Source organism: Musca autumnalis, unplaced genomic scaffold (assembly GCF_047663935.1).
Source record: "Musca autumnalis isolate F117 unplaced genomic scaffold, ASM4766393v1 scaffold_5, whole genome shotgun sequence".
NCBI lineage: Eukaryota > Metazoa > Arthropoda > Insecta > Diptera > Muscidae > Musca > Musca autumnalis.
Genome location: NW_027412088.1, coordinates 52,022,332 through 52,292,694, shown reverse-complemented (window position 1 = coordinate 52,292,694; position 270,363 = coordinate 52,022,332). Strand labels below are relative to the sequence as shown.

The window sequence follows — 270,363 nt, the reverse complement described above, 5'->3', positions numbered from 1 at the left end:
GTCCAACTTTCGTGTTGTGTCTGTCCGTGCTTTATTTGCAACGTTTAGGCGGGTACGTACCTTTGCTACAACGCGGTAATGGTCCGAATCTATGTTTGCTCCTTGGAACGATCGTACATCCAACACGCTCGATGAATGTCTTCCATCTATCACAACGTGATCAATTTGATTTATTGTTCTTTGGTCTGGAGACAGCCAAGTGCCCTTATGAATATCGGGATGCTTAAATCTGGTACTGCAAACTACCATGTTTTTGCCGCTGCGAAGTCTATCAGCCTCATTCCATTGTCTGATGTTTCACTATGTAGACTGAATTTCCCGACTGTTGGGCCAAAGATATTCTCCTTTCCAATTTTGGCATTAAAATCGCCTAGAACAATTTTAATGTCATGGGCAGGACAACGGTCATATGTTTCTTCTAAGCTCTCGTAGAATATATCTTTGGTCTGTTCGTCCTTGTCTTCGGTTGGGGCATGAGCGCAGATAAAGCTGATGTTGAAGAATTTTGCTTTAAATCGAATTGTAGCAAGTCTTTTATTCACTGGGGTGAAGCTGGAGACCAGATGTTTTAACCTCCGACCAACTACAAAACCGCAACCAAACTCATGCTTTGTGTCATGGCAGCTATAATACAGTGCGTCACCTTTAGGTGTTGTTGTGACATCTTTCCCAGTCCATGGTATTTCCTGTATGGCAGTAATATCGGCTTTGTACTTTCCAAGTACGTCTGCCAATGCGAAGACTGCACCTTCTCTATAAAGAGTGCGAACATTCCAGGTGCAGATTCGCAGATCACGGTCCTTAACACGTTTGCGGGGTTCGTCAAGTTTAGAGGTGTTTGTTTTTCTTTTTGTGGTGTATTTCAATAGTTGTTTCAAACACATGGCAACACTGATTCTATGTTATGCTTTTTCTATTCTATCAATGTATCTTTTGTACTAATTAACTATTCGCTACATTTTTAGTAACAGCCATTTTACTTACTAGTTATCATTAACATGTGCACTTCAATTTCAACTATCAACCAGATCAAACCGTTCGACTCCATTTCTTATTCGATTTTATATTCATCTTTGTTGTTATACATATATTTAATTAAATAAAGCATTATTATTTAAACATTATTCAACGCGTGCTCATTTTCAATCTAAATACACAACACTTTTCTTTCGTTTTTTCATAGTAGGCTGTTTTTTTCTAGGGGAGGGTTACTAACCCGACGCCCAAACCCAAGTTTTTAACGTTCTTAAGGGTGAACGCGCGGCACATGTTAGCTCACTACCTTTAACGGGTGTTAAAGGCAGTTCCCCAGGTGACACCACGGGGAGGTCAGTGTCCACTTGAGATGAAAGAGGGACCAAGATAGATCCTGGGCTTTGCCATGTTAAAACCGGTCAGGACCGTTCCTTGGTATCTTCCATCCCCTACGTTTAAAAGAATTTTGGGAGGACTAAAAGACGGCTATAAACGTGCATTAAAAAAAATTGGAGCACCAATAGTGGACTATATATTTTAAAAGAATTTTTGGATGACCAAAAGAGGACAATAAACGTGGGGTTTTAAAAGAATTTTTGGATGACCAAAAGAGGACAATAAACGTGGGGTTTTAAAATTTTTGGAGAACAAATAGAGGACTATAGACGTGGATTTCTAAAAGAATTTTTGTAGGACCAAGAGAGGACTATAAACGTGGATTTTTAAAAGAATTTTTGTAGGACCAAAAGAGGACTATAAACGTGGATTTTTAAAAGAATTTTTGTAGGACCAAAAGAGGACTATAAACGTGGATTTTTAAAAGAATTTTTGTAGGACCAAAAGAGGACTATAAACGTGGATTTTTAAAAGAATTTTTGTAGGACCAAAAGAGGACTATAAACGTGAATTTTTAAAAGAATTTTTGGAAGACCAAGAGTGGACCATAAACGTGGATTTTTAAAAGAATTTTTGGAGGACCAAAAGAGAACTACAAACGTGGATTTTTAAAGGAATTTTTTGGAGGACCAAAAGAGGACTATAAACTTCGATTTTTAAAAGAATTTTTGGAGAGCAAAAGAGGACTATAAACGTGGATTTTTAAAAGAATTTTTGGAGGACCAAAAGAGAACTACAAACTTGGATTTTTAAAGGAATTTTTTGGAGGACCAAAAGAGGGCTATAAACTTCGATTTTTAAGAGAATTTTTGGAGGACCAAAAGAGGACTTTAAACTTGGTTTTTTAAGAGAATTTTTGGGTGACCATAGTCCTCTATAAATGTGGATTTTTAAAAGCATTTTTGCAGGACCAAAAGAGGACTATAAACTTGGTTTTTTAAGAGAATTTTAGGAGAACGAAAGGAGGACTATAAACGTGAATTTTAAAAGAAGTGTTGGAGGACTATAGACGTGGTGTTTTTAAAGAATTTTTGGATGACCAAAAGAGGACAATTTTTAAAAGAAATTTCCAAGGACCAAAAGAGGACTATAAACGTGGATTTTTAAAAGAATTTTTGGAGGATCAAAATAGGACAATAAACGTGGATTTTTAAAAGAATTTTTCAAGGACCAAAAGAGGACTATAAACGTGGATTTTTAAAAGAATTTTTGGAGGACCAAAAAGGGCTATAAACGTGGATTTTTAAAAGAATTTTTGTAGGACCAAAGTGGACTATAAACGTGGATTTTTAAAAGAATTTTTGTAGGACCAAAGAGGACTATAAACGTGGATTTTTAAAAGAATTTTTGGTGGACTATAAAATAATTTTTGGAGGACTATAAACGTGGATTTTTAAAAGAATTTTTGGAGGACTATAAACGTGGATTTTTAAAAGAAGTTTTGGAGGACCATAAAAGAATTTTTGGAGGACTATAAACGTGGATTTTTAAAAGAAGTTTTGGAGGACCATAAAAGAATTTTTGGAGGACTATAAACGTGGATTTTTAAAAGAAGTTTTGGAGGACCATAAAAGAATTTTTGGAGGACTATAAACGTGGATTTTTAAAAGAATTTTTGGTGGACCATAAAAGAACTATAAACGTTGGGTTTTAAAAGAATGTTTGGAGGGCCAGAAGAGGACTATAAACGTGGATTTTTAAAAGAATTTTTGTAGGACCAAAAAGGACTATAAACGTGGATTTTTAAAAGAATTTTTGTAGGACCAAAAGAGGACTGTAAACGTGGATTTTTAAAAGAATTTTTGTAGGACCAAAAGAGGACTATAAACGTGGATTTTTAAAAGAATTTTTGTAGGACCAAAAGAGGACTATAAACGTGGATTTTTAAAAGAATTTTTGGGCGACCAAAAGAGGACTATAAACGCGGATTTTTAAAAGAATTTTTGGAGGACCAAAAGAGGGCTATAAACGTGGATTTTTGGAGGTCCAAAAAAGGTCTATAAACGTGGATATTTAAAAGAATTTTTGTAGGACTAAAAGAGGACTATAAACGTGGATTTTTAAAAGAATTTTTGTAGGACCAAAAGAGGACTATAAACGTGGATTTTTGAAAGAATTTTTGGGCGACCAAAAGAGGACTATAAACGTGGATTTTTAAAAGAATTTTTCGAGGACCAAAAGAGGGCTATAAACGTGGATTTTTGGAGGTCCAAAAAAGGTCTATAAACGTGGATATTTAAAAGAATTTTTGTAGGACCAAAAGAGGACTATAAACGTGGATTTTTAAAAGAATTTTTGTAGGACCAAAAGAGGACTATAAACGTGGATTTTTAAAAGAATTTTTGTAGGACCAAAAGAGGACTATAAACGTGGATTTTTAAAAGAATTTTTGTAGGACCAAAAGAGGACTATAAACGTGGATTTTTAAAAGAATTTTTGTAGGACCAAAAGAGGACTATAAACGTGGATTTTTAAAAGAATTTTTGTAGGACCCAAGGAGGACTATAAACGTGGATTTTTAAAAGAATTTTTGTAGGACCAAAAGAGGACTATAAACGTGGATTTTTAAAAGAATTTTTGTAGGACCAAAAGAGGACTATAAACGTGGATTTTTAAAAGAATTTTTGTAGGACCAAAAGAGGACTATAAACGTGGATTTTTAAAAGAATTTTTGTAGGACCAAAAGAGGACTATAAACGAAGATTTTTGGAGGTCCAAAAGAGGTCTATAAACGTGGATTTTTAAAAGAATTTTTGTAGGACCAAAATAGGACTATAAACGTGGATTTTTGGAGGTCCAAAAGAGGTCTATAAACGTGGATTTTTAAAAGAACCCAGCAAAATGTTCGATGCCAAAGATGACATTCAATCATGGGTGCAAGTGATCTAGCATGTCATCTTTTTAGCATCTTCATCGATGAATTTTATATGAGCGTGGACCCCAAAAGATGACGTTCTTTTCTGGATCCTAAGCATGTCATTTTAACCAATGCGTTGACATGTCATTTCCACCAATGCTTTGGCATGTCATTTCCACTAATGATTTGACATGTCATTTTCACCAATGCTTTGACACGTCATTTTCACCCATGCTTTGACATGTCATTTTAACCAATGCTTTGGCATGTCATTTTCACCAACCCCTTGGCATGAAATTTTCATGTCTTGTTTGGAAAATGGAAATGCTGTATTGAAATATGGTTTTCATGAAAAAACAAAACTCTTTATTAATTCAAACGAATTCATGAAATAGCTACAATTAATTTATCAGTTTAGTTTTTCGAAAGTTTACATCCAAAATTGCAATGTAATCACCACCGCTGCAACGCAAAAGATTACTTCCTCCGTTCTCCGCAACTGATATTCTTTCATCTTACAAAAGGTTTTTTCAATTATCTTCCCATCACCAGTTCAGATTTCGACATGGACTCCAAATGCACTCCTTTAAGTATTTTTTTTTTAGTAAATTACTTTTATTTTATAATTTTGTTATTTTATAACAACATTTTGGTAATTTATACTCTTTTGTTTAGTGACGGAAATATGTAGGGATCTACAACCCGGCTTGCTTTAGGGATCTCTAAGAACAAAATGTAACGAACGGGGTGGAGAGACTTTTTATGGAAAATACCATTTATGCCTTATTATTTTATTTTTAATTGTTTCTTTCCAAAAGTAGTTTCTTCTTTATTTTCAGATTCTTGTTCCTTTTCGTTTCGGACTTTTTTTCAAATTCCAAGAAGCGAGATTTGATTGATTTCATTCTATGTCAGATTTAGAACAGACAAGGGAACTTTTAAAATAGCAATGTGTGCAGTCCGATTCTATTTTTAGCTCGATGGTTGGGACTTCATATAATACCAATTGTTTAGAAGTTTTAGTTGTTTGATATGCAGGAAATGTAAGACAACATCACGACGACAGTTCTAACAACTTTGGTCTGTTCCAGAAACTGCAAGAATCTACTTATTTTTACTACGATAACAATTTTCCTTTATATTATCGGAAAAAATAGTAAAAATTAGTAGATTTTTGCAGTACTGGAACATACCAATATGAAAATAAACAGGTGTGTAAATAAAAACACAAACATCATCTCTATTGGATCGATGGAATGGGTACAAATGCTGATGAAAAGATCGGATCTTTCACGACTTCCTTTGCATTGGTTCAAATCCTAATGAAAAGATCGGATCTTTCACGACTTCCTTTGAACCAATGCAAAAGATGACATGAAATCACGTCATCGAAAAGAACCCCTTCCGTCAAATTTTGCTGGGAATTATTGTAGGACCAAAAGAGGACTATAAACGTGGATTTTTAAAAGAATTATTGTAGGACCAAAATAGGACTATAAACGTGGATTTTTAAAAGAATTATTGTAGGACCAAAATAGGACTATAAACGTGGATTTTTAAAAGAATTTTTGGTGGAACAAAAGAGTTTTTGGAAGACTAAAAGAGGACTATAAAAGTGGATGTTTAAAAGAATTTTGTTAGAACTCAAAGAAGGCCATAAGTGTGGATTTTTAAAAGAATTTTGATAGAACCCAAAGAAGACCATAAATGTTGATTTTTAAAAGACTCTTGCTAGGACCAAAAGAAGACCATAATATATTTTGGGACTAAAAATATTGCTTTGTAGATGGGTTTTAGAATGATTTTTAAAACGATTTTAGTAGAACCCAAAGAATTTTAATAAATAACTTCTTATTTACATATGTTTGGTTTATTATTTTTATTATTTAACTTAAATCGTCTTAAATTATTTAACAATTTGAACTACTTATAGTTGTTTTTATTTGCTTCGTTTGATAGAAAGGCCAACTTTTTGTTTTTGTGTTTTACGAAAAGATATTGTTTTTTTCTCTAAATGAACATTAATAACAAACCACGTGTGGATACGTTTATAAATCGTATAATATTTCGTAATGTGAAAAAAGTTGTACTTAGAATTTCGATCATAAAGGATTTGAGTTGAGTGTGCATGACAACAGCTTATACGAGGTATTCTAGGTTATGATATTTTTTAGAAACATTACAAAAAATATATAAATCCCATGCGTGTGGCAGTAGATTCACAAATAAAGCAATTTTAAACATCGCCGCCTAAACTGTGAAGATCATGAAGGACCTGAAAAGAAAGAAAAAATAAAGATATTAAAAATTAGGAAATCTGTAACTTAAGTATACGAATTGTTAAAAAAAAGTATAAGATCTTTGGAAACAGTTTCTTTAGCTATTCTGATTTTGTTTACCTCCATTATAGCAGCAATACTCCAGGCTTGTGTACGACATGAATCACGACAATAGGCGCCATTTTCATTTGTTAATTCTGGCAAACCACGCCAATGGGAAGTTTGTATTTCTTTCAAGTGAGCTTTCAAAATGTTCCTATGGAGTGAAAAGTAAAGGGATTATCTCTGATATGTGATAACTGTATGAATATTTACTCTTACCAAGTTTCAGCAATAGTTTCATTTAGGTGACCACATTTTTTACCAAAGATTAAACGTGCCCTTAGATAATAACCAATTGGCCACACCCATTCAGGTCCTTGATGATAGTTGGCTCCGTGGGCTACAGTGCAGTCAGTGGAATCATTGGAATTGTCGTAGTTGCCGCGATAGTTCCAATCACTGGAATCCAAAGTCTTCATGCCCAATGGTCCCAATAAATGTTCTCTGGCGATATAGGAAGAAAATACTTCATTAGATATTGGCGGATTATAAACGCGGATTTTCAAAGAAAACCTATAGTCATCTTTAGGATTGGATTAACTTGGATTTTTAAAAGAGAACTATAAACGTGGATTTGTAAAATAATTTCAGCTGGACCCCACGAGAACTATAAACGTAGATTTTTGAAAGAATTTTAGCTAGGCCCTACGAGAACCATAAACCTAGATTTTTAAAAGAGGACCAAAAGAGGACTTTTAGCGTAGATTTTTAAAAGAATTTTTGGAGAAAACAAAGGGGAAAATAAACGTGGATTTTAAAAGAATTTTAGGAGAAACAAAAGGGGACAATAAAAATGGATTTTTAAAAGAATTTTTGTAGGACCCATAAAGGACAATAAACGTGGATTTTTAAAAGAACTTTAGGAGTAAACAAAAAGGACAATAAGCGTGGATTTTTAAAAGAATTTTAGGAGGAACCAAAAGAGATAATAAGCGAAGATTTTTAAAATAATTTTTGGAGGACGAAAAGAGGACTGTAAATGTGGATTTTTAAAAGCATTTTTGGAGGACCAAAAGAGGACTATAAACGTGGATTTTTAAAAGAATTTTTGAAGGACCAAAAAAGGACTATAAACTTGGATTTTTAAAAGAATTTTTGGAGGACTATAAACTTGGATTTTTAAAAGAATTTTTGGAGGACTATTAACGTGGATTTTTAAAAGAATTTTTGGAGGACTATAACCGTGGATTTTTAAAAGAATTTTTGGAGGACTATAAACGTGGATTTTTAAAAGAATTTTTGGAGGACTATAAACGTGGATTTTTAAAAGAATTTTTGGAGGACTATAAACGTGGATTTTTAAAAGAATTTTTGGAGGAACCAAAAGAGATAATAAGCGAAGATTTTTAAAATAATTTTTGGAGGACGAAAAGAGGACTGTAAATGTGGATTTTTAAAAGCATTTTTGGAGGACCAAAAGAGGACTATAAACGTGGATTTTTAAAAGAATTTTTGAAGGACCAAAAAAGGACTATAAACTTGGATTTTTAAAAGAATTTTTGGAGGACTATAAACGTGGATTTTTAAAAGAATTTTTGGAGGACTATAAACGTGGATTTTTAAAAGAATTTTTGGAGGACTATAAACGTGGATTTTTAAAAGAATTTTTGGAGGACTATAAACGTTGATTTTTAAAAGAATTTTTGGAGGACTATAAACGTGGATTTTTAAAAGAATTTTTGGAGGAACCAAAAGAGATAATAAGCGAAGATTTTTAAAATAATTTTTGGAGGACGAAAAGAGGACTGTAAATGTGGATTTTTAAAAGCATTTTTGGAGGACCAAAAGAGGACTATAAACGTGGATTTTTAAAAGAATTTTTGAAGGACCAAAAAAGGACTATAAACTTGGATTTTTAAAAGAATTTTTGGAGGACTATAAACGTGGATTTTTAAAAGAATTTTTGGAGGACTATAAACGTGGATTTTTAAAAGAATTTTTGGAGGACTATAAACGTGGATTTTTAAAAGAATTTTTGGAGGACTATAAACGTGGATTTTTAAAAGAATTTTTGGAGGACTATAAACGTGGATTTTTAAAAGAATTTTTGGAGGACTATAAACGTGGATTTTTAAAAGAATTTTTGGAGGACTATAAACGTGGATTTTTAAAAGAATTTTTGGAGGACTATAAACGTGGATTTTTAAAAGAATTTTTGGAGGACTATAAACGTGGATTTTTAAAAGAATTTTTGGAGGACTATAAACGTGGATTTTTAAAAGAATTTTTGGAGGACTATAAACGTGGATTTTTAAAAGAATTTTTGGAGGAACCAAAAGAGATAATAAGCGAAGATTTTTAAAATAATTTTTGGAGGACGAAAAGAGGACTGTAAATGTGGATTTTTAAAAGCATTTTTGGAGGACCAAAAGAGGACTATAAACGTGGATTTTTAAAAGAATTTTTGAAGGACCAAAAAAGGACTATAAACTTGGATTTTTAAAAGAATTTTTGGAGGACTATAAACGTGGATTTTTAAAAGAATTTTTGGAGGACTATTAACGTGGATTTTTAAAAGAATTTTTGGAGGACTATAACCGTGGATTTTTAAAAGAATTTTTGGAGGACTATAAACGTGGATTTTTAAAAGAATTTTTGGAGGACTATAAACGTGGATTTTTAAAAGAATTTTTGGAGGACTATAAACGTGGATTTTTAAAAGAATTTTTGGAGGACTATAAACGTGGATTTTTAAAAGAATTTTTGGAGGACTATAAACGTGGATTTTTAAAAGAATTTTTGGAGGACTATAAACGTGGATTTTTAAAAGAATTTTTGGAGGACTATAAACGTGGATTTTTAAAAGAATTTTTGGAGGACTATAAACGTGGATTTTTAAAAGAATTTTTGGAGGAACCAAAAGAGATAATAAGCGAAGATTTTTAAAAGAATTTTTGGAGGAACCAAAAGAGATAATAAGCGAAGATTTTTAAAATAATTTTTGGAGGACGAAAAGAGGACTGTAAATGTGGATTTTTAAAAGCATTTTTGGAGGACCAAAAGAGGACTATAAACGTGGATTTTTAAAAGAATTTTTGAAGGACCAAAAAAGGACTATAAACTTGGATTTTTAAAAGAATTTTTGGAGGACTATAAACGTGGATTTTTAAAAGAATTTTTGGAGGACTATTAACGTGGATTTTTAAAAGAATTTTTGGAGGACTATAACCGTGGATTTTTAAAAGAATTTTTGGAGGACTATAAACGTGGATTTTTAAAAGAATTTTTGGAGGACTATAAACGTGGATTTTTAAAAGAATTTTTGGAGGACTATAAACGTGGATTTTTAAAAGAATTTTTGGAGGACTATAAACGTGGATTTTTAAAAGAATTTTTGGAGGACTATTAACGTGGATTTTTAAAAGAATTTTTGGAGGACTATAACCGTGGATTTTTAAAAGAATTTTTGGAGGACTATAAACGTGGATTTTTAAAAGAATTTTTGGAGGACTATAAACGTGGATTTTTAAAAGAATTTTTGGAGGACTATAAACGTGGATTTTTAAAAGAATTTTTGGAGGACTATAAACGTGGATTTTTAAAAGAATTTTTGGAGGACTATAAACGTGGATTTTTAAAAGAATTTTTGGAGGACTATAAACGTGGATTTTTAAAAGAATTTTTGGAGAACTATAAACGTGGATTTGTAAAAGAACTTTTGGAGGACTATAAACGTGGATTTTTAAAAGAATTTTTGGAGGACTATAAACGTGGATTTTTAAAAGAATTTTTGGAGGACTATAAACGTGGATTTTTAAAAGAATTTTTGGAGGACTATAAACGTAGATTTTTAAAAGAATTTTTGGAGGACTATAAACGTGGATTTTTAAAAGAATTTTTGGAGGACTATAAACGTAGATTTTTAAAAGAATTTTTGGAGGACTATAAACGTGGATTTTTAAAAGAATTTTTGGAGGACTATAAACGTGGATTTTTAAAAGAATTTTTGGAGGACTATAAACGTAGATTTTTAAAAGAATTTTTGAGGACCAAAAGACGAAATTAACGTGGATTTTTAAAAGAATTTTTGGTGGAACAATAGAGGACTATAAACGTGGATTTTTAAAAGAATTTTTGGAGGACTATAAACGTGGATTTTTAAAAGAATTTTTGGAGGACTATAAACGTGGATTTTTAAAAGAATTTTTGGAGGACTATAAACGTGGATTTTTAAAAGAATTTTTGGAGGACTATAAACGTGGATTTTTAAAAGAATTTTTGGAGGACTATAAACGTGGATTTTTAAAAGAATTTTTGGAGGACTATAAACGTGGATTTTTAAAAGAATTTTTGGAGGACTATAAACGTGGATTTTTAAAAGAATTTTTGGAGAACTATAAACGTGGATTTGTAAAAGAATTTTTGGAGGACTATAAACGTGGATTTTTAAAAGAATTTTTGGAGGACTATAAACGTAGATTTTTAAAAGAATTTTTGGAGGACTATAAACGTGGATTTTTAAAAGAATTTTTGGAGGACTATAAACGTGGATTTTTAAAAGAATTTTTGGAGGACTATAAACGTGGATTTTTAAAAGAATTTTTGGAGGACTATAAACGTGGATTTTTAAAAGAATTTTTGGAGGACTATAAACGTGGATTTTTAAAAGAATTTTTGGAGGACTATAAACGTGGATTTTTAAAAGAATTTTTGGAGGACTATAAACGTGGATTTTTAAAAGAATTTTTGGAGGACTATAAACGTGGATTTTTAAAAGAATTTTTGGAGAACTATAAACGTGGATTTGTAAAAGAATTTTTGGAGGACTATAAACGTGGATTTTTAAAAGAATTTTTGGAGGACTATAAACGTAGATTTTTAAAAGAATTTTTGGAGGACTATAAACGTGGATTTTTAAAAGAATTTTTGGAGGACTATAAACGTAGATTTTTAAAAGAATTTTTGGAGGACTATAAACGTGGATTTTTAAAAGAATTTTTGGAGGACTATAAACGTGGATTTTTAAAAGAATTTTTGGAGGACTATAAACGTAGATTTTTAAAAGAATTTTTGAGGACCAAAAGACGAAATTAACGTGGATTTTTAAAAGAATTTTTGGTGGAACAATAGAGGACTATAAACGTGGATTTTTAAAAGAATTTTTGGAGGACTATAAACGTGGATTTTTAAAAGAATTTTTGGAGGACTATAAACGTGGATTTTTAAAAGAATTTTTGGAGGACTATAAACGTGGATTTTTAAAAGAATTTTTGGAGGACTATAAACGTGGATTTTTAAAAGAATTTTTGGAGGACTATAAACGTGGATTTTTAAAAGAATTTTTGGAGAACTATAAACGTGGATTTGTAAAAGAATTTTTGGAGGACTATAAACGTGGATTTTTAAAAGAATTTTTGGAGGACTATAAACGTGGATTTTTAAAAGAATTTTTGGAGGACTATAAACGTGGATTTTTAAAAGAATTTTTGGAGGACTATAAACGTGGATTTTTAAAAGAATTTTTGGAGGACTATAAACGTGGATTTTTAAAAGAATTTTTGGAGAACTATAAACGTGGATTTGTAAAAGAATTTTTGGAGGACTATAAACGTGGATTTTTAAAAGAATTTTTGGAGGACTATAAACGTGGATTTTTAAAAGAATTTTTGGAGGACTATAAACGTGGATTTTTAAAAGAATTTTTGGAGGACTATAAACGTAGATTTTTAAAAGAATTTTTGGAGGACTATAAACGTGGATTTTTAAAAGAATTTTTGGAGGACTATAAACGTAGATTTTTAAAAGAATTTTTGGAGGACTATAAACGTGGATTTTTAAAAGAATTTTTGGAGGACTATAAACGTGGATTTTTAAAAGAATTTTTGGAGGACTATAAACGTGGATTTTTAAAAGAATTTTTGGAGGACTATAAACGTGGATTTTTAAAAGAATTTTTGGAGGACTATAAACGTGGATTTTTAAAAGAATTTTTGGAGGACTATAAACGTGGATTTTTAAAAGAATTTTTGGAGAACTATAAACGTGGATTTGTAAAAGAATTTTTGGAGGACTATAAACGTGGATTTTTAAAAGAATTTTTGGAGGACTATAAACGTGGATTTTTAAAAGAATTTTTGGAGGACTATAAACGTGGATTTTTAAAAGAATTTTTGGAGGACTATAAACGTGGATTTTTAAAAGAATTTTTGGAGGACTATAAACGTGGATTTTTAAAAGAATTTTTGGAGAACTATAAACGTGGATTTGTAAAAGAATTTTTGGAGGACTATAAACGTGGATTTTTAAAAGAATTTTTGGAGGACTATAAACGTGGATTTTTAAAAGAATTTTTGGAGGACTATAAACGTGGATTTTTAAAAGAATTTTTGGAGGACTATAAACGTAGATTTTTAAAAGAATTTTTGGAGGACTATAAACGTGGATTTTTAAAAGAATTTTTGGAGGACTATAAACGTAGATTTTTAAAAGAATTTTTGGAGGACTATAAACGTGGATTTTTAAAAGAATTTTTGGAGGACTATAAACGTGGATTTTTAAAAGAATTTTTGGAGGACTATAAACGTAGATTTTTAAAAGAATTTTTGAGGACCAAAAGACGAAATTAACGTGGATTTTTAAAAGAATTTTTGGTGGATCAATAGAGGACTATAAACGTGGATTTTTAAAAGAATTTTTGGTGGAACAATAGAGGACTATAAACGTGGATTTTTAAAAGAATTTTTGGTGGAACAATAGAGGACTATAAACGTGGATTTTTAAAAGAATTTTTAGAGGACCAAAAGAGGACTATAAACGTAGATTTTTAAAAGAATTTTTGGAGGACCAAAGTAGTACTATAAACGTGTATTTTTTAAACGAATTTTTGGTGGACCATAAGAGGACTATAAACGTGGATTTTTTAAACGAATTTTTGGTGGATCATAAGAGGACTATAAACGTTGGGTTTTAAAAGAATTTTTGGAGGACCAAAAGAGGACTATAAACGTGGATTTTTAAAAGAGTGTTTGGATGACCAAATCAGTACTAAAAACGTAGATTTTTAAAAGAATTTTTTGTGGAAAAGAGATGACTATAAACGTGGATTTTTTAAAAGAATTTTTGGAGGACCAAAGGAGGACTATGAACGTGGATTTTTAAAAGAATTTTTGGAGGACCAAAAGAGAAAATAAACGTGGTTTTTTTAAAGAATTTTGCTAGGACCCAACGAGAACTATAAGAGTGGATTTTTAAAAGATTTTTGCTAGGGCCCAAAGAAGACCATAAATATGGGTTTTTATACCCTCAGCCTTTAGGCTAAGGAGGGTATATACACTTTGATACGATGAAAATGTGCCTCATCGAAATAATGGTTTTAGACCCCAAGTATGTTTGGACGAAATGTGTTTCAGACAATTTGGAGTCGATCTAGCCATGTCCGTCCGTCTGTCTGTCCTGCTGGCTGGAGCGCACGATAACTCTCGAACGGATGAACCGATTCGGTTCAAATTCTGGCTTTCATAATATTCTGCCCAAACTTAGTTTAAGTTCGAATATGAGCTATATCGGTCCACTCCTTCCGGTACCTCCCCCACAAAAGTTCGAAAATGTTCGGAAAGTTTGTGCGCACGATAACTCTTGAAGGGAGTGACCGATTCGGTCCATACTTTGTATAGTGTAAACTCTCTACCAGAGTAATATGAGGTTCCAATATGGTCTCAATAGGTCCACTCCTTCGGGTACCTCCCACACAAAATTTCGGAAAAATTCAGTTTAGAGCCATCTCTCGAATCGCTTTGATTTTTGTTTTAGCAACTTGTATTCACTGCCCTCCATACGACGGTACAAGTTTCATCAGGGGCAAGTCCATACTTCCTGAGAAAATAGCATGAAAGTTGCAAAAAACCCCTATGACACCGTGTAATGTGGTTGGAGCGCACGATAACTATCGAACGGATCTGCCGATTCCGTCCAAAATATGGTCTTAGCAATATTTTGTCCAAACATAGTTTAAGATTGAAGATAAGCCATATCGGTTCACACCTTCAGGTACCTCCCCCACAAAAGTTCAAAAATGTTCGGAAAAATTGTTCGTACGGTAACTCTTGAAGGGAGTGGCCGAATTGGTCTATACTTGACACATCCTAATACATCTACCAGATATAGATCAGGTTCAAATATGGACTATATTTGTCCACTCTATCCGGTACCTCCCACACAAAATTTCGGATAAGTTCACTTTAAGACCTAATATCGAATCACTTTGATTTTTGCTGAAGCAACTTGCATTCGCTGCCTCAATTACGATGGTAAAAGTTTTTTTAGGGACAAGTCCATACTTCTTGAGCAAACAGCCCGAAGAGTGTAAAAACCCCCTGTGGCACCATATGTTGCGGCTGGAGATCCACTTCCATAACGGTCAATGTCGATCCATTCCTTTTAGTATCTCCTCTAATCCTAATCAAAATTGTTGTCGGTTCAAACGCCCAAAATTTTTAAAACCCCCTAAATACATACGTTTCTTGGGAAAAAATTGTTTCAATATACTCGTACACAGGCTGAGGGTATATCTCTGTCGGCAAGGCCGACTGATACTTTTTTACTTGTTAAAAGAATTTTAGAGAAGGGACAATAAACGTGAATTTTAAAAGAAATTTAGGAGGAAACACATGGGAACAATAAACTTGGATTTTAAAAAGAATTTTAGGGGGAAACTAGAGGGACAATAAACGTGAATTCTTAAAAGAATTTTAGGAGGAAACGAAAGGCTTAATAAACGTGGATTTTTAAAATAAATGTAGGAGGAACTAAAATGGACAATAAACGGGGTCTTTTAAAAGAATTTTTGGGTGGACCCAAAAGTGGCAATAAATGTGGATTTTTAAAAGAATTTTTGGAAGACCCAAAAAGGAAAATAGACGTGAATTTTTTTTAAGCATTTTACTAGGAAAGAAAATAAGGACAATAATCGCGGATTTTAAAAGAATTTTAGTAGCAACCAAAAGGGACAATACGTGGATTTTTAAAAGAATTTTAGGAGCATTCAAAAGGTATAATAATCGTGTAGTTTTTAAAATAGTTTAGGAGGAAGCGAAATGGACAATATATCCAAGTCCATTTCTGCAATACTTTAAATCCGTTTATCACAACTTTGAAAATATCGCAACTTACCTGGCCTTTTCTAAAGCAACCCAAGCATGCTGTGGATTAAATATTTCCGGTGCCACAACCATTGATATGGGGAAATTGCATCTCAGTTGATAGTCGGTCCAGCGTTGTGAGGCACCATAACAATCCTTATAGATATTTTTCTTGTTGGCCAATGGCGCCTTTTCGGTTTCGGTGACAAAGAAGAATTTCTCAAAGTTCTCAGCAATGCGATTGGCCCACTCCTTCCAGGTCCATTTCGTGGTTTGTCCTAGACACATTAAGAAATAATTAAGCTAGTTTTCCCATTCTCCAACTTAAAAACACTTCCTCTTACCATTAGGACCTTTACGGGTTACCGAATCATATTCGATAATGCCCTTCTCTGACAAAGATTGCATAAATCTCAACACGGCGTATTGTAGGCCAACCAATTCAACAGCTGAACCATCTCTGGGGGTGTTTGGACGTCCACGATTGCCTGCCTTTTCGGAAGAACCCATTTTATCCATCCATGTACCACAATTCCATTGATTGCCACCGAAAACAAAGCCAGTCTCAGGATTGATACCAATTTGATTGTTGAAACCATTATCGGTCATGTGGGCATCAATTTCATAGCCGGCGTTTCTTTCGCGATATTGCAAACCCTGGAAGTGTACCTTCAAGGCTTCTAGCATAACATCGATCAATACCTGATCGAATTTTCCTGGGGGATGGGGTTCAGAATCGTCGTAGGGGAATATGCGTGACACTTTATCCTGTAGAATATTCTTGCCCTGGGGTACATGGTCAACGTATTGTTTAATGCTATGCAACCACCACCAAACAGCATCACGACAGTTATATCTAGGTTTCGTGCCATTGTCCAAGAGATTTGGAATCAAGCCATGACGTAAACATTGGGCAAATCCAAGAATTATGAAACGGGCTTCGGTGTAGCGACCTGTCAGCAAAAGGAGACCACGTAGCGAAATGAATGTATCACGGCCCCAGCAACGCATATAACCGGTGGAGAAGTGTGGCAAACCAGCCGACAGCGTTACACACTGTTGTGGCGGTTTCGGTGAGGCCAATGCCGGACTTAGTGGTGGTAAATTGGCAGATTTGCATACCGTCAAGAATTGTAATGTTGCCAAGGCCAAAGCTTGTGGGAAGTCGTGACCATCGCTTATTGAGGGGGGCATTAATTGGTAGACCCGTTTTACCAAAACATCGTACACACCACTGACAATGGCATCAAAGTAGCAAGGAATCAAATAACGTGGTATCTTCTTGAGAGGTTCAAAGGCTGATTTCAACCATTTCGACAAAGCCTTTGTGCCATCATGATGTGCCAAACGATCGGCAATATAATCCATCATCCAATCACCATCACGTAAATTGTTACACAATGGATGGCCCAAATCGTTTTTGGGTGAAATTTCAGTTAGCAAAGATACAAAACCCTGTAAACCACAATAGACAACATTTCCATAATCGGGTATATTATAAGCGGCTCCGCCAAAGCCCAAATCACGTTCTTCTTGGTCACACGAAAACAGGGCCCGATTAAGATCGGTGAAATCCAATTTTTCCACTATCCTGACAAGTTCCTGATAATGTTGACCCTCCTTGTGATGCAGTGACTCGGTAATTTCTTGCAAGTTAACAAAGTTTTTACCAATTTCCGGTTTCAATGAAGCTCGAATGGCAACTACCGAACCTGGTCTCAAATTGATCAGTTCCAGTTGTGTTACATTGCCATCGTATGCCGGATGTGGTCGGAATATTTGGGACTTTTCTAATGGAATATGTTCACGCAATTTAAGCTGGAATTGTTGATAGCCATTCAAAACCTTGGGATCCTTCTTAAAGGGTACTGGACGATCGAATGGCTTGTCACCTTTCATGTGTAATTCGGCCTCTAAAATAATCTCTTCCAAATGACCTTCGAAACGTAGTGGACGCACAAATGTTGGTCCAGCATTTGGATGGGGATAACCAAATGATGTGTGAGCTACAAGAATGACACTCTGATGGGTTTTTGGAGAGTGACGTGTAACGGCCACAATATTGGGATCCATTTGATCGACAAATACTTGATTGAAGCCCTCTTCGGCCAGCTGACCGTGGAGAATGTTCAAAGCCCGTTTGGCGGCCACAATGCCACTGGTGAAGCTGACACCCTTTTCCCATTCCTGGTAGGTGCGTTCTTCGTCGACAACATGGATCTGTGGAAGAAGACGTATATGTTAAAAAATATTTTCTCAGTGTTCTTTTAAAGAAATATCAATTTCTAGTTTTCAGGTGTCCTGCCACCCGAAGAATGAATAACGTTTACGAAAAATACTTACATGGTGAGGCACCAATTCATCATAGCCACGATTACTGCCTGTAGCACAACATGCCATTGATACCAAAGCCGCCGAAGGCAGTAAATCATAAACAGAACGCTTCTCAACTGGTGAGGGATTGTCGTGAGTCTGATCCATAAACAAGGCATGAGCTATGCTGGGTGCCAAATCACGCTTTGGATTTTCAAAGAATGCTCCCACAGGCTCGCCGCCATAACGATACACCAGTCGACCCTCTTCATGAGAATCCCATGCGGATAAGGCCTCGCGAATTAGCGATGTAATACCCAAACGATTTACAAACACATTGTCCGTTCCATCGGAGTTGGTGAAAAGTTCCGCAACAACATAGAGATCAGGGTTAACTTCACGTGCAGCATCCAACAAATATTCAGCCACATGCAATGGCGTTGAATGGCAATTATCCAAACGTACACCATCGAAGATACGGGCAGTTGTCTGGACATATTCCGTCATGTGACTCCAGAGGTGAGGACTATCTTGGGGCCGGCGACCATAACGCAATTTAACACTATCACCCCAGGCAATGAGTTCACGTTTCAAATAGACATTGGCATGGCCGGGTTGTTTTTCGGCAAAATCTTTTAGGGGATCACTGGCGCCCATGACCCAGCCATTATGGGCCATAAAGAATTCACCCATTTTTCCATACATTCCCTCCTCAATTTCTTTCAGCGACTTTCCCAAAGCCTTGGTTTTGGTGAAATATTCCATGAATATCTTATGCTTTTCCGAGATCTCACGTATCCTGGGACCATCTTCCTGGACACGTTCATAGCGTATGCCAGCCAAACAATTGCCTACAGCATAATTCAAATAATCTTGGATCTCGGAACGCACGCCTTCATTTAACCATTCCAAATGGCGTCGGAAGGTATCGGCACATTTACGCAAACGTGCCTCTTCATCAAAACAATCCGGATGGAAGGCATTAAATATGTCTATGGCCAATTCCAAATCAATGGTGGCTCCAAAACGACGATATTCAGGATCAGTTATTAATTTCACTTCAGCAAAACGTTCGGGTTTGGCCACATTGGTGGGTGGTTCACGTTGACGGCATTGTGATATGAATTCGTTGGTATATTTCATGACATTGCATTGATACAGTTCGTGGATGTTAACCTTGGGAAGATAGACCGTGTGAAGTTGGAAACTCAAGGATTCCAAATGACCTTCCCATTCGATTATTTTTGGTACACCAACACTGTCCAGCAAGCCATTGGCAATGTCTTCACCACATTTGGCCAAAACAGCATCGAGTAAAAAGGCTGGCCTCAGATAGGGACAGGTGGCACAGGAATAAGTGGCATCGGGATATTCCAACAGCCATTCGGATTCATTGGCGGTGTGGTTTAGAACGATGTCGCAAATGGAGGCAACCTTTAAATGGATTTTTCTTTAATTTTTAAGAGGCTCAATGGATCTGTTTACTTACCCCCCATTCTTGGCGACATTTCTTGACAATTTTCTCCACATCATCAAAGGTAACCTTGACACCCTTTGTCGGTGAAAAGTGAGGATTTACACGATTTTGATTACGCAATGAATAAGCCGACTTGGAGGCACCCAATTCTTGGATGGGCGTAAAGTGTATCATATTATAACCAGATTCTTTGGTTACTCGTAACTTTTGTTCCCAGGTGTTAATGGGACCCAATAGTTTGGACAAAACCGTTTGACAACGTACAGAATCTAAGGGTATAACCTTTTGGGCACCAACTGGGCCAACATGTAATATCGGTTCCACTTGGATGTAAAGCGAACCGGCAGCTACCTGCTTGGGACTGAAATAAGAAAAGAAAAACAATAATTTTATATTGTTATTTAAATAATGGTAAATATTTGTGTATATTAACAACCTACCAATCTTTGTAGTGGAACCAAAATCGAAATGTTCCCGACATTGTCATTTTAACTTCCGTATAGATATCCGTATCTACCACATGGGCTGAATTGTATTTATTGGTAGTGATTTTGGTACCATTTTTCAAATACCAATATAAAACTCGATATTCGGTACGTTTGAATTTTTGTCCTATAAATGTTTTGGGGGAAAAGAAGAAGAATATTAAATTTGATATATGTATCACGAAGTAAAAATCTAAAACTTACCCTCCATGGGATAATTGGTATAGAGAACAATTTCACGTCCCAATAGACCAGCATCGGGATGAACATGCACTGTGGAGCCACGTTTAACGCGATACAGCACATGTTCGGCTTCTTTGCCCTCTGTTATGGGTACACTTAGACATTCTGCATTGGTACCCATTTTTATAGTCTAGAAGTAGAGCGAAAAAATATTTGTAATAAATTTGATAATCAACATTGATATTGGACATTGGTTTCACATTCAATGGAGCGTATGATTTATAACATTTATAAATACACTGCCGCTCATTTGAATAGCGCGCAAGACAACATATCCAAAATCCATAGAAGAACTGCCGGAAAGAAGGAAGATAACATAACGCAAACTTATGATGAAATGGACGCCAAGATGGCATAGGGACCGACGGTCTCCAAGAACGCGGAACTGCTTTGTTGCACTCGGTAAAGGCCCGTCCTAGATGACAAAGAAGGAAGTTGGGCTGAAGCTGAACCATGTGGGAAAATTAAGGAAATGTCTCGGATCGGACGATCCTTCCTTCGAATCCGTGGAATATTCAATCACGAAGATTTCGTTCGTTTGTTTACCTAATAAGACGATGATTTCGAAGATATCATCAGCAAGGCAATCGACAATGTCTATGTTTTGAGTCCGAGGCAAAAGGGGGAAAGGAACAAGTAACAAGTAAAAAAGTATCAGTCGGCTTTGCCGACAGAGATATACCCTCAGTGTATATGGAACTTTCATCTACGGACAGATCGAATATATTTAGGGTCTTTTCAGAATTTTGTGGCACTTTTTGGACATTTGAACTTGCCGACAAAAATGTGGATTAGGATTAAAGTTCAAAAGTTTTGCGGAGGAGGGAATGGACCGACGGACGTGGATGTTATTTTGAGAGTCATATCTTTTTGATAGATATTGCGCCCAGTGGGTTATCGTACACCTGTTGGACCAGTATGCCAGGAAGCAGGGACTTGTCCACGCAAAACATAATATGGCTGTACATCATCGGTATAAATTTCCTAAGGATCTCCGAACAGACTTTAAACTGCACTTGGACACAAATGTTGAACTTTTGTGGCGGATGTATCATAAGGGGAGGACCGATATGGACAATTTTAGAAGTTAAACAAAGTTTGGACAAAATATGACGAAGGCCAAATTTTGGACCAAATCGGTCTATCAGTTCGAGAGGTCTTGTGCTCTCCAACTACTACATATGGTGCCTTAATGGGTTTTTACAATTTTCGGACTGTAAGAAGTATGGACTTGCCACTGAAAAAAACTTTTACCGTTGTAATTGAGACAGCGATTGCAAGGTGATTCAACAGAAATCAAAGTTAGTTAAGAGCAGGTCTTAAAGTGAACTTATCCGAAATTTTGTGTGGGAGGCACCCGAAGGAATGGGCAAATATAGTCCATATTCAAACCTGATCTATGTATATCTGGTAGATATATTAGGATGCGTAAACCAAATCAGTCCGTCCCTTCAAGAGTTATCGTGCGCACAATTTTTCCGAACATTTTTGAACTTTCGTGGGGGAGGTACCTGAATAAGTGAACCGATATGGCTTATCTTCGAATTTAAACTAAGCTTGGACAAAATATTATGAAGGCCAAATTTTGGATCGAATCGGCAGATCCGTTCGAGAGTTATCTTGCGCTCCAACCACTACACACGGTGTCATAGGGGGTTTTGAACCTTGGAAGTAGGGCTTTGCCCCTGATGAAACTTGTACCGCCGTATGGGGGGCCGTGAATACAGGATGCTACAACAAAAATCAAAACGATTCGAGAGCAGGTCCTAAACTGAACTTTTCCGAAATTTTGTGTGGGAGGTACCCGAAGGCGTAGACCGATTGAGTCCATATTGGAACCTCATCTAAGTTTGGTAAAAATTTCACGATGTGCAAACTTTGGACCAAATCGGTTACTCCCTTCAAGAGTTATAGTGCGCACAAATTTTCCGAACATTTTCGAACTTTTTGTGGGGGAGGTACAGGAAGGAGTGGACCGATATAATTATCTTCGAACTTAAAGTAAGTTTTGACAAAATATTGCGAAAACCAAATCGGTTCATCGGTTCGAGAGTTATCGTGCGCACCAGCCAGCCAGACAGACAGATGGACGGACATTGCTAAATCGACTTCAAATTGTCTGAAACACATTTCGTCCAAACATACTTGGGGTCTAAAACCATTATTTCGATGAGGCACATTTTGCCCGTATGAAAGTGTATATACCCTCGTTAGCATAAATGCAGAGGGTATAAAAAGTATAAGTCGGCTTTACCGGCTTTAAAATTGCATACTATTGGAATCATGGACTTGCCCGCAATGAAAATCGTATCGTTGTAATCAGAATCATAAGGGCAACCTTCGATGAAAATTTTAAAATAATTCTCAAACAGCCCCCTTAAACTGCACTTATGCGACAATGTTAATCATTTGTGAGGGAGATATCGGAAGGGACTGTCTGATATCACGGTGCTCTTCAAGCAACTTTAAATGGAAGGTGCTTACACCTGAGAAGTTTTTGCGGATTCTGAAACTACAATGTTCATAGATGAGAAAAATCAAAAAACAAAACAAAAAAAAAACGCCGGAGCGCTTTTCAAATAAATCGCGATTCAAGTTAGTTGAGTAGGTCAGTTTAAAAGATACTGTGACACATGTTGGGCAGATATTTTGCTGGTCAGAGGCAGGACCGCACCCCACTGCAATATGGTGGCTTCCAAACGTTATAAACCTAGTGAAATAGTTGGGCTTTTAACAATCGAAAAAGGCTCCTGGAGTTAGTTGATTAGGTTGGCAGGTCAGTTGAAACGATACTTTGACACATGTCGGGCAGATATTTTGCTGGTGTCATCAAACCTTGCCCCATTGGAACTTAAACGACTGCACCATCCGGAGCGTAGTTGAGCCAAAATAAACAGCGTGGAGTACTTGAAATTATCAAAGGCTTTTGATAAGTCGAGCGCCACCAAGACTAACCTATCGCACGGCTTGTTCTGGTTGAGTCATCGACTAACTAGTGTTGTGATGGCGTGCAGCTCCGTTGTCGTGCTGTGCTGCTCCCGACCCATGCTAATGATCGGATAGCTATTTCTGACGCTGGGGAGGAGAAAAGCCTCAAGAGTCTTTGCGACTCCCGGTTCATCCAGCTGTTTCAGCAAAACCATGCAGATGCTTACAGGTTACAACGCTTCGAAAGATTTAGGGTTTCTGACGGTATTCGCAACATCATCCATTGTAAATTGTGGTGGTTCCTCTTCGGCAGGAAGATATATAATGCGACGTAGTACTCTTCGCTACGCCCTATCCTTACGGGGTGCTCGACAACTGTCGATTAAAATAAATTGCGCACTTTTTGGATCAGTCAGCATAACGTTTCCAAACGTGACTGAGGTCCTATCATTCTTCTTCACAGGTTTCGAGAGTGACTTAACCGTTGACCACAATTCACTTTTTCTGCCTGCAATGTTACAATTATTCAGATGATTTATCCACTAGGAAATTTGATCTCCCTTCGGGTATGCGACCAGCAGGTATGCAGCGAGCGGCTGTAACAGAAACGAGGTCACTGAATGTCCACTATTCTACATGAACATAAGAAGGGTTGGTCGGATCCCTGAAGCGGTGATTAGTGAACTCTCTGAAACGAGGCAAATTAGCTTTCCCATGATTGATGACGGCGTTCGGAGGCAATGACATTGGCCGGTCTGTTGATGGAAAAAATTATGTGGAGATGGTCTGACCCAAGAGAAACGACGGGTTGGGATTGGATGCGGATGTGACAAACAAATAACACATATGTACATATTGGTTTTTGGGTTTGCCTTCGTCTGGTACTGACCACATGAATCCGGAGCATGTGTGGAGATCTTGAAAGTATTCTTTGAAAATCCACAATTAAAGACTTCATGGAGGCCTTGAAAATGTCCTTTAAAAATAAACACGTGAAGACCATTTTGAAAGCATTATAGCCTTGAAAATATTCTTTACAAAAATCACTTTTATAGATCTTGAAAAATATCCTTTAAAAAAGCCTCCTTCTTAGAGCTTATAAAGGCATTTATGTATGTATTCTTTAAAAATTTCCAAAAAAAAGTTTGTAAAAAATTCGCTCATGAAGATCAAGATAAAATCCACATTTATACAGCTCATTATAATCTTGAAATATTTATTCGGAATCCAAGAGTATAGATTTTATAAAAGCCTTGAAAATATTCCTTAACAAGTAAAAAAGTATCAGTCGACTTTGCCGACAGAGATATACCCTCATACTGTGTGAACATGAAGCGTTCGGCGGTGGAATTTTCTTTATTTTTAGGACCTGTAGATGTCCACAGCCGACGAAACTGGGTGGAACCCATCGATTTGCATTCACTTTCCTGAGATAAAATATCAAAATTCAACACGCAAGTCGTCCAGTAGACTCGGACCAACTGTGGATGTTGATAATTAAAAATTTGAGATAGTAAATTACTTTATCTACCTCGACACCGCCATAAATAAAACCAACAATATAAGCCTTGAAATAAAGAGAAGAATAACATTGGCCAACAGATGCTACTTTGGTCTAAATAAACAGTTTAAAAGCCACCTCTCGTCAAACAAAACTTACACTTTACCGGACACTGATACTACCCGTTCTTATGTATGGATCTGAAGCATGGGTACTTGCGAAAGCAGATGAGGCAGAACTTGGCGTGTTTGAGAGAAAAATTCTTCGAAAGAGTTATGGACCAATATGCGTTGAAGGTGAATACCGACGTCGTATGAACCACGATCTATACCAGCCGACCGACATCGATATAGTAAAACGTATCGAACTACAACGATTGCGTTGGCTTGCCCATGTCAGCAGGATGGATAAAGATGCCCCCGCCAAAAAGGCATTTGAATACGAGCCACTCGACGGTATACGCCCCAAGGGAAGGTCAAAACTCCGATGGAAAGACCAAGTTGAAGAAGATATCACAAAACATGGCGTCCAAAATTGGAAATCTATTCTTAGTTCGTCTTATGGAACAAGACGTTCTGTTTAGTATAAAAGCCATCTAAGTAAGTAAATTTTGGACATAATCGGTCGTGCGCTCCAGCCAGCCAGACAGACAGACGGACGGACATTGCTAAATCGACTCCAAATTGTTTGAAACGGATTTCGTCCAAACATACTTGGGGTCTAAAACCACTATTCCGATGAGGCTCATTTTGCCCGTATGAACGTGTATATACCCTCGTTAGCATAAATGCTGAGGGTATAAATATTCGATTTTTATACTTTTTTCGCCGATTCTGGTCCACAGATACCGAACCGCCCAAAAATTAAGGATACAGTCAACTAAAAAAATGTACCTAAGATTTTAATAAACAACCTTTTGACATTAATGCCTCAGGTCTTTGGGGCCCATAACCGCGAAAGTTGAAGTGATAGGGAAAAACGCCGGTACACGTGTCTTCTTATTTTGGGTCTTCTATAAGGCTGCGGTGTCAGAATATCATTAATAAACCATGACTTAAAAAATTACACACAGTGATATTTACTCGGAATCCAATATTATAAAGGCCAAGAAAATATTCTTAAAAAAATCAATTGAATCTCTTAAACATTTCGAAAATATATTTATAGAGCTCATGAAGATCTTGAAAATATTTGTACAAATCTGAAAATGCCTAAAAATATTCTAAACACAGCCCACATAAAAAATTAATCATGACCCTAAAACACTTCACATTAATAAAGCTTGCAATGACTCTGAACCCTTCTAAAAACACTCCAGGTTTAAAATTCGACGTTTAAAAAGCTCATGATGATCTTAAAAGTCGTTTAAAAATTCCACGTTTATGAAGCCCTTGATGGTTCTGAAAATCTTTTAAAAAACTCCCCGTTTAAAAAGCTTATGATGATCGTAAAAGTCGTTTAAAAACTCCACGTTTACAAAGCCCTTGATGGTCCTAAAAATCTTTTAAAAACTCCCTGAAAGTATTCTAAAATCTCGATATTTACAGACCTCATGGTGGCCTTGAAAATCTTCTAAAATACTCCACGTTTATAGAGCTAATAATGACCTGGAAAGTCTTTTAAAAACTCCACGTTTATAAGGCCCTCGATGTTCCTGAAAATCTTTTAAAAACTCCACGTTTATAAGGCCCTTGATGTTCCTTAAAATCTTTTAAAAAACTCCACGTTTAAGAAGCCCTTGATGGTCCTGAAAATCTTTTAAAAAACTCCACGTTTAAGAAGCCCTTGATGGTCCTGAAAATCTTTTAAAAAATTCCCCGTTTATGAAGCCCTTGATGGTCCTGAAAATCTTTTAAAAAACTCCACGTTTATGAAGCCCTTGATGGTCCTGAAAATCTTTTAAAAAACTCCCCGTTTATGAAGCCCTTGATGGTCCTGAAAATCTTTTAAAAAACTCCCCGTTTATGAAGCCCTTGATGGTCCTGAAAATCTTTTAAAAAACTCCCCGTTTATGAAGCCCTTGATGGTCCTGAAAATCTTTGAAAAAAATTCCCCGTTTATGAAGCCCTTGATGGTCCTGAAAATCTTTTAAAAAACTCCACGTTTATGAAGCCCTTGATGGTCCTGAAAATCTTTTAAAAAACTCCACGTTTAAGAAGCCCTTGATGGTCCTGAAAATCTTTTAAAAAACTCCCCGTTTATGAAGCCCTTGATGGTCCTGAAAATCTTTTAAAAAACTCCCCGTTTATGAAGCCCTTGATGGTCCTGAAAATCTTTTAAAAAACTCCCCGTTTATGAAGCCCTTGATGGTCCTGAAAATCTTTTAAAAAACTCCCCGTTTATGAAGCCCTTGATGGTCCTGAAAATCTTTTAAAAAACTCCCCGTTTATGAAGCCCTTGATGGTCCTGAAAATCTTTTAAAAAACTCCCCGTTTATGAATCCCTTGATGGTCCTGAAAATCTTTTAAAAAACTCCCCGTTTATGAAGCCCTTGATGGTCCTGAAAATCTTTTAAAAAACTCCCCGTTTATGAAGCCCTTGATGGTCCTGAAAATCTTTTAAAAAACTCCCCGTTTATGAAGCCCTTGATGGTCCTGAAAATCTTTTAAAAAACTCCACGTTTATGAAGCCCTTGATGGTCCTGAAAATCTTTTAAAAAACTCCCCGTTTATGAAGCCCTTGATGGTCCTGAAAATCTTTTAAAAAACTCCCCGTTTATGAAGCCCTTGATGGTCCTGAAAATCTTTTAAAAAACTCCACGTTTAAGAAGCCCTTGATGGTCCTGAAAATCTTTTAAAAAACTCCGCGTTTATGAAGCCCTTGATGGTCCTGAAAATCTTTTAAAAAACTCCCCGTTTATGAAGCCCTTGATGGTCCTGAAAATCTTCTAAAAACATTTCACGTTTATGAAGCTCATGATGGCCCTAAATTTTTTTAAAAATTCCACATTCTTAGAGCTTAGAATAGCCCTAAAAATATTCTAAGAACAACACGTTTATAAAGATCTTGAATGTCTTGAAAATATTCTTTAAAAATTCTCGTTTATAGAGCTCACAACAAAGACATAAATACAACAAGATAAGACATTTTGTTTGCTATCATTCTTCAGTGAATGGCTTTTGAATTTAACATAATGTTATATCACGATATGGTGATATAACATTTTTTTCTTTTATACATTTTTACGTATTTAACCGAATTTACCGATCCAATTGACATGGAATTATTCTTGAATAGATCCTTGAATTCATAAATTTCGTTTCTGATACCATTACATGAAATGTTCCTCCTTGGTTGCGATTTTGAATTAACTGCAACCTGTTAAGGGTAATGTTTCTATACAAAGTTTCGTAAACATTTTTTTGTTGCATGCATTTTGTCATGTCTTAGTTGTATTTATGTCTTTGCTCACAAAGACTTTGAAACATATTTAAAAAAAAATTAATTTATAAAAATAATGAAAGACTTAAAAATAGGTGTGTCTTTTTACGTGATAATTAGTAATAATTATTACTAATGTTGCAGATTTTGACAGTTGTATAAAGGAAAAGTTGCTGAAAAAATGTTTCAGCAACATTTAGTAAGTAAAAAGACACCCCTAATAGGGGTGAAACATTTTTTTCAGCAACTTTTCCTTTATACAACTGTCAAAATCTGCAACATTAGTAATAATTATTACTAATTATCACGTAAAAAGACACAGCTAATGTCTTAAAAATCATGTTTGAAGACCTAATGAGAACCTTGAGAACATATTTTTTTTATAAAAATGTATGTTATAAGACTAGTTAAACTGTTTTTAATCAAATTAAAATAAATCAACATTTCTGTTATGTGTGTATGTACATTTTTATCATCCTTGCGAAATGGTTTCAAACGTTTTAAACAAGAAAGTAAACTCAAGCAACCACAGCCCATGTTGTAGTTTTTGTTTGTTATAGTTTTTTTCAATAGTTCTTTCAATGTTTGTCAATTATTTTTATTGATCTTCCAGTAATGATGTCGTCGATATGCATAGATATTTCTTTATCTAATAGAGATGTTTTGCAACACGCGTGTTTAAGGTCATCTTTGGGTATTTGTCATTTTCGTCACTTTCACAATTTCGTCTAAGTGTTTTTTGTTTTTTTTAGTAATTTATCAATAACTTTTAATAAAAAAAGTCTCTTGTCGTTGTTGTTGCTGATTTCGTTATATTATGTCATAATAATTCAATGTCACCCATGCTGGCGCGTAACATAACTTTCAATTGGAACACAATGTCATTCAAGTTGGAGGAGTGTGACAACAACAACAGTAGCAAAATTTCAATACGGCAACCGACCGACCAAAAATTCTCGACGACCTTTCAAATCTTGTTTCGATTAATAACTACCGCAGCGCACTGTTATTTGTGATCAGCAGCAAAACGTTGTCGTCGTTGCTGATGATGATGTTAATAATTCGCCGTAATAATAGGCAATTGATGCTGCTCCAAAGTTGTTGTAATGGCGCCACACATGACATTCGGTATCATCTGTTTTTTTTGTGTTGTTTAAGGCATAACTTAAGGGATTGTTATGACAATTATGTATTTTTTACAAACTAACCACAAATAATGTATTTTATTGCGATTTTTTGTTGTTTAAATAAAATGGCAACTTATAAATGAAAATCTAAACTGCATCTGATCACATTTCGAAGGTATTAATAGCATTTTATACTTGTTGTAATAAATAACGCTTTATGTCTAATTCGAATACCTTATCACAATGTAAGAAAGAAGGAACATTTATTGTTGATGTTATTCACAATTACACTGGACAACAAAGAGATGTAGGGAATATTTGACAACATTACGCCGTACAGGTGTTACGAGTACACATATAGGGGGAATTTATAATGCACCACACGTACAAGCCCTTCTGAAGCTCTATAAATATGGATTTTAAAGAATATGTTCAAGCACTTTAAAACTCTATAAATGCGGATTTTTAAAGAATATTTTCAAGCCCTTCCGAAGCTCTATTAACGTGGATTTTTGAAGAATATTTTCAAGCCCTTCAGAAGCTCTATTAACGTGGATTTTTAAAGAATATTTTCAAGCACTTCTAAAACTCTATAAACGTTGATTTTTAAAGTATATTTTCAAGCCCTTCTGAAGCTTTATAAACGTGGATTTTTTCAAATATTTCAAGACCTTCTGAAGCTTTAAAAATGTTGATTTTTACAAATATTTGTTCAAGCCCCTATGAAGCTTTATGAACGTGGATTCTTAAAGAATATTTTCAAGCCCTTCTTAACGTGGATTTTTAAAAAATATTTTCAAGCTATTCTGGAGCTCTATAAACCTGGATTTTTTTAAATATTTCAAGTCCTTCTTGAGCCCTATACTCGTAAACGTGGAGTATTAGAGAATATTTTCAAGCCCTTCTGAAGCTCTATAAAAGTGGGTTTTAAAAGATTATTTTCAAGCACCTTTTGGAGCTCTATAAACGTGGATTTTTAAAGAATATTTTAAAAGCTCTTCTAGAGCATTTTAAATTTGAATTTTTAAAGAATATTTTCAAGCACTTCTAGAGCTTTATAAACTTTGATTTTTAAGGAATATTTTCAAGCCCTTCTGATGCTTTTTGAACGTGAATTTTTAAGGAATATTTTCGAGCTCTTCTGAAGTTCTATTAACGTGGATTTAAAGAATATTTTCAAGCCCTTCTGAATCTCTGTAAACGTGGATTTTTAAAGAACACTTCAAGCCCTTCTAAAGCTCTATAAACGTGCATTTTTAAAGAACACTTCAAGCCCTTCTAAAGCTCTATAAACGTGCATTTTTAAAGGATATTTTAAGCTCTTTTGAAGCTCTATAAACTTGGATTTTTAAAGAAAAATTTCAAGCTATTCTAGAACTCTATAAACGTGGAGTTTTAAAGAATATTTTCAAGCTCTTCTAGAGCTCTATAAACGTGGATTTTTAAAGAATATTTTCAAGCTCTTCTAGAGCTTTATAAACGTGGATTTTTAAAGAATATTTTCAAGCTCTTCTAGAGCTTTATAAACGTGGATTTTTAAAGAATATTTTCAAGCTCTTCTAGAGTTATAGATTTTTAAAGAATATTTTCAAGCTCTTCTAGAGCTCTATAAACGTGGATTTTTAAAGAATATTTTCAAGCTCTTCTAGAGTTATAGATTTTTAAAGAATATTTTCAAGCTCTTCTAGAGCTCTATAAACGTGGATTTTTAAAGAATATTTTCAAGCTCTTCTAGAGCTTTATAAACGTGGATTTTTAAAGAATATTTTCAAGCTCTTCTAGAGTTATAGATTTTTAAAGAATATTTTCAAGCTCTTCTAGAGCTCTATAAACGTGGATTTTTAAAGAATATTTTTAAGCTCTTCTAGAGCTCTATAAACGTGGATTTTTAAAGAATATTTTCAAGCTCTTCTAGAGCTCTATAAACGTGGATTTTTGAAGAATATTTTCAAGCTCTTCTAGAGCTCTATAAACGTGGATTTTTAAAGAATATTTTCAAGCTCTTCTAGAGCTCTATAAACGTGGATTTTTGAAGAATATTTTCAAGCTCTTCTAGAGCTCTATAAACGTGGATTTTTAAAGAATATTTTTAAGCTCTTCTAGAGCTCTATAAACGTGGATTTTTAAAGAATATTTTCAAGCTCTTCTAGAGCTCTATAAACGTGGATTTTTGAAGAATATTTTCAAGCTCTTCTAGAGCTCTATAAACGTGGATTTTTAAAGAATATTTTCAAGCTCTTCTAGAGCTCTATAAACGTGGATTTTTGAAGAATATTTTCAAGCTCTTCTAGAGCTCTATAAACGTGGATTTTTAAAGAATATTTTCAAGCTCTTCTAGAGCTCTATAAACGTGGATTTTTAAAGAATATTTTCAAGCTCTTCTAGAGCTCTATAAACGTAAATTTTTAAAGAATATTTTCAAGCTCTTCTAGAGCTTTACAAACGTGGATTTTTAAAGAATATTTTCAAGCTCTTCTAGAGCTCTATAAACGTGGATTTTTAAAGAATATTTTCAAGCTCTTCTAGAGCTCTATAAACGTGGATTTTTAAAGAATATTTTCAAGCTCTTCTAGAGCTCTATAAACGTGGATTTTTAAAGAATATTTTCAAGCTCTTCTAGAGCTCTATAAACGTAGATTTATAAAGAATATTTTCAAGCTCTTCTAGAGCTCTATAAACGTGGATTTTTAAAGAATATTTTCAAGCTCTTCTACAGCTCTATAAACGTGGATTTTTAAAGAATATTTTCAAGCTCTTCTACAGCTCTATAAACGTGGATTTTTAAAGAATATTTTCAAGCTCTTCTAGAGCTTTATAAACGTGGATTTTTAAAGAATATTTTCAAGCCCTTCTGAAGCTTTATGAACGTGGATTTTTAAAGAATATTTTCAAGCTCTTCTAGAGCTCTATAAACATGGATCTTAAAGAATTGTTTCAAGCCCTTCTGAAGCTCTACAAACGTGGATTTTAAAGAATTGTTTCAGGCCCTTCTGAAGCTCTATAAACGTAAATTTTTATACCCTCCACCATATGGAGGGTATAGTTAAATTTGTCATTCCGTTTGTAACACATCGAAATATTCGTCGGAGACCCTATAAATAATATATATTATTGACCAGCATAAAATTCTATATCGATTTGACCATGTCCGTCAGTCCGTCCGTCCGTCTGTCTGTTGAAATCAAGATACAGCTCGCAATTTTAAAGATAGAGAGTCAAAATTTGGTACAAAAGTTTTTATTACTTGCAGGATGGTTGGTATTAAAAATGGGAAATATCGGTCCACGTTTTGATATAGCCCCCATAGAACGGTACCTCCCGATTTTCGGTATTTTTAAGGTTTTAGCTTCATTATCCTACCAAAATGCCTGAAATTTGGTACGTGGTCTTCTTTAGGGGTACAAAACTTTCCCCCCAGAATTTTGTCGGTATCGGTCCACACCTTCATATAGCCCCCATACAACGGTACCTCCCGATTTTCGGTATTTTGAAGGTTTTAGCTTCATTATCACACCGAAATGGCTGAAATTTGGTACGTAGTCTTCTTTAAGGGTATAAAACTTTCCCCCAGAATTTTGTCGGTATCGGTCCACACCTTCATATAGCCCCCATAGAACGGTACCTCCCGATTTTCGGTATTTTGAAGGTTTTAGCTTCATTATCACACCGAAATGGCTGAAATTTGGTACTTAGTCTACGTCAGTGGTATAAAACTTTCCCCCGGAACTTTGTCGGTATCGGTCTATGCCTTCATATAGCCCCCATGAGCCGTATTTTGAAGTTTGTGTATTCAATATTCCACCAAAATGGCTGAAATTTGGTATTTAGTCTTCAATGTGATATAAAACTGTTCGCCAGAAATATGTATGTCTGTACAGGTCCACGCTTTCCTATTGCCCCATTTCTGACTATAATTTGTCGGTATAGGTCCACGTTTCGATATAGCCCCCATAGAACGGTACCTCCCGATTTTCGTAATACTGAAGATTGTGACGTCAATATCCAACCGAAATGGCTGAAATTCGTTATTTCGTCTTCCAAGAGTTATAAAATATTCCAGAAGAGTATTATCAGTATAGGTCCACGTCTTCCTATATCCCCATAGAAGCGTACTTCTTGATTTTCGGTATTTTTTAAGTTTTAGCCACATTCTCTTGCCGAAATATAGGAAATTTGGTATTTAGTCTTTTTTGAGCCTAAAAACTTTCCGTCAGAAATTTGTCCGGTATAGATCGACGTTTTGAAATAGCCCCCATAGAATGGTGCCTCACATTGTTTTACCGGTGCCTCACTTTAAATGGAAATGTGGACTCTGAAACTACAATGTTCATAGATGAGAAAAATCAAAAAACAAAAAAAAAATCGCCGGAGCGCTTTTAAAATAAATTGCGATTCAAGATGACATTTTTAGGGGTACCAATTTGAACTTCTGTATCTCAATAACGGCCAATCTTGTAGAGAATTTTCATAGCTACAACATTTTCTTTAGTCCTATTTCAATAGGACTTGCGGTTTCCAAGCAAAATCGTGAAAACCTAAAATACCCCTAAAAATTTCAACATGAATCGCGATTTAGTTAAAATGCCTAGTTTCAGAATCCGCAAAAACTTCCCAGGTGTAAGCACCTTCCATTTAAAGTTGCTTCAAGAGCACCGTGTGTTATTAGCTTTTGTGGTCTTTGGTATGGCGTTGCAACGTTATAATTGTATACTCCAAATTTCTCTCGATAATAACCCGAATATTTAAAATAAACGGCAGAACTTCCGAACAAGCCCAGTTTAAGTCCGGACGCGGGTCATGTTGATATGATTAGCGCAAATACTTCTTTGGATTCTGAGTACAACAATATAGTTTGTTTTTTTTTTTTGCAGAAGTCCATACTTCTTTCTCCATATATGAACCTTAAAAGTTCCGATATAGCCAAGATTGTTTCTCATACGTTTAAAACCTTTTGGTATCATTGTAAAGCCTGCATTAAATCTCCTTTTAAAAAATTAGTTTTGTGCGTAGGAATTTAAGACGTTCACCTATAGACAGGGCCCAACAATGGCTATGCGGCTAAATCTCCCTTTAAAAATTAACTTATTTCTAGGTGGCCGGCCTTCGGGTAAAAATATAAGTAGGCCATTTGGAATCAAGGCCTCCAGGGCTTTACAATGATATCCATATTGCCCGGTCGGCTGTACAAATATGAGAACGGAACTTTAAAGGTCCATATGTAGGGAAGTATGGACTTCTGCAAAAAAAATTATATCGTTGCAAAAACATCTTTTGTCACCTACAAAAATGCTATTGAAACTTGTTGTTGTCTAGTGTTATTGTTAAATCTCTTGGTCACAGATGGCGGCAGGTAGATTTGGTTCGGTTGATAAGACGGACACACCACATCACATTTTAGAGGCGCATGCCATTATTCCACAATCACAAGTTGTTGGGTAAGAAGCGACGTTGTCGAAGCACAACAAACACCAATTATAGAAGAAAATTTTGCATATTTTTTGTAAAAAACAAAACATTTCAGACGTCACTGGCACTCGTTCATTTTAAGACATTACTGGATTTACAATACCGGGACAAACGCATCACTTGAAAACATGATCACTCAATCACAAACATGATGATAATTTCTTTTGTTTTGATTTTCTTTCTTTTGATCTTTAATTTATTTGTTTGTTTTTTCATTTTTTTTTTTTGCACATACCTCCTCATAACTTTTAGCTTTTGCCGGTTTATTACCCATTGCAATGACGGCTTTGGCATAGGATAGCTCTTCTTGTTGTTGTAACGATATTGGATTATTTACTTCGACGGTAGTGTCATCAATCGAAATATCCTCGATAACAGAATAATGTTGTCGATAATCTTCACTTTCCTCTTTCTCATCACTTTCTTTGACATTTTCCTGTTTAATCAATCGCTTCTGCTCTACCACGGGACCGTTACTATTTGGTTTGGCGGCAGGAGTTGTTGGATTTTGATCAACCTGCTGCTGGCTAATCTTTTGGAAAAGTTCGTAACCCCAACGGACGACATAAAAACCTAGGCAGGCGGTTAAAATCGTTGCAAAATTTCGAAATACCCATTGTAGACCGTCCTGTAGCCACATGATGATGGAGGATTGTTCCTGTTGCTGTTATTAATAAAATGTTTGTTGTTGGTAATCAAATTCGGCAGATTTATTTCTATTCGTTTTGCATTTCAAATGATAATGTCCATTAAAAACACATCGCCTTGTTGTGATGAGGAGGAGAATGAACAAACAGAGCCACAATACAATTAGACCGACAAGTTTACGGTTCGACAGTTGCAAGTCAAATGATTCCGCATACAAAATAAAATATTCTAAAGTAATTGTAGCAATCGAATCAAATGGGGAGGCATTTCGAACCAAAGAACAAAAATAACAGCAACAACAACAAAAACAAACACATAATCATCGTAGAAACAAATTAAAAGCTGCCGAAAGTGTATTTGTTTTAATTTTTGTTGGAATGGATGGAGGAGACAATCAACAAATTAGTCAAGAACATTATGAGAACTCAATTAGGTGGCCGTTTTTTCCCAACTTTCTAAAATAATCTGTTTCGTAGCTACATGGTTATATAATTTTTCTATGGATCCAACACTACTTACTAAAAATATTTATTACGAAACCCATTAAAAAAAAAACATTGTTCCACAACATCCCATACGGGACAAGGGAGACTTCTCTCATATCAATGAGTGCACCCCGATTCATATTTAAGCTCAATGATATGGGACCTACTGTTTATCGCCGAGTCCGAACGGCGTGTCTTAAGACACCACTTGTGGAGAAGTTTTTCAAGGCTGAAATACTCAGGAAATGTCGCCAACATTACTGAGGGGTATTTTGCCACCGACCTTCTGCGTGCAAGGCGGGCGTGCATACCATTACACCACGGTGGCACCCATTACTAACCCATTATTTTAACAAGGGCTTGTCCCGACAAATAAATGGTGATTTTTGCTCGGTAAAATAAGTAGTTAAATAAGTAGTCACAAAAAATAGTAAGTGGCCAAAAAATAAACATTTGTTTGGCGCGGCATTCCCTCGTTCAAATAATGTCTTAGTAAGGGGTTTTGTAATGAGTGTTTTTGATGGGCGAGAGTAAACTATAAATTCATTTTTTTTTTTGGTGACAAAAAATTATCTTTATCAACTGATAATAAAATAAAAAATTACAAAAAAATCTAACAATTAGGTCTAAAAAAGGTTTTTCTCATTATTATCAGGACCCCTAGAAGCAATAATCAGAAACTCGGCATATGTTTGTCCCCTACAATGTACATATGTACATATTTTTCCCATAGGAAATCGTCTAATTGCCAAACAAATTTCTTTTATTTATTTACATTTTGTTAAATATTGTTTATTTTTAATTTTATTTGCTGCTGTCTGTGTTTCAGATGTCACAGACCTTTCGATGATGAGTTTGCAAAATAAACAATTCATCGTCGACGACCAAAACCAATTGGTCCAATTGATGGGGTTTACAAATTCTCGTGACATTTGTGTTTGAACTCAAAGACAAATTTCGAAATGTTTGCCATCAAAATAGAAAAAGAAACACTCTTACTTTTTTTTTAAATTACACTGTGCAACATTTTTGAGCTAATCGCGTGCAAACAACTTCTGTCCAGAATTTTATGAAAGTAGAGGACCAATAGGCAAAAACCATATTTGGGTTTTGTTTTCTTAGATCGGGTTCGGTTTTTATGGCCTCATCTAAACATGGTTATAGATCGAATTTTTAAAACAAATCGGGGCTGTATCTCTGAAACCAATACGAATCTTGTTTTGACATTTGCAGCAAACTTGTAGATAAGAGCAAGAAGAAAATATTTGGAGGAATAGTGAACTCGAAAAAATGCATTTATTACCTCAAATTTTATAATATATCTAAAAATTCTATAATTTGTGTATATTTCGCAGCGTATCTCCCAAAATGTTAATTTCTTCTTAATGTTACCTTTTGAGAAAATATTCTCTGGAATGTAATACACAACTCTTCAGAACATTATATTGTTGTAAAATGCCTCTATCGCTTTGTTTATAGCAAATTTTTCAACAACAATTTGGTTAATATTTCAATAATTCATTGAAATCCCCAACATGAGAATAAACAGCCTGTGTGAACATTGTTTGAAATAAGTTTTGTAAAAGGTATGTTATGAAATACCCCTTAAACGACATGAAATAACCATTTTAGAGTTTCAGAATGTTCTGAAGAATTGAAGGTCACATTATTTGGAAAATATTTAGAATGGTTACTTGTTCAACTCCCAACAGTTTAGTTGCTACTGACCAGACTTTCAGAAATTATGTAAACTTTTCTATATTTTAACCAGTTTGATGCGCGAGATGCAACTTTTCCTAGTTTATCTGTTTGACACATAAGTTCTACTACTTTAGGGCTACAATACTGCTGAAGACTGCAAAGCAAAATTCTTATTAGTTTCGGAGATAAAGGTCCGATCACTGGAAAAAGGGCTCATTTGAGGTCGGTTTAGATGAGGCCATAAAATCTAAACCCGATCTAAGAACACAAAACCCAATTAAGGTTTTTGTAGTCTTAATATGGACTTTCAGAAAATGCCCATAAGAAGTTGTTTGCATTTCCAGTGTTGCACAGTGTTATTGCAGTAGAAACAATTCACATGATTTACTTAAAGTATTGTCGGTCTTTCGGCACAAAAATAACCTTTTTCAACTACCGCATAGCAATTCAAGTCAATGTACTTGTGATATTTGTACCTATTTGGGATTGCATAAAGTTGAATATGGTACAGATGTTGATCATAGGAAAAACAATTTAATTTGTTTGCCAGTCCAAGGTGGATAGAGGGAAAGATAAAGAAGATAGCAAGGTATCAATGATTACATATCATATGAATATCATCATGTATATAAATTTACATACTATTACGTTTTTTATCGTAACTAATGGTCTGTTCCACTACTGCAAGAATTTACTAATTTTTACTATTTTTCCCGATAACATAAAGGAAATAATGTTATCGTAGTAAAAAAATAGTAGCTTCTTGCAGGTTCTGGAACAGAGTAGAAATATTTATATAGTTTTTTATTAACATAGTTTGACTTATAGCTTGTTTACATTAGTGCTTTTTGGCGAGTTAATCTCCTGATTCGGCATATAGTACTAAATTTACACTCACGCTCCAAAATCCACTGGATTTCACGAAATCCTGAAATACACCCATATGTTTACACTTATAAGCTTCGTTCCTTTGCGTTAAAGTTTCTTAACTCAGAAAGCGTTCCCTAACCCCAAATATTAGTAAAACTTGAAGAAAAATTTAAGAGAGAACATGCCAAAACGGCTTTCTCTTTTACTACTTTCTGCTCGACGAATTTCGTGGTGTAAAAAGTAGAAAATCTGACAAACTGCTGATTTGACATTTATTTGAATATTAAGGCAGTAGAAAAAATAAAACAACGCGCAAAGTCAAAGCAAAATAAAACAAACAGAACAATTTGTCCGCCAATAAAGGAAGCAAACACGTTGTATTTTATTAAAAATAAAAAAGAAAATGTCCCAAAAAAGGATTTTCCCACTTTGCAACTTTGTTCTCCAAAAAAGCAATACAATTACGCTTGCTATTTCCACAATAAAAATGTTTTTAATTTTCACAAACATAAATCAACGAAAATTTTGAAACAGATGATTGATTGTTTTCAGGAAGAAGAAGAGTGCAAGTGCTTGCTAGAAGAAAGTTGTCCAGCAAGAATTTGCAAGCTCTCAGTGAAAGAACTGTCAAAATGTCTCTCTCGAATCGCTCTCTTTTGCTGCCTTTTTGCGTTAACAGACGACTTCCAGCAACAATTGGTACAAGTTGGTACAAATTTTTGGGTAACCAGACAGACTTATTCACTCGTAATTAAACAATTTAAGTATTTTGGCGCCAAAGCCTGATCTGTTGATACTATATATTTTTTAAAAATGGAAAATACGGATAGATTTCGTAAAACTTAAAAATTTTGATATTTTTAATTTTTGGTTGGAAAATCAGTGAAAACCTAAACACGTTATAGACTGGATTTCTGCGAAATTTAATCGAGGTGTCAAAGACAACTTCGTGACGGGAGTTAAAAAACAAGTTTATAACATTTGTGCACGCCTTAACCAAAAATGGATAAAAAATTGGAGGTCAAAATATCGTGTATTACAATTTGAAAGCTTATGGTTAGCTAGCGACACAGTATTTACGCTAGAACAAGGTAATGATACAAAGAAGAGAGGGTGCCCTAATGTGGATTATAGTGAAGGAAGAAAACTTGCTTCGGAAGTCTCCTATGAACACGGCAACAATACCAAGCTCTTGCTTTATGCCGCCTCTGTTTCGGCCAATTTGTCAAAAGAAAAATATTTAAACTATGTTCTCAAGGAAGTTCGGTATCAACCAACTAAAATGAGAAAACAATTAACTTCGACAAAAAAAATTTATGAACGATATATCCAAATCTGTAGGCCTATTCTGTAACTTTTAACAACTTTTGATATTGTTTAAATTTCTTTTGTTTTTGTAAAAACAATAAAACAAACAAATGAAATTGTTGTAAAATAAATATAGATGGGATTCTACCCGGTATTTACCCAAAACTTGGGTAAATACCTGGTAAATACCTTTTAAATACCTTTTCAGGGTGTTTATTTGGGTATTAAAAAAAAAAAAATTGAAAATTTTTATTTGTCAATCGGCTAAAAAATTATTTCAAATAAAATTTGGAACCGCTAAAAAAGTATTGTACCTGTATAAAATACACTAATCTATCTGATTAATCTGTTGATAAGGTATGCGTTAAAATGTGAAGACTGTTAAAAATGGAAAAATAAAATTTGATCGTTTTTAAGATGGGAAGACCTAAAAATGAACGAATATGGAAGCATTTTGCAACAAATCCAAGCAACTCAAAGGCAGTTCTTTGCAGATACTGCAACACGGTTTACAAATTCCCAAATGTTAATAAAATGGCAAAACATTTGGTCAACTGCGTCAAGTGCCCAATTACGTTAAGAAGTGAAGTAAGTGAAATGATTCCAAGTGAACAGAACACCCAATTGCAAAATTCGAACCACTACAGTGATGTTTCAAGCGCATCAACTTCCCTTCCACCATCAAACTCGAGCCTCAAAATATGCGATGACTACAAAGATAGCCTTGAAGAGAAACTTGCCAGAGCAATTATTGTATCTGGAGCTCCTTTTTCAATGGTTGAGCATCCACTTTGGCAGCAATTTTTCGAAGAATTAAATCCTTCATTTAAATTACCAAATAGAAAGACAATTTCCAGCAAGTACTTGAACAAGATATATGATGAAACTTCGAAAAACATTACTGAGCAAGTGAAGGCAGCAAGTTACATGCATCTACAGTGTGACGGTTGAAGCAATGTGCGAAGTGAAGGTGTAATCAACTTTTTAATCTCAAAGCCCGAGATGGTGTTTGTCCGAAGCTTGGCAACTGAAGACAACAAGCACACCTCAGCATATATCGCCGATGAGATTATTAAAGTAATGAATGTTTGCGGTGAGCACAAGTTTATAGCTCTCACTGGCGATAATGCTGGGAATATGCAGGGTGCATTTAAAGAGGTTCAAAAGGTATATCCCCAAGTAGTACCACTAGGATGTGTAGCCCATTGCCTTAATTTGCTCAGCGAAGACTTTTTAAAATGTCCCACTGTGAAGAACTATTTTTTACTAGTTATTGATATAATCAAAACTATTAAATACAGTAAGGTCCTTTCATGGACATTTGCTAAGATCTGTAAAGAAAAAGGATCTGGAGAACAGCTAAAACTCCCAGTTAAAACGAGATGGGGCAGTTATGCTACTTCATTAAAAAGCTTAGTGAACAGTAAAGTATCCCTTCAAGCCTTGGCTGTTCATGAAAAAATAACCCTGAGTCCAACAACAAAATCATCATTACTCTCGGAAGATTTTTGGAACACGTTAGACATCAATTTACAACTCTTCCAACCTATAGGTGAATGGACAACCTTTTTCGAATCAAATCAACACAATATACATCGTGTGCATTTTGCATTTAAAGACATTCGTAATAAGCTGCAAAATACATTAACAGCAACAAACGAAATTAATGATGACGAAAAAAAAGAATTATTGTCATCCTTTGATAAAAGGATGAAAAAAACGATTAAACCCATACATTTGGCAGCAAGTTTACTTGACCCCAATAGGGTTGGGCATGACTTAAATTCATCTGAATTTTTAATTGCGATGGAATTTATTCATGATATGGGTTTAAAATTTAATGTAAATGTAATGACGGATCTAGCAAACTATAAAGCTAGAGAGGATCTATGGTCAAAAGATTTTGTATGGAGCTGCGTACAAGAAATATCTCCTACTACATGGTGGAACAGTGTTTGCGTCACAAAAGAACTTACAATGATAGCGGTTCGTATTTTGACTGCTCCATGCACATCAGCAGCCACAGAACGCTCATTCAGCACTCACAGTTTTATCCACTCCAAAAAGAGAAACAGATTAAGTGCAGATACTGCTGCAAAAATATGTTTCATATCTCACAATTGGAATCTCTGCAATAGAGTGAAAAATCAAAGGTGTAATTCCCAGAAAAATATATGCCCTGAGGAGGAAATCTTAAATTTATCTCCAATATTGGATGAATCACCATCCACGTCCAGTGGTATTACCCACTCTACGCCTAACTCTTCCATAATTTGTATTGGGAGTGATACTGATAGTGACAGTGATGTTATGATCTAATATTGCAAAAATATTGTGTTTAAATAATATGTTTAATTGTTCATTTTAACTTGTTCTGTATGCCGTTTAAATGTACATTAATAAAATTTACTATTAAATGGACCATGTAATATTTCAGACTGAATTTTGTCCTAAATTACTTATATAATAGTTTTTACCCACAATTTGGGTAAATACCTGGGTATTTACCCATTTTTACCCAATATGCCCAAAATAATGGGTATTTACCATTTGGGTATTTACCTATTTCCCATCTCTAAAAATAAACAATGAGTAAAGTTGTTAAAAAGTTACTGAATAGGCCCCCTGAACCGATTTCAATATGATGTGTCAATAATGTTTTCTAGACCAAATTCCGTCAGACACTTTAAATTTCATCACAATTGGACATATGTATATAGCGTGATTGCTGCACGAAATACCTAAAATCGGGTGAAAATATATATGGGAGCTATATCCAAATTTGAACCGATTTCTATATAATTTGGCATACTTTTTTCTAGACCTAATTCCGTCACATATTTTAAATTTCATCGAAATTGGACAGAATTTGCGTGTTTGTTGCACAAAATACCTTAAATCGGGCGAAAATATATATGGAAGATATATCCAACTCTAAACCGATTTCAATATAATTTGGCAAACATATTTCTAGACCGAATCCTGTCACACGTTTAAAATTTCATCGAAATTGGGCAGAATTTGCGTGTTTGTTGCACCAAATACCTCAAATCGGGCGAAAATATATATGGGAGCTATATCCAAATCTGAACCGATTTCAAAATAACTTGGCAAACTTATTTCCAGTCCGAATTCCGCCACATATTCCAAATATCATAATAATTAGACAGAATTTTCGTGTTTGGTCCATCAATTACTCGAAATCGGGAGAACATATATATGAGAACTATATCTATATATAAACCAATATCAACCAAATTTGGCAGATTAGTTTCTGGGCAGATTAGTTTCTGGGATTATAAATATCTGCACGAAATTTTGAAGGTCTAGCTTGCCCCTGTGATTTTTTGCCTCAAAAACCTGTCAGTGCAGTATGCCAGGAAGCATGGACTTGTCCACGGAAAACATAAAATCGCTGTAAACAGGACCATATCGAACAGTAAACTGCACGTAAACACAAATGTTGAACTTTTGGAGATGGGAGATGTATCCTAAGGAGAGGACCGATATGGGTTATTTTAGAAGTTTAACTAAATTTGGACAAAATGTTAGGAGATCCAAAATTTGGACCAAATTGGTTTAACAAAATTTTTTGTATAATAATATTTTGTCCGAACTTCGTTTAAGTTCGGTCCACTCCATCTGGTACCTCCCCCACAAAAGTTCAACTTTTTTTTGTAAAATGTTCTGAACGATAACTCTCGAAGGGAGCAATCGATTTGGTCAAAACTTTGCACATCGCATTATTCCTTCCAGATATAGATCGGGTTCGAGTATGAACTATATCGGTCTACTCCTTCTGGTACCTCCTACACAAAATTCGGATAAAGTGAAGTTTAAGAGCTCCTCTTGGATGGCTTTGAAATTTTTGCAGTAAGTTGTCCTCGCGGCTCTCTTTACGACGGTCCATACTTCCTGATATATTGGCCTAAAAGTTAAAAGAAACCCTGACAGCACCAACCAAAATGAAAAATCAGCAAGATAATTCTCGCAGGGAGTTTCTGATTGATGCAGGCTTTGCACATCCTATTATTTCATCCAGTCATGTATGGTATTGTAATATAGAATATATCGGTCCACTCCTTCGGGTACCTCCCACATCGTAATGTGGGGCTATACCAAATCATTGACATACGGTACCTGCTGATTTTAAAGCAAACTCGTAATACAAAATCAATATATTTTATATACGGCACAATTATTGTGTTTTGTTCGGTTTTGATTTTTTTCTTGGTCAGTTGCTGAGGGTATTTCTCCGTCAGCACAGCTGACTGATACTTTCTTACTTGTTCGGTACGTTAACAACCAAACCATAGCTGTTGATCAATCCTACCGACAGCAACAGAGTTGTCAACTTTTATTGATACTTTTCATTCATAATTTTGCGTTTCAATGTTACCGATTATTGTCGGTAACTCAAAAAATGAGTTACAGAATTCCACTACTGATACTTCTTTGGGGCATAAAGACCCGACCACGCCTGCTTTTTTTAATATGTTATATCTCCAATACTACTGAACCAATTTCCATGAAATTTGCAGCAAAAGCTCAAGGTTTGCCGTTGTTATGTATATTTTATGAATTTCGGAGGAGGTGGGGTACCTTCCCTACTCCTTTATTTTAAACGTCATACGTATAAGCCAAACCTATCAGTTTCAGCATAAATTTTGGTAGACAATGGGGTTGTGTGTATACTATATATATTTGGAACCAAATTACCAGATCACGCCCACCTTTTTAATATGTTATATATTGAAAACTAATGACCACGCCCACTCCTTTCCAATACATAATTTTTTGAAAACTACTTAACCTAATTTCATGCAATTTTCAGAAAATATCCAGGAATGTACCGTGGTCCAAAATGCCCTTTATTTATTGACGAATTTCCGGGGCTTGCAAATTAATTTTCGAGACAACGGTGGTTGCGCCCCCGATCAAGAGAAACGATATATTAACAATTCTCCTTAAACGGTGAGGATCAACGGTCCATACGCCATGAACATATAATAAGTGTCAAAACATATAATAAATGTCAATAAAGGGTGAATTCGACCTAACCATTTTTTTAACTTTATACTTAGATCGCTTTAGGATAAAGACAGGGGACATGGACGATAATAAAATATTAATTTTTGAATTGTCAAGTCCATTCAAAGTTGTCATTAAAAATCATTACGCTGCTAATTTTTCAAATATACATACATACATATATTCACCACAAATATTTCAAAACCTGTTTAAATGGAGCGCATAACATCTTTTGTATAAATTCATTACGAAAAACCATCAATATCATATTTATAGTGTCCAATCACAACGACAATCTGGATAAAAAAAAATGTAAAATATGGCAGTAAAAAACAAGGGCTGCTAAGAATGTTATATTTTATGGTTACAGATTTCTTTTATTCAGAGACTAATAGTACGTTTAGACTATGGAGGATTTAGCAAATCCAGTCGATTTAAGCTGTAATGTTCATACAATATATGTCAAATAAATCGAGATAATGCTCTTAAAAATGTTATAAGTGTATAGTCTAACAGGCGTTTTTTAGTGAAAGTGAAGGATTTTGCTAGATTTGATCCAGTATGGAATTATAAAAAATGAACAGTCCAAAATTAAAACAAACAATTTCATCCTAATATATATAAATTTTAAATGCAAATTTCTTAAGAAAATGGTATACCTAGACTATGGTTTATTCTAAAACACATAGTGAAATTTTGTGTAGAATTTTTCATCTTTTGACACTTTCCGCCTAGAACCAAATTTCATGTTACTTTCACGTATCAACTCGAAAAAAGAAGGAAAAAATTGCATCAAAAAATTTGGAAATATTTTTCTGTTTATTCAGCAAAATTGATACTGATATTTTCATGATATACAGTATAGTTTCGATAATCCGGACACTCGTTAATCCGGACACTAGTATTTTTTACATTGTAGACTCGGTAATCCGGACATCTCATATTGTTCGTACCTCGATAACCCGGACATCAATATTTTTTCCTATCTTGAGCATTAGATTTTTATTTATTTCACTGACGTTCTTAACAATAGCCATTGGTGTATAACTAAGAAAAATTAAGTTTTTCAAATTTTTTTGTCCACATCTCGTCTTTCTGGCTAGCTACTGATGACTCAGTTATACAGTCAATATGGAATTAACTATTTGAATCTGTCGACTAATTTTCTACCCTTCAACCATCGATGGATGCCGATAAGCAACAGTATTTTAAACATAGTGTTGAGTAGCCTAGTTCCCTTAAAAATCGATGTTGGGTGTTCTTTTCCTCTAAAGGAATTAGTTTATTCGGCATCCGATTAGTGAGAAGGTGCCTTGGAACTGTGTATTGTATTTCAATTCTATTTTACAGTGCTTTAGATTTAGCAGAGTTGATGTGAATAAAGTTGTTTAGGCACCAGTGATTTAATCGACACAGCTCATTATTTACATCATCACGAAATATATTTATATTTTTGGGAGTACAATGTGAAAAGATCTGCAAGTCATCCGCATAAAGGTGGCCCTTCATAAAGGTTAAATTTTGGAAGATATCACTCATATATAGAGAAAATAACAGTGGTCCCAACATAGATCCTTGTGGTACTCCTCTATATATATCCAACAGTTTATTAAGCAAAACTTCGTGGCATATGGCATATGAATTTGCACACTTCACTTTTGGCAATGCGATGACCTTGGCACATTTCCATGCGATAGGAAAGGTTGAGGTCATTAAAATTGTATTAAAAATATGTACTAAATACTGAGACACTTAAGGAAATATTATTTTTATAAACTTTACCGGAATCATCGCTTCCAACAGCATTCGCTTTTATTTTACATAATGAATTCCACATCTCTTCCGCGTGAGTATTTCTTAAAAAAATCCATCCTGCAAATGTACATGCTGCTCTTGATACGCCACGGGAGGTGCATTTGATATTTGAGGTAAAACAAAGAAATCATTACATACATTGACATCTATTTTACACGCCTCTTGTCTATTGTCCGATAGGCCGACATTTTTAAGCTCTGACCATAACAGCTTGGATGAAGAGACAGACAATATTTTATGGAAGTATTTTTTCCTTTCTCTGCGCATTACTCTCTTTAGCCGATTCCTGAATTTGCAAAATATTCTCCAATTATCAGAGGTTCTACTGTTAACATAAGATGCATATGCAAAATCACATATTTCTTTCGCAAACACAACGTGTGAAATGTTAGTCCAGTCAGTATTATTCTTTTGGTGTATTGTCTTTAGAGGAACGTTGTTATTAAATACTTCGAGGACATTCTCATTAAATAACTCAACTTGTATGTTAGGATCATTAGAGTTGTAAATTCCCTGAAAATTGCAATATTCCAAGTCACGGATACAAGCATTGATGTCAAGTTTGGAATAATCACGAATTACAAAGGAGCGTTCAGTTTCGACCTTTTCTAGTTTATAAGAAATGTAAATAGCAGCATGATGGGAATTCAATGCAGGAAAAAGGAATTGGCCTTTCTGAATTACTGAGTTGGAATCAATAAGAGAACACCTTTCTCCTGTAACGCTGAAGTGAGTCGGCAATGAGTTATGAACAATTTCAAGGTTATACTGTGAGCAAAAATTCCTAATCATGTCACTGTGTTCAAAAATGTTTATATTGAAGTCGCCAGTCAGAATAATATTTTTAAACCGCTCAGCAATAACGGATTCACAACCGTTGTGACCGTTTGGAATAAATTCAGATGAAGTCCGACTTTAACCTAAAACGTGTTTTTCATATTTAACGATTCCTGGCGATTGATAAACCGCATGAGGGTTAAAATTTGTAACAAAAATATTTCCCACATCTTCCTCAGTGAAGTTGCCAAAGACACTATATACATTAAAGTGCAAGGATTCCAAGAAATCTTAACTCGAATATTTCGAAAAAAAAAAACTAGAAATTGGCGGAACTTTCCCCGCCTACTTTCCGATTTAAACTTTAAAACGCCGATACACGTGTCTCATACTTTCAGTTCTACTTTCATAATCTACTCGGTTTTTCCATAATTTTGAGAACAATTTAATTTTGTTGCAATGTGGTATTAAATCATTAATAGTACGTTTACATATAACCGGATTTAGTAAACCCACTGGGTTTCAAATGTCAATTCCTTTGCGAATACTTCAAGTAAATCCTCATTAAGAAGGTTAACCCTGCAAAAGGCTATAATATAAACATGGCCTAAGTCACACACGAAACATTAAAAGTTCGCAAAACTTATCAAATGTGGCATTTCCCAAGATTTTTTGGTCATAGTCACTTGCAGATCCTGACTAATTAGAGATGCATGCATCATATATGGTCTGTTCCTTTACTTTTGAAAATGGTAAAACTGCCAAAAGTAGCAAAAGTTGTAATCTACTTCCATATGATTTGTATGGTGTCTGAAGTTAAGGAACGCTTTTCGAGTAAAAAGTTGTAAAACTTGAAGATTCTTGCACGTAAAGGAACAGAGCTATAATTGATTAAAAAATTAACATACAACTATTTCAAGGACCAGCAACGAAGACCGGGTCGGCTAGGCAGGAATAAAAGATTTGAGGCTTGGGGTACGCAGCTCGCGTCTCATTCTCATATTTTCCGATTTAGATAAGTTTTACACAGTTTTGACTGGACTTTCGGCATGATTTTGATTTACAATCTTTACAATGGCCCGCATTTCCGTTACAAATACTCCAATACAGGGATGTCTATTTTGGTGAGATATTCAATTGAGACTAAGCTTGAAATTTGATTTTTATTGCCAGTTTTCTGATGTCATCTGAAGTCTTTTGGGTCATTATACCCTCCGATGTGGGGATGGTATTATAAATTCGTTTTGGCTCAAAAGTGTGTAACACATCGAAAAGTCGATCTGGCTACGTGTGTCCGTACGTCCATCTGAACATTCTAACCACGCTGTGGCGCAATTTTGAGGAAGAAGCCTATTGATTTTAGCGATGTTCTGATAACATTCAGGAATAGTCGGAATAGGGAAAAATATGTTGGGCAATAAATAGCCAACATAATATATCTCCGCTTCTAATAGGGATATTCAAAAATGGAAATGAACGTGGAAAATCTCACCTTTACAATGATGCAAAGTAGGTTATGGTGGGTAGCTAGTCAAACAACAGAGATATCTATTCTGTGGAATTTTGTTTTCATGGCGGATATCTCTACTTCTGTTGGACGTATTCCAAGAGAAAAAACTTAAGCAAAATATTAGACCTTGGTTCAGTCAGCTTTAAGTATCCGGTGTTAAAATCCAGCCTGGGTGAATAACTTTAATAAATCCCTAAAATAATGTTCAATCCTTGAATAGTTTTTGCTCAGGGGCAGAGGTGTATTGTGTCACATAGTAGGCCCGTTCCGGCAATAGCCTTTTCTTATTTGGAGCATATTTTTAATTTATATTAGGAAAAATAGATTTGTATACTTATTTTCATGCTAAAATTTTGATTTGTGGAATCGTATTTGTGGTCCTACGTTTCTTTTTTCGATGTTTGGTTTTATGGTACATTTTGGATTCAACGTGTTTTGGGATAAGAATGCTAAATACCACTTTGCCACTCCTTTTTCTTATAAGAGTTCTTTAAGATATTATGCGAATTTTTTGTCATAGAAAATATACGAGTCATAATTTTTGTTGCACAGTGTTACTAATCATAACAATTGATAAGAATTTATCAATTTTGTTATTGTTATTATTTCAAGTTCAGATCAGTGCATAAAGAACTGCATTCATCTTGACAACAAACAATTCGAGAGAGAAGGAGAGAGCAGATGCACGCATATTACACACACTCTCAGCTTTAAATGCATTTTGAAAATGCAATAGGACGGCGGCATTTGGTACTCTTTTTTGAGTTGATTTGTAACTAATTGCGCTTCGAATCAAAATGTAAGGTTATAAACGTCAACGTATTGCACAAACCCGTTATATTCATGAAGGTGGTGTAACATTTAAAAACAGCTGCACAGGTGGATGCAATGCATTCAAATATTGTAACTTGAAGAAACTTTCACAGTTCACTTTGTTAGTTGACACAAATAAAATTAATCACATTTTAAAAATAAATAAAAAATAAGACATTTGTAGCTAATATTGGTCACATAAGAATTCCATGCGAATGAGATACACATTTTTTCTTTATTTGATTTATTTTTGTTCACTTCAAAATTGTTTATTTTTATTGTTTTATTTTGAATATCTATTTTTAAATTTTAGTTTATTATTATTATTTTTATTCCAAAATATTCTGGAGCAATTTACCTAAACACTTTTTAAACTTTTTTTGTTGGGAAATTTATGCGTTCAAGCAGGAATCGTTTTTAAAATGAACAAAATTCTTGGCTTCGCAACTTTTCAAGGTGACCTTTCGAGCAGAGGAAATAAAATGTATTGCCTCTATTCGGATGAAACACTTTTATGCTTTTGAATGGGGACGCGATGCGGACGACAACCAGAATAATCAAACAACCACTCAACCAACCGACCACTCGCGGTGCCGTGTATAACAAAACTATACTCACAACGAAAGCAGAAACAGCTGTTCTTCTTATGTTGTGGCAGCTTTCCCCAAATTCATATTCTGATTACAGTTCTCTTTTTCTCCCAAGCGGATAGAATATTTATGCGGCCCACTTGGACGCCGCCACTTTGTTTTGAATTGAATTTTGTTTTTATTCGTTCGTTCGTAGTGGCGTATCTTATAGATTGTTTTGATGACGTCACACATTTGTCATATGGAGAGACAGATAAAATCATATGTTTTTCAATAAAGCCGGCAGTGTTTGTAAACAAAAAATGGTTGCTCCCTTGAAAATGAAAGTTCTCGTTCCTCTCTATACTATGATAACCACAACCGGTTTACATTGGTGGAGGATTCTCGTGAGAATTTTTCATTGTGCTTCTTATTCATGTTTATAAATGGAGAGCATAAGAAATATATAGCTTTTTTAAAAAAAGCTCGTCACAGTGTTGTATTTGTCGCGAAAAAATAGTGTTATCAATTCCCCATTTTGAAAAATCTTAAAAAAAATAAACTCGTCGTGGTACAGAAATTCTGTTCGCGTAACTGAGATTTACTCAAACATAGGAAAAAGTTTAAAATTCCAGACCGAAGGTCGTCTGAATTAAATATGCTTTTTTGAGTTTTGCACCAATTTCTATGTAAAGTCAGTTGTTTACTAAACTGGATGGAAATGAAAACAAATTAAAATATGGCGGCAAAAACTACTGTTATTTTGAGGTGTGTGTAGTTTTGCAGAATTAAATTAAGGGGTCGATTATCGATAGCAATTATCGTTGAGTGGAGTTACCAGTTGTCAAAATTACTTTATGTATGGCAACCTTCAACTAAAGTTGCGAATCTCAGATGACGAACCAGCTATTTTTCAGCAACCAGTTATTTTCAGTTGCAGTGAATATTTTCGAAGAAACAAGAAGTAAAATTTAAAGGAAAAAAGCATTTTCTTAACAATTGTTGATTATTTGTATGATTAATTAATTTTGTGTATCGGAAATATGGTGAAAATAACAAGAAAACAACAGTTTGAAATATTAGTTGGTCCCGGTCCACACTAGCGTGAATTTCATTAAAAAATTTCATGAAATTAGGTGTTCTTAAATCGAATTCCTCACTACAGCAATTTTATGATTTTACTCTACCATGGAGGTCGATCTAGAGACGCATAATTTCATGCATTTTTTTCAATGAAATCACTCTAGTGTGGACCGGGACTTGATAAATTGAGTGCAAATCCAATGTGCACATGGGTTCCATTTATACAGCCGACTACACCAGGGAATTTCGTTTTTGAATAAAAATTATTTTTGCTTTGTCTTTTTTCCTCCTCTGTCAACTTCGAAACGATCCAATTTGTCCTCTATCAGGTGGACAACTTTCTTCAAAACGTTTGACAATGTAGATTAAGCCCTGTAATGGGACTTTTGGAAACTTCCCTCCGTAAAAAATCTCAACGCAGCGCACACTTTTAAAAGTGGGGGTAATCATCAAAAATAATTCCACTGGACTTATAATTTTAAAATAGTTTTTTTTTTGGCGTATTGTGCTTTTTGGATTTAATAGAGTACACAAGTTTGAAAAAACACTGATCGATAACACGTTTATCGACAACCCAGCTGGGTTGACACCAATAATACAGCATTTCATCTCAGTTGTGCAACTCAAGTTTAGTGGCAATGCATAATCGACCCCTTAAACTTATATATCTTAAAAATGGTACAACCTAGGAAAAGTTACATAAGCCAGTCTTGTAGAGAATTTTCACAGCTTTAAGATTTTCTCAGGTCCCATATCGATAAGACTTGCCGCACTCAAGCAAAATCGCGAAACTCGAACGAAAAACCTAAAACTGTAACCTGAGCTTCTTTATCTCAAAAATGGTATAACCTGGGAACGAATCATAAAGGTCATTCCTCTATAGAATTTTCACAGCTACAACATTTTCTTTAGCAGCATTACGATAGGACATGCCGTTTCCAAGCAAAATCGTGAAAACCTAACAAACACCTAAAAATGTGAATTTTGACCGCGATTTATTTAAAAATCCCTACAGCGATTTTTTTTTTGGAGTTTTCTCATCTATGAACATTGTAGTTTCAGAATCTGCAAAAACTTCCCAGATGCAAGCACCTTCCATTTAAAGTTGTTTCAAAAGCACCGTGCATTGCTGTTTCAGAATCCGCAAAAACTTCCCAGGTGTAAGCGGTTTTTATTTAAAGTTAGTTAAGGCGCGCACCGTACATGACATTGTTGTATACGGAGGCGATACAATCACTGCATTTGACCCAATTTGAACTTCTATATCTCAAAAATGGTAAAACCTACGAAAATATCATAAAGGACAATCTTGTGGAGAATTTTCACAGCTACACTATTTTCTCTAACCATTCGATATCACTTGCGGTTTCCAAGCATAATCGTAAAAACCTAAAAAATCTCTAAAAATGTGAACTTTGATCGCGATTTGATTTTTATACCCTCAGCATTTATGCTAACGAGGGTATACACACTTTTATACGGGCAAAATGTGCTTCATCGAAATAATGATTTTAGACCCTAAGTATGTTTGGACGAAATGTGTTTCAGACAATTTGGAGTCGATTTAGCCATGTCCGTCCGTCTGTCTGGTTGGTGCGCACGATAACTCTCGAACGCATGAACCGAATGACAAGACCGCCGTTCTTCGGATAGGAGCTGAGAATTCTCCAGTTTTCCATGTGAAGACCGACGTTCTGCCTCTCGACTAGCTTCAGTATTTTGTCCAGCTCCATAGATGGAGGGGGGACCCATACTGAAGTCACCATCCCACACGGAATCTCAGGAACGCTGACAGCAGCCAAATCACTCCCCTCCCAAAGAGGATCAAGGTTGTTAACCGTAGATTTAAGGAAATCTGCAGATTCCTTATTCTCGCAGTTAACAACCATGACCCCCTTATAGGGGGCAGACTGATCGAGTCTTACTTTACTGCGATCCATCTCGTCCACTTTCGATTTGCAACCAATGACTTGTGCTGATCCTTCCATTGGGGTCTGCCTTGTCAATGATGGCCACTCTCAGGTCATCCGGAACTGTCCGTCGCATCGCACTGTCACCCTGCTTGGATGTGCAAGGTTTCTCTTAAGACCCGCAGGCTGGTTCACAAGGTTTTTGTGAAGGGACAACGATTGTGGAAGTATTGCTCTTCCCTGTGTTGTCCTTCACACTCTCCTTGATCACCTTCGGCTCACAAGGTTTTTGCATGGTGGCTGTCGCTGCGGAGTGTGTAGCCCCACAGTTACTGGCGAGATGATCGGCCGTGACAGCGATGACTTCTTCGCAGCCGGTGGTTGCTCCTCAGATGGCCTCATCCTTTTCACCACTACGGGTTCGGTGGAGTTTGTCTTCGAGGTACCACTGGTCCTTGAAGAAGTCTTCGCTGGCGCTGACTTCTCATCCCGTTTTTCGAGCTTCCCCCTGCCCATCAGCCGACCCACCTCCATCACCTTATTTATGGGCTTAGAAGAAGGGGCAGCAGAGGGGTTTGGGGAGGCAGCGGTTTTTTTGGGCCTGGTTTTTGACCTTGTTGGCTTCTTCACAGTCTGTATGGACTGTGATTTTGCCAGGTCACCGGCGGGTATAGTAGTAGGAGGGTGGTCTGTCGTCACATCCGTACGGGTTACGGCAGAATACCCTCCCTCATTCGACGTGGGAATTTTATTGATTTGGAAATCCTTAATCGTTAAGTGAGGATATTTTCTTTCGAATCTCCTCACAAACTTTAGGTTTTTTCTAATCAATTTAAATTCCCTTTCGGTGATGGTCTTGGGGTCCTTATCGACAAATCGCCCACAATACGAGATTGCAAAGCGATAGTCTTTCCTATCCATAGCCTCTTTGCTTGCGCGTTTTGAGGTTGAGGGTTTTTGCGACTCATCCATGACCTCTATGGTTGCGTCGCACTCTCCGACAACTTCATCAACCGCAGTTTGTCTAAGAAGCTGTGAGGGTTTTTCTCCTGAACAAATTGGAGGAACGATTTTGTCGGACAGAGGTGACGACTCAGCTTGACCTGTGAAGGGAATAATGGTGGTTTCCATTATTTCTTCCTCGTTGGTTAAAGTTGAGTCATTTACCTCGTCGACCTGTTCGTCATCCAAAATTTGTTGATGTGAGAAAGTTCTCATCTATCTTGGATAGGAGAACCCTGCTCTGTCTATTTAGACCAGAGTAAGGCAGAGAACATTTTTGGGTCTCTCTTGTGCTCTCAATGAGCGTAAATTTGTTGTTGTTCACAACGTGTTAGCATCTACACAGGCTGTGAGCGATAACAAATTTACGCTCACTTAGAGCACATGGGCTCTCTTGTGAGTCACAATGCCTCCTCCTGATTTAGACTGTCGTTTATAATGTCTAACGTAGGGCTGTCGACCTTACCCCTGGTTGGGGTACCACGCGAAGTGGAGGGGGAGATTAAATGAGAGTTGTCCGTGTCCATGTTCCTAATCGTCAACGAGAGAGAGGTACTTGCGCTTGTGGAAGTGAAGACTGAGGGTGCCAAGGCATCCACACCAACATCAGTCGGGGTTTTGAGTTTTTGAGAGTGAGAGTTTTTGTTTTTTGGGTTTTTTTTTAATTTCTATTATCCATGAGCTATATAGTTTAAGGGAAGGATGGGAGGTCAACCGTGGCATTGCCTCCTTACCACGGTAAGGGCATTGACAGAAGAACAGGTTCGTTACTCGTTGATTCGCCCAGGTGTCAACGAGGCTCCGTTCGAATACTTTTTTAGGTACCCCACTGCAAACCTTAAAACACCGATAGGCACGAGTATTACGCATAACACCCCGGTGTTGGGGGAACTTAGTTTAAGTTCGAAGATAATAAATATCGGTCTACTCCTTCAGGTACCTCCCCCACAAAAGTTCAAAAATATTCGGAAAAATTGTGCGCACGATAACTATTGCAGAGGTGACCGATTTGGTCCATACTTTACACATCCTATTTCTACCAGATCAGGTTCGAATATGGTCTAGATTTGTTCACTCCTTCGGATACCTCCCACACAAAATTTCGGATAAGTTCACTTTAAGACCTGCTCTCGAAACACTTTGATTTCTGTTGAAGCAACTTGCATTCGCTGCCTCAATTATGAAAGTAAAAGTTTTTTTTCAGGGGCAAGTCCATACATCTTGAGAAAACAGCCTGAAAGTTGTAAAAAACCCCTATGGCACCATATGTAGTGCCTGGATTTGGATATTATATTTCTTCGAATATTAGATGAAATTTGAAGGTGATGCTTACTCCTTCCGGTACCTCCCCCACAAAAGTTCGAAAATATTCGCTAAAATGGTACGCGCGATTTCTCATAGACGTAGCAACCGATTTGGCCCAAACTTTGGATCTCTAAATATTTTCGAAACTTAGTTTATGTTCAAATTTGGGCCCTATCTGTCCAATCCTTGTGGTAACACCCACACAAATGTTTAACATTTTTGTGTGGTTAAGGGTCTGTTCGAGGTGCCTTTGGACATTTTTACCGAAGGTTTTCCTAGTGGCCCTGTTTAAAGCGATATTATGTTTTTCAAAGGCTAGTGTGATAAAAAAGCTCTATCTATCGTTATCCGCGCAAATTTTTGGGCTTTAATCCTATCCATACTTTTGTCGGTTCATAAGCCTAAAATGTTGAAACCCCCCAAATACATAAGTTTTTTTTTTGGAAAAAAGTATTTCAATCCACATAGGCTGAAGGTATATCTCTGTCGGCAAAGCCGACTGATACTTTTTTACTTGTTCTTATCTATGAATATTGCTGTTTCAGAATCCGCAAAAACTTCCGAGGTGTAAGCACCTTCCATTTAAAGTTGGTTTAAGAGCACCGTGATATGTAATGATATGATGATAAATTTAGTGAGAAGCAAAAGGTTATGCCGTTTTGGTTATGTCGTGTGACTATAAAGCATATTTTTTAGTTATATATCTGCTCATAGTGACTTTAAAAGTTTGTCAAAAAAGCTCATATACAAAATTTTTCAAGTGACTTTGTGCGTTAGATTTTTTATCGAATCAACTTATAATTAAGATTTTATGTAATCTTAGGTAAAAACTTATCAAAATATGATACAAGGGTAAGAGGTTGTAAAAAAAATCATAACCCTAGTGTATATACCCCCGTTAGAGGATGAAGTGAATAAAATAAGATTTACCAGAAGAATAAAGATCCTTGGCCCATACTCAAAACAAAGATAACCCAACACATTAATTTAAAGTTTGTATATATTTTCTTCAGTTTCCAACTTTATTAGGCAGACAACGTGCGCTTCAATTCCAAAAAATATATAGGTTATGTTTTTCTTTTTTTAGTTTTTTTTTTAGAACAATCTATTAAATTAATAAAATATATTTTGTTTAGAGTATAAATTCTGTGTTCTGTTTTGGGCACCTTTTTAGAAGAATACATTTTTTTGTTTTTGTTGTATATTGTACTATGTTTGTATCTTTTCTATTTGTATTGGCTAATAAATAACCTGTTCTCGTTGCTTCTACAACTATTCGGAATTGTTTTTGTAAAGACGACAACATTAATTTCAATTTCAACAAATCAAAATTATCGACAATGAAAATTATTATAAAATAAATAAATAGCGAAAATAATGTCACTTATGGACTGTAAATACTAGGGGTGCCGATTCATCTTCCTGCAGTTGCTCCAGTAGGGTGCGATTTGTGGTTTGTCTTTGAATATTTGTGGCATGTTGGGATTCGATGTCTTCATAGTCAATGGATGAGGAACGTACCAATTTGAAATGGGAGTTGCCATCATTTTTGGTTATAACCAATGAGGCTGGGCGAGGTCCTGCAGGAAAAAAACAATGGTTTATAAATGTTTGCAATAAATTTAAAAGTGGCTGGGTGCTCTTTACCTGATGGTGGCTTTCCATGTCTTTTCTTTGTTGTACTGCCGCCGCCTAATACATTCGAGTTGTCGCTGGATTTTTCGGAAATATACTCCACATTTGATGAGCTGGGACTGGCCCGTATTGAAACCCTTTTATCAGTTTTAACACTGCCCTGTTGCTTTAGTATAGAATCTCGGCGAGGTTGTACCGGTGATGTGGGCGGTGGTGGCATTAAACTGCCATTAATCAGTGTCGAAGATAACACCGAACTGGAGGTGACGCCTTGAATTTCAGTATCTGTAAAAAATAATTTATATGCGAAGGGATGCGCAGAGAAGTAAGAGTTAAAAGAAAAGAAAAAGTTTTAAAAAAATTAGTTGAGAAAAAATATTGGGAAATAGAGGGAATATTTAAATGGAATTGGAAAATATAATAAAAAATTAGATATAGTAAAAACATTGTGATAATAAGAAGAATAGATACGTATGTGAGAAGAAATAAATTTATTGTAGAATAATGAATACAACATTGAAGAGCAACATTAGGAAAAAAAGAGAGTGAAAAAGTTATATTTTCAGGAGTAGTAGAGCGGATCACGTTATATGTGTGATTTTTACAGATATTTTCTGAGACGACATCATGCAACAGAGTTGATAATAAACATATTTATTCGAATATTTACATACATATATCCCATGAAACATACAATACTTATACACATATAAATACATTAATCACTTTGCAAATTTCCAGCAAAAAGTTTGATTCCCAAGATGCACTTAAATCATGAATGTAAGTGATCTGGAATGACCTCAATTTTTCTTATACATTTTTATAAGAGCCTGAAGCCTAAACTATGCAGTCTATTACAGATTCTATATACATATGTTCCTACAACATCCTCGAAGGGATGTTGATGGTTGAAACATATTGTTTATTCACGCCTATGGGTCAGATGATGACTGAACAAGCCTGAGCCAATGTGAAGTGAAACTTTCATCTACGGACAGATCGAATGTATTTAAGGTCTCTTCAGAATTGTGTGGCCCTTTTTGGACATTTGAACTTGCCAACAAAAATGTGGATTAGGAATTAACAGCACTAAGACACAAATGTTGGACTTTTGTGGGGGAGTTACCCTTAGGGAGGACCGATATGGGCCATTTTAGAAGTTAAACTACATTTTGACAAAATATTAGGAGATCCAAAGTTTGGACCAAATTGGTTGCCCCATTCAAGTGATATCGTCCTAGCAATTTAGTGACATTTTTCAAATATTGGGGAGAAGTACCGGAAGTTGCGGACTGGTATTGCCCCATGAAACTATGTTTGGACATAATATGACGAAGACCAAATGTTGGACGAAATCGGTTGAACAGTTCGAGAGTTATCGTGCTCTCCAACCCCACATATGGTGACATAGGGATTTTTTTACACCTTTCGGGCTTTTCCTAAGAAATATGGACTTGCCCCTGAAAAAACTTTTACCGTCGTAATGGAGGTAGCGACTGCAAATCGCTTCAACAAAAATCAAAGTGATTCGAGAGCAGGTCTTAAAGTGAACTTATCCGAAATTTTGTGTGAGAGTTACCAGAAGGAGTAGACAAATATAGTCCATATTCGAACCTGATCTACATATATCTGGTAGATATATTAGGATGTGGAAAGTATGGATTACATCTTCGAATTTAAACTATGTTTGCACAAAATATTACGAAGCCCAAATTTTGGACCGAATCGGCAAATCCGTTCGAGAGTTGTCGTGTGCTCCATTCACTACATACGGTGTCACAGGGGCTTTTTGCACCTTTCAGGCTATTTTCTCGGGAAGTATGGACTTGCCCCTGATGAAACTTGTGCCGTCGTATGGGGGGCAGTGAATACAAGTTGTTGCAACAAAATTCAAAGCGATTCGAGAGCAGGTCCTAATATGAACATATCCGAAATTTTGTATGGGAAGTGCCCGTATGGAAGTGCCCGAAGTGGACCGATTGAGTCCATATTGGATCCTCATCTAAGTCTAGTAGAAATTTCACGATGTGCAAATATGGATCAAATCGCTTACTTCCTTCAAAAGTTATCATGCGCACAAATTTTCCGAACATTTTCGAACTTTTGTGGGGGAGGTACCGGAAGGAGTGGACCGATATAGTCCATCTTCGAACTTAAACTAAGTTTGGGCAAAATATTACGAAAGCCAAAATTTGGACCGAATCGGTTAATCCATTCGAGAGTTATCGAACGCTCCAGCCAGCCCGACAGACAGACGGGCGGACATGGCTAAATCAACAACAAATTGTCTGAAACGGATTTCGTCCCAAACATGCTTGGGGTCTAAAACCATTATTTCGATGAGGCACATTTTGTCCGTATGAAAGTGTATATACCCTCGTTAGCATAAGTGCTGAAGATATAAAAATATTGTTTAAAAACTTCTCTCCTATCAATGAGTACACTCCGATTGGTTACCTAGGCTCTTACATAGCGGGGAACAATTCAGTTCACATCAACAAAATTGACAAAACAAGGAAATTCCTACTACGTTGGACGGATGCAGATTAGGCATAGATCAACGAAGATCTCTGCTTTTGTTGAAAACGAAGGCTTATGCTAACGACGTGGTCAAATGCTCAGTGAGAAGTTCTCACAAACACGATCGGAACTCATACAAAGAGCTGTAGTCAAACTATCGAGAGTGCACACAGCTGGTTCTGTTTAAGAACAAGAAAAATGTCAAACCATTCAACTTACGCTTGATGGAGTCTCCCTAGAGCTCTCTTTAGAAGTCAAGTAAATATAATATCGAACCACATGTTAAGGTGCAAAAGAAATATCGATGGTTTGTTAAGTAATTTTGTCCATGTCAAAATTCGATTTTTTCAAAAAATGGGCCGTTTTTGACCATTGATCGGTCAAAACCCGTTTTTAAAGGAAAATTCAAAAGATTGACATCTTCAATAAGCCTACAAAAATATGATGAGTGAACACCAAATGTGTGAACGCCGGGTGGCAATTTCGGTGTAATAATGAGGCTAAAAGCTTCAAAATACCGATAATCGGGAGGTACCGTTCTATGCCACCGTGGTGCAATGGTATGCACGCCCGCCTTGCACGCAGAAGGTCGGTGGTTCGATTCCCCGGCCAGGCAACATCAAACATTTTTCAACGGTGGCAAAATACCCCTCAGTAATGTTGGCGACATTTCCTGAGTATTTCAGCCTTGAAAAACTTCTCTATAAGTGGTGTCCTAGGACACGCCGTTCGGACTCGGCGATAAACAGTAGGTCCCATATCATTGAGCTAAATATGAATCGGGGTGCACTCATTGATATGAGAGAAGTCTCCCCTGTCCCGTATGGGATGTTGTGGAACAATGTTTTTTTTTTTTTTTTTTATATCAAAACGTCGACCTACTCTTACAATTCTCTGTTGGAATGTTTCATACCTCTGCCGAAGACTAACCACCAAATTTCAGTAATTTCGGTTGGTCATTGTGACTAAAACTTTCAAAATACTGAAAATTGTGAGGTGCGGTTCTAGGGGGATATGTCAAAACGTGGACCGACCATCCCAGTTTTTTTGTCCTGGAGATTGTAAGTCAATAATAGGTACGTGTACCAAAATTGATGCACCTCCGATAATTCCTTCTATTTTTGGCCACAGTTAATATGGACTCGCGACATAGTGCAACGTGTGCCAATGTTCACAATTTTGATATAGAAGTTTTTACCACTGGGAACCATATATGTCAAAGGACATTCAATCTTGCACGAAAATGCAGATAAAACCTAAACAAGCATGAAATCGGTGTTACTTTTTATAGAGCCATACGCACACAGAGAAGAGATATTGTTGGAACAATCATATTCTAAGAGCAAAATAGTGTATTTTAAACATCTGAAAATATATATTGTTGTTTCAACCATATATTTTTTATTAGGAAACATGATGACACAAAATATATTGTTGCGCCAATAATACATATTTTAAGAATTTTAAAATACACTATTTTGCTCTTAGAATATGATTGTTCCAACAATATTTTTTCTCTGCGTGCGAAAACGTTGCCCTATGATGATTTTTTTGGGAGAAGTTTTGTGACCGCTGAGAAACACAAATGTCAAATTGCAGGTAGTTCGGTCAACAAATGTAGCCAAAAATCCTGAAATTACCTAAAACCGATGTATGGGTGCTATAAAGAAACATGGAGCTAAATCGATTTTTGGTGGAGAAGTTTCGTGACTGCGGGGAATCTCAAATGTCAAACTACCGGTAGTTCTGTCAAAAAATTTAGGCAAAACCCTCAAAATACCGAAAATTCGGCGGTACCGTTTTATGGCGGCTATTCCTAAATATGGACATATATTGAAAGTTTTTGGTGGATAAGTATTGTGACCCCTAAGAACCTCAAATGTCAAATAACAGCTAGTTCGGTTAAAAATTGTAGCTAAAATCCTCAAAATAATAGCTTTGTTCCTTTACTTTTTAATGGTAAAAATGGTAAAGGAGAAAACTGTCAAAGTTGCTCAAAATTGATCTCTCATGAACAGTTTTACCAGAAAAGTAAAGGAACGAAAAAATGGTAGATCTGGTAGCAATGTCAAAAACAAACATAAAAATTCAATTTTCTTCTTTTATTTCACAGTTTTTAATTTTGTTTTGTCAGCGTTCGCCTTTTTCTTCTGTTTTTTCCACCATTTTTTTTTTCTTCATTGTGAAATAATCGTCAAACAAAAGTCGAAAAATCAGTTCTACCATTTTTACCCGAAGAAATTTGTCTGGAAGCCGGTGGTAGAAGAGAAAGGTATTTCTGCTCTCCTCTTTCACTCTCTTAAAAATGACTTCCAGTTTTACCAGTTTTTTGGGTTAAGTAACGCTTTGCAGGTTAAAAATGGTAACAAATGGTAACCTCAGGTAAGTAAAGGAACACAACTAATGTAAATCGGGAGGCACCGTTATGTGGTGGCTATACTTAAACATGAACCTACGTTGAAAATTTTCTGTGGAGTAGATTCTGATTAAAAATTTAGGCAAATACCTCAAAATACCGAAAATCGAGAGGTACCGCTATGTGAAGGCTTTAATATACCTAAACACGGACATATGTTGACGATTTTTATTGAAGAAGTTTCCTGACCATCGATAACATCAAATGACAAATAACAGCTAGTTCGATTAAAAATTGTAGCTAAAATCCTCAAAATACCGAAAATCGGGAGGTACCGTTATATGGGGGCTTGACCAAAAATCGTGAAATTTTAAAATGTTGTGTAGCCTTACTTAAAGCTACTTTAAGGTGTAGTTAGTTGATTTTGTATGAATTATTGATCAAAAGTATATAAATTCAATAGAGAAAGTTCACAATTTTTAAAATTGGAACATAATACCAAATGAAAATGAACCATATCGGACCACGGTAAAGTCCCCATACAAAAAGTTCCGCCCGGTTTTCGGTATATATGTTCTCGGATTGGTATATATATCACAAAAATTTCTAACCACATTCGCATATTATGATATAATTCCCGCAGAGAAAACTCATTGTTTTCTATATGGCAAGATTTTCAGTATTTCGAAGATCTTAGCCTACTATTTAAGAACATCGGCTATAATACTTCTCCCCAATATTTAAAAAATGTCACTAAAATGCTTGAATGGGGCAACAAATTTGGTCCAAACTTTCGATCTCCTAATATTTGGTCAACATTTAGTTTAACTTCTAAAATGGCCCATATCGGTCGGTCCTCCCTAAGGGTACCTTCCCCACAAAGGTTCAACATTTGTGTCTTTGTGCAGTTAATTCCTAATCCACATTTTTGTCGGCAAGTTCAAATGTCCAAAAAGGGCCACAAAATTCCGAAGAGACCTTAAATACATTCCATCTGTCCGTAGGTGAAAGTTTCACTTCACATTGGCTGAGGGTATATGGCGAAAACCAAAAATCCTTTGCAATTCCATTTGAAAAAAATTAAAAAAAAATTTTTGCGAGCACATCTACAATTTTTGGCATAGAGGTTAAGAAAAAAATTCTAGTTCGCGTTCAAAAAATTGGACGATGCGCGCAAAAGTTATAGCGGTTTTTATTCTCATATAAAGAAAAAATATTTAAAAATATCTTATTTGTTGTTATGAGAAAATTTATGCATAAATCGTTAACAGCATTCCACATCTATTCGTAGATGTTTAAATAGTTATTAAATTTATTATTATTTTCGCGGAAAATCAACAAATAATACCAAAAATTTGAAGAAAATCCAAATTGTCCTGTCCCAGAGTCCGTACAAACCCTTAAAAATAAATTAAAAAATATATGCAGAATCTAGACAATGCGTAGAAAAATATGATACCAAATTTATAGAGATTGGGTACATAAGTTGCATATTATAGCAACAACAAAAGAGAAAAACTTATTGTTGGAAAATATTGTTGCAAATATATTTTTTGGTTTTATTTAAAAAATTAGAAAAAAATATTTGGGAGTTCTCCAACTATTTTGCTAAAATCCCATACAATAATTAATGTGTACTGCTAAAACTTCATCAAGAAATATGGTTTACCATCGTGAAAGCTTAACTGCTTACTGTGATAACTTATAAAGATAGGAAATTAAGAGTAATATTGAAATTACAATCATTCAAAAAATGTGGAAATTAAAAAGCCCATTATTCGCGAATTAGTTAAAATCAGTTGATGCGCATCCGTTTTTGGATACAGCGAATCAATCTCTTTCAATATCTATGCATATTTCGATGTTTCACTCAGCGGCCAGTTGCATCACACAATGCAAAAAACCTTAAAGTGGGTAAAAATCGCGCAATTTGCATACGATTTTGATGCGCATCGGGTGTCAGTAGCAACCATCAAAAATACGTCTATATACACATATTTCAAACAGATTCTTCGAGAACCGCGGATGTGCCTCCGCATTCTATTTTTGGTAAAAACCCATATTATTCGCGAATCTTTGTAATTTATGACACGCGTTTTCGCGAATATTGTAATCGCGTATAAAGGATTCCATTTACGTAAAAAATTTTAAAGAAAATGGCGGTTTAGTACGCGGATTTGTCAAAATAAATTTTTGCTGATATTCCTATTTTCAGGGTATCTATATCCGATTCGATGGATGGATTCGATCGCGGATGGGCTCATTAGATCCGTCGCGTAAAAAAAACTAAATTCACGCGGGGTACAAAGGAAATGGAATGACACTTGTAAATTTTAAAAGCAAAAAATAGGGTTTTTTAAAAATATTCACGCATCAAATATTGGCCTTTAGACTCCAATTACTAGGATGCTGTAAGGAGCACACTCATGAGATATACATTAAACGACGTAAAACCACGAGTTTTATAATCCTATTATTAGTTTTGAATATTACCTTGTTGCGCGTCCGAATTATTAAAAAAAAATCAAAAAAACCCGAAATTCCGGGTTGCCCATGAAGTATTCTTTGAGTCTTTCTATGGGCATATGTCTATAAAATGTAAGGTTAAGCCAGAAATCGGAAGGGAGCATAAAAAAACTTGTTGGCTTCAACCCATTTTTACTTATTTTTCTACATAGAATATGTTAACAGTTCGCGAATTCTGAATGGGTGAAACTCGGATTCATCGATTGTAAAACATTTTTGGTTTTCGCCATATATCTATCGGCAAAGCCGACTGGCACAATTTTACTTGTTCTCTCTATAAGCTACTTTTATAATACAGTTGAACCTCGATTATCCGTGAATCGATTATCCGGGAACCTCCATTATCCGGGATAGATAAGAAGTGTTGGTATTTTTCCATTTCCTCTATTTTTCGTTATAAACGTCATTATCCGGGAATAAAAATACAGTTTCTAATTAATTTGATTAACTAAACAAAAGGCAAACAAAATAAAACTGGAAATTATCCCGCAGTACACATAAATTACAAAAACAACGGGACAAAATCAATTAGGATGAATCTGATGATGATGATATTATGTATCCTTCTAAAATTTGGTGGATTACCTTAACAAATATAATAAAAATTGCAGAGTTTATTATTGCACATTATTATGGCATTTTTACTTAAAAATATATTCAAAAACTGCATAAAAAAACATTGCCTCTATTATCCGGGAAAATCGATTATCCGTAATGCCTCCGGTCCCGACCATCACGGATAATCGAGGTCCGACTGTATTTATTGGAATAGACTCTGCATGGTTTTCGTTAATTCTCGAGTGCAACCTAAAAGACTTCTTTGAATTAGATACCTCCAAAAAGATGAATAATTCGAATCCGCGAATGCAGATTGGACTTGTATCGAATATTATCTCGATAACATAAGAAAATAATACTCTTTTATGTCTCTAAAACATCAAAACATAACTATTTTACCCAGGGTTTAAAAGCCAGAATCTAAAAACATTAGCATTAGCTGTACACTTCAACTGCTACACAATATTGACACACACGGCTAAATAAGCAACCGAACGCATATTTATTTTTGTACATTTTTGCTTATTTCGTTTTTTACGCCTAATCTTTTTTTTCGTTAGGCATAATCGACAACCACGCTACATATTTAGCAATCGTCTGACCATTCGTAAGAGCGAATTAGCAACCGAGGGTGGTTTTGTGATTAGAGTTGCCAACGCGGTAATAAAAAAGGTGTCATTTAATGTCAAAATGCCTCCATCATATCATATAAAAATAAAAAATATATATTGAACGGCTTCACCAAAAATTCACATGTCTTTTGAACGAAAAAGTGGAATTAATTATATCGTGATTTTTAATGCATTACACTGGTAACCCTGATCTCAAAAACAATTATTTGCTGAAAACCTGGCTAAGCCTTTGAAACTTTGTTGCTTATTCTCTTTTCTGATATGTGTTGATCATGTGTGCTGCAAAATATGAGTATGCGTGTCCGATGCTATTTTATTATAGCGACATTATCAAATAGCATCAGTATCGCTAGCAATATTTTTGTGAAATTTGTTGCTACATGTTGCCGTTGTTCATTGTTGCTAAACATATTTCGAAGAAATTTTAGCAGGCAAAGCTGCAAATATTCGGTGCTTTTGCTAATATGGCGATAGCATTTTAAACCCTGATTTTACCACAATTGATAGAGTCCATCATGCAAGCCAACTAAAAATTCAGAAATATACATTAAGAAAATAGGAAATCGTTTATGCACGGAGACGAGAGATACAGACTAAGGTTCATAGACTCCGAAGTCTACTCGTAGTACTGTTTGAGACTACGACGTCGTTTTTGCTATTGCCCTCCACCTCCACCATAGAATGGTGAAAAACATACGTTTGTTTTTTAGTTTGTAACGTATTTTTTCTATTTTTCATTAATACGGACGGCCACAGTTTCCGCTCTAATTATTATTTTCAGAAATACGTTCAACAGTTACGGTATAGTCCAATTATTCGCGTGTTTCAACAATCCAAACCTCAGTTTTAACATAAGTTCAATTTCTACAAAAGACAATTTGGAGTCGATTTAGAAATATTTCGTCCGTCATCTCGAACGGTTCAACCGATTCGATCAAAAATTTGCCCTTAGTAATATATTTTGTCCAAACTTAGTTTAAGTTCGAAGATAGGCCATATCGGTCCACTTCTTCCGGTGCCACCCCCATAAAATTTCAACAAATTTAGATAAAATGGTGCGCGTGATAAATCTCGAAAGGTGTAACCGAATTGGTCATAACTTTGCATATGGTAATATTACTTCTAGGCATAGACCATATATAGTTTTGAATATGGACTAAATCTGACCCATTACTTTTCCCGCTTTGCAATTGAAAACAAACAAAACCTAAAAAATGTGAATTTTGAAATGGTTTTACAGAAAAGAGAGGCAAGTAAGAAGCTGGCTTACAAAGACCACATTTTTTGAACTGAATTGGCTGAAAGTTAACATTTAGGGTTCTCAATAGGCAAGAAGCATTCTTACAAAGAACAAGTAAAAAATTATCAGTCGTATTTGCCGAAAGAGTTTTTACTCAACCTGTGTGAATATTGAGACGTTCGTCCATGGGCGTGAACACAACCGAAATCCTTTTCCAAAGGTATTCTGTATTTAGAAGGATTTCAGAATGTTGTGGTTTTCTTTTGGACATATCATCTTGCCGACAAAAATCTAGAAATTGTTGGGGTAGTTTTCTTAACGACTGTGAACGTTCCGAATAAATGTGCAAAAGTGCGGAACTTTTTGATAGTTATCGTGTAAACCAGCCTTTAGTGGACATTTTGTAAAGAAGCATGCACTTGTCCACGAAAAAATATTTATCATTGTAATCAGAGTCACAAGAACTACCTTCGATGCAAATTTCGAAACAATCCTTAAACTTTACATAGACGTACATTTTTTAATTTTTGTTAGGGAGGTACCGGAAGGTGTTGTTGAAAAGTTGGATCAGTATTTGTCAGTCATATGCAATATCGTAAAGCTATGTTGGGTTCCGGGACAAAGTAACATAATGGGAAACGAGGTAGCAGATGAACCAACTCAAGATGGCTCTAAGTCCCTGATGGCTAAGCATTGTAGCGACATTGTTGTTTACGAAGTTTAGCAGCAGAAACAAAAACAGCACCATTGGTTTTGCACACAAATTTTACTCACACAAATAAACTTTTTGCGTACTTGAAGCTGCGTTAGCGCAAGCAGCATAAATTCCTGATTTGTACCGCTGGCCATCACTGTTCTAAGTCTATCGACCTTCCGGTTGATGAAACAATACGGCCACCAATGTGCCATTACATTGGCAAGCTTCGTGAGATCTTCAACGAGAAGGCACATGAAAAATGGAACCTGGTTGCAAGGTATCTAAAGTCCCTCGTCGTTGAACGACCTCCCTCCTCTCACTTGATAAGTTTTTTCCCCAGAATTTTGTCTGTATAGACCCACGCCTTCATATAGCCCCCATAGAACGGTACATCCCGATTTTCGGTATTTTGAAGGTTGTGGCCTCAATATTCCACCGAAATGGCTGAAATTTGGTATTTCGTCTTTGTTAGTGGTGTAAAACTCTCCCCCCGAAGTTTGTCCGTACAGGTCCACGACTTCATATAGCGCCCATAGAACGGTACCTTCCGAATTTCGGAATTTTTAAAGTTAGCCACATTGCTTTACCGAAATTGCTGGAATTTGGTATTTAGTCTTCTTCATAAACTCATGGTGGAGGGTGTAACAAGTTCGACCGGGCCGAACTTAACGCCTTTCTTACTTGTTTTCGGAAAGTTAGCGACGAATATAGTTCTACCGATAGCAAACGCGTTGTTAACTTTTGACATTTTCATTCAAAATTTTGTGTTTAAATTTTACCAATTTTTGTCGGTAACTTAAAAAGTGAGTTGGAGAATCGCACTATTCTGAATCTGATCTAAACCTGGCTAAATTATTTTTTTCCAAACAATTCTGTTTTGTACTTTTGCAGTTGATATTCTAAAATTGGGTTTAAAGAATTTGATTGTGGAGACGAAGCCGGAATTTAGATCTGAGTCTATTCTCCAAGCCAAAGACAACATTTTCCATGGAAAATGAGTATAGTATAAAATACCATTTCCACATGTAAATCTAGATTAAAAATTGACAATTTAAATACTTGATATTTAAATATTTTTTCACTTGAATATCAAAAAGTTTTACTATAATATTATGTTTCAGATTCAGGTTATTTTGGATTTAAAATATTAATTTGGATTTATTAAATATTAATGATTAAAATATTAATCAACTTCTAACAAAATTGTTCAATTGCCCAATCATCAATAAAAATAGTTTTTTTTTTTCATTTTTTGCTAGAACAATTTTTTTTTTTTTTTTAACTAAAAATTATCTTTTTGGGAACTTCATATGGAATCTTTGGATTTCTAAATTAAAACAGTTCAAAAATTACATGGGAAAATGGTTGAACATTGCTATTAGTAAACGAATGTTAGTAAATGTACGATTTGTTGGTAAGGGAACAAACAGCAATAGTTCCTTTCCCCTAATTAAGCACAACAAAGGAAAAAAAACAACAATAACCAAAACCATAACAAAAAAAGGTTATATGCCATGAAATAATGTATGTTTTGACATGTAAAAAGGATTAAAATTATTATAGGCATTTACATTATAACGATTGTACATAAATACATACATAGATTACACAATATTGCACATAGTATTTACAAATAAAACTTAAACAAATGAATGATTAAAAATAGGAACCAGAAAAACTCCAAAATGTTAATTTTTTTCAATTGCTTGCATTAAAAGAATAGCTTTTATTCATTTTCATATTTCTTTGTTTTATACTTAACCTTACATAAATTATGGTAATATACTTAAATATTTTAATGTATATAGGCTTTATGTTTTAATTAAGTATCTATAAATTAGTTTATTATTACAAGTTATTAGTTTGCAAATATGTTGTTGTCTTTCAAATTGTTTTTTTTTCGTTTTTGTTTTTGAGGGGAGATGTTTGGGTTAATAAACTCGCCATACTTGGTTTTACATGCTTTTAATTTTTTTGATTTAGTTTTTTAATTTTTCTCTTTTTTTTGTTTTTTTTTTTCATTTTGCAAAATAACTAAACTAATTTTTTTTTAATTATTATTATAGATGTTTTATGTTATATACCTACAATACAATGTTTTTGTTTTGTTTTTTGGTTAGTAACAAATTACAAATACAGCAAAAAGAAGTAAAAGCTTAAATAAGTTCCAAACATTGATGAAAGGTATTTTGGTGGGGTTGGGGGGAAGAAGTATGGTTAAGTCCCTTAAATCTGTTCCCCATTCCTTTAAAGATTTCAAAGTTGATTTTCTTCATTCATAATTTTTGCTTTGTTTTTTTTTTTTAATTTCAAATGTGGCAATTTGAAATATGGTGGGCTGTTGTTCTATATCATCTGTTTGTGTTGTGGGGAGGGGTTTTTGGGAACAGAACATTAATTTGTGTGTGTTTGTGTAAAATTGGAAAAACAAAATAAATGTGAGTGTATGTGTTTTGGAAAAATATTCAAAGCAACATGAACAAAACATTAAACATTTCTTTAAATAATGTGCAATAAAAAAAGAAGCCTGAAGCCACAAGAATAACAAAATTTTTATGTAATTCAAAGTGTAAAGAAGAAATTCACAACATTGGCACCTAAAACTAAAATAAAATAACAATATTGAATATTTTTTTTTATGTGGTTGTGTAGCAGATATGACTTTATTTGGTTTACAATGTGATCCCAGTGTAATGAATGAATGGCAAAAAAATGGCAAATGACTATTGACTATTCAAATGTGTTGGGGTATGAATTTGAAAATTAAACTATATAATTTTTATAACAATTGCAAACAATTCCCATGTAAGTTGAAGTAAACTCCAAAAACATTCTACATAGTCCTTTCTTCAAGCAGTTAATTTGAATATATTTACTACATAGATTCCATTTGAAATTCCACTAAAAAAATATAATGAGGATACCCGCAAAATTTACCTACGTAATTCATAAATTATCTATGCTACCAAATTACAAACCAGTATCCCCGGCATGCACATATACGGGTATGTCCTGAGACACACTTCACCTCTCACTTCACACCTCAAGCATTTTGTTGACCAAATTTACTCCTATTTTTTGCAAATTGCTTGGGGCTAAGATTCATTAGGGAATTTAAAAAGAAGACTGCACCCTAGTACGTCCATAAAATACACGAAAAATAAGCGTAAATGGGGTGAACAAAATGCTTGAGGCGTGAAGTGAGAGGTGAAATGTGTCTCAGAACATATCCGATAGTTTTGAAAGATGGCATTAGATGCGAATGGGAATATAACAACTATCCTTTGAAAATGTCGGGCGGCACACAAAAGGAAAGTCCGTATCGCCAACTCTTTTTTATACCCTACACTACACTGTGGTAAATACCATATGTATCTAACATACAAAAGGAAACGAAATAGACCCATATGTCCTTTTGGGGATACATATAATCACTTTCTGAGTCGATTTGTGCATGTCCGTCCGTCCGTCTGCCTGTCCATGTATTTTTGTTCGCAACGTACAGGTAGCATTTTTTGTCCGATTCAGCTGAAAATTGGGGCTACAATTTTTTCAGCCATAGGAAGAACGCTATTTCTTTTGGTGAAAATCGGTTTAGATTTGGATATAACTTCCATATATATTTTCGCCCGATATCACGTATTTGCTGCACCAGACACGCTATATAAGTCCATTTTCGATGAAATTTGGAATGTTTGACGGAATTCGGTCTAGAAATAAATGTGCCAAATTATATTGAAATCGGTTCAAATTTGGATATAGCTCCCATATATATTTTCGCCCGATTTCACGTATTTGCAGCACCAAACACGCTATATACGTCCGATTATGATGAAATTTGGAATGTTTGACTGAATTCGGTCTAGAAATAAGTGTACCAAATTATATCGAAATCGGTTCAGATTTGTATATAGCTTCCATATATATTTTCGCCCGATATCACGTATTTGCTGCACCAGACACGCTATATAAGGCCAATTTCGATGAAATTTGGAATGTGTGACTGAATTCGGTCTAGTAATAATTGTGCCAAATTATATCGAAATCGGTTTAGATTTGGATATAGCTCCCATATATATTTTCGCCCGATTTCACGTATTTGCTGCACCAAACACGCTATATACGTCCGATTTCAATGATATTTGGAATGTGTGACTGAATTTGGTCTAGAAATAAGTGTACCAAATTATATCAAAATCGGTTTAGATTTGTATATAGCTCCCATACATATTTTCGGCCGATTTCACGTACTTGCTGCACCAAACACGCTATATAAGTTCGATTTCAATGATATTTGAAATGTGTGACTGAATTAGGTCTGCAAATAAATGTGCGAAATTATACCGAAATCGGTTCAGATTTGGATATAGCTCCCATACATATTTTTGGCCGATTTCGCGTATTTGCTGCACCAAACACGCTATATACGTCCAATTTTGATGAAATTTTGAATGTGTGACTGAATTTTATCTACAAATAAGTGTGCAAAATTATATCGAAATCGGTTCAGATTTGGATATAGCTCCCATATATATGTTCGCCCGATTTCACGTATTTTCTGTACCAAACACGCTATACATGTCCGATTTCATTGAAATTTTGAATGTGTGACTGAATTCGGTCTAGAAATAAATGTGCCAAATTATATCGAAATCGGTTCAGATTTGGATATAGCTCCCATATATATTTTCGGCCGATTTCGCGTATTTGCTGCAACAAACACGCTATATACGTCCGATTTGGATGAAATTTGGAATGTTTGACTGAATTCGGTCTTGAAATAAATGTGCCAAATTATATCGAAATCGGTTCAGATTTGGATATAGCTCCCATATATATTTTCGGCCGATTTCGCGTATTTGCTGCAACAAACACGCTATATACGTCCGATTTGGATGAAATTTGGAATGTTTGACTGAATTCGGTCTTGAAATAAGTGTACCAAATTATATGGAAATCGGTTCAGATTTGTGTATAGCTCCCATATATATTTTCGGCCGATTTAACGTATTTTCTGTACCAAACACGCTATATATGTCCGATTTCAATGAAATTTGGAATGTGTGACTGAATTCGGTCTAGAAATAAATGTGCCAAATTATATCGAAATCGGTTCAGATTTGGATATAGCTCCCATATATATTTTCGGCCGATTTCGCGTATTTGCTGCACCAAACACGCTATATACGTCAGATTTGGATGAAATTTGGAATGTTTGACTGAATTCGGTCTAGAAATAAGTGTACCAAATTATATTGAAATCGGTTCAGATTTGTATATAGCTCCCATACATATTTTCGGCCGACTTCACGTATTTTCTGTACCAAACATGCTATACATGTCCGATTTCATTGAAATTTGGAATGTGTGACTGAATTCGGTCTAGAAATAAATGTGCCAAATTATATCGAAATCGGTTCAGATTTGGATATAGCTCCCATATATATTTTCGGCCGATTTAACGTATTTTCTGTACCAAACACGCTATATATGTCCGATTTCAATGATATTTGAAATGTGTGACTGAATTAGGTCTGCAAATAAATGTGCGAAATTATATCGAAATCGGTTAAGATTTGGATATAGCTCCCTTATATATTTTACATATTCACAGTGGATAAGTTTGATCCTTTTCTTACTGTTTTTTTTTTGTTGTCGACAAAAATCGGTAATATTCAAATGTTTACAATTTCCGTAATTAACGAAATTTTTCAATAACAAAGCGATAAAAATAAATTAGTCGTTAGGTCCTAACGATAGTAACAGTACTGCCAACTTTTATTTCAAATTTTCATTCATACCTTTCCGTGTTAATTTCGTTGTGGGAACCGGAAATGCCAACTTTCATCCAATTCGGTTCGAAAAAATCCTCAAATAACCTTAAACTGAGCGTTACCTATAATGATGACTATTATATCAGAACGTGGACCTATATTGAATTTATTTTTGTAAAGATGCTTCTTACTTGCTGAGAATTCAAAATGTCATCTTTCGACCAATTCGATTCGAAAATGTGGACAAATTCCTTACATAACCTCAAAATGGGCTGTACCGTTAAGTGGTAAGTAACAATACCAAAACATAGACCGATGTTGAAAATTGTTTGTAAGGATACTTTTTGCAGAATTCAAGAATTCAACTTTCAGTCATTTCTGTTCGAAAAATGTGCTCCAAAACCTCAAATAACCTCAAAATGGGCCGTACTGTTATATCGTGACTATATCAAAACATGCACCTATGTATTTACACAATTTTTTGTAAGGGTATTTCCTACTCGCAAAAAACCCAAAATTTAACATTTCAGCCAATTCGTTTCAAAAATGTGGACAAAACAATTACATAACCTCAAAATGAACGGAACCATTAAATGGTGACAATATCAACATGTGAATCTATATTGTCAATTTTTTGTAAGAATGCTTTTTGCTCGCAGATAATCTAAAATGTCAAGTGTCGGCCAATTCGGTTCGAAAATGTGGACGAAACCTCTAAATAACCCAAAAATGAACGGTACCCTTATATGGCGTCTATTTCGAAATATGAAACTATGTTGAAAAATTTTTCTTAAGGACTTATCTTACATGCTGAGTATTCAAAATGTCAACTGTAAGCCAATTTGGTTCAAAATTGTGGCTCAAAACTTTAAATAACCTCAAAATGGTCGGTCTTGTTATATGGTGACTATGTCAAAACGAGGACCTATATTGAAAATTTTTCGTGAGAATGCTTCTTACTCGCTGAGAATGCAGATGTGAACTTTCGGCCAATTTGTTTTTAAAACAAGTAAGAACGGCGTCAAGTTCGGCCGGGCCAAACTTGTTATAGCCTCCACCAGGAGTTGTATTGGGGGCTATATTAAGACATGGACCTGTAACGACAAGTTTCTGAGGGAAAGTTTATACCACTAACGAGGACTAAGTACCAAATTTCAGCATTTCGGTGGATTATTGTGGCCACAATCTTCAAAATACCGAAAATCGGGAGGTACCGTTCTATGGGGGCTATATGAAGGCGTGGACCTATACCGACAAATTTCTGGGGGAAAGTTTTGTACCCCCAGCCATTTCGGTGTATTATTGTGGCCACAACCTTCAAAATACCGAAAATCGGGAGGTACTGTTCTATGGGGGCTATATGAAGGCGTGGACCTATACCGATAAATTTCTGGGGGTAAGTTTTGTACCCCCTACGAAGACTAAGTACCAAATTTTAGCCATTTTGGCGCGATAATGAGGCTAAAACCTTCAAAATACCGAAATTCGGGAGTTACCGTTCTATGGGGGCTATATGAAGGCGTGGACCTATACCGATAAATTTCTGGGGGAAAGTTTTGTACCCCCTACGAAGACTAAGTACCAAATTTTAGCCATTTTGGTGGATTATTGTGGCCACAACCTTCAAAATACCCAAAATCGGGAGGTACCGTTCTATGGGGGCTATATGAAGGCGTGGACCTATACCGATACATTTCTGGGAGAAAGTTTTGTACCCAAAACGAAGACTAAGTATCAAATTTTAGCCATTTTGGTGGATTATTGTGGCCACAACCTTCAAAATACCGAAAATCGGGAGGTACCGTTCTATGGGGGCTATGTGTAGGCGTGGACCTATACCGATAAATTTCTGGGGGAAAGTTTTGTACCCCCAGCGAGGACTAAGTACCAAATTTCAGCCATTTCGGTGGATTATTGTGGCCACAACCTTCAAAATACCGAAAATCGGGAGGTACCGTTCTATAGGGGCTATATGAAGGCTTGGATCTATACCGACAAATTTCTGGGGGAAAGTTTTTTACCTCCAACGAAGACTATGTACCCAATTTCAGCCATTTCCGTGGATTATTGTGGCCACAACCTTCAAAATACCGAAAATCGGGAGGTACCGTTCTATGGGGGCTATATGAAGGCGTGGACCTATACCGATAAATTTGTGGAGGAAAGTTTTGTACCCAAAACGAAGACTAAGTACCAAATTTCAGCCATTTCGGTGGATTATTGTGGCCACAATCTTCAAAATACCGAAAATCGGGAGATACCGTTCTATGGGGGCTATATGAAGGCGTGGACCTATACCGACAAATTTCTGGGGGAAAGTTTTGTACACCCAGCGATGACTATGTACCCAATTTCAGCCATTTCGGTGGATTATTGTGGCCACAACCTTCAAAATACCGAAAATCGGGAGGTACCGTTCTATGGGGGCTATATGAAGGCGTGGACCTATACCGATAAATTTCTGGGTGAAAGTTTTGTACCCAAAACGAAGACTAAGTACCAAATTTCAGCCATTTTGGTGTGATAATGAGGCTAAACCCTTCAAAATACCGAACATTGGGTGGTACCGTTCTATGGGAGCTATATCAAAACGTGGACCGATATAGCCCACTTGCAATACCAAACATCCTAGGAGTAATAGAAACTTCCATACCAATTTACAAAGCTCTATCTTAAAAATTGCGAGCTGTATCTTGATTTCAACAGACGGACGGACGGACATGGTTATATCGACTTAGAATTTTATCCTGATCAAGAATATATATACTTTATAGGGTTTCCGATGAATATTTCGATGTGTTACAAACGGAATAACAAATTTAATTATACCCTCCATATTATGGTGGAGGGTATAATGAAGACAAACCCCTTATATAACCTCAAAATAGGTGGAAACTATCTAAACATGGACCCATGTTGAAAATTGTTTGTAGGGATGCTTCTAACACGTTGAGAATTAAAATTTATATCAAGTTTTAGCAAAATTGGTTCCAAAATGTGGTCAAACCCCCCTTAAATAACCTCAAAATGGTCGTTATCGTTATTTGCTGAAGGATGTCAAAACGAGGACCTTTTTTGAAAACTTTTACTAAGGATGCTTCTTATTCGCTGAGAATAAAAATTTTAACTTTCAGCCAATTTAGTTAAAAAATGTGGCCAAAACCCTTAAATTACCTCAAAATGGTCGGCATCGTTATATGGTGACTATGTCAAAACGAGGACTTATAGTGGACAATTTGTTCTAATGATATTTCTTGTTCGCTGGACATTCAAAATTTTACATTTCAGCCAATTCGGTTCCAAAATGTGGCCAAGACCCTTAAATAACCTCAAAGTGGATGGTAACGTTATATGGTGACTACAAAAAAAAACATGGACCATAAGTTTCAATTTTTTTCTAAGGATGTTCCTTACACTCTAAGAATTCAAAATGTCGACATTCGAGCAATTCGGTTTCAAACATGTGGCCAAATACCTAAACATAACTTCAAAATGGGCAGTACCGTTATATGATGATATTTCAACACGATCCGTGAAGTGGCCTTAAACTGAAATAAAGCGCAAAAGAGGCAACACACAGAAGGAATGGACGTCCATCTTGGAACTGGATCTCATTTTTGGAGACAGGATTTGTAGAACTTATGAGATCTTATGTCGGGAAGCATGGACTTGCACACAAAAAAACGTTGTAATCAGTATAACAAGGACTACCTTTGATGACAATTTCAATGCTCAAACAGCCCTTAAACTGTGCTTAAACGAAAATTTAGAACTTTTGTGAGGGAGGTAGCCGAAGGAGTTGATTTAAATTTGAAAGAAATATTACGATATCCATAGGTTGGACCAATGTTAGTCACTCCTTTCGATAATTATGGTGCCCATCAGCCATTTTAGTTGGTCACAGTAGGGCCACAAGTAGTACCTTTGATAAAAATGTGAAAACTTTCAAAAAACCGCTGCTGTGGTATTGCATCAGAGAGGTGCTTCTAAAATGCACTTTTACGAACAATTTTGAAATTTTGTGTGGAAGGTACCGATATGGTTTATATTCAAATCTAATCTATGTCTCGTGGTGTAAAGTTTGAAGCAAATCGGTTGATCCGTTCGAGAGAGAGAGATATGGCTAAATCAACTTCGAAATGTCTGAAACGGATTTCGCCTAAACATTTCGATGGGGCTAAGTTTTGCTCGTATATACGAGCTTCCAACTTTTCGCGAATGGCAGAACGAACCCGGTTGCAGGTTCTCCAGGTTTATCTGGTCGATTATATTGTGTCGTAGAACTTCTTCCTAATTTATATTCCACAATGCTGGGTTCGGAATTGCTGTCAACACGGGACACTGTTATATATGATCCATAACTTGTTCATGGAATAAAAGCAATTTCGATTACTTCAGGCTCTGTAAGGATGAGGAGGAGACAGAACATCTCTATACCAGTGTCCAATATTAAACTACACTAGACAGAGTCTCTTTGGTGACTATAAGTTCTTTGTTCTTTATTATACTTATAAAACGTGGACCCAGCAGTCGTTGCCCTTTACTCAAGAAGTCTTAGATGGCTATGGTGAAATTACTGTGAGCTTTAAGGCGCTTTAGACTAATTGCAATAAACTGGCGATATCCTCTTTGAAATCCTATTTCCTAACTACTGGCCGTCTAACTTTCCTTTTCAAGCCACTCTTCCATTGCATCTTTTTTTAACAACATTTTTCTTTTCTATCTACTTCCGGCAAAGCAAACGATCAAGGATATTTCTACAATATGGTAATCTACAATCATCTCCAACCCAACCAATAACCACAAACCTCGTCATCATCGCCACTTCATAGCCTTCTTCATCTTCATCTCATTGAGCAATAACTCTTCACCCTCTATCATCATCTACATCTTGGGTCTATTCAGTAACTTTTTAACAACTTTACTCATTGTTTATTTTACAACAACTTCATTTGTAGTTGTTATAAAAAGAACTTTTTAGTCCATAAAAGTGATAGCCATCTTTACCTCACCTTCAACTTTACTTCACCAACTCCATCATCGTCTTACCTAACCATCATCTTCACCACCTTTGACCTACCCAGGATGAACGTAACGGACCAACGGTTTCCAAGTGAAACAGTCACCTATACTATTAGATGGTTGTGCATGTTTAACCTTTGTCTCCGAGAGAAGCGGCTGCATTAATTAGAAGTGGGCGTCCTTAAACCTAAACATATCCTCGTTAGTCTAAAGGCAGAGGGTATAATGACGCCTAACCACATACATATTTTACTTACCTACGCAGATTTATATAATTATACCCTCAGCATTTATGCTAACGAACTGTGGTTTTATACCCCAAGTATGTTTGAACGAAATCCGTTTCAGACAATTTGGAGTCGATTTAGCTACATATGTCCGCGTACGATAATTCTCAAAAAGATCAACCGATTGGGTCCAAAATTTGGCCTTCGTAATATTTTGTCCAAACTTAGTATAAGTTCGAAGATGGGTCATATCGGTCCACTCCCTCGAGTACCTCCCCCACAAAAGTACGAAAATTTTCGGAAAAATTGTGCCTACGATAACTCTTGAAGGGAGTAACCGATTTGGTCCATACTTTGAACATCATGAAAATTATACCAGACATCGATGAGGTTTCAATATGGACTCTATCGGTCCGCTCCTTCGGGTACCTCCCACACGAAATTTCGAATAAGTTCAGTTTAAGACCAACTCTCGAAGCGTTTTGATTTTTGTTGTAACAGCTTGTATTCGCTGCCCCCATTACAATGGTACAAGTATCTTCAGGAGCATGTCCATACTTCCTGAGAAAATAGCCCGAAAGGTGTAAAAATCCCTATAACGTCCTGTGTAGTGGCTGGAGCGTACTATAGCACTCGAACTGATCAAGCGATTTGGTCCTAAATTTGTCGTACTTAATATTTTGTCCAAACTCCTTCGGGTACCTACACCACAAAAGTTAAAAAAATTTCGGAAAATTGTGCGCACGATAACTCTTGAAGGGAGTAACCGATTTGGTCCATACTTTGAACATCGTGAAATTTCTAACAGACATATATGAGGTTTTAATATGGACTCTATCGGTCCACTCCTTCGGGTACCTCCCACACAAAATTTAGGAAAAGTTCAGTTAAAGACCTCATCTCGAATCACTTAACTTGTATTCAATGCTCCCTTACGATGTTACAAGTTTTTTGTCAAGGGCAACTTCATATATCCGGAGAAAATAGCCCGAAAGGTGTAAAAATCCTTATGGCGCCCTGTGTAGTGGCTGGAGCGCACTATAGCACTCGAACTGATCAACCGATGTGGTCAAAAATGTTGCCCAAACTTAGTTTTAGTTGGAAGATGGGCAATATCGGTCCACAACTTCGGGAACCTCCAACATCACCTACACCACCCCCCACCCCCAAAAAATATAAATAGATAAATAAATAAAATGTTCTAAAATGGTTGATCGGAGCAACCGATTTGGATCTCCTAATATTTTACCCAAATGTAGTTTAAGTTCGAAAATGGTTCATATCGGTATTCTCCTTATGGTACCCTCTGCGACTGGTACTTTCTTACTTGTTATTCTATGCATGTCTTGAAAATCAAGAAAACCAAAAGGAAATACTAAAACTTTTCCCATGTGGCTGTGTAAATTATGGAATTTTGGGGGGCAGTTGAGTGTTTGAAAGGTTTACTGATGTTTAATACGGCTGAAATACTAAAAAATTCCGCAATTTTAATAGAGGTGTTCGAACCACCGCTGAAAATGAAATATGTAATGGTTTTTGCCACACATTCAGAACTTCTGAAATGTTTTTGTGCACGTTCTTACTCCAGGTGTATTTATAGGGGATGTATTAAAAATATCTTTGGAAAATTGCCTTCTGGCCACACAAAACCGTAAATTGAAACATAAGCCATTTGTAATTGTTACTTTCGAATAGTGTGTATTTGAGTTTTTCAAAAAACCTGCATAAGTTCCTATTAATATTTGCTATTTATAATTATTTTTTATTTGCTATGTATTAACTATTAATTGATGATTATATATGGCGGCTTTAGCATTTTACATTACTGTGTGTATGTGTGTGTAAATAAAATCGTTACGTATTGAGTTTAGAGTTTCGTTAAATTAGTTCCTTAGACTTTTCTTTAATGTTTTCTACTTTTTTTCTCTTATTTTATTTTGTAGATATATAAATAGTTGTTTGTTTAACTTTACTTTCGAATTGCTATAGTAAAAATAGTTCGGCTTTACCTTCATCTTCATCTCTCTGTATCATCTTAAGATATGTTGTTTGCAGTTTCTTTTTTGAATAGGGGTTAGTTATTTACATTTCAGTGGAAAACGTGGTGTTTTTGATTAAAAAAAAAATCTATTATTTTTTATCATAACTGAAACCAACCCTTGCCCAACCAATTTAAATTCTATAATTTGGTATCATCGACCAAATGATGAGTGACACTATCACCGCCAGTGCCACCATTTTCATTGGGTATAACCACAACAGTCGGTATGCCACTTGTAATTGAGGGTGAACGTAATTGTGGAGTCATGGCACCACCACCCACAAGGACATCATCACTGACCGAAGGATGACGACTGGTCAAATTGTTTGAACTCAATATTAAATTATTACCAACAATACCAACACCACCACTACTACTACCGCTAGAGTTATTTATGATGCCATTACCCAATATTTGCATGCCACCCGATAGGCTATGTAATGAATGTGAACTGGCGCTACGATTGTAATCGCTTGTGGTCAGTTTGTGCTGTTGTTGTTGTTGTTGCTGTTGCATTTGTTGATGTTGATGAAGGTTATGATATTGTTGTGATTGCTGTTGTTGTTGTGTATTGGTGGGTGTAGTATTCGGATTGTAATTGTTATTATTAATATTGTTGTTGTTGTATGGTATTAAATTGTTATTCAATTTTTGCTCATCGGATGGCGAACCGAATTCCGATGATTCTCGTATGGGTGCTAAATGCAGTTGTGCGGCTGCAGCAATCATCTCACCTGTTGGCATGCCGGATGGACTAGGCCTCTCACTGCTGGCAACATCTTCAAAGGCATCTTCGTTCAGTGTCTGTAGTGCACCACAAATCATTTGCTCCTCCAAGGTGACCTGCAAAGGAAATTTATTAACAATTAATATTGTTTTATAATGATAAAATATGTTGTGAATGTTAAAAGGAACTAATCAACATCAAATACAATTAAAAGAAGAGAAAAAATGAATGAAAATAACAACAGTTTAAGTGGGAAGTTGGTTGTTGTCTTTTTTAATATGAAAATTCTACAAAAAAATTAAAAAATATGTTATTTTTTTATTTAAACTTAATTTTTTACTGGGACTGGCGGCATTAATTCCACTGCACTCAATGTATTCTATATAAGGACTCCCTTATAGTCATCTATAATAAATCCAAAACCAATGTGAGCAATGATAGAAAGATACCAAAATTGGTCTAAAAAACACTGACAAACCTCTCTCAAAACAAAAACTATTTCCCACGAACAATCTGAAAGGACAAGGGGAATTTTCTCTCATGTCAAAGAGTGCAGCCCGATTCTAGCTTAATGATATGGAATCTTCTGTTTATCGCTGCATCCAAATGGCAAGTCAAACAACACCACTCTGGTCGGTGTAGCCACCTCAATTCTTACCAGGATTGATGGCACAACGTAGAACATCTGCCCTGCATACGGCACCGGCCCAGCCAACCCAACTTACCTAACTCCACTCTCACTTTCGACTAATCCTATCCTGGTGGCGTCCTCTCTGAACCTGGAGTTGGTGGCAGAGCCAAATCAATAAAATGAAGACATACACATACATGTAGATGCTGCTAGAACCACCACTTGGTATGATTTGTGTCAGGCTAAACGCCAGGAAAATGAAAATATCCACCACCATGTCAACAGCCACACTGTTCAGCACATGGACGGCGGGAATGAAGCTCCCACCGAATGTGCAGATCGATGGGTCAATAATTCCGGCCACAAATTATCTCAAAGTCCTGTTGTATAAGTCGACCGCGCATGACACAGCTATTTGCGTTAAAATGAGCAGCAGGAACAAGGTCCTCAAGTCCCTAGCCGACAGCACTTGGGGAGCAGACGTAGAAACCGTGTTAACCACATACAACGCGATGGGTCTGTCTGAGGCAAGCTATGCGGCGCTAGTGTGTTTGCCAACGTAAGTGGTTCGCAATGGAACAAGTAAAAAAGTATCAGTCGGCTTTGCCGACAGAGATATAACCCCAGCCTGTGTATATCGAAAAAAAAAAATTTCCAAAAAAAATGTATTTACGGGGTTTTAAAAATTTTGGGCGTTTGAACCGACAAAAATGTTGATTAGGATTAAAGATCAAAAGTTTTGCGGAGGAGATACTAAAAGGAATGGATCGACATTGACCATTATGGAAGTGGATCCCCTGCCACTACATATGGTGCCTATGGGGTTTTCACACCCTTCGGGCAGTTTGCTCGAGAAGTATGAACTTGCCCCTGAAAAAACTTTTACCATCGTAATTGAGGCAGCGAATGCTAGTTGCTTCAACAAAAATCAAAGTGATTATATATCAGGTCTTAAAGTGAACTTATCGGAAATTTTGTGTGGAAGGTACCGGATGGAGTGGACAAATATAGTCCATATTTTAACCTGATCTATATCTGGTAGATATATTAGGATTTGTAAAGTATGGAACAATTCGGCCACTACCTTCAAGAGTTACCGTACGAACAATTTTCGGAACATTTTTGAACTTTTGTAGGAGAGGTACCTGAAGGAGTGGACCGATATGGCTTATCTTCGAACTTAAACTATGTTTGGACAAAATATTACTAAGGCCAAATGTTGGACCGAATCGGCTATATTGCGCTCCAACCACCTCACGCGGTGTCATAGGGTTTTTTTTGCAACGTTCATGCTATTTTCTCAGGAAGTATGGACATGCCCCTAATGAAACTTGTACCGTCGTATGGGGGACAGTGAATACAAGTTGCTAAAACAAAAATCAAAGCGATTCGAGAGATGGGCCTAAACTGAACTTTTCCGAAATTTTGTGTGGGAGGTACCCGAAGGAGTGGACCGATTGAGTCCATATTGAAACCTTCTCTAAGTCTGGTACACATTTCAAAGTATGCAAAATACAGTGCAAAGTATGGACCAAATCGGTTACTCCCTTCAAGAGTTATAGTGCCCACAAATTTTCCGAACATTTTCGAACTTTTGTGTGCGAGGTACCGGAAGGAGTGTACCGATATAGCCCATCTTCGAACTTAAACTAAGTTTGGGCAAAATATTACGAAAGCCAAAACTTGAACCGAATCGGTTCATCCGTTCGAAAAGTTATCGTGCGCTCCAACCAGCCAGACAGACAGACGGACGGACATTGCTAAATCGACTCCAAATGGTCTGAAACACATTTCATCCAAACATACTTGGGGTCTAAAACCATTATTTCGATGAGGCACATTTTGCCCGTATGAAAGTGTATATACCCTCGTTAGCATAAATGCTGAGGGTATAAAAAAGAAGATTTTAAAAACCAGGTACACCTCTCTCTCTCAAGACTACTGCAGCCCGATTCTATATTTAGGTCAATGATTAATGATTGATTATATGATGACGTAGAAGATTCTTCTTACGCCTAGTACCACAGACCCACAGCGATATGAAATGTCAACCAGATTTTGTAATCTGGGCGTCGACTCCTCATGTCGATGGGCCACTGGAGGACGCAACCAGTTTCATGTTATGGAGAATGGTACAGAAAGGAACACGAATGCTTTCTCTAGATCATGAATAACGTCGATTATGTCCTCCCGTTGATGTTTAGAATGAATCCTACCCCCACGGTAACTCCCCAAACAAGTACCGCAACAACGTTCGAAGAATCTTCATGTATAAAGGGATCACAACGTATCATCCTCTCGCGTTATAGAAGATAACAAGGTTTATTTATTTGGCCAGGGACGTACGGAGGTGGGTTGACCGGAATGACAATTGTTCATACATGTTTTGAAAATGTTCCTTCCAAATGTTCCTGTAGGCCCCGAAACAAAGGCGGTGTGATTCACTATGCCATCTGGTCAAATATCTTAAACTTAGTTCCCTAGTGCCGGATGGTTACTACCTTTCAAAAGCGAGGTATAACTGGTGTTCTATAATTTATGGGCGGAAAATAAACATTAGACATTTCTGAACATTTTTACACTTGACTTCTATTCTGATACATGAATGGACCACTAAGGGTCTAGCTCAAGTATAATAGGTATATTTTAAACAAAATGCTTCAATAAGATTATCCTCCAGTTCTGATGGTATTATCATAATGCCTCCACTATCAACGAGGCTATGTCCCAGACTCCTTAGAAAACTGTGACGAAGCCAAAAAATTGAAACCTTGCCATAGAATATCAATGCAGTTTTACTGAGCCTACCGTAGCTTTCGCTTCCCAAATATTTCAACAGGGCAAGAGAGGCTAAACAATTGGTGGACAGAGAGAAACCTGAAGATGCAACCACGAAGAGAATAAACTGTGATGCTTATGTTATAGTGACCACTTCTAAGACTGTATGTCCTCTGACGACCAATTCCCATTCACTACTAGAGGTGATGAAGGGAATGAGGTCTTCTGAGGAACTGCAACCCGACAGATATTTGGAGTCGGTTAGCTAGCGACATAACTGATGAAGCATGCCTAAGTAGTCAAAGGAGGAGCTGGGTTTTGGGGATGACATGCTTTCATATTCCTCTAAAAACACTAGGATGTAACCAATAAGAGCTAAGTATTGTGCACATAAATCTGAATTTCTACAGTACTGCCGCTTCCGAACACCATTTATTATCCCACGAACCATTGTTCTTTTTTCCTATTCGAAATTAAGGTATGTATTGGAATAGAAGACAATTAAATAAATTTTTATTAAAAAATGCATTAAAAATATGGAATCTACGTAAGGTTAACTTAAGCATGGAAATTTATGTATGAAAAACTGGGGGAAAGATACGTAGTAAAAACTAAGGAATCAACTACAATAAAATCAGGAAAAATCAACAACATTTATATCAACAAAAATTACAATAAAACTCAACAATAGCAACGTTAAAAAGAGTTGATATTTGTGATTTGGTTTTACCTGTAGATAATCGTATTCATGGACTTTGGACTGAATTTGGTTTGATGCAGAAAAATGTGAATGTTTTTTTGCGTTTGTTTGTTGAATTGGAAAATAAATAAATATAAAATGTTTATTTTATAACAATTGGATTTTCACATTATGAAGAATTGATGGTGATGATGATCATGATGATGTAAAACAAAATACAAAACTTATGGTAACTCATACAACCCCATAAACTAAATGTAAAAGTGCATATGGTGACATGGAGCCCTGGGATATAAAACTATAAATAATTGTTCTTTGAAACTTGTGCCTTTGCTCTTTTTTTTTTGCTAAATTACATGTGCCGCTTCCTGGTGCATTTTTCATTATCTAAGTTTCATACGTTTTTTTCCCTTCTTACCTGTTTCTCCATATGTGATGTGGTTGAATTCTTCCTTGAATGCGGTTGACTTGGTACAACAACCATTGCATGCGAATCTAGGGTATCCTTTGTAAGGGGCACTGTATTGGCGGTAATTTCCGTTAAAGCTGGTGCAGCTTTAAATTTACGCTGCATCTTTTCACAGTCACGCATGGTAGTAATTAATAAACGGAATAATTCCCAGTGACCAAAACTTAGGTTAAGTTCCTGAAGTGAAAATCGAAATGAGAAAATTGAAAACAATATTTTGTTTTGGGTGTGTAATTTGTGTTGTACTTACCTTTTTCAAATCATTAAGTTCACAATATTTCAGTACACGACCACTAATGGCATTGTCTCTTAAAATCGGTGCTAATTTGGGCAAGGCGGGTTTCAAATCTTCAACACGTTCTATTAAGCTGATTACACCCTCAACTGTTAGATCGGAAAGTTTCGTTTGTAAGATATCATCCTGGAAAATAAATAAATAAAAAACAAACAATTGAAGATTATATAAAAATGAATGCGAAGACGGCAAAGTACATTTAACCGATAATACTGAACAAAGCTACAAAGATGGGCGAAGAATGTCCTTTGTCTACATGTTGGAGACCAGAAAATTATATTCTGTGTAGGCTAGAAAATCGTCACCTGTCATAGATGACGGTGGTAGATGGTCTTCGCCCTATAGAAGACCAGAAGAAGATCCTCTATTAAACTTAAGAATGCCTTGAGGCTATTAAAGACTAGAAAATAGTCTTCTGAGTATTGCCTCTACTGTCATTAGAAGACCTGGACATGGTCATCTGTCTGTAGAAGATCTGGACATGGTATTCTGTCCATAGAGGTCCATGAAATGGCTAGAAAATAGACAAGGGGCATCTGCATATTGAAGACCAGATAATTGTCTTCTTTGAAGGTCAGAAAATTGTCTTCTCATAAAAAATACCTGAAGAGTTTTCTATAAAACTAAAAAATGTCTTCAGTGCCTACTGTTTCTGAAAGACCAGGACATTATCTCCTTTCTATAGAAGTACTAGAAAACAACTTTATACTTATAGAAGACCTGGAGAAGGTATTTTGTCACTAAAAAAACTGGAGAAGATCTTTTCTCCATGAAAGACATGGAGAAGATATTCTGTTTATAGAGACCTGTAAAAGATCTTATGCTTCTACTTGTTGTTGTAAGCCCGTTTTCAGCTTAATTCGGCTCTGGGTCTATCTCCAGTTCATTATGGGAATCGAAACAGCAGATGAACTAGCTCGAGGTGGCTCTAAGTCTATCAACATATCAGTTGATGAAACAGTCGGGCCACCGATGTGCTACTACATCGGCAAACTTCGTGAGATCTTCAATGAGAGGGCACATCATAGAAGGCTATTGGAACCTGGTTGTAGGGTATCCAAGACAATCAGATCTGTGGTCTCTCGTCGAAGAACAGCGTCCCTCCTCTCACTTGATAAGTTAGGGATGAAAATCGCGATGGGATTTATAACAGGTCACTGCAGAGTGAGATCTCTAACCTCAAAATGGGATGACAGCAGCAGCATTGCCTACTGCAAACTATGTGAAGATGCGGATGAGATAGAGACTGTCGAACATCTGCCCTTGTTACAAACAAGGAGATACCGAACATTGGGTAGATATGACATAGATACTCTGACCTTCCTGTCTAACATAGATCCCATTTTTCAAGGGCTCATAACTACAAAATACTAACAAATTTCTTCTATTTTTCAGTACAACATCATCTCTACATCAGCATCATAGCTTCTCATCTTTACATCCTTACCTCATATGTACCTCATCATCATCATCTTATCATCTCTACCTTATCATCCTCATCTTATTTCACCATATCAACATTCTTCCATCTTTGTATCACCGTCTGCAACTTTAACCTACACAGGATGAACACAATGGACCAACGTTCTTCGAGTGAAGCAGTCACCTATACTATTAGATGGCTGTGCATCCTTAAACCTAACCTAACCTCCAGTTTAAGAAATGTGGCTATAGCCCCAAAGCTACTATAGTTAGTTGATTAGGTTTGGCAGGGCAGTTGAAAAGGTGCAGTGTATCGTGAGGGCCTGTGCAGCATGCTGGGCAGATGTTTTGATCCTATAGTAATTTAGACGGCTGCGCCATCTCGAACGAAGTTGAGCTAAAAATACTCAGTTTATGTTTACCTGTTAAGGCGATGATGATCATGTGTTTTAATTTTGTTATTTTTCTCTTTCGAGACGAGCTGATTCATCAGAAGGTTTTGTAAATAAATACCCTGGTTTGACGCTCCTCAGCTGCGATATATGGGGAATGTTCTCCGAGAGCCGCACTTACACGATAGTTGTTTATGGTATCTGCGACTACATCTGTGTGAATACTATTTAAACCTCCTTGAAAGCTTTCTTCCTCTATAGAAGACCCTTAGAAGGTCTATTTCCAAAGAGGACATTATACTGAAGACCTTAAAATTTATCCTGCATATAGAAAGAAGGATTTCTGCCTAGGGAATTTCTGGAAAAGTTATACTGACCTGAAGAAGATCTAATCCTCCTCATGGTTTTCTGTCGATAGAAAAACTGAAGAAGGACTTTCTCGCAAGAAGACCTGAAGAACCAGAAAATCTGAATAAATTAGCCTATAGAAAACCTATATACGAATTACTTGTAGAAGGTCTTCTGATTATAGAGGATCGGAAGTAATTCTTCTCCCTTTAGAAGACAGCAAGTAGGTTCATAGAAGACATTTGTAGGTAAGCTGAAGTATTCTGTTTTTAGAAGGTATTCCCTCTATCTGAATACATTAGCCTATAGGAAACCTATATACGGATTACTTGGAGAAGGTCTTCTGATTATAGAGGATCGGAAGTAATTTTTCTCCCTTTAGAAGACAGCAAGCAGTTTTATCGAAGACATTTGTAGGTGACCTGAAGTATTCTGTCTTTAGAAGGTCTTTCCTCTATAGGACACCTGGAAAATGTTCTGTATTAAAAGAAGTGAAGTAGGTTTTTGGGAGCCACCTGGTTTGGATTAATTAAAGACCTGAAGAAAGTCTTCTGTCGATAGACGTACTAAAGAAGAACTTTTTCGCAAGAAGACCTGAAGAACCAGAAGATCTGTATACATTAGCCTATAGAAAACCTATATTCGGATTACTTGAAGAAGGTTTTCTGACTATAGATGACCTGAAGTAACCCTTCTTCGTTTAAAGGACACGAAGTAGGTCCATCGAAGACATGCAGAATAGGTTATATTTGAAGGTGACCTGAAGTATTCTGTTTTTAGGAGACATAAAAAGGTCTTCCCTCTGTAGGAGAACTGGAAAAATCGTCTGTATTAGAAGATGTGAAGTAGGAGTTTTTTGAGAGCCACCGTGGTACAATGGTATACACGTCCTCATCAGAAGGTCTGCGGTTCAATCTCTGACCGGAACATCAAAATGTTTGGCGATGGTAAATCCTCCCAGTGTAATGTTGGCTTACATTTCCTGAGAATTTCAGCTATGAAAAACTTCTCTACAAGTGGTTTCGTAAGAAACACCATTCGGACACTGCGATAAAAAGTAGATCCCAAATAATTGAGCCAATATGAATCAGCGTCCACTAATTGATATGAGAAAAGTATCCCTTCTCACTTTGGGGATGTTGTGGGAACATATGAAGTAGCTGTTTTGTTTGTAGAAGGTCGCAAGGATTTATTTCGTCCATAGAAGACCTAAAGAAGGTCTTTTGTATGTAGCAGTCCTACTCATTGTCTTCTTTTTATTGAAGTTTTCTGTAGAAAGGTATTTTGTCTATGAAAGTCCAAAATAAGGTTTTGTATCTGTCTCTTTCTGTGGAAGGTCATACGAATGTCTGCTGCCCATAGAAAGACTAAATAAGTTTATCTACCCATGAAGTACATGGAGAAGGTCATCTGGCTGCGGAAGTCCTGAAGACCTGCATATGTAGTCTTCAATATTATCCTCTGTCTATAGAAGACCTGACAAAAAAATAGATCTTATGTCTATAGAAGATCTGGAAAAGGCCTAAATACCTAAAAAGGTATTCTGTCTATGAAAGACACCAAAAAGAAGATTTTCCCTATCTCTCTCACTCTTGTGGAAAATCTTATAAAGATGTTGTTTATGTAGAAAACCTAGAGAAGATTTTCCGTCCATAGAAGATTTGAATAATGTATTATATCTAAGGCCTGAAGAAGATTTGCTGTCAATAATCTATAGAACCCTATGTCTGAGTAGACGTGTATTTTTTTATCGCAGCTGATCGATTTGTTTATTTTGCTTTTTTACGTTTGTTTCAACAAATATCTCTGGTGCCTATAAGTTGCTGATAATAAAATTCATTTGGATTGTATGAATTTTATTTTGAATTACTTTTTTTTTGCACTAAATCGAGGCGAAATAAATTACGGAGTGGTACTTGTGTGCTGTTGTTGCTGAATTTGCTGTTGCCTTTCTTCATCTTTATTTGCTGTTGTTGCTGTTTTCTTGACATTTTAATATGCCGGCAGAAAAAAATGTGAAGTGTAAAATCTGCAATGAGGGTTTTACTAAAACCAAAGGCGGTGTTCGATGCAAAGTTTGTTGTCTCTGGTTACATGGTTCCTGTGTTGGTATTGATGACAAACAGCTTAGTGTTTTGAAAACAGTGAAATCTTTTGCATACATCTGTTCCAGTTGTGAGCCAAGAATTAACGAGGGTGGTAGCAAGAATGATGGTGTTTTAGCGAAAATAAACAGCTTGAATGAGAAACTAGATAGTTTCGTTAATAACTACCAGACGCAACAAGATTCCATGAGGAAAGTGTTAGATGAAATTAAAGGTGAATTGAGCTCATGTGTGGCTGAGATGAGATCCGAGATTAAGGAGTGCAACGATAAAGTTCACCGTATTGAAGTATCCAGTGCAGCTAAATTTGCTTCTTTGGAGAGTGAAGATAATATTTTGCATAAAAGACTAAATCGTTCTGATATTCTGGTTGGAGGTTTGCCGGCTGGTTTAAGTGATCTAGAGGCGCCAGTTATTGCATTGGGTTCCTTTTATAATATACCGATTACCAGTCTTGATATTAACCAAGTTTGTTATATCAATCGGAAAAAACAAATTCTAGTTAAATTTAATAAAGTTTCCAAACGTGACAACTTGATGAAGGAATACTTCAAAACCCGAAATCTCAAGGTATCGGATTTGTTGGGTGATCAAGGTGAGGGCTTAAATAACCGTGTCTACCTGAATGACCATTATTCGCCGGCTGCATCCCATCTCAATTTTGTTTGCAAGAAACTCCTTCGCTTAAATGTGGTAAAGAAATTTAAAATATTGAATTTGGATCATCTGAAGGCCTGGTTGCTGTTTCCGGATGGCAGATATGAAACTATTGATGCTGCCCAATGTGAGTCACTTCTTCGTGATGCTGAAGCAGATAATAATAATAATTAGTCTGTCACGTATAGTATGCGTAGTTAGTTTGCTATTTTTTTTTTTCTCTTGTAATTTTCTCAGATTAACCTTGCATATTAATCTTGCCAGAGATTGTTTGATATAGACTGAATTTTTTATTTTTGTAAATTTGATCTCATTCTTTTTTTGATCAGCTGCTTTAAAGTTGGTTATTGATATTGATATAAATTTTAATACATTGTGTTGTAACTATGTTTAATGCTTTTGATGTTTTCTGATGCGAATATGGGGCCAGTTATTAGCAACAATTTGTACATTAAGTCTGTTTTAAGCTCATGTAATAGTAAATTAAATATTGCTCATTTAAATTGCCGTAGCATCAGGCCATCAACACATTCTACAAAGTTTAATGAACTCAAATCTATTCTTTCTGGTTCTTCTATAAATGTACTAGCACTTTCTGAGACGTGGCTTAAAACTGATACATCAAATCGTGCTATTGATATACCTGGGTATAAATTTGTACGAAATGATCGCAGGTACTCTAGGGGTGGTGGCGTAGGCATTTACATTTCGAGTAGCATCAGGTATAAGGTAGTATTTAAAACTTCTGTTTTGGGTAAGTGTGAGTCACTGTTTGTTGAGTTCTTCTCTGGCGATTCTAAGGTTCTTTTTGGAGTGGTATATTTGCCTCCTCCTGGTGATCTTGTTATGTTTGAAGACCTTCATACTGAACTCTTTTTGAGATACAGCAACGTAGTTGTAATGGGAGATTTCAATTGCAATATGTTTGACATACATAAAGCCTTGTCTGTTCGTACTGTATGCTTTCGACTTATACGGCGTTTATATTATAGTTTTTTGCAGGGTTAACCTTCTTTATGAGGATTTATTTGAAGTATACACAATGGAAATGGCATTTGAAACCCAGACCCACTGGGTTAACCCGGTTATATGTAAATGGCCTATTAATCTTTGTATTTCTCATAACTCTAAACCCACACACTTTGATGTACAACATGGCTCTACTTCATTAATTGATTTTATACTACTTAGTAACTTATCTATGGTTTATTTCTCTGATCAGGTGATATGCCCTTCAATTTCTGATCATTCGCTTATCTTTGCGTCACTAAACATCAGTGTTGATACATCAGTTGAGTTTGTCGAATATCGAGACTACAGAAATATTAATTGGCATCGTTTTTATACTTATATATCAGCTTTTGATTTTAGCCTTCTGTATGCTGTTGACGTTGATGCTAAGTGTTCCATTCTCTCCTCTCTTATTATGCGTTTGTTTGAATCTGTTCCTGTAGTGCGTAGAAGAATTTATCCTAATGATAATTGGATTAATGCTAATTCTATTACTTTAGCTTGTTCACTGCGTGACTTAGCTTTTAGATCTTATCTGTTCAATAAGAGTAGTGAGAATTGGAAAACATTTTGTAGATACCGTAATAAGGCGAAATCTGTCATCCGGCGCGAACGTAGGAGATACTATAGTAGGAAATTTAATGTAATGGGTCCAACTGCTTTATGGCGTTTTTTGAGAGGGGCAGGCTTTGTTGGTGGAGATGATGTTGTTGCTAACATTAATGTTGATGTTCTCAATGCATCATTTGTCTATAGTGACTCGCGTGTTAGTACTTTTAATTTCATGGATTTAGCTGAACGTGATGGCGAATTTTCTTTTCGATGTGTGGGTATTGAGGATGTTGCTGTTGCACTAAGTAAAATCAAGTCCAAATCCATTGGTGTCGATGGAATATCTGTGTATTTTTTGAAAATAATTTTTCCTTATATTTCTGATTGTATCTTGGATTTGGTTAATTCTATTCTCACATCTTCGGTGTTTCCGCAACTTTGGAAGAGTGCTCGTGTTGCCCAATACCTAAAGGTAATGTTGTGAATTGTGCTGATGATCTTAGACCAATTTCCATTCTCCCTGTATTATCAAAAGAGTGTGAGCATATTATGAGAGACCAGATGTTATCTTATGTTAGTAGATATATATATGATGGCCAATTTGCCTTCCGTAAGAACCATAGTACGACCGGCTTGTTACTATATATGACTGATCTCGTTGTTGGTGTACAATGTAGATCAAATTATTGTACTGTATATATATCTACCTGTTTTATATAAATGTAGTAGGCATAGATATGTATACCAGTTTTATGTGAAAAATATTTTCAATATTTTTCCATTCCATTCTAAAACTTTAATAAAGAAACTTTATCGATATAGAACCACTGCGTGTTTATAACTTTCCAATAGGTTATTGGCCCAGCGCTTACGTGATATATATCGGGAATTTTAATTCGCTTGGCGACAATTAATTTAAATCAGTAATTTGTGTTTTTACGGGCAAAATGAATGGATCAAATGTGCAATTTCCAAAACTTTCCAATTCCAACTATCATAATTGGAAATTCAATATGGAGCTGCTGTTGCTGGAACGGGAACTATGGGATATCATCGTTGGAGAAGTGCCAAGTACCCCTGATGCGAAATGGTTAATTCGTGACGGAAAAGCTAGAGCAACTATCGGTTTAGCGGTGGAAGAATCTCAAAAAGTTCATATCAAGAAGCTTAAGACGGCTAAGGAATTTTGGAATGTTTTGAAGAAGCACCATGAGAAGTCAAATTTAACAAATAAAGTAAGTCTTTTACGCCAATTATCAACAAAGAGAATGCTAGGAGGTCAATCAATGGAAGAACATATAACAGAATTTATGGATATTGTGGATCGTTTGAATGACCTTGGTGAGGAAATTGGTGAGCACAAAACTGTTGCATTTTTGCTTGGGAGCCTGCCGGAGGAATACAATTCGTTGGTTTCATCATTGGAGATGCGTCCAGAGAACGATTTAACGGTGGATTTGGTAAAGGAAAAACTGCTTCAAGAATTTAAACGGAAATCTGAAGTTGCTCCATTGGCTGATACGGTATTTAAAACTCAAAAGAAATTCAAGCCAAAATGTTTTTCATGTGGTAAGATGGGCCACATAAAGAAAAATTGTCCGAACAGAAGACCAAATGGAAATCGCGCAAATGTTGCGGAGAATAAAGAAAGTAAAAATCATTGCTTCGGAGTTACGTCAAAAAGAAAGGAACATAATTGGTTCATAGATTCGGCTGCAACTTGTCATATGAGCTGCGATGAAGGATCGTTTTACAGGTTGAACAGGAAAGAAAATGATTCAATATATTTGGCTGATGGTACCGAATTAAAGGCAAGTGGCATTGGTGAATGTCGTCTGATTTGTCAAAACAAAGAAATATGTGTACAAGACGTTTTGTACGTTCCACAACTTGATGGAAGTTTATTATCAGTAAGAAAATTGACAAATGAAGGTTACAAGGTGCATTTTGATTCGGATAGCTGTTTAATATTGATGGATGGTCAAGTTTGTGCTACAGGAAGATTGAGGAATAATTTGTATATCCTTAATAGTAGTCAAATGGCGAATAAATTGTGTGGTTACAAAGCGGAATGCATTCATATGTGGCATCGTCGATTGGGTCATAGAAATATTCAAGCAATCAAGACTAGTGCTAGTGAAGGTCTAGCTGCTGGATTGAATATAAAGAAATGCTCATGTTCGTCTGCTTGTGAGGTATGTTTACAATCAAAATTAATAAGAAAACCTTTCCCAAAGGCGTCAGAAACAAAGACCGAAACTATTTTGGATATAATTCACGCGGATGTATGCGGTCCAATGCAAAATACAACTCCGAGTGGTAACCGATATTTTTTAACAATGATAGATGACTACAGCCGATACTGTCATGTTTATTTTTTAAAAACCAAGGATATGGTCTTTGATAAAATAAAAGAATTTGTTGAAATGACGGAAAATCAATTTGGTAAGCGAATGAAAATATTAAGATCTGACCGTGGAGGTGAATTTTGTAGCAAGAAAATGGAAACATATCTCAAGTCAAAAGGGATACTGCATCAATTAACTGCTCCCTACACTCCTGAACAAAATGGAGTAGCAGAAAGAAAGAATAGAAGCTTGATGGAGATGGCTCGCTGCATGTTGAATGACTCTGAAATTCATGTAAAATTTTGGGCGGAAGCTGTGAACACAGCAAATTATGTTCAAAACAGAATTCAAACTTCCGTTACAAATGTTACTCCTTTTTCACTGTGGTTCAAGAAAACTCCAAGCTTAAGTCATATTCGAGTTTTTGGATCGGTTGCATACGCACATATTAACAAACAAAAGAGAAGAAAGTTGGATAATGTTGCGGTCAAATGCAATTTGATTGGCTATTGTGATGAATCGAAGGCATATCGTTTACTCAACACTAAGACGAACGCTATTGTTATTAGTAGAGATGTGGAATTTATTGAACCAGACTGCCGCCATAAGGGTTGTGATCCAATTGAAGTCGAAAGAACGCCGGAGAATATGGTTAGTGTACCCTTAGAATTTTCAAATTATGATATGGAAAATGAAGGCATATCAAGTGGGGAAGATGAAGACGAATTTCATGGTTTTGAGTCTGAAGATGAAATACTTTCAACGTCATCTTCTAATGAGTCACAACGAGAAGATATTCATGAAAATGTTACGTCAACTCATACTGCTGAAAGAAGAGTATCGACAAGAGCAAACAAAAGCGTGCCGCCTAAAAGATATGGGTGTAAAGTTTCTCACGCTGATGATCCTGTTTCTTACAAGGATGCTGTATCCAGGTCCGATAGTAAGGAGTGGATGAAAGCTATGAATGAGGAAATCAAGTCGCTACATGACAATCAAACATGGGATCTTGTGGAAATGCCTAAAGGACACAAACTGATTGACTGTAAGTGGGTTTTCAAAGTGAAGAAAACTACTGATGAAAAGGCCAAATACAAAGCCAGATATGTAGCAAAGGGATATTCCCAAAAGTACGGAGAAGACTATGATCAAGTGTTTGCACCTGTGGTAAAGCAAACAACTCTGAGGACTCTATTGGCAGTGGCAAGCTATAAAAATATGGAAGTGAAACACATTGATGTTAAGACAGCATTCCTGAATGGTGAGATCGATTCCGAAATTTATATACGGCAACCAGAAGGCTTCATTGAAAAGGGCAAGGCAAATTTGGTTTGCAAATTAAAAAGAAGCATCTATGGTCTAAAACAATCAGCACGTTGTTGGAACCTGCGAATAAACACTGTTTTAGTTAATTCTGGATTCAGAAGGGGAAAAGCTGATCCGTGCCTTTACGTAAAAGAACAGAACAATTCAACTGTTTATGTCTTAATTTACGTAGACGATATCATTATAGCTAGTGAAAGTAACGAGGAAATTCAAAATGTTACAAGGACCATAAAGCAGAACTTTGAAATAACTGAACTAGGAGATATCAAATTATATTTGGGAATTGAAGTAACACGTAACGAAGGTGGAGTTTTCTATTTGTGCCAAGAAAACTATATTACAAAGATGTTGAAAGAATTCGGACTATCTGATGCAAAAACTTCTTCGATTCCTATAGATCCGGGCTATTTAAAGGATATTCAAGATAAATTGCTGGAGGACAATAATTTGTATAGAAAGGCAATTGGATCTCTGTTATACCTGGCAAATAATACGCGTCCGGATATTTCAGTTGCTGTGTCTATATTATCGCGAAAAGTTGAAAACCCAAGTCAAAGAGATTGGACGGAAGTCAAGCGAGTTTTTAGATATTTGAAAGGCAGTCAAAATTTAAAATTGTGTGTTGGTTCTAAGTCAAATTTGGATCTGAAAGGATATGCTGATGCTGACTGGGCTGGAGATGTCAACGACCGAAAATCTACAAGCGGTTTTGTATTCAAACTTGGTGACGCCACCATAAGCTATGCAAGTAGAAAACAGTCGAACGTAACTTTGTCATCAACGGAAGCAGAGTTAGTAGCTTTAGCAGAAGCATCGCAGGAAATGTTATGGATTTGTCAATTAATGAAAGAATTTGGAATCAAAATATCCAATCCAGTAATATATGAAGATAACCAAAGTTGCCTCAAAATTCTACAGGAAGATAAAATTAATCCAAGAAGCAAGCATATTGATGTTAAATATTATTTTGTTCGTGATTTGCTAAGGTCTGAAAGAATAAGCTACGAATATTGCTCAACAGATAATATGTTAGCCGATATTTTCACTAAACCGTTACAAAAAATTAAAGTTTGTAAATTTAGGGATTTAATTGGATTATCCGTTTAGCTTTAAATGAACATATGTATTGCCGTTAACAATATCTGATACATTGAGAAGGGGTGTTGGTGTACAATGTAGATCAAATTATTGTACTGTATATATATCTACCTGTTTTATATAAATGTAGTAGGCATAGATATGTATACCAGTTTTATGTGAAAAATATTTTCAATATTTTTCCATTCCATTCTAAAACTTTAATAAAGAAACTTTATCGATATAGAACCACTGCGTGTTTATAACTTTCCAATACTCGTTAGGGGAAATTTGAACGTTAACAGCGATACTGTAGTTGTGTCTTTGGATCTTACTAAGGCATTTGATTCGATTTCACATACTGTATTGGTTGGGAAGCTCAGGAATGAGTTCAATTATTCTATTTCTGCTTGCAATCTTATCGTTTCTTACTTATGTGGCAGAACACAATTTGTCTCTTATAACGGTCAGTCTTCTGGGACACTTTTACTTACGAATGGTGTTCCGCAGGGGTCTGTCTTGGGTCCTCTGCTGTTTATCCTCTATGTTAATAGCCTTGCTGTATGGTGCTCTGATGTAAATTGCAAGCCGCTTTTATTTGCAGACGATGTTTTCTTAGTTTTTGCTAGAAATGGAATGTCTTCAATAGCTTTTGAAACTGCAATAAATCATAGTCTTGATCGTTTTAGACTATGGTCTTTAGAGAACTCGTTAGTGATCAACCCAGTTAAGACGAAAGCAATACGATTTGGTAGTCAGTCGTACGACTTAAACATTGCTCTGGGCGGAAATGTGATCAGCTTTGTATCTTGCCATAAAATATTGGGCATTTTTGTAGACGAAAAGCTTGCATTTGAATATCATGTTGACTATGTGCATAGAAAAGTTGTTGGCATAATTCGGAAATTTTATTCCACTAATATATACCTTCCTTCATGGGTTAAATATAGGTTAGCTTACGTACTATTAATGCCTCATGTTAACTATGGTCTGGAAGTTTTTTCTGGTATGTCAGAACGTAATGCATTGGTATTAGAGCGTGCAGTAAAACGTATTGTACGCTTTGTCTACGGCTTAAGGACTCGTGACAATATCTCTGACTATGTTAAGAGCTTTCTTGGAGTTACTTTAGATCAGTTTGTGTCCACTAAGATGTTGTGCGCCTATTATAGAATAATAAGGAATGGTGTACCTGTTTCACTGAAAAACATGTTTCGTTTTGGTTTATTGTGGAGGAACATACAAATATCTATTCCTTTAATAAATAATTCTACATTTGAGAATTCATTTTTAGTACGTGTGGCCAGATTGTGGAATTATTTACCAATAGAACTTAGAGTATTCTCGCAGTCTAATAATGCGTTCCGCTTGAAACTGTTGACCTATTTTGGATCTCGACCCTAAATATTGGATTTTAAACTGCTATCACTGCATATGATGATTTTAGTTTCATTTTCCTAGTGCACTTGCTACCTTTTTTTATACTTGTGGGCTTGTTTGCTATGCAAATTAAATGTGACTGTTTTTTTTTCCTTTGTTAGTATGTGTTTACATGCCCTATGTACCAGTCAATGCTAATGCGTACTGGGAGTCACTTACTTATATTGCTCTGTATATTTGTCATTCTATACTGCTTGTTGCTTATGGCCATTTATTGCATCGAATATTTTTCTCTTCTTGGTAGTTATGGCTGGGGAGCCAATTATATAAAGTAACATTGTGGATTATTTAGTGATATTGAGTATAAGGATATATTGTTAATACTATTTTTTGGCCTTGGAGGCTTTAGTATTAAAGAATGGAATGAATAAACAAACAAACAAACAAAAGGCCTAAAGACGGATTTCTATGTATATTGGAGAAGGATTTCCTTATAAAAAACGTCCTGCCAAAACACATTACGGAATTATGTCGTTTCCATTTAAAAAAAAAAATACCCTCCCCTTCCCAAATTTATTTATCTTACCCCAAATGATTCGACGGGTGAATTCAACAATGGTGTCATTGGTGGTTCACTGCCGGAACTGAAATTGCGCTGACGCAATTCCTGTACTGCTGCATAATCATTTTGCAATAATTGATATGGCGGATATGGTCCCATTGGTGAAGGCATATATGTGGTTGGTGTAGGTGGCATACGAGGCGGATGTTGGACACTAGGACGATTTTGTAGAACCACTGAACCTTCATCTTCAATGGATTGTTGATCCTCTGAAAAAAAAAACAACAACAAATTAACAACACAAATATCTTGAAAATATTTCTCTACAAACCTTTTAGCACCTTTCTCAAATAAGGATCCAAATTAATGGTGAAGGGCAGAAATATACGTAAATCTGCAACCAATAAATCAGATTTATGTAACTGCAAGAAAGCATCTAATTTACGTTCATCACGATCCAATTCCAAGAGGGGAGCAGCTTCACGCAGACAAGCCAATTTGGGGCGGACCCTAAAAATTGAAAGGCGAAATAAAACCAAAAATATTCGAAAGACAAAAACAATTCTTTGACTAACTTTTCATAGACCGTTTGCAGTGGAACACTGTCATCAAATGATTCCATAAATTGATCATGATGCAGCACAATCATACTGGCTCTTAGGGGCCATTGTTCGGTTAAATTAATCCAAGAACTTAGACGATACCAGCTAAAGTCAATTTGGAATGCCTTTAAGAGACGTACTGCAAAACAAAAGGAAAATCATTATTTCTATATTCGTGGTTTTCATCCTCTACTCCCAAGCTCCTCCTCCACTTACCGGTTATATAGATGACATTCATTAAACGTCTCATACTGCGTGGATTAACATCGCTGAAATAATCATCGGTTAACATGATTCTAGACATATCCAAGACACCTTGAGGATTTTGCCCCAAACGATGTAAATTGGAACCAATTGAACTGGCCACCGATTCCGATAGACGTAGGGACTTTTTACCCGATGCAGCACCACGACCACCACCCAATGGTCCACGCAATTTCTCTTGACTTGACATAATTTCCGAAGCATTCGAAAGACGTCTGGCCGACACGGAATGACCCAGTGTGGGTGCATCATCCGACTGCAATTCTCCATAGTTACGTTTAAAGAGCAATGCTGTCATCTGGGCCCGTTGCACCTTACGCAAACCAGAATTTTGCAAATACACAGGGAGATGAACCAAATTTCTTAGAAAATCATGACCACCAATACCACCCTCTGTGAAGAGACGACGACTATTGGCCTCAGCTGCTTTGGCAATGACATGCGGATCCACAGCAAGTAACACTACAAATGGTCGATTTGGTGAAGAGAGCAATGTTTGGATGGCATTCAACACTGACAGGATTCTTTCGGTATCACAGGAATCTAAGGCATCCACCACACCCACGAGACGACTTTGTTGATTGGTAAAGGCATCGAGGCATTTAATCATATCCGTCATTAATGCCACCTCGGAACCCAGGGCTGTTAATGGGGCTCCCTCGCTGGAGCGTATGGTTCTCTTCAAATGACGTCCCTGTGACGTAAAGAGGGCTCCAAATGCCTTAGCCAATACATGCAGATTTGTACAGATAATGGTGATTAAAATGGCACTGATGACATAAATTGACACTAGGACATTGTCACTGTCTACACTCGAACCATGGGCAAAGTATGCCACAACCAGCGAAATGCCTGCTATTAGGGTTAGCAAGCCTATTTCAAAGATTACCACAATAGGAACACAGCACATGCGACGCCAGCGCCAACCGGCGGTAACTTTCAAAGGTTTGGGACGAAAAGCTCTATACAGGCGGGTCGAAAGCCAGCCATAGTGGACTTCGATGGCCTCAAACAGCGAGGCCAACATATGGGCCACAGCTCCTTCGCCCGTGGGCGAGGCACTGCTTGCCTCGGCGAAATGAAAACGCACCGGTTTCGCCTGGCTATCAGCCTGAGCACCGGGTGGATGGCAAAAGGCCACTTGGAAGATCAGTCTTAGACGTCCAATACGTTTCTGTATGCCATGGTCGATGGAATAGGCCCAGTACATGTCCATTTGGTAGTTGCAGTAGCGTATAATGGCAAGCAGGAGATACGTAAAGGCCAGGAAGCTAACACCGGCCACAGGACCCCAGGTAAATGACCAGGTGCATAAGCCCACAATTGTGCCGAGGATTAGGGCTAAATGGAAACAAACTAGGAATAGCAGACCAGCTGTTCGTATCGGAGGTTCAGCCCATTGACGGGCAAAATTTGTCATTTCTTCTCTTAACTTGGTGAGCAGGAACGATTTGCCACTGCCCCATTTGGCATAGAGACCCACTGTAATGGGTGTTGTTAGCGTTGGCTCACTCAACACATCAGCCAAGGCGGAGGAATACAACTCATAACCCAACATACCTTCGGAATCTTCGTTGGTGTTCAAACGCCTAGAGCCAAACACCTGACCCAATATTGTCTTTTGATGGGCTGTATCAATGGCATAGGGCGTCTCTGCCGACTTATTGGCCCTGTACAGCAGTTGACTGTTTTTGGGATTCCTTAGCAGGGCCTCAACAATGGCCTTGGAACGGGCACGCATTGCTATGTGTAAACAGGTATCACCACGCTTATCGCTAGCACCCACCTTCGCCTTACGATCTAATAACATTTGTACTATTTCCAAGTTGCGATTGCGCACAGCCCTCAGCAGAGCTGTATCACCGTCTTTGGTCGGAGCTTCGAGATCAGGATTTGTATGCAGCAGGATTTTAACAATTTGATTGTGGCCTTTTTCCACAGCCGTATAAATGGCTGTTTTGCGATCTTTGCCCTGGATATCGACATCGGCGTGTTTTTTAAGTAAAGCTTCGACCACACTGCGGTGACCACCCTTAACGGCATGGATAAGCGGCGTGTCGCCAGCACGATCTTGTATATTGATATAAGCACCGGCAGCAATTAAAGCAGCGGCAATATCTTGATAGCCTTCTCTGGCTGCAATGGCCAGGGCGGTCATGCCATCCTTGTCCAAGGCATTGACATTGGGTTTCTTTTCCAAAACGGAGGTTACACAGTCGGTGTGACCACCGGAGGCAGCCACCAACAGTGGTGTCCATGAATACATACCAGCTGTATCAACATTAGCACCGGCCTTCAACAGAGTATCCACAATTTCTACATTGCCTTTACGACAGGCCCAAACCAAGGCAGTTGTGCCATACTTATCACCCACATTCACTTTGGCTCCTCGGGTAACCAACATTTCCACAATTTCCTTGAAACCACGGCCAGCTGCCCACAGCAGGGGACCCAAATGATAATTGCCATGGACATTGACATCGGCTCCTTTCTCCAGGAAAAAGCGTACCAATTCGGTGCGGCCACGATAGGCGGCCCACATCAATGAAGTCCAGCCACCCTAAAAAAGAAAAAGAATTGAAATAATCCCACAACTAAATGTGACAAGAGAGTTTGCTTACCATTTCACGATGTTCCAAATCGGCTCCATGATCTAACAACAATTGAGCAATCTCAAAATGTCCCGCCTTTGAGGCACACAACAGCGCTGTCCAATTGTCATTATCTTCGGCTTGAACATCAGCACCCCGAGCCAAAAGCTCCCTTACAAATACCGTTAGACCGCGAGCCGATACAACCATCAGTAGCGTGGCACCATTTTCATCGCGATCATCTACCGTTAGATGACGGCTATCTAAGATGGAACGCAAACCGGATATATCATTGGCCTCCACATATTGCAGAAGTGCTCTATGTCCCAACGAACCCATAGAATCTCCAAAGCGATTTAGGTTCTATTGGAAGAATCAAATGAGAAAAGAAAGAAACGGATATTAGTAAGGAGTTAAAGAAGAAAAAATAAATATAAATAAAGGACAAACATTAAAGAATTTCGTGCCGCAATCAAAAAAGTAATATAAAAGTAGCAGCAGTTATTTGCAGGAACTAATGCTAATAACAACAACACTTAAAACAACAACAATACATATATTAGTTGTATTTTTGGGAATATCAAAATACATGTCAAGCAGATTAATACTCATAAGTTATACCTAAGGTTATCAAAGATATCAATTTATATCCGAGATTAACATTTTTCGGGAAAAGAAATAATACGTATACATACATATTTATTTTAGCGGGTGGGGATTTTTTGCGAAATATACCTAAATAAGTTCTCATACATGGGGGTCAAGTTCAAAGGAATTTTACCTATATATGCATCCACTTTTCTAGACCCAAGTTTAAGATGCCAAGATTACTTCATAATTTCCTTGAAATCAAACTGTAACCGTTCAGCTTGACTATTAGCCAAATCAAAGGGTGGCAATAAGTCAAAATATATAAAGATTAGTCAGTCTCAGAAGACCATCATGTTTCCACATACAACGACCGATGGAGTGGACTAGTACATGTCCCTTTCGTAGTTGAAGTAATGGATAATGAGGCGTAGGGGATATGTAAAAAGTTTATATGGATACAAGGAAATTCAAAGGTCTTCTATATAAAGAATAACTAGTAATAGTCTTCTATAGAAAGATATCTGCTTATGACCTTCTATGAATCTTCTAGGTCATCTATGGATAAAATATTTTTTAAAGATCAATGCACGTGTCAGGTCTATGGGTAGACACTTAGGTATACTATAAGAAGACACTTGGGTCTTCTGTGTAAAGACATTCTGTTCACCTATGAGAATACCTTCTCGCCTTTTATGAGAAGACTTTTTGATCTTCTATCAGAAGACCTTGCTACATTCTATGAGAACACTTTCGGGTCATCTATCAGAACATTTCTAAAGAGGGCCTTTTGGTATTTTTTGTTAAGACCATTTTGGTCTCTATGAACAGATCGTATCGTTTACTATGAGAAGACCTTCCGGTCAACTATGAGAAGGACTTTTAGTCTTATATGAGAAGATCTTTGAATCTTCTGATATTCTATGTAAAGGCCATCCTGTTTTCTACTTGAGGACCTTGTTGTAATTTATATTAAGGACTTCTGGTATTCTAGGATAAGACCTTCTATTCTTTTGTATTCAGAACTTCTGGTCTTCCAAGCGAAAAATGTCTCGTCTAACATGAGAAGATCTTGTGGACTTATCTAAGAGCATCATGTAGACTTATCTAAGAAGACATTTGATCTCCTATAAGAAGACCTTCTGGTCTCCTACAAAAATACATATTCTAAGAGCAGACCTCCAAAACATCTTTGAGAAGGGCTTAAAGTCTTCTAAGAGAAGACCTCCAAGTCTTCTAGAGAAGACTTTCAATTTTTCTACGAGAAGACCTTAAGTCTTCTATGAGAAGATCTTCAAGTCTTCTATGAGAACTCATTTCAGTCTTCTTTAGAAGATTTTCCGGTCTTCTATGAGAAGACTTTCTGGTCTTTTTAGAGAAGGCCTTCTAGTCTTCTATGGGAAGACCTTCAAGTCTTCTATGAGAAGATCTTCCTTCTATGAGAACACTTTCTGGTCTTCTTAGAGAAGGACTTCTGGTCTTCTTAGAGAAGGTCTTCTGTTCTTCTTTGAGAAGATCTTCTGGTGTTCTATGAGAAGACCTTCAGACTTCTACGAGAAGACCTTCAGTCTTCTACGAGAAGTCCTTCAGTCTACTACGAGAAGACTTTGAAGTTTTCTATGAGAAGACTTTGAAGTCTTCTATGAAAAGACTTTGAAGTTTTCTATGAGAAGACTTTGAAGCCTTCTATGAGAGGACTTTGAAGTCTTCTATGAGAAGACTTGGAAGTCTTCTACGAGAAGACTTGGAAGTCTTCTACGAGAAGACTTTGAAGTCTTCTACGAGAAGACTTTAAAGTCTTTTATAAGAAGACTTTGAAGTCTTCTACGAGAAGACTTTAAAGTCTTTTATAAGAAGACTTTGAAGTCTTCTACGAGAAGACTTTGAAGTCTTTTATAAGAAGACTTTGAAGTCTTCTATGAGAAGACTTTGAAGTCTTCAATAAAAAGACTTTGAAGTTTTCTATGAGAAGACTTTAAAGTCTTCTATGAGAAGACTTTGAAGTTTTCTATGAGAGGACTTTGAAGTCTCCCATGAGAAGCCTTTGAAGTCTTCTATGAGGGGACTTTGAAGTCTCCTATGAGAAGACTTTGAAGTCTTTTATGAGAGGACTTTGAAGTCTTCAATGAGAGGACTTTGAAGTCTTCTATGAGAAGACTTTGAATTTTTTTATGAGAAGACGTTGAAGTCTTCTACGCGAAGCATCTGAAGTCTTCTATGTGAAGACTTTGAAGTCTTCTACGAGAAGACTTCTATGAGAAGACTTTGAAATCTTCTATGAGAAGACTTTGAAGTCTTCTATGAGAAGACTTTGATGTCTTCTATGAAAAGACTCTGATGTTTTCTATGAGAAGACTTTGAAGTCTTCTATGAGAAGACTCTGATCTTTCTATGAGAAGACTTTGAAGTCTTCTATGAGAAGACTTTGAAGTCTTCTATGAGAAGACTTTGAAGTCTTCTATGAGAAGACTTTGATGTTTTCTATGGGTAGACTTTGATGTTTTCTATGAGAAGACTTTGATGTCTTCTATGAGAAGACTCTGATGTTTTCTATGAGAAGACTTTGAAGTCTTCTATGAGAAGACTTTGAAGTCTTCTTTGAGAAGACCTTCAATCTTCTATGAGAAGACTTTGATGTTTTCTATGGGAAGACTTTGATGTTTTCTATGAGAAGACTTTGATGTCTTCTATGAGAAGACTCTGATGTTTTCTATGAGAAGACTTTGTAGTCTTCTATGAGAAGACTTTGTAGTCTTCTATGAGAAGACCTTCAGTCTTCTATGAGAAGACTTTCCAGTCTTCTATAAGAAGAACTTCCAGTCATATATGAAAAGACCTTCCAGTCATATATGAGAAGACCTTCCAGTCATATATGAGAAGACCTGCATGTCTTCTATGATAAGACATTCCAGTCTTCTATGAGAAGACTTTGAAGTCTTCTTTGAGAAGACCTTCAGTCTTCTATGAGAAGACCTTCAATCTTCTATGAGAAGACTTTGTAGTCTTCTATGAGAAGACTTTGTAGTCTTCTATGAGAAGACTTTGTAGTCTTCTATGAGAAGACTTTGTAGTCTTCTATGAGAAGACCTTCAGTCTTCTATGAGAAGACTTTCCAGTCTTCTATAAGAAGAACTTCCAATCTTTTATGAGAAGACCTTCCAGTCATATATGAGAAGACCTGCATGTCTTCTATGATAAGACATTCCAGTCTTCCATGAGAAGACTTTCCAGTCTTCTACGAGAAGACTTTCCAGTCTTCTATGAGAAGACTTTCCAGTCTTCTATGAGAAGACTTTCCCGTCGTCTATGAGAAGACTTTCCAGTCTTCTATAAGAAGACTTTCGAGTCTCCTATGAGAAGACTTTCCAGTCTTATATGAGAAGACCTTCTCGTCTTCTATTAGAAGTCCTTCTCGTCTTCTATTAGAAGTCCTTCTCGTTTTCTATGAGACTACCTTTATCTATGAGAAGATCTTCCAGTCATCTATGAGAAGACCTGCATGTCTTCTATGATAAGACCTTCCAGTCTTCTATGAGAAGATTTTCCAGTCTTCTATAAGAAGACTTTGTAGTCATCTATTTTCACGTCTTCTATGAAACGATTTTCAAGTATTCTATGAGAAGACCTGTTTTTCTATGAGATCTTCTGGTCTTCTATATAAGAATTTCTGGTGTTCCGTGAGTAGACCTTCCAGTTTTCTATGAGAAGACCTTCTCGTCTTCTATGAGACTACCTTCTTCTATGAGAATACCTTGTGGTCTGCTAGGAAAAATCTTCTGGGCTTCTATGAGAAAACCTTCTGATTTCTATGAGAAGACCTTGGAGTCTTTTATGAGAAGAGCTTCTCGTCTTCTATGAGAAGAACTTCGAGTCTTTTATGAGCAGATCTTCAGCTTTTTTATGAGAATTTTTTATGAGAATACCTTCCGGTCTTCTATGAGAAGACCTTCGTCTCTACTGTAAGAAGACATTCTGACCTTCTATGAGAAGACATTCTGGCATTCTATGAGAAGACCTTCGGGTATTTCATGAGAAGTCCCCCTCGTCTCCTATAAGAAACCATTCTGGTCATTAATGAGAAGGTCTTCTGTTCTATTATGATAATACCTTTTGGCCATTTTTTGGAAGGCCCTCTAGTCTCTTATGCTACGTCCTTACGATCTTTTAAGAAAACACCTTCTGGTGTTTTAGGAGAAAACATTCTGTTCTTCTATGGGAAGACCTTCAGGTCTTTTATGGTAAGAACTTCTGGTCTTCTATTTTCTACGGTTCTTCTAGGAAAAGTCCATTAGACCTTTAATGAGAAAATGTACTTTCTTGTATTGTACAATAAGACCATGTAGTCTTCTATAAGAAGAGCTTGTGGTCCTCTAAAAGATGATTGTTCTTCTATAAGAAGACCTTCCCGTCTTTTATGAAAAGTCTTTACGGTCATAGCAGAACTGTTGGTCTTCTATAAGAAAGCCTTATGGTATTCTATAAGACGACCTTTTGGTCTTCTTAAGAAGTCCTTATGATCTTCAATAAGAATATCCTTGTGGTCTTCTAAAGGACGAACTTGTGGTCTGCTATAGAAAGTCCTTGTGGTCTTCTATATGAAGAATTTGAGGTCTTCTATTAGGAAAGTTTGGGCTATTCTATAAGAGACCCGTGTGGTCTTCTATAAGAGGACCTTCTGGTCTTTTATAAGAGGACCTTTTTCTATAAAAAATATCGTGTGGTTTTCTATAAGAAGATCTTGTGGCCTTTTATAAGAAGACATTCTTAAAGAAGTCCTTATGAACTTCGATAAGAGACTTTGTGGTCTTCCTTCGTGTATATAGATTGTGTCCAGTTTTAGGCCTTATCGGATCGGGCCACGCTCACGAATGTTAGTTTGTTTAAACTCTCGATAATTCGTACCTCGATAAATCGAAAATCTAGGCAATTCGTATATGCTGTCGGTCCCTTGAAGCCATTTCCTTCTCATTTTAACCCGCTAAATCGAAAACTTCGATAATTAGTATAAAATGGCCGATCCCTTGGATACGAATTATCGAGATTCTACTGTATTTACATCAAAAATTCTTCGTATTATTGCTAACAAAAAAACTGTTTGCCGACGGTGAGCGTTGAACTCACAACTCTCGGTTTTGTAGTCGGCCAACGTTACTCATTACTTGGTAAAGGGGTTTGCATTGTTAAATTTTAAAGTAATAACCCCCTTATTTGTCGCATTACTTGCTAGCTTGTTTACATTACTTTGTAAAGGGTTATTAGTTTGGCTCAGGTTTCTCCCATTTTTTTTTTGCTTAGTACCACTTATGGTTTTCTTCTGGTTACAAATATTCCGATTATTTTTTCACTTGTTTGAGAATGATATATTATTCAATATGTTTGAAGCAATACCTTCTAAGAGACCCCTAAAAGCCTCATTATAAAAGCCCTTTGGTGGATAAAAGATAGAACCCTAATGTTTGTAGAGTGTTTTCAATTTTGTAATGTAGCTCCATTATTTTCAACGGAAAAAGTTGCACACGGATTAAAAAAGAAAATTAAATAAAAACATATATCACAATAAAAAAACAATGATAATCGTGATTCATATCAACAACATTTTAGATTGTTGCACAAATATGTCTACCCTCATTCTAGGCCAACATATTTCGGCAGTGACTAATTTTATTTAAAAAAAATGTTCTACAAATTTACGGATAACAAATTTAGACATATCTATAACGTGAATATAAGTTTCGGCTAATTTACTGCAGCACTTAGTTTAGTTATTTTTTATTTAAAAAAATATTTAAAAGAGATACCGCAAATATTTTGCGTCTACAGGTCAATTATGTGCGAAATTTTCAGTAAAGCAAATGCTTAGTAATTGGAAGCTTAGTAAAACAAAACTAAGAAGATGGAGTAGCAGCAAAATAATGAAAACATTTCAAAAAGACACGTTCGAAATATGTAAACAAATTAAATGCCATAGATGTACATTTGCCTGACATACATTACTACACGAGAGAGGGAGGGGAGAGGGAACTGTTGCTGCTGCTGCTTTGTTGAAGATGATTGATAATGAAAAATTTAGTCTTATCTAATCTCAAGTGTTGGTGGCAGGCAGGCACTACAACAAAGGCCATGGTCTCGAACTAAGCCAGCCAGTTGCACCGTTTTGGCTACTGTTAATTCTCACACTCTTAGGAAGTAGCGCATTGGAGGGGAAACAAAAACAATAACACATGTAGTTGGTTTCTCTAGAATGGATGCTGTGTGAATCCCTCTGTCTTATCTCCTTCTAATACATCTCCTCTTCTGCTTTTACGATTCTGCATAATGACAGACAAATAGCAGAGGCAAACATCAAATAAAAGAATTAGTCATAAATATCCATTATCTTGTTTTAGTTAAATCTAATTAAATAAAAATTATGTATTTGTTTTTTATTTTTATTTTTGTTGATGTTTAATTTAATTCAACAATTGTTAGGCTATTTCAATTTCGTTGACATATTTTTTTATTTCTTGGGATAAGCATTTTGTGTTGTAAAAAAAGGAATGTTGGATTTTGAGACAATTGCACATTAAATTCCTAGCAATGGAAATTATAAGAATTGTGATTCCTCTGTGTGTCATTAGTACTATTAAGAATAAAAGTTTCCTATTTTATAAACTGTAGTGTTTGGGTTACAATTGAAATCAGAAAAAAACAACTTTTCACAATCAGTTTCTCTTCAAAATTTCCTTCATTTGTCGTTGTTCATCATCATTGTTTGTAGACAACTTAAGGCGGCATGTGATTATTGTTTGTTTACCTTTTTTGACAGTTTGTGATCTTTGGTGTCACCGTAAGTTATCAAAATAATTTACAATCGATGAAGTTTCTTCGATATGTAGACACAAAATTTTGATTGACTTTTACTTGTCAATCATTTTGATGGGCTACTTTGTATAGAAATAATTTGACATGGGAAAATTCTATAACGCAAAAGAATTTAGATAGACACCATAAATTAAATTATAATTAAATTCCTTAATTCAAATGATAAGACATTAGGTGTGTTCACCATAAAATTGAAAACATTTTCCCCGCAAATTGCCTGAAATAAATTATATAAATTAAATTATAATTAAATTCCTTTAGGTGTGAGACATTTGTGTCTTCTTAAAAACAAATTAAAAAAATAATAAAATGATTTCTTCATAAATTGCTTAAAATAGCAATTGTGTTACGACTATTAGAATACACCAAACATTTTTTTTTTTAAAAATTGTTGATTAGCCCAGATAAAGCCACTGGTCGTTTAAACGCCACGAAAAATGGTTGCAAAAATTGACTTAAAACTCTGGTTTTTCGAATATTTTTGTGTGGTTTTTTGCATTTCGTTATAGTATTGGGTGTTATCTGTCATTTCACGCTTATAAAGCTTCATTTGACCTATGCATTTTCATGCAATTGGCCTAAAACCCAAGCCAAAAAAATCGACTTTTGGTAATTTTTGACTTTTGATGAAAAATTTAAATACGCGATAAAAATTTAATCATAAATGTTAGACTCATATAAAGTAAGAGATTTGATAGGGATATAGTAAGAGTATTTTCTCAATAAAAAACCAAGGGATTGGCATATAAGGATACACCTATATTACCCTCCAACGTTTTTGGCAGTTTTAAAAGAAAGTCCGATTACAGGAAAACTATACGTTTTAGAGAAAAAGTTATTTTTTTAAATACTTAAAATGACTAAAAAAATTCTCGGCGCTAAGTGGGTTAACAGGCGTTTCGTAGTAACAAATTTGTATTCTAATCTTTTTGAAGAAACAGGCTGATCGTGTCAATTCTATTTAACTTTACGTGTAAACAAATTTACTTTAATGTTTGTTAATGGAACCACTTTCATTTTTTTCAATTTTCCTCAATTTACTACATGAAGTGTCATTTAATGCCAACGTGTTTATGAAAGCTTCGTATTAATCAAATTATTTCCAGTCATTAACACTAGAATCAGGTATGAAGTAGTTTTAACTTTTTATAGACCCAGCATTATGACAAAAAACAACAATTTATATCCTTCAATTTTTTATTTGTTTTTCAAAAAACCCAAAATAAGAAAATTATTACTGTCATTTAAGGATAACGGGTGGCGTAGGGGATGGAAGATACCAAGCAACGGTCCTGACCGGTTTTAACATGGCAAAGCCCAGGATTTATCTTGGTCCCTCTTTCATCTCAAGTGGACACTGACCTCCCCGTGGTGTCACCTGGGGAACTGCCTTTAACACCTGTTAAAGGTAGTGAGCTAACATGTGCCGCGCGTTCCCCCATAAGAACGTTAAAAACTTGGGTTTGGGCGTCGGGTTAGTAACCCTCCCCTAGAAAAAACAGCCTACTATGAAAAAACGAAAGAAAAGAAAAACAACCCCCTCTAAAGTTGACGAACCCCGCAAACGTTTTAAGGACCATGATCTGCGAATCTGCACCTGGAATGTTCGCACTCTTTATAGAGAAGGTGCAGTCTTCGCATTGGCAGACGTACTTGAAAAGTACAAGGCCGATATTACTGCCATACAGGAAATACGATGGATTGGGAAAGGCGTCACAACAACACCTAAAGGTGACGCACTGTATTATAGCTGCCATGACGTAAAGCATGAGTTTGGTTGCGGATTTGTAGTTAGTCGGAGGCTAAAACGTCTGGTATCCAGCTTCACTCCAGTGAATGAAAGACTTGCTGCAATTCGAATAAAAGCTAAATTCTTCAACATCAGCTTTATTTGCGCTCATGCTCCCACTGAAGAAAAGGACGAACAGACCAAAGATATATTTTACGAGCGCTTAGAAGAAACATATGACAGTTGCCCTGCCCATGACATTAAAATCATTCTAGGCGATTTTAATGCCAAAATTGGAAAGGAGAATATCTTTGGCCCAACAGTGGGGAAATTCAGCCTCCACAGTGAAACATCTGACAATGGTATGAGGCTGGTAGACTTTGCAGCTTCAAAAAACATGGTAGTTAGCAGTACCAGATTTAATCATCTCATAATTCATAAGGGCACCTGGCTGCCTCCAGATCAGAAAACAAGAAATCAAATTGATCATGTTGTGATAGATGGAAGACATTCATCGAGCGTGTTGGATGTACGATCGTTCCGAGGCGCAAACATTGATTCGGACCACTACCTTGTTGCAGCAAAGGTACGCACCCGCTTAAACGTAGCAAACAAAGTACGAACAGACACAACACGAAAGTTAGACATCGGTAAGCTGCAATCACAACAGATAGCCACAGCATATTCCATTCAACTAGCCCAATTGCTTAACGCGAGCACTCCTTGTCCTGATAACATAACAACACAATGGCAACATATTTCCCACTCCATGCAAACAGCCGCAAAATCCATACTTGGATTCCAGAGACCTCCACAAAGGAATTCATGGTATGACCAGGAGTGTCGCGCTGCTACCGAAGAGAAAAATGCGGCATATAGAGCTACTTTGCAATCAGTAGCAACGCGTAGCGCACGAGAGAGATACAGGGAGAAAAGGAGAGAGGAGAAACGTCTTTTCCGCAAGAAAAAGAGAGAGATGGAAAAGCGGGAGTGTGAAAAAATCGAGATGTACAGGAGCCAGAATGAAGTCAGAAAATTCTACCAAAGAGTCAAGCATCAAACTGATGGCTTTGGTACAGGCACATCCTCCTGTAGAGACCAGCAAGGTAATTTGGTAACTGATACAGATAGTGTACTCAGGATATGGAAAGAACATTTTTCAAATCTGTTGGTATCCAATAGCAACGAAGACGACGAAGATACCACAGTCCCAATCCCAGAAGATGGTATTGAATGTATACCGCCCAGCGAAGATGAGGTAAGGACAGCAAAAAATCGGCTGAAGAATAATAAGGCAGCAGGGGCCGATGGCTTACCAGCCGAGCTGTTCAAAACCGGAGGCGACACGCTGATAAGGTGTATTCATCAGCTAGTTAGCACCATCTGGCAGGAAGAACGCGTACCCGACGATTGGAACCTGAGCATCCTATGTCCCGTCCACAAGAAAGGAGATAAGACTGTATGCTCAAACTATAGGGTTATGCCCCTATAAGATAGTGTCAGGGATATTGTGCGAACGACTAAAGCCAATGGTCAACGAAATAATTGGACCATACCAATGTGGCTTTAAACCTGGCAAGTCCACCATTGACCAGATATTTACACCGCGGCAAATCCTAGAGAAGATCCAAGAGATGCAGATCGACATATTTCACCTTTCACATTCGACAGTCCCCTCCGATCAAAGGTATTCCACGCAATGTCTGAATTTGGTATCCCCGCAAAGCTCATCCGGCTTTGTAAGATGACTTTAACTGATACTAGGTCCTCAGTTAAAATTGGAAAGAACCTCTCCGAAGAATTTTGTACCAAAAGAGGTTTCAGACAAGGAGACAGCCTTACAACATTTTGTTGGAAAAGGTAATACGAGATGCAAATGTCAAAAGAAATGGCACAATTTACAATTTGGTGTGTTTGAGAGGAAAAATCTTCGAAAGATCTACAGGCCGATTTGCGTTGACGGTGAATATCGACGTCGTATGACCCACGAGCTATATAAGCTATACAAAGACATGAATATAGTTAAACGTATCGAGATGCAACGATTGCGTTGGCTAGGCCATATCATAAGAATGAGCGATGATGAACCCGCTAAAAAGGCGTATGAATACATGCCACATGGCGGTGCACGCAGAATCGGCAGGCCTAAGCTTCGATGGAGCAAACAAGTGGATGAAGAAATGGAAAGGCGCGGTATTCCAAAAAGTCAAGCGAAAAACAGAGAGGAATGGAGATCTTTTCTTAGTTCGGTCTATGGAACAAATGTTCTGTATTGGGCCAACTAAGTAAGTAAGTAAGTTTTATTCCACCCAAATCGTGGATTTTTTTAAAGAATTTTTATTCCACCCAAATCAGAAATTTTTTAAAGAATTTTCGTTCCACACAAATCGTGGATTTTTTTAAAAAAGTTTTATACACTCACAATAAGAATACAGAAAATTATAATTGTTGCATACATTTTGAACCTATAAATTATAGATACGAATATTACAAATTATATGGAAATTACTGCAAGAAATACTTCCTGAATAAACGTAGTAAAAACCTACATTTACATATAAGGGTGCTAATTTATGCACTATACATATACATTAGAATAATTAAAATAATATAAAATGATATGGTAAAGTCTTTAGATTACGACAATGAATTAAGGTCTGTTGGCGGATATTTTTAAAATTTGTATAACACTGCTAGTGATTTGTGATCATAACGAGATATCTTTGGTTTGTAGACAAAACCATACTCCTTGGGAAACGACGACCACCAACTAAAATGGCTAGTTACCAAGATAACTCTCGAAAGGGGGGATTCATATTTAGTCGAAACGTTACATTGCAGCTCAAAAATGGACAAAATCGGCCCGCACATTCCAGTTCAATTCGATACAAAGATTGTAAAACGTAATATTTATTTTAGCCTTACATTCGAATCGAAACTGATCAGTCCACACTTTCTCATAACAAAACACTAAGCTTTTTCGAATATACAAAATCAATACAAGTGTTTACTGTTAAAAAGAAGAGAATTAAGTAATCTTTCGAAAATGCCGAAAACTATTAAAATCGGTTAAAAATATATGAGTTATGCAATTGTTTGTGTTTTAACTTTTTGGCATTTTTATACCCTCCACCATAGTATGGAGGGTATATTAAGTTTGTTTTTCCGTTTGTAACGCATTGGAATACTCATTTGCGACCCTATAAAGTATATATATTCTTATTGATCAGGGTAAAATTCTGAGTCGATCTGTGCACGTCCGTCCGTCTGTGGTAATCACTCTAGCAGCCACAAAAATGGAGATAGGACGCTGAAATTTTGGGAAAGTGCGTCTTTTGTTTGCAGGCAGGTCAAGTTCGATGATGGGCTATATCGGTCCACGTTTTGGTATGGCCCCCATATAACGGAACCCCCCGATTTACGGTATTTTGACGTTTTTAGCTACATTTTCAGACCGATTTAGCCATAATTTGACATTCAGGGTTCTTAAGTGTCAATAAACTTATATAACAAAAGTTGTGGACATATGTCCACGTTTTGGTATAGCCCCCATGTAACGGTACCCCCGATTTACGGTATTTTGTCGTTTTTAGCTACATTTTCAGACCAATTTATCTATAATTTGACATTTAGGGTTATTAAGTCTCAATAAACTTATATAACAAAAGTTGTGGACATAGGTCCACGTTTTGGTATGGCCCTCATATAACGGTACCCCCCGATTTACGGTATTTTGACGTTTTTAGCTACATTTTCAGACCGATTTAGCTCTAATTTGACATTTAGGGCTCCTAAGCGTCACTAAAGCGACATTGGTCCACGTTTTGGTATAGCCCCCATGTAACGGTACCCCCCGATTTACGGTATTTTGTCGTTTTTAGCTACATTTTCAGACCAATTTATCTATAATTTGACATTTAGGGTTATTAAGTCTCAATAAACTTATATAACAAAAGTTGTGGACATAGGTCCACGTATATGGTATATGGTATAGCCCCCATATAACCCCGATTTACGGTATTTTGACGTTTTTAGCTACATTTTCAGACCGATTTAGCTATAAATTGAAATTTAGGGTTCTTAAGTGTCAATAAACTTATATAACAAAACTAGTGGACATAGATCGATGTTTTGGAATAGCCCACATATAACGGTGCCCCCGATTTATGGCATTTTGACGTTTTTAGTTACATGTACAGACCGATTTAGCTATAAATTAACATTTAGGGTTCTTAAATGTCAATAAACTTATATAACTAGTGGACATAGGTCTATGTTTTGGAATAGCCCCCATATAACGTTACCGCCCGATTTCAGGTATTTTGACGTTTAAATTCACATTTCTAGATCGAATTAGCTATAATTTGATATTTAGGGTTCTTAGTGACCAAAAAACTTATATTCGAAATAATTATGAACGTAGGTCCATGTTTTGGTATAGCCCCATATAACGGTACCTCGGTATAACGGATTTCGGTATCCCCATATAACGGATTTTCGGTATTTTGAGAATTTTACCTACAAGTTTTAACCGAATTATCTGTAATTTGAACATTTGACATTTGAAATTCTTAGTGGTCACCACACCTCTCCACCAAAAATTGTCAAGAAAGGTCGATGTATTGATAAAGCTCCTATATAAAATTACCTCCCGATTTTCAGTAATTTGATGATTTTAACTACAATATTAACCGAACTAGCAGTAATTTGACATTTGAAGTTCTCAGTGGTCACAACACCTCTCCATAAAAAATTAACAACATAGGTCCATGTTCGGATATAGCTCCCATATAACGGTACCTCCCAATTTTCAGTAATTGGCAATTTTACCTAAAATTTTTATCCGAACTAACTGTAATTTGACATTCGAAGGTTGTAGTGGTCACCACACATCTGCATCAACAATTTTCAACATAGCACCAATATAACGATACTTCCCGATTTTCGGTACTTTGAGGATTTTACTTAAAATATTTAACCGAACGTAAGTCCATGGTTTGGTATATCCCCAAAACAAACCACCCGATTTTCCGTACCTTAGCTTTATTTTTTGGACGAACTTTCTGTAATTTGAAATTTAAAAGCCAACAAAAATTGTTCATTTAAGTTCATATTTTCGTATAGCCCACATACCTCCGAACTAGCTGTTAATGACATATGTACCGATTTTCGGTATTTTGAGGATTCTAGCTACAATTTTTAACCGAATTAGGAGTTATTTGACATTAAAGGCTCCCATCAAAAACTGTCAACATAGGTCCATGTTTTATTATAACTTCTATATAACGGTACCTCCCAATTTCTAGCCCACCAAAAATTGTCAACATACATAGTTACATATAGGCACAATAAAAAAAGGCCTACCGAATGTAACATTTTATGTACATTATCTGACATTTTAACGTACCCACTTAAAGTTGGGGACAGGAATGAAAACTAATTATTCCATTTTAGTTCAGAATATATTATGGTGGAGGGTATGAAAAGTTCGGCCCGGCCGAACTTAACGCTTTTTTACTTGTTATTATTCATCTGCATAACTTTTGTTTTAATAAATGGAGACAAAATGGCCTAACCCTCAGTTCCTATCAATATATTTTTTTTAAATGGATGCCAAAACGGCCTAAGCCACTTTAATTATTTTATTAACTGATTAAAACAGTCTTTATCTATGTAAACTAATACCTAATGATTAACCTAAAACCAATATTACAACTAATATGTATTTATGATTAATAAAAAAAAAATTATAAAAATATTTTAAAAACTTGTTTTCTTTCAACAGCCGAAGATGAAGATATCCAGGAAGAAGACCAATAATTTTTATTAATATGTATCAATTAAAACGCTCACAGTTATTTTTATTATTCATCTGATTAAAACAGTCTTTATCTATGTAAACTAATACCTAATGATTAACCTAAAACAAATATTACAACTAATATGTATTTATGCTTAATAAAAAAAATTATAAAAATATTTTAAAAACTTGTTTTCTTTCAACTTCGTTTTTTCTCCGAACCATTTCTATGTGGGTTAGGCCGTTTTGGCGCTGAGCGCCTCATATAAAGATACCAAGAGATTGAAGAAAATTTTAGATACATTTTTTGACCAAATTTAGGCTTTTGAACTAATTATTCCATTATAGTTCAGAACATTTTATGATGGAGATCAGCCAGGCCGAACTTAATGTTTATACCCTACACCACAATGTGGTAAGGGGTATTAAGTCTTTGTGCATTTGTATGTAACATACAAAAGGAAACGAAATAGACCCATAGTTCCCTTTGAGGATATACGTATAATCACTTTCTGAGTCGATTTATGCATGTCCGTCCGTCCGTCCGTCTGTCCATGTATTTATGTTCGCAACATACAGGTCGCATTTTTTGTCCGATTCAGCTGAAAATTGGGGACTACAATTGTTTTAGCCATAGGAAGAACGCTTTTGTTTTTGGTGAAAATCGGTTCAGATTTGGATATAGCTCCCATATATATTTTCGCCCGATTTTACGTATTTGCTGCACCAGACACGCTATATATACGTCCAATTTTGATGAAATTTTGAATGTGTGACTGAATTCGATCTAGAAATAAGTGTGCCAAATTATATCGAAATCGGTCCGGATTTGGATATAGCTCCCATATATATTTTCGGCCGATTTCACGTATTTCCTGTACCACACACGCTATATATGTCCGATTTCGATGAAATTTGGAATGTGTGACTGAATTCAGTCTAGAAATAAATGAGCTAAATTATATCGAAATCGGTTCAGATTTGGATATAGCTCCCATATATATTTTCGGCCGATTTCACGTATTTCCTGTACCACACACGCTATATATGTCCGATTTCGATAAAATTTGGAATGTGTGACTGAATTCGATCTAGAAATAAGTTTGCCAAATTATATCGAAATCGGTTCAGATTTGGACATAGCTCCCATATATATGTTCGCCCGATTTCACGTATTTGCTGCACCAAACACGCTGTATACGTCCGATTTTGATGAAATTTGGAATGTTTGACTGAATTCGGTCTAGAAATAAGTGTGCCAAATTATATCGAAATCGGTCCGGATTTGGATATAGCTCCCATATATATTTTCGCCCGATTTCACGTATTTGCTGCACCAAACACGCTATATACGTCCAATTTTGATGAAATTTTGAATGTTTGACGGAATTTGGTCTAGAAATAAGTGTGCCAAATTTTATCGAAATCGGTTCGGATTTGGATATAGCTCCCATATATATTATCGCCCGATTTAAGGTATTTGATGCACCAAAGACGCTATGTATGTCTAATTTTGATGAAATTTGGAATGTGTGACAGTGTTTGGTCTAGAAATATATGTGCCAAATTATATCGTAATCTGTTCACATTTGGATTTAGCTCCCATATATATTTTACATATTCACAGTGGTGTAGGGTATCAAATAGTCGGCCCCGCCCGACTTTGATCCTTTCCTTACTGATTTTTATTTATTTTTATGATTTTTGTTCATTAAAATAAATGTATCCGTTCAAAAGTTACTGAGTTTGAGCAGGAAAAAACGATTCTGAACCATTGTCCGCCGCACAGTGGTTCAGAATCGATTTTTCCTGGTCAAAATTCTGTAACTTTTGAACGGATAGAGATATTTGCATGAACAAAAATCATAAAAATAAGTAAAAATCAGTAAGGAAAGGATCAAAGTACACCACTGTGAATATGTAAAATATTTTTTGTTAGACAGGTAACACAATCGACTTTCAGACGAATTATAAGCGGTCAAATTCGGTTTGGTATAGTTGCAGAGAAATTTAAGGTCAAAGTTCAACTTTTGAGTTTTTAAACTATTTTTCATCAAAATATGAGTGTTTTTTTGGTTTTTATATCTTCCTATGTATTAAAGATGGTCAAGCACCAACAAATAAACAATAAAATTACCAAAAAAAAAACTAAAAAAAAATTCGAAAAATGTCGATTTTTTTTTAAATTTAAAAAAAAAATTTTCGAACAAATTTAATTTTTTTAAAATAAAAAAAAATACTCCTTGGGTTTTCATAAAACCTATATAACTCGTATAAAAACTCATAGACTCAAAAAAATGTTAATTTGTGTCAAAAAGCTGTAATTCATATGGGAACAGTATAGAAAAAAAACACACATTTTTACCCATGTAATTTCAATAAATTGAAAAAAGTGTTAAACGGACGGAACGGGACGGGTACAAAAGTATATATGGGCTGAAAGAAGAGACTCTCGGGCATCTTTCTGTAAAAACGAAACTTTGTTCCATGTTGTTCCACAAAAGTTCTAGTCCACTAAATTAGGAATCTCATAAAATTTAGTACCTGAGGAAAAATAAAATAGCTCATGTTGTGTAAACGCTACGGTAATTTACTAGAACGATTTTAAAGGCCACACAATTCATCCTACCTTACAAAAAAACAATGAACACAGTATCTGTTATAGTTTCCGAGAAATAGCTACGTCTTTCTCCAGAAATTTGCAAAAATTACGTATATCCCAAAAATGGGGAAAATGTTCGTCTTTAGGGGCACACCACGCCCACACCTTCCAATATTTTTATCTATTTTTGTTTTGTTTTCTTAGTTTCAATATGTTGACTATCGAATCCCATATAGAAATTAAATATCTTTGACAAAACAAAATTTAGATTTTTGGCCAGGAAAATCGATTCCTGAACCATTGTCCGCCATCCGAATGAGGCTATAAAGTGTAGGTCCCATATCAGTGATGATAGAATTATCCCTTTGGGGGATGTTTGTGTATATGTTTGTATCTGTCAGTGGAATAACAAGTAAGGACGTATCAGTCAGCTGTACTGACGGAGAAATACCCTCAGCCACTGACCAAGAAAAAAACAACAAAACCAAAGCAAACTCAATAATTATGCCGTATTTAAAATATATTGATTTTATATCACGAGTTTGCTTTAAAATCTGTAGGTACCGTAACGTGGGGTTATACCAAACATTTTTGCCAACCAAACTTCCTCATAAAGGACTCACAATATTAAATTATGTTAAAATAAGTTTGAAAGAAATTTTTGAAAAAGTTTTAGAGTTATCTTGCACTATATCCGACAGGGTTTTGAAGCTTTTGGGCCATTATCTTAGGAAGTATTGACGTACTCCGGAACAAAATGTACCATTGTAAATGAGGCCGCTCCAACAATCTCCTGAAAAAGAGTCAAAACGATGCGAGAGGAGCTCCTAAACTTCACTTTATCCGAATTTTGTGTGGGAGGTACCCTAAGGAGTGGACCGATATAGTCTATATTTCAATCCCATACTGGACTAGATGAAATAATACGACGTGCAAAGCCTGCTTCAAATAAAAACTCCCTGCAAGGATTATCTTGCAGATTTGCCATTTTGGTTGGTGCCGTCAGGTTTTCTTGGAGCTTTTAGAGCACTATCTCAGGAATTATTGACTTACTCCGGCAAAAAATTGTACCGTCGTAAAGCGAGCCACAAAAAAACTTACTGAAAAAAATTTCAAAACTTACTGAAAAAAATTTCAAAACGATCTTAAACTTCACTTTATCCGAATTTTGTGTGGGAGGTACTCGAAGGAGTGGACCGATACAATCCATATTCCAACCTGATACATGACTGGATGAAATAATACGATGTGCAAAGCCTGTACCAATCAGAAATTTCCTGAGAGGATTATCTTGCGGATTTGCCATTTTGGTTGGTGCCGTCCGGGTTTCTTGGAGCTTTTAGGCCAATATCTCAGGAAGTATGGACTTCCGCAAGAAAAAACCAGTAGGAAAAGACCAAAGTCGGGCGGTGCCGACTATATAATACCCTACACCAGTCGAAATATGTAAAAATGGAATAATTAGTATACATCCCAATACGCAAATTGGAGCCATATTTGGGGAAAATCGTTAAAATACCTAAAATCGGGAGGTACCGTTATATGGGGGCTACAAAAAAACATGGACCTATCTTAACAATTTTAAGTGGCGATATTTCGTGGCCACTGGGAACCTCAAATGTAAAATTTCAGCTAGTTCAAGCAAAAAATGTGGCTAAGATCCCTAAAATACCTTAAATCGGGAGGTATCGTTATATGGGGACTATACCGAACCGTGGACCTATCTTGACAATTTTTAGTGGAGCAATTTGGCGGCCATTGAGAACCTCAAATGTAAAATTTCAGCTAGTTTGGGCAAAAAATGTGGCTAAGATCCATAAAATACCTTAAATCGGGAGGTATCGTTATATGGGGACTATACCGAACCGTGGACCTATCTTGACAATTTTTAGTGGAGCAATTTCGCGGCCATTGGGAACCTCAAATGTAAAATTTCAGCTAGTTTGGGCAAAAAATGTGGCTAAGATCCATAAAATACCTTAAATCGGGAGGTATCGTTATATGGGGACTATACCGAACCGTGGACCTATCTTGACAATGTTTAGTGGAGCAATTTCGCGGCCATTGGGAACCTCAAATGTAAAATTTCAGCTGGTTTGGGTAACAAATGCGGCTAAGATTCTTAAAATTCCCTTAATCAGGAGGTACCGTTATATGGGGGCTATACCAAAACTTGGACCGATATAGCCCATCTTCGAACTTGATCTTCCGACGGCTAAAAAAATGGTATTCCCCAATTTTCTGCGAAATCGGTCAACAAATGCGACCTGTATGTTGCGAACGGACGGACGGACGGACGGACATGCATAAATCGACTCAGAAAGTGATTCTATGTATATCCCTAGAAGGAACTATGGGTCCATCTCGCTTCCTTTTGTATGTTACATACCAATGTACTAACACATAATACCCCTTACCACATAGTGGTGTAGGGTATAAACACACATTTTTAACCATGTAATTTCAATAAACTGAAAAAAGTGTTAAACGGACGGAACGGGACGGGTACAAAAGTATATATGGGCTGAAAGAAGCGACTCTTGGGCATATGTCTGTGAAAACGGAACTTTGTTCCATGTTGTTCCACAAAAGTTCTAGTCCACTAAATTAGGAATTTCATAAAATTTAGTACCTGAGGCAAAATAAATTAGCTCATGTTGTGTAAACGTTACGGTAATTTACTAGAACGATTTTTAAAGGCCACACAATCCATCCTACCTTACAAAAAAACAATGAACACAGTATCTGTTATAGTTTCCGAGAAATAGCTACGTCTTTCTCCAGAAATTTGCAAAAATTACGTATATCCCAAAAATGGGGAAAATGTTCGTCTTTAGGGGCACACCACGCCCACACCTTCCAATATTTATACCCTCAGCATTTATGCTAACGAGGGTATATACACTTTCATACGGGCAAAATGTGCCTCATCGAAATAATGGTTTTAGACCCCAAGTATGTTTGGACGAAATGTTGTTTCAGACAATTTGGAGTCGATATAGCAATGTCCGTCCGTCTGTCTGGCTGGTGCGCACGATAACTCTCGAACGGATCAACCGATTCGGTTCAAAATTTGGCTTTCGTAATATTTTGCTCAAACTTAGTTTAAGTTCGAAGATGGGTTATATCGGTCCACTCCTTCCGGTACCTCCCCCACAAAAGTTCGGAAATGTTCGGAAAATTTGTGCGCCCGATTACTCTTGAAGGGAGAAGCCGATGTGGTCCATACCTTGCACATCGTGAAATTTCTACAAGCTTAGATGAGGTTCCAATAAGGACTCAATCGGTCAACTCCTTCGGGTACCTCTCTCACAAAATTTCAGAAAAGGTTCAGTTTAAGACATTCTCTCGAATCGCTTTGATTTTTGCTTTAGCAACTTGTATTCACTGCCCTCCATACGACGGTATAAGTTTCATCAGGGGCAAGTCCATACTTCCTGAGAAAATAGCCTGAAAGGTGCAAAAAACCCCTATGACACCGTGTGTAGTGGTTGGAGCGCAAGATAAATCTTGCACGGATCTGCCAATTCGGTCCAAAATTTGGCCTTCGTAATATTTTGTCCAAACATAGTTTAACTTGGAAGATAAGCCATATCGGTCCACTCCTTCAGGTACCTCCCCCACAAAAGTTCAAAAATGTTCGGAAAATTTGTGCGCACGATAACTGCTGATGGGAGTGACGGATTTGGTCCATACTTTACACATCCTAATATATCTACCAGATATAGATCAGGTTCCAATATGGAGTATATTTGTCCACTCCTTCGGGTACCTCCCACACAAAATTTTGGATAAGTTCACTTAAGGACCTGCACGGTGCTCTTGAATCAAATTTAAATGGAAGGTGCTTAGACCTGGGAAGTTTTTGCGGATTATTAAACTACAATATTCATAGATGAGAAAAACAAAACAAACAAAAATCGCCGGAGCGCTTTTTAAATAAATCCCGATTCAAGTTGACATTTTTAGGGGTTGTTTAGGGTTTCACGGTTTTGCTTAGAAACCGCAAGCCCTATCAAAATGAGACAGAAGAAAATGTTGTAGCTATGAAAATTTTCTACAATATTGATTTACGATATATTCGTAGGTTTTACCATTTTTGAGATATTGAAGTTCAAATTGCGACAATGCATTGACTATATCGCACCCTTATAAAACAATGTCATGAAGGTTGCGCCTTAACTAACTTGTAATGAAAACCGCTTACACAGGGAAAGTTTTTGTGAATTCTGAAACAGCAATGTTCATAGATGAGAAAAATCCAAAAACAAGAAAAAAATCGCTGTGGGAATTTTTAAATAAATCGCGGTCAAAATCACAATTTTAGGTGTTTTTAAGGTTTTCACGATTTTGCTTGGAAACCGCAAGTCCAATCGAAATGGAGCTAAAGAAAATGTTGTAGCTGTGAAAATTCTTTAAAGGATTGACGTTTATGATTTGTTCTCAGGCTGTACCATTTTTGAGATAAAGAAGTTCAGTTTACATTTTTAGGTTTTTTGTTAGGGTTTCGCGATTTTGCTTTAATACGGCAAGTCTTATCGGCATGGGACCTGACAAAATCGTATAGCTGTGAAAATTATCTACAAGACTGGCTTATGTTATTTTTTCTAGGTTGTAAAATTTTTTTAGATATGTAAGTTTAAGTTGGAAAATTGCAGCATGACATTGTTTTATAAGGAGACGATACAGAATTGAATTGAATTTGAATTGTCCCAATTTCAACTTCTATATGTCAAAAATTGTAAAACCTACGAAAATATCATTAAGGTCAATCTTGTAGAGAATTTTTCCAAGTAAAATCGTGAAAACCTAAAAACCCCTAAAAATGTCAACTTGAATCGCGATTTATTTAAAAAGCGTTCCGACGATTTTTTTTTTTGTTTTTTTAATTTTTCTCATCTATGAACATTGCAGTTTCAGAATTCGCAAAAATTTCGCAGGTGTAAGCACCTTCCATTTAAAGTTACTTCAAGAGCACCGTGTATAGGCTGAGGGTATATCTCTGTCGGCAAAGCTGATTGACACTTTTTTCTTTTTTTCACTTATTTTTATGATTTTTGTTCACGAAAAATAAATCTATCCGTTCAAAAGTTACTGAGTTTGAAGCAGGAAAAAAACGATTCTGAAACATTGTCTGCCATTCGGACGAGGCTATAAAGTGTAGGTCCCATATCAGTGATAGAAGTATCCCTTTGGGGGATGTTTGTGTATATGTTTGTATCTGTCAGTGGAATAATTAGGTCCGATTCTTGTGTGGTATCCGTGTGGTATGGGGTTTTATTCTTTTGCTGGCATAAGTTGAGGTTATATGGCTGACTGACACTATCTTTAGAACAAAGACAAAATATTGGTGTTACACTTTTCACATGGATATTTTTAAGATTCCAGATTCCGATTTTATAATCTGTATTAGCATATTTTTTTACATGCTTCTCTTTGTCAAACATAATCACAATATTCCAAGAATTTGCAGAGGAAAACGTTTTATTAAATACAGTTTATATACTTTATATAGTCAGTCTATGCACACATTCACATCACTTCAAATAAATATTTAACTTTAATGTCCTTTTTATTATGTATGTAATTGTTGTAAATATTTTTAAATAATATTTTTTTATATTTTAATATATTTTAATATTTTTAATTATATATATTTATTATACTAACATTTTTCTTTTTCTTGCAGGGCGTGCGTAAATTATTTAAACTTAACCGCGACGCGCTTAAAATTAATTCATCCCAACTCTTTGATAATTTCATACTAAACGTTTTAGTTGAACGCGTCACAACATTTATACATTAACAATTTTTTGAAATTTGAAAAAAGAGCGTTGTTAAAAAAACTCGGCGGCGGCAGTGGTGATGATGATTATTTGTCTAGCTGTCACGGTAGTTGGTCGAATGGCTGATAGGTGGTAGTCAAGAGGTAGCAATAATAGTAAACAGTTACTGCCAGCTTTGCCGGCATCGATGATATTGATGACAATGATGTTAAATGGTAGTAGTTACAGGTATAAACACTTTACCGTTAAATACGATTATTTTGTTTTAAAAAACTGAAACCGTTTTGTTTATATTATTATGGGGCATTTTTAGATCACTTGCCCGCTCGTTTGCTCGCTGGCTCATTTACTCACACACTTACTACCCTGGGTTGTTTTTTTTTTTTTTTTGTTTCTCCTGTGAGTAGGGTACTCAAGTGGTGCTGCTATGTGCTATCATGAAATGTCACGGACACTCTATATAAAATCTACACTAAGTGACAGTTTAGATTACATACTACTCTCCCTCTACACCCGCAGGAGAAGTTTGAATGAGTGACAGTTATTATTGGTTACTTGTTTGGTTGGTGGCGTCAACACAACGATAACAGGCCGAGTTGGGTGGTTGGTTGGTGGATTGTCAAAAGGCATTCTTTGTTTCACAGACTTTAAGATGGGCCAACTAAGATAGACACTAAATAAATCACTTCACTTCTTGATTCACTTCTTGATTCCATATCACTTTAAATGACAGCTCAAAGTAGCAGCTACAAACTCAAGGTATTTAAATTCACTGGCCGATATTCGTTCATATTAAATGTCATTGATTATCTCAATTAAATTTATAATTAATTTCTTTTTAAATATTTGTTTATGATTGGCTACCGCGTACGAACGATGATGACGTAAAATTAAACAAAAACACAGGTTGACAACATCAATCATGTGGCCAAGCCTGCCACTTGTGGTGTTTGTGATGGAAAACACTTTTGGATGTTTTGTATATTTTGTTAAGGATTTTTCCGTTCAAGAGGCCGACTCCAAACAATTTTTTTCTTGAATGAAATTCTTTATTTTAGTTTTTTTTTTTTTGCTTAAAGATATTCTTTTAATAAAATATCCGTAACGCGTCCCGCTTGTTGTGATCACGTTCAAGGTACAATACGTTATGAATCGTTTATTATTATCATCATCAGCGTCACAGTATCATTATTATTATTATCATCATCTGCTGTTTGCTGTTTGGTGTGGTGGCTTTGGTTTGATTGGTTTGCAAATGGTCTGGTCTGCTCTGGCCGGCAAGCCAACTAAATGTGTGTTTTGTTTTGAATTTTGCGGAAGCCATATACGAGGCCTTTTAAATGAGCGAGGAGGAGGATTGTTGCGTACTGTGTGTAACAACAACAACAACGAAACGTGAGTTAAGAGTAAAAACCCACCTTAGAGTAACGTGTTTTGCTGTAAACAAATTATTAACCCTTTCGGTGCTTCTTTTTTGTTTTTGATCTGAAAAATATATTTTTCCAATTTTATATATACTTAAGCCCACTATATGAATAATCAAAACTAATTTTATAACATTTTGTTTGGAAAAGTGGTTTTTGGACACTATGCCATATGGCATAGAATGTATTTAAAGGAAACAAAAAAAACAAAACTAAAATATTAATTTTTTAATTAAATTTCATCTTATATAAGACCAGGAGGCCTTATGGAAGAGGAAGAGGTCTTCTTATAGAAGAGCAGGACGTCTCTCATAAAAGAGTAGAAGGTCCTCTCATAGAAGGGCAGGATGTCTTCTCCTGGAAGAGGAAAAGGTCGTCTCATAGAAGGACAGGATGTTTTCACATAGAAGAGCAGGACGTTTGCATATAGAAGGGCAGGAGGTCTTCTTATAGAAGAGCAGGAGGTCTTCTTATAGTAGAGCAAGAGGTCTTCTTTTAGAAGAGCAGGAGGTCCTCTCCTTGAAGAGCAGGAGGTCCTCTTCTTGAAGAGCAGGACGTCTTTTCATAGAAGAGCAGGACGTTTGCATATAGAAGGGAAGGACGTCTTCTGATAGAAAAGCAGGATTCTTTTCATATAAGAGCAGGACGTTTGCATATAGAAGGGCAGGAGGTCTTCTTATAGACGAGAAGGAGGACTTCTTATACAAGAGCAGGAGGTCTGCTCATAGAAGAGCAGGGCGTCTTCTCGTAGAAGAGAAGGACGTTTGGATATAGAAGGGCAGGAGGTATTCTTATAGAAGAGAAGGAGGTCTTCTTTTATAAGAGCAGGAGGTCTGCTCATAGAAGAGCAGGACGTCTTTTCATAGAAGAGCAGGACGTCTTTTCATAGAAGAGCAGGACGTTTGCATATAGAAGACGGGAGGTATTCTTATAGAAGAGAAAGGGGTCTTCTTATACAAGACCAGGAGGTCTGCTCATAGAAGAGCAGGACGTCTTCTCGTAGAAGAGAAGGACGTTTACATATAGAAGGGCAGGAGGTATTCTTATAGAAGAGAAGGAGCTCTTCTTATATAAGAGCAGGAGGTCTGCTCATAGAAGAGCAGGACGTCTTCTCACAGAAGGGCAGGAGACCTTCTTATAAAAAACCAGATGGTCTTCTCATAGAAGAGCAGGGGCCCTTCTTATAGAAAAGCATAAGATCTTCCATTGAAGACCAGGAGGTCTACTTATAGAAGACATGAAGGTTTGTCATAGAATATCTGGAGGTCTACTATTAGAAGATTTGGGGGGTCTTCACATAGAAGGTCTTCTTATAGAAAAATAGAAGACCTAGGGTCTTCTTATAGAAAACCTAGGGTCTTCTTATAGAAAAGCTAGGGTCTTCTTATGGAAGATTTGAGGCCTTCTTATAGAAAAACTGGAGGACTTCTTATAGAAGACCTGAATGTCTTAATATAGCAGATCTGAAGGACTTCTTATAGAACACCTGAATGTCATCCTATAGAAGGGCTGGAGGTCAGCTTGTAGAAGACGTGGGGGCCATCTTATATACTATCTGGAGGAGTTATTTTAGAAAATCTGCAAGAGTTGTTATACATCATCTGGAGGTTTTCCTATGGTGGATCTGGAGGTTTTCCTATTGTGGATCTGGAGGTTTCCTTATAGAAGACCTGGAAGTCTTAGTATAGAAGACCTGGAGGTCTACTTATACAAGATCTGGAGTTCTTCTTATAGAAGACCTGGAGGTCTATTTATACAAGATCTGGAGGTCTTCTTGTAGAAGATCTAGGGGTTTCACAATAGAAGATCTGGGAGTCAAACAAGGTGAAACATTTCCGTTGGGAAAAATCTATGCCATATGGCATAGTATGAAATATAAAAAATCTGGCAGCTCCATTGAACTATATTTCGGATCTTTTTTTCGTTTTAATTATTAAGGCAATGATTATCTACTAAATTATATAAAAAAAGGTTACAAAAAAAATATTTTTGTTAATAAAATATATAAAATTATAAGATGGTATTTTCATGCAAATTTTAACTCGAACGAGGGGCGCTTGCTCTTTGAGACATAACAATGTATAGGGTCCACCAATCAAAAATTTTTGTCGAATTATTTTTAGATAACACTTCAGGGAAAAATACAAAATTATTAAAAAAAGAGTGCCCATAAGTATTTTGCCTTAAAACGGCCTTCAAAAACTGGTTATGCCATATGGCATAGAATCCCCGAAAGGGTTAAGCATCTCAATTGTATTCTCAAACATTTCTTTAACTCTTTCTCTCTGAAAATTTCTCTGTCATTAATCATTGTTTAATAAAAGAAACATAATTAAGCATCTCAAATTTATTTTTCTTAAATTTTTCCCTTTTCTCTACTCTCCCTATTTGAAGTTCATCATACTCTTTTATGGGCGAGATTATCTCAGCCAAGAAGCAAATGGGTCTTATCTTAAAACAAGGGAGAACATTGTGCTTTGAGAGCCGTTACTTCCACACAGCGGCAAATATCAACAAACAAAACAAAGTGTCATGAAAACGGATTTGTCTAAGCACATCTGATTTGTTGTTGTTCTTAATTAACATTAAGGTGGTACATTAGAGCGTATGATTTATGTCAATCAACAACAAAGGCTATTTTTATATGAAATATGTCTTCTTTTTTTAATTTAGATAAATATAAATAAACACATGTCCCATATAATTAAGGGGCGATAAAGAACACGTGAGTCGTTCCTTTCCCTCACAACGGCAGGTATAAACAAAGTGAAACAAGAAAGAAAATAAAATGATGCCATCTGATCTTAATGAATATAAAGTGGCGGAACATTAGAGCGTATGATTTATATCAATCAACAATAATGAATACATATTTCGAATTTTGAAATATTTCAAATTTTCCCCAAGAATAATTTAGATAAACACATACATAAGTATGTACATATGCATATGTCATTAATCAAAAATATATTGAGTTTATAAAACGTCTATGGTAAACAATCGATCTTCTGTTTCGTTCCGTTCTGTTAGTTTTTTGCTTTTGCTTCTGAAATTCTTCACAATCATTGACAGTGAGCGGAAGAATATTTAAAAATTTGCCAATTTGTCGATTATTAATTGATTGTACTTTTATTTCGTGAATTTTCTATGTTGAAATATCGATCATTTATCACCGTTTGTTGTTGTTGTGGTATTTACTATATTTTCACACATGGCATATTTAACATAAAAACAAAAACAAAAAAGGAATCTGTCGACAACTAAATACCCTCAGCCTGTGAAATTAAAAAAGAACCCATCCCCCCTTCGGCCACTGACTGTACAAAAACCTTAACAGGAATTGTGGACCTAAATACCCCACGTACAGATCCCCAATTAAAAACAGGTAAATTTCTTTTGTGCCAAAGGAAGTTTTGGAAGGTAAGTTAGTTATAAAAGAAGTATGAACGCCGTTAAGTTCGGCCGGGCCGAACTTGCTATACCCTCCACCACGAGTTGTATTGAAGTAAACTGGAACAATTTCCCTTCGATTACACTGTACAACAAAATTGAACTTTTTTAAAATTACAAGAAACCCCGCACAGATTATGAAAGAGGACCGAAAAAAAGAAGAACGTGTATCGGCGTTTTGAAAGTTTACGTCGAGAAATAACCTAAATAGGCGTGGCAAGTTCCGCCCATTTCTACAGGTTTTGAAATATTCGACATCCGATTCCTTGGAATCCTTGCATTTTAGGTATAAAGTGTCTTTGGCAATATTACGGACAACAATGCGGGGTATCTTTTTATGAAAAAAATTAACCCTCATGCGAGTCACTAAAGGGGTCTTTTTGGTCCATTTTTTCAAAAACGTTTAAAAAGTCCTTTAAAATGAGATGGTATCAGATCAAATATTCTACAAAATTATTTGTCATAAAATTTTACTATATTTCCCCGAATATACCAAAACTCTAAATCGTACCTAAACGCCAGGAATCTGCCAAAAGTAAAATCACGTTTTAGGGTTAATGTTGTACTTTATCTGAGTTTATTAAGTTTTGTCCCACAAAACTTCATTCTAGATAGAAGACGTCAAAGACAAAAATATTCTCCACCAAATATCAATATAAGTCGCCGAATAAATGAAATCTGTATTTACAAATACCCACCCAAATATTTTTTGAATAAATTTGTTTTGTTCTTTTTTCTGGTTGATGCATGAAAGTAACATAAAATTTAATTCAGTCAATTTTATCAGAGCAGGAGTAGCTGTCATCATTATAGTACAACCTTCAAAATACCGAAAATCGGGAGGTACCCTTCTATGGGGGTTATATGAAGGCGTAGTCCTATACACACACATTTCTGAAGGATAGTTTTATACCTCCAACGAAGACTAACTACCAAATTTCAGCCATTTCGGTGGATTACTGTGGCCACAACCTTCAAACTACCGAAAACCGGGAGGTACCGTTCTATGGGGCTATATGAAGGCGTGGACCTATACCCACCAATTTCTGAAGGATAGTTTTACACCCCCAAGGAAGGCTAAGTACAAAAATTCAGCTATTTTGGGGGGATTATTGTGGCCACAACCTTCAAAATACCGAAAATCGGGAGGTACCGTTCTATGGGGGCTATATGAAGGCGTGGACCTATACGGACAAATTTCTGGGGGAAAGTTATATACCCCCAACGAAGACTAAGTACCAAAATTCATCCATTTCAGTGGATTATTGTGGCCACAACCTTCAAAATACCGAAAATCGGGAGGTACCGTTCTATTGGGACTATATGAAGGCATGGACCTATACTGACAAATTTCTGTCTGAAAGTTGTATACCCCCCAACGAAGACTAAGTACCAAATTTCAGCTATGTCGGTGGATTATTGTGGGCACAACCTTCAAAATACCGAAAATCGGGAGGTACCGTTCTACGGGGGCTATATGAAAGCGTGGACCTATACGGACAAATTTCTGGGGGAAAGTTATATACCCCAACGAAGACTAAGTACCAAATTTCAGCCATTTTGGTGTGATAATGAGGCTAAAACCTTCAAAATACCGAAAATCGGGTGGTACCGTTGTAAGGGCGCTATTTTTATTATTATTATTTTTTTTTTTTTGATTCAAAATATGAGTGTTTTTGTGTTTTTATATCTTCCTATTCTTTTAAAAAAGGTCTAAGCGCAATAAATAGTCTGCAAAAAATAAAATTTTTCAAATATGTTTAAAAAAATCAAATTTTTTTACAAAATTGTTTTTTAATTTCTCTTAAATTTTTTAATTAAAAAAATATAAATTTTGAAATTCTATTTTTTTAATATTTTGTAATTAAAAAAATTCTAAAATTAAAAATATATTTTTTTAGTTTTTTTTTTCAAAAAATGTATTTTTTATTTCTTTCCTATTAAAAATGTAAAACCCCAATAAACAAACTACAAGAAAAACTTTTCTCAAATTTTTTTTTAAAAATCGTTTTCTAACTTCTGCTGAATTTTTTATTTGTAAATTTAAAAAAAAAAAACTAAAATTTAAAAAAGAATAAATTTTATAATCTCTTTTTTAGTTTTTTTTCCAAAAAATGTAATTTTTTAGCGTGTAAGAAAGTATAAGCCAGCTGTGCGGACAGAAATGTACCTTCAGCCTCGGAACTAAAGAAAATAGGTAAACACAATACTTCTGACGTTTAACACGTTCGCGGACGCAAGCAAATTGAGAGAGGTGAAAAAAATGACACCCAATTATTTTCGAAATTAGTTTTTTGGTTTTTATTTATCAATTATTGATTATTATTATTATTTTTTATTTATTATAGAATGTATCTTGTTGAAATAAATCGTATTATGTATATTAATCACCAAAACTTAAGATTGTATACAAGTAAATTAACAAAAACTGGCTGACAATGTGAATGCTATGGCATTCACGTCATTTTGCATCGGAATGCTATAGCATTCACGTCCGCGAACGTGTTAATGGGGTTTTTTGAGTTTTTGGGCCTAATTCTGAAGGTAGGATCACACTAGGCAAATATTTGCTCCAGCGACCGGCAGCGTGCGCTTATTGAGAGGAAGTGAGCATAAATTTCAATGCATTATTTACGCTCACTTGCTCTCAGTAAGCCCACATTGCCGGTCGATGGAGCAAATATTTGTCTAATGTGACCTTACCTTTAGTAACTAGGGCTGCACAAAAATTTAAAAACGATACGAGAGTTATCGTTCGCAGCAGTTTATCTAAAATTTATTCAACTTTTGTGGAGGAGGTATGGAAAAAAGTGGACCGATATATGCTATCTTCAAATTTAAACTAAGTTTGAACAAACAAAACGATACCCAAAAGTTGAACCAAATCAGTTGATTCGTTCGAGAGTTATGTTGCGCACCAGCCAGTCAAGACTGATGGAAGGGCATGGTTAAATCAACTCCAAATTGTTTGAAACGGATTTCATCCAAACATTCTTGGGTTCTAAAACCACTATTTAGATGAGGTACAATTTTGATCGTGTCAAAGTGTATATACCCTCTTTAGCCTAAAGGCTGAGGGAATAAAAAGACCAAATCCCAATAATGAGACTACGAACAAAATTCAATATTTTTTTTAATTTAAAAATTAATTTCTAAAATTTAAATTTTTTATTATTAATTGGAGTTGAGCTTGATGATTGAAGATTTTTTGTAAGTGAACATTTTATTTTTTTGTAATTTTTAATTTAATTAAATTTTTATTTTATTATTTTAATTTCATTTAAAAATGATTTTAAAAGAAAACTTTAAATGTGTTTTTCATAAAATTAAGTTTTTTGTAATCAAAATTACATCAACATATGAGTGTTATTATGATTTTTATATCTTCTTTTTAATTTTTATAATTTTTTTAATCTTAATTCTCTTAAAGCTTTTTAAATGTTTTTTTTAAGTAATAATTTTTTTAATTAAAAAAATTTAAAATCTCGAACCCATCAGGCTATTCCGTCCAAAATTTGGTCTGCACATTGTAATATCTCTACGAGACGATTGGTTCAAACCTTCAGGTACCTCCCACACAAAATTTCGAAAAGAGCAATTTAAGACCTCTTCTCGAATAGTTTTGATTATTTTGGCAACACCTTGTTCTCTAGAACTCTTTTACGATGTTACAAGTTTTGTCAGGTGCAAATCCATACCTTCTGAGAAAATGGCCCGGCAGCTTAAAAAGCTCCTACGCGCACCACGTATACGGATACTGAGTTAGTCTAAACTTTGCATATAGTAAAATTTCTGCGAATCTAAAATAAAGTTCGAAGGCGGTACTTATCGGCCCACATATTCCAGTACCACCCCACACATAAATTCAAAAAAAATCGCTAAAATGGTACGCGCAATATCTCTTAAACGGAGCAACCGAACTTTGGATCTCGTAATATTTTGTGCAAACTCAGTTTAAGTTTGAAAATGGGCAATATCGGTCCACATTTTGGGGTGCATCCCACACAAAAGTTCCACATTTTTGTTTAAGTGCAGTTTAAGGTCTGTCAAATAACATATAGTTCCGACTGTCTGGCCGGCTGATGCACGCTATAACTCTCGAACGAACCGATCGGGTCCCAAATTTGGCAGTCGTAATATTTTGCGCAAACTTAAATCAAGTTCTAAGATGGGTCATATCGGTCCACTCCCTTGGGTACTTTCCACACAACACTTCAAAGTTTTCGGTAAAATGGTGCGCACGATAACTCTCGAAGGGAGTAACCGAATTGGTCATAACTTTGCATATGATAATATTACTTATCGGGTTCGAATATAGACTATATCGGTCCACTGCTTCGGGTACCTCACACACAAAATTCGGAAAATGTGAAGTTTAAGAGTACCTCTCAGCAGGTTGTCTTTGCGGCCTCCTTTTCGACGGTAAATTTTTTTCGGGTGCAAGTCCATACTTCCTGAAATAATGCCTTAAAAACTCCAAGAAACCCTGACGGTACCAACTAAAATGACAAATCCGCAAGATAACTTTCGCAGGGAATCTCTGATTGGTCCAAATTTTGCACATCGTATTATTCCATCTAGTCATGTATCAGGTTGGAATATAGACTATATCGGTCACATACGTCGGGTACCTCCAAAACAAAATTTGGGAAAACTGCAGTACAACAGCTCGCCTCGGATAGTTTTGAAATTTTTTTCGTAATGTTCTACTTGCGGACCCTGGCAACTCCATACTTCCTAAGATAATGGGTAGTATGTAAGATAACCCTCTAAAGGAGAAATCGATTTGGTCAAAATGTTTTACATCGTACTACTTCTTACAGCCTCGAATTATGTCCGAATATTAACTACATCGGACCACTCCCACACAAAGTTTGGAAAGAGTGTAGTTTAAGGACTCGTCTGAGATCGTTTTAAACATGTTGGGTATGTGGCCCTAGTTAAGGCGGTTCAATTTTTTCGGTGGCAAATTCATACTTCCTGTGAAATTGGCCAATAGACGTCAGATGTTTATGGTGTGTTTCTCTAAGACGATTCGAAATCAAATTCGTTCGAATTACTACCAAACACCTGTTGTAGTAGAACATTTCCATTTGATTGAAAACATAAATTAATCATATATTTTTTAAAAACAGAAGTTTGGTAGTATTTCGACCTATTTTGTATTCGAATCGTCTTAGTGAAACAGGGCTTTAACGATTTTCTAAGTTTTTGCCAAATTGGGTACTCAATTCGAGATTAATTTGTTGGTTACCACAGCTATTTCTACAAATTTTTGACCAGTACCTCAGCAAGTATGGACTTGCCCACGAAAACAATTATATCATTTTAATCGGGACCAAAACGACTACATGCGGTAAAAATTTCGAAACTACCCTCGAACGGCCCCCAAACTAAATTTATTGCAAAAAGTGTGAATTTTGTGGTGGTGTGAACCGATAGTTTATCCCCGAAATTTATTTAAGTTTAGAGGAAATACTCCGATGTACAAAGATTGAATCAAATCGGTTACTCACTTCTAAAGTGTTAGTGCATAACGCCCAACTAGACTGGCTATTATTGCTGGATCGACCTTAAATCGTCTGAAAGTGATTTGGTCTTTACATAAGTGGGCTTTTTATTATTTTGTGAGGGAAGGTCGTTATAGAGAAGTTCGGCGGTATTTCAATGAGTCACATTTTTAATCGTGTCAAAGCTCATAAACCCGGAAAAAAATATTAGGAACCCGACATGTTATTTATTTATTTGTATTTTCAATAACATTTTCAATTTAACAAAATTATTGAAACCCATCAAAAAATCAAAAGCAATCAATGGTTAATGACAGCAGATTTTCTTTGATGTAAACAAACCAACAAATGGAAAAACAAAACATCAAAAGTTGGTCAAATTTAAGTGGAAATTTATTACCCCCGCATTCTAGCAACAAAAATAACAACAACGACTGTATGTCTTAAGACATAATAAATAAATGTAAACATGTGGCGAGATGGCAAACGGCAACAAAATTTTCAAAACAAAAACACACATTAAAACGCATTTATTTTTATACATTTTTTGCATTCGACAGACACACACATTCCAACCGTACGTAACATACCAAAACCGAATGAAAAAAAAACACGCAAAAACTACATAATCTCACGTTAATTAATATATTTTTTACTTTGCTGTTGTTACAACTCTTTTAATTTTAAGTTAAACTATTTGTTACAATTTTTGGTATGACGAAGAAGAAGAAGCAGAAAAAATTGCAATGTAAACAAAGCTCACAACGCATGAGACGAGTTTGAGAAGGCGCGTTAAATTTGTTTTGTTTTTCTGTTTTAGCTACCCGCCCGCCGTCAAGTCATGTTGGACCCGCTGCTTTTTTGATTTCTCGTTTAACGCACGCACACGCTTTTGTTTGCGTTTAGCAAAACAACCTACAATGCCAAAGTTTGTCTTAAAACTAACTTGGCTAAATTGAGCTGGCCTATGAAAAACCCATAGTCTTGTGCGGAAAACGTTTGCAGTAACTGCACACACCACAGCAGCAACAGCAAGTGTTGCCGTTGCGAAGCAGTAAAAACTGCACAAATCCAGCGCAATAACAACAACATCAATCAGTACAATTTGCAAGGGGTCAATACGAAATTGGTGGGCTCGGCTCTAAATTGTCTGGCATCTCTCTAAAAATAAATATTGCTAGGCTTAAGCAAGATTCTAGAGTTCACCTCTATTCTAGTTTGTGATAAAAGAGAGAGCGAGAGATGGACGATAGTGAGAGTAATAGAAGTGAATAGAGAACAAAGTTAGTCGATTAGAGATGTCGTGCTTAAATCAGTGCCCACCAAGAAACAGATAAAAATGCCAACGAAAAAAACAATACATCGCTGTAAGCAGGACCACAAGGAGTGCTTTAGGTAAAATTTTCAAAACAATCTACGAACAGCCCCTAAAGTGGGCTTAGACGACTTTGAGGTCGTCTATGAAGACGACTTTGAGGTCGTCTATGAAGACAACTTTGAGGTCGTCTATAAAGACGACTTTGAGGTCGTCTATAAAGACGACTTTGAGGTCGTCTATAAAGACGACTTTGAGGTCGTCTATAAAGACGACTTTGAGGTCGTCTATAAAGACGACTTTGAGGTCGTCTATAAAGACGACTTTGAGGTCGTCTATAAAGACGACTTTGAGGTCGTCTATAAAGACGACTTTGAGGTCGTCTATAAAGACGACTTTGAGGTCGTCTATAAAGACGACTTTGAGGTCGTCTATAAAGACGACTTTGAGGTCGTCTATAAAGACGACTTTGAGGTCGTCTATAAAGACGACTTTGAGGTCGTCTATAAAGACGACTTTGAGGTCGTCTATAAAGACGACTTTGAGGTCGTCTATAAAGACGACTTTGAGGTCGTCTATAAAGACGACTTTGAGATCGTCTATAAAGACGACTTTGAGGTCGTCTATAAAGACGACTTTGAGATCGTCTATAAAGACGACTTTGAGGTCGTCTATAAAGACGACTTTGAGGTCGTCTATAAAGACGACTTTGAGGTCGTCTATAAAGACGACTTTGAGGTCGTCTATAAAGACGACTTTGAGATCGTCTATAAAGACGACTTTGAGGTCGTCTATAAAGACGACTTTGAGGTCGTCTATAAAGACGACTTTGAGGTCGTCTATAAAGACGACTTTGAGGTCGTTTATAAAAACGACTTTGAGGTCGTTTATAAAGACGACTTTGAGGTCGTCTATAAAGATGACTTTTAGATCGTTTTTAAAGACTCACTTCTTAGTAGTAAATCCCTATTCTCTCTTTAGATTATTAATCGTTTGATTCACTCTATTTTTTTTCTCACTTAATTCAATGTTACGATTGTGGTTATGGTTCTTTGAGATAATTATGGTCAATAATTTTCTCAAAAATTGTTTGATGTTTTTCAATCTGTTCGAAACACTACGCTACTGTTTGAATATAATTCAGTTATTAAATGTCAACCATAATTGTTGATTTTCACCAACATCAGCATCATGGCGATGATGGCGTTGACGGCATGGTCACTGTAATAATGGTGTTGTGGTGCACCACCATGTAAATATGGTTGCTAGGGGGCAAGTAGTGATTGCGGGTTTTTAATAAAATCTTAAGTGTTATGGTGTTGTCGTTGTTTTTGTAACAAATAGACCACATAGACGGGAAATATATAATTTCTTGGCAATCAATTGAAAACATTTGTCATAATTAGCAACGAGAGAAAAAAACTATTTTTATTGTAGTTATTTTTTGTTGTTCAATTAAAAATTGAAAAGAAAACCAGACAGGCAACAGGTGGTGGTGGGACGAAATAATATTTGTTTATTTAATTAGTTTCTGTAAGGTTAAAAATGTATGCATAAAAATCTAAGAAGTGTTTGAATAACAAATTTTGCAAAGATTTTTTTATTTGTGAAGATACTCATCAATGAACAAAGAAGTCATTTTGGGAAAATTCTTTATTTCCTTAGGGAATCCCCAAATGAGTTTAATCAATATTCCACTGATTTTAAATTTATTCATCAGAATCTGCTTTTATTTGGTACGGTAAACCAGATTTTATTATTCATAATCTCAAAATTGTTTCTTTAAATTGATTTCAATGAATTAACTTAATTAAAAAAATATTTTGACGCATTTTTAATTATATTTTTTTTTTTTTTGCAAAATTTGTGACGCAATCACCTTCTACGAATTAGAATAATTTGTAGGGAACTCCTCTAACTAATCACTTCACATAGAATGTTACGTGTACCTTTCACGTTTTTTTGGTGAATAATCTTTTTTGGGATTTCTTTTTTTGTTGTGATTAAATTTTATAATTAATTATTGCAAAATATTTTTAAACTCTTTTGTTTACGCCTAAAGTCCAATCACATTAAAATCAGGCGGATGATCCAGCGGAAATTAATCAGAAATCATAAATGCCAGTCATTGTGTAATTTGTGCGAAATACCAACAGAGACAGGGAAATAAATAAAAAAAGAGACAACTTTCGAATCTTTAAATCATGTCGATTTAGAGGATGATGTTTATAGGGAGACGACTATATTAAGACATGGATTGTCGGCCATCCATATATATAGGAACGATCTTGATAAGTATTTAAATTTAAAAAAAGAGTTAAACCAACGGAAACTTCCACGATTATGAAAAAAATATTTTTTAAAAAAATCCACGATTTATGAAAAAAAATATTTTTTTAAAAAAATCCACTGTTTCTGAAAAATAGTTTTCAAAAACTCCACAATTTATGAAAATATTTTTTTTATTCGTTTTCCGGTGAATTAAAACCGATCAAATTAGGTCTAGTAGTTGTAAAGAAATTCAAGGTCAAAGTTAAATTTTGAGTTTCTTTTAATAGTTTGCAAAATATTGGCGTTTTTGAAAAAAAGTAAAAATGTGCATTTTCTCTTAAAATTTTTAAAATTTTATTTTTTTGATTTTTTTATTAAAAAAAAATGTTTTTTCTAATACTTAAAAATATTAATAATTTTAATAAAAATTATTAAAAAAATTAATTTTTTTAAATATTAAAAAGATTAACAATTTTTTTTTTAATTAAAAAAAAAATAAATTTTAATATTTTTTAAAATTTTTTATTATAATATTAAAACGATATTTTTTTAATACTTTTTATTAAATAAACATTTTTTAATATAAAAAAATTACTTTTTTTAATTATTAAAATATGTAAAAATTTTTTTCTTTAAATAAAAAATTTAAAATTTGTTAAATTCTTAGAGAAACACACAAAAAATACAAGATTATGAATTTTTTTTTAAATCCACTATTTATGAAAAACTATATTTGAAAAAATCAACGATTTATGAAAAAATACTTTTTAGAAAATCGCTTTCCGGTGAAGTAAAACCGATCAAATTCGGTGTAGTTGCAAAAAAATTCAAGGTCAAAGTTAAATATTGTGTTTTTTTAATATTTTGCAAAATATGGGTGATTTTGTTTTTTTTTTATGTATCTTCGTATCTATAAAAATAAATAACGAAAAAAACTGAAAAAAGTAAAAATGTGTATTTTCACATAACATTTTTTTAAATTGTAAATTTTTGGATTTTTTTTAATTAAAAAAATTGTTATTCTAATATTTAAAAAATATTAATAAAAATTATTAAAAAATTTATTTTTTTTAAATATCAAAAAACCATATTTTTTAAATTAAAAAAATCAAATTTAAATTTTTTTTAATTTTTTATTAAAATATTTAAAAATATTTTTTTAATTTTTTTTTTAAATAAACTTTTTTAAATATTAAAAAAATTAACAATATTTTTTTTTTTAAGTTAAAAAACTCAAATTTAACATTTTTAACCTTTTTTTCATTTTTTTTTATCAAAATATTAAAAAAAATATTTTTTAATATTAAAACTTGTTATTTAAATTAAAGTTTGTTAAATTTTAAGACAAGAGACAAAATTTTACCCGTGTAATTATAATAAATTTAAAAAAAGTGTTAAACTGGGGAAACGGTACGATTACAAAAGTATATATGGGCTGAAAGAGGACACTCTCGAGAATTTTTCTGGCTAATACGAAACTTTACTCTTCATTGTTCCCCAATAGTTATAATCCACTAAAGTTGGAATTTCACTAAAATTTAGTAGCTGCGGAAATATAAAATAGCTAACTACGTGTAAACGCTATGGTAATTTATTCAACGTTTCTTCTATGTACAGACGACCTCTTCTATATGGAGACGACCACGTTTATATAGAGACGACCTCGTTTATATAGAGACGACCTCGTCTATATAGAGACGACCTCGTCTATATAGAGACGACCTCGTTTATACAGACACGACCTCGTCTATATAGAGACGACCTCGTCTATACAGATACGACCTCGTTTATATAGAGACGATCTCGTCTATATAGAGACGACCTCGTCTATATAGAGACGACCTCGTCTATATAGAGACGACCTCGTCTATATAGAGACGACCTCGTCTATATAGAGACGACCTCGTCTATATAGAGACGACCTCGTCTATATAGAGACGACCTCGTCTATATAGAGACGACCTCGTCTATATAGAGACGACCTCGTCTATATAGAGACGACCTCGTCTATATAGAGACGACCTCGTCTATATAGAGACGACCTCGTCTATACAGACACGACCTCGTCTATATAGAGACGATCTCGTCTATATAGAGACGACCTCGTTTATACACAGACGACCTCGTCTATATAGTGACGACCTCGTCTATATAGAGACGACTTCGTCTAAATAGTGATGACCTCGTTTATATAGAGACGACCTCGTTTATATAGAGACGACCTCGTCTATATAGAGACGACCTCATCTATATAGAGACGACCTCGTCTATATAGAGACGACCTCGTCTATATAGAGACGACCTCGTCTATACAGACACGACCTCGTCTATATAGAGACGATCTCATCTATATAGAGACAACCTCGTTTATACACAGACGACCTCATCTATATAGAGACGACCTCGTCTATATAGAGACGACCTCGTCTATATAAAGAGGCGACCTCGTTTATATAGAGACGATCTCGTCTATTTAGAGACGACCTCGTCTATAAAGAGACGACCTCGTTTATATAGAGACGACCTCGTCTATATAGAGACGACCTCATCTATATAGAGACGACCTCGTCTATATAGAGACGACCTCGTTTATACACAGACGACCTCGTCTATATAGAGACGACCTCGTCTATATAGAGACGACCTCGTCTATATAAAGAGGCGACCTCGTTTATATAGAGACGATCTCGTCTATTTAGAGACGACCTCGTCTATAAAGAGACGACCTCGTCTATATAGAGACGACCTCGTCTATATAGAGACGACCTCGTCTATATAGAGACGACCTCGTCTATATAGAGACGACCTCGTCTATATAGAGACGACCTCGTCTATATAGAGACGACCTCGTCTATATAGAGACGACCTCGTCTATATAGAGACGACCTCGTCTATATAGAGACGACCTCGTCTATATAGAGACGACCTCGTCTATATAGAGACGACCTCGTCTATATAGAGACGATCTCGTCTATTTAGAGACGACCTCGTCTATAAAGAGACGACCTCGTTTATATAGAGACGACCTCGTCTATACAGACACGACCTCGTCTATATAGAGACGATCTCATCTATATAGAGACAACCTCGTTTATACACAGACGACCTCGTCTATATAGAGACGACCTCGTCTATATAGAGACGACCTCGTCTATATAGAGACGACCTCGTCTATATAGAGACGACCTCGTCTATATAGAGACGATCTCGTCTATTTAGAGACGACCTCGTCTATAAAGAGACGACCTCGTTTATATAGAGACGACCTCGTCTATACAGACACGACCTCGTCTATATAGAGACGATCTCATCTATATAGAGACAACCTCGTTTATACACAGACGACCTCGTCTATATAGAGACGACCTCGTCTATATAGAGACGACCTCGTCTATATAAAGAGGCGACCTCGTTTATATAGAGACGATCTCGTCTATTTAGAGACGACCTCGTCTATAAAGAGACGACCTCGTCTATATAGAGACGACCTCGTCTATATAGAGACGACCTCGTCTATATAGAGACGACCTCGTCTATATAGAGACGACCTCGTCTATATAGAGACGACCTCGTCTATATAGAGACGACCTCGTCTATATAGAGACGACCTCGTCTATATAGAGACGACCTCGTCTATATAGAGACGACCTCGTCTATATAGAGACGACCTCGTCTATATAGAGACGACCTCGTCTATATAGAGACGACCTCGTCTATACAGACACGACCTCGTCTATATAGAGACGATCTCGTCTATATAGAGACGACCTCGTTTATACACAGACGACCTCGTCTATATAGTGACGACCTCGTCTATATAGAGACGACTTCGTCTAAATAGTGATGACCTCGTTTATATAGAGACGACCTCGTTTATATAGAGACGACCTCGTCTATATAGAGACGACCTCATCTATATAGAGACGACCTCGTCTATATAGAGACGACCTCGTCTATATAGAGACGACCTCGTCTATACAGACACGACCTCGTCTATATAGAGACGATCTCATCTATATAGAGACAACCTCGTTTATACACAGACGACCTCGTCTATATAGAGACGACCTCGTCTATATAGAGACGACCTCGTCTATATAAAGAGGCGACCTCGTTTATATAGAGACGATCTCGTCTATTTAGAGACGACCTCGTCTATAAAGAGACGACCTCGTTTATATAGAGACGTCCTCGTCTATATAAAGAGGCGACCTCGTTTATATAGAGACGATCTCGTCTATTTAGAGACGACCTCGTCTATTTAGAGACGACCTCGTCTATAAAGAGACGACCTCGTCAATATAGAGACGACCTCGTCTATATAGAGACGACCTCGTCTATATAGTGACGACCTCGTCTATATAGAGACGATCTCGTCTATATAGTGACGACCTCGTCTATATAGTGACGACCTCGTCTATATAGAGACGACCTCGTCTATATAGAGACGACCTCGTCTATATAGAGACGACCTCGTCTATATAGAGACGACCTCGTCTATATAGTGACGACCTCGTCTATATAGAGACGATCTCGTCTATATAGTGACGACCTCGTCTATATAGTGACGACATCGTCTATATAGAGACGACCTCGTCTATATAGTGACGACATCGTCTATATAGAGACGATCTCGTCTATATAGTGACGACCTCGTCTATATAGAGACGACCTCGTCTATATAGAGACGACCTCGTCTATATAAAGAGGCGACCTCGTTTATATAGAGACGACCTCGTCTATATAGAGACGACCGCGTCTATATAGAGACGACCTCGTCTATATATTGACGACTTCGTCTATATAGAGACGATCTCGTCTATATAGTGACGACCTCGTCTATATAGAGACGACCTCGTCTATATAGAGACGACCTCGTCTATATAGAGACGACCTCGTCTATATAGAGACGATCTCGTCTATATAAAGAGACGACCTCGTTTATATAGAGACGATCTCGTCTATTTAGAGACGACCTCGTCTATATAGAGACGACCTCGTTTATATAGAGACCACATCGTTTATATAGAGACGACCACGTCTATACAGACGACCTTCTTCAGCTCGTCTATACAGACGACCTTCTTCAGCTCGTGTATAAAGACGACCTTCTTCAGCTCGTCTATAAAGACGACCTTCTTCAGCTCGTCTATAAAGACGACCTTCTTCAGCTCGTCTATAAAGACTACCTTCTTCAGCTCGTCTATAAAGACGACCTTCTTCAGGCTCGTCTATAAAGACGACCTTCTTCAGGCTCGTCTATAAAGACGACCTTCTTCAGGCTCGTCTATAAAGACGACCTTCTTCAGGCTCGTCTATAAAGACGACCTTCTTCAGGCTCGTCTATAAAGACGACCTTCTTCAGGCTCGTCTATAAAGACGACCTTCTTCAGCTCGTCTATAAAGACGACCTTCTTCAGCTCGTCTATAAAGACGACCTTCTTCAGCTCGTCTATAAAGACGACCTTCTTCAGCTCGTCTATAAAGACGACCTTCTTCAGCTCGTCTATAAAGACGACCTTCTTCAGCTCGTCTATAAAGACGACCTTCTTCAGCTCGTCTATAAAGACGACCTTCTTCAGCTCGTCTATAAAGACGACCTTCTTCAGCTCGTCTATAAAGACGACCTTCTTCAACTCGTCTATAAAGACGACCTTCAGCTCGTCTATAAAGACGACCTTCAGCTCGTCTATAAAGACGACCTTCAGCTCGTCTATAAAGACGACCTTCAGCTCGTCTATAAAGACGACCTTCAGCTCGTCTATAAAGACGACCTTCAGCTCGTCTATAAAGACGACCTTCAGCTCGTCTATAAAGACGACCTTCTTCCGCTCGTCTATAAAAAGACGACCTTCTTCAGCTCGTCTATAAAAAGACGACCTTCTTCAGCTCGTCTATAAAAAGACGACCTTCTTCAGCTCGTCTATAAAAAGACGACCTTCTTCAGCTGGTCTATAAAAAGACGACCTTCTTCAGCTCGTCTATAAAAAGACGACCTTCTTCAGCTCGTCTATAAAAAGACGACCTTCTTCAGCTCGTCTATAAAGACGACCTCTAGGCTTGTCTATAAAGACGACCTTTAGCTCGTCTATAAAGACGACCTTTAGCTCGTCTATAAAGACGACCTTTAGCTCGTCTATAAAGACGACCTTTAGCTCGTATATAAAGACGACCTTTAGCTCGTCTATAAAGACGATCTTTAGCTCGTCTATAAAGACGACCTTTAGCTCGTCTATAAAGACGATCTTTAGCTCGTCTATAAAGACGACCTTTAGCTCGTCTATAAAGACGACCTTTAGCTCGTCTATAAAGACGACCTTTAGCTCGTCTATAAAGACGACCTTTAGCTCGTCTATAAAGACGACCTTTAGTTCGTCTATAAAGACGACCTTTAGCTCGTCTATAAAGACGACCTTTAGCTCGTCTATAAAGACGATCTTTAGCTCGTCTATAAAGACGACCTTTAGCTCGTCTATAAAGACGACCTTCAGCTCGTCTATAAAGACGACCTTTAGCTCGTCTATAAAGACGACCTTTAGCTCGTCTATAAAGACGACCTTTAGCTCGTCTATAAAGACGACCTTCTTCCAGCTCGTCTATAAAGACGACCTTTTATGAAAATACCTTGTGGTCACCTATAAGAAGACCTTGTTGTCTTTTATAAAAGGACATTGTGGTCCTCTATAGGAAGACCTTTGGCCTGTTCCCATACTTTATAAAGTGGTAAAAGTCGTAAAAGTTGTAAAAGTCGTAAACGATTTTCATATAAATTTTGTGTACGGGAACGCAAAATGTCTAAGGGCCATTATTACATGTTTTCTTTTACTATCTGATGGATTTGAAAATGCAAAATAAACTAATTTGGAGGCATTAAAAATATAATTTTCACATTGAAAGTGGATGACAAGGAGCTTCTCCTTGAAATTCAATCATCACTTTTAACTTTAAGTTAACTGGAACGCTATAAATCTGTTCGGTAAATCCAAACTATAACAAAAGAAGACTCATAATAATGGGGGTATAAGTGGTAAAAATTGTAAAAACTTTTTAGTTCTGGAACAGAGCTCGTGTGGTCCTCAATAAGAAAAACTAATTGTATTTTATAAGAAGACAGTGGATCGTCTATAAGAAGATTTTGTGGTCTTCTATAAAAACACATTGTGGTATTCTATAAGAAGACCCTGGGGAGTTCTATTAGAAGACCTTGTGGCCTCCTTTAAGAAGGTATTGTGGCATTCTTTTAGATGTCGTTGTGGCCTTCTTTTAGAAGAAGACTTGTTGGTCTTCTATAAGAAGACCTTTTGGTCTTCTATAAGAAGACCTTGTGGTCTTCTATCAGAAGACCTTGTGGTCTTCTATAAGAAGAAGCTTAGTAGTCTTCTGCGGAAACTTGTTGCAGCTCGCTTAAAAAATTGCTATAGTTAGCCCATTATCACCTCTAAAAAATCTCATTTAAGTTGCGTCGTCCATATCGCTCGTCTTCACCACATCAACAAAGACTCTCCCTTTAGTGCGTCAACAAAGAAAGACTCCCTTCAGATTCTTATTTTAAGTGACAAATAAACCTCATTTTTTATGTTAATTTAAATGACGTTATATTTTATTGTGGGACCGTATATTGCTGATGAATTTAAATGGCTTTAAGTGTCGCATTTTTTATTCGTTAATGTCGTTTGATAACTTGGGACATTGGTAAACTATTATAAGATTTAATGAATGTTAATTTAAAGAATTAAAAGGAATTTTTTGTTGAATAAGAAAGAAATCGATTTCTATGGAAAACTGAAGAGGAAAAGATTTCCCAACATCCGAGACTGAGCATTTAATGTGAAGTGAAAGTTTACAACACATTTTAGTGGGTTATTAATGAAAATGTTAAAAATAGTTTTATAGGCCTTTAGCAAAAAAACAGGTCAAAAATAAAAAAGAACATAATTCATTTGAAAATTATTACATTCTAAATGTCTGTTATCTGTCAGTATTGTGATGCTAATTAGTTTAATAAAGGAATAAAAAAACTATTTTGGGAGCAAATATGGCACTTAAGCTTATGGTCCCTTTTGATAGCAAAACTATAATGAACGGTCACAAACCGACCACCTGAGTTTTTTCATTCAAATCTTCTGCAAAATACTGCATCACTTGTTTTCACTTAAAAGTATAACAAAACACCCACCCTCTTAATTTTACTTATTTTAAAAAGAAAAAAAAAAAAAGAGATCAACTTAAATATAACAAACCTGTTTCGCCACTGCGTTCTTTACCTACTAAATAATTAATCATTATAAATAATTAAACAAATTCTTATTGGAATATTGCTTAGAAAATAACGGTTAATATGCAGTTAGTGTAGAGTGGGTTTTCAAACAGACAAGACAAACAGCAAAACAAAGTGTTAATAACCAAAACTAAGGTTAACCGGAACTTTCAATCATTTTTTTCTGTAGGCTTAGCTTGCGACTAATGTTAGTGGCAAATTAAATTGTTTTGACTACTTCGATTGCCTAGTAGCATATGTATGTCCAAGCCGGTTTATTGTTTTTGCATCCGATCATATTAGTTTAGTTTCGGTGAGGCGCATGAGTTTAACGCAACAAAATAACAAAAGTGCAATAATGTAATCTGCAATGTTAACAACGAACAAGAACAATGACAAGAAGAAGAGAAGACAAGAAAAAAGGTTAATGGTCAACGTTGAACATCAGCAGCAGAGTCCATTCAACTTTGAGATTGAACTCAAGAAAAAAGAACAACAACACCAACAATCATGCAATAGGCCATCACAACAAACAAGGATCCAAAGACCATCATCAAGCCACCAGGTTAGCTGGATGGCTAGACCCTTGGGAACTATGGCTGCAAAAACAAGTATTTGTGTAACCAACAACAAAGGCCAAAAAAAGCTCAAGAAGTTTAATAACCACCACAATTGGCTATTTTTATAACAAAACAATAACAACAACAAGAAGAACATGCATGCAACAACCAACAACAACAGCAATCAATGTTTAGATCATAAAAATAGAATAGATGGAAGAGCAAAGAAGAAGAAGAACAAGAGCAATGGTTATGTTTGCTAATGATGATCATCAATTGGTTTTGTGTGCTTTGGTTGTGTGCAGTGTTGTGTTCATCATGAGGCGACACTTTGGCGGAAGGAGATGTGAAAGGAAATAGCGCCACAAAAGGAAAAGACATTCAAGATACAGAATTATTTGGAAAACTTGGAGGTTCCTTATTATTTTTTATATCGAAATTATTTTGATAACATTCTTTAGATGTTTTAATAACGTGGATAAGTTATCTACATTGTTTTAACAATGTGGATAAGTTATCAATATTGTTTTAACAACATGGATTAGTAATCTACATTTTCTAACAACGTGGATATGTTATCTACATTGTTTTAACAACGTGGGTAAATTATCTACATTGTTTAAACAACACGGATAATTTATCTACATTGTTTAAACAACGTGGATAATTTATCTACATTGTTTAAGCAACGTGTATAATTTATCTATATTGTTTAAACAATGTGGATAATTTATCTACATTGTTTAAAAAACGTGGATAATTTATCTACATTGTTTAAACAACGTGGATAATTTATCTACATTATTCAAACAACGTGGATAATTTATCTACATTGTTTAAACATCGTGGATAGTTTATCTACATTGTTTAAACATCGTGGATAATTTATCAACATTGTTTAAACAACGTGGATAATTTACCTACATTGTTTAAACAACGTGGATAACTTATCCACATTGTTTAAACAACGTGGATAATTTATCTACATTGCTTAAAACAACGTGGATATTTTATCTACATTGTTTAGACAACGTGGAAAATTTATCTACACCGTTTAAATAACGTGGATAATTTATCTATATTGTTTAAACATAGATAATTTATTTACTTTGTTTAAACAAAGTGGATAATTTATCCATAACTTGGATAATGCATCTACATTGTTTAAACAACGTGAATAATTTATCTACATTGTTAAAACAACGTGGATAATTTATCTACATTTTTCAAACAACGTGGATAATTTATCTACATTTTTTAAACATAGATAATTTATTTAATTTGTTTAAACAAAGTGGATAATTTATCCATAACTTGGGTAATGCATCTACATTATTTAAACAACGTGGATAATTTACCTAAATTGTTTAAACAACGTGGATAATTTATCTACATTGTTTAAACAACGTGGATAATTTATCTACATTGGTTAAAACAACGTGGATAATTGATATACATTGTTTAAGCAATGTAAATAATTTAACTACATTGTTTAAACAACATAGATAATTTATCTACATTGTTTAAAAAACGTGGATAATTTATCTACATTGTTTAAACAACGTGGATAATTTATCTACATTATTCAAACAACGTGGATAATTTATCTACATTGTTTAAACATCGTGGATAGTTTATCTACATTGTTTAAACATCGTGGATAATCTATCTACATTGTTTAAACAACGTGGATAATTTACCTACATTGTTTAAACAACGTGGATAACTTATCCACATTGTTTAAACAACGTGGATAATTTATATACATTGCTTAAAACAACGTGGATATTTTATCTACATTGTTTAAACAACGTGGATAGTTTATCTACATTGTTTAAACAACGTGGATAATTTATCTACATTGTTTAAACAACGTGGATAATTTATCTACATTATTTAAACATCGTGGATAATTTATCTATATTGTTTAAACAACATAGATAATTTATTTACTTTGTTTAAACAAAGTGGATAATTTATCCATAACGTGGATAATGTATCTACATTGTTTAAACAACGTGGATATTTTATCTACATTGTTTAAATAAAGTGGATAATTTATCTACATTGTTTAAACAACACGGATAATTTATCTACATTGTTTAAACAACGTGGATAATTTATCTACATTGTTTAAACAACGTGGATAATTTATCTACATTGTTTAAACAACGTGGATAATTTATCTACATTGTTTAAACAACGTGGATAATTTATCTACATTGCTTAAAACAACGTGGATAATTTATCTACATTGTTAAAATAACGTGGATAATTTATCTACATTGTTTAAACAACGTGGATAATTTATCTACATTGTTTAAACAACGTGGATAATTTATCTACATTGTTTAAACAACGTGGATAATTTATCTACATTGCTTAAAACAACGTGGATAATTTATCTACATTGTTAAAATAACGTGGATAATTTATCTACATTGTTTAAACAACGTGGATAATTTATCTACATTGGTTTAACAACGTGGATAAGTTATCTACATTGTTTACACAACTTGGATAATTTATCTACTCTGTTTAAACAACGTGGATAATTTATCTACATTGTTTAAACAACGTGGATAATTTATCTACATTGTTTAGACAACGTGGATAATTTATCTACACCGTTTAAATAACGTGGATAATTTATCTACATTGTTTAAACAACGTTGATTTTTTTTTGTCTACATTGTTTTAAAAACTTGGATAACTTATCTAAATTGTTTTAACCCCGTGGATAATTTATCTACGTTGTTTAAAAAACGTGGATATTTTATCTACATTGTAAAAACAACGTGGATAATTTTTCTACATTATTAAAACAGCGTGGATATTTAATCCACATTGTTTCAACGACGTGGATAATTTATCTACACTGTTAAAACAACGTGGATAATTTATCTACATTGTTTAAACAACGTAGATAATTTACGTTCATTGCTTAAACAACGTGGATAATTTATCTGCATTGTTTAAACAACGTGGATAATTTATCTGCATTGTTTAAACTACGTGGATAATTTATCTACACTGTTTAAACAACGTGGATAATTTATCTACATTGCTTAAAACAATGTGGATAATTTATCTATATTGTTAAAACAACGTGGATAATTTATCTACATTGTTTAAATAACGTGGATAATTTATCTACACTGTTTAAATAACGTGGATAATTTATCTACATTGGTTTAACAACGTGGATATGTTATCTACATTGTTTAAACAACGTGGATAATTTATCTACATTGTTTAAATAACGTGGATAATTTATCTACATTGTTTAAACAACGTGGATAATTTATCTTCACTGCTTAAACAACGCGGATGATTTATCTACATTGTTTAAACAACGTGGATAATTTATCAATATTGTTTTAACAACGCGGATAATTTATCTATATTGTTTAAACAACGCGGATAATTTATCTACATTTTTTAAACAACGCTCATAATTTATCTATATTGTTTAAACAACGGGGATAATTTATCTACACTGTTTAAACAACGTGGATAATTTATCTAGATTGTTTAAACAACGCGGATAATTTATTTGCATTGTTTAAACAAAGTGGATAATTGATCTACATTGTTTAAACAACGTGCATAATTATCTATATTATGTAAACAACGTGGATAATTTATCTACATACTTCAAACAACGTGGATACTTTAACTAGCGTTTAAACAACGTCGATAATTTATCTACATTATTTAAATAACATGTATATGTTATTTGAACAACATGGATAATTTATCTACGTTGTTGGACAACGTGGATAATTTATACACATTATTTTAACAACGTTGATAATTTATCCAGAACTTGGATAAGTTATCTACATTGTTTTAACAACGCGATAAGATATTCGGAATTGTTTAAACAACGTGATTAATTTATCTACATTATTTTAAGAACTTGGATAAATTATCTAATTTTTTTGCAACACATGGATAAATTATCTACATTATTTTAACAACGTGGATAAGTTATCTCATCTTTTTTAAGCAACATGGATAGCTTATCTACACTATTGAAAAACGTAAATAAGTTATCTGCATTATTTAAATTATTATTATTAGTATTTGCTTTCAAATACAAAGAAATATTAACCCGATATTCCCTAAAACTCTTCCTTTGTGATTGCATTCTTATCCACAAAAGAGAAAATTGTTCATTCTCTCAGAAAGAATACTATTAGAGTTATAAAGCCAAGCAAAGGAACATTAGTGCATAACAAATCGAACATCAGAGTGGAGTCGAGCGGGGATGGTTGGTTATAGTGAAAGAAGATTAGAGCAACAACAAGAAGAGAGCAAGCAAAGAAATTGGTTTTTAATAGAATTGAAATTATGAGATACCGTGGCATTATGGGCATGTGAAAATCGTCTCAAATGGAAATTAAATTGACTGAAACGACGTCCAGGACTTGTTGTTATATCCGATTCGTGTAGTTTCTGGCCATTATCACAATTGTTATTATCGATGGCAGGATCTATTTGAACAATTAGACGAGGTAAGGACGAATGCGGTGAAACTTCCGATACCGGATGTTGTTTGGAGGAGGAGGAGGTCGGTGAATGATGATGATACAGATGGAAATTTAGCAACGAAGATTTGTGGCTAAGAGTCTTTAGTTCAGATGTCGTTGCTTTTGGAGATTTATTTGTACGTCGCCCCGCTCCCGCTTCCTCTTCATCCTCCTCTTCGTCGTCGGTGTGAAACAAAGGTAAATGCAGGGCATGTATGTCACCGGTGCCCGTATGATGTAGACCTCTGACTAAAGCACTAATCGTTGGTGCATTATAACGGGAATTATCCAGCGGTACATTGGCATAACGTAACTTCTGAACGGGTGGTGACAATGGTTGTCCAGAGTTAGCTTTTGGTGTAGCTAACACATTCGGAGGTGGCTCTTCTTGTTTCTGTTGCTGCTGTTTGGAGTTGGGGTTATTCGCTGCAGCATCATCATCATTCTTCATGACTTGATGTTAATAATAATCGAATTTTATTTATGAAGATGTTGTTGTTTTTGTTTGTGTCTTGATGTTGTTTGTTTTTAGCTGATCTTTGATTGGTATTAATTGGTCAGTATTAAGGTGCTGTCGTCGTTGTCATATATATTTATATATTGAATGTAGAATTTGTGATTGTGGTAACAATGTTGGTTTATAAACTGTCATCTGCATTGGAACGAACAATGAAGAGGACGCATTTTTTATGTCCAATATTATCAAGAAGTGTGTGTAACGTCGAAAGAGAAAGAAAAAGAAAGAAGAATATTTCATGTTTTTAGTGGTTATTTTTAGAATTCAAGAAATTAATTGGAACAAGGGAGGCTCAAAAATGTAGGTCAATTGGAATTTCAGATAAATATAATGCAGCAAGAAAAAAACGAACACACGCAAATCACAAGGCACTGAGAGAAAAATCATCTGTAATTAGTAAGGGACAGGCTGAAATTGTACTGCCAATCCACTGGCATTATATCAGTAAAAACAATGATACAACAATGTAAACAAGATAAGTTGTCCTCTTTGGAAAAACTGGAAAGGTCACTTTGTAATTTGGATAAACTTAAAAAGTTATTTATACTATATGGATAACGTAGATAATCATATGTCAACGGGGATAAATTATCGGTGAACTTTTGATGTAATTTGGATAATCGATGTGTACTTAAAGAAGGTGGAAGTTTTCTATGTTATTTAGCATGGATAAGTCATCTTTGCTATTTGAATGACCGGGATAAGTTATCTATGATATTTAGATAACGTGCATAATCTGTCTATAATATCTGGACAACATTGATAAGTCATCTATGCTATTTGCATGAATAATTTATCTACATTGTTTAAACAACGTGGATAATTTATCTACATTGTTTAAACAACGTGGATAACTTATCTACAATGTTTAAATTAAATGGATAACTTATATATATTGTTATTTAGCATGGATAAGTAATCTTTGCTATTTGAACAACCGGGATAAATTATCTCTGACATTTAGATAACGTGCATAATCTGTCTAAACATCTCGATAACATTGATAAGTCATCTATGCTATTTGGGTGACCCAGATAAGTTGTCTATGTTATTTCGATAACGTGGATAAGTTATCTATACTATGTGAATAACATTGATATATTATCTATGCTATTTGGGTGACCCAGATATGTTATTTCGATAACGTGGATAAATTATCTACAATATTTGGATAGCATTGCTATTTGGATGACCAGGATAAGTTATCGATACTATTTAGATGACCTGGATAAGTTATCAATGCTGTTTGGATGACCTCTGTAAGTTATCTGTGATATTTAGATGACATGGATATGCTATCTACACTTTTGGATAACATTGATATTTTATCTATGCCATTTATAGCACCTATTTATAGGTCCTGGATAAATTATCTATGCTATTTGGATGTCCTATGTAAGTTATCTATGATATTTATATGACGTGGATAACTTATCTATGCTACTTTCATGACCTGGATAAGTTATCTGTGATATTAAGATGACGTGGATATGTTATCTGTCCTTTTGGATAACATTGATATGTTATCTATGCCATTTAGATGACCTGGATAAAATATATATGCTATTTGGATGACCTGGATAATTTATCTATGATATTTACATGACTTGGATAAGTCTATGTCTATGCGATTTGAATGACCTGGATAAATTATCGATGCCATTTAGGATAAGTTGTTTATACAATTTGGATGACCTGGATAAGTTATTTATGCTATTTGGATGACCTGGATAATTTATCTATGATATTTACATGACTTGGATAAGTAATCTATGATATTTAGATAACGTGCATAATATGTCTATAACATCTGGATAACATTGATAAGTCATCTATGCTATTTGGATGGCCCGCATAAGTTGTCTATGTTATTTATATAAAGTGGATAAGTTATCTATACTATTTGGATAGCATTGATATATTATATATGCTATTTGGATGACCAGGATAAGTTATCGATGCTATTTAGATGACGTGGATAAGTTGTCCATGCTATTTGAATGACGTGGATAAGTTGTCCATGCTATTTGAATGACCTGGATAAGTTATCTGTGATATTTGAATAACGAGGATAAGTTGTCTATGCAATTTGGATGACCTTGATAAGTTATCGATGATATTTATATGACCTGGATAAGTTATCTACGTTATTTAATTGACCTGGATAAGTCATCTATGCTATTTGGACGACCTGGATAAGTTATCGATGATATTTAGATAACGTGGATAAGTTGTCTATACAATTTGGATGACCTGGATAAGTCATCTATGCTATTTAGATGTCCTGGATAAGTTATCTATGCTGTTTGGATGACATAGATAAGTTATCTATGATATTTACATGACCTGGATAAGTTATATATGCTATTTGGAGGACCTGGATAAGATATCGATGCTATTTAAATAACGTGGATAAGTTATCTATGATATTAAGATGGCATGGATATGTTATCTACACTTTTGGATAACATTGATAATTTATCTATGCCATTTATAGCACCTATTTATAGGTCTTGGATAAATTATCTATGCTATTTGGATGTCCTATGTAAGTTATCTATGATATTTATATGACCTGGATAACTTATCTATGCTACTTTCATGACCTGGATAAGTTATCTGTCCTTTTGGATAACATTGATATGTTATCTATGCCATTTGGATGACCTGGATAAGATATATATGCTATTTGGATGACCTGGATAATTTATCTATGATATTTACATGACCTGGATAAGTTATATATGGTATTTAGATAACGTAGATAAGTTGTCTATGCAATTTGAATGACCTGGATAAGTTATCGATGATATTTACATGATCCGGATAAGTTATCTATGGTATTTAGATAACGTGGATTAGTTGTCTATGCAAGTTATCGACGATATTTAGATGACCTGGGTAAGTTATCTACGTTGTTTAGATGACCTGGATATGTTATCTATGCTATTTGGATGACCTGGATAAATTATCGATGCCATTTAGATGACCTGGATAAGTTGTTTATACAATTTGGATGACATGGATAAGTTATTTATGCTATTTAGATGACCTGGATAAGTTATCTATGCTATTTGGATGACCTGGATAAGTTATCTATGATATTTAAATAACGTGGATAAGTTGTCCATGCTATTTGAATGACCTGGATAATTTGTCTGTGATATTTAGATGACATGGATATGTTATCTATACTTTTGGATAACACTGATATGTTATCTATGCCATTTATAGAACCTGGATAAATTATCTATGCTATTTGGATGTCCTATAAAAGTTATCTATGCTTTTTATATGACCTGGATAACTTATCTATGCTATTTGGATGAACTGTACAAGTTATCTGTGATAATAATATGACGTGGATATGTTATCTGTCCCTATGGATAACACTGATATGTTATCTCTGCTATTAAGATTACCTGGATAAGTTATATATGCTGTTTGGATGACCTGGATAAATTATCTATGATATTTAGATAACGTGCATAAGTTGTCTATACAATTTGGATGAACTGGATAAGTTATCTATGCTATTTAGATGACCTGGATAAGTTATCTATGATATTTAGATAACGTGGATAAGTTGTCCATGCTATTTGAATGGCCTGGATAAGTTATCTGTGATATTTAGATGACATGGATGTGTTATCTATACTTTTGGATAACATTAATATGTTATCTATGCCATTTATAGAACCTATTTATAGGTCCTGGATAAATTATCTATGCTATTTGGATAACCTGGATAAGTTATCTGTGATATTAAGATGGCGTGGATATGTTATCTGTCCTTTTGGATAGCATTGATATGTTATCAATGTTATTTAGATGACCTGGATAAATTATCTATGCTGTTTGGATGACCTGGATAATTTATCTATGATATTTAGATAACGTGGATAAGTTGTCTATGCAATTTGGATGACCTGGATAAGTTATCGATGATGTTTAGATGACCTGGATAAATCATTTATGATATTTAGATAACGTGGATAAGTTGTCTATGCAATTTGGATGACCTGGATAAGTTATCGATGCTATTTATATGACCTGGATAAGTTATCTATGCTGTTTGGACGACCTGGATAAGTTATCTATGATATTTAGATAACGTGAATAAGGTGTCTATACAATTTGGATGACCTGGATAAGTTATCTATGCTATTTAGATGACCTGTATAAGTTATCTGTGCTATTTGGATTACCTGGATAAGTTCTCTATGCAATTTGGATGACCTGGATAAGTTATCTACGCTACTTGGATGACCTGGATAAGTTATCGATGCTATTTAGTTGACCTGGATAAGTTATCTATGCTGTTTGGATGACCTGGTTATGTTCACTGTGATATTTAGATGACATGGATATGTTAACTATACTTTTGGATAACATTGATATGCTTTCTATGCTATTTGGATGACCTGGATATGTTATCTAGGATATTTGGATGACCTGGATAAGTTATCTGTGATATTTAGATGACGTGGATATGTTTTCCGTCCTTTTGAATAACATCGATATATTACTTATGTTATTTAGATGACCTGGATAAGTCATTATTAAGGTAACGTGGATAAATTATTTAGACGACCTGGATAAGTTATCTATGATATGTAGATAGCATGGAGAAATTATCTATGACATTTATATAACGTGGATAAGTTATCTATAATATTTAGATAACATTGGTTTTTCATCTATGCTATTTAGATTACTTGGATAAATTATTTATAATATTTAGATAACGTGTATAAGTTATTTATATGTTATCTATTGTTCTATGCTGTTTAACTTATCTATGCTAAGTGGATAACATGGATAAGTTATCTATGTTATTTGGATAAACATGGATATATTATCTATGCTTAGATGACTTTCTCATGTTATATATTTTATTCGGATACCTATATTATTTAAAGCTGATTTCATTAATTTCAAGAATAAAACATTTTTCTCTCAGTGTAAAATTGCTTATTGGTGGGGAGTTATTTACATTTCATTCTTAAAACTCAACACCATTTAGACAAAAATATCATTCAAATCTTACTTCAAAAAATATTGCCAACTCTTTGACCATGTTTGGAGTTCAATAACCGTTTATTTGTTTGAAAATATAACTGAAAAGAATTTTGAAATTAAGAGATTACGTTATGTTCCACAAAGAGGTACCTGTGGCAGGCAAAACCTTAACTACCTCAACATGGAATGGAGAAGATATAACCAAAATATGTTCATAAATAAATAATTCATGCTATGACTTTGCTGGCGGCTGGCGCGTACTCTTTTGGGAATGCCATGATTGCGAATTTATGATGATCAAACAATTCAATTCATTTGATTGAAATTTTGATGTTTAGAATTAAAACGACATGCGTATAAATTACTCTCTCTCCTCGATTCTCCTCACAGTTATAATCATAATGCGGACATGTTATACATTTTAAAATGGTTATTACGTAGAAGATTCTACCCAAATAAATATGCAAACGCAAGCTCACGATCACATTACGTTACGTTACACTTGGCTACATATCAGGTTTTTTATTTTTTTCTTTTGAAATGATATTTTGTAGCATATACATACACTTATTTTTTTATTATTATTCATTTATAATCAATTTTGCTACTTGCGAGTTTTTTGGTTGTTGTTGCTGTTTATTATTAATTAATACCAATTGAAATAAAATTTGTTTTTGTTGCTTTTGCTTGCTCAACATTCTATAAACATTAATTCTTTCATTCATCAATCCATCCATACGAACGCAGAACATTTATCATGAGAAGAGACTCGAAGACCTGACTACGACGAACATCATCTACAGAATGCTAAACAAGTCGGCAACAAAATGAAATGCGTTGCCTAGGTCTGGTTGGTTTGATGTTGTTGTAGTGGCGGGGTATGAAACAAATGTCACATGAATCCTACATCTGCATTTTATGTTTGACGTTTGCTTTTATTTTCTATCCATTATTCTCTTTATCATTATTGATTTGTTTTTGTCGTTAAAATAAAATGCATGCTAAACGCAAAATCAGCATGTACTGTATGTAACTGGATGGGCAGAGAGAACATCGAGGATAGTGTAAATAAATCGAAAAGGTATGAAATTAATTTAATTAATTGGAAAACATTAATAGGTTTGTTTTTTATTTAAATTTTATGGTGATAAATCATGTTGCGAATATTTAATGTGGATAAGTTATCTAACATGGAAAATTACATAGAAAACTGTGAATTTCATGTGGAGAACCTGGAACAATTATCGGTGTAATTTAAATAACATTGGGTAAGTTATATATGCTATTTGGATGACCTGGATAATTCATCTACGCTATTTAGATGACCTGGATAAATTATCTATGCTGTTTAGATGACCTGGGTGAGTTACCTGTGATATTTAGGCAACGTGGATAAGTAATCTATACTATATGGATGACATGGATAAGTAATCTATACTATATGGATGACATGGATAAGTTATCTATGGTAATTAGATAACGTGGATATGTTGTCTATGCTATTTTTATATCTGTATAGTTTTTTTTATGACATTTAGGTAAAGGATAAATTATGGATAAATCATCTATGATATTTATAAAGTCTGGCTAAGTTATCTATACTATTTGGATTACATTGATAAGTAATCCATGATATTTAGATAACGTGGATATACTATCTTAGTTAGCTGGACGACCTGGATAAATTATCTATGATATTTTGATAGAGTGGTTAAGTTATCTTAGCTAGTTCAGTGGTCTAGATAAGTTATCTATAACACTTAGATAGCGTGGATAAGTTATCTTAGCTAGTTAAATAATCTGGATAATTTATCCACGACATTTAGGTAGCATGGATAATCTATCTTTGCTATTTAAATGACCCTCATAAGTTATCTTTGATATTTATAGATGATATTTGGATGAACTGAACATATTATCTATTATATTTAGATAACGTGAATAAGTTATCTATTCTCTTTAAGTAACATGGATAAATTATCTATGCTATTGATATGTTATCAGTAGTATTTGAATGATCTGGATAAATTATCTATAATATTTGGATAGCCTGGATAACATAACGTGGATAAGTTATCTATGGTATGTGGATGACCTGGATCAGTTATCTATGATATGTAGATAGCATGGATAAGTTATTTATGATATTTAGATAATGTAGATAAGTTATCTATACTATTTATATAACATAGATATGTTATTTATGTTATGTAGATGACCTCGATAAGTTATCTATCATATTTGGATGACCTGGAGAAGTTATCTATGATATTTAGATATCGTGTGTAAGTTGTCTATGTTATTTGGATGATCTGGATAAGTTATCTATGATATTTAGATAACGTGGATAAGTTGTCTATGCTATTTGGATGATCTGGATAAGTTATCTATGATATTTACATAACGTAGATAAGTTGTCTATGCTATTTGTTTGACCTGGATAAGTTATCTGTGGTATATAGATAACGTGGATATGTTATTTGTTCTTTTGGATAACATTGATATGTTATCTATGTTATGTAGATAACCTGGATAACTTATCTATACAATTTGGATGACCTGGATAAGTTATCTATGATATTAAGATATCGTTGGTAAGTTGTTTATGCTATATCTATGACCTGCAAAGTTATCTGTGATATTTAGATAACGTGGATAAGTTGTCTATGTAATTTGGATGATCTGGATAAGTTATCTATGATATTTAGATAACGTGGATAAGTTGTATATGCTATTTGTTGACCTGTATAAGTTATCTGTGGTATATAGATAACGTGGATATGTTATTTGTTCTTTTGGATAACATTGATATGTTATCTACGTTATATAGATGACCTGGATAAGTTATCTATCATATTTGGATGACCTGCATAAGTTATCTGTGATATTTACATAACGTGGATAAGTTGTCTATGTTATTTGTTCTTTTGGATAACATTGATATGTTATCTACGTTATCCAGATGACCTGGATAAGTTATCTATCTATTTGGATGACCTGCACAAGTTATCTGTGATATTTAGATAACGTGGATAAGTTGTCTATGTTATTTGGATGATCTGGATAAGTTATCTATGATATTTACATAACGTAGATAAGTTGTCTATGCTATTTGTTTGACTTGGAGAAGTTATCTGTGGTATATAGATATCGTGGATATAATATTTGTTCTTTTGGATATGATAACATTGATATGTTATCTATGTTATGTAGATGACCTGGATAAGTTATCTATCATATTTGGATGACCTGGAGAAGTTATCTATGATATTTAGATATCGTTGGTAAGTTGTCTATGCCATATCTATGACCTGCACAAGTTATCTGTGATATTAAGATAACGTGGATAAGTTGTCTATGTTATTTGGATGATCTGGATAAGTTATCTATGATAGTTAGATAACGTAGATAACTTGTCTATTCTATTTGTTTGACCTCGATATGTTAAATTGATATGTTATCTACGTTATGGAGATGACCTGGATAAGTTATCTATCATATTTGGATGACCTGCACAAGTTATCTGTGATATTTAGATAACGTGGATAAGTTGTCTATGTTATTTGGATGATCTGGATAAGTTATCTATGATATTTTGATAAGTGGATAAATTTTCTATGCTATTTGCTTGACCTGGATAAGTTACCTGTGGTATATAGATGACGTGGATATGTTACTTGTTCTCTTCGATAACATTGATATGTTATCTATGTTACTTAGATGACCTATATAAGTTATCTATTTTGGTGACCTGGATAAGTTATCTAGGGTATTAAGATAACGTGGATAAGTTATCTATACTAATTGGATTACATTGATATGTTATATATGCTATTTAGATAACCTTACATGACGTGGATAAATTACCTAACCTCTTTGGATGACGTAGATAAATCACCTTACCATCTTGGATATCGTGGATAAATTTTAGAAATTTTTTGGAAAACATGGACCAGGTATCATCTACCTTCCTTGAATAAATTGGGTAACACGGATCAGTTATCTAACTTTTTTGGGCGACGTGGATAAATTATCTGAATTCTTTATATAACGGAAAAGTTATATAACTTCGTTGGATAACGCGGATAAATTGGGTAAAGCAGAAAAGTTATCTAAGTTCCATGGATAACATGGAAAAATTATATAACTTCTTTGGATAACATGCACAAATTATGTAGCTTTTTTAAATAACATAGATAAGTTATCCAACCTTTGTCGTTAAAGTGGATAAGATTTCTTACTTCCTTGGATAACGTGGATACATTATCTAACGTTCTTAGATGATGTGGATAAATTATCTAACCTCTTTGGATAATGTGGATAGGTTATCTAATTTCTTTGGTAAATGTGAATAAGTTATCTAACTTTCTTAGATGACGTGGATAAATTATCTAACCTCTTGTATAACGTAGATAAGTTTTCGAACTTCTTTGGATAATGTGGATAAATTATCTACCTTCTTTGGATAAATTGGGTAACACGGACCAGTTATCTAAGTTCCGTGGATAACATGGAGAAATTATCTAACTTCTTTCGATAACATGCATAAATTATCTACCTTTTTTAAATAATATAGATAAGTTATCCTACTTCTTTCGTTAACGTGGATAACATTTCTTATTTCCTTGGATAACGTGGATATATTATCTAACGTTCTTAGATGGTGTGGATATAACTTCTTTGGGAAACGTGGATAATTTATCTAACTTCCTTGGACAACGTGGACAAGGTATCTAACTTCTTAGGATACATTGGGTAACACGGAAATAACGGAGATAAGTTATCCATCTTCTTTCGTTAACGAAGATAAGTTATCTAACGTCTTTGGATAACGTGGATATTTTATCTAAAGTCTTTGGATAACGTGAATAAGTTATCTAAGGTCTTTGGATAACGTGGATAAGTTATCTAACGTCTTTGGATAACGTGGATAAGTTATCTAACTTCTTTGGATAACATGGATAAGTTATCTAACTTTATTAAATAACTTAGATATGTTATCTAACTTTATTAAATAACTTAGATAATTTATCCATCTTCTTTCGTTAACGAGGATAAGTTATGTAACGTCTTTGGATAACGTGGATAAGTTATCTAAAGTCTTTGGATAACGTGGATAAGTTATCTAAAGTCTTTGGATAACGTGGATAAGTTATCTAACGTCTTTGGACAATGTGGATAAGTTATCTAACGTCTTCGGATAACATGGATAAGTTATCTAACGTATTTGGATAACGTGGATAAGTTATCTAATGCTTTGGATAACGTGGATAAGTTCATTCGATAGTGTGGATAAGTTATCTAACTTATCTGATAAGCGTGGATAAGTTATCTAACTTCCTCGAATGACGTGTATAAATTGTCGAATTTCTTACATAACGTGGATAAATCATTTAACCTCTTTCGATAACGTGGATAAGTTTTCGAATTTCTTTGGATAACGTGGAAAAGTTATCTAACCTCTTTGGATACATTTTGTAACAAGGAAAAGCTATCTAAAGTTCCTTGGATAGCATGGAAAAATATCTAACTTCATGAATAAGCTATCAGACCATATTAAATAACATGGATAAGTTATCCAACTTCTTTCGTAGATTTGGATAAGGTTTAAGTTTTCGAATTTCTTTGGATAACATGGATAAGTTATCTATCTTTATTAAATAACTTAGATAAGTTATCCATCTTCTTTCGTTAACGAGGATAAGTTATGTAACGTCTTTGGATAACGTGGATAAGTTATCTAAAGTCTTTGGATAACGTGGATAAGTTATCTAACGTCTTTGGATGACGTGGATAAGTTATCTAATGCCTTTGGATAACGTGGATAAATTATCTAACGTCTTTGGATAACGTGGATAAATTATCTAACGTCTTTGGGTAACGTGGATACCTTATCTTACTTCTATTGTTAACGTGGATAAATTATCTTACTTCTTTGGATAACGTGGATAAGTTATCTAAACTCATTGCAAGTTATCTAAAATCTTTTGATAACATGAATAAGTTATTTAACTCCATTGGATAACATGGATTAGTTATCTATGGTATGGTGGATAAATTAGATAACTTATCTATGTTAACTGAATAACACGGATATGTGATCTATGTTATTTCGATAAGTTATCTCGGCTAGTTTTATAATGTGGATATTGTTTGGATAATTCTGAAATTTATCTTTGTTCGAATAATTTGGATAAGTTAGCTGTTATATTTGGATGAGCAAAATAGGCTATAATACATACATATGTCCCCTCAAACATTCCCAGAGGGACAAAGGAGACTGCTCTTATATCAACGAGGGCACCAGGACTCATATTAGTTCGATGATATGGATCCTACCTTTTATAGTCGAGTTCGAACGGCTAGTGTTAAGACACCACTTGTGAAGAAGTATTACATTATGTGTTTGAAATAATATTTTGTTAAAATATTCAAAAAGAAAAATCTTATAAAAAAAACTTACAGTTAAGCAAGAACATACCTCCACCTCCGGTGCCGTAGGCTTTAAACGAGCCTTAAGCATTTTTTTCAGATTTTTTGCGTGGGAATCCGTTTTGAAAGAAAGTTTCACAAAAACAGCCACAACAGCACACAAAAGAAAAATTAACGAAAAGCGATGAAAGTAAACTAATACACGAACAGCAGGAAGCAGAATAGTAATACGTAACACACACAAACACAATTGTAATTGCCTCCTTCTTAAATGTTTTAAAAGTCAGTCCATTGATGCAGGACAACAAAAGGGCAATTAATTTAAATTACACCGTGGCTCAAGGGACACCTGAGGATACTTAAATGGCGATTGTTTGCAACAATGGCACTCAGGATAATTAAGGATTGGAGTTTTTTTTCTTTTTTGTAATTTTTTTGGTAGATATATCCGAACCGTAATGATGCTGGTGGCTGGCTGGCGATGTTATTTCAATTGAAATTCGCAAGATTAACTGAAGTTCAACATAGCCGAGGCAATTAATTTAAACAACAAATTATGCAGTGTTCAGCCAAAAATTAATTAAAAATTATTTAACAATAATTTTTGTTTGTTTGTTTACAAAGATAACAAAGATAAAACAAGCGCCGATAAACACCACAAACATGTAAATAATTATTGAATGCTTTCAATTTATTTCCGCTTCCACAGGAAGTTCTCCGAAAGATTAGGGGGTAGAAGATTAGGTAAATATTTGTTTGCCACTGTTGCACAATTTTTCCCCAAAATAAAAGAAAAACAATCAAAAACAAACGAACGCGAAAATCTAACTTCGAACCTTTGCCAGAATACTTTGAAAGAATACTGAATTTAAAGAAAAAGAAATATTTTTTGTTTGCGGAAAAAAGTGTCCCATCATTCTTTGGTTATGAACAAACATCGTCACGTCATATTAATTGACTGTAAATGAATTTGTATCTACTTCCATAAACCCTGCCACTCTACCTCCAAGCCAGTTCACCCTTTATTACCACCATCACATCACTACGCCATAATTGAATGCAACAACAAACAAGTCAACAACATGGAACTATTTTCACGAAGTATACAATGAAGCAGCGATGATATTTGTGATCGTCGTAAAGATTTATTAGATCTTCAAATGACAGACGTTTCAAATTGTCTGTCCGGCCATCTATTGTTTGGGGCGGTTTATGATGAGACGACAGTCAGACATACCTCCCCCACCACAATAAAACTGTTGATAATTTAATTCACGACTTTTGCTAAAAGCAAAATAAAGATGTCAACAAAGAAAACATTTGTGTCAAATAAATATCAAAGCATACTTTTAGGCATAAAAATAAAGCAAATTGATGTTTTAATTAAACTCTAACCATACCGTTGACATAAATAGCAATTTCAAGACGACTTCTGTTGTCTATAGAATTGGTCTCTTTTGGTGTATCGATCATCTCTATAAGTCTCTTGCGGTCTATAGAATATATCAAGAGGTCTCTTGTGGTCTATAAAAGATCTTAAGAGGGGTCTAGTTGTCAATGGAAGACCTCAAAAGATCTCATAAGGTAACTAGAAGACCAAAAGAGGTCTCACGTGGTCACTAGAAGACCTCAAGGGGTCTCTTTTGGCCACTAGAAGTCTTCAAGAGGTCTCTTGTGGTATGTAGAAGAGCTCAGGAGGGTCTACACCTTTTTCAGGTGTAATTCGAATCATTTTAGTTGTAATTCGAGAATTCCATTTGTAATTCGTAACATTTTATGTGTAATTCGAGAATTCCAATTGTAATTCGAAACATTTCAATTGTAATTCGAATTATTCGATTTGTAATTCGAATTCAATTTGTAATTCGAACTAGTCCATTTGTAATTCGAATAATTCCATTTGAAATTCGAATTATTCTATTTGTAATTTGAATTATTTTAAATTGGAATTATTCCATTTGTAATTCGTATGATTTCCTTTGTAGTTTCAAATAAAATAATTCGAATTACAAATGGAATAATTCTAATTACAAATGGAATAATTCGAATTACAAATGGAATATTTCGAATTACAAATGGAATAATTCTAATTTCAAATTGAATAATTCGAATTGCAAATGGAATAATTCGAATTTCAAATAGAATAATTCGAATTACAATTGGAATTTTCAAATTACAAAGAAAATGTTACGTATTACAAATAGAATAATCGAATTACAAATGAAATGTTAAGAATTACAACTGGAATGTTTCGAATTACATATGAAAATGGTGTAGGTGTCAATAGAAGACCTCAAGAGATCTCATGTGGTAAATAGAAGACCAAAGAGGTCTCTTGTGGTACTAGAATACCTCAAGAGGTCTTAAGTGGTCACTAGAAGACCTAAAGGGGTCTCTTTTGGCCATTCGAAGTTTTTAAGAGGTCTCTTGTGGTATGTAGGTCTCTTATGGTCTATGGAAGACCTCAAGAGGTATCGTGTGGTGTATAAAGTACTTCAAAAAGTCTCTTGTGGTCTATAGAAGACCTCACGAGGTATCGTGTGGTGTATAGAAGAACTCAAGTGGTCTCTTGTGGACTATAGCAGACCTTAAGAGGTTTATTGTGACCTCAACAAGTCTTTTGTGGTCTAGAAGACCACAAGAGGTCCCGCCATCTGGCCGAAAAAATACCTTTTGTGGTCTATAAAAGACCTCAGAAGGTCTCTTGTGGTCTATAGAAGAACTCAAGAGGCGGTTTATAGAAGACCTCAAGTTGTCTATAGAAGACCTCAGAAGGTCTCTTGTGGTCTTGTGGAAGACCTGAAAAGATCTCCTGTGGTCTATAGAAGACCTTATGATAACCTCTGTAGTCTATAAAAGACCTCAAGAGGTCTTCTGTCGTTATTGCCTATACAATACTTCAAGAGCTCCTCTGTTGTCTTTAAAATACCTCAAAAGGCCTCTTGTGGTCAATAGAAAACCTCAAGAAGTATCTTGTGGCCAATAGAAAGCCTTGAGAAGTCTCATGTGATCACTGGAAGACTTAAAGTGGTTTTTGAGGTCATAAGAAGGCCTCAATAAGTCTGTTGTGGTGTATAGAGTACTTAAAAAGGTCTCTTGTGGTCTATAAGGACCTCAAAATGACTTTAGTAGTCAATAGAAGAGGTCTCTTGTGGTCTACAGAAGACCTCAAGAGGGCACTTGTCGTCTATAGAAGAACTCAAGTGGTCAATAGAAGTGGTGGTAAGAAGGCCTCAATAAGTCTGTTGTGGTTTATTCAAGACCTGAAAAGGTCTCTTGTGGTCTATGGCCGACTTCAAAAGGTTTCTTGTGGTCTACTGAAGAGCTTAAGAGGTCTCTTGTTGTCTATAAAAGACCTGAAGAGGGCACTTGTCGTCTATAGAAGAACTCAAGTGGACAATTGTGATCTATGGAAGAACTCAAGAGGTCGCCTGTGGCCTACAGAAGATCGCAAGAGGTCACTTGTGGTCTATAAAAACCTCAAGAGGTCTCTTGTGGTCTATACCAGACCTCTATAGGTCTCTTGTGGTCTATAGAAGATCTCAAGAGATCGCTTGTGGTCTATAGAAGACCTCAAGAGGTCTCTTATGGCCTAAAGAAGACCTAAAGAGGTCTCTTATGGCCTAAAGAAGACCTAAAGAGGTATCTTGTGTATATAAGACCTCAAGAGATCACTTGTGGTCTATGGAATACCTCAAGAGGTCTTCTGCGGTCTATAGAAGATATTAAGAGGTCTCTTGTGGTCTATAGAAGACCACAAGAGGTCTCTTGTGGTACTAGAATACCTCAAAAGGTCTCTTGTGGTATGTAGAAGAGGTCAAGAGGCATCTGGTGGTCTATAGCAGAACTCAGGAGGTCTCATGTTGTCCATAAAATACCTCAAGAGGTCTCTTGTGGTCTATAGAAGACCTCATGAGCACTCTTATGGCCTATAGAAGACCTCAAGAGGTATCGTGTGGTGTATAGAGTACTTCAAAGGGTCTCTTGTGGTCTATAAAGACCTCAAGAGGTGACCTATAGAAGAACTCAAGTGGTCTCTTGTGGATTATAGCAGACCTTAAGAGGTATATTGTGATACAAGATGACCTCCACAAGTCTTTTGTGTTCTAGAAGACCACAAGAGGTCCCGTGTGGCCTAAAAAAGACCTTTCGTGGTCTATAAAAGACATCAGAAGGTCTCTTGTGGTCTAGAAAAGATCTCAAGAGGTCTCTTGTGGTCGATAGAAGAGCTCAAAAGGCCTCTGGTGGTTTGTAGAAGACCTCAAGTTGTCTATAGAAGACCTCAGAAGGTCTCTTGTGGTTTTGTGGAAGACCTGAAAAGATCTCCTGCGCTCTATAGAAGACCTTATGAGGTCTCTTGTGGTTTGCAAAAGACCTCAAGAGGGCACTTGTCGTCTAAAGAAGAACTCAAGTGGTCAATTGTGATCTACGGAAGAACTCAAGAGGTCGCTTGTGGTCTATAGAAAACCTCAAGAGATCTTGTGGTCTGCAGAATTGTGATCTATGGAAGAACTCAATAGATCTCTGGTGGTCTATAAAAGACCTCAAGCGGTCTTCTGTCGTTATTGTCTATACAATACTTCAAGAGATCCTCTGTTGTCTTTAAAATACCTCAAAATGCCTCTTGTGGTCACTAGAAAACCTCAAGAAGTATATTATGGCCAATAGAAAGCCTTGAGAAGTGTCATGTGATCACTAGAAGACTTAAGGTGGTTTTTTTGAGGTCACGAGAAGGCCTCAATAAGTCTATTGTGGTTTATTGAAGACCTGTAAAGGTCTCTTGTGGTCTATAAGGACCTCAAAATGACTTTTGTAGTCAATAGAAGACCTCAAGAGGGCACTTGCCGTCTATAGAAGAACTCAAGTGGTCAATTGTGATCTATGGAAGAACTCAAGAGGTCGCTTGTGGTCTATAAGAGATCTCTTGTGGTCTATTGAAAACCAAAGATCTATTGTGGTCCATAAAATATATCAAGAGGTCTCTTGTGGTTCATAGAAGACCTGAAGACCTCTGTTTTGGTCTATAGAAGACCTCAAGAGGTATCTTGTGGTCTATAGGAGACCTCGAGAAGTCTCTTGCGGTGTATAGGAAACCTCAAGAGGTTTCCTGTGGTCTGTGGAAGTCCTCAAGAGGTCTATTGTGGTCTCTAGAAGGCCTCAAGAGGTCTATTGTGGTAATTAGAAGATCTCAATAGGTTTTCTGTGGTCACTAGAAGACCCCAACAGGCCTCTTGTGGTCTATAGAAGACCTCGAGAAGTATCTGATGGTCGTTAAAAGACCTCAAGAGATCTAAGGTGGTCACTAGGAGACCTCAAGAGGTCCCTTGTGGCCACTAGAAGACCTAAAGAGGTCTCTTGTGGTATATAGAGCACCTGAAGAGGTCTCTTGTTGTCTATAAAAGACCTGAAGAGGTCTCTTGTGGTATATAGAAGACCTCAAGAAGTCCTCTGTTTTCTATAGAAGACACCAAGAAGTCTCTTGTGTATATAAGACCTCAAGAGATTATTTGTGGTCTATAAAATACCTCAAGAGGTCTCCTGCGGTCTATAGAAGATATTAAGAGGTCTCTTGCGGTCTATAGAAGACCTCAAGAGGTCAAGAAGTCCTCTGTTGTCCAAAAAAACCCCCCAAAAGATGTCACCTGTGGTTTAGAAAAGAGCTCAAGAGGTTTCTTGTGGTTTATAGAACACCTCAATAATCCTCTGTTGTTTACAGAAAACTCAAAATGTCTCTTATGGTCTATAGAAGACCTCAAGAGGTATCTTGTGGTGTATAGGAGACCTCAAAAGGTCTTTTGTTGTCTATAGAAGACCTAAGGGGTCCTTTGTTGTCTATGGAAGACTCAATAGGTCTCTTGTGTTCTATACAAGAACTAAAGAGGTCTTTTGTGGTCTATAGAAGACCTCAAGGGGTCTTCCGTTGTCCAAATTTTTTTTCTATATAGAATACCTAAAGAGTTCTTCTATTGTTGTCTATACAATACAACAAGATGCCTTCGATGTTCTATAGAAGACCTCAAGGGGTCCTTTGTGGTCTATAGAAAACGTTCCTGCTTACGTCGGTGCTGCAACACATACTTTTCCGTATAGTTACCATAACTATTATTTTTTCAACATATTATTTCAGAGACCAAATTTGTTTGACTCTTCGTTGATGGTCGGTATAAGTCAAGTGTTAGAAATTTTTGTTTCAAAGAAAAAATGTGTGCAGTACAACAACAAAAATGATTAACAACCACAAACTATTATCAGATCCATGCGATCTTTCTTCACTATATTTCAAGACCATCAGATACTAATTGCGGTCAATAGAATTTTTAAACATCCCATCAGATAGACACAGACACACTCAGTCATACTTAGCTTGGTGGAAAATAATCATTTGAGAGATAAGCCGATTGGCTTTTTGCTCTGTAAGCAAATTCATGGTTCGATGTGTAACTCAGTACACTTGCGGTGTTGGGTTATCTTTCCATTTGGCCAGACATACTTCCGTATGTAAATTCTTTCAAATATTGTATGTTTGTATATAGATTTTATCTGTGTTATATGTATGTCACACATACACATTAAAAGCAGGAGAGAATACCTTTTTTGTTATCTGCTGAATAATGCAATGTAGCTTGATAACGAATCCGATGATATGCGATCTACCACCCACCACACAAAGTTAAAATTGTGGTTTATAAATGAATGAACATCCATTAAGTCTGTGGGGAAACGTTTATTGTTATCGATATCTAAAAAAGGTTCCATGTTATTCAGTGGAAAAAGGGGGTGTTGAGAGGTTTACTTCCCAGCAAAACAAAATTTCTAATTACTGAAGGTCTCCTGTAGGTAGAATACCTTCTAAAGTTATTCCATAGAGGCCTCTTGTGGTCTATAGAATACCTCACGTGGTTTCTTGTGGTCTATAGGGGATTTCAGGGGGTCTCTTGTGGTCTATAGAAGACCTCAAGAGGTCTCTTGTGGTCACTAGAAGAGAGAAGACCTCAAGAGATTCCTTCTGGTTTATAGAATACGTCTCTTGTGGTATATAAAAGACCTAAAGAGCTCCCTTGCGGGATTCAGAATACCTCAAGAGGTTTCTTGTGGCCTATCGAAGACCTCCAGAGGTCTCTTGTGATGTATTAAAGACCTCAAGAGGTCTCTTGTGGTCTATAGAACCCCTCAAGAGATCTTGTGGTCTACCGAAGATCTCAAGTCGTCTCTTGTGGACTATAGAAGACCTCAAGAGGTTTCTTGTGGTCTGTAGAAGACCTTAGGAGGTATCTTGTGGTCTATAGAACCTCTCAAGTGGTCTATATAAGACTTCTAGATGTCTCTTGTGGTCAATAAAAGATCTCCAGAGGTCTCTTGTGGTGTATAGAAGACTTCAAGAGGTCTCTTGTGTGTATAGAAGACCTCAAGAGGTCTCCTGTGGTCTATAAAAGACCTCAAGAGGTCTCTTGCGGTCTATAGAATAATACCTAAAGGGGTCTCTTGTAGTCTATGGAACCTCTCAAGTGGTCTGTAGAAGACTTCTAGAGGTCTCTTGTGGTGTATAGAAGACCTCAAGAGATCTCTTGTGGTCTATAAAAGACCTCAAGATGTCTCTTGTGGTCTATAGAAGACCTAAAGAGGTCTCTTGTGGTCTATAGAAGACCTAAAGAGGTCTCTTGTGGTCCATAAAAGTCCTCATGTGGTCTGTAGAATACCTCAAGAGATCTCTTGTGATCTATAAAAGACTCAAGATGTCTCTTGTGGTCTATAGAAGACCTAAATAGGTCTCTTGTGGTCTATAGAAGACCTCAAGAGGTCTCTTGTGGTCTATAAAAGACCTCATGTGGTCTGTAGAAGACCTCAATAGATCTCTTGTGATCTATAAAAGAACTCAAGATGTCTCTTGTGGTCTATAGAGGACCTAAATAGGTCTCTTGAGGTCTATAAAAGACCTCATGTGGTCTGTAGAAGACCTCAAGAGATCTCTTGTGATCTATAAAAGACTCAAGATGTCTCTTGTGGTCTATAGAAGACGTAAATAGGTCTCTTGTGGTCTATAAAAGACCTCATGTGGTCTGTAGAAGACCTCAAGAGGTCTCTTGTGGTCTATAAAAGACATCAAGAGGTCTCTTGTGGTCTATAAAAGACCTCAAGAGGTCTCTTGTGGTCTATTAAAGACCTCAAGAGGTCTCTTGTGGTCTATTAAATACCTCAAGGGGTCTCTTGTGGTCTATTAAAGACCTCAAGAGTTCTTTTTTAGCATATAGAAGACCTCAAGAGGTCTCTTGGGGTCTATAAAAGACCTCAAGAGGTCTCTTGTTGTCTTTAAAAGACCTCAAGAGGTCTCTTGTGGTCTATAAAAGACCTCAAGAGGTCTCTTGTGGTCTATAAAAGACCTCAAGAGGTCTATTTTGGCCTACAGAAGACCTCTTGTGGTCTATAGAAAATCTCAAAAGATCTCTTGTTGTCTATTTAAGACCTCAAGAGGTCTCTTGTGGTCTATAGAACCCCTCAAGAGCTCTTGTGGTCTATAGAACCCCTCAAGAGCTCTTGTGGTCTATAGAACCCCTCAAGAGCTCTTGTGGTCTATAGAAGACCTCAATAGGTCTCTTGTTGTCTATAAAAGACCTCAAATGGTTTCTTGTTGTTTATAGAAGACCTCAAGAGGTCTCTAGTGGTCTACAGAAAGCCTCAATAGGTTTCTTGTGGCCTATAGACGGTGTTTTCGAGCTTTTTAGGGCGTCTGAGTTATTGTCTGAGGAAGTATTACCTTCTGTAAAAATTACAAAAACAATCCTTGCAGAGGTCTTAAACTGGTTTTGGGAGGTATCCGAAGGATTTGTCCAATATACAAATCTTAATGGAACTTGATGTACGATAAAAAAATTGGTTTTGTCCGAATCAATATTGACATTCGAATCCGTTCGTTAGTTATATTACGAATTCTAAAAGATTGTCTTCACTTTTTACTTTTTTTATTGAAAACAAAACCATGTGAAATTCATACCTGCAATGAACTTCCCGACTTGGAGAAGGAATTGCGAAGAAAGCCAAAAGTAAAGATGCTGCCATAGCCGGTAATGGAATCACGATGACCTTGACCTTGAGAATTACCGGAGCTATTGGCAGCAGCCGTTGCTGCTGCTGTTGCCGCCGCCGCTGCTGACGTAGACGGATTCAGGGGAGAAAGTTCAGAATAGGTCCGGCCTACTTGACTTAACTTGGGAGTACGTTTCATATTTACACAAAATTATTTTTAACACACTTAACAAAAAAACACAATGTTTAACAAGAAAACATTTTTAAAGTCAAAATTCGAGACGTTCCATTTTATTTACACAAATATTTATGGGGTTTTTATTACAATTTTACATTGTACATTTTGTATCATTTTATTTATTATTTATTTTGTTTTTAGAAAAAAATTAATTTGTAATGGCAATAAACGAAACAGAGAAAATCACAGAAATTCACAGCAATTAGCCACCACGTTATTTTAGTTGGATTTGAATATCGTGGTGGCGGCTTTGAGAACTTAGCGGTGACTAGCAACAGTCCATCGTTGTTGGGCTGTAGTTAGAGATAGAGAGAGACTCATGGTAATAACAACAACAGTAACCACAATAAAATAAATTCCTATTTTATTTCACTTCATCGTTGCAGCTCATTTTTTTGTTCAGTTCATTTGAGTAACCGTGGTGATAGACCACCCCTCACCTAACTGCAGCAGGGAGGTGGTACATCGGAACATCACCAAACATCAAAGCACATTGCTAGACATGTTAGCAACATAAAAAACAATTCACATTCATTGTTAATGACGAGGATGATACCGAAAAAGAAGCAGCAACAACAACATCAGCAATAAAACTCGTCCACTTTGACACTGTTTTGTTTTTTGAGATAATTTTGAGTTTATTTGTTATTTTGAGGAAAACCAATTTGTTGTTATTTTTTCGTATGCAATTTGTTGTTGTTCTTAACATTTGCTCCCTTAATCGTTTGTTTTTTGTTTCAGATTCCAAGATAGTAAAGAGGGTGTGAAGCAATCATCATCATCGTGATGTACATTAGAGTGTAACGAACATACGTAAATAGGAAAATATGTGAAAAATTCATTCCTTAACTTCGGGAAAAGTAGTGAAATCCGAAAATAAAATTGTTGGTGTGATATAATTCCCAATCAAATTATGGGACTTATGTGCGACTTCCATTACCAACTTAAATAATTTAGACAATTTCTTCAGGTTTAAGTATTCGATGACCGGTTTGAAATTAAAGAAGATCTCAAGAGGTCTCTTGTATCCTATAGAATTCTTCAAGAGGTCCCTTTTGGTCTATAGAAAACCTAAACAGATCACTGGTAGTCTATAGAAAGCAGCAAAAGGCCTATTGTGGACCATAGAAGACCTCAAGAGGTTTCGTGAGGTCCATAAAAGAGCTCAAGAGGTCAATAAAAAGCTCAAGAAGTCCATAAAAGACCTCATAAACCTAAACAGATCTCTTGTAGTCTATAAGAGACAGCAAGAGGTATCTTGTGCTCCATAGAAGAACTCAAAAGGTCTATTGGGATCCATAGAAGACATCAAGAGGTATCTTGTGGACCACTGAAGAGCTCATGCGGTCTCTTGTGGTCATAGAAGATCCCAAGAGGTCCATAAAACCCCACAAGAAACCTAAGAGGTCTCTTGTGGTCCTTAGAAGGCCTCAAGAGGTCACTTGTTGCTATAGAAGACCACAAAAAGCACCTTGTGGTTTATAGAAAGACTCAAGAGGTTTTCTGTTGTCCATAGAAGTCCTCCAGAGATTTCTTGTGGTCTCTAAAAGATTTCAATAGGTCTCTTGTGGTCTATGGAAGACTTCAAGAGTTCTCTTGTACCCCATAGAAAACCTCAAGAGGTATCTTGAGGTTTATAGGAAACTTCAAAAGGTCTCTTGTGGTCTACAGAAGTCCTCAAAAGGATTTCTATTCCTATTGTAGTCTATAGAAAGCAGCAGGAGGTCTTTTGTCGTCTATAGAAAACGTAAACAGATCTCTTGTAGGCTATAGAAGACAGCAAGAGGTCTATTGTCGTCCATGGAATACCTCAAGATGTCTCTTGTGGACGATAAAAGACCTCATGAGGCCTCTTGTAGTCCTGAGAAGGCCTCAAGAATTCTCTTTTGGTATATAGGAGACCACAAGATGCATTATGTGATTTATAGAAGACCTCAAGAGGCCTCTTGTGGTCTATAGAAGACTCAAGAAGTTTTCTGTTGTCCATAGAAGCCCTCCAGAGATTTTTTGTTGTCTGTAAAAAATCTCAAGAGGTCTCTTGTGGCCTATAGAAGACCTCAAGAGGATTTCTATTGTCATTGAAGATCTCAGAAGGCCTCAAGACGTCTTGTGTTGTCTATTAATGACCTCAAGAGGTCTTTTGTTGTCTAGAGAAGGTCTCTTGTGGTCTATTGAAAACCTCAAGAGGTCCATAAAGGCCCTCAAGAGGTCTATAAAGAACTTCAAGAGTTCCATGAAAGTCCTTAGAAGGCCTCAGGAGGTCTCTTGTGGTCCTTAGAAGTCCTCAAGAGGAATCCTGCGGTACATAGAAGACCTCAAGAGGTCGCTTGTTGACTGTAGAAGACCACAAGAGGCATCTTATAATTTAAAGAAGACCTCAAGAGGTCTCTTGTGGTATATAGAAGGCCTGTTGTCTGTAAAAGACCTCAAGAGGTCTCTTGTAGTCTATGGAAGACCTCAATAGGTTTCTTGTAATCTACAGAAAACCTCAAGAAATCCTCAAAAAGACTTCGAGAGGTCTCGAAAACGTAAACAGATCTCTTGTAGGCTATAGAAGACAGCATGAGGTCTATTGTTGTTCATGTAAGACCTCAAGATGTCTCTTGTGGTCCATAAAGGACCTCATGAGGCCTCTTGTGATCCTTAGATGGCCTCAAGAGGTCTCTTGTGGTCCTTAGAATGCCTCAAGAGGACTGTATAATACCACAAGAGGCATCTTGTGGTTTATAGAAGACCTCAAGAGTCGCTTGTTGTTTATAAAAGGCCTTCGGAGGTTTCTTGTGGTCTATGGAAGACCTCAAGAGGTCACTTGTGGTTTATAGAAGACCTCAAATTATTACCGGAAGTACTAAAAAATACACGATGACCAATCAAATTGTCTGATGGACGTGATAACTATAGAAAAGAGTGATTGATTGATGATTCTTTCACACTTAAACCATGTTCCACTAAGGACTCTACAGGTCCAATTCTTCAGATACCTCCCACACAAAATTTCAAAATTGTTCGCAAATGTGCATTTTCGGGACATGTCTAGGATAGTTTTGACATTTTTACCGCAGGTTGTCCTCGTTGATCTTATTAATGGCTATATTACACCATATTTTTTGCACATGTATGACCATCATCTGGTCTTTTTATTAGTATACCCAAAATGACAACAAATATGTAAAACAAGTAAGAACGTCGTTAAGTTCGGCCGGGCCGAACTTGTTATACCCTCCACCACTAGTTGTATTGAAGTAAAGTGGAACAATTAGTTTCCTTTCGTTTATGAAGAAGACTAAATACCAAATTTCAGCAATTTCCGTAAAACAATGTGTCTAACTTTCAAAATACCGAACCGGAGGAACCGTTCTTTGGGGGCTATCTGAAGGTGTGGACCTATACAGACAAAATTCTGGAGAAATGTTTTATAGCAACAACGAAGACTGAATACCAAATTTTAGCAATTTCGGTGGAATAATGGAGCTAAAACATTTAAGATACTGAAAATCGGGAAGTACCGTTCTATGGAGGTTATATTAAGGCGTGGACCTATTCCAACAAATTTCAGATGGAACGATTTGTTGTATCCTCGACGAAGACGAATTACCAAATTTTAACCACTTTGGTGCGATACTGAAGCTAAAACCTTCAAAATACCGAATATCGGGAGGTACCGTTCTATGGGGTCTATATGAAGGCGTGAATTTATACCAACAAATTTTAGGTGGAAAGTTCTATACATTTAACGATAACCAAATACCAAATTTCAGCCATTTTGGTGGGATAGTGAAGCTAAAACCTGCAAAATACCGAATATCGGGAGGTACCGTTCTATGGAGGCTATATTAAGGCGTGGATCTATACCAACAAATTTTAGGTGGAAACTTTTATGTCCTCAACGAAGACTAATTAACAAATTTCAGCCATTTTGGTAGGATAATGAAGCTAAAATCTTCAAAATACCGAATATCGGGAGGTACCTTTCTATGGGGGCTATATGAAGGCGTGAACCTATACCAACAAATTTCAGGTGGAAAGTTCTATACACCCAACGATAACTAAATACCAAATTTCAGCCATTTTGATGGGATAATGAAGCTAAAACCTTCAAAATACCGAATATCGGGAGGTACCGTTTTATATGAATGCGTGGACTTATACCAACAAATTTTAGGTTGAAAGTTTTATACACCCAACGATAACTAAATACCAATTTTCAGCCATTTTGGTAGGATAATGAAGCTAAAACCTTAAAAATACCGAACTATATCCAGGCTATATCTAAACGTGGACCGATATATCCCATTTTCAATGCCAACCATCCTGCAAGTAATAACAACTTCTGTAGCAAATATTCTTCAATTTTTCCAATCACGTCAAATTCGAATATGGACTATACCAGTTCAATTCTTTATTTCGGATAGTTCTCGCAGTACTCATTACCCAGGCTGATGGTATATATCTCTGTCCGCAAAGCCGACTGATTCTTTTTTACTTATTATTCTCCATACTTCTCTCAGTAATAGCCAAAAGGTCCAGAACACCAGCGTTCATTGGATTTGTCAGTGGAATTATTAGACGTAAGGTTTATGAGGCATACCGCTCAAACTTCTTAAAATATTTGCCGGAACCTTATTTTGTCAAGTACGAAAATGCTATTTTCGTTTTCAAATTGGAGATCAGTGCAGATGACATTTAAGTCCATCACTCTTTTTATTGTTGTCATGAGTTTTACTCCAATATTAACATGCACACCCTAATGTAAAGTAAGCAATACTTCCTCTAAAATAATATACAAATATTATTAACCATATTTTGTTGATAAGGCGGTCTTATACAGCTGTGACAAGATATTATAGCAACAAGCTGTAAGAACAAACAATGGACCTAATTATTCCACGGACAGATCCAAATGAAACCAGTTGAGGAACATCACTTGGGTGGGTTTTTGAATTTTTTCCTATGAAGAAGTAGCCCTAAGGAAGTATTGTCTTTCCCTAGAACAAATGGAATGTTCTATTCAGTATGATAAAGTCAACCGGCTATTGAACGAACAAAATTATATTTATATTGAGCAATTTATATAATTAATATGTATACGAAATGTCTTCGTCGAATACCGTAGTCTGGTAAAACTTCTCCGAACTACTACTGACAAATTCAGACATAATTTCGTTTTTAATAATTTTATGAAATCAGGAGGATTTTGTGGAGACTTCGGTATTGCACTGCCGACCAAGAAGAGGACACACAAAATTGTCAATTGTTGACAGTGTGTTAGTAAGGTTGTATTCACGCAAGTTGCAAAACAAAAACAAATCAAAACATTTGCTCTCTTTTTTGGGCGCTCTTTCTTTGCGTTCGGGCCGTGTATGTGTGAATTGCCGAAAAACTTCGTAACCTCAACAATACCAATGAACGGCATTCGCTTAAATCCTAACTTCTTCCAAAATCGTTTTAGGAGTTAAGTCCGTGAGAGTTATGTATGTTTGTTCGGGCATCTTCGTCCAAACATAGTTGGGGTCTAAAACCATTATTTTAATGAGCCACATTTCTGATCGTGACAGTGTGTACATACCCACTGTAGCCTTAAATCTGAGGGAATAATTATTCAAAGCATACACTTTCAATCAATTCAATTATTTTTCCAAAATAAAAAAAAAATATCTGCAAAGTCCAACAATTCACATTATGCTATAATTTCATACCTCACTGTATATTTATTGTCTGCCACATGTTTAAATAAAATAAATATTGTCACTCATATTACCGTTAGAGCAAAGGTATCCGCAGAAAAAAAGAAAAAAAACACAACTCGTAAGTGTGAGTAATGTCTCTCTCTCACTCTTTCGTCATAATACAGAGTAACTTTATGATACTCGGTTATGACTCCAACGGAAGAGAATGTAATTCACTCACTATTCTAATTATGAATAAGTAGGTAAGTAATTTAACAAAAAAAAAAAATAATAATAACGACACTTCACGAGGAGATTACGTTGGGTAAACAACACACAACAACACACGAATTCTTTACAGGAAAATACAAAATGATAAGCGGCACTAGACACAAAGTTAAAATGTGTAATATAGTTATTAAAAACCTATTGAGGGTCTTGAATTTGTTTATAATGAATAAATGATGATACCCCAAACAATGTTCGTCGTTGACTTCGATATGGCAAATTTCATCTGATCGTCCCTCCTCTGTCATTTCAAGTGGAAACTGACCTCACCGAAGAATGTTAAAAAGTTTAGTTGAGGCGTATATGATCTGGCTATGAGAAACGAGGGTTTCAAATGAACCCATTTAACGTTACCGAGCTCATAACAACCTTTTTAAGGGTCATGAACTGAAATATACAACAATAACACTGTGCAACAAAATGGAGGTGAAAGTCTGGGGCACGGAAAATTCCTCTTGGGGAAGAAAGGCCTTGGTGAGTACATTAAGAACCCCGAAGGACAGATCCGCCGTGAGTCGAACTTCCGCGTTATGGCGTGATGAAGTTTTTGCTAGATACCCTGTAAGCCACCAGGAATTAGGAATTGTTCACTGTTGTTTTAGCTTATTTTTGAGATGACATGTCTTCAGTCAAATTATTTTCGTAGAGCACTTCGACCTTCTAACTCGCTTCCTTCAATGTCCTTTTCGTCCTTTATTTTAAGAGCCCCTATAAAAGTATCACAAGACGACGTTTTTCAGCTTAGAAATGTTCTGCAAAAAGTCGCTCAGAAAATTTTAGGTACGGTTCTCATTGACAACTAATCGATTTTGTCGCTCTACGAAAATAATCCTCATTCGATTTGACTGAAGACATGTCATCTCAAAAATAAGCTAAAACAACAGTGAACACAGATACAACGCAAATTCCTGATGCCTTACAGGGTTTCTAGCAAAAACTTCATCACGCCATAACGCGGATGTTCGACTCACGGTGGATCTGTCCTTTGGGATTCTTAATATACTCACCAAGGGCTTTCATCTCCAAAAGGAATTATCTCTTCCCCAAAATGTGTTCACAGTGTAATTTACAGACAAAATGCACTCAGAAGGCCCCTGAACAAAATATCAAAATTTTCGGCGGTGGCAAATCGCGTCAGTGTAATGTAGGCAATGGATGTACTCACGGCCTCTTTTACGACGGTATAATTTTTTCGCAGGCTTATGCATACTTTCTGAGATAATGTCCCAAAAGCTCTAAAGAAACCTGCCGACACCAATACGTAACCCTCAACGTAACCCTTTGAAGGTTACGTCTTTGGGCATTTCAGGTGACGAAACAAAGTTGCGAACTTTGTGATATGGTCTATCTCCGATTATGCTTGAAGTTTTTAGAAACATTAAGATGTGCATTGGTTGTTGTTGTAACAGTGATTTTATTATATCGCTCATTTACTCAAAGAGTGACATAACTCAGAAAACGCGTTTTCTGAGTTAGCAATTTCTATTTTTTCTACGACTTCTACTTTATCTTGTGTCAAATTTTCATGCTGATATCTCTAAAACTCGACGAGTTAGAGCTGGTTTACTACAAGTTTCGCATAATTCAACACAAAAGTTTTTGGAGTTTATGAAGCAATAAAACACTTCAAATCATGCTTGATCTTGCACAGAAATTTAACACTGATATCTGGCTAGGTGTTTGCAAAATATGGTCCACGTAGTTGTTTTGTTTTTTGTGTAATAATCTTTGGGAAGTCAAATTTCAATAGCCTACTTAAAACGCATTTTTCTCGAAACTCGATTTTTTGAAATGTGTCACTCTTTGAGTAAATGAGCCATTAGTTCATTTTTTGTTTTGCACAGTGTTATCGAACTTACCCTATGGGAATCGACCCATACCCGACCCGAGCATAGTTAAGTCAAAATTACTCTGGTTTGTCGGGCCAACTGACGCTCCTCAGCTGCGACAGATGGGGGATGTTCTCCAAGGACCTAAACTGCGCTTGTGTCAAAAATGTTGAAAAATTATGGGGGAGGTACTCGAAGGCGTTGACCGACATAGTCCATAATCGAAGCTGATCTATGTCTGGAGGAAGGTTTGAACCTAATTGTTATTCTCTTCGAGAGTCATTGTGCGCATCATTTTAGCGAGCATTTTTAAGTTCGAGCGTTATTGTGCGCTCAAGCCAGCCGGACAGACGGACGGACATTATTAAACCGACTCCAAATGATCTAAAATGTTTTTCATCCGAACATACTTGGGCTCTACAATCATTACTTCGATGAGACACATTTTCATCGTATCTTTGGCATACAGACTGAGGGTACAAAGGCCTCACTACATAAGCAGCCGGCTGGCTTTCTTGCTCTGTTTCATTTTTTACATAATAAAAAAAAAAAGTAAAAAAGTATCAGTCATCTTTTCTGACAGAGATATACCCTCAGCCTGTGTATATTGAAACAATTTTTTCCCAAAAAACGTATGTATTTAGGGGGTTTTAAACATTTTGGATGTATGAACCGACAATAATGTTGATTAGGATTAAAGATCAAAAGTTTTGCGGAGGAGATGCTTAAAGGAATGGATCGACATTGACCATAATGGAAGTGGATCTCCAGCCACTACATATGGTGCCATAGGGGGTTTTTACACCCTCCGGGCTGTTTGCTCAAGAAGTATGGACTTGCCCCTGAAAAAATTTTACCATCGTAATTGAGTCGGCGAATGTAAGTTGCTTCAACAAAAATCAACGTGATTCGATTGCAGGTCTAAACAATGAACTTATCCGAAATTTTGTGTGGGAGGTACCGGGTGGAGTGGACAAATATAGTCCATATTTGAACCTGATCTATATCTGGTAGATATGTATATTAGGATGTGTAAAGTATGGACCAATTCGGCCACTCCCTTCAATAGTTATCGTGCGCACAATTTTTCCGAACATTTTTGAACTTTTGTGTTGGAGGTACCTGAAGGAGTGGACCGATATGGCTTATGTTCGAACTTAAACTATGTTTGGACAAAATATTACTAAGGCCAAATTTTGGACCGAATTGGCAGATCCGTTCGAGAATTATCTTGCGCTCCAACCACCTCACACGGTGTCGCAGAGTTTTGGGGCTATTTTCTCAGGAAATGTGGACTTGCCCCTGATGAACCTTGTACCGTCGTATAGGGGGCAGTGAATACAAGTTGCTAAAACAAAAATCAAAGCGATTCGAGAGCATGTCCTAAACTGAACTTATCCCAAATTTTGTGTGGGAAGTACCCGAAGGAATGGACCGATTGAGTCCATATTGGAAACTCATCTAAATCTGGTAGACATTTCACGATTTGCAAAGTATGGACCAAATCGGTTACGCCCCTCAAGAGTTATCGTACGTACACATTTTCCGAACATTTTCGAACTTTTGTGGGGGAGGTACCGGAAGGAGTGGACCGATATAACCCACCTTCGAACTTAAACTAAGTTTGGACAGAATATTACGAAAGCCAAATTTTGGATCGAATCGATTGATCCGTTCGAGAGTTATCGTGCGCTCCAGCCAGACAGACAGACAGACAGACGGACATTGCTCAATCGACTCCAAAATATCTGAAACACATTTTGTCCAAACACACTTGGGGTCTAAAGCCATTATTTCGATGAGGCACATTTTGCCCGTATAAAAGTGTTAGTACCCTCGTTAGCACAAATGCTGAGGGTATAACCAGTAAGGAAAGAATCAAAGTCGGACGGGGCCGACTATATGATACCCTACACCACTGTGAATAGGTAAAATATATATTGGAGCTAAATCCAAATGTGAACAGATTAGTATATAATTTATTCCATTCCATTTCATAAAACTAGCGTCTTTGGTGCATCAAATACCTTAAATCGGGCGAAAATATATATGGGAGCTATATCCAATTCCGAACCGATTTCGATAACATTTGGCACACTTATTTCTAGACCAAATTCCGTCACACATTCCATATTTCATTGAGATTGGACATATATAACGTGTTTCGTGCACCACATACCAAAAATCGGCCAAAAATATATATTGGAGCTATATCCAAATTCGAACCGATTTCGATAAAATTTGGCACACTTATTTCTAGACCAAATTCCATCACGCATTTCATATTTCATTGAGATCGGACATATATAACGTCTTTCGTGCACCAAATACCAAAAATCGGCCGAAAATTTATATGGGAGCTATATCCAAATCTGAACCGATTTAGATATAATTTGGCACACTTATTTCTAGACCAAATTTCGTCACACATTCCAAATTTCATTGAGATCGGGCCTATATAACGTGTTTCGTGCACCAAATACCTTAAATCGGGTGAAAATATATATAAAAAATATATATACAAATCCGAACCGATTTCGATTAAATTTGGCACACTTATTTCTAGACCAAATTCCGTCACGCATTCCATATTTCATTGAGATCGGACATATATAACGTGTTTCATGCACCAAATACCAAAAATCGGCCGAAAATTTATATGGGAGCTATATCCAAATCTGAACCGATTTCGATATAATTTGGCAAATTTATCTATAGACCTAATTCGATCACACTTTGCAAATTTCATTGAGATCGGACATATATAACGTCTTTCGTGCACAAAATACCAAAAATCGGCCGAAAATTTATATGGGAGCTATATCCAAATCTGAACCGATTTTGATATAATTTGGCACACTTATTTCTAGACCAAATTCCGTCACACATTCCATATTTCATTGAGATCGGACGCACCAAATACCAAAAATCGGCCAAAAATATATATGGGAGCTATATCCAAATCTGAACCGATTTTCACCAAAAGCAATAGCGTTCTTCATTAGGCTAAAAAAATGATCTTCCCCAATTTTCTGCCAAATCGAACAATAAATTCGACCTGTACGTTGCGAACGGACGGACGGACGGACATGCATAAATCGATTCAGAAAGTGAGTCCATGCATATCCCTAGAAGGAACTATGGGTCTACAAATGCACTAACACACAATACCCTTACCACAGGGTGGTGTAGGGTATAATAAAAGAATAAAGAAGAAACCTGTTTCGAAATTGACTGGGCCTTCTTTATTATTTTTATTATGTCAGAAATGAAGCGGAGCAAGAAATCCAGCTGGCGAGGCTTCTAATGTACCGATGCCTTAATTATTTATTATTCCCGTTAAAAAAAATGAAAGAAAAGACAAAACTATTGTAATCAAATTGCCATTGCCAGTCATGTTATGTTCAATGGAGGAAAATTATCAAAAATTAAAGCATACTTTTAGGCCGACACATTTTTAACATAAAAGCCTCAACAAGGAAATTGTTAGACGAAAAAATAAACACCAAAATGAAATTAATTACAATTTTTAACGACATTAAGTAGCACATAAACAAACAAAAATGCACATTCTGTTAGATATTGGCATTACAAATTACACAAACAACAATAGACGGCGGCTTTACAACAAGTTTTTGTAAGGAAAGAAATAAAAATCTTTGCAAATAACGTCCAACAACGTCACATCTGAAACGCAAACGGAAAGATTTCAATAGCAATAACAAAAACTACAACAAAACGGCTATAATAAAAATTCTTATTATTGATAACGATGTTTGTAAAAGTAATTAAATGTTGTTTTTTTTTTATTTTTGGGAATTGTATTTTGTGTACGGTACACCTTTCAATTTCAATTAGTAAAAAAAATTAAAAAAAATACCATCTACTCGTACAAATAAACAAGCGCCGTTTTCTAATTTCGTTACACTTTCAACATTCATTCACAATTGAAAAAAAGAGGAATCCTAGAATGAATTCAAATATTTGCCAAAATAACAATGATAAAAACAAGTGAACAGAAAAAAATGACATTGGCCTTTCACAAAACAAGAAGTAGCCAAGAACCACCAGCACTGCGGAGGCGGCCATAGCCGCCAAATTTGACATTTTTCTTTTTTTGTATTTGTAGTGCCAAGAAAACGTAACGAAGATAATGTGTGACGTTATCGTTTGTGTCTGTCTGGTAAAAAAGAAAAATGATTTTTTATTTCATTGAATCAATTTGTTGTAGTAGCGACGATACCCTATAATGCGGCGAATTGTATTCATGTGCTGCGACAAGACAATGTAGGTTTTTTATATGCTTTAAATAGGATTTTAAAAGAGAGTTCATCTTAAATAGATTTAGCAAGAAAAACATTAAACCATAATCGTAATGTGTAATTGAAAAGAAATAATTGTAAAAGGATGGACTCATATTTGATATATTTTTACTAAAGAGGGTTATTCTGAATGAAAACTCATTGTGAGCTTTCTCACTTTCTCATTTTGGTTGAAATGGCAGAGAGACAAAACTCATTCAGAATAACCCTCTATAATTAATATCTCAAGAACCGGTAATTTTATTACGAATTAATCGGAATTTTCTATTTATCGGTGTTGAAATTTGAAGGAAACCGCTTCAAGCCAATATAAATCGGGGTGCGCTCATTCGCATGAGAAATGTGAAGGAAACCGCTTCAAGGGACCCTCAGATTATTACAAATTTAGTTTTTTGATTTATCTGATAAACGAATATTCTCTTTACAATCCGTAGGTAGCATCCACCAAGTTCGATGTTTCCCATTATTTTCGTTTAAATGAGGCATGTCGGCATTTTGCAGCACGTTTTTTTAAAGAGGAAACTTTTATGTTTTTTTCATGCTGTGTGTCAAAAAAGATATTTATTTATAGACTACTGTTCACTTTCAATTTTGGATGACAGACAAAAATTGAAAACATTTTGTGATACCCACTGTGAGAGCGAGAAGAAATTCTAGCATTTAAATATGCGGACAATAAGTTTAAAATCGCCTCATTTGCAAAATAATGGCAGTGAATTCAGTTTTTTTAATGGCTAGCGACAAAGACATAACTTTTTGTTTTGTTCCCATGTCATATTTAAGGTCAAAACGTTACGCATAAGGTCGGGGAAAAATAAAACAAATTTTTAAAGGTTCTCTTTAGGGGGTTTTGCGAAAGGAATTGAGGAAATCTTCTTATGGCCTATATGAGACAAGTGTAAAAAAAAAAACAAGTAAAAAAGAATTTGACGGCTAACAACCTTCAGGCTATGAAAAATCAACAACATTTGATCTGAATATCCTATGAACAGAATCCTAATTTTTTTAGTTCACAAAAAAGTTTAAGGCATTTGTGGGATGCGTATCGTAAACAATGGGCCTAATTTCTGCACAGTGGGCCTAATTTTTCCACAGCCAACATAAAAAAACAACACAATATTCGGTCCATTGTTTCCCCTAAAACATTATAATTTTGTAGCCATGATAACGACTCCCCGTTATTAAAATTTAAACACAATCGGAGAAGGGGACTTAAACTGGATTAAAGAGAAAACTTTAAAAACAAGTAAAGAAGTGTCAGTCGGCTTTGCCGACAGATATATACCCTCAGCCAATGTGAAGCAAAACTTTCACTCCCGGACAGATCGAATGTATTTAAGGTCTCTTCAGCATTTTGTGGCCCTTTTTGGACATTTGAACTTGCCGGCAAAAATTTTGAAATTTTGTGGGGGAGGTCCGATGTGGGCCATTTTAGAAGTTAAACTAAATTTTCATAAAATATTAGGAGATCCAAAGTCTGGAAGAAATTGGTTGCCCCATTCGAGTGATATCGTCCTAGCATTTTAGTGACATTTTTAAAATATTGGGGAGAAGTACCGAAAGTTGTGGACCGGTATTGCCCATGAAACATTGGATATAATATGACGAAGACCAAATGTTGGACCAAATCGGTTGAACAGTTCGAGAGTTATCGTGCTCTCCGACCGCCACATATGGTGGCATAGGGGTTTTTTACACCTTTCGGGCTGTTTTCCCAAGAAATATGGACTTGCCCCTGAAAAAACTTTTACCGTCGAAATGGAGGTAGCGAATGGAAATCGCTTCAACAAAAATCAAAGTGATTCGAGAGCAGGTCTTTAACTGAACTTATCCGAAATTTTGTGTGAGAGTTATCAGAAGGAGTAGACAAATATAGTCCATATTCGAACCTGATATATATCTGGTAGCTATATTAGGATGTGCAAATTATGGATTACATCGGTCACTCCCTTCAAGAGTTATCGTACGAACAATTTTTCCGAACATTTTTGAAGTTTTGTGGGGTAGGTACCTGATGGAGTGGACCAATATAACCCATCTGCGAATTTAAACTATGTTTTGATAAAATATTACGAAGGCCAAATTTTGGACCGAATCGACAGATCCGTTCGAGAGTTATCTTGCGCTCCAACCACCACGCAAGGTGTCATAGGGACTTTTTGCACCTTTCCGGCCATTTTCTCAGGAAGTATGGACTTGTCCCTGATGAAACTTGTACCGTCGTATGGGGGGAAGTGAATACAAGTTGTTGCAAAAAAATCAAAGCGATTCGAGAGCAGGTCCTAAACTGAAGTTATCCGAAATTTTGTGTGGGAGGTACCCGAAGGAGTGGACCGATTGAGTCCATATTGAAAACTCATCTAAGTCTGGTAGACATTTCACGATTTTTAAAGTATGGACCAAATCGGTTACTCCCTTCAAGAGTTATAGTACGTACAAATTTTCCGAACATTTTCGAACTTTTGTGGGGGAGGTACCGGAAGGAGTGGACCGATATAACCCATCTTCGAACTTAAACTAAGTTTGTACAAAATATTACGAAAGCCAAATTTTGGATCGAATCGATTGATCCGTTCAAGAGTCATCGTGCGCTCCAGCCAGCCAGATAGACGGACGGACATTGCTCAATCGACTCCAAATTGTCTAAAACACATTTCGTCCAAACATACTTGGGGTCTAAAACCATTATTTCGATGAGGCACATTTTGCCCGTATGAAAGTGTATATACCCTCGTTAGCATAAATGCTGAGGGTATAATAAAAATATTATTTTTACAGATTTTTATCATTAAATGAGATAATAAAGGCGTTAGAAGAAATATTTGAACAGTTTTTTGCACGATTTTTATGGAATCGCAAATGTACCCGCCGAAAGTGTGAATACGAGGGCTACTAGATAAGTTTCTGGCCTAGGTAATATCGTCCAAAAACGGCCGTTGTGCCAGAAAACATTGATGCCGTGCAAGAACGAATAATGCAAAATCGTCATGTAATATACGGTGAGATAGAGGCAGCTTTAGCCATTTTTTACACCAGCATAATTCGATATTGCATGAACACCTGTACGTAAAAAAGGTTTTTTTTAAGGTTGGAACCTCCACAATTTGACAATCGCTCAAAAAAGACTCGTGTCGATTGGTACAAAGAAATGTTGAAAAAATACGATAGCGGTGCTTCAGAAGACGTTTATACGGTCTTCACAGGCGACGAGTCATTGGTATATGCGTATGAGCCCGAAACAAAACAGCAATCGACCATGGGGTCTTCGAAGACGAGTTGTTCATTAAAGAAGCAGTTCGAAACAAATGGTTGCCTGTTTCTGCGGCTAAACTGGCTTGAAAAACGTATGACGATAAATTCTGTGTGGTACACCACAATGTGTTTAATGTGGGATGTGCATTTTTGACCGGAATTGATGGGCCATCCGCCGTACAGCATTGACTTGGAACCCAGTGTCTTCATTTGATTCCCGCACATCAAGAAAAAACGGTGTGGTCAACGATTTTCGTCGTCAGAAGATGCTGTTGAAGCGCTCAAAAACCATGTTTTGCAAATGTCTCATCCGGAGTGGAAAAAGAGCTTGAACAAATGGTTTGAGTGCAGCCAAAGACTTTAAATCATGATGGAGAATACTTTAGAAAAAAAACAAAACTATTTTTGATGATAAATATTCATTATTAGGCCAGAAACTTTTATAGAAGCCCTCCTAATTACATTATAGATGAAGATCCTGGAGTAGATGAAGCGAATCGTAAGAATTTATCTCCTCCATTATTAAATATTGAAGCTGATTTTTTCGAAATCTTTATTCCACTGTTTCAGATAGCGATGACGATATTGCACTTGCGTTATTGTAACAGATCTTGATTTGCTCTTCCCACTGACGACTTGATACGTCAGTGAAAAGAGCGAAGCAATATCTGTAAGACACCGATGCTATTATTTCAGCATGTGATCAGGAAATTTTACATAAAACACTGAAATTGTGTTAAACAATTTTTGATGGTGATTTGGTGCAAGTTATTACTCAATGACTATGTCCCTAACATAATAAAAATACATTTGTGTTTTGCATACGTATGTATATGCCGAGTGTACTACATGTAGTACGGCCTTAAAATCCAATTTAGAAAATATGTTTCTTTATTTTTTCTTCAGTTTTGTAATATTATCAGTCAGAATAATACTATTTTGGAAAATCACGAAAATTTCTGCATTAGTTTGCCCGTCGGCATATCCGGGTTAAAAATTCCTCCGGCAATTTTTTTATTTTTCTCATCTATGAGCATGGTTGTTTCAGAATTCGCAAAAACTTCCCAGGTGTAAGCACCTTTCATTTAAAGTTAGTTAATTCCCATGACACTTAATTACGACCAAAAATGTGCCTCATCGAAATAATGGTTTTAGTCCCCAAGTATGTTTGGACGAAATCAGTTTCAGACAAATTTCAAATTTTTTCTGTAAAATCGTGGGAATGATATCTCTCGAAGGGAGGAACCGAATTGGTCGTAACTTTGCATATGATAATATTACTTCCAAGCAAATATCGGGTTCGAATATAGACTATATCGGTCCAATGATTCGGGTACCTTCAACACAAATATCTGAAAAAGTTAAGTTTAAGAGCTCCTCTCGGATATTATTGAAGGTTTTCCTTACGGCACGTCCATACTTCCAGAGATAATGGCCCAAAAGCTCCAAAAAAAGCCTCCGCCACAACTAAACTGGGTAATATGTAAAATAACCCTTGAAGGGAGAAGCCGATTTGGTCCAAATGTTGTACAACATATTATTTCGTACAGACTCGGATCAAATTCGTTCCATATGTTGCATCAAAATATGAGTGTTTTTGATTTTTTCATATGCTTAAAAAAGTTCAAACCCCAAATAAGCAATTCATAAAAATACAAAAATTTAAAAAAATATGTTTTTTTACTTTTTTTTTAATTTTTTCAAAAAATTTAAAATTTGTTCAAACATGAAAAAAATACTCCCTGTGTTTTCATTAGTCATATAAAAACTCATATATAAAACAAATGTTAATCTGTGTGAAAAAGCTATAATTAATATGGGAAAAAACACATATTTTTACCCAAGCAATTTGAATAAATTTAACAAGTAAAAAAGAGTCGTCGGCTTAGCCGACAGATATATACCCTCAGCCAATGTGAAGTGAAACATTCACCTACAGACAGATCGAATATATTTAAGGTCTCTTCAGAATTTTTGGGCCCTTTTTGGACATTTGAACTTGTCGACAAAAATGTGGATTATGAATTAACTGCACTAAGACACAAATATTGAACCTTTTTGGGGGAGGACCGATATGGGCCATTTTAGAAGTTAAACTAAATTTTGACAATATGTTAGGAGATCCAAAGTTTGGACCAAATTGGTTGCCCCATTCATGTTTTATCGTTCAAGTATTTTAGTGAATTTTTTATAAATATTGGGGAGAAGTACCGGAAGTTGTGGACCGGTATTGCCCATGAAACTATGTTTGGATATAATATGACGAAGACCAAATGCTGGACCGAATCGGTTGAACAGTTGGAGAGTTATCGTGCTCTCAGTCACATATTGTGACATAGGGATTTTTTACACCTTTCGGGCTGCTTTCCTAAGAAATATGGACTTGCTCCTGAAAAAACGTTTATCGTCGTAATGCAGGTAGCGAATGCAAATAGCTTCAACAAAAATTTAAAGTGATTCGAGAGCAGGTCTTAAAGTGAACTTATCCGAAATTGTGTGTGAGAGGTACCAGAAGGAATAGACAAATATAGTCCATATTCGAACCTGATCTATATCTGGTAGATGTATTAGCATGTGCAAAGTATGGATTACATCGGTCACTCCCTTCAAGAGTTATCGCGCGCAAAATTTTTCCGAACATTTTTGAAGTTTTGTGGGGGGGTACCTGAAGAATTTAAACAATGTTTTGATAAAATATTACGAAGGCCAAATTTTGGATCGAATCGACAGATCCGTTCGAGAGTTATCTTGCGCTCCAACCACAACACAAGGTGTCATAGGGGCTTTTTGCAACTTTCCGGCCATTTTCTCAGGTATGGACTTGCCCCTGATGAAACTTGTACCGTCGTGTGGGGGGCAGTGAATACAAGTTGTTGCAACAAAAATCAAAGCGATTCGAGAGGAGGTCCTAAAATGAACTTTTCCGAAATTTTGTGTGGGAGGTACCCAAAGGCGTGGACCGATTGAGTCCATATGGGAACCTCATCTAAGTTTGGTAGAAATTTCACGATGTGCAAACTATGGACCCAATCGGTTACTTCCTTCAAGAGTTATCGTGCGCACAAATTTTCGGAACATTTTCGAATTTTTGTGGGGGAGGCACGGGAAGGAGTTGACCCATATAGCCCATCTTCGAACTTAAACTAAGTTTGGACAAAATATTACGAAAGCCAAATTTTGGATCGAACCGGTTGATCCGTTCGAGAGTTATCGTGCGCTCCAGACAGCCAGACGGACGGACATTGCTCAATCGACTCCAAATTGTCTGAAACACATTTGGTCCAAACATACTTGGGGTCTAAAACCATTATTTCGATGAGGCATAAATGCTGAGGGTATAAAAATATTCATATGGGGGTTTCTGAGTGAAATCGGACACTTTTTCAATATGAGGTTTTTGATTTACTTTATTTTTTGCTGTGGTGATGCTGCTTATCAACAAAACATTTCAGTATATTTTCTTATTTTTTCGACCAACGGCTCCAGAGATATCGCGCCTAAAAAAAGTTTAATTCTGTAAAAACTATATGCAAAGAAATACTCATAACTTCTTTAATATTGGTCCAATTTGAAAAAATCTTTTTTTTTTTTGTATTCCATAAAAAATAGAAACAATTTGGCACAGTGGACTTATACTCAATTTTCGCGATTTAATATTTAAAATCAATTTTTAACAATGAACCCTTCGATTTTCTTCAAATTTTTTTGTATAAAATTACGATCAATTACAAAAATTTTAAGTTCTATTTGGTAGTGGGATTCGAATGAATACTATTTTTCTTAATTGTTTAAAATTTGGCAATATAATTTTTGCTTTATACCAGTGTGACACATTTGCTATTTTACCAAAAAAATTTAAAAAATATCTTTTTTTAACATTTGTTTTGTTGCTTTATTTATGAAACAGAGTTATTTGTAGATTTTGAAAATGGATTAGCAATTATTGTACCAGCCGGACAATAAACTAACTAAGCTGATGATCAAGCAACTATGACTGAGCATCCGAGCCAGATTATTATTTAGATATCGCGGGCAAAAAAAAACTTCATTCAGTAATACCCACTAATGTTGGTACACCAACTTCTAAACCATTCTTAAAATCGCAAAATAAAGATGTTTTTAAGATGATTACGATAAATTCCTAAATAAAACAACAACACAAATGTAAATAAATGCAACGTATTATTATTTTTTTCGTTGTTCGTCTTTTTGCCATGTTGATCCAAAAACTCTGAAAATTCGTGTAAATAGAAAACTCTATGTTCTCATTTTATATATCCAGTAACATTGCTTTTACATTAGCTAATAAAAAATTCATATTCTTAAACGGCGGAAATAAAAATGTCCCTATAATATGTGGCATTCATTGTTGGTACAAATCGTTTAAGAAATGATTGCTTAGTTTTAGCTTTAAAATTTTTCATGAATTGCGTCAATGGTATCAATTGAGCAGACTTTTAAAAGTTTTTTAGACCAAAGGGCAAAAATGTGCATAATAAGGTACTTTTCCGAGCTTAATTTTTCGGAACACTCTTTGAATATTCTATGAAAACCCAATGGAGGTTCTAGCAAACTTTAAGTCAGATATACGATCGAACTCATTCTTTTGTAGCAAAATACTCTTAATCTCTTTCTGGACTTGGTATATTCTCTCAAGCAAGGTGTTCTTATATCTTGTTTAAACATTTTCGACAATTTGTTGTTTAGCCATAGACTAATAAATGTTTAGACAAAGAAATCCTCTCAGTGAGTATGTTCGAATTGAGTCTGCTTAATATGCACTCAATTTTTAAAATGGCAATATCTATATATTTTTAAACTATTTATTTTGATAAAATACAATATTTGTGTAGTCTTTGGCCGGATCTACATCCTCATATAAAAATAATGAACAATATCTTGCAATTATCCCGCAAAAATTGTCTTCGAAAAGTTATGAGTTATTTAGTTTGAGTCACTACGCCGCGTATAAGACGAGTATTTTTCCTCTGTCTATACATTTATTAGTCTATGGTTTAGCTCCAAGTGTTTAAAATATCTTACAACGTTTTTGGGCAGTCAATCAATTTTCCCAATTCGGGAAGAGGATGTTTTTCAATAACATGCAGTCAGATAAACATCTGATTTGCTTCTCTCATGGACAAAACAAATTGCAAACAAAAGTCATCTTCTTTCACTCATACTCTGGCCTCTCCATAACAAAACGGCAATAAGTACCAGAGTACAAAAATGAAGCAACAAATTTTAGGCATTTTTTCGTCGGTTTTATATTCTTGTTCGATTTTTGTGTTTAGTATGTCCTCTTGCACCACTTCTAAAGGCAGACCAAAAATTTAGCACGATCGTGTCACATAGTGCAGATCGTGTTTAGTCGTGTCGTGCAAAACCGTGTCAAACAAAAAAACACGATCACGCACGGTCAAAAATGTATTCCGGTACGACACGCACAAACATGGCGTTTTTCGAGAAGGCACGAACACGCACTACTCATGTTTATTGGTCCATTCAGCAGGTCTGTACCATTAATTTTTTTAATAATGTCTTTCAGATCAAGTTCAGGTCTGCACTGCATTACAATTTTTAACGTATTTTGGTATTTGCACCGCAGCATCTAAAAATGTTGCACTATATGTAAATCAAAGCCATGAAAAATTGCGAGAGGTTTCTTAATTTTACATAAATTATCATTGTTAGAATTAGTGAGTCCATTTCTTCAAAACACAGTCAACAATGGCGTTAATTGTCGCGATTACCTTCCACTTTTGCAAAATGCAACTGAATGAAATTCCCGAAGTCTTTTTAGAAAATCTTGAATATCTCCAAAGACCGCGCGATACCGCAGCAGTTTTATAGCTTTGCGAACAGAGGAGAATCCAATCTTTCAGATTATATACATATATCTTAACACGTGAATGTACAGAACTCACTTTTGAAATGTCCACGGAAAATAAAAAATTATAATTTTGAAAACTTCAAAAAATCACTTCTTTCCGACTAAAATTGCACGAAAACAATAAGGGTTTTTTGCATTGTTTTAAAGTGTAAAATATCATAATTGTTTTGTAAAATATTAAGAAAAATAAGTCATGGCATACTGACTTATCATTTGTCCGCGCCACTCCATTTTTTTAATGAATCAAAAATACATTTCTCACAAAAAAAAAAAAAAAAATATTAAACAAAAGTGCAACTTTTAGTGCATTTTTTAGTCGTTTCGTGGAGTAAATCGGCAAACTGAGTATGGACCATTTGCAGTGGAGTACTTAGCTAACGAACTCAATAAAAGTTTAATTAATTTCATGTACTTTGAAATCCCTTAAAGTTCCACTAAACTTCCCAAATTTCGCACTGTGCAACAGTTTTTTCTCGCATTTCGGATTCCACCACATTATTGGCATATTTATTAAATGGTCGGTGAAAAATACACTGAAAACAACGTGATAGAGGCATTTTACAACAATGGCATGTTCTGAAGAGTTGTGTAGTACATTCCAGCGAATATTTTTCCAAAAGGAAATGTATACAAATTATGGAAATTTTATAAAATTTGAGGCAATAAATGCAGTTTTTCGAGTTCGTTATTTTTACAAATATTCTATTCTTGCCCTTATCTACAAATTTGCTTCAGAGGTCAGATGAAGATTCACATAGGTTTCAGAGATATGGCCCAGAACTGCTTTAAAAATCCAATATTTAACCATGTTTAGATGGGGCTATAAAATCTATGCTGGGTCTAACACAACAAAACCCACCTAGGGTTTTTGTCGTTTGGGTCTGTACTTTCAAAAAATCCTCAGCTCAAATTGTTTGCACAAGATTACCTTAAAAATGCGGCACAGTGTTATTAATCGATTATGGAGGTGCATCATTTTAAAAATGCGCACTTATTATTTTTCGGTACAATTTTAGTAAAGTATATGGAATATTTTTGTATGCCGTCGTAAAGAAAACTTTTCAGGCTACAAAATAATTATTTGAATTATTAAAAAATCTCAATTCGTTTCGAAGTTATCAACGTTTACAACGTTTGGTTGTGGTTGCATCATTTTCAGTGACACTCACTGTATGTATATGAAAATTTTTTAAACGGTCATCAAAACATTAATTTATACGAAATAAACGTATGTATGTTATAAATAAGTTGCAAAATTTATCTTTCTGACATTATTTTGTAATGTCAACAGTAGTGACTCATTAGGTAATAAAATGTTTGCTGGATTGTCATATCAGATCTTTAGGATATCGCATGTAAATCACGACAACTGCAAATGTAACTTGAAGTCATAGTCAAGTTTCTCTCAGTTGAATGTTCTCAATTCTGAAGATTATATAGTATACCTTTATATAAAATAACTTACAACAATTTCTTGTAACCCTACCGTTTCTTGTGATGATGTCGTCGGAACGGGATAGAGAATGTCCACTATTTGTGATATTGAATAAACGGGAATATTATCGTTCATGATGGACATAGTTCTGTTTTTTTTCTGGGGGATATGGAAATTCCCTAGCACAATATACAATTTTCAATAACAATTATTTGTAGAAATGTTTACATGTATTCAATATCTAGGCAATATTTTTTTCGGTTTTTGTATTTTTATCAAAGTTTAGTCTTAACGTCGACTAAACCGTAAACGTAATTGAAATTCGTTGCAATTTTCTTAATTTTTCCGATACGCAGTACAACAACACTTATTAAAAAAAAAACGCTACATGAAGATTCGAGCTATAGAGGAAAACTGAAACAATTTATTTTATCGGCAAGAAAATTATGGTGGCTGCTGCTTTGTGTGTTTTTGTTGGTGGTATTATTGTGGGTTGGTAGTACTCGTATTGCCGGCGACTTTTATTCCGCGGACATCCAATTGTTATCAGCAGTAATTTTGCTGCTCTCCAGATGTTTTTTTTTTTATTTGTTTGAGATCACTCGCAATGTTCGAAACGATTTAAAGAAATTAATTAGAACTCTTTTTTACTCTTCTAGGCTCTTCTTGCCTTCTCACTCTTGTGAGAAGATTCTATGCCCTGCCTAATTGTAATCAGTATATTTTATCTCAATATGCCTACCTCTGCCTGCCTACTCTTTATAAGCGACATTTTTTCTTTATGATATTTAACTTGTTAGCGCGATAAACCCCACCAACATCTTAAAGGTATTTGGCCAATAAACCCAAATAATAAACAAACAAACACAGCTACAAAAACAACATTTGTTTGAATTTTCCATTTCAGTGTTGTTGTTAAATTGTTTATGTCATGGATGACATTCATTGCTTTTTTGGTTGAATGAAGTTGTTATTGTGTCTTGTGCCTATCACCACTCCCAACAAATTAGTATTAATTTGTCCCAATATCTGTCGAACTTTAGCGGACAGATCATTCAAGACTAGTCTAACAAAAAAACGAAATATAAGGTGTTAATTTGTTGATCAAGGTTGAGGTTATCGCCTTTAAGTGTCCATGCGTATTGTTCCCAGAGGGAATTTATAAGAATAATTAGGACTTGTGTGCCACCGTGGTGACATGGTGTGAACGGTTTCGATTCCCAGGCAAATAAAATTTTCAACTCTGGCAAAAATCCCGCTTAGAGTAATGTTGCCAACATTTCCTGAATATTTCAGCCATGTAAAACTTCTCTTCAAGTGGTGTCTTAAGATACGCCGTTCGGTCTCGGCGATAAACAGTAGGTCCCATATCATTGAGCTAATATGAATCGGGGTGCACTCATTGATATGAATGAGGTCTCCCTTCACCCCTTCTAGAATGTTTGAGGAGCAATTATATAATTAAGACTTTATTTCATAAGCTACTGTTCTCTGATAATATATAAAACAAATAAGAAAGTATCAGTCAGATGTGCTGACGTAGATATACCCTCAGCCTCTGACCAAAAGCAAGCATGATAATTATAACGTATAAAATATATTGATTTTGCTTCAAAATACGTGGAATCTATCTATAGGTACAGTAAGACACTTTCACAAAGAAAGGAGCTTCCATGGACGCTTTTTGGTATATGGCAATGATTTGGCATAGTCCCGAATCATTGCCATATACCAAAAAGCGTCCATGGAAGCTCGTTTCTTTGTGAAAGTGTCTATGGAAGCACCCTTTCTACCAGAAAGGGTCTATGGAAGAATCCTTTCTTTCAGAAATTGTCTATGCAAGCACCCTTTCTTTCAGAAAGAGTCTTTGGAAGCACACTTTCTTTCTGAAAGGGTCTTTGAAAGCACCCTTTCTTTCAGAAAGGCTCTATGTAAGCACAATTTCTTTTAGACAGATTCTATGGAGCGCCCTTTCTGTTTGATAGAGTCTATGGAAACACCCTTTCTTTTAGAAAGAGTCTTTGGAAGCACACTTTCTTTCAGAAAGGGTCTTTGGAAGCACCTCTTCTTTGAGAAAAGGTCTATGAAAGCTCCCTTTCTTTCGAAAAGATTCTTTGAAAGATTCTTTGCATGAAAGCACCCTTTCTTTCAGAAGGTTGCATGGAAGCACCCTTTTTTAGGAAGCGTCTATGGAAGCACCCTTTCATTCAGAAAGGGTCTATGGAAGCACTCTTTCATTCAGAAAGGGTCTATGGAAGCACCCTTTCTTTTGAGAAAGGGTCGATGGAAGCACGCATGAAAGCACCCTTTCTTTCAGAAGGTTGCATGGAAGCACCCTTTTTTAGGAAGCGTCTATGGAAGCACCCTTTTTTAGGAAGCGTCTATGGAAGCACCCTTTCATTCAGAAAGGGTCTATGGGAGCAGCCTTTCATTCAAAAATGGTCTATGGAAGCACCCTTTCTATCAGAAAGAGTCTTTGGAAGCACACTTTCTTTCAGAAAGGGTCTATGGTAGCAGCCTTTTTTTCAAAAAGGGTCTTGGGAAGCACCTCTTCTTTCAGAAAAGGTCTATGGAAGCTCCCTTTCTTTCAGAAAGGGTCTTTGGAAGCACCCTTTCTTTCAGAAAGGGTCTTTGGAAGCACCCTTTCTTTTAGAAAGGGTCTATGGAAGCACCCTTTCTTTCAGAAAGCGACTTTGGAAGCACCCTTTCCATCCGAAAGGGTCTTTGGAAGCATCCTTTCTTTTAGAAAGGGTCTATAGAAGCACCTCTTCTTTCAGAAAGGGTCTTTGGAAGCACCCTTTCTTTCCGAAAGGGTCTTCGGAAGCAGCCTTTCCTTCAGAAGGGGTCTATGGAAGCACCCTTTCTGTTAGATAGAGTGTATGGAAGCACCCTTTCTTTCAGAAAGGATCTTCGGAAGCACCCTTTCTTTCAGAAAGGATCTTCGGAAGCACCCTTTCTTTCAGAAAGGGTTTATGGAAGCACCCTTTCTTTCAAAAAGGGACTTTGGAAGCACCCTTTCCTTCTGAAAGGGTCTATGGAAGCACCCTTTCTTTCAGAAAGGGTCTTTGGAAGCACCCTTTCTTTTAGAAACGGTCTATGGAAGCAGCCTTTTTTTCAGAAAGGGTCTATGGAAGCACCCTTTCTTTTAGAAAGGGTCTATAGAAGCACCTCTTCTTTCAGAAAGGGTCTTTGGAAGCACCCTTTCTTTCCGAAAGGGTCTTCGGAAGCAGCCTTTCCTTCAGAAAGGGTCTATGGAAGCACCCTTTCTGTTGGATAGAGTGTATGGAAGCACCCTTTCTGTTGGATAGAGTGTATGGAAGCACCCTTTCTGTTGGATAGAGTGTATGGAAGCACCCTTTCTGTTGGATAGAGTGTATGGAAGCACCCTTTCTTTCAGAAAGGATCTTCGGAAGCACCCTTTCTTTCAGAAAGGATCTTCGGAAGCACCCTTTCTTTCAGAAAGGATCTTCGGAAGCACCCTTTCTTTCAGAAAGGATCTTCAGAAGCACCCTTTCTTTCCGAAAGGATCTTCAGAAGCACCCTTTCTTTCCGAAAGGGTCTTCGGAAGCACCCTTTCTTTCAGAAAGGGTTTATGGAAGCACCCTTTCTTTCAAAAAGGGACTTTGGAAGCATCCTTTCTTTCAGAAAGGGTATATGGTAGCAGCCTTTTTTCAGAAAGGGTCTTTGGAAGCACCTCTTCTTTCAGAAAAGGCCTATGGAAGCTCCCTTTCTTTCAGAAAGGGTCTATGGAAGCACCCTTTCTTTCCGAAAGGGTCTATGGAAGCACCCTTTTTTCAGAAAGGGTCTATGGAAGCACCTCTTCTTTCAGAAAGGGTCTTTGGAAGCACCCTTTCTTTCAGAAAGGGTCTTTGGAAGCACCCTTTCTTTTAGAAAGGGTCTATGGAAGCAGCCTTTTTTTCAGAAAGGGTCTATGGAAGCACCTCTTCTTTCAGAAAGGGTCTTTGGAAGCACCCTTTCTTTCCGAAAGGATCTTCGGAACCACCCTTTCTTTCCTAAAGGGTCTTTGGAAGCACCCTTTCTTTCCGAAAGGGTCTATGGAAGCACCCTTTCTTTCCGAAAGGGTCTATGGAAGCACCCTTTCTTTCCGAAAGGGTCTATGGAAGCACCCTTTCTTTCCGAAAGGGTCTATGGAAGCACCCTTTCTTTCCGAAAGGGTCTATGGAAGCACCCTTTCTTTCAGAAAGGATCTTCGGAAGCTCCCTTTCTTTCAGAAAAGGTTTATGGAAGCTCCCTTTCTTTCAAAAAGGGTCTATGGAAGCAGCCTTTTTTCAGAAAGGGTCTATGGAAGCACCTCTTCTTTCAGAAAGGGTCTTTAGAAGCACCCTTTCTTTCAGAAAGGGTATATGGTAGCAGCCTTTTTTCCGAAAGGGTCTATGGAAGCACCCTTTCTTTCAGAAAGGATCTTCGGAAGCTCCCTTTCTTTCAGAAAGGGTCTTTGGAAGCACCCTTTCTTTTAGAAAGGGTCTATGGAAGCAGCCTTTTTTTCAGAAAGGGTCTATGGAAGCACCTCTTCTTTCAGAAAGGGTCTTTGGAAGCACCCTTTCTTTCCGAAAGGATCTTCGGAAGCAGCCTTTCTTTCCGAAAGGGTCTTTGGAAGCACCCTTTCTTTCCGAAAGGGTCTATGGAAGCACCCTTTCTTTCCGAAAGGGTCTATGGAAGCACCCTTTCTTTCCGAAAGGGTCTATGGAAGCACCCTTTCTTTCAGAAAGCGCCTTTGGAAGCACCCTTTCTTTCAGAAAGGGTTTATGGAAGCACCCTTTCTTTCAGAAAGGGTTTATGGAAGCACCCTTTCTTTCAGAAAGGGTTTATGGAAGCACCCTTTCTTTCAGAAAGGGACTTTGGAAGCACCCTTTCCTTCTGAAAGGGTCTATGGAAGCACCCTTTCATTCAGAAAAGGTCTTTGGAAGCACCCTTTCCTTCCGAAAGGGTTTATGGAAGCACCGTTTCTTTCGGTAAGAGCCTATGGAAGCACCCTTTCTTTCAGAAAGGGTCTATGGGTTAGGGTTTGACAAAAACTGTTGAGCCGTTTGGGCGTTGTCGTGCGCAACCGTCAGACTGTCGGACGGACATGGCTAAAAACGACTCCAAAATGTCTGAAACGGATTTCGTCCAAACATTCCTGAGCCCTAAAACTATTATTTCGATAAGGTGCATTTTGGATCGTATCAAAGTGTATACACCCTCTTTAACCAAAAGGCTAAGGGCATAAATATTTGGAAGCTTTTGCGGGAGAGTGAGTCATTGGTCTTTCAAAGGAGATATAGATATTGGGATTCTGGTTTGCCGTCGTATTAAAAACTTCATCCGCTGATTCATGCCAGCAGGTGAAATAATTGCAAAATATTTGTAACACAAAGTTTAAAACCAGTCTTCTTTGCCCGTCCTCAATTAGTTTCAACCATAAATCAATTGAATGTAGGTCATTGTGATAAGAAAGTCATTAAAATAAATGCGTAGGATTGCGGAGATAAAGGGCACTTAAGGTACCTGTTTACGGTATGGCGCAAATTACTTTATATTTAGGAATTGATGACATTTTTATACACCATGACAAATGACTTCACCTGACAACCCATTATTTGTCTTGGTTCGGGCTATCTTCTTTCCCTATAACAATATATTTAAAATAGATTCAGGACCAAGAAGTAGAAGCCCCGTAGAGTGCAATAAGCAGCGCCACAAGGTGTGGTGATATTTCCGGATCTGTGTAACATCTACCTCTCCTGTCTTCCATTCCCTCCAGACGGCATTAAGATTGTTACGTATGCGGATGATTGTACGGTCTTGGTATCAGGTACATTTGCTGATGTCATTTGTGAAAGGAACTGAACTCCTTTTTGACTCATCTTACCAACTTTTTCCACGCGAAGAATATGCAAATATACGCCACTAAATCTACGGTCACTCTGTTCAGGTGAGCACTGAGTTGAATGTAATGTCACGACGGCGGAATGACCCGGAACCACACAACACCTCCGTGTACACTTTTGGACTACGATAGGGACTATGTTGATGCATGCATACGCGACTCCACTACCGCATCTAACACCAGCAGCCGCTTTTCTTCCAATCCCTAAAAGTGCATCCTTTTTGCAATTTAAGATCGCGGCGGTGCAGGAAACCAAGCTCAACAACAACTTCAGCTTACAGCACCGTTCTGTTCAATACAGACCTATCTGGCTTGGGTCTGGCTCTAATGACCCGTACATAGAATGTATAGGAGTAGCAAGTAGCAAGCACTCTTTCGGCTTGTGTGGCCTGATGTTTCCTCAAAAATATTCTTAAAAAATCCACGCTTGTGATGCCTGATGTTTCCTCAAAAATATTCTTTAACAGTCCACGCTTGTGTGGCCTGATGTTTCCTCAAAAATATTCTTTAACAGTCCACGCTTGTGATGCCTGATGTTTCCTCAAAAATATTCTTTAACAGTCCACGCTTGTGTGGCCTGATGTTTCCTCAAAAATATTCTTAAAAAATCCACGCTTGTGTGGCCTGATGTTTCCTCAAAAATATTCTTAAAAAATCCACGCTTGTGTGGCCTGATGTTTCATTAAAAATATTCTTAAAAAATCCACGCTTGTGTGGCCTGATGTTTCCTCAAAAATATTCTTAAAAAATCCACGCTTGTGTGGCCTGATGTTTCCTCAAAAATATTCTTAAAAAATCCACGCTTGTGTGGCCTGATGTTTCCTCAAAAATATTCTTAAAAAATCCACGCTTGTGTGGCCTGATGTTTCCTCAAAAATATTCTTAAAAAATCCACGCTTGTGTGGCCTGATGTTTCCTCAAAAATATTCTTAAAAAATCCACGCTTGTGTGGCCTGATGTTTCCTCAAAAATATTCTTAAAAAATCCACGCTTGTGTGGCCTGATGTTTCCTCAAAAATATTCTTAAAAAATCCACGCTTGTGTGGCCTGATGTTTCCTCAAAAATATTCTTAAAAAATCCACGCTTGTGTGGCCTGATGTTTCCTCAAAAATATTCTTAAAAAATCCACGCTTGTGTGGCCTGATGTTTCCTCAAAAATATTCTTAAAAAATCCACGCTTGTGTGGCCTGATGTTTCCTCAAAAATATTCTTAAAAAATCCACGCTTGTGTGGCCTGATGTTTCCTCAAAAATATTCTTAAAAAATCCACGCTTGTGTGGCCTGATGTTTCCTCAAAAATATTCTTAAAAAATCCACGCTTGTGTGGCCTGATGTTTCCTCAAAAATATTCTTAAAAAATCCACGCTTGTGTGGCCTGATGTTTCCTCAAAAATATTCTTAAAAAATCCACGCTTGTGTGGCCTGATGTTTCCTCAAAAATATTCTTAAAAAATCCACGCTTGTGTGGCCTGATGTTTCCTCAAAAATATTCTTAAAAAATCCACGCTTGTGTGGCCTGATGCTTCCTCAAAAATATTCTTAAAAAATCCACGCTTGTGTGGCCTGATGTTTCCTCAAAAATATTCTTAAAAAATCCACGCTTGTGTGGCCTGATGTTTCCTCAAAAATATTCTTAAAAAATCCACGCTTGTGTGGCCTGATGTTTCCTCAAAAATATTCTTAAAAAATCCACGCTTGTGTGGCCTGATGTTTCCTCAAAAATATTCTTAAAAAATCCACGCTTGTGTGGCCTGATGTTTCCTCAAAAATATTCTTAAAAAATCCACGCTTGTGTGGCCTGATGTTTCCTCAAAAATATTCTTAAAAAATCCACGCTTGTGTGGCCTGATGTTTCCTCAAAAATATTCTTAAAAAATCCACGCTTGTGTGGCCTGATGTTTCCTCAAAAATATTCTTAAAAAATCCACGCTTGTGTGGCCTGATGTTTCCTCAAAAATATTCTTAAAAAATCCACGCTTGTGTGGCCTGATGCTTCCTCAAAAATATTCTTAAAAAATCCACGCTTGTGTGGCCTGATGTTTCCTCAAAAATATTCTTAAAAAATCCACGCTTGTGTGGCCTGATGTTTCCTCAAAAATATTCTTAAAAAATCCACGCTTGTGTGGCCTGATGTTTCCTCAAAAATATTCTTAAAAAATCCACGCTTGTGTGGCCTGATGTTTCCTCAAAAATATTCTTAAAAAATCCACGCTTGTGTGGCCTGATGTTTCCTCAAAAATATTCTTAAAAAATCCACGCTTGTGTGGCCTGATGTTTCCTCAAAAATATTCTTAAAAAATCCACGCTTGTGTGGCCTGATGTTTCCTCAAAAATATTCTTAAAAAATCCACGCTTGTGTGGCCTGATGCTTCCTCAAAAATATTCTTAAAAAATCCACGCTTGTGTGGCCTGATGTTTCCTCAAAAATATTCTTAAAAAATCCACGCTTGTGTGGCCTGATGTTTCCTCAAAAATATTCTTAAAAAATCCACGCTTGTGTGGCCTGATGTTTCCTCAAAAATATTCTTAAAAAATCCACGCTTGTGTGGCCTGATGTTTCCTCAAAAATATTCTTAAACAAGTGAGAAAAGGCTATAGTCGGTACGGGGCCGACTATGAAATACCCTACACCACTACCCCTGTGCATAATCTTTTCACTCGAAAACATTTCTTTTAGGGAGATACAAAAGTTTTCACCTATCTGGCTTTTATACCAAATAACTTAAGGCGAACTGAGAAAATTTCGTGATGATCCGATCAAAATTCCGACCTGTAGTGTGATTGCAGAAAAAGTGGAAAAAAGAGATGCATTATCGACTATTGCGATATCTCTATTATTTGACCACCTACGCCAACCTAGTTTGCATAATTTTAAAGATGGGATTTTCTACTTTCTTAGTCAGGCTTTGCTTTTAGAAGGTCCCCAACCAAAGGTGTGATATCCGTCATTATTATTAAAATCGCAAAAATGAAAAGTTGGGTTCTATTAGCGACTATTGCGATATCATCGTTGTGTGACCACCTACGACAACCTACGTTACATCGTTTCAAAGGCGATTTTTTCTACCTTCATTGCCAAGTTTTGCCTTTAATATACCCCTTATAGACGCTGAGATATTTGCTTTGGAATAAAATGTAGACTTTTTCTCCAAATAACTTTTTTGCTCATTCCGACCCCTAATTATTAGCCGACCATTACCAAAATCAATAGGTTTCTTCTCCTGCGGGACCCCCATCAACACCCAAAATTTCGTGACGATCCGATCAAAATTGCGACCTGTAGCGTGATTTCAAAAAAAAAAAAAAAAAATGGAAAAATGGGATGTATTACCGACTATTGCGATATCTCCGTTAGTTGGTCACCTACGCCGACTTGGTTGCATCATTGTAAAGATGGGATCTTCTACTTTCATAGTTAGGCTTTGTTTTTGGAAAGTCCTCAACCAAAACTGTGATATTCGTCATTATAATTAAGATCGCAAGAATGAAAATTTGGGTTTTATTTGCGACTATTGTGATATCTTCGTTGTTTGATCACCTACGAAAACTTACTTTACATCGTTAGAAAGGTGATATTTTCTACTTTCATTGTCAGGTCTTGCCTTTGGTATATCCCATATAGAAGCTGAGATATTCGCTTTGGAAGAAAACGTTGTCTTTTTATCCACATAAGTATTTTGCCCATTCTGACCCCTGAATATTATCCGACCATCACCAAAATAAATAGGCTTCTTCCCCTCCGGGACCCTCATCAACACCCAAAATTTCGTGACGATCCGATCAAAATTGCGACCTGTAGCGTGATTACAAGGTTTAGATGGACAGACGGACAGACGGACAGACGGACGGACGGACGGACTGACGGACGGACACACATAGCCAGATCGACTCAGCTCGTCGAGACATTCATTTTGGTATATATAAGTATGGGTCTACGACCATTATTTCGATGCGTTACAAACTTTTTGGGCAAAACCAACTTATAATACCCTCCCCACATAGTGGTGTAGGGTATAAAAATCCACGCTTGTGTGGCCTGATGTTTCCTCAAAAATATTCTTAAAAAATCCACGCTTGTGTGGCCTGATGTTTCCTCAAAAATATTCTTAAAAAATCCACGCTTGTGTGGCCTGATGTTTCCTCAAAAATATTCTTAAAAAATCCACGCTTGTGTGGCCTGATGTTTCCTCAAAAATATTCTTAAAAAATCCACGCTTGTGTGGCCTGATGTTTCCTCAAAAATATTCTTAAAAAATCCACGCTTGTGTGGCCTGATGTTTCCTCAAAAATATTCTTAAAAAATCCACGCTTGTGTGGCCTGATGTTTCCTCAAAAATATTCTTAAAAAATCCACGCTTGTGTGGCCTGATGTTTCCTCAAAAATATTCTTAAAAAATCCACGCTTGTGTGGCCTGATGTTTCCTCAAAAATATTCTTAAAAAATCCACGCTTGTGTGGCCTGATGTTTCCTCAAAAATATTCTTAAAAAATCCACGCTTGTGTGGCCTGATGTTTCCTCAAAAATATTCTTAAAAAATCCACGCTTGTGTGGCCTGATGTTTCCTCAAAAATATTCTTAAAAAATCCACGCTTGTGTGGCCTGATGGTTAACCAAAAATATTCTTAAAAAATCCACGCTTGTGTGGCCTGATGGCTCCTCAAAAATATTCTTAAAAAATCCACGCTTGTGTGGCCTGATGTTTCCTCAAAAATATTCTTAAAAAATCCACGCTTGTGTGGCCTGATGTTTCCTCAAAAATATTCTTAAAAAATCCACGCTTGTGTGGCCTGATGTTTCCTCAAAAATATTCTTAAAAAATCCACGCTTGTGTGGCCTGATGTTTCCTCAAAAATATTCTTAAAAAATCCACGCTTGTGTGGCCTGATGTTTCCTCAAAAATATTCTTAAAAAATCCACGCTTGTGTGGCCTGATGTTTCCTCAAAAATATTCTTAAAAAATCCACGCTTGTGTGGCCTGATGTTTCCTCAAAAATATTCTTAAAAAATCCACGCTTGTGTGGCCTGATGTTTCCTCAAAAATATTCTTAAAAAATCCACGCTTGTGTGGCCTGATGTTTCCTCAAAAATATTCTTAAAAAATCCACGCTTGTGTGGCCTGATGTTTCCTCAAAAATATTCTTAAAAAATCCACGCTTGTGTGGCCTGATGTTTCCTCAAAAATATTCTTAAAAAATCCACGCTTGTGTGGCCTGATGTTTCCTCAAAAATATTCTTAAAAAATCCACGCTTGTGTGGCCTGATGTTTCCTCAAAAATATTCTTAAAAAATCCACGCTTGTGTGGCCTGATGTTTCCTCAAAAATATTCTTAAAAAATCCACGCTTGTGTGGCCTGATGTTTCCTCAAAAATATTCTTAAAAAATCCACGCTTGTGTGGCCTGATGTTTCCTCAAAAATATTCTTAAAAAATCCACGCTTGTGTGGCCTGATGTTTCCTCAAAAATATTCTTAAAAAATCCACGCTTGTGTGGCCTGATGTTTCCTCAAAAATATTCTTAAAAAATCCACGCTTGTGTGGCCTGATGTTTCCTCAAAAATATTCTTAAAAAATCCACGCTTGTGTGGCCTGATGTTTCCTCAAAAATATTCTTAAAAAATCCACGCTTGTGTGGCCTGATGTTTCCTCAAAAATATTCTTAAAAAATCCACGCTTGTGTGGCCTGATGTTTCCTCAAAAATATTCTTAAAAAATCCACGCTTGTGTGGCCTGATGTTTCCTCAAAAATATTCTTAAAAATCCACGCTTGTGTGGCCTGATGTTTCCTCAAAAATATTCTTAAAAAATCCACGCTTGTGTGGCCTGATGTTTCCTCAAAAATATTCTTAAAAAATCCACGCTTGTGTGGCCTGATGTTTCCTCAAAAATATTCTTAAAAAATCCACGCTTGTGTGGCCTGATGTTTCCTCAAAAATATTCTTAAAAAATCCACGCTTGTGTGGCCTGATGTTTCCTCAAAAATATTCTTAAAAAATCCACGCTTGTGTGGCCTGATGTTTCCTCAAAAATATTCTTAAAAAATCCACGCTTGTGTGGCCTGATGTTTCCTCAAAAATATTCTTAAAAAATCCACGCTTGTGTGGCCTGATGTTTCCTCAAAAATATTCTTAAAAAATCCACGCTTGTGTGGCCTGATGTTTCCTCAAAAATATTCTTAAAAAATCCACGCTTGTGTGGCCTGATGTTTCCTCAAAAATATTCTTAAAAAATCCACGCTTGTGTGGCCTGATGTTTCCTCAAAAATATTCTTAAAAAATCCACGCTTGTGTGGCCTGATGTTTCCTCAAAAATATTCTTAAAAAATCCACGCTTGTGTGGCCTGATGTTTCCTCAAAAATATTCTTAAAAAATCCACGCTTGTGTGGCCTGATGTTTCCTCAAAAATATTCTTAAAAAATCCACGCTTGTGTGGCCTGATGTTTCCTCAAAAATATTCTTAAAAAATCCACGCTTGTGTGGCCTGATGTTTCCTCAAAAATATTCTTAAAAAATCCACGCTTGTGTGGCCTGATGTTTCCTCAAAAATATTCTTAAAAAATCCACGCTTGTGTGGCCTGATGTTTCCTCAAAAATATTCTTAAAAAATCCACGCTTGTGTGGCCTGATGTTTCCTCAAAAATATTCTTAAAAAATCCACGCTTGTGTGGCCTGATGTTTCCTCAAAAATATTCTTAAAAAATCCACGCTTGTGTGGCCTGATGTTTCCTCAAAAATATTCTTAAAAAATCCACGCTTGTGTGGCCTGATGTTTCCTCAAAAATATTCTTAAAAAATCCACGCTTGTGTGGCCTGATGTTTCCTCAAAAATATTCTTAAAAAATCCACGCTTGTGTGGCCTGATGTTTCCTCAAAAATATTCTTAAAAAATCCACGCTTGTGTGGCCTGATGTTTCCTCAAAAATATTCTAAAAAAATCCACGCTTGTGTGGCCTGATGTTTCCTCAAAAATATTCTTAAAAAATCCACGCTTGTGTGGCCTGATGTTTCCTCAAAAATATTCTTAAAAAATCCACGCTTGTGTGGCCTGATGTTTCCTCAAAAATATTCTTAAAAAATTCACGCTTGTGTGGCCTGATGTTTCCTCAAAAATATTCTTAAAAAATCCACGCTTGTGTGGCCTGATGTTTCCTCAAAAATATTCTTAAAAAATCCACGCTTGTGTGGCCTGATGTTTCCTCAAAAATATTCTTAAAAAATCCACGCTTGTGTGGCCTGATGTTTCCTCAAAAATATTCTTAAAAAATCCACGCTTGTGTGGCCTGATGTTTCCTCAAAAATATTCTTAAAAAATCCACGCTTGTGTGGCCTGATGTTTCCTCAAAAATATTCTTAAAAAATCCACGCTTGTGTGGCCTGATGTTTCCTCAAAAATATTCTTAAAAAATCCACGCTTGTGTGGCCTGATGTTTCCTCAAAAATATTCTTAAAAAATCCACGCTTGTGTGGCCTGATGTTTCCTCAAAAATATTCTTAAAAAATCCACGCTTGTGTGGCCTGATGTTTCCTCAAAAATATTCTTAAAAAATCCACGCTTGTGTGGCCTGATGTTTCCTCAAAAATATTCTTAAAAAATCCACGCTTGTGTGGCCTGATGTTTCCTCAAAAATATTCTTAAAAAATCCACGCTTGTGTGGCCTGATGTTTCCTCAAAAATATTCTTAAAAAATCCACGCTTGTGTGGCCTGATGTTTCCTCAAAAATATTCTTAAAAAATCCACGCTTGTGTGGCCTGATGTTTCCTCAAAAATATTCTTAAAAAATCCACGCTTGTGTGGCCTGATGTTTCCTCAAAAATATTCTTAAAAAATCCACGCTAGTGTGGCCTGATGTTTCCTCAAAAATATTCTTAAAAAATCCACGCATGTGTGGCCTGATGTTTCCTCAAAAATATTCTTAAAAAATCCACGCTTGTGTGGCCTGATGTTTCCTCAAAAATATTCTTAAAAAATCCACGCTTGTGTGGCCTGATGTTTCCTCAAAAATATTCTTAAAAAATCCACGCTTGTGTGGCCTGATGTTTCCTCAAAAATATTCTTAAAAAATCCACGCTAGTGTGGCCTGATGTTTCCTCAAAAATATTCTTAAAAAATCCACGCTTGTGTGGCCTGATGTTTCCTCAAAAATATTCTTAAAAAATCCACGCTGTGTGGCCTGATGTTTCCTCAAAAATATTCTTAAAAAATCCACGCTTGTGTGGCCTGATGTTTCCTCAAAAATATTCTTAAAAAATCCACGCTGTGTGGCCTGATGTTTCCTCAAAAATATTCTTAAAAAATCCACGCTTGTGTGGCCTGATGTTTCCTCAAAAATATTCTTAAAAAATCCACGCTGTGTGGCCTGATGTTTCCTCAAAAATATTCTTAAAAAATCCACGCTTGTGTGGCCTGATGTTTCCTCAAAAATATTCTTAAAAAATCCACGCTGTGTGGCCTGATGTTTCCTCAAAAATATTCTTAAAAAATCCACGCTTGTGTGGCCTGATGTTTCCTCAAAAATATTCTTAAAAAATCCACGCTGTGTGGCCTGATGTTTATTCGAAAATATTCTTAAAAAATCCACGCTTGTGTGGCCTGATGTTTCCTCAAAAATATTCTTAAAAAATCCACGCTTGTGTGGCCTGATGTTTCCTCAAAAATATTCTTAAAAAATCCACGCTTGTGTGGCCTGATGTTTCCTCAAAAATATTCTTAAAAAATCCACGCTTGTGTGGCCTGATGTTTCCTCAAAAATATTCTTAAAAAATCCACGCTGTGTGGCCTGATGTTTCCTCAAAAATATTCTTAAAAAATCCACGCTTGTGTGGCCTGATGTTTCCTCAAAAATATTCTTAAAAAATCCACGCTTGTGTGGCCTGATGGTTCCTCAAAAATATTCTTAAAAAATCCACGCTTGTGTGGCCTGATGGCTCCTCAAAAATATTCTTAAAAAATCCACGCTTGTGTGGCCTGATGGTTAACCAAAAATATTCTTAAAAAATCCACGCTTGTGTGGCCTGATGGCTCCTCAAAAATATTCTTAAAAAATCCACGCTTGTGTGGCCTGATGTTTCCTCAAAAATATTCTTAAAAATCCACGCTTGTGTGGCCTGATGTTTCCTCAAAAATATTCTTAAAAAATCCACGCTTGTGTGGCCTGATGTTTCCTCAAAAATATTCTTAAAAAATCCACGCTTGTGTGGCCTGATGTTTCCTCAAAAATATTCTTAAAAAATCCACGCTTGTGTGGCCTGATGTTTCCTCAAAAATATTCTTAAAAAATCCACGCTTGTGTGGCCTGATGTTTCCTCAAAAATATTCTTAAAAAATCCACGCTTGTGTGGCCTGATGTTTCCTCAAAAATATTCTTAAAAAATCCACGCTTGTGTGGCCTGATGTTTCCTCATAAATATTCTTAAAAAATCCACGCTTGTGTGGCCTGATGTTTCCTCAAAAATATTCTTAAAAAATCCACGCTTGTGTGGCCTGATGTTTCCTCAAAAATATTCTTAAAAAATCCACGCTTGTGTGGCCTGATGTTTCCTCAAAAATATTCTTAAAAAATCCACGCTTGTGTGGCCTGATGTTTCCTCAAAAATATTCTTAAAAAATCCACGCTTGTGTGGCCTGATGTTTCCTCAAAAATATTCTTAAAAAATCCACGCTTGTGTGGCCTGATGTTTCCTCAAAAATATTCTTAAAAAATCCACGCTTGTGTGGCCTGATGTTTCCTCAAAAATATTCTTAAAAAATCCACGCTTGTGTGGCCTGATGTTTCCTCAAAAATATTCTTAAAAAATCCACGCTTGTGTGGCCTGATGTTTCCTCAAAAATATTCTTAAAAAATCCACGCTTGTGTGGCCTGATGTTTCCTCAAAAATATTCTTAAAAAATCCACGCTTGTGTGGCCTGATGTTTCCTCAAAAATATTCTTAAAAAATCCACGCTTGTGTGGCCTGATGTTTCCTCAAAAATATTCTTAAAAAATCCACGCTTGTGTGGCCTGATGTTTCCTCAAAAATATTCTTAAAAAATCCACGCTTGTGTGGCCTGATGTTTCCTCAAAAATATTCTTAAAAAATCCACGCTTGTGTGGCCTGATGTTTCCTCAAAAATATTCTTAAAAAATCCACGCTTGTGTGGCCTGATGTTTCCTCAAAAATATTCTTAAAAAATCCACGCTTGTGTGGCCTGATGTTTCCTCAAAAATATTCTTAAAAAATCCACGCTAGTGTGGCCTGATGTTTCCTCAAAAATATTCTTAAAAAATCCACGCTTGTGTGGCCTTATGTTTCCTCAAAAATATTCTTAAAAAATCCACGCTGTGTGGCCTGATGTTTCCTCAAAAATATTCTTAAAAAATCCACGCTTGTGTGGCCTGATGTTTCCTCAAAAATATTCTTAAAAAATCCACGCTGTGTGGCCTGATGTTTCCTCAAAAATATTCTTAAAAAATCCACGCTTGTGTGGCCTGATGTTTCCTCAAAAATATTCTTAAAAAATCCACGCTGTGTGGCCTGATGTTTCCTCAAAAATATTCTTAAAAAATCCACGCTTGTGTGGCCTGATGTTTCCTCAAAAATATTCTTAAAAAATCCACGCTGTGTGGCCTGATGTTTCCTCAAAAATATTCTTAAAAAATCCACGCTTGTGTGGCCTGATGTTTCCTCAAAAATATTCTTAAAAAATCCACGCTGTGTGGCCTGATGTTTATTCGAAAATATTCTTAAAAAATCCACGCTTGTGTGGCCTGATGTTTCCTCAAAAATATTCTTAAAAAATCCACGCTTGTGTGGCCTGATGTTTCCTCAAAAATATTCTTAAAAAATCCACGCTTGTGTGGCCTGATGTTTCCTCAAAAATATTCTTAAAAAATCCACACAAAATTGGGAAAAAGTGAAGGTTGTCCTTGCGACGGTAAGTTTTTTGGGGGCAGGGCAAGTCCATACTTCCCAAGAAAATGACCCAAAATCTCAAAAAAAAACCTGCCGGCACCAACTAAATTAGGTAGTAGGTAAGTTAACCCTCGAAGAGTGAAACCGATTTTGTCCAAACTTTGTACATCTTATTATTTTATGCAACCTCGAATTATATTCGAATATTGACTACATTGGACCACTCTTTAGGGTACCACCCACACACACTTCTGAAAGAGTGCAGTTTAAGGACTCGTCTGGGATCGTTTTTAAATTTTTGCAACATCTTAAATGTTATTCAATGTTCAAGCCACACTCACTGATATCATGTCGAAATATATGAAGCAACTTCGCAAACCTTACAAACGAAGGAGATTTGTCAATGCCATAAAAAAGAAAAAAACTTCCTAACTAAAACTCTTATAGAACCTTCAAACTATCGTCGCCGACCTTCAAAAAAAAAAACATTGCTGTCTAAAGCCGAAAAAATAGAAAAAGAAGGAGAGAAACATTGTGTGTATGTGTGTGTTTTGCATCTAGACGTGATATAAGTCCTTCTCAACGCATTACTGTTAGGGATGACCTTTAATATTTTCTATCGTCATTATGCCGGTCATCTAACTTTGGAGGTGGTCTTGAAATTCACATGGACATTTGTCTCAAGGATAACACAGTATGGCACTTGCATATAGTAGTAGTTGATGTTGTTGTTGTGTGTGGCTTTCGTCCAGAACTCTAAAAACAAAACTTCATAATTGGCAACAAAAAGGAAAGCCAAAACAACATACAGACGATAGCCGTGACATTGTATTCATTAAATAAATATTTATAATAAAGAGCTGAGGGTTTCATTTTCGTGTTGTCATTTGAGATATATATCATTAGAGAATGTCTTTTTCTGCTACTGTGTGTCAACTGAAGCGGCATGATTTAAATTTCGATAAACATCCATTTTGAAGTGTCATTAATACCGCTCTAAGTGTAAAATTATTTCAAAACTATTTAAAACGATTATGGGGTATTAATTTTTAAGGCTAACTGTGTTTTTTTTTTTTGCGATAAGATTGTGACGATCGGTTTTCAAGTTAAAAAAAAGAACAAAAACAAACACAACCATTTTCATCCGATATGTGTCGATGGCTAATCGCTTATGAAAGCAAATGTTTTTTCTAATGAAAGAAGAAAGAAATTCATTGCAATCAATTATTATGTCAAATTGTCAGCTATGTATGATGGAAAATGATTTTATTTGTTTGTTTTGATAAATTCAATTAAAATAAATGACAGAAGATATCATCTAAATTTTGTAGAAAAACATGACTCAATTTGAAGAGAGTTTTTTATCAACTTTACTATAAAGGGGTTTAAAATATTTGTATAGTATAGTCGCTAGAAACATGTTATGATCGCCACAAAAATGTTTTAATGGTCACAAAAGTTATATGGTTCCCGCCACCATATAAAATATTTTTTTCAACCTGCAACCAAAAATTTTTTTTTTGAAAATTTTGCGAATATCTTTTTAATATTAATTTTAATTAATTTCTCGTTGGAGTCGAGCCTAATGATCGAATATTTTTTTTTTAAGTGAAAAAGGAAAGCCGAAGATTCGAACCCACACAACCATGAAAAGTTCAATCCCACGGCGGCCGGTTATATGCACCGGATTGACTCGGAGGAATCTTCGACCAGGGCCCGTCACCTCAAAAATTATGTGTTTGTGTATGAAAAGTTCGATGACAGAGAAGCCACTCCACAGCAGATTTGTTTGATGAGCTGCTACCAACAGCGAAACCAGGTCTCATAATGGTGGTTGTGTGGGTTCGAAAATTCGGCATTCTTTTTTCACTTGCAAAAATATTCGATCATTAAGCTCGACTCCAACGAGAAATTAATTAAAATTATTATTAAAATGAAATTTTCATATAAATTTTTTGGTTTGCAGGTTGAAAAAATATTGTATATGGTGGTGAGAACCATATAACTTTTGTGACCATCAAAACACGTTTGTGGCGATCATAACATGTTCCTAGCGACCATACTACAACTATATCGACAAATCATTTGTCAGGTATGGCTGATAAGAAGGCTCTCTATACGGATCTTAATTGAGAAGATTGATGATAGGTGTAGCGAATGGCTACACATCCCTGGCATCCCTGGCCTTAGCAACCACCAGAACCACCCCGATAGGACTTTTATTTCAGCTTGCTGCTCCAGAATATGTCCATTGTTTCCCTACATTGCCGTCCAAGTCATCATGGTCGTCGGAATAAGTGACTGCACCGCAGTCTGCCCAACAGCAGTGATCACACGGCAACGGGGTTTGCGACCACACAACACCCGTGTTGCGGCCAGTTTATATTTGTATCGTTTTCTGTGTTGGGAGCAGTATATCCCGGAATGACGGCTCCGGATTCTTTTGGTCCGTGCCGAGATGGAGGAAAGCCCACGACCAATTTATTTGTGCTCAATTTGTCACTTCCGCATCCACTACAATCAAACTTCGGTGAGATGCAAAAGATGTCGGGAGTGGATGTAATTTGTATTTAATTAGCGAAGACAAAAACCGCTCTAACGGAGACACAAAGCCCTCTGTTAACGCTTTTGCTAACAGCGCGTTAGCAGAGCACTGTTAAAGTTAATAGAGCTATTCAAAAATGCGTTTCTTTGTAAAAAAAAAAAATATCTTCAAAGCAGGGACGTACGTAGTGGGGCCTGGGGGCTTTTGGGAATGACCATACCAATAAGGATACTAAAGAAGACACGACTTTCGTTGATCGTTTGTATTTGTATTTATTTGTATTTGGCTCCTAAACAACAAGATTAAAATCTTATAAATTACAGTGTAGGGTTAAAATGTGAAAAACATATCCATCTTAAATTTAAAGTATTATATGTATGTGTGATCAATAAAAGAATTATAAAAAATGAAATTAAAAACGACAAAATAAAGAAGAAAATCAAATTGGAAGTTAATACAATTTAACAATTGGTGAAGACAATAATTGAAAAAGAAAATTAATATGTATAATATATGAACTGAAAGCAAGAAAATCATAAGGTTACACTCGTCGGATCGTTTCCAAATTTTGGAAATAGTTTTTAATTTTATATTTAAACTTATGTTCGTTACTGATGCCTTGAAATTCGTGAGGAAGAGAATTCCAGAGACTTACAGTGCTTATAAAAAATTGCCAATCTGATACGAGGCTCTGCCGTCTCAATGGTTTAATTTTTTTACCTCTATTAGATCTTCCAAATTTTAGGCGTTCAAAGAGATATTTAGGTTTTCCGTTATAGACAACTTTCTGTAGGAGTATTAGGGCTTTCATACGGAGAAGAGAGTTTAAACTGATGCCATACAGGGATTTACTATATTGCGAAATATGCTCAGTTCTACGCAAGCCATAAACATAGCGAATGATACTGTTAAAAGCTACATTCAGTTTGCGTCTACACAGAGAGCCGCAGTTCGCAAAGAGTTCACAGCCGTAAATTAATCCTGGAACTAAGTAAGTTTTGGCCAGTAGACATCTTATATTAATTGGAGTAAATGACTGAGTAAGCCATAGAACACGTAATTTAGCATAGGTATTGGCCACCGCTTGATTAATATGGTTTGTCCAGCTTAAAGAGGAGTTGAAGGTTACGCCGAGATTTTTTCGCTCTGAACTATTGCAATTTTTTCAAGATTTAGGGAAATTTCAATGTTTCCTATGGTAAAATTGTTTCTTTTGTGATTAGCTAAACACATTGATTTTTTTTAAGATTTAAGGCAAGACCGTTTGCGTTGGCCCATTTGCAGACTCTGTTGAGGTCGTCGTTTAGGTTAATAATGCACCGACTCCCAGCAAAATGTTCGATGCCAAGGATGCTATTGAATCATGGGTGCAAGTGATCTGGCATGTCATTTTTTTAGCATTTTCACTCATGAATTTTATATGAGCGTGACCACCATAAGATGACATTCATTTTCGGATCTTAAGATGACATTCATTGTCGGATCCTAAGCATGTCATTTTGACCAATGCTTTGACATGTCATTTTCAGCAACAATTGGCAAGACATTTTCATGTCTTGTTTGGAAAATGAAAATTCTGTATTGAAATATGATTTTCAAACAAACCAAACTCTTTATCAATACAAACTAATTCACGAAACAACTAGAACTTATTTATCGGCATAAAGTTTACACCCAAAATTTCAATTTAATCACCGCCGCTGCACCGCAACAGTGTTTACTTCGTCCACACTCAGCCACTGATTTTGTTTCATCTTACAAAAGCTTTTCTATTATCTTCTTATCACCAGTTCAGATTTCGTCATGGACTCCAACAGCACTTCTTAAAGAATTTCTAGTTCGTGAACCTACATTTAATTTGTAACTTTATAACAAAAATTTTGGAAATGTATACTCTTTTGTTTTGATGTCGCTACTTGTAGGGATGTACAAATCGACTTTTTTGTTTATAGTGATCTGTACAAATGATTCAAATGATGATGAAAAGATCGGATCTTTCACGACTTGCTTTGAACCAACGCAAAATATGCCATGAAATCACGTCATCGCATAGAACCCCTTCCTTCAAATTTTGCTGGGCTGATATCGTCGACAGAACTGCTCAGGTATATCTGAACATCATCAGCGTACATGTGTATTCGACAGGGCAGTAGTTGAAGGGGTAGGTCATTAGCATATAAAGAGAATAAGAGTGGACCAATAATAGATCCTTGAGGGACTCCTTTCTTAACTGTCAGAGGCATTGATATAGAGTGGCCGTAGTACACAGACTGTGAACGATCGGATAAATAGCTCTCAATAAGATGTATCTAGGACTGAGAAAAGTTAAAAAATTTACGCAGTTTAAGGCAGAGGTTGCTATGGTCGATAGTGTCGAATGCCTTAGAATGGTCTAGGAGAACCAGAAAACATACCTTGTTATCATCGATGACGCTTCTTATTGATTCTGAAACATCTATTAGTGCCGATACACAACTGTGACCGGAGCGGAATCCTGATTGCAATTTTGTCAGTAAAGATTCACGTCCAAGGAATTTGGAAAGATAAGGAAGGTACTGGTATGATTTTTGCGTGTTTCCAAATGGTGGGGAAGACACTGGTGTTTAAAATGGTATTAAAAATGTGAGTGAAGTGAGGTAGTAAACACGGGATTAGGATTCAAATAAACTTAGGATCAATTTCATCTGGACCTGTGGCGTTCGATTTGACACTGGAAAAATAGCTCAGAACTTCTAGATGTGTGACACATCGAAACTCAAATATTCCCTCCCTAGTTGGTATATTGACGAACGTTTTGTTAAGATCATCTACATCGTCTATACAAGAGCCAAAAGTTTTGGTTTTTCCAACACCTATGTCATTAATAATATTCCATTTACTCTTGGAGTCGGTTTTAGCAGATTTTATGCTACTATTGACCGCTCTACGCGCGAGGCAAAACTCATCATGAAGTTCAGGCGTTTTGTAGCGTTTCCACCTAGAATAAGCCCTATCTCTATATTGTATTTGCATTTTAATATCAAGGTTAAACCAGGGTTTGTTTTTAGGTGTGATTAATTTATTTCTGATAGAAACATTGGCGTTGTACAACAGAAGTAGGTTATTTTGCAGGCATTGGAGTTGTTGATCAGCTGAAATTAGGGTATATATTTCATTCCAATTTATTTGCAAAAATTTATCCTCCAACTCATGCTAACACAGAACACAGATATAGTCACGAAAGGAATATGTCTGATAGACGGTAAATGCATTAAAACTGTATGAAAGGAATATTAGATCATGCCTCAAGAAGCATGGTGCTAATACTTGATCATAGAGCAGAATATTGGAGGTGTTATTGACAAAGAATAGGTCTAACAAAGTATTAACTGTTGAGGAGAAGTGGGTGGGTTTCGTGTTATTGACTGCATACAAACCCAACGCTAGCATGTTGTTTGTCAGAAGGGAGTTAGCAATTATATTAGAGTTAAACTCACCAGTGAGTATAATATCACTATACCCCAGAGATATACTTTCAAGAATTTCTAGTAAGGGATTCAGATCAATAGAACTGTTTGGACGATAAATACATCCTACTGGCATTTTCTTATTATTAGATTTGAGTTCTATAATATAAATTCAATATCATCACCCGCTTTTGACTTCAATATGAACTTCGCATTAAATTTTTTTTGCAATAATGGCTACTCCGCCGCCACGGCGCTCTCTATCAGATCTAAACAGAGTATATCCCTGATTGATACATTCCCTGTATTGCGGATAATGCTCTGCTATCAGTTTCGAATACTTAACGAATTTATTAATTTTCATTCTGTTTAGCTTCTACTTGTGAGAAGCGATATTGTCATCTTTAAAATGTTGATTGTTTTTTTTTTTAAATTATTAAATTATTGATTGCTTCAATACCGTGTTTGACCACAGATCCTTTAAGGAAAAATTTTCCAGGACAACGTAATAACCCTGTAATAAGGATACTTATTTTGACCACGCTTTGTGTCTCCGCTACATTGGTTTGTGTCTTCGCTAATTAAATACGATCCATCTTAATGGACATCCCAGTCAGCTATCTACCGTTCACAACCCAGCAAAAAATCCTTATTAATTAATGGATTTTTTATAGTATTGGTAGTCTTAACTACTTACAAAACCCCTACTAACCCATTATTTTAACAAGGGCATGTCGCACTGATTTACTAGTTATTCTATGACCACTAGAATAACTAGTTATTCTGTGACCACTAGAAGTTGAAAAGTAAGCTGAAATAATCATATTTTTAGAACAGTTGAGGTCGAATACATTATTTTGTAATGGGTTACATAATGACTAACGGATCTGAATTTTTTCTGGGAAGAAAGGAGACAGAACCGGTTTGTGGCAAGTACAGAGGCATAAGTATCATACTCTTCGCATATAATAGTTAATACTTGGGTCCCGGAGCCATTCTTTAGATTAAGCAAATTTTTGATAGTATCATAGTGTATATCGTCACCATAAATGCCCGAAGACGTAACCCATAAAACCAAAACTTTACAGGAGAAGCAAAAAACGTTATAAAATTAAAAACTGTTTTATGGAATATTAATCTTGTGAAGGCGAGTATATGGGATATTATCGATCATATACAAAGGGGAATTAGTAGTGAAACCAAAACCGCTGAAGTGCTTAGTTTTGAGATGCTCCATTGCAACAAAATCTGCAATATTACCCCATTTTCCGAAATGCCATTTCTCGAATAGCATCGTTGTTTTTGAACGTAGAAGCTTGAAATTTTGCCAGAGCATGTATTTTAGCTTTATGTATCAGATTACGTCAAAAAACGAATTTCGATTTTCATGTCGGTTACGTCTTCGGGCATTTATGGTGACGATATGAGTATACCCTCGTTAGCCTAAAAGTGTAAATTTAAGAAAACCCCTAACAATATTTTTTTACTTTAACCAATACTTTCTCTCGGTGATCTATGAAATTTTTATTTGTATTGATTGTCGTGGAAACTATTTATTATATCAATTATTATATTTAACAATAATGACTATATTATTTGATAAACATTTTGCCACAAGAAAAAAACATGCGTGATCGAACACACCTATTAACGTGTTTATAATAATTAAAAAAATACATAATATTATTAATAATAATGATAAATTTAGTTTCCAAATTAAGAGATACGCAGATAAAATCCGGAAAAATAAGTTTGTCAAACCATTGCGAATTAAAAATTAATGTATCATTTAAACAATAATTCATAATTTATTTCGCAAAAAAAATATATTGGCTTTGTCTGGCATTAATCGATGACAAACAACGATGGTCGTCACAAAGCGGCTAATAATCGGTATGTATTTTGTACAAAAAACATCTTAAAATAGCCCACTTGTAGCTGACGATGATCAATCATTTGGCAGTCCATACAGCGGAACAAAAAAAATAAGAAGGCATGCAACATAAAAATGAACGAAAAGAAATGGCGGAAACAACCATCCAAATCATCGGAGGGAAAAATAATAAATAATTTTTTGTAATGTTGAATTTATAAATAATACAAAACAAAAATCAATAGTTTGGCAATTAAAATAGTTGCAACCATTTCGAAATTTTCGAACTATGTATTTTTAGAATGATTCTGATAGATCTGAGCTATCTAACATTTCGACAAAATGATTTCGCAATTGAAAAAATAAAATAGCTCAATGTGGATATTATTGTTGGGATACTTTTTACAGTCGAACCTCGATTTTTCGTGACAGTCAGGACAGAAGCCATATATGTATGATAATGTAGCTTCTCGAGTAATCGTGTAACTCCATTTAGAACTTGGGTGTTTTGGGAGCTGACTGTAGAGAATAACGAAACAAAGATAACAAATGTTTGCATTTAGGTATGCTATTTTCTTGGTCATAGTTGTAAAATTAATTCCGCGATTATTTCCTTTAAAGCCACTATGACTCACTAACAACTACGGCCATTGTATTTGTACTTCACATATTTTTTTCTCCGAAATAAAAGCAAACGTCAAATGTGTAACAATGCTTATGAATGAATGTTATTGATGTAATGGCGATAACAAATGCTTGACTTCTAATAAACAATCTTCTCACTAACAAAGAATATCTAAATTGAAAATTTCAAAATTCTCTGAAATACATATTTTAGCGACATTATTAAATACTTATCACTACGTCACAATACGTTATGAGAGTAGTCAACAATATGCAGACAATTCCATTAAAACTACTACCGCAAAGTGGGTGACAGCTGGATAAGTGTTTGTGTTTTACATAATTTCGAAATGATAGGAAGAACATAAAGAAAGTGAAGGGGATGTGTGTTTAGTCCGATCTTCTATGAGAAAAACTTATTTTTTATACCAGAAAAGCTTGTGATCTTCTATGAGAAGAGCGTCTGCCCTTCTATGAAAAGAGCATCTGCTCTTCTATGAAAAGAGCTTCTGCTCCACTATTTTGAGGCTTCTGGCCTTCTAGTCTTCTATATAAAGCTCTTCTATAAGAAGGGCTTGTACTCTTCTATAAGAAGACTATTGCTCTTCTTTACAACGAGCATCAGCTCTTCTATAAGAAGTTCTCCGGCTCTTTTATAAGATAAGCTTTTTCTATTATATAAGAAGAACTTCTGCTCATCTATAAGAAGAACTTGTACTCTTTTATAAAAAGAGCTTCTGCTCCTCTATAGGAAAAGCTTCTGCTGTTCTATAAAAAGAGCTTTTTCTCTACTCTTCTTCTCTAAGAATAATTTTTGCTCTTCTATAAGCAGAGCTTGTACTCTCCTGTGTAAAGATCTTCTGCTATTCTATAAAAATATCTTCTGCTCTTCTATGAGAAGAGATTATGTGCTTCTATAAGAAGAGCTTGTGTTCTTCTATAAGAGGAGATTTTTTTCCAAAAAATAAATTCTGCTCTTCTATGAAAAGAGCTTCTGCCCTTCTACGAAAAGATATCTGCTCTTCTATAGCAAGAACTTCTGCTCTCCTATAGGAAGAGCTTCTGCTCTTCCATAGGAAGAGCTTCTACTCTTATATAGGAAGATCTTCTGCTCTTCTTTAAGAGCTTTTTCTCTTAAATAAGAAGAATTTCTTCTCTTCTGTAAGAAGAGCTTGTGCTCTCCTATAAGAAGAGCTTGTGTTCTTCTACAGGATTAGCTTCTGCTCTTCTACAAGAAGAGTTTATGCTCTTCTATAAGAAGAGCCTGTGTTTTTCTACAGGAGTAGCTTTTGCTCTTCTATGAGAGCTTGTGCTCTCATTCTATAAGAAGAGCATGTGCTCTTCTATAAGAGGAGATTGTGTTTTTCCATAAAAATAATTTCTGCTCTTCTATGAAAAGAGCTTCTGCCCTTCTACTGCTCTTCTATAGCAAGAGCTTTCGCTCTTCTATAGGAAGAGCTTCTGCTCTTCTTTAAGAGCTTTTTCTGTTCAATAAGAAGAATTTCTGCTCTTCTATAAGAAGAATTTCTGCTCTTCTATAAGAAGAATTTCTGCTCTTCTATAAGAAGAGCTTGTGCTCTTCTATAAGAAGAGCTTGTGCTCTTCTATAAGAAGAGCTTGTGCTCTTCTATAAGAAGAGCTTGTGCTCTTCTATAAGAAGAGCTTGTGCTCATGGACATGTAATTTATTTGACAATGCGAATCTTTGTATTTCTTGAGACTTGGCTGCTTCTGCACCTAGCTTTCTAACGGAATTAGATATCATCTTAACTGCATGGATTGTGTGTCAAAGATAGCATAACAAACAACGTAAGAAACAAGGCTGTATATGTTATGGATCATGAGATATTTGCTCTCATGGATGCTTCAGCATCTATCTTTCGTACGGATTTCGGTCTCATCATCTAAATTGCATGGATTATGTGTGAAATATAGCTTAACAAACAACGCAAGAAACGTGACTGTAGACATATTGGGTCATGAGATATTTGCTCTCATATGGAAATGTAATTTATTTGACAAAGCGAATCCTTGTATTTCTTGAGACTTGGCTGCTTCTGCATCTACCTATCAAACGGAATTCGATATCATCATCTAAATTGCATGGATTGTGTGTCAATGTTTGCTTAACAAACGAAGTAAGAAACAAGAATGTAGATACTATGGGCATGAGATATTTGCTCTCATATGGACATGTAATGGGTTTGACAAGATTAGGTTAGGTTAGGTTAAAGGACGCGCAGCTGTCGTATTGGACACATAAGCTCTTCTATAAGAGCTAGTGCTCTTCTATAAGAAGAGCTAGTGCTCTTCTATAAGAAGAGCTTTTGCTCTTTTATAAGAAGAGCTTTTGCTCTTCTATAAGTAGAGTTTTGCTCTTATATAAGAAGAGCTTGTGCTCTTCTATAAGATGAGTTTTTGCTCTTATATAAGAAGAGCTTTTGCTCTTATACAAGAAGAGACTGCGCTCTTCCATAAGTAGAGGTCTTGCTCTTCTATAAGAAGAGGTTGTGCTCTTCTATAAGAAGAGCTTGTGCTCCTGTACAAGAAGAGCTTCTGTTCTTCTATAAGATTAGGTTCTGCGATTCTATCAGAATAGCTTCTACTCTTGTGCTCTTAAATAAGAGCTTGTACTATTCTATAAGAAGAGCTTGTGCTCTTCTACAAGAAAGCTTGTGCTCTTCTATAAGAAGAGCTTGTGCTCTTCTGTAAGAAGAGCTTGTGCTATTCTATAAGAAGAGCTTGTGCTCTTCTATAAGAAGAGCTTGTGCTCTTCTATAAGAAGAGCTTGTGCTCTTCTATAAGAAGAGCTTGTGCTCTTCTATCAGAAGAGCTTGTGCTCTTCTACAATAATAGCTTGTGCTCTTCTATAACAAGAGTTTGTGCTCTTCTATAAGAAGAGCTTTTGCTCTTCTCCAAGAAGAGCTTTTGCTCTCCTCCAAGAAGAGCTTCTGATCTGCTATAAGAAGAGCTTGTGCTCTTCTATAAGAAGAGCTTGTGCTCTTCTATAAGAAGAGCTTGTGCTCTTCTATAAGAAGAGCTTGTGCTCTTCTATAAGAAGAGCTTTTGCTATTTTATAAGAAGAGCTTTTCTCTTCTATAGGAAGAGCTTTTGCTCTTCTATAAGAAGAGCTTGTGCTTTTTATAAGAAGAGGTTGTGCTCCTCTATAAGAAGATCTTTTGTTCTTCTATAAGAAGAGCTTCTGCTCTTCTATAAGAAACGATTCTGCTATTCTATCAGAATAGGTTCTGCTATTCTATCAGAATAGGTTCTGCTATTCTATCAGAATAGCTTCTGCTATTCTATCAGAATAGCTTCTACTCTTCTATGAGAAGAACTTCTGCTCTTCTATAAAAAGAACTTCTGCTCCAGCTCTTCTATAAGGGCTTGTGCTCTTCTATAGGAACAGCTTGTGATCTTCTATAAGAATAGCTTCTACTATTCTATTAAAATAGTTTCTACTCTTCTATCAGAAAATCTTCTGGTCTTCTATGAAAACTGATTTTGCTCTTTTATGAGAAGAACTTCTGCTCTTCTATAAGAAGAGCTTCTGCTCTTCTGTGAGAAGAGCTACCGCTATTCTGTAAGAAGAGCATCTGCAGCTCTATAAAGAGGGTTCTAGTCTTTTATTGCTAAAGCTTCTGCACTTCTATTTAATGGCCTTCTACTGTTCTCTGGGAAGACCTTATTCTCTTCACTGAGGAAACCTTATGATCTTCTATGAGAAGAGCTTGTGCAATTCTACGAAAAGAGCTTCTGTCCTTCTACAATAAGAGATCTGCTCTACTTTTATAAGAAGAGTTTCTGCTCTTCTATAAAGAGTGCTTCTAATCTTCAATGAGATCTCTGCTCTTCTATGAGATGACCTTATTATCCTATAAACGAAGACATTCGGCTCAGTTATGAGACGAGCCTTTGTTCTTCTATCAAAAATGCCTTCTGCTCTTCTATAAGAAGACCTACTGGGCTTCTATAAGAAGAGCTCTTCTATAAGAAAAGCTTGTGCTCGTATATAAGAAGTGTTTCTGCTCTTCTATAGGGAGAGCCTCTGCTCTTCTATATGAAGAGTTTCTACTCTTCTATAGGAAGAGCTTCTCAATCTTCTATAGAAAGAGATTCTGCGTATGCTGTTCTCTGAATAGACCTTCGGCTCTACTATGTTTTGGTCTTATAGTCTTCTATATAAATACCTTCCATGAAATACCTTCCACTCCTCTCTGAGAAGACCTTCTGCTCTTCTATTGGAAGGCTTTCTTCTCTTCTCCGAGTAGACCTCTGCACTTCTGAGAAGACATTCTTCATCTTGTTTTATAAAAAAAACTTCTGCTCTGCAGCAAAATAAAACCTTCTTTTATGAGAAGAACTTCTGCTTTTTTATGTGAAGAGCTTCTGCTCTTCTATAGAAAGAGCTTCTGCTCTTTTGTGGGAAGAGATTCTGCTCTTCTATAGAAAGAGCTTGAGCTCTTCTACAAGAAGAGCTTCTACAAGAAGAGCTTGTGCTTTTCTACAAGAAGAGCTTGTGCTCTTCTATAAGAAGAGCATGTGCTCTTCCATAAGAAGAGCTTGTGCTTATTTATAAGAAGAGCTTGTGCTCTTCTATAAGAAGGGTTTGTGCTCTTCTATAAGAAGGGATTGTGCTCTTCTATAAGAAGAGCTTGTGCTCTTCTATAAGAAGAGCTTGTGTTCTTCCATAAGAAGAGCTTGTGCTTTTCTATAAGAAGAGCTTGTGCTCTTCTATAAGAAGAGCTTTTGCTCTTCTATAAGAATAGCTTGTGCTCTTCTATAGGAAGAGCTTTTGCTCTTCTATAGGAAGAGCTTTTGCTCTTCTATAAGAGCTTGTTTTCTTCTATAAGAGCTTGTGTTCCTCTATAAGAAGAGCTTGTGCTCTTCTATAAGAAGAGCTTGTGCTCTTCTATAAGAAGAGCTTTTGCTCTTCTATAAGAATAGCTTGTGCTCTTCTATAGGAAGAGCTTTTGCTCTTCTATAGGAAGAACTTTTGCTCTTCTATAGGAAGAGCTTTTGCTCTTCTATAAGAGCTTGTTTTCTTCTATAAGAGCTTGTGTTCCTCTATAAGAAGAGCTTGTGCTCTTCTATAAGAAGAGCTTGTGCTCTTCTATAAGAAGAGCTTGTGCTCTTCTATAAGAAGAGCTTGTGCTCTTCTATAAGAAGAGCTTGTGCTCTTCTATAAGTATAGTTTGTGCTCTTCTATAAGAAGAGCTTGTGCTCTTCTATAAGAAGAGCTTGTGCTCTTCTATAAGAAGAGCTTGGGCTCTTCTATAAGAAAAGCTTTTGCCTTCTATCATCTCTTCTATAAGAAGAACTTCTGCTCTTCTGTAAGAACAACTTCTTTGTCTTTTGTGAGACGATCTTATATAAAAATAGCTTCTTCTCTTCTGTGAGAAAAGCTCTTCTCTTCTATGAGAAGAGCTTCTTCTCTTCTCTGAGAAGAGCTTCTGCTCTTCTGTAAGAAGAGCATCTGCAGCTCTATAAAGAGGGCTCTAGTCATCTATTGCAAAAGCTTCTGCACTTCTATTTAATGGCCTTCTACTGTTCTCTGAGAAGACCTTATTCTCTTCACTGAGAAGATCTTATGCTCTTCTATGAGAAGAGCTTGTGCAATTCTACGAAGAGAGCTTCTGCCCTTCTACAAGAAGAGCTCTGCTCTTCTTTTATAAAAAGAGCTTCTGCTCTTTAATAAAACTAGCTTTTGATCTTTAATAAGAGAAAAGAAGAAAACTTTCTGCTCTTCTATGAAAGGACCTTCTTTTCTCCTAAACGAAGACATTCGGCTCTGTTATGAGAAGAGCCTTTGTTCTTCTTTCAAAAATGCCTTCTGTAAGAAGAGCTACTGATCTTCTATGAGAAGAGCCTCTGCTCTTTTATGATATGAGCTTCTGTTCCTTAATGAGAAAAGCTCCTGCCCTTTTATCTGAATACCTGCGGCTCTTCTATAAGAAAGGCTTGTGCTCTTCTATAAGAAGAGCTTGCGCTCTTTTTTAAGAAGAGCTTCTGCATTTCTATAAAAATAGGGTCTTATATTGGAAAGGCTTCTGTACTTCTTTTAAATGACCTTCTACATTTCTATGTTTAAGCTCCTACCCTTCCCTGGGAAGGCCTTCTGCCATTCTATGAGAAGATCTTGTGTAATACTACGAAAAGAACTTCAGTTATTCTATAGGAAGAGTTTCTGCTCTTCTGTAGAAGGAGCTTCTGCTCCTCTATAAAAGGAGCATCTGCTCTTCTATAAGAGAAAATCTTCTGAGAGACTTTCTGCTCTCCTATGAGAGGACCTTCTGATCTTCTAAATGAAGTCCTTCGGCTCTGCTATGAGAAGAGCCTTTGCTCTTCTATCAAAATACCTTATGCTCTTCTATAAATAGACTTTCGGCTATTATACAAGAAAAGCTTCTGCTCTTCTATAAGAAGGGAATATGTTCTTCTATAAAAAGAGCTTCTGCTCTTCTAAACAAGAGATTGTGCTCTCCTCTGCGCTCTTCTCTAAGAAGAGTTTCTGCTCATCTGTAAGAAGAGCTTCCGCCCTTCTATAAGGAGATAATCTGGCCTTCTAAAAGAAAACCTTTTGGTATGCTATGAGAATAGTTTCTGACCTTCAATGAGAAGACATATTGATCTTCTATTAGAAGACTTACCTTTCTTTTATGAAAAGATCAGCTGCTTCAAGACTTCTATGAAGAAGACTTTTTGGTCTGATATAATAATAAATTCTGATATTTTGTGGGATCTCCTCGTAAGAGAAATCAGTTCTGCCTACTATGAAATGACTTCCTTGCCATGTGTAGCCCTGATCACCTTCAAATCTTCCAACATAAGATTTTCTTTTTTTTAATCATAAAACATGTTGGTGCTCAATGCGAATACCCCCTGATCTTCATTAAAAATGTATACCCATGTCTCAACAGAGGGCAAAATTGCTCTGTCTGACATCGATATGGATACCAAGGTAATTCAAAGGATTTCAAAATGTACAAATCTAAGAAGCAAATTTTAAACTCCCTTAGGGCATAAAACCCTTAATAACGCGGCAGAATGTTTTATTGGATTAGACTGTGGAAACAAGGAAGTGGACCACTTACCACATTCCTAACCATGAAAAGTAATAATATCAACGAATAAAAAAACCGGGGAACACCTTTCCCTTAAGAAAGCATAGCAGAAAGATTTTAAGGTAGTCCCTTTTTATACCTATTCCAAACAGGAAATTTATCCTTCCCAATATATGGTATTCAAAATTTCCGCAAATGTCCCTATTTGTAAGTTACTATTTTTGAACCGACTTAATGCTTTAGCCGCGGACAGAAGCAAATCCAAGATCCACGAACAAAAATCTCTTTTAATTTATTTAATTTACTATTTGATTTATTTTTCTTTTTTCATTTGTTAAATTATTTCATTCTCTCTAAAAAGCCTATCTTCGTTTAGGGGCAACTCTCGGAAGGGGTTAAATTAGTATCATAAGTAGTCCTTCTTGTTGGCGTTATTCTGAACGAAAATTCCCCGAGTCTCACTCACCCACTCACTTAAGTTGAAACAGCGGAGCGACAAAACTCACGGGGAATTTTCGTTCAGAATAATGCTGTATAGTTTTCCAGAGAAGGAAGGGCATACATTCAGTGTGAGATTTTTGACACTATCTCCAATAGACAAGCTCAAAATTCGGCTACGCGAGCAAAACATCCTTTTAACTAAATGTACTCTCTATATGCTTAAAAAAGATAGCCATATGACCTATGTTAGACCCTTATTACCCGGTTAGTATGCACTACCCCCGGAAAACTATTTATCATTGTGATCACCATAACAAGACTTGCTGCGGTTAAGATTTCAATCCGATCCGACAGATGCCATCAAAATAAATTTAAGCCACATTGGGTATCATAATGTCAAAGTGTGCTGGCCTATCTTACATCCTATATTGCATCCTGTCAAGCCTCGTGTTTCGAACGAATGTTGTATTTTTATTTCAAGTAATTTAAGCACATTTAATTAGCCAAAAAATCGAATCAATAAAATTCCTTTCATAGGCGATAACATTTATCCAGCTGTCACAAACAAGTATTTTTTTTAATTACAAAAACAAATAACATTTTATTTGTAAAAAAAGATTAAAAATGCAAAGCCCTTAACAGCACCACTCACCTGTTAGATTAAAGCCGCATAAACTCACAGGAAGGTGAAAATCCCAAACAACTGAACAGCTGTTTTTGTCTCTGCCGTCCTCCGTCAATAATCCTCTGCCGCACTAAATCACTTAACGATCTCACTGTGCAGGTCGAATTAGGAAAATTTGAGTTTTTGTTTTGGTTTTCCAACGCCCCGTCAAATGATGGAAAGTTAACGATGACGTTATAGGCCGGAAGAGATGATGGGTAATGGGAATCACTACGCGTATTTGTTATTGTTGTCTGACTGATGAAGACACGAAGAACAATGGCAACGAACCAGGACCAAAATATTGAATTTTCCACTTATTCTTTATTTACGTTTATTATTTGTTGGCCTCTTTTGTAATATGGAAATTCATCCACAATATTTTTTGTTAATTTTAAAATTGTTTAATTTATTTTCCACGTTTTATTTCTTTTTTAGACACTCGCCACACGCAAATATTTTTTTATTTGGTAATCAATCCACCACCACTTCCACTTTTAGAAATTTTTATTTCTTTTTTTTCAGCACAAGAACAAGAGCAACGGATTGTTTATTGTTGCAGAGAGGAGGAGGGGGAGGTTATAGTAATCACTAGCTAGCACTTAGTTGATTTTGTTGTTGTTATTATTAAATTTTTTCGTCATTTAAAAAGGCTTTTTGTTGTTGAGAAGTTAAAACATAATCTCCTCTTGTCGGCAATGATAAAAACCAATAAAAATAATAAAAACACTTCCCATGGAATGATGGGGGACTTTTCTTTCTTTCATTTACTGTGGTAAAATTTCTCTTACTTTTCCATTTCTACTACACAAAACACAGGCACAAAATAATTTTTCATTTTTTCTCATTCATCAATCAAAATGAAGGAAAGATAATTTTCAATTATATCTTATTTATTTTATTTGTGGTATCTTTATATGTTGTTGTTTAACTTGTATTTATTTTTATATGTTTAAATTTACATTTCTTTAAAATTCAATATTTTTCACAATCAAAATATTTGCCTACATTATACGATAAAATAGCAAAGACTGACTGAGGAACAACATCTGACATTTACTCTTCAAAACAATGAAATGACAACTGAGTTTCATAGCTCTGAGAATTTGTATATGTGGCAATGGATAAGGACTGTTGTGGAAATGAAAAAAAAAACTATTTTAAGGATTGTTTACAAGGTAGCTGAAACGGCGTTTGCAATTGATCCTTATATCGGATTAACCTTTTTATATAAGGATTTATTTGACGTTCGCGCTATGGAATTGACATTTAAAATCAGTGGGTTTATTAAATCTGGTTAAGTGCAAACGGGTATGAAAGCAGATTAACCCTGCGTTTACATATGAAGGACAGTTGAGTACATGTATTGATTGTCAAAAATACAAAACTTGCCTGTGTGACGTAGGCGTCCAGACAACCGCAAAAACAGTTGTAAAACAAGTAAAAAAGTATCAGTCGGCCTTGCCAACAGAGATATACCCTCAGCCTATGTATATTGAAACAATTTTTTTCCTAAAAAAAAAACATATGTATTTAGGGGTTTTTAAAAATTTTGGGCATTTGAGCCGACAAAAAGGTTCATTAAGGCCTGCGTACATAACCTGCCTTGCCTGCTAATGGGTATTCTACACGATATGTTTTTTACATATGGATTGTCACTTTGGATATACATTTTGTATATAAAAATGACAACCCATATGTAAAAAACATATCAGCTGTGTTCCTTTACTTACCTGAGGTTACCATTTTTACCATTTTAACCTGCAAAACGTTTCTTAACCCCGAAAAGTGGTAAAACTGGCAGCAATTTTTAAGAGAGTGAGAGAGGAGATAGAGCACATATGCCTTTCTCTTCTACCAAAGGCTACCAGCAAAATTTCTGCAGGTAAAAAATGGTAGAACTGATTTTTCAACTTTTGTTTGACGATTATTTCACAATGAAGAAAAAATGTACGAAAAACAGAAGAAAAAGTCGAACGCTGACAAAACTAAATTAAAAACTGTGAAATAAAAGACGAAAATTGATTTTTTTTGTGTTTCTTTTTGACATTGCTACCAGAAATACCATTTTTCCGTTCCTTTACTTTTCTGGTTAAATGTTCATGAGAGAGCAATTTTGAGTAAAGGAACAAAGCTATCGTGTAAAATAAAAGAATAAAAAAGAAAAGGGCAACCCAGTTCGAAATTTCCTCTGCCTTCTTTATTCTTTTATTTTTATTATGTCAAAAATGAAGAAGGAAAGCAAGGCAATCAGGCAGAGCAGCTTATGTACGCAGGCCTTTAGGATTAGAGATCAAAAGTTTTGCGGAGGAAATACTAAAAGGAATGGATCTACATTGACCATTATGGAAGTGGATCTCAAGTCATATGGTGCCATAGGGGGTTTTTACACCCTTCGGGATGTTTGCTCAAGAAGTATGAACTTGCCCCTGAAAAAACGTTTACCATCGTAATTGAGGCAGCGAATGCAGGTTGCTTCAACAAAAATCAAAGTTATTCGATAGCAGGTCTTAAAGTGAACTTATCCGAAATTTTGTGTAGCAGGTACCCGATGGAGTGCACAAATATAGTCCATATTTCAACCTGATCTATACCTAGCAGATATATTAGGATGTGTACAGTATGGACCAAGTCGGCCACTCCCTTCAAGAGTTACCGTATGAACAAATTTTCCGAACATTTTTGAACTTTTGTGGGGAAGGTACCTGAAGGAGTGGACCTATATGGCTTATCTTCAAACTTAAACTATGTTTGGACAAAATATTACTAAGGCCAAATTTTGTACCGAATCGGCAGATCCGATCGAGAGTTATCTTGCGCTTCAACCACCTCACACGGTGTCATAGAATTTTTTGCAACTTTCAAGCTATTTTCTCAGGAAGTATGGACTTGCCCCTAATGAAACTTGCAGTCAATACAAGTTGCCAAAACAAAAATCAGAGCGATTCGCATGGTAGAACAAGAAAAGGTAGCAGCAATACCCAGCTGACTGAACTGGGCTATAGTGTTAGTGTCAAATTCCATACGACATTTTATATATTTATTTCTATGTTCGATGTATATTAGGGACATATATTTTTTGAAGAAAAAAATTATTCATCTGAAATAAAAACAATTTCCCATAAAGACTCCTTCATATCATTGACATGTAACCTCCTCCAGGTCCGAACGACATGTCGCACACTAAAACACCACTTATAGAGGCGGTACAATATTTGTCAATATGTGTGGTATTTTGTTAAACTTGAAAATAATAAAGCCCTAATAAACATGTGCTTCTTGTTTTCAAAAACAAAAGATTGAAACTGCTTCTCTTTTTTCAATGAATTACGAGCGACCCCAAACATTTTTGCAAGAATTCTACTTCCTGCGTGATATTGTGCATTTAGTGGAATGATATGGAAACATTCAAACTGAAAATCTAACGAGTTTTCATTTATGTTTTTCAAAATATTCAATCAAATGTGAAAAATTATTAGTTTTTTAAATTCCAATAATTTATAGACATTTCCTTATTTTGTTTACATTTATATTTGACACTAACGTTCCAAACAAAAACAAATTCCTTTGTGGTTGTTGTTCGAGTTGTATTTGTTGTAGTATTAACTTTACCTTGTATTTGTTCTACCATGAGCGATTCGAGAGATGGGTCTAAACTGAACTTTTCCGAAATTTTGCGTGGGAGGTACCCGATTGAGTACCGATGGGCAGAGTATGGACCAAATCGGTTACTCCCTTTAAGAGTTATCGTGCGCACAAATTTTCCGAACATTTTCAAACTTTTGTGGGGGAGGTACCGGAAGGAGTGGACCGATATAGCCCATATTCGTACTTAAACTAAGTTTGGGCAAAATATTACGAAAGCCAAAATTTGAACCGATTCGGTTCATCCGTTCGAGAGTTATCGTGCGCACCAGCCAGCCGGACGGACGGACATTGCTCAATCGACTCCAAATTGTCAGAAACACATTTCGTCCAAACATACTTGGGGTCTAAAACCATTATTTCGATGAGGCACATTTTGCCCGTATGAAAGTGTATATACACTCGTTAGCATAAATGCTGAGGGCATGGTACAATAATACAGGTAGCATTATCATGCCAGCTGATGGTAACATAATGTGTCAATTACATTGAATTGATGTCAAATTTTGACATCTTATGTTGCCAACAATTGCCGATGCGGCTACCTGTGTATTTGTACCATGGCTGAGGGTATAAAAATAATAAAGAAATACAAACTAAAGATACGAACATTGCTGTAATTCACGAGACGCAAATTATTTTTGAAGTGGAGTTAGAGTTTTTTTGGAAATCTGAACTGGGGCTTAATTCTGTTTCTAAGAGAATGTGAAATTAAAACTTTTATAAAGGAAAAAACTGTCAAATGAAAAAATTATAAAGGAAATATTTCTTATTTCAAATTTTCATACAACAAGAATCCAGCCCCTGGAGTTGGAGGAAAAATGAAAAACCATTTGGATTGTGAAGCAATATTAGGTGTCACAAAAAGCAGAGCAGAGGAAGTAAACACAATTATGATCAAATTTAATGGAGAGATTTTATAATTTGTATTAGTGTAATAAAGATAATATTCTTGTTTACACGATTAAGCAATGTATTTTATTTATTTTGGGATATTTGCAATGGCTTGCATTTTATAGCATCTTTAGACTGCATTTAAATTCAATCCAAAACACTACATCAAAGGCTGTGATTTGGATCGAAAATGGAGTGCATCCCAGCAGTGTGCCGTGGAAGCAAAATGGAGTGCATCCTAGCTGCGCGCTCTCTTGTAAAATTCATAGGTGAATTCATAGGAAAAGATGTACCCCAGCGGCAATTGTTCTAGTGATTTAACTGCATCCGCGAATGCAAACTTTTTGCTGGGTTCATTTCCATTAGTCCCGGGCCACACTACAGTAATTTCATTGAAATTTTGATATGAAATTATGCGTCTCTAGATCGACGTCCATAGTAGAGTAAAATCATAAAATTGCTGTAGTGGGGAATTCGATTTAAGAACACCTAATTTCATGAAATTTTTTAATGAAATTCACGCTAGTGTGGACCGGGACTTACAAAATTTTGGGAACGAACAACTATTTTTGTACATTTTTCAATTTAAATTACTCTCAGAACGACGATAAAATATGTCCCATCTCTAACAAATGAGAAAATTTATCGAAATAAATTAATTTTGACAGGAAAAACACAAAATTTAAAAATTTATTAAAAACCAAACATTTTTAGAAAAACTACAAAATATGAATGAAAAGGAAACGGTTTAACGACTATTTTACATTCAAATCATAGAAAATTTTGTCTTCTCTTCCATTGCCATTCCAGTCTCTCTCTCTGGTTAATTTCTAAAATAGAAAAATTTGAAAATATATTGAAAACATTAAAATTGTGAGAAAAAATAGAAAACATGAATGAAAATAATAGAATTTAATATTAAACAGATATCAGAAAGAAGGATAAATATATTTTCAGTTCATATCAATTACCTTTACTCGACTTTTGGCTGAAATTTTCTTTAAAATCAGTAAACAGAAACCATGAAAATATGAATCATGTTGCTATGAATTATGTACCATGTCGTATGAACGGGTTAGTCCGTGTACGTAATTATGAGAACGAACGACGTGATTCAAATGCTGGTATGAACATAAATTGGGTGTGTTCGTTTACTCAACAATTTGTACAAATTCGTTCAAGTTCAGTAACTTCTGGTAATCGGCTAACTAGGCGTTTACACCAGACAGTTTGTCTTCAAACACAACTCTGATTTACTAACACATACATACATTTGTCGTTTGTCTCCCAGCTGTCCATAATTTTTTCACAGACAAATGTTTGACATTTTCGTGAAAAAGAAGTGAGATGATATTTCAAATGTGCTGAAAACAAAAGAATATGTACAAAAACAAAATATGTGAATGGAAAACGAAAAGGAATCGATGATTTTCATTCATAATGTTACAACTGTTTTTGAAGTTGTCTGGACGCCTACGTCACACAGGCAAGTTTTGGATTTTTGACAATCAATACATGAACTCAACTGTCCTGTCATTTGTAAACGCAGGGTAAGGTCTTTTGCATTGTACTGTAGAGTAATGGGGTTTCAACACGGTATGTTTTTTACATATTCATGCATAACAACTGTCACTTTTATTCGCCCATATGTAATTCCTTCTGCACGGCAAAATTTTATTTTTCATTCGTTTTCTGTTGTTTTCTTTATTCATATCGCGTACAAACAAAACAGGTGTTTACCTTTGGTTGTACAGACGAGAATAGAGCGCGTTCTATTCGAAAAAAATACATATGTATGCACATAACACTTTGATGTATTGAAGTTTCTGTATGGTTCACACCATGTGTGCAAAATTCAGATTTGTAAAAAGTGACAGTTGGTATGCACAGATATGAAAAAAATATACCGTGTAGAAACCGCATAAACGAACAACATCCCGTAACAATTTGTACAAATTTTGAGTAAACGAACACACATATTAGCTCTGTTCCTTTACGTGCCTGAGGTTACCATTTCTTACCATTTTTAACCTGCAAAGCGTTCCTTTACTTCAACAAGCATACAATTTATATGAGACCAGTTCACCACTTTTACCCTTTTTTGCCACTGTTACCATTTTTTAAAGTAAAGGAACAGACCAATTGTTTTCCACAGGTTTGGTTCAATCAGCTGATTGATATGGCTTTATGGTTATGTCACGTCTAATTCTACCTTATGACGCGACGTACAAAACTTAAGGGTCAAATATATACGGTCCGTTGTGCGACGCGTTGCGTGTTGGAAACAACAACCACATGAAAAATGTGTAAGTGGTGCCAAGTTTGTTCTTGAAGTTTTCATGTAGTTGTTGTAACGCAACGCTCAACGCGCCGTATGTGCAGCGGCCTTTATTCACCTACCTACCACAACAACCCTTTCTGGGCGTCCGTATTACCCAAATACGTTAGTCCCAATTTACATTGGGCGAGTTTACTTGCGGCAATTGTCATTTTGTAGGAGAGAGGGGTGAGGCATACGGTAACCCTTTGCCTCTCAGCACCCTCTCTCACCTACAAGTTGACAATTGGCGCAAGTAAACTCGCCTAATGTAAATTGGGACTGACGACCGAAATCCCGTTTAATGCTAGGTTTACATTTACGAAATCCACTCGATTTCAAATGTCAATTCCATTGCTCAAACGTCAAATGAAATCTCATTTGAAATCAATTTGACGGACGGACGGAGGCCCAGAAAGGAGAAAGTCTTAAAATCCCACAATTAAAAACAAATTTTGTTCCCATTCCCGATATTTGCACCTGTCCATAGGAGAAAGTCTTAAATCTCCGGCCGAAGGCCTGCTAATTAGAGAACAATTTACAATTTAAAAAAGGCGTATTTCTCGGAAATTGTGGACTTTGCCCATTCATATTGTACACTGGTGTGTACAATTGGTGTTTAGTAAATATGTATGTGTAACTGAATTTCAAGTTAGGATTTTTGCGGAACTTTCGGGGCGTTTATCGCGGGGAGTATACATGTCCGGGACAAAAGTTATATACCGCTTTAATCAGGATCGAAAGGAATACCTGTGGTGATAATGTTGTCTTCCTACCTTAGTCCCGGTCCACACTAGCGTGATTTTCATTAAAAAATTTCATGAAATTAGGCGTTCTTAAATCGAATTCCCCACTACAGCAATTTTATGATTTTACTCTACTATGGAAGTCGATCTAGAGACGCATAATTTCATGCAATTTTTTCTATGAAATCACTCTAGTGTGGACCGGGACTTAGTTGCCGCTAAAAGAAATTTGTTCCCAACATTTATTGAAATGAAATTCATCAACATTGTGATGAAACAAACTTTTGAACATACACAGAAGCTGACTTTTGGTGTGTCTTTTTACTTACTAAATGTTGCTGAAACATTTTTTTCAGCAACTTTTCCTTTACTGTCAATTATCACGTATAAAGACAGCTTTTTTGTAAAGAAAATTCGGCAACCCATTCATTTTTCTCGTTTATAGTTAATGACACAACAAATAAAATAAACAGTACAACCTGTTGCCTATTTATTTATAGCAATTTTGACAGAAGTTTTGTTCCTTTACTTTTTTAATGGTAAGGGTGGTAAAAGAGAAAAGTGTCAAAATTGCTCAAAATTGCTCTCTCATGAACATTTTTACCAGAAAAGTAAAGGAACGGAAAAATGGTAGATCTGGCAGCAATGTCAAAAAGAAACATAAAAAATCAATTTTCGTCTTTTATTTCAAAGTTTTTAATTTAGTTTTGTCAGCGTTCGACTTTTTCTTCTGTTTTTGTCCATTTTCTTTTTCATTATGAAATAATAGTCAAACAAAAGTCGAAAAATCATTTCTGCCATTTTTTACCTGCAGAAATTTTGCTGGTAGCCTGTGGTAGAAGAGAAAGCCATTTTCGCTCTCTCTCCACTCTCACTCTCTTAAAAATTGCTTCCAGTTTTGCCACTTTTCGGGGTTAAGGAACGCTTTGCAGGCTAAAAATGGTAACAAATGGTAAAAGTGGTAACCTCAGGTAAGTAAAGGAACACAGCTAGAATAAGCAAATACACCTAGGCCTCGTTTTTCACAAATTTTTCGAACCTACCTTCTAGATTATTGTACCATTCGCCGCCTTATAATTTTATCATTTACACACACGCAATTAATTAGGTAAAGCCCGAATTTGGCTAAAAGTCACTGCTGCCAACATATTGTTAATGTTTACTTTGTGATTAAACCGGTGCTATCTGTTGCATGCCCCCCCAAAAAAACAATCCCCCAGCACTAAAGATCAATCAATAATGTCCCAAACAGCACTTTTACCACGCGAGTCCGGTGAATATATTGTGAACAATGCGAAGTACATAAAAGTCCTGGATAGTGGCATTGAAAAACTGACCCAGGAGATAATCAAAGGCATACAGGATAAGGTGATCGATGTCAATAACTTTTCGCAACATGATTTGCATCCCAAACCCACAGATTCCCATGCCGTTGAGTGGATTTTTGTGGTGGATACATTGAATTTTTGTTTTTGGACACCAAGTAAGTGTCAGGCAATATCTATTGTTTTTAAAAAAACGAATATTTCTCTTTTTTTTCCTCTAGCCGATTACACGAAATACAAAGTGGATGGCTATACCGGTTATTTTGCTCTGTGTGCAGCAATTAATCGCGCCATGAAAGAAGGACTTGACATTACCAATGCCGAATTTTATAGTAAAATAGATTTGGAAACAGTTAAGAAGATATTTCGTTCCGATGATGGTCAAACTATGGTTCCATTGCTGGAGGAACGTGTAAAATGTTTCCATGAGGTGGGCCAACGTCTATTGGAAAAATGGCAGGGGAAATTTGAAAATGTTATTCGTGCAGCTAATGGTTCAGCTTTGGAACTTTTAAAGTTGGTGGTCCAAGAATTCCCCTGCTTTCGTGATGAAGCTGATTTTGCCGGCCAGAGGGTATCGCTATATAAACGGGCCCAAATCCTTGTTGGCGACATATGGGCATGTTTCCGTGGTGAAGGTTTAGGAGCATTTACTGATTTGTATGAAATAACAATGTTTGCCGATTATAGAGTACCTCAGGTATTGGTACATTTCGGTTCATTGGAATACAATGAAGAATTAATGGAGTTGCTAAAATCGGATAAAATCTTACAAAATGGCGATCCCATGGAAGTTGAAATACGTGGTGCTTCAATTTATATTGTGGAGAAGGTTAAAGATCGTGTTTTGGAAGAGCTGAACTCGAAATATCCTGAAATATCTAAAGCTCATGTTAATTCCATTTTAATTGATCACTTTTTGTGGGACTATCGTCGCCGATATGCCAAAGAATTAGAATATATTCCATTCCATAAAGTATTAAGTGTTTATTATTGAGTTATTAAGAGAAATTGTGCCATGAATTTATGTCATTGACAAACAATATTTTTTGTGATAAAAGAAAACTTTACTAATAAATACAATTGTCTGTGTACAGAGAAATTGGATCAAGCAATGAATTATGTAACAAATATGCTGCAGTAGAATAAGACACACTGGAACTAAAGGTAATAACTTTTATTATTCCTTATCTGTATTTTTATAATCACAGAAATAAGTCCAGATTTATCTTACTTTATCTTCTCTAAAAGTGTTGTCCTAAGACAGGACCTTCATACTCGGCCATAACAAGAAGGTCCACATCATTGGGGTACACTCATTGATAAAAGATAAGTCTCCATTGCTACTTCAGGGATATTTGTGGGAACAAGTTTTGCTCATGGCAATTGTCAGTTTGATGGAGAGAAAGGGGGGGAAACATGGAACCTTTTTAACTCTTAAATAATCTATTCGTAGGCAAACACTCAGGTCTATAGTTCTTCAAGGGAAAGGAGACATTCTACACGTCTTCTATAGAAACAAACGAGCTCCTAAAGAAAAAAGTCTTGTATGGAAAATAAGGCAATAAGGCCTCTCTAATGGAAAGAAGAATTCTTAGAGGTATTCTGTCGGAAGAAGACCTACAGTTTTTTTTTTTTATAGAAAGAAGACCTTCTACAGGTCTTCTATAGAAAGAAGACCTTCTACAGGTCTTCTATAGAAAGAAGACCTTCTACAGGTCTTCTATAGAAAGAAGACCTTCTACAGGTCTTCTATAGAAAGAAGACCTTCTACAGGTCTTCTATAGAAAGAAGACCTTCTACAGGTCTTCTATAGAAAGAAGACCTTCTACAGGTCTTCCATAGAAAGAAGACCTTCTACAGGTCTTCTATAGACGGAAGAGCTTCTACAGGTCTTCTATAGAAAGAAGACCTGCTACAGTTATTCTATAGAAAGAAGACCTTCTACAGGTCTTCTATAGAAAGAAGACCTTCTACAGGTCTTCTATAGAAAGAAGACCTTCTACAGGTCTTCTATAGAAAGAAGACCTTCTACAGGTCTTCTATAGAAAGAAGACCTTCTACGGGGGTTCTATAGAAAGAAGACCTTCTACAGGTCTTCTATAGAAAGAAGACCTTCTACAGGTCTTCTATAGAAAGAAGACCTTCTACAGGTCTTCTATAGACGGAAGAGCTTCTACAGGTCTTCTATAGAAAGAAGACCTGCTACAGTTATTCTATAGAAAGAAGACCTTCTACAGGTCTTCTATAGAAAGAAGACCTTCTACAGGTCTTCTATAGACGGAGGAGCTTCTACAGGTCTTCTATAGACGGAGGAGCTTCTACAGGTCTTCTATAGAAAGAAGACCTGCTACAGGTCTTCTATAGAAAGAAGACCTTCTACAGGTCTTCTATAGAAAGAAGACCTGCTACAGGTCTTCTATAAAAAGAAGACCTGCTACAGGTCTTCTATAGAAAGAAGACCTGCTACAGGTCTTCTATAGAAAGAAGACTTTCTACAGGTCTTCTATAAAAAGAAAGAAAGAAGACCTTCTACAGGTCTTCTATAGAAAGAAGACCTTCTACAGGTCTTCTATAGAAAGAAGACCTTCTACAGGTCTTCTGTAGAAAGAAGACCTTCTACAGCTCTTTTATAGAAAGAAGACCTTCTACAAGTCTTCTGTAGAAAGAAGACCTTCTACAGGTCTTCTATAGAAAGAATACCTTCCACAGGTCTTCTATAGAAAGAAGACCTTCTACAGGTCTTCTAAGAAACAAGACCTTCTACAGGTCTTCTATAGAAAGAAGACCTTCTACAGGTCTTCTATAGAAAGAAGACTTTCTAAAGAAGATCTTCTAAAGAAGATCTTTTACAAGTCTTCTGCAGAAAGACCTTCAAAAGTCTTCTGTAGAACGAATACCTTCTATAGGTCTTTTGTAGAAGGAAAACCTTCTACAGATCTTCTATTGAAAGAAACCTTCTAGTCTCTAGACGACCCGTGGAAAGTCTTCTTTCCATATAATACCTGTAGAAGTTCTTTTTTCCATAAAAGGTCTGTATGTTAGGATATCCCACTCAAAGAAAGCCAGGTCTTCAATAAAAGGAAGACTTCCATAGGTCTTTTATAGAAGAAATACCTTCTACAAGTCTTAAATAGCTGGAAGACTTTCTACAGTTATTCTATAGAAGGAAAACCTATGAAAAGAAGACCATCCAAGTCTTCTACAGAAAGAAAACATTTCATAGGTCTTCTATTGAAAATGTAGATTCCACAGGTCTTCAATAGAAGGAAAATATTTCATAGGTCTTCTTTGGAAAGAAGACCTTCCATAGGTCTTTTTTCTAAAGATCTTTAAGTCTTTTTGCATGTAGGCTGTCTGTGGCGATGTTTATTTTTCGAAACAGTTTGATATTAGGAGCGGATGACCACACAACTGTATTGTATTTGCTTAGAGGTAGTTTACACTGTCTATCAATGTCATATGACACGAAATTAAAACATTCCATATTTACCCACGGAGGCAATGTGGAGACGTTGTTTTATACATTTTTTGCTGGTGTGGACGCACAGAGCAAATGGCGTAAGAAAATCTCCAATATTACACATATTAGCGAATATATAACGATGGAAAATTTCATATCATATGACATTTACATATAGTATAAACTACCCCTTAGTTCGTAAGCTAAAACTCTTGATGTATAGGTATGATTTAGCAGGAATCTTATATGAAAATCCTTATTATTTGGCTCCATGGTTTGGTCTGGTACCAACAATCTCAAAATTTGAAGCGGTATTTCTATTTTGTCTGGTATTCATAAAGAACTCCTTAATTTTGTTAAGGACCTCTTTAGAGCATCTTACCCTTCGAAGGTACAACACAAAATTTGCATGTATTTTTTTTTCTTCTTTTTTTCAAAGAATCATTTTTGTTTTTATTATGTCCTTAAATGGCTTAAAAACACAAATGTACACTAAACACACACTCTACTCTTGGAGAGAGACGGGCTTCTTCTTGCCGGCTTGGGCGGCAACACGATCCTTGTAGCGTTGATCAGCCTCAGCACGGCTCAAGTTGTTTCTGCGGGCAAAACGTTGGTTGGTCAAGAATTTGACATCCATCTAAGAAGGGGAAAACAGGGAAAAATTAAACCATTAATAATACATCCAACAACAACGGTAGGGTAGGCTTTGAATACTTACACCCATGGTGGATTCATGGCGTTTACGCATTGGGCGCTTGATGCCATTGCGATGGGCTTTTCTGTTTTGATTGTGATTAGTGTGATTCTTTGACTTGGCCATTGTACGCTAAGAGCTGGAGGGAGACCACCATTACATTTCAACAATCACCATCGGCGGCACCATCATTGCAACATAAACAAAACGTAAGAAGAGATGAAGTCCAAGATAAATAATACACCAAACATAATCCACAGCAATCAGCAGCGCACAGAAATAGAATTAAAATGAAAATTATTAGTTTTTTTCAAAAACATTTTCCATATTTATATAGCAATGATATTTTCACATTTATTTAATTATTTGTTAAGAAAATTGCCATAAATTTATTATAAACTTTTAATTTAGCAACCTACGTTTTTGACGTTTTAGCGGAAAAGAAAAGGGAGCTTCGAAAAAATATGCCAGCTGTCATTTTTGTTCGAATTTTCGAAAACAACATTTGCCATGGCTGTGTTCAGTGAGCATTCAGCAGTTGTGTGAGGAGTGTTTGATGTTGCCAGATTGTGGTTGTACTTAAAGTGGAAAGGGAGAATAATTAAATAGTATACTTTTCGAAAAAAATCAACAAAAGACATTTTAAGCTCTGTTCTTTTACCCTGCGTTTACAAATGTCAGGACAGTTGACTTCATGTATTGGTTGTCAAAATCCCAAAACTTGCCCTTATGATGTAGGCTTCCAGACAACTGCAAAAACTGTTGTAAAATTATGAATGAAAATCACCGATTTCTTTTTGTTTTCCGTTCACATATTTTGTTTTTGTTCATGTTCTTTTGTTTTCAACACATTTCAATTATTATCTCACACATTTTTACAAAAAATGTCAAAATTTTGTTAACCTGGCTGTCTTTGAAAGAATGATGGACAGCTGGGAGACAAAGTCGATGGTCAGACTAGCAAGGTTTCATGAAACCAATTTCGTTAAAGTTTCTTTTCAAATTTCGTTAATGTCCACACACGTTAACGTGAAATTTAAGATCTTTGCGTGTCCTCTTTATTTCACCATTCGCGTTTGTTGTGTTTCTCATACCAATAAAAACAAAAAAAGACATAAATAAACCAAAAAACAACATAAAATAATTAACATTAATAATTAAATTAATAGTTAAATTTTCAATATTTCATTAATTAAATGTTTTTATTAAATATATTTATGTTTGTTTTGTTGTTAACGTTTGCTTGAGAAAATAAAAATGAAAGAAAATTGAAGAAAAAATCTTGCAACGAAGAACAAGAAGAGGCAACACAACAAACACAGAAAACCATGTACATGGGTTTCACTACTTCATACCCCTCGCCTATAAACTTGACGTCGCCATGTTGAAATCGTGCTAGTCTGACCATCGACAAACGACAAATGTATGTATGTGTTAGTAAATCAGAGTTGTATTTGAAGACAAACTGTCTAGTGTAAACGCCTAGTTACGTTAAATTTTCTTAAAGTTTAAATTTTTAATTCGAAAGCATTCAATAACCCTAAAAATTACACCACTTTCATATGTAATTCGAAGAATTTCAGATATAATTTGATTATTTCATTTGAAATTCAAAAAATTTCACTTGTAATTTGAGAATTCCAATTTGAGAATTCCATTTGAAATTCGAATTATTTCATTTGTAGTTCGGATTATTTCATTTGTAATTCGAATTTTTTTAAATCAACTCAAAACTTGGATTTGTTTTAAATCAAATGTTATATCGAAATATTTTGATACACAACACTGCTTTTTGCTCCTAAAAATGCAACTATTGCAGTCTGTACCAATATTGGCAACTATGTTCATGTGTCGTTTATTTACTAGGGTTATGACATTTTGACCTTTTTTCTCAAAAATGATTTCCTGTAGCTAGTATGAATGAACTTTTGCCTATTAAAAATTTGCTCCAAACTGTTTTTCCTGTTGCACGAATAAGTGACATTATGTCTATTAATGACTAAAATAATTTTTATTCCATTTAAATATTGGAAAAGGTCCCGCACAAAGCACTTTCAATTTATGTGATACACGAAATAAAGCTATATATGATATAAAATGATATATATGTAATAATATGACGATAAAATTGGTGAGAAACAAAAGCTTATGTCATTCTGGATATGTCGTGTGGCTTTAACGATTATTTTTAGTTATTTATGTGCAAAAAGTGACTCCAAATTTTTTTCCAAAAAGCTCATCTATAAAAACTTTAAAATCTTTTTGTGCATGAGCTTTTTTCTATCGAATCACCTTGTAATTAAGATTTTGTCGAATCTTATGCAAAAGCTCATCAAAATATGACTCAGGGATGTGAGGTTGTAAAAAAATCATAACCCTATTATTTACATTTTTCAAATAACTGTAAACACAAACACACAAAAACAAAAAGAAGCGGAAAAATAGAAAAAATATTATATAAAAATAAAACAAGTAAAAAAGTATCAGTCGGCTTTGCCGACAGAGATATACCCTCAGCCTGTGTATATTGAAAAAATTTTTTTCCCAAAATACGTATGTATTTAGTGGGTTTTAACAATTTTGGGCGTTTGAACCGACAAAAATGTTGATTAGGATTAAAGATCAAAAGTTTTCCGGAGGAGATACTAAAAGGAATGGATCGACATTGACTGTTATGGAAGTGGATCACAACATATGGTGCCATAGGGGGTATTTACACTCTTCGGACTGTTTGCTCAAGAAGTATGGACTTGCCCCTAAAAAAACTTTTCCCTTCGTAATTGAGGCAGCGAATGCAAGTTGCTTCAACAAAAATCAAAGTGATTCGATAGCAGGTCTTAAAGTGAACTTATCCGAAATTTTGTGTGGGAGGTACCGGATGGAGTGGACAAATATAGTCCATATTTGAACCTGATATATATCTGGTAGATATATTAGGATGTGTAAAGTATAGACCAATTCGGCCACTCCCTTCAATAGTTACCGTACTAACAATTTTTCCGAACATTTTTGAACTTTTGCGGGGGAGGTACCTGAAGGAGTGGACCGATATGGCTTATCTTCAAACTTAAACTATGTTTGGACAAAATATTACTAAGGCCATATTTTGGACCGAATCGGCAGATCCGTTCGAGAGTTATCTTGAGCTCCAACCACCTCACACGGTGTCATAGGGGTTTTTTGCAACTTTCATGCTATTTTCGCAAGAAGTATAGACTTGCCCCTGATGGAACTTGTACCGTCGTATGGAGGGCAGTGAATACAAGTTGCTAAAACAAAAATAAAAGCGAGAGATGGCCCTAAACTGAACTTTTCCGAAATTTTGGGTGGGAGGTACCCGAAGTAGTGGACCGATTGAGACCATATTGGAACCTCATATTACTCTGGTAGAAGGTTTACGCTGTACAAAGTATGGACCAAATCGGTCACTCTCTTCAAGAGTTATCGTGCGCACAAACTTTCCGAACATTTTCGAACTTTTGTGGGGGAGGTACCGGAAGGAGTGGACCGATGTAGGTCATCTTCGAACTTAAACTAAGTTTGGGCAAAATATGACGAAAGCCAATTTGAACCGAATCGGTTCATCCGTTCGAGAGTTATCGTGCGCTCCAGCCAGCAGGACAGACAGACAGACGGACAGGGCTAGATCGACTCCAAATTGTCTGAAACACATTTCGTCCAAACATACTTGGGGTCTAAAACCATTATTTCGATGAGGCACATTTTCATCGTATCAAAGTGTATATACCCTCCATAGCCGAAAGGCTGAGGGTATAATGAATGTAGCTTTAATTTAATATAAATTGTAAACAACATATTTAATAGCAATTTGTCAGATTATTTTTTGCAGTATTCTATTCCATTTTTAATTTCAAGCAATTCTTTTTACAAACTCGGGTATGTATACGTAAACAAAGATCAGCTGACTGGTATCTTATATCATTTTAGACTAGTCTAAACAACTACGATTTGAAAGTTGGATTTAGAAATCGAGTCGATTTAAAATGACTAGTCTAAACGGGCTATTAACCTTCCTTATGGGGATTTATTTGACTTATACGCTATGGAATTTACACTTGAAATTCCTTCCGTCATAGCTTTGCATATTGTAATATTACTTCCAGGCATAGATCGGGGTGTTAAATGAACAGATCATGGTAGAATAATGTATAGGTAGGCCAAAGCTAACAGCTGATTACAATTTTATTATATTTTGGTCTGTTTACTTACTTTTCAAAATGTAAAACCGGCAAAAGTAGTAAATTTTAGCTCTGTTCCTTTACGTGCAAGAATCTTCAAGTTTTACAACTTTTTACTCAAAAAGCGTTCCTTTACTTCAGACACCATACAATTCATATGGAAGCTGATTACAATTTTTGCTACTTTTGCCGGTTTTACCACTTTCAAAAGTAAAGGAACAGACCATTTGTAAACTGCTCCCATATGAATTGTATAAGCTGTGTTCCTTTACTTACCTGAGGTTACTATTTTTACCATTTGTTACCATATTTAACCTGCAAAGCGTTCCTTAACCCCAAAAAGTGGTAACTGGAACGAACGATGACAAAACAAAATTAAAAACTGTGAAATAAAAGAAGACAAGACAATTTGTCTTCAAATACAAGTCGGGGCCTGGATTCCTGTTCTATAAAAATTTCAAATGAAAAATATTTCCTTTATAATTTTTTTCATTTGACAGTTTTCTCCTTTATAAAAGTTTTCATTTCACTTTTTCATAGAAACAGAATTGAGCCCCTGATTTACTAACACATACATTCATACATTTCTAATTTTTCATTTGACAGTTTTCTCCTTTATAAAAGCTTTCATTTCACATTTTTATAGAAACAGAATTAAGCCCCATTGGTGGGATTCTGTAACTACCTAACGACAGAATTACCGACAATTATCGATAACTGGAAATTTTAATTTGCTCATTTATTCGATAAATAACGAAATTTGTCGGTGAATTACCGACCAAAATAAAGTAGTCGCTAACCCGTACCGATTCCACAAGTGTTGTCAACTTCAATTTCAACTTTTCATTCATAATTTTGCATTTTAATTTTACCGATTTTTGTTTGTAACGGCAAAATAATTTCACAGACAGTAGGGTTAACAAATTTTTTTAAATTTTTTGTAAAAATGTGTAGTAGTACGATTATATATAACCGGATTTAACGAACCCCCGGGTTTCAAATGTCAACTCCTTTGCGTATACGTCAAATAAATCCTCATTAAGAATGTTAACACTGCAAAAGGCTATAATATAAAGACGGGCTATGATAATAGTTGAAATGTATCGAAAACAAAAGAACATGAACAAAACCAAAAAATGTGAACGGGAAATAAAAATTAATCGATGATTTTCATTCATAATTTTACAACTGTTTATGCCTACGTCACACAGGCAAGTTCTGGGTTTTTGACAACCAATACATGAAATCAACTGTCCTGTCATGCATAAACCCAGCCAAACATGTCAAGTAGAAGATAATGTTTGGTTTACATTTACGAAATCAACTCGATTTCAACTGTCAATTCCTTTGCGTATACGTCAAATGAAAACTAATCTGAAATCCATTGGATTTCATTTGACTTTAAGCCATGGAATTGCCAGTTGAAATCGAGTAACAACAATATTCTGGGGAGTAGTTAAAGTGATTTTTATACCCTCCACCATAGGATGGGGGTATATTAAGTTTGTCACTACGTTTGTAACTACTCGAAACAATCATTGTAGACCCCACAAACTATATATTCTTGATCAGCGTGCAATTCTACATCGATATAGCTATGTCCGTCCGTCTGTCCGTCTGTGGAAATCACTCTAGCGTCCGAACGGATTGACGTAGGTGGATGAAATTTTGGGAAAATCTATTATATGTACGTAGGACTTTTGGTATTGAAAGCGGGCTACGCTTTCGTGTAGCCCCCATACAAAATGACGCGTGACGCGTCGTCGTTTTAAGGAATTTTTAATTGGTATTTTGTGTCTCCAGAGGCCAAAAAACATTCCTACCAAATTTGGTTTATATAGGTCCACGTTTTGGTATAGCCCCCATATAACCCAGTCCCATTTGACAACAGAATCGGTTGTAACTTTGTATTTTGTGTTTCCAGAGGCTAAGAAACATTTCCACCGTAGTGGAAATTATATAGGCCCACGTTTTGATATAGCCCCCATAGGACGATATCTCTCGATTTTCGGTATTTTGAAGGTTTTGGCCTCATTATCACACCGAGATGGCTGAAATTTGGTATTTAGTCTTCGTTGGGCGTATAAAACTTTCCCCCAGAAATTTTTAGGTATAGGTCCACGCCATAGAACGGTACCTTCCGATTTTCGGTATTTTGAAGGTTGTGGCCACATCCATCCAACGAAATGACTGAAATTTGTGGTGGAGGGTATAAAAAGTTCGGCCCGACTTTACATTTACGAAATCCACTCGATTTCATCTGTCAATTCCATAGCTCAAACGTCAAGTGAAATCTCATCTGAAATCCATTGGATTTCATTTGACCTATGGATTTGACAGATGAAATCGAGTGGATTTCGTAAATGTAAACATAGCATAACAGGTTTTATAAATGATGCATCATTTAAGCTATCACTTCCATGTTATCATGATACAATGATACAAGGTAACCTCACGCTCACAGCTCACAGAGTTGTATTAGCTTCGACGTCCCTTCATAGTCAAAACGATTTTGACACACTTTGTATGTATGTGTATGTAAACAAACATATACTTATATGTCAGTTACATTTTAATTTGAAAATTAAACGAAAATTTCAAAATAAATATCTAAATATCTAAAATTCTCAACAAAAAATATGGTTTTTCGCAAAATTCAAATGTTCCCAGTTTTCAAGGGATTGTGACGACATATGTATAGAGGAAAGGTAGCTAATATAAGTAATGAAGTGTATCTCGGACGGACTTTAGGTCAGACATAGACCCCATAATCATTGTTAATTTTGCCACCTATCATGGTTTCCTTCTATCTATTTTCAGCAAAACCTACAAATCGAACTCACGGCAATACTGTGACCTATTCTCCATTTTTATCCTTAATCCGACAAGCAGCCACCACAGAACTCTCTCATCATCATTACACCATTTCGTTCTTCATCTTCAATTTATCAAGCATAAAACTCTTATCATCATCTTAACTTATACAGGATGAACACAACGGAGTTATATATCCTAAACCAAATATGGGTTATTGACCATTACCATGTCTACTAAATCCCCCCATTCTTCTAAAATAAAATAATTAAATAATACATTTTAATCAGCTTTCAGATGTTTTACTTTTATTTGGAAAACATCCATAAATGTAGTTGCTTAACTAGACAATATAAGTCCTAAAAAGGTACCGTTGCATAACTTATGTTGGTGTTACATATTTTTTTATATTATGAAAAAATTCTTACAATATAGTAGTTTACTTTCTCTTGTTTTACTTGGCGATGTTAGACATGTCAACAATTTAAGCGGTGGGCCGGCGGAGAACCTTTATCAGTTGACGAAATATGGACGACGAACACAACGGAAAACATTATTGCATGGGCCACGGGGTACCTCGTAGATTTCTTCGGATTAAAAAGGCGATACAAATCGGTTTTGGTCGTCTTGGGTTGAGGAAGAGTTCGTTAAATCGAGCGAATGCAGACCCGGTGCGGATGATGAAACAACCAATGGTCACAATGAGCTAATTTCAACACGTTTATTATCTCAAATCTCGTAATTTCAATGCCTAGTATGTTACGCAAGGCGCGACCTTAATCTTTGTAGTAGACGATGAGGGCCCACGAGGGCAATGCGGCGACGATCACACATGGTACTACGGCCAGCACAGTAGCGTTTCCAAAAGAGAATTGCCTAAAAAGATGAACGTTTAATATGTTGGCTTAAGTTAACTGGTTAGAAAGTATTGAACAATTTACAAAGGAATACTTACCGAAAACAGGTTTTATCTAGCAGCTACCATGGGCACTTAACGGAGATGGCTATATTTTTTCTACTGGTAGCCCTTTCAACAGTTTCAATAGACAGTTTCAATTCAATTTATTTAACTTGTAATTCAAAGCCAACCGGCCCATCAGTGTAAATTACAAAATGCATAAGAATTGCTTAACCAAATAAAAAGGAAAAACTACTCGAAAAATATAATGTAAGACCAAGAAACTAAAAACTAATATAAAAATATGCATACCAATAATATATACAGATTTACTTTGAAGCTACTCCAAAACAATTTCATTCAATATGCAACATCCAAATCTCACATGACACAACGTCACTTAAGCAAAAGTAATACATAATAATAAATATATATAAATATATAATATCTAAGTGCACTTTCTAAAAAATCAAAAAAGGAGGCAAGCAAATACACAAAACAGATGAAAAAGTAATATACTGTAAGAATACAATATTAATGTCACTATCTGTTCAAAGGCACGGCAACGGCACGTACCGAAGTGAAATGCCGGATAAGTAATTTAGTAAACGAATTAACCGATACACTAAAAGTTCTTAATTGGTCAGGCAATGCATTAAAAATACGGATTACTCTAACAACAAAAGAATTCGACATAAGAAGAGAAGCATTCGGCATAGTCAACTGATTCAGACGCGTAGAGTGCAAAAAACAGAACATCTGTAAAAGAAATAGGGGAGTTTGGTTCTTAATACACTTGAAAAGCAACAACAACAAACGTGTTTTGACAAAATTATTAAAAGAAAGGCCAAGGAATTGAACAACATAGGGTGTAATATGCGCACGACGATTCAACTTGTAAACATAACGAACGGATCTATTGACTGCCAGTTGAATAAAATCCAATATTCCCAGAATAAACCTCCAAACCATACATAATTGTTGGCAAAATAATAGCACGTGCAAGTCTCATCCTAACTTCCAACGGCAAGTGCATATCAGTATTGTAAAGACACCTCAAACTGAAATTAACTTTCGACACCAAGGAACAAACATGTTTATCAAAAGAAAGCCGGCTATCCAAAACAACACCCAGACATTCCAAATCATTTACAAAATGAACATTCGTACCATCATAAGAAATACTAATATCAGTATGATTATTACTGGAAAAATATAATGCTTTAGTTTTGCTGGGATTAACTCTAAGGTTATTCCTCAACATCCAACGATGAATATTTTTTGTCTAGGAAATGTATGTTTTCCGACATATGGGACCAAAAGGAAGTACCTTCACAACGATCTGTTTTCCAACAAAAGGTCGTTCAATCGTAAACAACAATATGTTAATAAGAAAGGCCCAAGGGGAATTTAGAGACGACATCAATGATGTCACCAACTCAGACACGGCGAGTGATTTGTAGGCTTTTTAGCTAACAGCATATGGTTGATGATTGTATCTGGATGTTATTACTCAGGATGCGTACTTTGAACGCTGCTGGCAAGCAAATGATCTTTTCCTTGGTATGTCATTCTGAATACACATTGCTAAGCTCTGCAATAACACGAACAAATATAAAAAACATCAAAATCAGAACTTTTTCCACGATGTCACAATTTTCTTACCAGAAACAGAAGAACGAAATTTCTATCTGCTTCTACACAGTTATTTTAGCGAAATTTTCACAGAATTTCTACATGTCCATAATTGGTCGCGATGTTTGTTTCATTTCTTGCACACTGCTTACCATATTTGGTCGCATTTCTTATTCTGCTCCAATCAAATTATATACACAAATATTTTAAGAGAATGTAAACAAAACTGTATGTTTTTATTGTTGTCATTGACATACAATAACAACAAAAACGTTCAAGCAGTGTTGTATTTGGCAGCTCAAGGACGGGTTTTTCTAATGAGATTACCTTCTTATTCTGCCATGCCATGTTATATTGAAAGTTGTTATTTTCTGTAATTAATGCTTATACCTTCTATTAACCCAATGATTACACATGCAAGTAACTTACAGACAGTTGTGTATACATATTATAGTCGAAACTTCAATTTTTTCGAACTGACACTTGCATGTGTAGACGTTCGGAAAAAAATTGAAGTTACTTTCAAAGCACTTACATTGATTACTGACAAGAAAATGTTGTCGGCAGTGAGGTTGTTAGTTGGTGTGGCAATGAATATGTGTGAGTGTATTTGTGTTTTTCGAACTGCCACTTGCATGTGTAAACGGGGGGTAATATATCTTGACAGATATTCCATGAAATTACAGCTTAAGCTTTGTTCCTTTCCTTTTTTAATAGTAAAAGTAGTAAAAGAAAAAACTGTCAAAATTGCTCTCACGTAATAAGTTTTGCACAAAAGTAATGGCCCCGGCACATACGGTGCGTTGTGCGTCGCGTCACGCGTTAAAAACAACAACCACATGAAAAAAGTGTAAGTGATGCCAAGTTTGTTGTTGAAGTTTTCATGTGGTTGTTGTAACGCGATGCTCAACGCGCCGTATGTGCAGAGGCCTTAAAGGAACGAAAAAATAGTAGATCTGGCAGCAATGTCAAAAAAACAAACATGACGCCTAAAAAATAACAACAAAGAAAATAAATTTCACGATCTATATTTGCTATCGATATTTATTTTATTTTATTTCTTTTTATTTTGCTTTAACAATGCTTTGTTTTCTTTTTTCTTTTGCCTTAATGTCAAATAAATCTCATATTAGCAGTTTGACAGATTTTCCAGTAGAAAGTAGAAAAAGAGAAAGCCATTTTGGCATGCTCTCTCTTAAATTTTGCTTCAAGTTTGACTACTTTTTAGGGTTAAGGAACGCTTTCCGAGTTAAAAATGGTAAAACTTTAACGTAAAGGAATTGGCGCATTTTACTAAAACCTGTGTGTTGTAAATCCATGATGAAATTATAAGGTGGCGTAAAACGACCAGCTGATTGGTATCAATCTGTCAAATATTTTGTTATTGTGAATAAATTGTATGAAAACGTAAACAAACATTTTGACATATTGAAGAATTTTCGGCCAAAATAGAGTTGTTGTTGTGCTACTTACGTGACCTGTTAAATAGATCTTGTGTAAATCCGACAGTCACAATTTGCCCTGTGGGAATTTTTACAAGGAAATGCAACTCTGCTGTCGTTCGACATGACAGCAGGCGAGCTGTGTTCAGTTTACTTAAAAAAGCAGAGTTGTATATCTTGTCATTTCACGTTGAAGTTTCGTTTCACGTGGAAAAATCTTTCTATAGGAAACATCAGCTCCGCGTGTTTTTGCTGTTGCTCTTCGTGCGCAGTTTCGTTTTTTAATCAGTGAATTTTTGTAAATTTTGAATTAAACCTAAATATGGGTAAACCTGGATTCTCACCAAGAGGAGGTGGTGGAGGCGGCGGTGGTGGCCGTGGAGGTTTCGGAGGAGTCGGTGGACGTGGTGGTGGCGGTGGCCGTGGAGGTTTTGGAGGAGGTGGTCGTGGCGGTGGTGGTGGCCGTGGCGGCCGTGGAGGTTTCGGTGATCGTGGTGGTGGCCGTGGAGGTGGTGGCCGTGGAGGCGGCGGTCGTGGAGGCTTTGGCGGTCGCGGAGGTGGCGGCCGTGGAGGTGGTGCTGGACGTGGCCGTGGAGGCGGTGGTGGTGGCTTCAAAGGTGGCAAAACTGTTGTCATCGAACCCCATCGTCATGAAGGTATTTTCATTGCCCGTGGCAAAGAAGATGCTTTGGTCACACGCAACTTTGTACCTGGTTCAGAAGTCTACGGTGAGAAGCGCATCTCCGTCGAAACAAATGGCGAGAAAGTCGAATACAGAGTTTGGAATCCTTTCCGTTCCAAATTGGCTGCTGCCGTTTTGGGTGGTGTTGACAAAATTCACATGCCTCCTGGCTCCAAAGTATTGTATTTGGGTGCAGCCTCCGGTACAACAGTATCACATGTTTCTGATGTTGTTGGACCCGAAGGTCTTGTATATGCTGTAGAATTCTCACATCGTTCTGGTCGTGATCTGATAAATGTAGCCAAAAAACGTACCAACATTATACCCATCATTGAAGATGCCCGTCATCCACACAAATACAGAATGCTTGTTGGTATGGTCGATACCATCTTTGCTGATGTTGCCCAGCCAGATCAGGGACGTATTGTTGCCCTCAATGCCCAACATTTCCTTAAGAATGGTGGCCACTTTGTGATTTCCATTAAGGCTTCCTGTATCGATTCAACCGCCCAACCTGAGGCTGTGTTTGCTGCCGAAGTCAAGAAAATGCAAGCTGACAAATTGAAACCACAAGAACAGATTACCCTGGAACCATATGAACGTGATCACGCCGTTGTGGTTGGTGTTTACAGGCCGCCTCCAAAGGGTTCCGATTCATAAATAAGCATTTAGATATTTTGAATGTTTTATTTTTAACTGATAAACTAAACAACTTTAGCTTTAAGTATTCACCTACCTACAACTACCTTTATTACCACTTTTTTAATTTTACGTTTTCTTTTCTCCTATAACAAAAGAAGAAAGTACAGAAGAAAAATGCAAAGTTTTATATTTAGAAATATAAATAAAGCAAGAGAGAATAAGAATTTTAAATAAAAATAACTTGTAGAATCAAGTTGAAAAAAATCGTACATATAAATTGTTTTTTCTTGGTTTTTTCCTTGATGATGGGATTATGAAAGAATGTAAACCACGTTGTTGTGATGAATTTTTGTTTGTAAACACATAACCAAGATACTACTGTACTTTGCTTTTTTGTGTTGATAGCTGTGATCACCATTGATGTTTACAAGGGAACATGTGTGTGCTGTTGCAAATGTAAGCAGACATACCACAACACAATCCGTACTCTAACATCTACAAGAAAATACTGTTAATCCATTATCATTATGAATTTCAGGGCAAACAACCTGAAAGAAGCAGCCAACAAATTCGATATGTTTACTTCTTTAGATCTTAAGATTAAATTGCTCTTAACATTGTTTTCTTGGTGGTGCATTTTGTTTGATATATGGATATTGGAGTCGATTTTCGTCACATACTTCCTAGAGGGTGACACTGTTGTTCAATGGTATGCACGCTGAAGGTCGTCGGTTCGATTCCCGTCCAGGCAACATCAAACATTTCAAAGGTGGCAAAATACCCCTCAATAATGTTGGCGATATTTCCTGAGTATTTCAGCCATGTAAAACTTCTCTAAAGTGGTGTCTTAAGATACGCCGTCCGGAAGTATCTTGCTAGAGGAGGTCTAATAAAAATTAAGTAATCTATTGTTATTTCAAAGCTAATGAACTATGTATATCTTTACCTTTCAGATCCATCTGCCATCTGCTATTTTTATACCCTCAGCCTTTAGGCTATGAAGGGTATATACACTTTCATACGGGCAAAATGTGCCTCATCGAAATAATGGTTTTAGACCCCAAGTATGTTTGGACGAAATGTGTTTCAGACAATTTGGAGTCGATTGAGCAATGTCCGTCCGTCTGTCTGGCTGGAGCGCACGATAACTCTCGAAGGGATGAACCGATTCGGTTCAAATTTTGGCTTTCGTAATATTTTGTCCAAACTTAGTTTAAGTTCGAAGATGAGCTATATCGGTCCACTCCTTCCGGTACCTCCCCCACAGAAGTTCGAAAATCTTCGGAAAATTTGTACGCACGATAACTCTTGAAGGGTGTAACCGATTTGGTCCATACTTTGCCCATCGTGGAGCGTGTACCAGACTTAGATCAGGTTTTAATATGGACTCAATCGGTCCACTCCGTCGGGTACCTCCCACACAAAATTTTGGAAAAGTTCAGTTTAGGAACATCTCTCGAATCGCTTTGATTTTAGCATTAGCAACTTGTATTCACTGCCCTCCATACGACGGTATAAGTTTCATCAGGGGCAAGTCCATACTTCCTGAGAAAATAGCACCGTGTAAGGTGATGCCGATTCGGTCCAAAATATGGTCTTAGTAATATTTTGTCCAAACTTAGTTCAAGTTCAAAGAAGGATGATTATATCGGTCCACTCCTTCCGGTACCTCCCCCACAGAAGTTCGAAAATGTTCGGAAAATTTGTGCGTACGATAACTCTTGAAGGGAGTAACCGATTTGGTCCATACTTTGCACATTATGAAATTTCTACCAGAATTAGATGAGGTTCCAATATGGACTCAATCGGTAAACTCCTTCGAGTACCTCCCACACAAAATTTCGGAAAAGTTCAGTTTAGGACCTGCTCTCGAATCGCCTTGGTTTTTGTTGTACCATCTTGTATTCACTGTCCCCTATACGAAGGTACAAGTTTCCTCAGGGGCAAGTCCATACTTCCTGAAAAATAGCCTGAAAGTTGAAAACCATGACACCATGTTTATGGGTGGAAGCGCAAGATAATTCTCGAACGGAAATGCCGGTTCCGGCCAAAATTTGGCCTTCGCAATATTGTTTCCAAACTTAGTTTAAGTTCGTAGATAAGCCATATCGGTCCACTCCTTCAGGTACCAACCCCACAAAAGTTCAAAGTATTCGGAAAAATTGTGGGCACGATAACTCTTGATGGGAGTGCCCGATTTGGTCCATACTTTACACATTCTCATAATATCTACCAGATATAGATCAGGTTCGAATATGGACTATATTTGTCCACTCCATCCCGTACCTCCCACACAAAATTTTGGATAAGTTCACTTTAAGACCTGCTATTGAATCACTTTGATTTTTGTTGAAGCACCTTACATTCGCTGCCTCAATTACGATGGTAAAAGTTGTTTCAGGGGCAAGTCCATACTTCTTGAGAAAACAGCCCGAAGGGTGTAAAAACCCCCTATGGCACCCCATGGTCTATGTCGGTCCATTCCTTTAAGTACCTTTTCAGCAAAATTTTTTAACTTTAATCCTAATCAACATTTTTTTCGGTTCATACTAGACCAAAATTTTGAAACCCCTAAATACATAAGTTTTTTGTGAAAAAAAGTGTTTCAATTTGCACAGGCTGAGGGTATATCTCTGTCGGCAAAGCCGACTGATACTTTTTTACTTGTTTTTGTTGGTTTTCTATGTTCTTCTAATTATAACAGTTGTAAAAATCGATACGTAGCAAAAGTATATGCCAAAAAATTAATTATATGTGATTATACTCTCAGCCTTTAGGCTAAAGAGGGTATTTACACTTTGATACGACCAAAAATGTGCCTCATCGAAATAATGGTTTTAGACCCCAAGTATGTTTGTACGATATCCGTTTCAGACAATTTTTGTGTAGATCTAGCAATGTCCGTCCGTCTGTCTGACTGGCTGGCTGGTGCGCACGATAACTCTCGAACGGATCAATCGATTCGGTTCAAATTTTGGGTATCGAAATATTTTGTCCAGATTTGATTTAAGTTCGAAGATGGGCCATATAGGTCCACTCCTTCAGGTACCTCCCCCACAAAAGTTCCAAAATGTTCGGAAAATCTGTGGGCACGATAACTCTTGAAGGAAGTAACCGATTTGGTCCATACTTTGCACATCGTGAAATTTCTACCAGACTTAGAAGAGGTTTCAATATGGACTTAATCGGCCCACTGCTTCGGGTACCTCCCACACAAAATTTCGGATAAGTTCAGTTTAGCACCTGCTCTCGAATCGCTTTGATTTTTGCTGCAACAACTTGTATTCATTGCCCCCCATTCATCAGGGGCAAGTCCATACTTCCTGAGAAAATAGCCTGAAAGATGCAAAAAGCCCCTATGACAGCGTGTGTAGTGGATAGACCGCAAGATAACTCTCGAACGGATCTGCCGATTGGGTCCAAAATTTTTCCTTCGTAATATTTTGTCTAAACATAGTTTAAATTCGAAGATAAGCCATATCGGTCCACTCCTTCAGGTGCCTCCCCCACAAAAGTTCAAAAATGTTCGGAAAAATTGTGCGCAGGATAATTCTTGAAGGGAGTGACCGATGTAATCCATACTTTGCACATCCCAAAATATCTACCACATATAGATCAGGTTCGAATATGGACTATATTTGTCTACTCCTTCTGGTACCTCTCACACAAAATTTCGGATAAGTTCACTTTAAGACCTGCTCTGGTATCAGTTTGATTTTTGTTGAAGCGATTTCCATTCGCAACCTCCATTACGACGGTAAAAGTTTTTTCAGGAGCAAGTCCATATTTCTTAGGAAAACAGCCCAAAAGGTGTAAAAAAATATCTTTGTCACCATATGTGGCTGTCGGAGAGCACGAAAACTCTCGAACTGTTCAACAGATTTTGTCCAACATTTGGTCTTCGTCATATTATATCCAAACTTAATGTCATGGGGCAATACCGGTCTACAACTTCCGGTACTTCTCCCCAATATTTAAAAATGTCACTAAAATGCTAGGACGATATCTCTTGAATGTTGCAACGAATTTGGTCCAAACTTTGGATCTCCAAATATTTTGTCAAAGTTTAGTTTAACTTCTAAAATGGCCCAATCGTTCCTCCCTAAGGGTACCTCCCCCACAAAGGTTCAACATTTATGTCTTAGTGCAGTTAATTCCTAATCCAAATTTTTGTCGGCATGTTAAAATGTCGAAAAAGGGCCACAAAATTCTGAAGAGACCTTAAATACATTCGATCTGTCCGTAGGTGAAAGTTTCACTTCACATTGGCTGAGGGTATATATCTGTCTGCAAAGCCGACTGATGCTTTTTTACTTGTTTTAGTTGACATATTTCCTAGCGCACTACATGTGATACGTTCGGCACTTGTGTGTAAAAAATAAAAATATTATTTTTACAGATCTTTATCATTAAATGAGTTAATAAAAGCCTTAGAAGAAATTTTTGAACAGTTTTTGCACGATTTTTATGACATCGCAATTGCACCCGCCGAAGGCGTGAGCATGACGGCTACTAGATAAGTTTCTGGCCTAGGCAATATCGTCCAAAATCGGACGTTGTGCCAGAAAACATTGATGCCTTGCAAAAACTAATAATGCAAAATCGTCATGTGACATACGGGGAGATAGAGGCAGCCTTGGTCATATTTTGCACCAGCATACATTCGATATTGCATGAACACCTGTCCATAAAAAAGGTTTGTTATCGTTGGAACCTGCACAATTTGACAATCGCTCAAAAAGGCTCATTTCGATTGGGACAAAGAAATGTTGAAAAAATAGGATAGCGGTGCTTCGCAAGACGTTTATACGGTCATCACAGGTGACGAATGATGCATATATGCGTATGAGCTCGAAACAAAACAGCTATCGACCATGGGGTCTCCGAAGACGAGCCAAATTCAACTAAAGTTGTTCATTGAAGAAACTCGAAACAAATGGTCGCCTGTTTCTGTGTCGACTATACGGCTTGAAAAACGCAGGTACACCACAATTTTCTTTGATGTCTGTTGTCTTCGGAAACGAACAAGAAAAGTCGAATCATTGTGCACCATGACAATGTGAGCTCTTAAGGCCTGCGTACATAAGCTGCTTTGCCTGATTGCCTTGCTTTGCTGCTTCAATAAAAAATAAAAGAACAAAGAAGGCCGACCCAATTTCCAACTGATGGCAACCCAGTTCGAAATTTCGTCTTTATTCTATTATTTTTATTACGTCAGAAATGAAGCAGGTAAGCAAGGCAATCAGGCAAAGCAGCTTATGTACGCAGGCCTTTACACATCGATTCAAACCCAGCAAAATGTTCGATGCCAAAGATGCTATTCAAGAATGGGTGCAAGTGAAATGGAATGTCATTTTTTCAGCATCTTCACTCATTCTTTTTACAAGAGCGTGACCCCCAAAAGATGCAATACATTTTCAGATCCTAAGCATGTCATCTTTACTAACTCGATGGAATGGCATCTTCAACAATACTTTGGCATGGCATCTATACCAATCCTTTGGCATGCCATCTTAACCAATTCCCAAGAATAGCATTTTCACTAATCTTTGGCATGTCATTTTCACCAACCTTTTGGCATGTAATTTTCACGTCTTGTTCGGAAAATGGAAAATGCTGTATTGAAAAATGATTTCTTTTTTTTTATTTTATTAATTCCATGGCAGAACTACCAGGTAGTGGCATCACATCAGCTGATCGAATATGAAAAATCAAATCCCTTTATAAAAAAATTATTTTTGTTGTAATTTCCCCAACAACATAAAGAAAGTTTTGACATAACATATTCAAAATTTTACGATGCCACTACCTGGTTAATTGTGCCATGATTAATTCAAAGGAATTAATGAAATAACTATAATTTATTTATCATCATAAAGTTTACATCTATAATTGCAGTTTGTTCTCGTTGTTGTAACAGCAGTTAATATGTTTGTATTCTCATTTTTCTGCTTAATCCGACTCTGTGTCTATCAGTCGTAAGAATGTGGCTATTTCGCTATTTATATGGTTTGTAACCACAAAGCTGCAAACTTAAGTTTCTTAGCAGGATTGGTGGGGCAATTGAAAAGGAGCAGTGTGTCGTGGGGGCCTGTGCTGTATGCTGGGCAGATGTTTTCCACGGGTCATCAGTACTTGCCCTATAGGAATTTTGACGGCTGCACCATCCCAAGCGTATTGACCCAAAACTACTCTGGTTTGTCCTGACAGCTGGCGCTTCTCAGCTGCGATAGATGGTGGATGTTCTCCAAGGACCGCATTCACACGATAACTGTTTACTGCATCTGCGCTGCATTCGTGTGAATGCTACTAAAACCTGGTTGAATGGCTTGATGATCTAGAGGTTCTCTCTTGTAACGTTAGACTTCTCTTTCTAGATTATGAGCACGGCTTGCTCTGAGTGAGTCCTCTGCTAATATGGAGATGGAGATGGCCTTCAGCGCAGTTATTGTGCTGCTTACGGATCCTATGCTATTGATCGGCAACTGGAAAGTTATTTCTGATGCTGGAAGAACTATAGCCACAAGGGTCCTTGCTACGGGCGACAAAAGCGAAATCGGTTTGTAAGATTCACCTTTGCTGGCATCCTTTTCGGGCTTCAGTAGCTGGCCTATTTTCCAGACTTCGGGGACGATGTGTTTGGCAAGCGACAGGTTGTAAATTTAAGTGAGAAACTTGACTTCCGGCCGTCCCATCTGTTGCAGTCTAAACACCGCCGCTGCACGCAACAGAGTTTACTTCCTCCGCAACAGGTTTTAATTCATCTTACAAAAGGATTTTACTTCCCATCAGTGCAGTGCAGATTTCGACATTGACTCCAACTGCAGATTACTACTTCGTGAATTTTCTTTTACAACGTTTTGGGGCATAAGACGAGCTGGCCAACTATGCTCGGATCGAAATGAAATTTTTATCACAGGTAGATCTCGTCACCCTGATCACAAATATATATAATATTTGTTGCGGAAGTCCATACTTCCCGAGATATGGGCCTTTGAAGTTCCAAAAATTCCTTTGTTAAAGGCCAGCTGATAAGAGAAAAATTTTAAATTAAAAAAAGTTGTTCCCGTGCCCTAGATTTGCATCTGTCCATAGGATAAAGTCTTAAATCCCCGGCCGAAGGCCGGCTACTTAAAAAAAGTACAAGTTTAAAAAAAATTTTTTGAGCATAGTGCGTAAACTCAACCTTTTCCAATATTCGTTTTTTCATTATTAGGCCAGAAACTTTTAAAAAGCCCTCCTAATTACATTATAGCTGAAGATCCTGGAGTAGATGAAGCGAATTAAAAAACTTATCTCCTCCATTATTTAACGTTGAAGCTGATTTTTTTCGAAATCTTTATTCCACTGTTTCAGATAGCGATGACGATATTGAACTTGCGTTTTTGTAACAGAACTTGATTTGCTCTTCTCACTGACGGCTTCATACTTCAGTGAAAAGAGCGAAGCAATATCCGGAAGACACCGATGCTATTATTTCAGCATGTGATCAGGGATTGTTTAAAAAATTGTTGATGGTGATATGGTGCAAGTTACTACTTAATTCTCAAATGGCAATGCGCTAAACATAATAAAACGTATATGCCGAGTGTACTACATGCAGAGTACGTAAAAATACTTTAAATAACATTTCCAATCGTTTCGTTTCGTATTTTCCATAGGAACAATACAAAACGAAACATAACCCTCGTTGGCCGAGCTCGCTGTTTAGTTTTGTTTTGTTTATATGTAGTTTACATGTAGTCTACATGTATTAAGGCCTCAAAATTCAAGTTAGAAAATATATTTCATTATTTTTTCTTCAGTTTTGTAATATTATCAGTCAGAATAACACTATTTTTGGCATATCCGGGTATAATGACATTAATTAATGTATCCAAAATGTATTTAGCGGTCGTTTCAGTTCTAGCTGAATGGGTTGGTCGTGTCCCTAGTTGTCTATTTTTCAAAATATGGAATCGATGTCGTTTTTTTATGCGCCACCCCCTAAAGTGTTTAGTTTTGTTAGATTTTAAGATTGCCGATTCTTTCCTTTTCGTTCTTTATTTCAAGAACCGCAACAAAAACCATAAGATGAAATTTTTCAGCTTCGAAATCTTTTGCAAAAAATGTCGCCCAGAAGATTTTAGGTATGGTTCCTAAGGACGTGAAATCGAAATGAATTTGAATTCGATTCGTCATTGTGAAACTTTTTTATTTATGCATATTTTACAATTAGAATAGTAAAAATTATTTAAACTATTGGTAATTTTTGCCAACTTTAACACTTAAGATTGGCATTAGAAATTGCTGCATTTTTATATGAAATCTGTTCCTTTAAATATAGGAATTTTTAAGTTCTGCTACTTTTTAGTCGGAAAACGTCTATGGCCAAAAACCAGCCAAATATTGTATTTTACCAGAATAAACAGTTTAAAAATTATAGTCTATGGCATAGACTAATTAATAGTCGTGTTCCTTTACGTGTCTGAGGTTACCAGTTTTTACCCGCAAAGTGTTCCCTTTCTTTTAAAAGCACACAATTTAATAGAGAGCAGTTAAGCACTTTTATTATTTATTTTATTTTGTATTTATAATTCATACATTGGAATGCGAAAAGTCTTTCAGACCAAAAAATTGCTTCACCATTAAAAACTAAATCATTATGTATTGCAAAACCAAAATTGTAGAAAATTTCATATTAATTGTTCGTTTATGGCAAAAACTGTTTTTTTGTGCAAATCTCTTGATATACATGCCTAAAACAATATACCGTCAAAATATGCTAAGTTTATTTGCGATTTATAAAAATAGGTCAAAAATAAGAATTAACTACTATTTGGGGGTGACAATAAAACTGTTGCAAAAATTACCAAATCTATGGTTTCTTCGAGAACTATCAAAGGTGTGTTCCTTAATGAGTTGTCTATCCACTTTGGACATTCATTGGAGCATTAATGAGCTTAGTTAAACCAAAAATTAAGGCTCGGTATGTTCCACTCTAAGGATACTGGTTCCCCAATTTTTAGTAAATCTTGAATCTTTGTTGGAGGATGTTTTTGGAGTTTTTTGTTAAATTGTACCCAGCAATTTTATGAGGGTTGATATCAGGATGTTGGCCCGATGTATTTAAGAGCCTTGTGTTGTTATATTACATCGGTAATTTACACAAATAAGATTAACATGTCATGATCTGGTCTTTGGAATGGCGGTAGTTGACTTTGTTTGAGCTTTCGGGATCGATTTTTCTGACTTTCAGACTAATGACTATTAAATATTTCTTAATGATGTCAGTGGGGATGTCTTCCCAATCATTATTATATCCGTGAACCCAATTTCGCATACTGTTTTCCATGGTAAAGAATATGGTACCCAAATATTCGGTATTCCAGCTTCTCCAGTAGCGGTTGAATTTCCATATTTGATGGGTTTAATTGGATTTGGCGCAATTTTTTGGAATTATTATGATAGTAGAGGATAATAACTATCCACTTATTAAAAATTAAATCATATTAATACCATTGAGAGACGAAATAGTGCTCTGTCGTAGGTCGTTTCAAAATACTACACTGATGTCAATTTTTTCCATATACCTACTTTCCAGAGGTATTTCGATGTTCTCAAAGCCAAAATCGGACTGTTTTGCATTGTTCCATCATCCTACAATACATATTGAGTCAAATATTCATTCTTTGCATCCTTGCCTGTGGCCGATTTGTCATTGGTTTTGTTGTATGGTCCCATGCGTTTTTTACCTGTCTGAAGACCCTCCATTACGGGTTTTATTATGACAGAACTTCATCACATTCAATACTGTTAGTCCATTATTAGCCGCAAAAGTCATAAAAAAGTATAATGACCGCAAATATTTGCACAAATTTTATAGTTTTATAGTACTGATTTTCCCGTTGCAATATTGTTTATTTACCCCCAAGTAGTAGTTAATTCTTATTTTTGACCGTATTTTTTATAAATCGCAAATAACCTTTGCATATTTTGACGGAATATTGTCGTAAGGACCTATAGCAAGAGATTTATAGTATAGTTTTTACATAATTTGTTGCCATAAACGAACAATTAATATGCAATTTTCTACAATTTTGGTTTTTGCAATACATTTGTTGCCTAACTGTATCTAAATTTCATATAAAAATTAAAAAATATGTTTAACGAAGTTTACAAAGCAAAGATCAACAATAATATTTAAAGAATCAAATGAAAACAATTAATAAATTGAACTAGAAAAGCGGCTCCCCAGCCAAAAAAGATAGAAAGGTAATAAAAACAAAATTAAAAATAAACCATGTTAATAATAACGCACTTCCTACGATAAAAAGTGTACTATGCATGCAGGTACAATATAATTACGTCTAAATGTGTTAGGCGAAAAAGCAAAACTACGCAAGTTATATGGAAGGTGATTCCGAACCCTTGCTACTCTCATGACAAATCAAGATCTATTTAACAGGTCACGTAAGTAGCACAACAACAACTCTATTTTGGCCGAAAACTCTTCAACATGTCAAAATGTTTGTTTACGTTTTCATACAATTTATTCACAATAACAAAATATTTGACAGATTGAAACCAATCAGCTGGCCGTTTTACGCCACCTTATAATTTCATCATGATGACAAATGACCAATCATAAAATTATGACCAAAAACGTGGAAGCGAATTTTGTGAATTACGTGTAGAACACGAGAAAGTAAACATAGAACAGAGCTATTATGGGCTGCCATTTTTAATAACATTATAAAAACACGACATGATTTTTTGCCACTATTGAGTCAGTTGCATGATGAAATTATAAGATGGCGTAAAACGGCCAGCTGATTGGTTTCAATCTGTCAAATATTTTGTTATTGTGAATAAATTGTATGAAAACGTAAACAAACATTTTGACATGTTGAAGAGTTTTCGGCCAAAATAGAGTTGTTGTTGTGCTACTTACGTGACCTGTTAAATAGATCTTGGTCAGTTGGGTATACATTCAATTTTTAAAATGGAAATAACTATAAATTTTTAAACGTCAGTTGCTTTGTATTCGTGCATGAAACTAGGGGTTCTTAGATCGAGTTTCATACTAAAGTAACTCTAAAGCCACACGCTGAAATTTTCATACGAATCTTTTCCATTATTTTGTTTAGTTTCAGCGTGTAGCTTTAGAGTAATTTTATGAAATTGCAGTAGTAGCGAACTCGATCTAAGAACCCCTAGTTTCATGCACGAATACACACCAACTGACGTTTTAGCCTATGTGGGTAGTCTTGGCTGCATCTACATACATCCTCATATAAACATATTCAAAAAATGTTTGCAGTTTACCACAAAACATTGTGCAACTGAGTGTCAACGCTGCGAAGTTTCCGCAAGGGCGACACCTAAAAAAACAAACACATTACAATTTCTCTGTCTATACATTAAGTCCCGGTCCACACTAGCGTGAATTTCATTTAAAAATTTCAGGAAATTAGGTGTTCTTAAATCGAATTTCCTACTACAGCAATTTTATGATTTTACTTTACTATGGACGTCGATCTAGAGACGCATAATTTCATATCAAAATTTCAGTGAAATTACTGTAGTGTGGCCCGGGACTAACATACAAAGAAGGTCGCGCTATGAAATTACCAATATTTTGATTACAAATATTCACAATATGACCAGGAAAAAACTCAACTCACAATATAATAAAATAAATAAAACTTTATTTTAGCGTAGATATAAACCCTTGTTTGAGTACTAAAATAACGTCTTTATCGGTATTGGTGAAGACATGTGAAACTGCATTATCCACATACAAAAGTATTCAATAAAATTGTAGATGGCGCTGGTCAATATGTTCATCTAACTATGTGGCATATAAAGATCTTAAGGTGAGAACACAGTCAGCTCTTAGCTTAATTTTCCTGCTTAGCTTATTTCTTAACTAGGAGAATATGTATCTTTGGCCCAACAGTCGTGAAATTCTGTCGCCACAGTGAAACATCTGACAATGGTATGAGACTGTACCAGTTAGCAGTACCAGATTTAAGCATCTCGATACTCATAAGTTCAGATGGCTGTCGCCAGATCAAAGAACAAGAAATCAAATTGATCACATTGTGATAGATGGAAGACATGCATCAAGCGTGTCGTTCCGAGGTGGAAACATAGACTCGGACCACTACCTTGTTGCGGCAAAGGTACGTACCAGATTAAACGTAGCAAACAAAGTGCGAACAGGCACAACACGGAAGTTGGACATCGGTAAGCTGCAATCACAACAGATAGCCACAGCATATTCCACTCAACTGGCCCAACTGCTTAATCAACGCACTCCTCGTCCCGATAACATATCAGGACAATGGCAAAACACTCCATGAAAATAGCCGCAAAATCAGTACTTGGATACCACCCAGCAAAAATTTGGATCCGGTAGTCATTACGTAACCCTTTACAAAGTAATGTAAACAAGCTTCTTTTCACATTACAGGTAATCTGAAAAGTAATGGGTTACTTCTTAAAAAATTTACAAGGTGTCACAGTGAGTGTGTGTCCGACTATAAATCCTAGGGTTGTGTGTTCAACGCTCACTATCGGCACGCGAGTTTTTTTAATTAAAAAATAACAGTTCGTTGTGAACATGTGCACTGCACATTTAAGTTCTTAAGCAACCCTTAATATTCGTGTGCGTGACATAGTGTGTAGTGTCTTTGGCTAGAAATCAGAGGGTTCGTGGGTTCAATTCGGGCAGACAGCGAAATAAAATAAAGTAAAATAAAAGTAAGATGTGTGATGAAATTAAAAACAAATTCTCTACATCAACTGTCTAAAAATAGAATTTTTTTCACCTTACTTTTCAACTTCTAGTGGCCACAGAATAACTAGTTATTCTAGTGGTCATAAAATATATACAAACTGAGTGCGACATGCCCTTGTAAAAATAATGGGGAAGAAAGGGGGTTTGAGAGTACTTACGGCTGCCAAAAATCCCTTACGAAACCCATGATTTTGGGAGGACCCTTTTTCCTGGGCAGAGACCTCCACCAAGGAATCCATGGTATGACCAGGAGTGTCGTGCTGCTACCGAAGAGAAAAATGCGGCACATAGGGCTACTTTACAATCAGTAGCAACGCGTAGCGCACGAGAGAGGTATCGGGAGAAAAGGAGAGAGGAGAAACGTCTTTTCCGCAGGAAAAAGAGTGAGATGGACAAGCGGGAGTGTGAACAAATCTAGATGTACAGGAGACAGAATGAAGTCCGAAAGTTCTACCAAAGAGTGAAACATCAAACTGATGGCTTTGGAACTGGCACATCCTCCTGTAGAGAGCAGCAAGGTAATCTGGTAACTGATACAGATAGTGTGCTAAGGATATGGAAAGAGCATTTTTCCAAACAGTTGGTATCCAATAGTAGCGAAGTCGACGAAGATACCACAGATCCAATCCCAGAAAATGGTATTGAATGTATACCACCCGGCCAAGATGAGGTAAAGACAGCAATAAACCGGCTGAAGAATAATAAGGCAGCAGGAGCTGATGGCCCACCAGCCGAGCTGTTTAAAAGCTGAGGGGACACGCTGATAAGGTGTATGCATCAGCTAGTTAGCTCCATTTGGCAGGAAGAACGCGTACCCGACGATAGGAACCTGAGCATCTTGTGTCCCGCCCATAAGAAAGAAGATAAGACTTTATGCTCCAACTATAGGGGCATAAGTCTCCTCCTTATCGCCTACAAGATAGTGTCAGGGATATTGTGCGAACGACTAAAGCCCATGGTCAACGAAATAATTGGACCATACCAATGCGGCTTTAGACCTGGCAAGTCCACCATTGACCAGATATTTACCCTGCGGCAAATCCTGGAGAAGACCCAAGAGATGCAGATCGACACCTACCACATTTTTGTCGATTGTAAAGCAGCCTTCGACAGCCCTCTACGTTTAAAGGTATTCCAAGCAATGTCTAAATTTGGTATCCCCGCAAAGCTCATTCGGCTTTGTAAAATGACTCTAACTGACATAAGATCTTCAGTTAAAATAGAAAAGAACCTCTCCGAAGA

At 35.9% G+C, this 270,363-nt stretch overlaps 5 protein-coding genes across 24 annotated transcripts; 2 read left to right on the top strand and 3 right to left on the bottom strand.

Annotated features, from left to right (window-relative positions):
• Window positions 1-6,082: 6,082 nt before the first annotated feature.
• Window positions 6,083-50,355, bottom strand: LOC141387542 (glycogen debranching enzyme). 6 transcript variants are annotated; one of them, XM_073957416.1, is made up of 11 exons: window positions 49,924-50,339; window positions 34,843-35,271; window positions 20,166-20,334; window positions 19,917-20,088; window positions 19,489-19,837; window positions 18,030-19,433; window positions 16,031-17,906; window positions 15,718-15,964; window positions 6,829-7,053; window positions 6,628-6,763; window positions 6,083-6,503 (listed from the first exon to the last, which is right to left on the bottom strand). In XM_073957416.1, the coding sequence occupies exons 2-11, from the start codon at window positions 35,245-35,247 to the stop codon at window positions 6,465-6,467; spliced, it is 5,022 nt and encodes a 1,673-aa protein (XP_073813517.1). In that variant the 5' UTR covers window positions 35,248-35,271; window positions 49,924-50,339; the 3' UTR covers window positions 6,083-6,464. The 6 variants fall into 6 exon arrangements, with proteins under 6 accessions (XP_073813517.1, XP_073813520.1, XP_073813519.1 ...); XM_073957419.1 differs by lacking the exon at window positions 34,843-35,271 and having other exon boundaries at window positions 50,184-50,355; XM_073957418.1 differs by lacking the exon at window positions 34,843-35,271 and having other exon boundaries at window positions 49,924-50,286.
• Window positions 50,356-56,420: 6,065 nt separating this feature from the next.
• Arms (Ankyrin repeat-rich membrane spanning) lies at window positions 56,421-232,023 on the bottom strand. 15 transcript variants are annotated; one of them, XM_073992206.1, is made up of 14 exons: window positions 230,927-231,971; window positions 159,155-159,224; window positions 153,418-154,239; window positions 102,930-103,262; window positions 100,261-102,868; window positions 100,018-100,183; window positions 99,774-99,952; window positions 99,467-99,711; window positions 86,218-86,388; window positions 85,917-86,144; window positions 85,529-85,558; window positions 81,070-81,505; window positions 57,082-57,354; window positions 56,667-57,014 (listed from the first exon to the last, which is right to left on the bottom strand). In XM_073992206.1, exons 3-14 carry the CDS (start codon window positions 154,036-154,038, stop codon window positions 56,815-56,817), a joined length of 5,490 nt encoding a protein of 1,829 aa, XP_073848307.1. In that variant the 5' UTR covers window positions 154,039-154,239; window positions 159,155-159,224; window positions 230,927-231,971; the 3' UTR covers window positions 56,667-56,814. The 15 variants fall into 15 exon arrangements, with proteins under 15 accessions (XP_073848294.1, XP_073848292.1, XP_073848305.1 ...); XM_073992193.1 differs by lacking the exon at window positions 85,529-85,558 and having other exon boundaries at window positions 56,421-57,014; window positions 81,397-81,505; window positions 230,927-232,023; XM_073992191.1 differs by lacking the exon at window positions 85,529-85,558 and having other exon boundaries at window positions 56,421-57,014.
• A 7,660-nt stretch (window positions 232,024-239,683) lies between these two features.
• On the top strand, window positions 239,684-240,976 carry LOC141404930 (queuosine 5'-phosphate N-glycosylase/hydrolase). The gene is made up of 2 exons (XM_073988774.1): window positions 239,684-240,023; window positions 240,087-240,976. Exons 1-2 carry the CDS (start codon window positions 239,780-239,782, stop codon window positions 240,860-240,862), a joined length of 1,020 nt encoding a protein of 339 aa, XP_073844875.1. The 5' UTR covers window positions 239,684-239,779; the 3' UTR covers window positions 240,863-240,976.
• Window positions 240,977-243,739: 2,763 nt separating this feature from the next.
• RpL29 (ribosomal protein L29) lies at window positions 243,740-244,389 on the bottom strand. Its single transcript, XM_073989302.1, has 2 exons — window positions 244,050-244,389; window positions 243,740-243,968 (listed from the first exon to the last, which is right to left on the bottom strand). Exons 1-2 carry the CDS (start codon window positions 244,149-244,151, stop codon window positions 243,834-243,836), a joined length of 237 nt encoding a protein of 78 aa, XP_073845403.1. The 5' UTR covers window positions 244,152-244,389; the 3' UTR covers window positions 243,740-243,833.
• Window positions 244,390-255,182: 10,793 nt separating this feature from the next.
• Fib (rRNA 2'-O-methyltransferase fibrillarin) lies at window positions 255,183-256,606 on the top strand. The gene has a single exon (XM_073990620.1). The coding sequence runs from the start codon at window positions 255,336-255,338 to the stop codon at window positions 256,353-256,355; it is 1,020 nt and encodes a 339-aa protein (XP_073846721.1). The 5' UTR covers window positions 255,183-255,335; the 3' UTR covers window positions 256,356-256,606.
• The last annotated feature ends 13,757 nt before the right edge of the window (window positions 256,607-270,363 follow it).

Excerpts from the sequence above, each read along its gene's own strand:
- LOC141387542 (XM_073957416.1), bottom strand. The coding sequence starts at position 35,247 with ATGTGGCTACAGGACGGTCTACAATGGGTATTTCGAAATTTTGCAACG. Across the intron at positions 19,838-19,916 it reads TGGTTCCACTACAAAGATTG|TCCCAAGCAGGTAGCTGCCG; the intron begins GTAGGTTGTTAA and ends TTCTTATTTCAG. Across the intron at positions 7,054-15,717 it reads GTTGCTTTAGAAAAGGCCAG|AGAACATTTATTGGGACCAT; the intron begins GTAAGTTGCGAT and ends CTATATCGCCAG.
- Arms (XM_073992206.1), bottom strand. The coding sequence starts at position 154,038 with ATGAAGAATGATGATGATGCTGCAGCGAATAACCCCAACTCCAAACAG. Across the intron at positions 103,263-153,417 it reads CACATGCCCATAATGCCACG|AACCTAAATCGCTTTGGAGA; the intron begins GTATCTCATAAT and ends TTCTTCCAATAG. Across the intron at positions 57,015-57,081 it reads ACATGGAAAGCCACCATCAG|GACCTCGCCCAGCCTCATTG; the intron begins GTAAAGAGCACC and ends TTTTTCCTGCAG.
- LOC141404930 (XM_073988774.1), top strand. The coding sequence starts at position 239,780 with ATGTCCCAAACAGCACTTTTACCACGCGAGTCCGGTGAATATATTGTG. Across the intron at positions 240,024-240,086 it reads TTTTTGTTTTTGGACACCAA|CCGATTACACGAAATACAAA; the intron begins GTAAGTGTCAGG and ends TTTTTCCTCTAG.
- RpL29 (XM_073989302.1), bottom strand. The coding sequence starts at position 244,151 with ATGGCCAAGTCAAAGAATCACACTAATCACAATCAAAACAGAAAAGCC. Across the intron at positions 243,969-244,049 it reads GCCATGAATCCACCATGGGT|ATGGATGTCAAATTCTTGAC; the intron begins GTAAGTATTCAA and ends TCCCCTTCTTAG.
- Fib (XM_073990620.1), top strand. The coding sequence starts at position 255,336 with ATGGGTAAACCTGGATTCTCACCAAGAGGAGGTGGTGGAGGCGGCGGT.